The sequence below is a fragment of the Poecilia mexicana genome, unplaced genomic scaffold (assembly GCF_051168715.1).
Source record: "Poecilia mexicana isolate PSO_F unplaced genomic scaffold, ASM5116871v1 scaffold_7, whole genome shotgun sequence".
In the NCBI taxonomy this organism is placed as follows: domain Eukaryota; kingdom Metazoa; phylum Chordata; class Actinopteri; order Cyprinodontiformes; family Poeciliidae; genus Poecilia; species Poecilia mexicana.
Window position 1 is genome coordinate 5572911 of NW_028263376.1, and position 223519 is coordinate 5796429.

The following is a 223519-nucleotide window of genomic DNA, read 5'->3' on the forward strand; positions in this document are numbered from 1 at the left end:
TATATTTCTGTTTAGAATATCCTTCTTTTATAGACCTTTTGGGTTCTCATTATCTGTGAGCATAATCATCTAGCTTAGAAGAAATAAACGTTTGGAATCTTTCACCCTATGAATCTGTAATACGAGGGTAACTTTGTGAAGATAGATATTTTACTCTAAACGTTTTTCAGATGTACTTACATCTATTTATTTGCCATCCATTAATCCAGCTTTACATTCATATTTTTTTCCATCCATCTGTTCTTCCATACATTAATCCTGTCTATTCATCCCATTGGATAAATGAAATGTATGGATGTCATTCCATCCATCCATATATTCCATATACAGTATATCTGTCTTCCAAAGGCTGTTTTTTTTTATTATTAAGCATTTTTGAACAATTGTACAGAATCATGCATGTACACACAAGAGATATGTCAGGTTGTGCATGTTTAAGGCACACATAAAAATATAAGATGAAAACAGTATGGCTGACGTTAAACCAAACAAAAGGCCACTAGTTCCCATCAAATAAGTTCAGTTCGACAAGTAACTAGCAGTACCAGCTTCTACTAACTAGGAAGCAACTGAATCTACAGCGCCATCTAGTGTTGGCCTGACCTCGACCTACGTGCTGAGGCACTGTGTACATAGAAGGAGTCCTTCTATGTACTCCTCTCCGCAGGGAGGAGTACATAGAAGGACGCCCGCTGTCGGAGGGTTCAGGTAACTGCTGCGGGGGTTGTTTACCCCGTTGAGTCCAACACAGACGCAAAATAAACAGTCGAAAAAGAAAGACTGGGGGATTATCTTTTAGCAGATATTTGCTTAATTGGCCAAACTGACTGACAAACCAATCAGGAGTTTTAATGAGATGATTTTTTAGGAGGACCTTACAACGAGATAATTTATGCTAATAAGGTAGATGTCACTTCCGCTTCTTTTATTTGCGCCATTTTGGATTGGGCAGTTTGCGGGCTGGCTGTGTATTGTCCGTCAGAAGAGAATGGGCAAAGCAATTCTCACTACCGGGGAAGTATAGGCACAGTTAAAGGTGAATTTCTATTTCGGGAGTAAAACAGCTAACATGTGTCCGCCCTCAGCGCTCCGCGGAACGGCCCTATTGGTTGTCCGGTGAAGCTCGGAGCGCTCTCCGTTTCCGCTCTCTGGCCAGAGGAGGCAGGATAGCCACCGTTTGGTAAGGGACTATCGGGCTTGGGGAGGGAAGACCGACGGCCGATGATCCTCCTCGGAAGGTACCTGGGAGGACACAGCTGTGCGCGCTAGAGTGTGAAGACACGGCCTCGGTCAGCCTGAGGTGACACGGTTCGCTCAGACGGGAGTTCTGGATGTGAAAGCAGGTAAACCTGGGTGTCATAACGCCGGGAGAGCACCCGCAAATAGCTGGCCGTTAACCGTGCTCTACCTGCGGGGATGTGATGTGAAGGGTGGCAGTGGGACCCTGGCTATTGTGTTTTTTTTTTTAAATATTATTTTCGTGTTTGTTAGGCACATCGAAACTCGAATACCCGTTAGCTTGTTTGTAACAGATTAGTCGGGTTGAAACAAGGCGTTGAATCGTGAGGAATTAGTTTTAAACAGCCCATGTTGTTGGGAGCTAGCTTAGCATGCTAGCTGAGCGCGGTGTGCCCCCTATTCTTTGTCAGCTGCAGCAGCAGCTCCTTGCCCATCTCGATCTTTCCAGATGTTTTATTGTTTAAAAAATGGACAAAAATGGATCCGAGCCGTACGTACCGATTTAAACTGTTTGTTTTTGAACACTCAATCTGTTATTGACTACAATAGTTGTTTGCGTTTGAGCCCCTTCGAATGTGATCAGAGTTCAGCCAGGTGACAGTGGGGCTGTACTGACACCAGGTGTTGGATCGGGACGGGGTGATGAGCCCAAAAACAAACCCTCACCTTCATCAGAATACATTAGACAGGTTTGCAGCCATGTGGTAAATCCCAATCTCGCATTACAGTGGATGTTATGAGAAGTGCCTCCCTCCTTCACTAATTAAGCATCCAGACATTGAGGAAGTGCAAATCTGATCTACTGGACCAGGTGATCACATCCTGGGAGTTTAATGCCATGAAGGCCAATGTTTCTTTCCCCTCTAACTCCACCGCAGAACGGGAAGCCTGTTTTCCTCCAGCAGCCTCCTCCTGTGTTTCCTCTTCCTTCTCTCCCTCTCTTCTCTCCTACCCCCTCCTCTGCTAGGCTCCCCCTCCCTCCCTCTCATCTATCTCACCCTCTTCCCTTTTTTGTCCCCTCCACCCTCCCTTTCCTCTCTGCCAGTCTCTCTGACCTCCCTGCCTCCCCCTTTTCCTCTCATCTCTCCCCTTTGCAAGCCTTCCACACCCCTCCTCCTCTTCCTCATCCTCTTTCTCCCAACTCACCCTCCCTCTTTCCAAGTCTCTCTCCCTCTCACTCCTTCTGTCCCTCTTCTTCCTCCCATCCAACATCGCTCCCTCCCCTCCCCCCAGCCCTCTTCTGCTGCAGACATATTGTAGGGGCTGCTGCTAACTCAATAGGAGGCGCCATTCTGTGATGGTGCTGCGAGGAAGGGAGGAAAAAGGGGGCCAGTCAGAGTGTAAGGGAGGCTTACATAATGGGAGTCCTCTGCAGCGCCATCTAACATCTGAGGGAGGGATGAAGGATTAAAAAAATAAATAAAAATCAGGGAGTCAGAGCGGGTAGAGGTCTGTGTCTAGTACCTGGAACCGTTTTGTGGGAGGACGTTAGCTGGAGCACAGCGGGGGGGGCCCATGTGTTTACTGTGATTGTTTGGTGTCACATTGCTGTGATATTGCTGTGATATTGTGAAGAAGGTGACCTTTGACCCTTGCTGCACAAGAATTCTGATTTGAAAAGAGGATCTAATAGTGGGCAACAGAGATTTAAAGTGTTATCATAATATTTTGTGTTACTATGGCGATAACGGTAAACTGATGCAAACAATCTATTGCTTCTGATTTAGCTAACCATACAAACACTAATACTACTTTGAAAAACAAACATTTGTCATATGGTTCTGTAGGACTCGTGAATATGTGTGATTTGTTTCACTAAACTGCACACAGTAAGTTCAAAAATTCAAATTTTTTTGATATTTTGTATGCTGGGACAAGCAAAATTCCCCCCTGTGGGGATCAATAAAGTATTATCTTATATGATGGGGTTTTCGGTACGGTTAAAAAAAACCTTGATAAATATCGGTCAATATCAATAATTATTGATTAATTTTTTGTTGTGAAAATCTGAATTAATATCAAACTGGTGACATGATCTTTCCCCTTTTATCCAATTTTCTCTGGGGACAGAACTTTTTGAAAGATCAATTAAAAATCATAAACAGAGTTTAATTCACTCCTTCATAAGGCTCCTATTAATTAATATGATCCCTGTTAAATTAATAGGAGTTCCTATTAATTTAAGAGGAGCCCTATGAAGCACAGATGTGTTGGGATTGCGGATGCACCGACACAAATGTGTGGACCGATGCTGATTAATTCCGATATGAAGGTAACGTACCATCTACCAAGACAAACCATCTTTGAGAACATGAATGGCTACCTGTCTGTACCATGTTTGTAGTCAGGTGAACAGTGGTGGAACCTGATGTTTGTTTCTGCAATTAAGAACTGTTCTCATACAGCATAACACCTGCAAAAGCTTGCAAAATGTTTTTCTTGTTTGGACGATGTTCAGATCTGGCTTTGGATTTGTCGTACTGAGCTCTGTGGCGCCGCCTTGTTTGGGGGTTTAAAGAGTCACCCACTGATCATCAGTGGGTAGAAGATGTTTTTCTACGTTTCACCTTTTGATTCACGTCAATCTCAGTGTGAAACAAGCAAAAAAATCTAAACAAAAACAAACAGTTTTGAAGAAATGCACAGCTCCTGATCAAAACCAACCAATTATAGCCAGGAGAAGGGGTTTAATGCTGTCAATCAATCTGTGGTACACGCTGCTAAATGTGCTGGTAGCCTAGAAACAACTTGCCGTTCCAGGAACACCGTTCATAAACTGTCGTTGGTGGCCATGCTAAATGGGCTTAGCATTCCTGGCAGACTCCATCAGGAAGAAACAGTTTTTTGCATATATTTACCAGGGCTGCTGGTAGATTGGTCAGCATCTGTAGTTCAGTAATACTCAGACGTTCTGAGTCATTCCTTGTTTCTTTAATTCTGCTCATAAGAAGCTGAAGATTAGCATAAACTTTAATGTGGTTCTCTGAATAATTCAGAAGTTTTTCTTTGTACACTGAAGGATCTACTATGTAGAAGCTATAAAAATGAAGAACTGAAACAAGGTGATGATAAAAGCATGTTAGGCCTTCAATTTCATCTCCAGAAAATGAACAGTGTATAAAAATGATGTCTTTAAATAGACAGGAAAAATAATCCTCACACACACACCCAGAGAGATGCATCACCCTTCAGTTCACCTGCTACTGTATGTACGTTTTTTTAAGCTAACAGTCCTTTGAGCTACTTTATGTCTGTCAAACAGTATAACGTTTAGATTTTTTCCCCCTGTTATTTACCAAAGAACTTAAAATAGCTTGTCTGTGTAACAGGTCACCTGCAGCAGTGATCAAAGTCCAACTAAAAGTTTTTTTTTTTTTACCAAAACAATCTCTTTGATTGACCAGCCTTTCTAATTGAGTCAGTGGTAAGTGAATTAATAAAGGAATATTTGCAAAAACTGTCTGGCAAAAGAATATAATAAATGAAATAACAGAATAATTACACACGTTCATATGAGAAACCTAGAAAATCATTTAAAAAGATTGCAAGAAGCTGTTGTTCATGTGAAGAAGGGAACCTTCTGGACTTTTAAACACTACAGTCTCTCCTGTGTGATTAACAAACGGAGCATCAGGAATTCTAAATTGCATCTAGTCAATTGAGATGATAAATTTAGGAATTTTTCAGATCTGTTCATTTTTCACAGCGCTTTGTCTCCATGGAAACCGATGCTCTTAACACAACCTGCTCTGAAGTCAGTTTGGTTTCTCAGCAATGCCATTCTCTTATGTACCTGGCATCCCAACAGCGGCACGTAGCGTATTCTCAAATATTATGTCGCGTCTAAGAGGTTAGGACTGAAACTTTGATACCAAAAGCCTCTGGAGCGCCTTAATTCACTGGATCATACAATACAAAATGTCAGACTGGTTGGCTTGGAAATGGAAAAGTTGACTGTATAAAATAACGACTTGTAATCAAGCATAACAAACATCCACTTGCTAAAAGGTTGTTAAATGTTGCTCATCTTACAAGGCAATTTCAGCAGAACGATGGGTTTTATCCAATACAAATTCACTTTTTATATCAGGCTAGATGTTAGTCATATGTACATAAAGTTTTCTCGTATTTTCCGATATTATTGTGATAACAATAAAAACTATTGCTTTGTTTTTAGGTAATCGTATGACTGTGACTGAGTCACAGCAATTATAGTCCCACAAATACAAATAATGCTCTCAAAAAACATTCTCATTTGCTATACACTTCATTTAGGACACAAAAAACATGTGATTTTTGTCAATAAACTGCACATGGTAGCTGTACTTTCAAGTGCATTAGTATTTATTGATGCTTTTATTGAACAAACAGTGGAGAAAATGGTAAAATGATCAATCCTGACAATAAAAGCAGCTTTGTAGTTTTAGACCAATGGTTCTTAACCTTTTTTGAGGTACCGAATCCCCCAGTTTCATATGCGCATTCACCGACCGATCCTCCCCCCGCATCCCCGATACAGAAAATAATTTGCGGTATTCTGATTTATTAATGTAATTATATTAGTTGTATTACCTCCCCCACGCCACTAGAGGCAGTACCAACCCCGAAAAGATGCGACTAAGGAGCAGATTTAGACTATAGAATTTGGTAAAAACGGTGAGCTTTACTGAAGTTATTAAAGACACAAGTTCAAATCCATGCTGAGAGTGGAACTCCTTCCCGCAGCACTGATTGGCTAAGCTATGTAACGTGATCCTCTGGAACAAGCGATGGCAAAACGGGGTGTCATCACGACTTTACATAGTGTGTCTTTACCTCCGCGGCAGAGGCTCCGCCGAACCCCTAAGACCGACTCATCGAACCCCTGGGGTTCGATCGAACCCAGGTTAAGAACCACTGTTTTAGACGCAATAAGTGACAACAATAAATCAAAATTCTTATAAGAAATGTGTCTTATTAAATAGGCCTGTCACAATAACAGATTTTGGTGGACGATAAGTTATTGTAGTAAACGATAATGTTTTGAGACCATTTCCAAGTAATATAATGGTAATGGCATAGCAATGCAAAAACATATTTTGAAAGATCAATAACTAGTGAGCATTTAACACTGGAATTGGAAAACATCTTGAATATCCAAAATAAATAAAACAACTGAAATAAACAAAAAAATAATTATGAAGTTTTGGTATACTAAATTGTCGTTCAAAAAAAAAAAAGCCGACTAGTTGAGGCCAAAGCACCAGACTGAAGACTTCTGGCATCCAGTTTTTGGTGGAAAGAGAGAAAAGAGATATGCTAAACCCTGCAGTAGAAATAGTTGAGCTTGTTTTAATTTATCACGCGATTAATTGATTTATTGCTTATTGTGACAGGCCTAACGATGAACAATACAATCAATGTCCACACTTACTGAAGGCATGTTGTGTTTGTTCGCCCCCTCTGTTCAGGCGGGCAGAATGTTCCAGCTCCCAGTCAATAACCTCACCAGCCTACGGAAAGCCAGGAGAAATGTCAAGAAAGTCCTGGGAGATATCGGCCTGGAGTTCTGCAGAGATCACCTACAGGTGAGCACGCTCCAAATATACACTGCTAATAATTAGCCTTTTCCTTCATGGCTATGTCTACAGTAGATTGCAGTAGTCCTTTTATAAATTACCACATAACATTTATTTTTGGGGGGGTTTGCGTTCATAATATGGCATATACTGAGTTTTATGCACTCAAGAATTGAGATTTCTGTGCATGAAGTAAGGCTTCTGCTGCAGAGCTTCTGGCACTGCAGCATGAATTAAGATGATGTATCCTCATTTAAATCTACAAACCAGCACACACTGCACTGTGATTACCCACGATGACTCTGTATTCCCATTCTAATTATATTAATTATATTTCACTTAATGTATAAAAGGATGCTCTCTGCATTCAATAATTCATACATTTTTTATTTCATTAAAGCTGGAGGATTTACACTTCCTATATGCTAGTACTTGTGTGTGTGTGTATATATATATATATATATATATATATATATATATATATATATATATATATATATCTCAGATGGCCTAAATTAGTGCACGGTTGTGGAGTGGAAGGAAAATGATACATGGATACATGATGGTTTTCAAAAATGTCCAAAAGATAAATCTGAAAAGTGTGGCACACATGTCAGTTCAGCCTCTTTTGCGCTAAAGCAAACTAAGTGAAATCTAGTCCATCCATGCGTGATATAATCTCACTGTAACTCTAGCTGTTCTGTAAAAGCCTCAAAGGTTTGTTACAGAATAATGATGAGAAATCAGCAGTAGATGGAAAGAATGGAGCGAAATAACGTTGTTGTGACTTTTAAAGCAGTGATGGGTTATAAAACAGTACCCCAAGCAAGGAGAGTGTTATGAAGACATGATCACCATAGTAATTTTCAGTGGTGCACCAATAAATCCGCCATGATTTCCTTCATTTTGGGAGATTGGCTGATCCTTGCATATGAAGCCTATCTTATCTATCTCGGTAAAGGTTTGAGAATCAACTGCTATTCCTTTTGCTCTGCCATGAGAGAGGGCTAACTGACACATTGGGTCACACGGTTAACAATAGTCACCCAATACTGCCAATATACTTAACAACTTTGTTGTTATATTTAGCAACATTTCAGACACTGTAACTATTATATCCTGCCATCTATTGCTTAAAAGCAGTCCCTTTGGATTGAGATGTGTAACACACACTGATGATGTATTGTTCAGATCTACCATGAATATGTATTAATCTGTCTTTTATTTGTTAGGACTATAAAGATTTTAACCCTCCTGAGGTGTATATTAAGCACACAACCTGGGAAGATGTCTGTATGTGGGAACCATCCCATACCAAAGTCCAGGTGGGTGATTCATGCAAATGAAACATGAAAATGTTTTTGCCTTATGTGGCTTCTATACTGTTATTTTTCATTTCTTCTATTCAAGTAATTGTTGTTTTTTTACTTCTCATCTGCATCTCCAGGACTACAGATCCAAACCTTTTTGCTGCTCTGGCTGCTTATTTTCATCCAAGTATTTCTCTGCATACAAGAGCCACTTCCGCAACGTCCACAGCGAGGACTTTGAGAACAACATTCTGCTCAATTGTCCCTACTGCACTTTCAATGGCAACAAGAAGACCCTGGAAACACACATTAAACTCTTCCACATGCCTAATAACAGCGTGCGGCAGGGGCCTGGTGCCGTGGCAGCAGCAGGAGCTGGTGGGATCATGATGAAGGACGGCTTGCTGAAGAGGACGGTGGATAATGTGGAACAGGCGGTGTACTACTGCAAGAAGTGCACCTACAGGGACCCTTTGTACAATGTGGTGCGAAAGCACATCTACCGGGAACACTTTCAACAAGTGGCCCATCCTTACATCGTAAAGCCAGGAGAGAAAACAAACAGTCACAACGGTGGCACAACGGAGAGCAGTACCACGCATGGTGGTAACGCAAACCAAATTCATTGCAAGAAGTGTCTGTTTGTCCCGCGGACTTACGAAGCGTTGGTCCAACACGTCATCGAGGACCATGAGAGGATCGGCTATCAGGTCACGGCCATGATTGGCCACACCAGTGTGATAGTCCCTCGACCAAAACCACTCATTATGTTCCCGGCCAAAGCTCAAGGAGACAAGACCATAATTGGGATGGGCCCCAAAGGAGCAGTGATGGCCACGCCGAGGTCTTCTGCGTCCCAACAGCTTAGTCGAGCCGCTGCTGCTGCTGTCGCAGCATCTAAGGCTGCCTTTAACTCCCATAGTTTTCTAACTGGACTAAAACATGACTCTTTGGGGTTAAAGGCAGGCAGCGTGCAGCCTTTCTCTCTGGGCAACCACCACATCAGAGGAACTCTGCCGGGAAACGCTCAGGTGTCTGTGCCGCAGCAGTCGCATGCAGCAAAGCAGCTCATCTCCACCAATAGTTTGCGGAGCCCGCTGGTGGCTGGCGCTTCTTCCTCCCTTAAATCCAACCCGTTGGGCTCACGTGTTCAGGCAGCCGCCACCACGGTAGCGGCTGTCACAGCAAAGAAAGGTGGCTCCTCGGTCCTCGGCACATCCTACACGCAGAAGTGGAAGATCTGCACCATCTGCAACGAGCTGTTCCCAGAGAACGTCTACAGTGCTCACTTCGAGAAGGAACACAAAGCAGAGAAGGTGCCTGCTGTGGCCAACTACATCATGAAGATTCACAATTTCACCAGCAAGTGTCTGTACTGCAACCGCTATCTCCCCAGTGACACGCTGTTGAACCACATGCTGATCCACGGCCTGTCCTGCCCGTACTGTCGGGCAACATTCAACGACGTGGAGAAAATGGTTGCGCACATGCGGCTATCGCACCCTGAGGAAAAGGTTGGACCTCGCACCGACTCTCCACTGACTTTTGACCTCACTCTGCAGCAGGGAAACCCCAAAAACGTTCAGTTGATTGTCACTACATATAACATGAGGGATGCACCCGAAGAGTCGGTTGCATTTCATGCCCAGAACAGCACCTCCTCCATCTCGTCAAACCTCTCTGCTTCTCTTCTAGGGGGGAAGAGGTTGATGCCTCAGCAGCCATCTAAAACGTCATCGGGCCTCTCAGACATTCCTCAAATCAAGAGCGCCCCGCAAGCTTCCGTACCTTACAAGAGAGACGTCGGAAAGACTCTGTGCCCTCTCTGCTTCTCCATCCTCAAGGGCCCGATCTCAGATTCGTTGGCCCACCATCTAAGAGAGCGGCACCAGGTGATTCAGACCGTTCATCCTGTAGAAAAGAAGCTGACCTATAAATGCATCCACTGCTTGGGGGTTTATACAAGTAACATGACTGCATCTACCATCACGCTCCACTTAGTACACTGTCGAGGTGTGGGGAAGTCGCAGAACGGACAAGACACCAGGGTCGCCCAGTCTTCTCGCGTCAGCCAGTCTCAGAGCAGTGCACTGAAACGGCCTGGCTTCGATACCTCTGACACCAGCGCACCGAAGCGAAGAAGGCCAGGACCTCCCGGACAAAGGGCACACCCTCAGGACCTCAATGGTCCGTCTTACTTTGAAGAAAATCCAAACGAACCTGTAGTCCTTGCTCTTGACCCCAAAGGCCAGGAAAGTAAGTCGTACGAGTCCAGGAAAGCATTTCTGACGCAATATTTCAATCGTGCGCCATACCCTACCCAACGAGAGGTGGACAAGCTGGCATCTAGTCTCTGGCTGTGGAGGTCAGACGTCTCTGGACATTTTGTTGGCACAAGGAGAAAGTGCGTACAGGAGTGTGAAAGCCAGCAGCCCAGTGTGTTGCTGGGATTCAGCATGCACGACCTCAGCAAGCTTCGCCACGACCTGGAGTTTGACGCGGAGGACGCTTACGAAGGCAAACACGGCAAGCAGCGGACTTCCAGGACACGCAAGGGGTTATCGGAACAGGCTCTCCAGAGACACAGGGAACTCGTGGCTGCCAACGGTGGAGTTGAGCAGCCGCAGGAGGGAGAGTTGGCGGGGAAGGAGGAAGATTTGCTTCCCAAACCAAGTACTGTCGGCAGAGACCAAACCAAGACAATCAGCAGCACCTTACCACAGAAAATGCCTCTAGACCTCTCTGAGCCCATCTCCATAGACTCTGAAAGTGATGAGGAAGAGCAGCAGAGGAATGACAAGAAACCAGGGGCAGCAGCACATATCCATGGTAACCAGCAGTTTACTGGATCTAAAGAGAGACTGGAGACAAGGACAGACATCAAAATGGTTTCAGATCTGGACGACATGTCTGATGATGACGATGAAGATGAAGACGACGACGACGATGATGATGATGATGACGAAGACGATGAAGGGGAACTTGTAGAGAATGGTTTTTGTGCTACTGAGAACTCAGGAAGAGACAGTCTGCCCATTATTATCCCCAAGTTTGTACCGTCGTCCGCTAGAAACCAGAGAGATGGAGCACAGCTGGGCAAACAGCAGTCCTGACTGCATCAGTCAGTCTGAGAAGATAACACCAATAAATCTGCCTCACCTGAATTAAATGACAGCTTCTCTGAGTTACAGGGGTGAAGCAAATGGGACAAATAAATAAATTTTAAAAAGCCATCTATTGATGTTAGAAAGTAAGACTCGGCAAGCAGTTAAAATCTACAGGAGACATGCAAAGATGGGAAAGTTACACCAAACAAAAATGGGAAGTTTTTGCCTTCTATATTCTTTATTTCTTTGAGATAAAAAAGTTACTAACATTGCTTTAGCCACTGAGCTCCTCAGTATTCCTGAAGCGATGTTTGGCGGTAAAACCTTTAGAAACTGACCATATAATTCACCATTTTTCATGTAGGTATACTAAGATAGGTAGTGTAAATTTGTACAGTCTTTTAAACATGTTTGAACAGACGTCGCTGTACATGTATCCTTAAATATCACCTGTGTGTACGGTAGCCTCATGTTCTCCAATGCTATGCTTAAAAACTAGGTGTTGCTTTTGTGAATTGGTATTTTCATGTTTATTTTTTAACTAAATTAGTTTTTTGTTTTTTTTTGCCAAATAAATATATATAAATATAAATGAACTGAACATTTTCTTTTATTGTAACTATTTTATTTTTTTAATTATTTGGCAACATTGCTCTTTATATTTCTGTTGGCATAAAAGATCATTTTATCCAATTTTGGCATCTATTGCTCATTATCTTTGACTATACTGTGCTTGTTTTCTATTTTCTCAGTCAAAAATTGACCCACAAGACTGGAAAGTAACTGGGATACTGGCAAGAAAGCTTCTGGTTTTGCTTCTAAAGGACATTATTGTGTTCACCATGTGTTCTCTGAATTGTGTGTATTTTATTTTTGTTTATTTTATTTTTCACCTAAGCATTTATGAACAATAAAGTGCTGTAATTGTGACTTTTTACAGGGCCAGATGCTTTACCAGACCCTTGGTTTAAGAAATGACTTGTTCTTGGTGTACATTTTTTAACATTTTCCTGAAAATTGGAGCTAAAATAAGTCTGGAAAGCTGCAAACTTCAGGTTAGTGGAATATATAGCTCAGGGGTGGCGAAGTCCAGTTGGCGAGAGGTGCCATCCTGCAGCTTTCAGATGCAGAGATAGCTGAGATGACCATAGAAAAAAGATTTTTTGATTCTTTGTAGATTTGAATCATTCCTTTGTTTAAGACCGCCAGTTTTAAAAAGTGTCCTTAATAGTGTCTTTTCTTTTAATAAGTTCAGGATGCCATTCAGTATGCTGAGGTTTTCAGGGCCCCACAACATCAGATCACACACTGTGATGAACAGTGGGCGTGATGTTTCAACCAATAATATGATGGCTGACAATATACTAACGTTTCTAAGCCTGTAACATTTTGCCGATAGTGGAATAAGTTATGTTGGCCAGTTATTCCTGTAGCAGTAACCGAAAAATATGTTTAAAATATATATATGCTGGAAATGTATGTCTAGCTTAAAAGTTGAATGGTTTGAAAATATTTTAAAATAGGTTAATTTTAAGTATTTAGCTATTATGCAAATTCACATGCCGACAACCGGAAGTGGACAGTCAAAATAAAGCTGCGAACCTTAACTCCTGCTGCCGATGAGCTAGCGCGGCCACTGTTGTAGATTCATTGTAACACCTGCATTGCCGTTAAAATGGCTCATCTCATGTTTTAAGCTAAAATGTTGTACGTGTTGAGAGGAAAAGAAGATGAATTATAAAAAGTGACCTGAAGCAACATCTGAATCTAATCAGGCGCACCAGCAGAAAGGTTCCAAGACTACGTTTTTATTTTGGTGGTCCTACGGCAAGTGAATCTACATATTCAGCTCCAAGCTAAATATTTAACTTCAAATATTTAGCGCAGAGTTAAGTATATAGTTTGAAGCTAAATGTTTAACTTGCTAACTAAATATTATATGACTTTGAAAAGGAATCCTAATTTATTTTCTTTTATGACAGACTAAATAACCCAAATTATTGTTGATTTCTAATTGAGTAAATTTACAAACGGCATCTCTATGACTTCCTACGCAGGAGTTGTTTCTTTCAAAGATAGTCCGATATTTACCAGCCAACAAACAAAAAGACCCTTTAAGTTCATGATTATTTTGTTCTGGGACTGTTACAATAATAGTTCTATAATTGTTCTCACATTTTTCACAAGTGCCTAATCGAAAAACACCGCACTGACAAGGATTTTAAAATAAGACAAACGACATTAATTTACTAATGGTAATAAAAAAAACAGGAATATATATATGTTTTAAAATTGTAACCATTGGCAATCCATTATTATATGAAGGCAACAATTACATGTTAACTATAAATGTTCATTTTTTTCTTTTTCAACTTGGGGGGGGGGGGTGATCACAGAGGTCCAATCAAATTGGAAATCGCGGTGGGAAAGTTGGAGGTTTCTCACCAGCTACGACCTCATCTAATATAATATTGTAATAAAAATAAAACAAAGTAAGAATATGTATGCACTGGAGATGTTTGCATCTAAGTAAATCTTTCACACACAGTGCTGTACATTGTCCTATTGGGAATATTTTGTTCTGGGTGTGGCCCTCCCACTGGGCCATGTGGGCAGTTACCCAGGGCTGCATCAGCAACGGTGATGGGCAGTTTACCCAGGGTGGCATCAGCAACGGTGGTGCACAGGCACCAGATACTGCAATTAAATATAAACTCTCACAGTCAGGGCACAACTCCAGATGTTGTGCCCTGGTTGGTTGGGTTGGCAGGAGGCAGGGCTCGCCTAGAAGTACCACTGTTTATATGTGTAAGAGACAACACTAACCCTCACCCTGTAGTTCTTGAGTTTTGTAACTCTGAAAAAGTTACAAAACTATCTAACTTTCCCCGTCCTCATATCAGTGACAGTATATAGAAGAGCTGCTGTGAATCAAAACTTAGTAGTCTTGCTGATATGAATCCTATTTTTGCAACTCAGGTTTCTTGTGAGAAATTGGATGCACATCTTAATATCATTTCATCACAGTGTTGTCCTTTGCTGCTGTTGGATGAATAATAAGATGGATGGAAATTACCCCAGTACCAGAGAGAACCTTGGCTGGCTAGGCCGTGTTGCTATGCTGCTACAAGGAGGGAAAGGGAGAGAGAGAGGCCTGGAAGACTGTGGGGGAGGCGGAGGTCTCATCTGCAGTGCTGTGTGCAGAAGGAGTGCTTAACAGCACTGAACGGGGGAAGAGAGGAGAAGAAGAGAGGCGAGGGGGAGGCAGAAGGGTGGCGAACGGAGCTGGGAGGGGGGAGGGGAGGAAAGTGGGAGTCAGAGAACACAAGAGAAGCTAAGATGGGTGATAGGGAAGGAGGAGATAGAGGAGATGGCAGCAGTGGGGGGAGTCAAAAACTGCGCCCTCTGTGCTTGGAGATGTGGTACAGCAGGGCATAAATATGTGTGATCTTAAACACAATGAAGGCCCGGCTATCTGGCTGGACTGGTCACATCGACCTGACCAGCTGCCCAAATCCACCTGAATGGGGAGGGCTGGTGATGAAGTGACAGTTAGGACAGCAAAGGAAGGGGACATTTCCACAGATTCTCCCACACAAGAGATGTTAATATTTCCCATCTGCACAAGCATTGGTAATGGGTGCAACTCTTCTGACCATCACATGCAACTATAAAGGTGTTGTAGATATAATCCTTTATTCGTACAGGAAAAATCTCTTGAGACTCATTGTCTCATTTACAAGAGAGACCTGTTACATCACAACCTCCCCCCATAAAAACAGTAATACTAAACAATTCCACAAATCAATACTACACATTGTCAACAGAAGGGCTTTCAAAGATCAGGGTGCAACGGAAACTGGGACAATAAGAGAGGGAGACAGACGAAGGGAAGCATGCTGCGAGGACTCCTCCTTTGCAGAGCTGGGTGATGGAGGCTGGAAAAGGGAGGACTGGGGTGGAGGTGGGGCTGGGGGATGCTGGGGCAGGGGCAGGGGGGCCGCAGCAGACAGAGACGGTTGCAGGCCTGTGCACTACGTCTCCTGCAGTTACATTGGTCTTACTGCACATCCACAATACAAACAACGCAGGGGAGGAGGAACATGTTAGGCCGAAACATTGAGGAGGTAAAAAAAAAATGGAATAGTGGTAGAATAGAAAAAAAAAGATGTGTGCTTTTTAACCTTTTTTAGAAGGACTTACATTTTTATCCATCCTTCTTTGCAAATGAATCTAGTCCAGTCAAATTACAAAAAACCATCTGAATATTGATTTTCAAATCTTGGCACAACTTTTCAAATGGACTTAGTCCTAGGCTTTGAATCTGCCATTCTAACACACAAACATACTTTGATCTAACCGTTCTACTGTTGATCTGCCTGGTGTTCTGGGTCCTTGTTCTGATTTAAAGATGAAACTCTTCCAGAGTGATTTGCAGCCTTCTGGTTTTCTTGAAGGACTGCTATGGTTTTAGCTCCATCCATCTTCCGATCAACACTAATCAGCTTCCATGATGCTGCCGCCACCTTTCATTGTCAGATGATGTTTTCAGACCATCCAATGTACAGTAGACAAAAAATTATCTTTTTTCACATATATTCTAATAGCTAAATAAAACTAACACAAAACCATCCATCCATCCATCCACCACCCTTTTTTTGGTCTAGAGCAGCGACTGTGGTATTTGGCCAGGAGGTGGCACTCTAAGAACGAAGAAATGTGGTTAACGATTCCTGCCTTTTTAAATAGTTATTTTTATATCATATTATGATTTGTAATTTTTTCATGTTAGCATGTATACAAAATAAAAGTTATTTGAGAAGGCAGTATACATTAACCACATTTCATCCTGTCTTCATAACTGTTATTTGTTCCATAACTGCTATCGTTATATTTGGGGATGTCATAAATTATGATATTTAAAATAAGTAGTAATGTAAATTAAATACAATTTCCTAAATAACGTTTTTTTTTTCTTTTTATTGTAGTTTATGTTGCTAATATGAAGTTTAAGTGTACTTCGTTGGTTTCTTGTTCAGTCTTATTTTGACTGGCTAAGAGTTAGCGGCTTTTATTTTGAAGCAACCAAGCTCTCCCAGTCCTGAGAGAAGATAGGCAGCCCGAGGCAGGGACCAGGCCAGCTCAGACACAGCGCAGGCTGCCTCTTGGATAACATCGGAAATGATAATTATGAGAGGAGATAAGTTCACCAGCTGAGCCGAGCTGGCTGACAGCAGTTGTGCCGTTCTCTACACAGACCTCTGAAACTGGTGGTAGCCGAGAGTTCTTGGGACAGTTCGCGGTCCCGGTAAAACAACTTGTTTTTTCGGACACTCTGTGGTGGCAGCAGCGGTCGCTGAAGCGACGGCTGGAGCAGGGCGTAGTGTGCGGGCTTTGGCGGCGTCGATGGTCCTGCTGCTAGCGAAACATGAACAAAAACCACCGAGTACCGAGCAGCCGTTCTCTGAGTGCCGTGGAGGTGAAAAGCAAGGTGACATATATACTTTTTATTGTCAGTTTTACTTTCTCTGTGTGTGATGCTAAATCATTGTGGTGATTAACATTATTACTCCTGCTAATTTAGCCCGCTAAGTGGCTTGGTAGCAGGTTGTGATGTTCCGATTACATTTACATAAACCTGAGCTATACGCACAGTTCTGTTTTTACTGTGTGGAGTTCGTTGATAACTCGACACATTTTAAGGTAACTATTTTGTGGTTGTATTTGCCAAGTTTTATGGCTGGCTAAGTTTGAAGGTGGAGGTTAATGTCAGCTGACTCCGCAGCGAGCTAGTTTCACCTGTCACAGCTCCTTCCGCCGCTCCCTGCACTCACTCACCGAAGTTGTGACAATTGCGTGTTTTATAACTACTAGGAGATATAAGCGCTGTCGCCTCGTAAAGGGTTTACAACAAACGGAAACATGTTTAAGGCGTCACAATAAAACAGTTTATTAAATGCAGGTGATATTATTTATGTCTACAGATGTCATTCGGCTTGCGTTCGTCTGGCTTCTTCCGCAGAAGGCTCTCTGTGTCCTGTCTGTAGCCCACATTGAGGAATTCTACCGAAAACTATTATTTACTTTAATATACACAAACTATGACATCAGTTTTTGGCACAAATACAAATTATTTTTTATTATTTTAGGAGCGCTCCTCAATCTGATAAGGCTAAAGTTTATAAATACACTGATTACTTGACAGGTGACCGGAATCAGCCATTTCTCATCTTTTTATAGTTGTGCCATACAAAAGATAGCAGTTGCTACCTTAAAATAAGGAGTCAAACTTACCTATTTAGTAGAGCATGTAAAAGAAGTTTTTTTTTTAGGGGGGGGGGGGGGGGTTATGTGAACCATTCTGAAATTTTTTGACATTTTTTTAAATTTTGTGATCCATTGCCTATTATTGGTCTGATCTTTTAAACTAGTAGAAAAATTTTAAAGTGATTTAATGAATATTGAATCATATGATGTAAGATGTGTTTATACAGAAATTTGCAGAAGTTGTTATGGGGTGTTCAAGAGGTACACTTGCAAAGACACAAACATATACTTTGGGGCAGTACGGAGTAATTAAATTTTCCAAAGTCCCTTATTAATAACTGGGTTTGTTGTTGAGGGGCAGATCAATGGCTGAAGTTGATCTTTAAATAAATGTATTCGATTTAAAAAATTATAAATATGTTTTACTTGCTGTTGGTAACACAAGTCAACATGCCATACTGGTCAACTGAAACTTCAGATTATCTCACTGTAAACAATTCAGTTTTTTTGTTGTATTTTCTGGTATGTTTAATCTGGTCTTCAAAAATAGCCCTGCTTTCCTTTTGACTTCATTAAATATGTATTCAACAGAAGGGTGGGGTACCCATAATAAGATTATGATATTATTGTTTCCAACAACCTGTGACCTTAACAATTTGGACTTGTGACAGAATTTGTGACCAACAAATGTTGAATTCTAAACAGTCTTTTGGAATATTATTAATACACACAGAGAGCTATTGTAATGATATATTGTGCAGTCCATACCTAGAAACATGTGCATTATTCATAATTCAACATTCTCTACAATGTTTAATTGTACTTTTAAGGGAATTTCATGCTTTGGGAAAAAAAGAAAACTTTCCTCAATTGTTTATTCAGTTGTTTGTACTGCTGCCTCAAACAATGCTATGTAATTTTACATGATGAAACCTTTTGAGGGAAAAGGGAAAGACTTGAGTCTTTGTAGTTCCAAGTAGAAACAGATGAAAAGCTTCAGGTGGCTACAAACCAGAAACTGGGATAAGGTTCTCCGTCTGGCCAACGGATCACAGTTTAATTTGTCAAACCTGTAATCAGCACGCAGGGGACATATTTAAATGCTTAGATGTTTGACATCATTCTGTAATAATAAGGTTAACAACCATTTAATTGTGAATTGAACTAAATGCGTCTGAATTTATTGTAAACAGAATTGTTGAAATAGAATGATCTTTCTGGAGCACTGCTATGTTTAGATTATATATATATATATATATATATATATATATACAAACACTAATGTGAGATTTTAGCAAAAATCTGTCGCCTGTGTCTAGACCTGTCACAATAACAAATCTTGCTGGAAGAGAAATTCATACAAGTTATTGTGATAAATGTCTTTTGTTGTTTTGTGGCCATTTTCAATTAATAAAATGGCAATGGCATAATAATGCAAGAATACGTTCTCAAAAACCAATAAACTTTAAATTCAGATTAACATCCAACACAGGATCTGGAAGACATTTTAAATATCCAAAATAAATAAACAAAGCAACAGAAACGACAAAAAGAATCTTAAGTCTCTTCAAACAAAATAATCTGTCAAAAAACAGCTAGTTGAGACCAAAGCACCAGACTGAAGACTTTTTTGTTGTCCAGTTTTTGGTGGAAAGGGAGAAAAGAGAAATAATAAATCATGCAAATGGAAATAAATGAGCTTGTTTTAATTTTTCATGCAATTAACTGATTTATTGCTTATTGCGACAGGCCTACTGGTATCGGAGAAAGAGAATTGAATGTTTTTTTCTTTTTAGATTTTTTTTACATGAGCAACAGTCATTTGATGCCATAAATTCAGAATTCATGGGTAAAAATTAGATGTAAAATTAGACTGATGAAGCAGCCAGCAGTATATTTTAACCTTTTTTCTCCAGACTTGCCTGTAGAAACCCACTAAAATCATTGTGTGCTGTAAAGTCCGACTGCTTTTACTTGAGTCCTACAACTTAATCTCTACATTGCTGTGCACCGATGTGCAACAAGCGCCCAAGTTGGCAGTGAATTGTAGCTTTTTTTTGGTCCATCCTGGGCAACAGTAACCACAACAACCAGAACTTGTCAACATCAGCAGGGAGGCTTTCTACGTGCTGATGAGATCAGACGTCTGTAGTTTGACCCTGTCTGCTAATATGCTGAAAATCTTTTTTTTTTATTTTTTTTTAAATCAAATTCCATAAGAACACATCCTGTAATTTACTGGATTTGTAGTTTAATTCCTCAGAATAGTTTAGCAAAACTCCCTTGATTCTCATCGCACACCTTTTTCTTGAACCTGTTCCGACCTCTCCGATATTATCTGTGTTAATATTCGTACTGTGATCCTGTATGTCCTGTCCCAGTTTGGCGCAGAGTTCCGTCGGTTCTCTCTGGATCGCTCAAAGCCAGGCCGCTTTGATGAGTTCTACGGCCTTCTGCAGCACGTTCATCGCATCCCCAACGTGGAGCTGCTGGTGGCCTACGCCGATGTGCACGGCGACCTGCTGCCCATCAACAATGACGACAACTATCTCAAGGCCGTCAAGAGTGCCAACCCTCTGCTGAGGCTCTTCCTGCAGAGGAAAGGTAACATTTATTGTTCTTCAGTTTCTGCATGTTTTTAAATGACCTAGCTTAGAAATACAATGCTGGTTACAGAACCATAACGCTTTTTACTCTGGACAGTCGAAAAGTTATGGTTTTGGTGTATATTTGAAATCATACACAACTCCCGGCAAATTTAGCGTCAAATGTTTTTCAACCAATCAAGATGTTTTTAAAAAAATTTTTCCAGAAAGGAAATTAGGCAAAAGATATTGAAACGATGTAAAAGGAGTGTTGGTTTTGGAAAAAAAAAAAAATGAAATGAAATGTCATGTTGAAAATTAGTTTTACTCTTACCAATAATAATAAGGGGAAATTTACTGGCATTACAGCAGTTAAACCCTTCTTAGAACTGTTGACCAGCGTGTTGCATGTTTCCAGTGGGATTGTGATGATGTATCGTTAGTGATGAGCCTCCTTACCACCTAAGATAAGATAAGATTAGATTCAGATGAATCTAATCTCCCTTTACAGATCAGAGTCATGTCTGGACTATGGCTGCGTTGCTCCAAAATGTTAACATTACTCTTAAAATAGGAGGAAAACTATTCTGGTATGACTATTTTTGACCCTCCCTGACCAGACTTCCTTCATTTTGATTGATCAGCAGTTGGCCGATACTTATACGTAAAACTGATCTTTTCCTCTGATGTTATCTGACTCTGCAAAGGTTGCAGTTTATAATTATCACCCATTATGGCTTACTTAGCAAGTTCGTGGCTTTAGGGACTTTTCAGAAATAAAAAATTTTACTGGCCAACATCAGAGTCGACCATAAAGACCAGTGATCGGCCAGAAAACTGCAATCGATGCATCCTTTGAATAATTATATCTTACATGCTTAATTGAACTCTGGATATGTTTTATTCTTAAGTTTTGAAATCTGTTATCGGGTTTAGGTTAAAGGTCGCAAGATTTTAATGGAAAATGCCAGGTGTGCATGTGTCACAAAATCCTTCTTGCTCATCTGTATTTGTTTACTTTAATTAGTACTAAAATGTACTTCCCTCACAGTGCTCCCATTACAGTGCATGACAATTTTCAGCTTTCAGAATATATGAGAGGTTTCAGTGGGTTTACTTGTGAGAGTTTGAAGTTAATGTTTCTCATATTCAGGCATTGCAACACTTTCCTGTCTGTTTGGATTTTTAACCCTGTGAGTTTCCAAGTGTGACTTGTTGAATGTTGGGAGGATCCCAGGGTCTGGTGGCCGAGGGTGTTTGGGGGAAGGAGGGGTTTAAGCTGTCTCCCTGTGCCATATAACCCTATAGAAGCTAAGCCACTTTGTCAAGAGGAGATTAGCGAGGTGAGTGCGTAGCGCTGCATGGGACGCTGTTTGAATTACACGCTCCAGACACAAGCCCCACGCTGGGTTCACTGCTGTTCAGAAACGCACCGGAACAACATGAAAACACGGTGGTGGAGCCAAGCAGGGAGTGCACATCACTCACGCTCTTAGGCATGCGCTGAAATAAAAACCAACAATGGTCGCCCATCAATGCAACCACAACCCCCCACAGACCCTATTAACCTCACACTCCTGTCCCCCTCTTGGTTTGTTGCCCTCCCCTGCTCTTCACCCTACCAGAAGGCACCAGTAGGATTAAGTTGACAGAGCCCTGCAATGTGCGGATGCAGTACATTAACATTGTAGATGTTTCATTCATTCAACACTGACTTATTTTTAAACACTTCAGTGATGCTACAAGTAGCTTACTTTGAGTCTTCTTCCCTTAGTCACAACTTCCATTTGAAAGAGTATTATTGTTACCGGACCCTGTCTGGATACGGAGAGTTCTATGATAAGAAATAGATGAGATATTTTAGTTTCTGATTAAGCCTGGCAAGATTTTTATCCTGATTTTTGTCCTGATTTTCCTCTTCCAACAGTCTTAAGGATGTGCAGATTATCAAGATGACCCTTAAGATAAAGTTAAGAGATGTATACTTGCTGTGTGTGGCATTAACATACCACACACAGCAAGTATATGTAAGTATATGAGGGGCAGTATTATATAAATTGCATTTTTTAAAAGCTTTACGTCATGTTATAATGTTATTTAATCATCAAGCATACCTGGAGTGTTGCCTTGATTCTTTCTTTCATGTTTAAGATATATTTTAATCTCCTTGACAACCATTCAGCTGTGGATGGACCTAACCCCACTTTCGAGGCGCAGCTCCTCCTCAGAGCTGCAGTTTCTTAGCTTCCGTCTCACAGAGCAGCCCTCCCTAGCGACTCGCCCTCCCAGCTCCTCCAGACTAACGAGCAGCAATTAGCAAACACCTGAAGCAGTTACGCATCTGTTGAGCTCATTATGTATGAACTACTTCTCAGTGAAACACTGGTAAAAACGTTGATAAAGGGTTAACAGAGGAGCCTTGTTGTGATGACTTCTTGAAGGCAGAGTTTCAGAAAAAGCAGGAGTTTTTAAAGAGACAGAGGCCCAATTTTATAAAAGTCAAATTTCTTTCAAATCATATTTGATATGTATATAACATTTTTATAACAATTGAAGGTAACATAGGTGCTATAAAGGGGCACTATGTGACTGTAAAATACATAATACTGCCACTTTAAGAGTGATCTTGTTTGTTCTTAAGGAAGTCAGGACTGCTCCAGTCTAAAAGTGGGGATATTCAGCACTTTGGATAATCGGGGATATCGCAGTGTGTATGATGTTCTGAGGATAAATGACAATGCAGCCTGTTTAAATAAAGAAAACAAATGACTGCCAAAGTGGACCGTAAAGTTTGGTGTACTTTTGAGTAATCTTTGTATTATGTATATTCTGTTAAATATAGTCCACAAATTGTCATCATTGCTTTTTCCCAGTCAAGTTTATTATGAACTATTATTATGAACTTGCGTTTCATCTCAAGACGTTTTGCAATATTTTCTGTCTGATATCTGAATGTTGGTAAGTGAAATCAGTTTTTAATGGTGACTTGACACCACACACTGTATGACCAAACCTCTTATAGCCAAGCAAATATGTTGTCATTTGTGTCTCTTAGGTTTTGACAATTGGTTGACAATTTTAAAATCTTGCTGTGTGAAGCAGACATTACCTAATCAAGCTGAACATTAGTCACCAGCCAATTTGTCTGTGTGTCTTTATGTAAAAGGTACAGTTGAGTCCTAGTGAAGAGACTTTTATCAAACAAGAGGAACCCACTCCTAACCTACTGGTAATACCTTTGAGATTCACTTGTCATGTTTCTATAAATTTCATAAACTTTTAGACAGATGTGATATTATTGCACCTAATGAGGGTTGTTCCCAATGTGGCTTTTAGTTTTATTCTGGGAGACTGACTTGGGCATCGTACATGAGCTCGGTGATCAATGCGTTTTGTTCATTTCTGCAGACATTATGATGTGAGGCTGTGGAGTTTGTGGCTGTTTGCTTTTTGTATAAAGAGTTTTGTTGTTGTCCTGTGTATAAGTTAAAGTAGGCTAACTTTTAAACTTTAATAAAGTGAAAAGAGTGTGTTGATGACTGAGCTGCCTGTGATGTGTTCTGATTAGAAATGTTTTTATGTGCATTATTGGTGTTAGAGCGGCTCTAAGGATTTTCCATTTAATCTTCCAACATGTGTAATGTCAATTTCTAGTTGTCAAAACTTGGTGTGTTTGGAAAACTGCAAAAACTGTAAAGAGAGAAAAAAATCTCCAAAGTCTCTCCTCTGTAGTCTTCGTTTTGAGTAGAAACATTGTTTTTTTAAACTTGCTGAATAAAACTATATATTGGGAATATTTTCTGATTCAGAAAAAAAACTTGTTTTATATGTCATGAAAAATCTTCAGCTTGTCATACGCTCGCTTGTTTTCAAACTTCAAGGGTTGTGAATACATTTGGCTTTTGACACTTCTGACTTCTGTTTTGTTCTTATGTACCTAAACCATAGGCACTTCATTTTTCTAGTTAGAAAAACACTTAAATGAATTAAGGATATAAATAGTCATGAAAATGTGACTATTTTAAGTATATCAGTACCAAAAAATCTATAAAGCTACCACGTTGATGTGTTCAAAAACTTACATGCAATTATAAACACCATTTTATCACTTTCAACTATCACTTTTTGTGGAAATGGTAGTCCCCGTGGGTTTGATTTCATCTGTTTTCATTCCACCAAGCTATACTGAACTGTCCATTGGTGTATCAGTGTTGTTGTGCAAAATATACATGAACTCCAGAACAAAACCAAGAGTTAAAGGTTCTGTCTAATTGGCCACAGTTAAACGTGTCCTGTACCAACACTGCCTAAAAAGCCACTCAGCTTGGAAGAAATCATTACTTCAAAAGCAATATAAAAGGAAAATTACTGTTTATAACTACTCAAAGACAAATATGTTAGCTTCTAGAGAGATGTCCTGTTGTCTGATAAAATTAAAACCTGGCTGTTTGGTCACATGAATTTCAACCTGGCCATCAGCAAGCAAAAGGAGGAGTTGTGAATGATGATGGTGATTTTCTGCGCCGTTTTAGAATTGTAGTCTGCCTGTGGTTGTAGTTTGGGAATAGCAGCGGAGAAAGTGAACAGAGACAATCAGTCCATGCTGGCCATCCTTTCTAATATTGAGCCACTAAAGTTGAAACAAATGGAATGCATAAAATATTTTATTGCTAGCAAAGATGTCGTGGCCCTATTCCTCACAAGGTTTTTTATTTTTTACAGCGGACACATGGTAAGCTTCGATGCGATGCATTTCACGTCACGGCTAAACATTACCAATTGGGTAAAATTAAATTCAATTGTTTCAAACATCAACAGAGTCCATGCCTCCAGCAAGCAATCGTTTCTAATAGCTGAAGGTCCCCTGTAGGAAACAAAGCGTAGAACAAGGGGCTGTTTTTTACCAGACTTTGACTACTTACTGGCAGATATTTATAAGATGTATAAATATTTGGTAGACACAATCTTTGTTTGTGACACTGACAGCCAGCAGGGCCGAGCGCAAATCGTGACACCGCACCTACTACTGGCACTTCCGGTGGCAGGTGTGACACCTGCCACAAGTGCCACTGCGTTCGGGACTAGCTGCCAGTGCTGCCGCTGCGTTCGGCTGACTTCGGCTGACCTCGGCACCTCTTACTGGCACTTCCGCTGACACCTGCCACAAGTGCCACTGCGTTCGGGACTAGCTGCCAGTGCTGCCGCTGCGTTCGGCTGACTTCGGCTGACCTCGGCACCTCTTACTGGCACTTCCGCTGACACCTGCCACAAGTGCCACTGCTTTCGGGACTAGCTGCCAGAGTTGCCACTGCGTTCGGCTGACCTCGTACTGGCACTTCCGCTGACACCTGCCACAAGTGCCACTGCTTTCGGGACTAGCTGCCAGAGTTGCCACTGCGTTCGGCTGACTTCGGCTGACCTCGGCACCTCGTACTGGCACTTCCGCTGACACCTGCCACAAGTGCCACTGTTTTCGGGTCTAGCTGCCAGAGTTGCCGCTGACTTAGGCAAATGGACTACATATCCCATGATGCTTTATTACTAGTAGAAGAAGAACTTAAAGACAGACGAAGAAGACAGAATTTAATAAGAGTTTTTTTTCGCAGAAATACTTATGTTAGCTGAATTCCTACACGTTTTGTATATCATGTATGATTCGTTCATCCTATTTATTCACTAAAGTTCATCTGAATAATCCAGACGACTCCTTTCGTCTTTGTATTAATCAAATACACAGCAGGTATCAGGGATGCCATTGGTTTCGGCACCTTTGTAACAGCTGAGTCTGGCTTCCACTAGAGCTACCGTTAGGTGTCTAGGATGTTTCAGAGCTGTCACAACTGGTGCCGATGTTTTGGGGGATGGCAATGACAGTTTTTATAATGCGTATTTATAAAAAAAAAAATTCAATGGTAATTGGTTATTTATCCATTTAACACTTTGAATATTTTTGACTGAGTTTAATTCAAGCAAGATGGCCAATTGAATATACTATAAAGTGTCACTATTACAGTGGAACCTGTCACTATGTTCAAGGACACATCTGGTTAATCACACATCATTGATAGTTAATAGGACTTTTTACTTAATCAAAATGACATTCAACCCTTGCCCATGTTTATATCGCAGAACAGTGGCTGACATAGTGCAACAGGAAGCCAAATGTTGCAACTGGATAATAGTAATAATAATCAGACTCTGTATAACGTATATTGTAGAAATTAATAAAGTTTGAAAAATAAATTTAAGCTTAATGATCATAATTTCTCATGGAGGAATAATAAGTTATTTGATCCTGATGTAGTAAATTCACACGTTGACTAAACATGAATTTTACAGTAGACTTCAAATTGCTGTTTAAAGTATTTACATACAATGGCTAATAAATATTGACAAATCAATTACTATGCATATACTTTGTGACATAAACTTGAAAAAATGTTGAAACATATCTGCCAAATAAAATAATATGTAAGCAGCACAATTTTCTTTGAAAAAAGCATTTTCATCTTAAGTATAACCCAAAGTAATTTTTATTTCCAAAAATATGTAACAATCTTGTTCTTAATGCTGCTTAGGATTCACACATTGTCAAATTTTTTGAGGTGTAAATACTTTGTGTTTTGACTTATCAATATTCAATATTGGTGTAAAAAAAAAATTTGAAGGTGGTTTAACTTGAAAGTGAAAGTCCTCCTGCTGCCTTGAAAATGCTGTTGAAATGCATTTTGTAGCTCAGATTTTAGTCATTTTCTCATCTTTGAATAAGAAAACTTTGAAGACAATGAACAGAACCAGAAACAAACACAGAGAAGCAACCTTCATTTATGCCACACAAATCTGTAATAAACTTGACAAATAATGAAAAATAGTGGGGATTAAATTTAATAAATAAAAACAAGTAATAACTATTTAAAAATGGTTAACATGCATTTTTGGAAAATTATGATAACATATTTCTTTTTTTAAAAATTGCATTATCTTAACAAAAAACAATGAAAGTTATAGTGGCTGCCTGGTCTATTAGATAATAGACCAGGCAGCCACTATAACTTATGACATCCTGTGCACTGTCATGGAACCATGCTGAACATAATGTCACTCTGTAATTGTCAATATCTCATGTTGCCACTGTCACAAATATTAACTAATAAGTCAATATTAGTGAACTTACCCGGTTTAATAATCAATAGCATTATATTAAGGTCATTGTATGAAAATAATTATAATCCGGAATTTACAGGAGCTTGTCAGCACTGACATACCATGGCAACCGAGTGTCAGTTGTAGTGGTAGGTACCTAGTGGTAGCTATTATCAGCTGTTGCAGAAGAGGTCCCATCTGACAGTGCAGGAGTTGTCTTTCTCTGTTTAAGTCTGAACACCGGCTGTATATTTAAATATGTATGAGAATTATGTTGTAATTAAGATATATTTTATTTCTATTTGTTTGAACTAAAGTTATTCATATGCTACATTCTGTCTGAAACAGATAGAGAATGAGGTTAGCAGCCTGTGGCACTCATGGCCACCTTACTTGTGCCACCTTACCCAGTGGTAAGGTGGCACAAGTGGCACCTTACCCAGAAGCCCGTGGCACAAGTGACAGCTTATGGCAACTGTCAACATGTTTTCACTGAGGCTGTTTATTGGAAACTGAAATTTGAGACTGTATAAAAAATAGACCAGGGCATATTTGCTTTTTTAAGGGAACAGAATACTTAAGAGGAAATGCAATACAGATCCACCATTATTTTCATTAATTATAAATTCATTCATATTAAATCTGACACAGAAGCTGTCACCAAAGAATATTCTATTCCTATTCTATTGTTTTCCCCACTAAGCATATTTAAATATGCTGAAGTATGTATAATACAATTAAAAATACTTTAAAAATACAACTGTTTATAAATATGGCTGCATGTATAAGGTTTCCAGTAACAAAACAGCGTATTATGAAAGATTAAATGTTCAAATACGTCATTGTGCCTGGTAAACATATAACGCTGAGTGGAGCGGTCGAACGCTATAAGATGGCCGCCCTAAATCTCGTCAGCAAAAATAGGCGAGAGCGGTCCGTGAGGCGTGGGAGGTGCCAGTATGAGGTCGTGGCAACCCTTCGAAGGTGCCGAAGTCAGCCGAAGTCAGCCGAAGTCAGCGGCAACACTGACAGCTAGACCCGAAAACAGTGGCACTAATGGCAGGTGTCAGATGAAGTGCCAGTACGAGGTGCCGAGGTCAGCCGAAGTCAGCCGAACGCAGTGGCAACTCTGGCAGCTAGACCCGAAAACAGTGGCACTTGTGGCAGGTGTCAGCGGAAGTGCCAGTACGAGGTGCCGAGGTCAGCCGAAGTCAGCCGAACGCAGTGGCAACTCTGGCAGCTAGTCCCGAAAGCAGTGGCACTTGTGGCAGGTGTCAGCGGAAGTGCCAGTAAGAGGTGCCGAGGTCAGCCGAAGTCAGCCGAACGCAGTGGCAACTCTGGCAGCTAGTCCCGAAAGCAGTGGCACTTGTGGCAGGTGTCAGCGGAAGTGCCAGTAAGAGGTGCCGAGGTCAGCCGAAGTCAGCCGAACGCAGCGGCAGCACTGGCAGCTAGTCCCGAACGCAGTGGCACTTGTGGCAGGTGTCACACCTGCCACCGGAAGTGCCAGTAGTAGGTGCGGTGTCACGATTTGCGCCTGCTGTCTCTCCTGACAGCTGGATCATAAAGGAATATGGACTATGAAGCCTAATGGGAATTGTGTGCACAGCAACAAAATGCCTTAAACCTTACTCTTGCTCCGACACAAATGGTTTTGTTAAATTCCTTTGGTACCCTTGTTAAACTGCACACATAGGCAAGACTGCAGCTCAAAAACGGCATAGAAAATCAATGTCATTATTCACAACTCCTCCTCCTGTCTCCTTCTGTTTCTCAACAAGAGAAACTCCAAACGAAACTCAGAATTTAGCTGACTTGCATGAGAAGGCAATGGCCAGGCTAAGAAAATTAAAGGATGAAATGACCAGCACTGCATGAGCAGTTTTGCTCATTCAGTTTAGCCCCTGGACAAATAACCATTGCTCATTAAAGCAGAGGGCAGGAATGCTTGGATTCACAGTCCCTCATGAGAATGCCTTAGGAGTTAGTAACCAATACATGCAAGAGTCAGAGTGGGGGGAATGTACATTGTGGTTTTGGTACACAAACAAAGCAACGCATCAAGTCTGTTGAGAGGCAACGATGTAGAAGCAGAGTGACGCAAATGGAGTGAAAAATTCACATTTACAGAGCAAAATAGAATACCAATGAGGATAAAGGTGAAAACAGACGAAACAAGCGCAACAAAGTCCGTCGTGGTCCGATTGAGTAAAATCTTTAAAGCTGGATGGACATGAAAGTGGCAGGTGTAAAAACCATGCTGCTTCCCTAAGTAGCACACTCTGACAAGGCAAGAGAAATCAGCCACTCCACCTCCAGATCTAAAGTTTTCAGACCAACATTAATTACTCCCAAGGATGCTGAGTGAGGGAACGAAGGATTCAGAGCACTTGAGGAGGAATGTGTGGAGGAGGCGGTGCATATCTTAAAGCTAATGAGAGAGACTGAGGGATGGACGGGAGGCAGAGTAAACAGTATTAAAGCAGGAGTAATGTAGAAGGCTTTGTTTTGGTAAGTCGTGTAATTAGTGATGCAGGGAGACAAGAGCGAGGGAGCTTTAAGTGTGATAGGAATGCACCAGGAGCTAAGAGGAGGGGAGCAGGATAGTGGGAATAGTATTAGAGAGGGAGGAATGTGGAGAGAGGCCCAAGATAGGGTGGGTGGGACAGAGAAAGAGGGGAAGAAATGAAGAGTGGGAGGGAGATGGGGAAGCAGAGGAGGTGGAGGCGTTATGGGTGGTATGTGGCTAGCGTCTGATCACGTCCGCTGGGCAGATTAGACAAGACAGCAGGCCAGACTGGACCCTGAGCTTCAGAGCACGGCTCAGTCAACAAGGGCTAAAAACGGACAAAGAGGCTGGTGGAGAGAGATTTAAAAGGAGGAGAAAAAGCTGAGAACTTACTCCTTCTCTAATGCCTGACTTACTGAAACTTTATTCAAACTGCAAGAAAATAGAGGCAGGGAAGAAAGGGAGCAGATGGGATACAGGGGTATTAGGAGGCTGCCTGAGTTCTTTTAGCTCTGAAAAGATGAATGAGTCAGAGCAGGAAGGAAAAAGGGGTTGCTGTAAAAAAATCCAATTTGAGCTGCGGTAAGAGGTAAAGCTGAGGTTTAGGGCGTGGCTGTAGAAAGGAAAGTCTTGATCACAAACAATTCATAAGGGATAATCTGGAGAACAAGACAAATGAGTGATGACGGGAGGACAAAGGTAATGAGTGAGTTGGACGTTGCACAGATCCAGAAGACATGAAGGAATGCCCACACCATGTCAGGTGGATGTGTGACGAGAGACTGCTGAACCACGTCTGCTTAGATTCATGTTAGAAACGAGAACTGATGAACTGTCGCTGGAGAGCTGCTTTCCATTTCACAAGCTGAAACTTAAAGTCTGTGTTGTGTATTTTAGTGATGATCTCAGGTGTTGCAATTAAAGCAGTCAAAGAGGGAATTGTTTAGCTTTTATTAAATTTGTTGGATTCAGACTGGAACAGATGAAAGTAATGGAGTTCTTTGCCCATCAGATGTGAACATGATGTTTTGTTTTTGCTTTATTGTACAGTCAAGTTGACAGATTTACTTCTTGGTGAGCTTTAATTAAAACCCATTTCTTCTGCCCTGTGGGCTTGGTGTCGTGCTTATATTGATATGCAGCATACTAACTGATATGCTTATCTACGAATTTCTTTCTGCACGCTGTTCCAGCATGTTTCATCTGATTGGCTGTTCTCTGTAGTCAGCAGGCTCAGACAAGCAGCTTCCCAAACACTGTTGCCTTTCTGCTGTTGGGACACTTTCTGCTTAAGGTTCACAGCATCCAGTTAAAGTCCTCCTACTCGGTTATAGTAAACTAATTTGAATAATTATGCAGACTAGTTACCAGGTTTTGATTAACGTCTGTTAATGTTTTGGCAGAAAGCATTTTGGTTCCACTTATTCCTCAGACTAGGCTTAAATAAATAAATTAAATAAATTGTAAATTAAAAGTTTAATTTATTTTACAATTTGAATTCATCTAAGTTTTTTATGTAGTACTCCATCATAATAGGAGGTGACTATTAACATAACATGTCACATTATTTTTCTCTGCTCAAAATATAAATCCCTTGTTCAGTGGTGACCTGAAACAAAGAGAAATGTGAGAAAGTGGTCACAGGAAGCTGAAGAAGCCCTGAAGGGCTCTCTTGAGGTTACAGACTGGGTTGCTCTGTGCCAGACACCTAAAGAGAACAGTAATGTCCCAATAACATTTAATTTTCCTCTGCAATTAGTAAGCGTTTCTGCACTGAATACATTTAAGACACTGCAGTAGGAGCCAAAGAGGGAGGTAATTACAGAAAAAATGGCTAAATCAAGAGAAGATGGAGAAGAAAGCCAAAATAGGAATCTGTTGGATCAGCTGAAAGCAGAAATGTTTCTGCTGAGAGGTGGACCAGAGTGGCCAAGGGACAGGTTGATGGGAAAGGAAGACAAGAGCCAACGCAGGAAGCAAAAAACGTCTCTGTCAGCACTAAACGAATTGATGGAACTGCTTCATACCGTAGTGACAAGATGGAACAGAGCCGGCCTAAAATGCTTAAAACGTGCTGTTCCTTCAAGTGCAAACTGGTGGAAAAAATGCCTTTCTTTTAAGCCCTTTTAAGTAATTCTGTATATGCTGCTACAGTGCAGCCCTTTTCTATCAAGTTCGGGTTTTTATTCAGGTTTTTCCCCAACAAGATTAAAAGATAATAAGACAAGACTGATGATTGTAATTGAGAAGTTATGTCTGACATTGTATCAGGAGGCCTGGAAGGAGGATGATCAGTCTTAATGATGAGGAGCCTTAAATAATACATTTGGTCTAATTCCTCGGTGTCAGCCTAGTTACTCATGGCGACGTTCTGGCCTCACATGGCCAGCAGTCGGGCGAACCTTTTCACATCGGTCCATTGCTCTGCTTCAGTTTGTAAAAGCGCTGGCCTTATTCCGCCGCCTCCTCTCAGGACTCTCTTTGACCTCCCTCTTCAACTTCTTCTTCTTCCTCTTATCAGCAGCATTAAGGCTCTGTTATCTGGGAGGTATGCTTACCACACCAGGAATAGTAACAGTAATGGAATTTACCCCTTTGAAAGCATTTTTATTTATTCACCATCCCAGTAGTGTTCCAGCTCTCCTGTCTCTTTGTATGATTCGTTTCTGTCTCTATCCTGTATTGTGTTGTTTTCCACCTTTGCTTCTGCTGTGTGAAAGTACACACACTCACACATTCTCCTCCCTCTCCTCCTCCTCCTCTTGTATCAGCCCGTGTTAGGAACATCATGGCACCGGCTGAGTAGTGAACATCCAAGCTTGTCATCAACAAACCTGACTGTTTCCAGAACCCCACAGTCTGCTTGTTTTTAGTTCGCTCTTCTGATGTCTTATATTTGGCTATTTCAAACTAATTAAACAGTGAACAGTGTTTATGTTAATATACCAAATGGCTTTTCCTCAACCTTTTATTTTTCTATGCAACTTTTGTATCTTATTTTTTGCTAAGTTAGTCTGAATTTTAACTAGTCCATTATAGCACATAAATATTCTTTGGTATTAATCTTTCTGTTGTAGCTCTGGCTGTTTCAGGTTACCTTCCTCCTGGAAGGTGAGCCTCTGCCCAGACAAAAGAACAACATCTGTATATCTTAATGCCGCTGCCACCATCATGTTGTTCTCAGGGTTTGCAGTAAAAGTATAAATAAGTCCTCTTTTAGCTTTCTTCCTACTGTAACTTTCTTCTAAGGCTGGACAATAAATTTATAACAATATATATCGTGATACATATGTTTGATAGAATTTTCAATACTCAATATATAGAATATTCACTGAACTCTGATCCAGTGCGGCATTCTGAAGGATGTAACCAGAGGAAGGAATTTAGCTGTCCGACCTCGAGCTAAGCAAGGCTGGTTGCACCAACTAAGTCACTCACTGTAACGAAAGAGTGCAGAAATTACAGAGTAACATATCGTCCAACCCTACTTTCTTCCTTAAGGGCTGGATTTGTGGAGTATGTGAACAATTATTATCCGTTATTCTTTCAGCTGATTTTTCCCTTCAGTGCTTCTGTGGTTATTGCTCTTTTTATCAAGGCAGGTCACTTTAGGTGGACATTTTGGTTCTCATGATGCTTTTTGTTCGCTAATCTTCATGGATGAACTATTTACCAATTCTGACTATAAATTGGCAGGTCAAAAAAAATCGGTACCGCACGAAATTCTGATTTCTTTCATTTTGGAAGATCGGCAATCGTGACAGAGAGCTGACTGACCATCAGTTCACGTCTGCACATGCGCCGTTAAAAATATTCACCCTGCTATTCACAACTTGGCGACTTTGTTGCTATATTTACAAACTTTTTGGACAAAAAAAAATTGGTATTGACCAAAATTGGAATCAGCTGGTAAGACTTTTTAAAGACCTGTGTGAAGAGGTTGAAAGGGAATGAATACATGTTTGTCAGACTTCAAGCTGTTACTCTGTTGGGCTTCTCATCACTCCTGTTTGTTGTTAATGTTACTCAGCAAATTGTTTTAGCTTCTCTGTTCAGGCTGATGTATTTTTAGCTAAAATATTAACAAAAAAGCTACAGTTGTCGCAGCTGTGATAACGTTTCTCTGCGTGTGTGTTCCTGGTCATGGTGAAACCTGGGAGTAGTGTCAAGTTTCCGGAATTACAGGTAGTGAGAAATAATGGCTCATTAGAGTTATTGCTAGAGATAATTCTGCTGCAGAGAAAGCATCTTATCGCTCTGGATCATTGTAGTTTTGATACTGAATACCAGCAGCAAAGTAGATTTCAAGGAGTGGCTGTAATGAGAGTAACGAGAGAAAGTGGATGCATGAATGCATCACTGGAGCAGGAAGTGTATTGAATTTATTTTATTTCAAACATGATAGAAGTATAAAATCACACATATAAATAAGGAATGCAAAAGACAGATTTTGTACTACAATAATCTTAACATGCTTGAAAAGTTGTAGGAAGAAGTAAGAAACTTATTAACTCCTACCCCATAAACTATTAATGCTCTCACTATATGTTCATGTCTTATTGTTTATGCCTTTTATGTCACAAGGCAGTTTCTGTTGCGGGATCCAAATATCAGGGCATTCAGCTGATTTGATCTAGTAAGAGCTGTTTTTTTTTTTTTTGTTTTTTTTATAAATGTCAAGCCCATGAATTAGGCTCATCCGGAGTGTACATAGCACCCATTAATGGGTAATATTGCATTTGAATGTGAGGATGCATCCACTTGTGTTCAGGATAATGGCAATCCAGCACCACTAACCAGATTCATCAGGAGTTTGGTATTAATTATATTTTTACATAGAAAATTTTCCTGTGGCATTATGTGTAACTGAATCATTAATTGAAAGAGGTAATAGTACTGTGGCATTCGATCAGTGAGGTCATTTATTGTGTGGCTCTTATACAGGAATAACAGAGAATGTTTGACATGTTGCTTATAGTGCATTTACCTGTGTTAATGTGGGTCAGATTGGTCTTTCCAGGAGTTTTTCATAGATGTGTACTTTGGTTAAAAAGTAGTTTGAAAATGATCTGAAATGGAAACTGAAATGAGAACGGTGTAGCACCGAAATGATTAATCGTGATGAATGGATTATTGAAATAATCAACTCATTTAGTAGTTGATTAATTGTTAACAGGAGCATGCATAATAAAAAAGGCCATTTCTGAAAGACTCTGTGCCGTAATTAAACCAAAACTGTACAAAACATATACATATTTTGCATTTGAGATAAAAAAAATAAAAAAAAACCTTTGTCTGTAAATATGTTCTACCCTAAAATCTTCAAGTGGCATAGTTTTAGCATTACCTGTTTTAAATGATGTAAAATTACTTGGTGAATCCAAAAAATAATCACTAGATTATTAATATTAAGTCCAGCAGAAAGGGCTGAGCTTGTCACATGTTGGTGTTAAAAGAATTTTTTTTAGCTATAGATGATCGAATGTTCACTAAAGGAATAAAAAGAATAGTTATTTACTTATTTAGACTTACTATATTTATGATATTGTATAAAGCAGGTTTAAGTGATTGAATGAAAATAATCTAAAGGATGCTTGTTTAATGTGATTAATTGATGAATAATCGATTATTGAAAAGAATCTTTAGCTGCATCGGTAGAAAACATACAGAAAACCAGAGCGCAAAAGGATCAAACAGTAGGCTTTACTGGGAAGACTCGACCAATGATCATCAGTGATCATAGATCTACTGTTACCTGAGAGTATTGCAACAATTAGAGGAAGTTTCTGTGAGGCTGAGCTGTCATCCAGAAGCTTCCCTCCTCAAATTACCTGAACTGACAAATTGAATAGGTTTCAATTTGACAAATACCACATTACCGGGCCTGAAGAGAAATGGAGCAACTTTCTATGGGCCACAAAAAGCAAAGTAAGATTGTTCTTACTGGATCGAAGGGCAACAGACAGTTTTGCTGCTAAACAAATTTCAAGCCAAAGTAAGCTGAGTAAAGTGGCTCAGCCACCATGTTATAGGGGTGTTTCTCATACTACACTGTAAAAGCTGCATGTGACCTCAAACTTGTTTGAGGCAAAATCAAGAAATGCAAAGAGACCAGGAATGCTGTCTAAAGGTGCTGGGCTGGAATTACCTATTCACAGGTTGGTCAGCTCATAGTACACGGATGTGAAGCAGAAGCATTGGCTGCATAGCTGAGTATTAGCTCTGTGATTGCGTGAGAAGTTAAATCTTCATGCATTTTTCAGTTTACAGAGCAAATATTTGAGTTTGTAAAGTGAACTGCAAACAGTGTAAATATACAGTGATAACTTTTTCTTTTTTCTTTTTTTTTTTTTTCCTTTTTTTACTTCGGAATAGAGTACACTCTGTTCCCAGTGCATTTGCATACAATGACTTCCAATACTCGTTTAAGCACTGCCATTATTTTGAACACAACTATACATCCAGGTGACAAATGGAAACAGCAAAAAACTGAGCGCCACCTCATGCGTCCTCCCTGGGGGTCATTTTCTCCTCCATTGATGTGGTTTCTTCCCTCCTCACTAACCCCATTCACAGTGTGGGAAGTTAAAACAACCACTGCATTGCTGGAATACCTAACCTGTGCGGAGTACTGGACCCTAATTCAGCAACTACCTCAGGTCTCTGTTTGTATTACTGGCTTGAGCCCACAGAGTGACAAAGGAAACCCACTGAGCTGTTTTCAGAAATAACCCTGGGTTAATCATGATTTCAGTTTGGCCTTTTAGGCGAGTCTAATGACTCACAATAGGGAGTAAAACACAATACAATATGGCTTGAAGGCAAAAATTCCTGACTTGGAAGTCATTTTCATGCATACAGTAAAAGTCACTGGATGCTTATGAGCTTGTTTTATGAAGGAAATGTATATTCAATCTGGATTTGATACAGTTTTATAAACCTGTATAAACCAGTTTCTCGACTGGTTTTTAATTCTGGCTCAATTTTTGTATATTCAGACACTAACTTGAATTCTCATTCAATAGTTATTCAACAGTTCATATTCAATATTCAATAGTTCAACATGTAAATAAAATGGAATACCTATTGGTTGACAAGGTGTAAAAATGGCAAATTTCAGTAGTTACGGTAATGTCTACAAATGTGTGCTTACGGTAAGGAAGCTATTACTTTTAATGTCTTCTCAGAACATCACTTCAAACCTTCTCCTTTAGGTTGTATTAAGTATGAAGACACTTCCTATAGTGTGTCCTATGCCACTTTAGTAAAACTCAAAATTCTAATGTTTTACAATCATGGATAACCTTAAGTGTCTTTTCAGACAAAAGAAAATCTCTAACAGCTAAAATCTAAATCAGCAAATCGGGCTTTTTAAATATCGCTGATTGGCCAGAAAACTGCTATAAGTGGATTACTAAAAGCTGTCATAAATGGGGTTTTGCAAGGGTTGTGGAATATTTCAAAATACTAAGTGTAACCAACAGAAAAACATGACGGTACAGTGCTAGTTTCTAAGTAGATCTACTTTCTAAAATACTGGTTGACAGTATTGCCCTGCGACAGACTGGGGACCTGTCCAGGGTGTACCCTGCCTCTCGCCCGGAACGTTAGCTGGAGATGGGCACCAGCAACACACCTGACCCCAATAAGGGACAAGGGTGTACAGAAGATGGATGGATGTATGGTTGACAGTAAGAAACCTTTTATTTTTTTCCCTCTCATAGTTCCTCTATGACTGTGCAGGTTAATTATTGGCCAAATATACTCATACCTGTACAGTCACTGTGCAGCACACCACAATCAACCTTTGTAGTGTTTACCAAGCGATGAGTGACTAAAGGCAGTCTAATTTATGGCGTGAACCCTTAGACTTTCCTGTGAATAAGAAAACTGATTGTCAGATTGGTTTTAGGCTGTAATAACTAGCAAAAGGATTCATATATATTTAGTTCATATCATTTAGTAACCTTCCTCTAGACTTCATCAGGTAATGCTGTGCTCTAGCCAGCTGTAAAGTAAATAATTATTGTTTTCATGGTGTCGAGTTGGTAGACATGAAGTGTTTAAGAGCTGAGCTGTGCAGTGAGAGCATGTTGGAGATACCCAAATTCATGTTATCTGTTTCTGCTTAGTGTGAGTGATCATCACTGACGGTCAGATCTCTCGTATGCCGGTTACGGACGGATGGTTCAGATGAAAAGACGACTGGTAAAAGTGAAACGAGATGTAGAGCTCAGGCCCTCTCGCATGCATGACCGCTCTGACCGAAAAGGCCTTGTGGCAGCAATGGAGGAAAGATATGTTTGTGTGTTCAAACAGCCAGCAGTAGGTCGTTTAAATGCTACAATCCTGCAGAATTTGCAGATGACGCACTTGTGCATTTCAGCTTTTTAAGATATCAGAGGCGTGAATATGTTAAACTCATGCCTTGTGGGAACTGAAAGGCGAGCCGGCCACTCTTTCTCGGGACAATCGATCCTTTGTTTTGGTTTCGGGATGGAACGGGGAGTGGTGCGACACGTACCTGTCAGAACCTGAGAGCTGGAATTTTCGTCAGCTGCCTGAGCGGATACTTTTCGAGGTTGCTTTCACACACTCGGAGAGGGGGCAGATATTCAAAAAAGTGTCACTAACGCTCTATTTATAGAGCTCCTTCATCTAAATTGGATCGTGCGGAGTGCCATAAATAGAGAGAATGAAAACTTTGAAGTCTTTTCAAAAGAAAATGATAAAAATAACTAAAACCCAGCAGGACGTTAATGACACAGCCATGACACAGATGTTAATGTTTAGCTGCTTGTTACATGCTAGTTAACTATTAGATTCAAGGTTCAGTTTCTTCCTCTATAAGCAGTGCACCGCTGTAGTTTGTTGATGGCGTATACTGTGCCCTGAAAAGCAGTTCTTTTTTTGTTGTGATGCTTTGAAAGTGTTTTGGGTTCAGGATGTACACTTTTTGTTCTGTCCAAACCAGTCAGAGGGGTTCATTGTTGGCCTAAAAACATGAAATACCCAGAAACGGGGAGCGTTACCCTGTCCGATCTGCTGCAGCTGACTCATTAATGTCTTAATTCTGCAGAAAATCTTCAGTAAATTGTTGGAACATCAAGAAATAGGAGATGATTCCAGGAAACAACAGAAGGATTAGACTCATACAAGCATTAAACCACAACTCTAAATGGTTGGAGGGAGTTCTGTTTTGTTTGTTCCTCTTTTTATGAAGTTCACCTACAATAAATAAACTGGCTATTTTTGCCTGTTTATTTTAATTAACAATAAAGGGTTGTAGTGGTGTCACTTTGTGATTTCAGGTGCATCCATCCTTCCAAAGTCCACGATGTACCAGTTTAACTCTGAGGATGTGGTCTGCATAAGATATTGATCTTTGACTCGGATTCTTTTCAAATAAATAGGTAGTTGATGGATAGATGTGTTTTTAGGATCAGTGTGATTTGTTCATGATAACATTGTAGTAAATTCACTTGTTTTTGCATTATCTGCAAATGCAACAATATTGTCAAAAAAAATCTATAGTTGGGTATTAATCAAGGACATTTTATATCGAGTAGAGATTCAGAGTTTTGTCAATTTTAGAGCTCTACTTTCTGGAAAAATTTCACATGCTGATGCTAATTAGATCAGATTCTGAATTTTCTTTAATAACTAATTTTTGTATGTAACTTTTATCAATTTTTTTACATGTTTGCTAAATGTTTCTCAGTATAATACAAGACAGATTATCTGTAAAAAAAATAAAATAAAAATCAAGCTCCTTCTGCCTTCCCTACTGTCATACACTGCTTGATCAGAGACAACCAATCAGAGCCAAGAGGTGGCTCTTAGTGCTGTTAATCATACTTGTGCAATTGCATAACAGTTGACTGACATTTCAAACAAAAGACAAAATTATTACATAGAGTTTCAACTTTCTCTACTGATGAGTTAACACCAGCCTCCTCTTGCCTTAAGGTAAAATATGCAGAAAACATTTGGCAGCAATTCATCCAACTGGGATTCAAACCCAGGACCTTTTTACTGCAAGGCAACAGTCCTTCCAACTTTCTATGATTGCTGCCTGTGTATAAATGAAAATTATCTCTGCAAGATTTGAAATAAACTAAAACGGTGTCCTTTTAAATTACTTCCTACCTATCTGCATCCTCTGACTTCATTTTTAAACGCCTCACTGATACTAATAAAAGCTCTTGAGTCTTTTTCCATCGTCTTAAATTCAAATTCAAGAATACCTTATTAATCTCAAAGGAAAATTTTATGTTGTTGAAAGTCATTAGTCAAAATTCTTCAGAGTTATTGGCGTTATTTCATCTTTTGCCATGTTAATCAGTTGCTCCCAATCTGTTGCTATGGTTATGCATCATAAATGCATCCAAAATGAGAGAATGGTTGTAAACAAAAAAAAAAGCAATCCCCTCACCCCAAGAAAAGCAGGAATGAAAATTTGAAGAAGAAAAAAAGACAAAAATCTAAGAGACTTTGTTTTTGGTGCAACTTGGTATGTGCATTCATTGAATAGAAAAGAAATTGATTTTTGAGTTTCTGGCTACCTGATCAAGCCAGTAATCCTCACTTTCTGGTCAGCCTTAAGATTTTTTTTTATACTATGTGTAGAAATGCACATAGTAGAAATCTAAAATGAGATTGAAGATTTTCTCCAGTATCAGTATTGAGTTTTCGCATCACAGCAACCCTAATGATTCATGAGATTTTCACCGTTTGCTGAATGATTTTCATCAGTTAGAATACAACCCCTGGCAAAAAGTATGGAATCACCAGTCTTGGATGAGCACTCATTCAGACATTTCATGCTGTAAAACAAACTCAGATCAAAAACATGATACAATATTAAGGTCGTTCCAAAGTGCAACTTGTTGGCTTTCAGGAACACTCAAAGAAATGAAGAGAAAATATTGTGGAAGTCAGTGAATGATACTTTTATTGACCAAACACAGGGAAATAAATATGGAATCACTCAATTCTGAGGAAAAAAGTATGGAATCATGAAAAACGCATAAACAAAAGACCATTCAAAATACATCACTAGTATTTAGTTGCACCACCTTTGGATTTTATAACAGCTTTCAGTCTTTGAGGCATGGACTTGATGAGTGACAAACAGTATTCTGCATCAATTTGGTGCCAACTCTCTTTGATAGCAGTTGCCAGATCAGCTTTGCTGGTTGGACCCTTCTTGTGGACCATTTTTTTCAATCTCCACCACAGGTTTTCAATTGGGTTGAGATCTGGACTATTTGCAGGCCATGACATCGACTGAATGTGTCTTTCTTCAAGGAATGCCTTCACTGTTTTTGCCCGATGGCACGATGCATTGTCATCTTGGAAAATTATTTCATCATCACCAAACATCTGTTCAATTGAAGGGATGAGAAAACTGTCCAAAATGTCAATGTAAACTTGTGCATTGATAGAAGAATTAACCACAGTCATCTCCCCAGTGCCTTTGCCTGACATGCAGCCCCATATCATCAAGGACTGTGGAAATTTGGTTGTTTTCTTCAGGCAGGCCTCTTCATAAATCTCACTGGAACGGCACCAAACAAAAGTTCCAGCATCATCACCTTGTCCAATGCAGATTCTTGACTCATCACTGAAGACAACTTTCATCCAGTCATCCACAGTCCATGATTGCCTCTCCTTAGCCCATTGGAGTCTCGTTCTTTTATGTTTAGGTGTCAATGCTGGTTTTCGTTTAGCTTTCCTGTATTGAAATCCCATCTCCTTTAGGCGATTTCTTACGGTTCGGTCACATACATTGACTCCAACTTCCTCCCATTTATGCTTCATCTGTTTAGTTGTACTTTTTCGGTTTTCAAGACAAATGGCCTTAAGTTGTTTGTCTTGACGCTTTGATGTCTTTCTTGGTCTACCAGTACGCTTGGCTTTAACAACCATTCCATGCTGTTTGTATTTGGTCCATATCTTGGATACAGCTGACTGTGAACAGCCCACATCTTTAGCAACCATGCGTGACGGGTTACCTTCTTCAAGAAGTTTCACAATCCTCTCTTTTGTTTCAAGGGACATTTCTCTTGTTGGAGCCATGGTTCTCACCACTCCACTTCGTCCAGCAGCCCTCCAAGGTGTCATGACTGCAGGTGTTTTGAACTGCACACTAACGGGCACATCTAATCTGGGGCAGGTGTCCATTTAGGGAAAGGAAATAGACTGGGTGTGTCCTTTTTTTTCTACCTCCAATTTGAGTGATTCCACACTTTTTTCCTCAGAATTGAGTGATTCCATATTTATTTCCCTGTGCTTGGTCAATAAAAGTATCATTCACTGACTTCCACAATATTTTCTCTTCATTTCTTTGAGTGTTCCTGAAAGCCAACAAGTTGCACTTTGGAACGACCTTAATATTGTATCATGTTTTTGATCTGAGTTTGTTTTACAGCATGAAATGTCTGAATGAGTGCTCATCCAAGACTGGTGATTCCATACTTTTTGCCAGGGGTTGTAGAAATTTCATGTGAACATTCTGCCAAGCCAACCATATGCCTGGTAAATGAATAATGCAGAATATCAGCTCACCACATGCACCTGCAGGGTTCGATGCAGCATAAGGAGGGGACATTTTTGGCTTCAGCAAGATGGAAAAACCTGATTTTCAAAAGTCGACTTGCCAAGCTACTTGTTGGCTGTGGTGGATTTTTTTCATCAGTGCGACCAAAAGGGAGCAGTCAGAATCCTTCTTCCAGCAATGCCTCAGGCTGAGAGCAAAAAAAATTAAAAAAAAATAAAATAAAATTGGTCTCAAATTACATGATGAAACAGAGTTTCAGGCGTAGAAACTGTTTCATGTGTGGCAGCCTTAAAGGGATAGTATTATGTAAAATCAACTTTAAGTTTGTGTTGCTTTGACTCTTTCATGCATGTTTTAGAAATCCTTAAATCTACCATGGCAACCATTTAACCCTGCCTCTACACCTCACCCACTAAACTCCTTCAAACTAGCCAGCAGCAATTAGCAAACACCTGGTGGTGCTGCGCATCTGCTGAACTCATTACTGAAGCTACTTTCAGAACAACGCTGGTAAAACATTGTTAAAGGGTTAATAGGAGTGCTGTTGTGATGACTTCTTGAAGGCAGAGTTTCAGAAAGAGCAGGAGCGTCTTAAAGAGACATAGGGCCACTTACAAGTTGCAAAATTAGAGAGTGAAATTTTATAGTCATTTATTGATATATATATGGCATTTTTATAACAACTAAAGTTAACTGAAGTAACAGGAACTGTATTAATGATTGTGCTACAAAACAACACTTGATTATTGGGAAATGCATACATAAAAAGAAGTTACTTCTGTTTAAATCACTTTTCATTTTTTATTTGTCCTCCATCTTCCCCTTCTCTACTTCGCCTTTTTTTTTTTTTAACTTCCTCTCTCTTGTGTTTTGCAGAGGAAGCTGATTACACAACATTTGGTACAGACTCACTGACCAGGAAGAAGAATACGGTGCTCTCTGCGGTTCTTCTGCGGCCTGACCCCAACAAGAAAAAGCCTCCAGTGATCATAAGCCTCCCGAAAGACTTCCGCCCTGTGTCGTCCATCATCGACGTGGACATCCTCCCGGAGACGCACAGGCGTGTCCGTCTGTACAAGCATGGTCAGGAGAAGCCCTTGGGTTTCTATATCCGCGACGGCTCAAGCGTGCGAGTGACTCCACAGGGCCTGGAGAAGGTCCCAGGGATCTTCATCTCTCGCCTGGTGCCCGGCGGCCTGGCTGAAAGCACAGGCCTGCTGGCTGTCAACGACGAGGTTCTGGAGGTGAATGGCATCGAGGTGGTGGGCAAGTCTCTGGACCAGGTGACGGACATGATGATTGCCAACAGCCACAACCTCATCATCACCGTGAAGCCTGCCAATCAGCGGAACAATGTCGTTCGCGGCGGTGGAGTAGGTGGAGGTGCTGCCTCTGGTAGTTCGTCGGACAACGGTGCCAGTTACCATGGCTATTTACCCCATGGTGCAGCTGCCATCGCCGGGCCGACACACATCATCCAGAACTTCTCCGTTGGGGAGCTGGAGAGCGACGAAGACGACGAGGACGTGGTGATCGAAATGGGGGGCGAGGCGGAGACCATTCGGCGCACTCCGTCGAACTACAGCATGCCGTCTCTGCCTCGCTATGAACCGCACCTCAACCTTCGCACCGCCACTGCCGCCAATTCCGGCTCTGCCTTCTCCATAAATGCCAACGGGAACCTGCGTGGCAGCGGCGGCAGCAGCGGATCTCTGACCAACACCAATGCCAGTTCCACCACGCCGTCCCCCGACAGAGCGAAGGAGAGGCGGAACCTGGAGGAGGAGGGCACAGTCATCACACTGTAGACTGGGTTTCAACACACTGATCACTGCAGCAGCATCTCAATCGCATTCAGTGGCCTCATCTGAGGAGCACAGTTATATGGGTATGTGTTGAACGTCAAACACCGCACCATATGCTGCTCCCTACATGCCAATCATCACGCTGGAGTGCCATAGTGGTGATCAGAAGGAACACAGAGCCACTGCTGCTCTCCAGTTCATCTCAGAACCAGTGCAGTTTGTGGGTTTTAGCTTTTTAACTGGTAAACTCAACACCCTCATTTGGTCTTCAAATATTTTCATTGAACAAGTTGGCTCCATGGCATTACAAACAATCTTTGCTAAGGATTCACCAATTCCAATTTTGGTTGATACCATTTTTTTTTCTTTATGGTCTGAGAAGTTGCTAATTAAGACCGGTGATGGATAAGATTGGTGAATAAGATCAGTGTCTTATGCAAATATCTGCTGATTGCTGATCTCCCAAAATTAAGGAAATCAGGGCCGATTTATCAGTGCACCCCTACTCTCTAGCTCAGTTATTAGTTGACAATCCCCTCCAATCACCTGCTTTTCTTCTTTTTACATTTACTTCATTCAAATGGTAAACACTACTTTCCAGCAACCTAGCAAGTCTTTGTTTTGATGGTTTTTAACCACTGTTATTACCCTTCTTCCTTTTTGTACCTCATTGTAAGGGTGACCGACTGCAAAAAGAAGGTTATCATTATTATCACATGGCCTCAGAGAAAACATTTTACTCTGAAACCTGCTTTATTTTCATTGCTATTCATGGAGATTATTTTTTTCTTAGAAGACTAATTTTTGGGGGTTGATTAACTCCAGAATAAGATATCTGTGAATGAATCATGCTATCTGTCCTTCATATTGCACTCCTACTTCTCATGATTGTTTCCCCTGCCATTTGGTCGACTTGCGAAATAATGTGAATGTGATTTTCATGGTTCTTTCTGGATCAATATATTTAAGATTATTCAGCCATTATCTAAATCATGCCATGACTTCATAAAGATATAGATAGACTTTTTAGCGCCATTGGTGAAGATGTTTGAACAGCCCAAAAAAAAATCCCAATAAATAAAATTCTAATCTGGAGTGCATGTTAGCATGAACTCTGCACAAACTCCAGGACTCAAAGTGTAAACCACAAAAATGTATATGTGATAAGGATTCAAAACATGCCCAAATGCTTTCAGAAATGGAATTTAGATTAGTGGGGGTTTTTTAAACACAATTTTACAAACAGGATTTTCTCTAACTCGTCTGCCATTTGCCATCATTCCCATCAAATCCCCCATTTCCATTCAGCTGTAATACATTGACAAGCGTGCTGACGGTCCAAAAATAGCGTTGCTGTAACCATGTTGGTAAACACAACCTCTGAGGTGAGTTAGATGACGTGTCTGTGTCCCTGCTGAGGTTGAGTCACTGCTGAACACACAGCTGCAGGTACAGCTGACACAAACTCTCTCTCTTTGTTAAAGGTGAGGCCGTGCCGTATTATGAACCACATGATAATAATCTGTCTAAGAACCACCAAAGGAGCCATTTTTGCCCTGTCTGTGTTCTGCACTTTCTTGAATTCTCTTCAATTTAACCTCCAGTGACTTATTTTTTTTTTAAGTCTATATCATCTCTGAAGTAAATGACTAAAATGAAAGCATTATGGTGATGTAAAAGTAGATCCACAGAGGATCTACTGTGGGTTTATGCCTCACTGAAACTGAAATGATGCATACTCAGCAAAACAAAGTGAAATTTTTGCTCAGATTCTGGAATAATTATGATAAATATATAGATTTTTGAAGGGTGCACACGTTGTAATGATGTCATATAGAACAATCTGATACAGTACAGTAATATTATTAGCAATACCAGTTCACATACTTCACTCTTCAGTTTGACTCATAAACTTCAGTAAAAACACAAGGAAGCACAAAATAATGAACGAACAATCACTAAAAACTTAAATGTCATCTGGGGAAAAAATGACCCCCTCTGGTGGTTCCAGGTGGTACTGAAATGTTGGTGGGTTTTATCCTTTGGTCTAATATTTTAAATGTTTTTAGAATAATATCTTGAAATAATTGAATTGAAACCCTTTCAATTCCAGACATAACCATAAATAGTACGTCCATTTCTGTTGCAAACTCCCTCTGTAAAGTGAGAGCACGTAGACTGGATTTTCAAGCATCTATTCTCCTTATTGAAGTGCTAAGTCTTACTTTAGCATTTATTTTACTGTTGCACATAAAACCAGGGTCCACACTGTCACTTTTAACAAATTATGCAAGTGAAAGTATATTCATTTAAATTGAGGCAATGCTCATGTTCATAATTTGTAGCTGTGTTTACGATCTGAGGCTTTTAGATTGTGAAATTCCATGACTGATTAAAAGATGTTTTTATAACAGCACAGGGTACTTACTACGTTTGATGTTTTTGGCCTTGTGTGTGGTCCACAAAATGCAGCATTCCCAGCACTAAGCATACAACCCCTGGCAAAAAGTATGGAATCACCAGTGTTGGATGAGCAGTCATTCAGACATTTCATGCTGTAAAACAAACTCGGATCAAAAACATGATACAATATTAAGGTCATTCCAAAGTGCAACTTGTTGGCTTTCAGGAACACTCAAAGAAATGAAGAGAAAACATTGTGGAAGTCAGTGAATGATACTTTTATTGACCAAACACAGGGAAATAAATATGGAATCACTCAATTCTGAGGAAAAAAGTATGGAATCACTCAAATTGGAGGTAGAAAAAAGGACACACCCAGTCTATTTCCTTTCCCTAAATGGACACCTGCCCCAGATTAGATGTGCCCGTTAGTGTGCAGTTCAAAACACCTGCAGTCATGACACCTTGGAGGGCTGCTGGACGAAGTGGAGTGGCGAGAACCATGACTCCAACAAGAGAAATGTCCCTTGAAACAAAAGAGAGGATTGTGAAACTTCTTGAAGAAGGTAACCCTTCACGCATGGTTGCTAAAGATGTGGGCTGTTCACAGTCAGCTGTATCCAAGATATGGTCCAAACACAAACAGCATGGAATGGTTGTTAAAGCCAAGCGTACTGGTAGACCAAGAAAGACATTAAAGCGTCAAGACAAACAACTAAAGGTCATTTGTCTTGAAAACCAAAAAAGTACAACTAAACAGATGAAGCATAAATGGGAGGAAGCTGGAGTCAATGTATGTGACCGAACCGTAAGAAATCGCCTAAAGGAGGTGGGATTTCAATACAGGAAAGCTAAATGAAAACCAGCATTGACACCTAACCATAAAAGAACAAGATTCCGATGGGCTAAGGAGAGGCAATCATGGACTGTGGATGACTGGATGAAAGTTGTCTTCAGTGATGAGTCAAGAATCTGCATTGGACAAGGTGATGATGCTGGAACTTTTGTTTGGTGCCGTTCCAGTGAGATTTATGAAGAGGCCTGCCTGAAGAAAACAACCAAATTTCCACAGTCCTTGATGATATGGGGCTGCATGTCAGGCAAAGGCACTGGGGAGATGACTGTGGTTAATTCTTCTATCAATGCACAAGTTTACATTGACATTTTGGACAGTTTTCTCATCCCTTCAATTGAACAGATGTTTGGAGATGATGAAATAATTTTCCAAGATGACAATGCATCGTGCCATAGGGCAAAAACAGTGAAGGCATTCCTTGAAGAAAGACACATTCAGTCGATGTCATGGCCTGCAAATAGTCCAGATCTCAACCCAATAGAAAACCTGTGGTGGAGATTGAAAAAAATGTTCCACAAGAAGGCTCCAACCTGCAAAGCTGATCTGGCAACTGCTATCAAAGAGAGTAGGCACCAAATACTGTTTGTCCCTCATCAAGTCCATGCCTCAGAGACTAAAAGCTGTTATAAAAGCCAAAGATGGTGCAACTAAATACTAGTGATGTATTTTGAATGGTCTTTTGTTTATGTGTTTTTCATGATTCCATACTTTTTTCCTCAGAATTGAGTGATTCCATATTTATTTCCCTGTGTTTGGTCAATAAAAGTATCATTCACTGACTTCCACAATGTTTTCTCTTCATTTCTTTGAGTGTTCCTGAAAGCCAACAAGTTGCACTTTGGAACGACCTTAATATTGTGTCATGTTTTTGATCCGAGTTTGTTTTACAGCATGAAATGTCTGAATGACTGCTCATCCAACACTGGTGATTCCATACTTTTTGCCAGGGGTTGTAGCAATGAACCATACTCTAAATGGAAATCTATAATTATTACTTTATTAGCTTTATCTCTGAACTACAGCACAGGACACTGGAATTGTAACTACATCAACATTTTTTTATTTATTCTGTAATCTTCTTCATATTTTCTTTCTTTGTACACATTATGCTATTATATTTTTATAACAGATATGTTTGGTTTTTTTTGTTGTGTATTCATGATCATTTGATTTTTTGTTTTTGGTCATAAATCTCCAGGTACAGTAGAGATTTCTTTAGAAATAATTTCTATAGATTTTACCGCTCTGTTTAAAGCTTCAGGAGAATCTCTGCTAAATAAATTAAACACTATTTCTATTTTCTTTTCTCATACTGTGAATTATTATTTTTGGTGACAGCGAGACAGTTGTATTAACAACCACATAGGCAGATGTTTGGTGTCGACTGTTTTTAAGTGATCAGGTAATATTTTTTTTTTCTAGCCAGATAAATCCTGTGATGTAGATTTGTAATGAAGAATGTCAGTATTTTCATATCAATGCTTATATGTATGGTGGACATTTTTATCATCTGAAGGATATTGTTATAAGGTTGAACTGGAGATATAAGAAAAAGTAGATGCACACCTGTAACTGCTGACTGGCGGAGCTGGATACAATAAACTAATATGTAGCAATACTTGCCGTTTTTGTCTTTAATATGTGGACAAATTGCATACAGAGCCTTGCAAAAGTACTGTCCCTTGAAATTAGTCATTATATAATTTCTTTTATTTTTCTTTTAAGCTGTGGGCATGCTGTTCAGGGTGTACCCTGCATCTTGCCCGTTTACCGCTGGCGATGGGCACCAGCTCCCATCGCTGCCCCACTAGGGATAAGCGTGTATGATGATGGATGAGTGGATTTTCAACTGTTTTAGAAATGCTTTATTTCTTTTTTTGGCCTACAAGTAATTCTGACTGATGAACAATGTAGATTAATTAAGATTAATAGCAATAGTAGTGTTTATTAACAATAAATACTTTTACCATTTTTCTCCTGTAACAAAGCAAAGCGCCTTCCAATTTTCCAGGAAATGGTGCAACAAAACATGGACATTTTTGTGCACGTAATAAAAGCCAAAGAAAACCATTCTCAAATTGTTTTTCTCAGAATTGCACTCATATCTATGACCAGCTGGATACTTTTTCTATTCACCATTAACAACCATTTTATTTGCTTTTATAAATCCACAAATCCAGGATGCTCAGCAAGATTACAACCGCTGAATAAACATCGTTCAGAAAGAGGAATTATTAAAACCTTCCCTGTGTTTTATCGCCATCTGGTGGACAGTTTGTAAAACTCAACCTGCGAAACTTGAGCGGTTCAGCGGTGCGTAAACAATAGTGGAAGCTTAAGTGACACGTTTAGCCAGTTTTCAAACTCATAACGTAAAGAAAAAAGTTGTTTTTTTACTCGCTACGCTTCAAAATATAATTATAGTTAATAGTCCACACAGAATTCTTCACAAAGGTTTGAATGAAAATGTGTCGGAGGAGCAGTTATTACTTGAGAAAGCAAGGCCTCCGACACTAGCGTGGAGAAATCTAGTCTTTTACCTTTAATTGAATTGTGAGCAGAATCATAATAATGGAAATTAATATTACCTTTTAAGTGTAACATTTGTTTTTCCTGTAAAGTATTTAAACATGTTTTTTAATGAGTAGAATAAAAACGAAATCATAGACTAAAAATATTGTCAGAATGACAATATTTCTGACAAGAACAATATAATAAAATGACAATATAATACAAGAACCAAGCAAGAGATTATTATTCAGATAAACTATTAGAACCATAGGAAATTGTGTTTAGTTGACACGTGAGCGCCCCTTAGAGGTCTAAAATATTCAACATCTGTCCCTTAATGAATTGAGTATCAACTGACTGACACAATGTTAGTAAATGGGCTTGCAATAGTTTCGCCGTATTTTACTTCAAAGGACTGATTGAAAAAGTTCTAAAAAGTGGTACTTTAAAAGTTCGATCATGTTAAGTACCCTTTTTGTTTAAACAAACTACTGGACAATAAGACTATTTTTGTCCATCTTGGACTGTTCTGTTGTCAGACCATGACAGGTCAGTGAGACAGTCATGGAAATTCCGGATGTTTTCCTGGATTCGGATCATGTTCAGCGCAAGCAAGCGAGTCCCAAGTTCCTAAAGTTCATTACTTAGCTCCAGTTCTTTCAATTAATAGCTAAGCCAAGTTCTTATATTTAATGAGTTTGTTTGTATACAACCATGCAAAGAATAATTATAGTAATGTATAAACTTTTTATTTTCTAGCCTAATGTTTAAAAGAAAAGTAATAAAATAAACATTTTGCCAGAATGACGTCCGCTGGCACAAACAGGACATAGTTGTTACTGTTTAGGGTAAACTAGAAGAACCCAAGGTACCGGCTCGGTTTCGAGCGACACACACTAGTAGCTGAGCATCACCATCACATGACGTGACGTGTAGCCAGCATGGCGGCGCTGGAGCTGAGATAGAACCCCTACTGGACAGACACCGATAGCCTGGCTTTTGCTAGCTTCCCTCGTTACCTGCTTTCTTCGCGGGGGCCAGGCCGAACATGACGGCCTGAGGAGAGGAACGGTTACTCGACCGAGAGATGCAGGAGCAGCGACAGCGGCCGCCACGGGAGCAGCAACGGCAGCACTCGCAGTCGGAAAACAGTAAAACCAAGAGCATGTTTCTGTCCAGGGCGCTGGAGAAAATCCTGTCGGATAAGGAATTGAAGAGGAGCCAACACAGCCAGCTGCGCAAAGCCTGTCAGGTGGCGCTCGGTAGGTGCTTTATGTTAGGTTTCTGGTTCCGACACACCGTTTTATGGGTCACATTTCATGTATTTCGTTGTGTCTAGCTTGTTGTTGGGGGTATATTGAATTAGCCATTTTCTGTTCCCACATCAAACATTGTGATTTCAAACAAATGTATTTAGGCTTAACGAGTATTTAGGCTTTAACGAGTCTTTTAAGATGTGTTTTTCCATCTGGACTTGATCATAGACACCCCCTACATCTCTCCCCCAAAAATAATTGAAAAACTCTTTAAATTTACACAAATGCAATTACGGTGTCACTCAACCAAGCTTTAATTTATTTATTAATATTAAGCACAGTTTGTAATGCATAAAAAAATACAAGGCGCATAATTTATTCAGATACCAAAAATTACGAAATAGCCCTTTAATCAACCGTCATATCGGAAGCTAACTTCAGCTTCGTGCACTTTGATGGCCTTTCCTTCACGCTCAGCTGTCAGCTAATGATTAAAGGCAGTGGTGTGTCGCTATGTGTTGCCACCACTCTCACAGTTTGATATTGGCTCTCCTCCGTGTGCTAAACTATGACTATTATCATCGGTTTGAAATATAGCTGTCGTTAGCTCGCTGTGGCTAGTTTAGCCAAACAGACCAATGGGTGCGTTGTACGTAGCACTGTCACCCAGCCAGACAGTCCAGTCCTGCTGTGCGCACACACACACACACAGGAGCTATCCAACTCCCGGATACTCTACCCGGCCTGCTTTTCCATTGAACACATTCACAGATAGTGTTACATACGTCATGCTGCTGAGCTCACGGTGTCTTTGGTGTTTATTAGCTCAAACCGCCTGTGTTTGGTCTGAAATGACCTCCCTATCAGGTCCGATGAGAGCTAGCTATGCATGTGCGTTAATGCTTTCTCCTTCAGTCTAGTATTTGTTTACACTCAGGAGTATTCATAGGATTTGATGACTTGCTTGGTCACCTGACAGACCAGTTTGAAGTGAAACATTGAAGTTATTCACCTAATTTCTCGAAGCTTTCCTGTGGACATTTTATCTATTGTAACCATTTATTTTAAGCATCATACCCAGATAGTGCTGTTTTAAAGGCTTTAAGCCTCCACAGGATCTATATGAGTGTGACATTTAACATAAATGTGTAACCCACTATCAGAAATGACACAGTGAGTTTATCATATTGTTTATTGGTTAATATGAATCAGATGGTGTGGATCTTGGAACAGCAAAAGCATGATTCCTAAGTTGTGGTTGTTGTTTTTTTCTCAATCTCCAACAGAAATAACACCTGTCTTTTTAATTTGCAGCTGTTTATATAACAAAAATGTGCTACTCAGTGGTTTATAGACATTCAATTTAGACTTTTAATTATGCATTTCTTTTTCCATGGTAGAACAGTTAAACATTAAACAAATGTACTGTATTGATTTGTAATAGCAGGGATCGAGTGCACAAGTTTCATTGTTTTGTAGATCTTCTTAAATAATACATGCAGACTCGAATATAACTGTACACTCCTAATATTTAGGCAAATGTTTCCTAGGAAGATGGACTTTGATCAAATGCTTTTTTTATCCATTAACAAGATTCTGCTGGATGTTGTACTGCTGTTAGCAGAACACTTTAATTGGTCTGTTTTTTTTATACAGGCGTTACTTTCGTGCATAATCCATGAATTTGCAACATCTCCGGGGTCAAAGATATCCCAAAAGATTACTTACTTAACTAACTTCTGTCTATTGCATAAACCAGCAGTTGAGTGTTTCTGGGATTATTTTAGAGCTATTTCAAAAATATTTTATCTCGAAGGGAAGTTAAATGTTGTAGCTCATATCATCCAAGTATCTTCGAAGAGTCCTTGTTGGCAGGAAGGATCTCAGGTAGCAGTCAGTCTTGCAATAAATCTGAAGAGGCCTCTGACTGAAGACTGTTGCTTTATGATAGTGTGACGACATGCTAACAGCTCAATCCCCAGGCAGCAGAGAGGATATTCCACAATAACACATCCTGGATGACACAATCAGCTGGCAAACATTGCTAATCCACCTCGTTTGCTTTTGCCGCTCCATTTTAAATCTTTGTGTGGCTGTAAGTTTGGAAAGATGAGGATATGAGGAACTATGTCCAAGTTTCAACCATCTAACTACTGCTTTGAGAAGAAGTTGAGTGTTTGACTTCATTACTCTATGCACTTTTTGCAATTCCCCATACAACTAGCAGACAAACAAAGCCCTCCCGCTCTCAACATACTTTGGTCATTGTGGTCAAAAAGCTCAAATGTTGTCTGACTGGAAAAGCCGTCTTTGTCTTGTCCATATGCATGAGCAGCTGCAAATTTCACTGATCATGTTCATGGGGTGACATTTGGCAGTTCCTGAACATTATAGCAAATTTTCCATCTTCTGAAAGAAGCAAAGGAATGGCCACACACGCTGCCAAATATATTCCAGTAGCTTCTTGATGGCGACAATAAGGATGTGGTCAAAGTACAACTTGACAATGGACATTTAGTCAATTATTAACAGGAGTGACTATGTGTACAAATGAGCCTGTATGTATAATTTTGACTAACCTAAGTTTAAAAACACAAACTATACTACTGCTGCTGCTGTATTTTATAATTACAATTGTGAATGTCTTCATTTGCCCGTTGTCATCTAAATTTAGCGGTGAACCCTAGCAGTTTCATTCTGGTTATAAACGTATATAAAAAAGTTCTATCTTTTGTTCAGCCTTTAGCTGTAGAGAAGTTCTTACTTATTTCATTTCCTCCATGACCTTGCAGATTTTACACACCATGTCATCTTGCATTCTGTATTTTGGTGCTAGATGGTTTTGTCTAATTTAGTCTCTGCATTCATAGATCTCAATAATAAGGCATCATAGCATAAAATAATGGTTTAGGCTTTTTAATAACATATGGCAACCACTCACTTCATTCAGTTTTATTAACAAAAAAACATAATTCTACTTTTACCTACAAGGAAAGTAAAAGGTCCTCCTATTGTACTTTAAAAAATATCTAGATGGAATTGGTATAGTTTAAATCACATTTGTGCAAATCATTTAGTGATTGATACTTTGACACCTCTGTGCTATGTTGTGCTAAAAGCTACCTCTTATTTTTTCCTGTCTTAACATGATGCCTGCATCCTTAGTCTTAAATTGATGCTTCTAGAATTAAGGCCTTAAAAAGTCTTAATTACACAACCGTAAGTAAGTTTGGCCTAAAATGTCTTGAATTTGTAAAGAATAATAAGGGGGGGAAAAAAAGATAAGTTGGCCTTAAATACACTACATTGCCAAAAGTATTCGCTCACCTCACATATGAGCTTTATAACTATAGCTTTTTATAAGTGATAGGACTCTGCGCAGGCCCAAGTCCTGACCTCAAGTCAAGTTCATCCACACCAGACTCTGCCGTCCATGTCTTTATGGACCTTGCTCATGTTGGAAGAGGAAGGGATCAGCTCCAAACTGTTCCCACAAAGTTGGAAGCATGGAATCGTCCACAATGTCTCTGAATGCTAAAGCACTGAGTTCTTTTTGCTGGAACTAAGGGGGCAAGCCCAGCTCCTGAAAAACAACCCCATACCATGATCCCCCCTCCACCAAACTTTGCACTTGGTATATTGCAATCAAACAAATATCGTTCTCCTTGCAACCGCCAAACCAAGACTCATCCATCAAATTGCCAGATGGAGAAGCATGATTCGTCACTCCAGAGAAGAGTGACAAATCACTCTTCTTCTCTCCACTGAGGCGCCTTCAGTGGAGAGAATGCGCCTCTACTGCTCTAGAGTCCAGTGACGGCGTGCTTTACATCACTGTATCAGACGCTTTGCATTGCACTTTGTGATGTATGGTTTGGACCCAGCTGCTTGACCATGGAAACCCATTCCATGAAGCTCTCTGTGCACTGTTCTTAAGCTAATCTGCAGGCCACATGAAGCTTGGACGTCTGTAGTGATTGACTTTGCAGAAAGTTGGTGACCTCTTCGCACTATGCGCTTCAGCATCCGCTGTCCCCACTCCGTCAGGTTACATGGCCTACCGCTTCGGGGCTGAGTTACTGTTGTTCCCAAACACTTCCATTTTCGTATAATACAGTTGACTGTGGAATATTTAGGAGTGAGGAAATTTCACGACTGGATTTGTTGCACAAGTGGCATCCTGTCACAGTTCCATGCTGGAATTCACTGCAGTCTCACTGGAATGAAATTCTTTCACAAATGTTTGTAAAAACAGTCTGCATGCCTAAGTGCTTGATTTTATACACCTCTGGCGTTGGAAGTGATTGGAACTCCCGATTCCAGTAATTTGGAATACTTGCACGATACTTTTGGCAGTATAGCGTATGTTAATCCTAGGTTTTAAATATTGTCATGACAGGACTATTTAATCTAGCACATGTAGACTTTACCTGAAGGGCAGGTCTGTCAGTCAGCCCTCTCTCTCAGCAGAGCAAGACAGGACAGTGGCTGGTGTTTAGACATTCATTGAAGCAGATAAGATCAGTAGATAAGATTACCTACACATGAGACATCGGTCTTGCGTATAAGTAATGGCCAATCGCTGATCACTCAAAATTAAGGAAATTGAGGACAATTTATTGGTGCAGATCGACTTTTAAATTTTATGTTTAGAACCTGGACTAATTAAAACTTTACGTATAGCGCATACTTTCCTATGATCTCTAGTAATGAAATCATAATGTAACTATAATTGGGACATTTTCTGTGTATGTTGCAAATACTGAGTTCCTCTGAGGGAATTAGAGTTAAGTCAGCTGTCTTCCTTATCGGATTCTAATACATTTGATTTGACACGTTACTGTGAAGCCCTATCTGAAGCTATTAGTCAGAATAGTTAGAGTAGCAGGGGAAATGACATGAGGGATGAAAGTTCAGTAAAATATTGAGTATTGTAAAATGCTGCATATTGAAACCAGACCCAGTCTCAGGTTAAACCCTGCTCTGTAACAGGATTGTGTGCCAGGTTAAAATATGTCTGCCAAAGAAATGTTCTGTTCACTCTTTAGCCCTTGGATACATGTTCTTATTTGACCTCTCTTGTCTCCCCTGTCTTAGATGAAATCAAGGAAGAACTGGAAAAGCAAAAGTAAGTATTCCTACTTGCATGCGGAGGAGCCAAGGACTATTATAATCCAGTTTGAATCAGTAGCGGCTGCAGCTCTTCAGGCGGCCCTCAGGCCCTTGTGTTTATAAGGTTTAAAGCTTAAATCCCGATTATCTGGAATTCTGCAGTGTCAGAGCAACAGTGAATCATATTATCTGACACTTTATTTGTTTTAAAAATGTTAAAATGCAGAATGTGGTTCTTTGTTTTGTTTTTGTTTTTTAAGCTGTCTGTCTTCCAGGGATGGCACGGTGGTCCCACCCAAAGCAAACTACATCGAAGCTGATAAATATGTGCTGCCCTTCGAGCTGGCCTGCCAGTCGAAGTCCCCCCGGATAGTTAGCACCTCTTTGGACTGTTTGCAGGTTTGTTTTTACTACCACACACATATACACCTGTTTGGCCATTAAAATCCAAGCTCTTTTAGTCTCCTCTCCACAGCTGGTGTTTTTCAGTTACCTGTCCGTATGTTGCAGGGTGGTGTGTTGGTGAAATCTTGCTCCACCTGTTACACATGCTTGGTGTGCACTTAAAACAAAGACTCCACATTTTTTCCTAGGCTCTGAATCTCGTCTGATCTCATGACTTCATTCAATAATGATCCTGTTAGGCACAGTTGCTTGTTCTATCATCCAGTTTGTACTTCTTTTGAGTTAGTGTTGTGGTAAAAGGATGAGGAATGCATTTATATTTGGTAATATTTTAAATATAAAAACTTCAATGTTTTCGTTGCAGTTTCTGCTATGTGGTTGATGTGAAAATCCTTCTTTTACAATGTTGTAATACATTGATGCTCCCACAAGATGACAGTAGCTTCTTTCACAAAACATGTGCTTTTTGAATGGGCCAATACAGTGAGGGGGTGGAGTCATCCTGCTTCATTACACCCCTAACACACAGAACGAAGTAGTCACAGGCGACTTCACTGGTGAAATAGGTGATGCATTGATAAAAATGATTTCAAGTTCAAGTCTTTTCCTCAGTCGACAACCAAACCAATACAGAGTTCCTCCACTGTTATTATTTGCTTTTGCTGGGTTTTGATAGGGATACACTGATCCACTTTTTTCACTTCTGATACCAATATCTGAGGTTTACTATCGGCCGATACTGCTAAACTGACTTAAAGCGTTTTATTTTTTCATAAACACAGACATAAATGTACTGAATTACTAATTTATTTGGTAACTCTGCACCAGTACAGCACACTTAAATACACCAATAGCTTCTCAAGCTCGGTCAAACATGTAAAAACAACACAACTTTAACTTGCTCAGTCAGTGCAATTAGGAGTAGAACAGCCAATGTAAAAATAAATAATAAAGAAACTGACACAAATAGGTTGACTACATTGGTCAAACGTATACAAATAAACTTCAGTAAACCTTATTTCAAATAGATCAGAAAGTGCAATTAGAAATTCAAAATATGATGTAAAATAACTAATAAATCATGATGTTGCTCAGACCACCAAGCAAATATCCGAGCTAGAATTTTATTTATTTATTTTTTTAATATTGGGACCGATACCAATATTGACATCTGATCTCTGCATCTCTAATCTGATCATGTCTGCATGGTTGAGGAGGGATTAGCTCATAACCTCTTCAGGATGGCTTTAGTTTAAAATGGTTTAGGGTTGCTGCCAGGTGGCCTCATTTAATGTTATCATCTAACCATCTAACCTCATTTAACCTTGTATTTGATGTATTGTTATACATTGAACATAAACCTCCTGAAGTATCACCGGCTCAGATGCTTCTGTCTCCCCTGTAGAAACTGATTGCATACGGTCACATCACCGGGAACGCCCCAGACAACAAAGCGCCGGGCAAGAGGCTGATCGACCGCCTGGTGGAAACCATCTGCAACTGCTTCCAGGGCCCACAGACTGATGAGGGAGTCCAGCTACAGATCATCAAGGTACGCTCCCAACATATTGCATAATGGCTGAAGTGCCAAAAGTGATTTTTTTATTTTTATTTTTTCTCTTAATGCATAAAACATCTTTTGGACAGAAAGATGTGGTGATATTTTTTCACTGAAATGTTTTTGACCTTGGGCTGTTATTTTAGGAAGGTGATGATATGCTAGCTGTTGTGCTCATTGTTTATCTTTTTTTAAAGTCGAGATATAGAGATGTGTTCACTTCACGTTGGCACAGAAAGTAACCCTCATGTGGTATGTTCTGCGTGGAAACATTTTAGAAGAGTTTTTTTTTTTTTTTATATTGGCTGGTAAAACTGTTTCAGTAAATCACATGATAAATTAAAACAAGCTCAATGATTTCCTTTTGCATGACTTTAGTTTTTTTCTTCTTGCTGTCTTTTCACTAAAGACTGCATGCATTGGACTCAACTAGCTCCTTCTTTGAAGAGCACTTTTGTTTACAAAGACTTCGATTTCCACTTTGTTTTTTATTGGAGTGTTTTTTTTTTATCTAGGACAATTTAACATTCACAAAATGAATTGTGACAGTCCTATTGGTCAGGTGATTCAAACTCCTTGACTAAAGCCATCTTAGTCTGATTGTAGTGCTGCTGATCCATATTTAGCAGCATGATTTAGCTTTGAAGATGTAACATGTATCTTATCATTCTTTTACTTCTGCAGGATCCTTAAACAGATCCTGATTAGAACGGGATTGTGTCAGTCATGCAGTAAACCCAGACTTAGAACTGTTGACACAAGATTTATAGACTCATAATCAGTATGTTTTTAAGCTGAAGTGTTGCTGCAGTCTTTCTGTTTTATACAAAGAGTAAAAAAAAACTTGTTTTGTTTCTGCTTTAAGAGTTGAACACTGTAGCAACCAGTCTGAAACTCTAGCAGAGGCTCTAATAAGTCACAGATAAAGGGAAGCGCAGTGGTGACTCAGCAGGTGCAGAGGCATCCTGTGTGATGAAGTTCTCACTTCCTGTTGTGTTCATCCAGGCCCTACTGACAGCAGTGACTTCCCCGCACATAGAGATCCATGAGGGCACGGTGCTGCTGACCGTCAGGACCTGCTACAACATTTACCTGGCCAGCCGCAACCTCATCAACCAGACCACAGCCAAGGCCACTCTCACTCAGATGCTCAACGTCATCTTCACACGCATGGAGAACCAGGCCGTTAGTACAACATGTTACTCCTCCCCGAGGTCCTACTGCCAAATACACCACTTCCGGTCAGAACCAACCAATCAGAGCCAGGAGGGTCTTAGCACTGTCAGTCATGCGCATGTTAATTATAGCGCTAATTGCAGGGTCTGTAGCTAATCTAATTACAGATTCAACACAACAAAGTAAGCAACATTTTCAAATCACAAACAAATGAATAGATAAATATCATATGAGCTCCACAACAGAGATATTAATGGTTTATGATATTTTACTTAAGTTCTGAAGCCATCAGATGCTGCAAAGTTCAGCTTCCAGTGTTTCAGAAACACCTGATCATTTATGGAACTTCTTTGGAAAAGTAGGCTGTGTACGTTTTCACTTGTGTGTCAGAGTTACAGGCGTACCAGAAATATGTGAGTACACAGGTTCCCGCCACATTAAAAACAAAAAACCTGCAAGTAATTGTATTAAAATTTTTTAGGTGTTAAAATCCATCTACTTAATTAATTGAAATTAATATGCTGAAGTCCCTGAATTAAATTTAATGCAGAAGTGTAACCTAAACACTTCAAAACAACAACAAAAAAAAAAAAAACGGAAAATAAAACAAATATTGCCTATGCTGGGAATCTTTGCTTTTTGCAATCATAATTTGTTCCTAAAAGGCAAATATCCTTCCTGTAAGTGAGGGGGAAACAAGTCAGCCAGCTAAAAAAAAGCTCCACTTCTGTTTCTATAATTATTATTATCTTTTCATTTCTCTGTTTCAAACACCTGTCATTCTCCCCCTGGTGGTGCCCTCAGGCCCTGGAGGCTCAGGAACAGGAGAAGGAGCGGCTGCGGCTGCCCCATCAGAACCCTTCCCCGGTTCCAGGCGGTAGGAGGTCCGGCTCCCCTCGCTCTGACCGGACCTCAACCCCCGAGCCTCAGAACTCCCCCTCCCCAGGAATCAGTACCCCAGACCTCAGCACCAACGCCGACACCACCTGCTCCACCACACCCCCTCCCCCAGCAGCTGACCCGGACACAGACGGGCCCTCTGTCAACGGAGAAGATGAAGACGGAGGTTCAGAGCAGGTCACGCCATCTAGAGGTTCGTCACGTACGAGATTAAAAAAAAAAGGTTTAAAGTGTAGATTGGATCATGGAGTTTGTTTCTTTATTAATATCAGATTCAGTGTTTGAAGATGAAGGTGTTGAGAAACATCCTGTAGCAGCTCAGGAAGGGAACAACTCCAACCCAGCAGAGTCTGTGGCAGCAGACGGAGAGCCTGGGCAGACTCACACTGGAACAGGTTCGTTTTTTGGTTTTTACCATTTCTATTTGATGTGCCGGATGAAGCCTATTGCAATAAGCAGTTATTCAATTAATCGCATGATAAATTAAAATGAGCTCAATAATTTTCATTCTGATGGTTAATATTTTTTTAAGGGCAATTTTGTTCATAGACATCATAATCTGGTTTATTTGTGGTTTTGGTTGTAAGTGGGATATTTATTTTTGTTTTATTTCTTTTTAGTAGTTTAGTTGTGTTTTTATTTTGGATATTTAAAAACTTGAGTTCCAGCATTAAGCGCTCTTTACCAAATCAAAGCAGGTGAATTTACATTAATATGCCTTTTTGTTTTATTTCAAGTGTACTAAAATATTTGCACTAGAAACTAGACTAAATACTTGATCAGGTTTGGTGTTTTTGCAGTGTAAGTATGTCTGCGGGGGTCTGTGTTTCAGAGGGTGAGCCCCCAGTTCAGCCTGCTCCTGAGCAGACGGAGGTGGCGTTCAGAGGCAGTACAGAGGCTCAGCAGATGAACGGTATCATCGAGGATCGCACCTCTGTTTCCTCTGCTGACATTCTGGTGGGGTAACCCTTTTTTTTTTTTTTTTTTTTTTTTTCATTCATAAATATTCATTTAGCCTTAAGTTGGAAAGTTTCACTGCTAAATATGTGAAAGTTTATAGCTTTCTGCATTAAATGAGACTTAATCTGATATAGTTGTACCAATCTTTTGCCAGTGTTCTCAAAAAGTCTTTAAACTGAAGTTTTAGTGACCGATCAGTAGTTTTGTGTCTCAGGTAGCAGGAATAAATTGCATTATCAGAATTAGTTCTGTAAAATGAAGCACATGCTGTTGTTCCGTCTCAGGATGCGGACGCTTTGCATGGACCCAACAACGCAGCGCGGTTCTCTCATATCCTGCAGAAAGATGCTTTTCTGGTGTTCCGCTCTCTGTGCAAACTCTCCATGAAACCTCTGGCTGACGGTCCTCCTGACCCCAAGTATGTATTTTGTTTTCTTTCTGGATTCACATTTCTTTATTCTCCTTTCATGTTGATGCTTTAGATGGTTTTTATGTTGAGAAAAAAATGTGCACTGTGTTTTTATACTGATGCTTTACAGTGCCCTGCAAAATTTTAACATGATTCACCCAAACACAAATGATTTGAGATCTTATGTAAAAAAGCAACACAAAGTGGTTCATTTTGAAGTGGAATTAAAATAAATGGTTTGAATTTATCTTTTGTCAAGAAGCAATCTAAAAGGTGGCACTTTTTAAGCAGCATTTTAAGCAAAAAAAAAAAAAAATGAAAACGAGAATTAGACGTGTTTCCATCTACTACTACAAAGCGAATCAACCAGAGTTCGAGTGTGATTTTGTCAGATGTTGATGTTATAGCCGACTGTGACAAACAGGAAGTAGAGGTTGCTAAGAATCATGGAGCACAAATCCTAGCCTGGAGTTCTTCTGGCTGAAAGTTCTCCCCTCTTTGCTGGAGGTTTGCCCACAAACCACCTCAAGCGAGCGTAAAGACGTTTATTGTGAAGTTCAGGAAAATTATTTTGAATTTTGCCGTTTCCATCAACCTTCAAAATGCGAAAAAAAAAAAAACGTTGATGGAAACGCGGCTCTTGATAAACACCTTGTTTTCTTTCAACTTCACAACCGTGCACTACTTTGTTTAAATCTCAGCAAAACACATAAAATGTTGTTTGCAAGATGGAAAAATATGTAAAAGTTCAATTGAGTTGCAGAAGATTTTCCCTCCATCTTCAGCTGAAACAATCCTCCACTCTGCCTCTTTGTTTACCAAAGGTTGATTTGGCCTCCTGCCTTGCAGGTGTGGTTCCGGTTACTGTAACACTAGACTTCAGGCCAGACGGTGTAAATAGGTCAGATTGAAATGAAATGAGTACAGGAAGTACGTCACAAAGCAAACTGCCTGTAGCTCATTAGACATCTCACTGAATTACTAGCAAACCAAAAAATTTCATTAGCTTGTTGCCATTTGTTAGATGAATAAATTGAAGTTTACTGCTCTCGTCTGCAGGTCCCATGAGTTGCGCTCTAAGATCGTGTCCCTGCAGCTGCTGCTGTCTGTGCTGCAGGGGGCCGGGCCAGTGTTCCGCACCCACGAGATGTTCGTGAACGCCATCAAACAGTATCTGTGCGTGGCCTTGTCCAAAAACGGCGTCTCCTCTGTGCCAGAGGTGTTCGAGCTCTCATTAGCCATCTTCTTAACTTTACTGTCACACTTCAAGGTTCACCTGAAGATGCAGATTGAGGTAGGAAGGTGCAGATTGAGCCTGCTGCTCTGGTTATGCTGCTTAATCTCAGTAGATGATGATGAGCTTTCACCTTGTCCACATCAGGTGTTTTTTCGGGAAATCTTCCTGACCATCCTGGAGACGACAACCAGTTCCTTTGAACACAAGTGGATGGTTATCCAGACCCTGACACGCATCTGTGCCGGTAATAGATACAAAAAAATGCCTTCATCTCATGAACTGCTTCCCCATCTCTGTCTAGTTGGATTCTACTTATGTAAATGTGATTTCTAGGTTTACTATTTTTATTAAATTTGCAAAACACTCTGGAAACCATCTCAAATTATCCCAGGTGAACTGTGTTAAAAGCTTTCCCGTTTGCTCCCTCAGATGCCCAGTGTGTGGTCGACATCTATGTAAACTACGACTGTGATTTAAATGCCGCCAACATCTTTGAACGTCTTGTCAATGACCTGTCTAAGATCGCTCAGGGCCGGAGTGGGCAGGAACTCGGCATGACTCCTCTGCAGGTGGGATTCCTCTCACTGTGATCGGTGGTTCTGAACATCAGCTGCCTTTTTTTTTTTTCAGGGGTGCACCGATAAATCAGCTTTTTAAGGTGGTGATATTATGTAAAATTGACTTTTTTGAGCTTTACATCATGTTATAATGTTATTCTCTCATCAAAAACATACATGGAGTGTTGAGAAATCCTTTAATCTCCATGGCAACCAGTCAGCTGTGCTGCCTTTGAGGATGGAACTCCTTCTCTGAGCTGCAGTTTCCAAGCTTCTGCCTCCCCGCCCACTCCGTCACTCAGCTCCTTCAGACTAGCCAGCAGCAATTAGCAAATACCTGGTGGAACTGTGCATCTGCTGAGGTCGTTATAGGAGCTACTTCTCAGTGTAACGCTGGTAAAAACGATGCTAAAAGGTTAACAGAGAGGCCATGTTGTGAAATCTGAGTTTCAGAAAGAGCAGGTGTTAAAGAGACAGTGACCTCAAACTTCGAAGTCATGTTTCTGAAGGCAACAGTTAATCAATTGTGCTACAAAATGGCACTCTGTGCCAGGAAAATGCATAATACTGCCCCTTTAAATATCAGTGATCGGCCAGAAAACTGCAATCAGTGTACCCCAATTTTTATTTATTTTTTTTTACCATTTGCTATTTCTTCAGCGCACATAGTTATTATTTGGAAATTTAAATTGTAATTGAAGCGTGCAGCTGACTTGCCTCCTCGGGTTTCCTTCAGGAGCTGAGTTTACGTAAGAAGGGCTTGGAGTGCCTGGTGTCCATCCTCAAATGCATGGTGGAATGGAGCAAAGATATGTACGTGAATCCCAACCTTCAAGCTAACCTGGGTGAGTGCAGGGTAAATCCACGGTTGGTATGCTGCACAGGGCGTCTGGATGCGTGGTGACGTCTGCCGTGTTTTGTGTTCAGGTCAGGAGCATCCACCCGACTCAGAAGGAGGAGAGCTGAAGCTCCCTGAGCAGACGGCAGGACGCCGGGACAGTGTCAGCTCGCTGGACTCCAACTACTCCAGCATCACTATATCGCAGGCAGACCACCCAGAGCAGTACGAGGTGATCAAGCAGCAGAAGGACATCATTGAGCACGGCATCGAACTGTGAGCACTTTTTCTGCACGATTGGAAATGAGCTTTAGGAGCTTTCACATTGGTGCATCCCTAATATCGGTCAAAATCGGAATCAGCAACTCGAGCTATTTGAAGACTGGTGATCGGCTAGATTACTGCAATCAGTGCAGCTCTAATTTTATTAAATGTATCAGAGTAAAGGGATCGAATACAAATACATGCCAAACTTTTTCTCTTCTTTGTGTTTGTTTATTGCAGAAAATCCCAATAGTTGAAACTTGACAATGTGAAAGGGTCTAAGGGGTAGAAATGTTTCTGCAAGGCTCTGACTGCATCTAGACCTCCTGGTGTTATGGGGACCAATCAGATCTGTTCCCTTTACAGGTTCAACAAGAAACCCAAGCGTGGCATCCAGTACCTGCAGGACCAAGGCATGCTCAGCTCCACTGTAGAGGAAATTGCACAGTTTCTCCACCAGGAGGACCGGCTGGACACGGTCAGGGCTTCACCAATCTTAACTTCTGCCCTGACGGATTCCTCGTCTATGCTAGCTAAACCACTCTCTGTGTGTCCGTCAACAGACGCAGGTGGGGGAGTTTCTTGGCGAGAACACAAAGTTCAATAAAGAGGTGATGTACTGCTACGTGGACCAGCTGGACTTCTGCGGCCGGGACTTTGTTTCGGCTCTGAGAACGTTCTTGGAAGGCTTCCGGCTGCCAGGGGAGGCCCAGAAGATCGATAGGCTCATGGAGAAGTTTGCTGCGCGGTACCTCGAATGTAACCAAGGGTACGATTAGCCTGTGACGGTTGGAGAGTTCAGTTGGGCTCATCTGAAATGACTTTTAGAGCTTTACGGGTTTGATTTTGATGCTCTAACTTTACCATGAACTTTGTTGCCTTCTTCAGACAAACCATGTTTGCCAGTGCAGACACTGCATATGTGCTGGCGTATTCCATCATCATGCTGACCACAGACCTGCACAGTCCTCAGGTAGGAACTAGTGGGCGCTACTCTTCCTGCCAGCTCACAAAAATCATCCAAAGGGGGGTAAATAGGCCTTTTGGCCTCCTTTGGGACACTTTGGATCAATGAGATAATGGACATGGCCTCTGAAAACTTTTGACTTAAACCACCAAGTCAGCCTGGTCTTTATGTCTCTAGGTGAAGAACAAAATGACAAAGGAGCAGTACATCAAGATGAACCGGGGCATTAACGACAGCAAGGACCTCCCTGAGGACTACCTCTCCTCCATATACGATGAGATCGCTGGCAAGAAAATTGCCATGAAGGAAAGCAAAGAGTTTTCAATCACTCCAAAGTCAACCAAGCAGAGTGAGTACTTCACTCCGGGTTCTTTGCTCGCATTTACGAGTTTGTTTGAAGACCATTGTTGGATATTTCTTACCAAAGAGAGTTAACGGACACATTAGACTTAATTGTATTCCAGTCTCAGCATTTGGACTGTTGACCCTAAGCTTTTGTATTGATGCTGCTCCTCCTCCAGGTGTGGCCAGTGAGAAGCAGCGCCGCCTGCTCTACAATATGGAGATGGAGCAGATGGCCAAGACAGCTAAAGCGCTAATGGAGGCCGTCAGCCACGCTCAGGCTCCGTTCTTCAGCGCCAAACACCTGGAGCACGTCAGACCCATGTTCAAGGTAACAGTTATCCTCACATTTCCATCTGTAGTGCAAAATAAAATATCAAAATGAGGCAGGAAAAAAAAAGATTATATATTTTTTTTGAGTTAGTCAGAAACTACAGAAGTTGAATCAGAAGTTCAGTGCTTTGCATAAATATTCACAGATAGGGCTGGATAATATGGCCTAAAATCAATATAATTTATTGAGCAGTTCAGTTCAAATAAAGTTGTGACTCCATTAAATGGTTCATTAGTAGGAGAATAATAATAGTAAGTAGGTGAAAAAAAATCACTTACTGTTGTAAGTTATATCTGCTTTTGTCATAAAGCTACACAACAATAAGTCATAATATTATGAAAATTGTCGTTGCATCACAAAGTCCTCTTAATATGAGAAAAAGTCATAGGACTTTATAGTTGAACTAATATGAGAATAAACTCATACAGTTAATAGAAAAAAATCATAATACGAAAACTAAGTAGTAATTAAAAACTCCTACTGGAAAAATAATAAAGTAAAATGAAGAATGTTGGGCATTTTGTAAAGTTATATTTGGGTGTCAACTTTACAAATAGAACATGCTTGTAAAGTGTTTTAACACATCAGTATCAAATTATTATCATCAGCAGAACTTTGAAACGATTGAAGAAAGAATCACGGACTAAACAAACTTCTCACATCAGATCTTGATGACTCTATGGAAGCTTTGATCTCATTAAAGCAACATTTTTATTGTAATTTTACAACTTTCCTATGGTAATTTTGTGTCTTTACTGTAATATTATGACTTTATTCTTGTAATTAAAATGAAAATAATTTAGTCTCAACCTAATACTCTGTTGTGAAAATGCATTGGGTCGTTAAAGGAAGGCCGTATTCTGCATTTCCTGCTAAATAAAGTGACTCCACCTCTGATGTGTGTATCCCAGCTTGCCTGGACTCCGCTGCTGGCCGCCTTCAGCGTGGGACTGCAGGACTGTGACGACCCAGAGGTGGCCTCGCTGTGTCTGGAGGGCATCCGATGCGCCGTCAGGATCGCCTCCATCTTCAGCATGCAGGTCTGCTCGCACTGTCCCCACACACACACACGCAGCACTGAGAACATAAGAGTCAGGGTAGTGACTTGAGCTTCTGCTCTCAGCTGGAGAGAGACGCCTACGTCCAAGCTCTGGCCCGCTTCACGCTGCTGACGGCCAGCTCCAGCATCACCGAGATGAAGCAGAAGAACATCGACACCATAAAGACGCTGATCACCGTCGCTCACACTGACGGGAACTACCTGGGCAACTCCTGGCATGAGGTGCAGAATCTTATACATAAAATGAAGCTTTGACATTTTTGTACATGCACCTCAACCATAGATTTTTATTTTGTTGTTGTGGTATGGTTGTCATAGATACTGAGGTGTATTAGTCAGCTGGAACTGGCCCAGCTGATCGGCACAGGGGTGAAGACACGCTACATCTCAGGAGTGGTCCGAGACAGAGAGGGGAGCATCAGGGGGCTTCCTCCTGGTACTGAGGAGTTCATGCCTCTGGGACTGGGTAGGTTCCCCCCAAACCGGGGATCTGCAGCCTGCGGCTCTTTGGACCTTCCAAAATGACTTTTGATATTTGGCTGAAAAAGTGGAGATCCAACATATTTTTTAAGGGTGCAGTATTATGTAAAATTGACTTTTTTAAGCTTCATATAATGCTATAATGTTATTCCCTCATCAAAAACATACCTGGTTGCTTTGATTCTTTCATGTATGTTAGAAATCCTTTAATCTCCCATGGCAACCTTTCAGCTGTGCAAAACACGGGGGTAGATCTAGCACAGCGTACTAGGCGCAAGTTTAAAAGCTTCATCTAAACAGAGCGCCCCTCCCTTCTGTCTCCCCCACTCAGCTCCTTCAGACTAGCCAGCAGCAACTAGAAATCACCTGGTAAAACTGCTAAGCTTATTACAGAGCCACTTATCAGTGAAATGCTGGTAAAACCGTTGTTAAAGGGTTAATAGAGGAGCAATGTTGCAGTGACTTCCTGAAGGTGGAGTTTTAGAAAGACCAATAATTTCTTAAAGATACAAAAGAATAATTTCATGATGTTAAATTACTGAGTCAAATTTCTTTTAAAACATGTTTGTGCTATAAAATTGTACTTTGTGGCTGGAAAACAAAAATATCAACATTTTTGCTAGAAAAAACTTGAGCATTTAAAACAAAAAAACTGAGATTTATCTAAAGATTTTTTAAATTTTGTTAAGTTTTTCAACTTTTGGAACTAAAAATAATTGTAATTTTTTTTCAAGAAAATTTCTGAGATTAATCTCAAAATGTTTGAGCTTTTAAAAAAATGTTCTATCTACATTGGCTCTAATACTTTTACGCCCATATTTTGCACTGTTTTGGTTAATTTTGTTTTCCTGTCTCTTATTCTGGCTGTGGGTTTTGATTGTAAGTTTAATGCGTTGCTGTTGCAGGAAACCTGGTTGGAAGTCAGGACAAGAGACAAATGGCTCACATCCAGGAATCAGTGGGAGAGACCAGCTCTCAGAGTGTGGTGGTGGCTGTCGACAGGTGGGACGACATTTAAAGTTAACTCTTCACTCCTTGCTGTCTTTTGCTTTACTTCTAAATCCAGTTTTCTTTTTCCAGGATTTTCACTGGCTCTACCAGACTAGATGGAAACGCAATCGGTGAGTCGACGCTGTTTGGGATTAGCTGCAGATTAGAAAATGAATCCATACACTGTGTGTCCATTTCTGTGCAGTGGACTTTGTTCGCTGGTTGTGTGCGGTGTCCATGGACGAGCTGGCCTCGGCACATCAGCCCAGAATGTTCAGCCTGCAGAAGATCGTGGAGATTTCGTACTACAACATGAACCGCATCCGGCTGCAGTGGTCTCGAATTTGGCAGGTTATTGGAGATCACTTCAACAAGGTCAGTGGAACAGTCCGGAATGTCTGCCTGGTTCGTCCTGTTCCCAGTTAAAGCCCCACTGCGGTCCACTTCTCTACAGCAAAAATCTGCTCTGATGTGTCAACGGCTCCAAATAAATCATAAAGTGCAGAAAATTAGCAAAAACTAAGGCCATAGAAACGTAATAAGGTAGTAATTTTTTGAATAACTACCCAACTGTGTGTCCTTTTTTCTATTATTGTTGAAGGTAAGGGAATATTGCTAAAGTGCCATGGGTTTGTTTAGACCAGAGCTAATTCTGAGAAGAAGTATAATTTTAAAATCAAAATACTAAAAAGCTTGTTGAAGTCCTGAGTCTAAAGGGAATTACTCACTTCTTTGTTTTTAATGAGCTTTTACTTAATATCTTCATTTTTTTTGTTATTTTTCATGTTAATATTAATCCTGTGAGGTTTGAAGTTAATAAAATGTGCTCCATGTGAAGGTTTGATCTAGAACTATAAAACTACTTATCTATAGATCGATAAACAAATCAATATAAAAAATATCACCATGTTTCTGTCGCACTTTAGCATGACAATAAGGGGAACACGGGCACTTAATTTTTCGTCCACTTAAAGCACTGATCACTACACTTCTTACAAAAGTTATGCAAGAAATTGACTTCATAGTTAGTTACCTCTAACTGAAGTTCAAAGTCGTGTTATAATTAATCAATCCTGTGATAGTTTTAAATTATTTTCTGTGCAAATATATTGAGCAAGTTGATATATTTTCCAGCTTTAATTTGAACCCAGTTGGAGCTGAAAGCTCACTTCCAATGATGACTCTGGTCTTTATTATAGGTGGGCTGTAACCCTAATGAAGATGTCGCCATCTTTGCTGTGGATTCACTGAGGCAGCTCTCCATGAAGTTCCTGGAGAAAGGAGAACTGGCTAACTTTCGCTTCCAGAAGGATTTCCTCAGGCCTTTTGAGCACATCATGAAGAAGAACAGGTGAAGATGGGGGTGATATGAGTTCAGAAAGGAGTTGGTACCCTTAGCCCTCTGAAGAAAAAAAACAATACTAGGGCTGAAACAGTTAATCAGATTGATTGTGATTAGTTGATGATTGAAATAATTGTCAACTAATTTATTAGTTGATTAATTAACTGGATAATACAGATATAAAAGAATGGCTGAAAGGACAACACAGTCAGAGCAGTAATTCGGCCAAAACTCAGTTCAAATAAAATCGAAACATTTTGTATTTAAAATGAAAAACCTTTTTCGTCTGTTAAAACGTTTTACCCAGAACTCCTGAAGTGGCATTTTAGCATCACCCGGTTCAAATTCTAAAAAAAAAAAATCTATTAAATACCTTTTGCTATCAATTTATTGATCTAAAAAAATCATCAGATTAGTTGGCAGTATATTTTATCTGCATCCTTTGCTACAAATGATCAAGCATTCACTAAAGGGCAATAAATTGTTTATTTTTCTTATTTAAAGAACTGTATTGCTTATTTACACCTTTTAATGTATTTGTAGTGTGTAAAAGAAGATTGAGTAGTTAAATGAAAAATCTGCAGAATGTGCAAATGTTTTATCTCATTATTTGTCAGAATAACTGATGACTAGAAAAATCATTAGTTGCCGGCCTACTCTGCTATAAATAAAACAGAATTTAGTTTTTGACTTTCCAATAAAAAAATGAAACATTTAAGAACAGAGCATTACTTCTGATCTCTCCTGTTTAAGCACCTTGGATTATTCCACCATCACATCCAGCATCTCTCTCTCTCTTCCCCTCCATGTGTCAGGTCTCCCACCATCAGGGACATGGTGATCAGGTGTGTGGCTCAGATGGTGAACTCCCAGGCAGCCAACATCCGTTCTGGTTGGAAGAACATCTTCTCCGTGTTCCACCAGGCTGCCTCCGATCACGACGAGACCATAGTGGAGCTAGCTTTCCAGACGACAGGCCACATCGTCAGTGAGTGCATCAACAGGGCTGCCATCTTTAAGCTGAGGAGGAGGGAAACCATCTAAATGCCCTACAGGCAGGGGGCGACGTTGCTCCTGTGTGCTAATTTTTTATTTTTTTTGTTTCTCTTCAGTGAAAACTTTCCAGGAGCATTTTGCCGCTGCTATCGACTCCTTTCAGGATGCCGTGAAGTGTTTGTCGGAGTTTGTGTGCAACGCAGCTTTTCCTGACACCAGCATGGAGGCCATCCGGCTCATCCGGCACTGTGCTAAATACGTTTCTGAACGACCTCAGGTAACCTCACCCCAGCTTTTATTATAAGTCCATAACATGTTTAACAAAGAAAGCATTTATGCTAAACTTGAGAAGATATTGATTTAGATTAATTTATTACAAATATTTTAAGGGACAGCGTTATGGATTTCCTAGACACTTTATTTTATTGATTCATTACATTATTTTTTTTTATTACAAAGATGGTTGCTGGAACCTTTGTAGAAGATCCATGAACACTAGAAAGCTTAATGAGTAGAATAACACCATGCACCAATCTGATGGTTTCATAATATGAGTAACAGATTAAAAATAATAATTGTTGTTGAGCTCATGTGTCTATTTCTTCAATAATTTAGCAGCAAAAAGGGTTTTTGAATTAAAACAGTTACTTACAAATTTCAATTAGAATTTGATTAATTACAGACTTTCCAATTAACTCAATTAAACATTTTAATTGACTCCCAGCACTAATTCTAACCTGTAAATATCCTCTCCAGGCGCTGAGGGAGTACACCAGCGATGACATGAACGTTGCGCCTGGGGATCGGGTTTGGGTTCGCGGCTGGTTTCCCATCCTTTTCGAGCTTTCATGTATCATCAATCGCTGCAAACTGGATGTCCGCACCAGGTAGAAAAACAAACGAGCCTCAGGTTTCTGTGCATCACAGACACACACTGCTTCCATGGAGGTAGCTCTTTGAAACACTTGAATCTACTTAGTTGGGGTGAAAATAGTTTTTTGAAAATAGCTTTTATGACTTCCAGGACAGGGAAACATAAAAAAATTAAAAAATGAAATGAGTCATCAGGTTACAGCAGCAAACTGCAGTTTTGCAAAATATAGTAGGACTGAATGGAAGCAGCTAAAAGTCTCACTTTATACGTCAAATCAGTCTGGGTTTAACTCATGCAGCTTTCACTGCAGTAAAAGGCAGGTATCTTTTAAAATCATTTAAGTTTTGCAGTTAGGTTGTTTGGCTCATAAAAGGTCACTGCAAGCTGCTGTTACACTTACGACAGTGTGTCAGGGCCATTCTAGCTAGAAAAAAGGTGTAAATTTCTGCCAAAAAACTCTGAAATTTTGAGAATAATCAGAATTCTTTTAGAAAAAACAAGGACATTTCTGAGCTCCTAAAATGAAAGATTTGCGACTAAAATCTCAAATTTAAAATAAAAAAATAAAAAAAAATTCTTGCAAATTTTCAACTTTTAAAACTCTAGAAAATTTTGGAGATTAATCCTAATTTCTGAATTTAAATCTCAGTTTCTAGTCAATTTTTCACTTTTGAAACTCAGAAATTTCTAAGTTTTTTTTCTATACATTTTCTGAGATTAATCTAGAAATTTCTGGAGTTTTGAGGGGAAGTTAATTCCTTTTATTGTTCCATCTACAACGACCCTAATCTGTGGTGGTGTATGGTGGATAGGAAGAAAGTCATAACAGTCTGACGTTCCGGTGTGTGTTTACTCTGTAGAGGCCTCACAGTTATGTTTGAGATCATGAAAAGTTACGGCCACTCCTTTGAGAAGCACTGGTGGCACGACCTCTTCAGAATCGTCTTCCGTATCTTCGACAATATGAAACTCCCAGAGCAGCAGACGGAGGTCAGAGTTCAAATAACTGATGAGTTGATAAAAAGCACTAAATGGGTGGAATAAGTTCTGAATGATGTTTTTTTTTTTTTCCTTTTTTTTTTTTCAGAAAATCGAGTGGATGACGACGACATGTAACCACGCTCTGTACGCTGTGTGTGACGTGTTCACCCAGTTTTATGAGCCACTCAGTGAAATCCTGCTGCAGGACATCTTCACTCAGCTGCAGTGGTGTGTCCGCCAAGGTGATGACATCACTAGTGTCATTCTTGTGTCTGAATAATCTGCATTACACAGCTTTGGGGATTTTAAGCTCTAAAACACCAAATGTTCCTGTCTAGAGTTTATCAGATGGTGCTAAAAAAAAAAAAATAATTCTGCATATATCAGAGTTCCTTCACAGCCTGGAAAAGGATGGGATTTAATTCCAGCTTTTTCCAGGTTGGGAGAAGAATGGAAATAGAAAACAGGAGTATAGAAAAAGATTTACATTTGCTGACTGGATTATATTGTGTTCATCCATCCATCTGTCCATACATCCATCCATTCATTTCTTCATCCGTCCGTCCGCATGCTTGTCCCTCCTCTCGTCTTTATGTGTTGCCCGTTGTTCGGCGTTGAATCCCAGCCGCTCTCTGATTGGTTCCTCTGTGCTGCAGATAACGAGCAGCTGGCCCGGTCGGGGACCAACTGTCTGGAGAACCTGGTGATTCTGAACGGGGAGAAGTTCAGTCCTGAGGTCTGGGACGTCACCTGCTCCTGCATGCTGGAGATCTTCCAGAACACCAGCCCCCACGCGTGAGCCGCCACTTGCACACTTCACTCTCACATCACTCACTCATTGAATTAGTTTTTTTAAGTGCAGCCATTTTGCTCATGCGTTAGTCTTGGTGCTGAAGGCCGTATGTCAACTCTCTGTGTAAATCTGTCACTGTGTTTTGTCTTTTCCGCCAATCAGCTTGTTGACATGGCGACCGGCTGGACAGGATGAGGAAGCTGCTGAGGGAAAGCACTTTGTAAGGAACTCACCCTGCAGTAACACACACAAGTCCCCTGTTACATTTTCACCATTCAGAATGTTTGTGCTGCGTTTGCAGGAGACCGACTTCGACAGTCAGTCCCAGAGCAGCTTCGACAGAGCTCTGTCCGAGAGGGGGCACAGCCAGATGTCGAGTGACGACACCTGGAAGGGCAAGTCCAGTGCCAGTGAGTAAACATGGCTGCCATCTTTACCCAAGGTCGACCGAAAGACTTCTGAGCATTTCTTTTCCCCGTCCCTCTGCCCTCCAGGAGTCTCGGACCAGAGGTTGTTTGCAGGCCTGCTCATTAAATGCGTTGTGCAGCTGGAACTGATCCAGACTGTTGACAACATCGTCTTCTACCCGGCAACCAGCAAGAAGGAGGATGCCGACAACATGGCTGCTGCGCAGGTACGCAGAGAAAGACCTGCTGCTTTATGTCAGCATGCTGTTTATCTAGAAGCTTTTCAGTCGTTATCTGGACGGGAAAACTTTTCTCACTAGAGATTGAAAGTTAATATTTTACATGATTGCAACAAAAGACCTACTTTCTGGAACTGAATTATATCATTTGGAAATATAATGCTTTTCAGCTTTGTGGAAATAGAAAAGGTTTGCACGATGAAACTTGCTTTCTTTTCTAAAACAGGAATTACCAATGGCAGAAAATATTTTGAAGAAGTGGCTTTCACTTCACAAGATGCTCAACATTGTTTATTTTAATTTTGTATCTTTTATGTTGGAGTTCTCATAAAATTAAAATTTTATTCCCCTAATATTGCGACTGTCTTCTTGTAAGATTAATGTTATATTCTCGTAATGTAAAAAAAAAACAAAAGTCTTAGCCTGGCTCTTTTCGGAGTCTTTTAAGCAAAAGCTGTAAAACACGCTCGTCAAACAAGATGGCGCCATTCTGGGACGATAAATTGTCCTAGAAATTATTGAAATAACTGATAATATTGTTGTTTTGAGACCATTTGTAAGTAACCTAATGGTAATAGAATAATAATACAAGAACACATTCTCAAAGAACAATAAACTTTAAATTCTAATGAACATAAACACTGGAACTGGAAGATATTTTAACTATCCAAAATAAGTAAATAAAACTACACAAACAACAAATTAATTATGAAACCTCTGTGAGTTAAATTGTCCTTCAAAATGAAGGGGCTAGTTGAGACCACAGCACCAGACTCAACACTTTCATCATCCAGTTTTTGGTAGAAAAGAGAAACGATAAAACGATAAATCATGTTAGTGGAAATTATTGTTTTAGTTCATCATATAATTTATTGATGACTCCAAACTATGGAAACTTAATTAGATTTTAAAAATCCATATTTGTCTTCAAAAACCAAAAAAGTTCTACCTTCTCAGATCATTCTATGAACTCTGTGGCAAACAGAAAGCCTTTGCCGCCCCACCCTCAGTGACTGGAGCTAACATGTTGTCCCCGTGTCCCAGCGAGACGCTCTGGAGCAGTCGGAGGCGGCGGGAGAAGAGCCGGCTTCGAATCAGGGCATGTACCGTCACATGACGTCCGCTCACCTCTTCAAGCTGCTCGACTGTCTGCTGGAGTCGCACAACTTCGCCAAGGAGTTCAACTCCAACAACGAGCAGAGGACGGCGCTGTGGAGGGCAGGTAGATGGAGGCTCTTTAATTACTATCAACAAAACCTTAAATTCCCTCGCTACAAATGATTGTTTTGGATCCTTTTCTGGAAGGATCCAGAAAAGGATCATTCCTTTTCTGGATGATCTCTTTTCTGATCATTTTTCTTTTTCCTATCAAAATAAGAGCAGACCACATTTAAACCACCTAACCTTTTCTATTTTTTTTCTATTTTTTTTTTCCTCTAGGCTTTAAGGGGAAGTCCAAGCCCAACTTGCTGAAGCAGGAAACCAGCAGCCTGGCCTGCAGCCTGAGGATCCTGTTCAGGATGTACTCTGACCCCAAGCTGCAGGATTCGTGGCCGGACATTCAGACACGCCTGCTGCTGTGAGTACAACAGATGATTCTGATCATAATCAAATCAATAAACAGAACTCCTCTCATTTCAGAATACTCCTGTCAGAAAGAGCTTCATGTATGTAAATTACTATTACTGAAATGCTGTTGAGTAATGAATAGCCCCAGGGTTAATTACAGCATTAAAAAACAAATTTGAAATGTTTGTTGAAGAAAATTAGTTTTTTCATAGAATCAGGAATGTGTCCTCCATCCATCTGTAAACCTGATGAAAGTTTCACTTCTCGCTATACTGTTCTACTGAATGGCGTCTGTAACTTCTCTTTTGAATGTGGAAAATATAAATTTAGAATGGAAAACGTTGGAGATTTCAAAGTTGAGGTTTCTTTTTATTACCGGAAAGAGAAAAATCTGAAGTTCTGGAACCCAAACAAGCTTTTACACTCATTTCTATTGAGACAAAACAGCAAACAATGACTATATTGGTTAGAGATGCACAATCAATAACAATGTGCCCGATCCATAAGGACAGATTTATTCAGCCTAATTCTATGCTTTGTGCTCTGAGCAACGTCATGTTTTATTTATTTTACACTATACTAAGAACTTCTAATTCCACTTTCTGATCCATTTGGAAAAAGGTTTGTTGCAGTCAAACAAGGTAGTCAGCCTATTGTTTTGGTCAGTTTCTTTATCATTTACTTTTAGATTGGCTTTTCTTCTCTTAATTGCACTGATAGGACAGATTAAAGTTGCTGTGTTTTGGTTGATCAAGCTTGTGAAGCTATTGATGTATTTAAGTGTTCTATTCTTGTACAGAGTTACCAAATATATTTGTAAATCAGTTTATGTATAACTGTGTTTTAAAAAAAAACGTTTTAAGTCAGTTCAGCTGTTTTTCTGTATTGGTATTGCAGGTGACAAAATGGATCGGTGCATCCCGTCCCTAGTAATGTTCTGGTGAATTTACAGGCTTCCAGTGGCTGCTGCAGTCTCGATAGAATATGAAATATTCTATCGAATATGCAGTGATTTTTTTTTAAAATCACTGCAAGTTACTCCATCCTGTTTAGTTCTAGGTTTTAGTTTCAACACAAATGCTGAACTTTAAATGGACCTGAATGGGCTGATGCCAGATCAACTTGGGATAAATAGCAGCTGTTAGATGAAGCGGAGCTGTTTGTTTTTCTCACACATGTCTCATACCTCATTAGAAATGGATGAGCTGGTGCAGGCAGTGGAATATATTGGCATTTAAACGCCTGATGCAAATCCCCTCGTTGCGTTCGTCCCTTCTGACTCATTGGATCACTTCATGATTGCAGAGGTGGAAGTTTTTGTCTCAGGAAGCGCCGCTGGTGTCTTAATCCTAAGATTTTAAGGAACGCTGCTGATTTTCCTGCCGCACCTGTGACGTTCAGCTGTCGTTAAAGTGTGTGTGTGTGTGTGCCCCATTTTTCAGGGTGTGTACGGAAGCTCTGAGCTACTTCATCAGCCTGACCTCAGAGAGCCACAGAGAGGCTTGGAACAGCCTGCTGATGCTGCTGCTCACCAGGACACTACGGCTGCCCGACGACAAGGCATGAACACACACACACACACACATACACACATTTTACCTATCATCACACATTAGCTGTCAGTAAACCTTAAAGAGAGGCTTGGAAAATGACTGAAATGCCCACTGGTTTTAAATAAGTGGCATCAGAGGCGTTTTTGGTCGGGTTTTATTGATGTAAAATGTTAATAGTGACATGTTTTGCCATGAGTCATGTCCTGTTGGTGTGAGCCCGTGAGTCATCGATGTGTCACTGCCCCCCACTGTGACTCAGATATTTTCTGAGAATTGTAGGCCAAAAGAGTTACAGTTTCTGTTTAGACAAAATGTAGCCGGGGACAGTAAAGTCTTTAAAAGGAGCAAAATCTGCACTTTAGTGGAATTCTTCAGTTCAAATTGAAAGGGGCAGTATTATATGAAATCTACTTTTGTGAGCTTTTCATTATGTTATGATGTCATTCCCTCATCAAGTACATACATGGAGTGTTGCTTTGATTCTTTCATGCATCTTTGAGAAATCATTAGTCTTCCATAGCAACCATTCAGCTGTGCAAAACACCTTGGTGGACCTAGCTCCGCCTTCAAGGATGAAGCTCCTCCTCAAAGCTGCAGTTTCCAAGCTTTGAGCTTCCGCATCACAGAGCAGCTTTCCCCCCACAACTCTCTGACTCGGCTCCTTCAGACTAGCCAGCAGCGATTAGCAAACATCTGGTGAAACTGAGCATCTGCTGAACTTATTATACGAGCTACTTCTCAGTGCATCGCTGGTTATTAAAGGGTTAATAGAGGAGACATGTTGTTATGACTTCCTGAAGGTGGAGTTTCAGAAAGAGGAGTTTTAGAGATGGAGGCCCAATTTCAATTTAAAATACCAAGTCAAAAATTTTTAAGGTATGTTTGATTTTTCTAGCAGTTTTTAACAACTGAAGGCAACATAGTTTTATTGTGCTAGAAAATGGCACTATGTGACTGAATAATACATAATACTGCTCCTTTAATCCATGTGTCCTGTTCCTTCCATTTAGCATTTCAGCTACTCAGCATATCGCATACAATTCCGCTGATTGGAATGAGATTAAATGTTAAATATGAATAGTTTAAGACTCCATGCAGAATTTGTTCCCCATTTGTCCTAATAAGCATATTTCTGTCTTGCAGTTCAAGCCCCATGCTTCCTGTTACTACCCCCACCTGTGTGAAATGATGCAGTTCGATCTGATCCCGGAGCTGCGGGCCGTTCTCAGGCGCTTCTTCCTGCGCATTGGCTCAGTCTTCCAAATTGCTGCTCCCGACGGGGCGGCCGCCCGGACCCCTGTCTCCTAGAAGATGGTGGGGGAGGACGGTTCGGCGCATGTCTGGGTGTGGCAAAGGGGGGGAAAAATGTTTAAAAAAATAAATAATTTAAAATAAATAAAAACAAAGGAGAAAGTTGACGTGAGGATCTAAGGTGGACTTGATGCATAAACTGTCCTCTCGTCTGTCAGACCGGATTGGATTAGAGGGGGAATGGAGGGAATGGAGTCCGAGTGCGTTTCCGGTCTTGTTTCAGGATTCTACATCAAAGTGTTCAACGTTTCTGTCGTCTCTCAGCCTGTAGAGAAACCTCCATCCTCACTCTCTGGGATAAACAGCACTGTGACCGGCTCTCATCTCTCATTGTCCCAATGACAAAAAACTGTAAAGATATAATTTATTGTTGCTAAATCCTCTTTATGTTCTTGGATTGCTTTCTGGTTCTTTGTTTTCATTTTTAAAGCTAATCTAAGAGAATGGGAGTGAAGCAGACGGGAATCTAAAGGTTTCCCTTTGTTGAAAAATGGCTTTCCGCCAACTGTGCCTGTTTGGACGAGGACGATCTTATCAGTTTCCGCTCCACCTCCATATCCGAGTTGTTTGGGTAGCAACCGATTCCCGTTAACAGAGACTAAAAGTTTGCTGCACGCAACACTACCAGAGATCAAGCAGCTTTACATGGGACTTTGCTCTGTCGTCTTTGTTAGCGACATTTTATTTATTATTTTGATTATTTGCTTTTGCTTGTTTTATTGGTTGTTTTTTTTCGTGAGAACTGCGAAGTTTACACTGAAAAAAAGTGATTTTTTTTTCTGGCTTCTTGGTCATTCAACATCCAGACTAACTGTTAGAGAATCCCTGTTAGCTCCTCAAACTCTGCCTTCATCCGTCAGTCAGGTTTACAGTCCATTTCCACACTTTTTGCACATCTGTTTGCCCCATTCAATTATTACTTCCGAATATCCATCAGTGTTGGTTTACTTTAACCTCACAGTTCAACAAAAGTGTTCAGGATAACTCCCGTCAACATCGTTCGATCCGCGGTTCATCCGGAGTGTGTTCCACGGGTTTTCTGGAGGATGTATGTAATTATTTCAAGTGCATTTAAATATATTTTTTTTGAAAAAGCATTCCTTCCCTTGCAACTATGGATGTCTACTTTTTCTTCCCTAATGCCAGGGAGTATATAAATAAATAAATATATATGTATATTATACAGTAAATGACAAAAGTACAGACTGTAAAGTTTTCCATGTAAGATACATAGAAATGAAAGTGCTTATATGGTTCTATACATAATATTGTGATGTAATCTTCCAAACATTTGGTGAAGTAATCAATAAATCTGATTTCTGGTCTGTTCCAGGTATTGTTGGCGTACTGCTAAACAACATTTTGTGTGTCTCAAAGGAGACGGTCTTCCTTTGACTGTTCCTTCAATGGATCCCCACAAAGGGTGCACCGATTGCAGTTTTCGTACTGATCACTGATCTTAAAAAAGCTGATTTTGGACAATACTGACTTGTGGGGTTACTTCACATGTTCTCATGGAAGTATGAGCCGATTGCCAATGTCCCCAAAATTAAGGAAATTGCGGCAGATTTATCAGCATGCTCCTAGTCTCTAGAGACTCGGCTGATTCGTATCCTCCATCAGCTTCTTGTTCAGTACATCCACGATTCCTCTTTGTGGTCTGAAGTTTTGAAACCAGGTAACATTTCACCAGTTAGTGGTCAGGATTGGGTAAAACTGAATGTTACCTGATACAGCGAACGCTCCCCTCAGCTTCTGGTTCAAAAATGTTCAACTTCTGCTTTCTGATAGCATCCAGATCAAGATAATAGTCTCACAGTGGTTTTTCCTTATATTGATTGATTTAGTGATGTTTTTTTGTTTTCTTTAAATAACAGTGAAACCATATTTTTGCTTCAGGAATCAATTTAAGAAAGTGGCGTAAAGGTTCTATAAGAATTTACAATACGTATGTCTATAAGAATTTAATATGTTTAACATGGATTTATAATATCAACTTTAACAATAGTAAAAAATTCCAGTAATATAAGCAAACAAAAACTAAAGACATTATCTTTCTATTTTTTGCATAAAGGTTAATTTTGAAAAAAGTGTGGTTTTTTGAGGAATAAATTTGGACACTCTTATAATTCACTCTTAAAATTGTATGACGTTGGGATTCACATCGTTATCCAGCAGTTTGAAGGTTAGCCCTGTTAAAGCCCCACACATTTAGCTTACACAGTGAGCTTGAGAGAGCTGTTTTAGCTGTTCCAGGAGACCGAGTCTCCTAAGGCAATTAAAGACTCCAAAAAGAATTTGAAGTCAGGTTTCCATTGCACAGAAAATAGTGTAGTCATGAAGAACATCCCTGACAACTGCCAGGAAGCTCATTGGGTCACCTAAAGGTCAGACTATTAGAAAACTAGATACCAGAATATAATTAAAATTCAATTCAAAAATGTTTTAATACCAAAGACAAATGAAACCCTTTAAAACCTCATTAAGATTTCAGCAGCAAAACCTGTCCAACTCGCCATCATAGACGTCATGAGTTCTATCATTGTTCAAAGAATTCTTGAGACAAAAGAGGATTAGTTGAATTAGAACTGTACTTGTGAGAAAACTGGCAAGAAGCTCTACAAATGCCTCATAGTCGAAAGTGTGAAGAAAACATTTTCCTCAGACTGTTGGCAAATATGGTATTAAGGTTACAAGAAGCATCTTCCTGAAGTTAATTTAGCAAAGTGAACAACACTACCTTCTACTACGTTGGGTGAAAACTTTCGTTTTTCTTTCTTTTCTTTTTTTTTCTTTGGAAATATCTAGTTTATCACTAAAGTGCACCACTTGTCCCCCAGACATAAATTAAAAATAAGATTCAACATCCCTGAACAATGCTTATGAAAAAGCCAAAAAAAAACAAAACAAAACAAAAAAATATAATCAGTTTTAGTTTTTCATGTCTTTTTTTTAAGTATGCTTCTAAACTTGTGTGGAAAGAGGTTTTAATCCGTTTATCAAGTTGTGACAGATTTCTGACATTCTCACTTTTGTCCACACGATGGCAGTGTAATCTAACTTTTCTGGTGTTCCAATGAGCGTTAGGAATTTGGGGTAACAAAGGTTACTATGGAGACCTCTCGCATCTTTTGTTGTCAACTTAAGCGTAAAGGCGCCCAACAGCTGCTACATGGACCCCTGTAAAGCTAATATTACAAATTAAGAAGTAAGAAAATATTAACTGTTAACGGTACGGTTTTGTATTTTTAGCTTGCCGTTTTAACTTCTCGTGGAAGCATTCAAATGTCAAATTTAGACTCGCTTATTTACCCTTTTTTTAGCGACAGTTCGTCAAGTGCAGTTCATAACAACCGCGACTTCCAACCAGAACAGCCTTACAGTGGGTTTAAATCAGTATACGGTAGTGAAATAAACTTATTCCTCTAGCGAACGGCCACAGCACAGGCTGTGGTGTGGTCACACTCCACGTAGAAGGGTGGGCGGATCTGTGCAACTGGGAACCAGTAACGAGCTCCGTCGGCGTTAGCCAGGCAGGCTAGCAATGACGGTTTGGATCACTCCTAGTTCTACCGGGGATCGGATAGTGTTCCGACAGACATGATTTTGTGGAGACCACCCTACAAGTAAGAGTTCCAGTTAATCCCACGAGTCTCACTCCGACCCGTGTGTTCTTTCATTCGGGAAATTACGTGTAAAGGGGAGCGCTTGCTGTGGCTTTGCTTGTGAATCTTCCTACAGCAAAGAAATCGACTGATATGGATGAACGAGAGATCTATGTTTTGTTTCTGCCAAGATTTTGTACGTTACGTCTTTCTGCTTAAGTCCAAATGTGCTCGGGTGGTTCTGTAAACTATTTGTTGCTTTTTTAGAACACATTTGTAAGCTCACAGCTTTCTATGAGACTCGGGTGACAGCCATATTTCTCTGGATTGCTGCCTCTGTAAGGATGGCAAAGGTGGAGCTGTGCTAGTCATCATTGCCGGGTTTAAAAATATTATTGTTGTTTTACATTGCTGGTGTGGCGAATACTATTTAAATCCGGCACAGGGTGGTGTCTCAAAGTGGCTTAATTTTCACGTGTCGTGATTAACGCTCCTTTCCCAGTGCGTTAAGTCAGGAGAATGGCCTGGTAATGATGCCTTCAGGGACTCCCTCGTTCATCCGCAGCTCTCTGGAAAGCATTTTTTTCTTGTTTATTATGAAATATTAGGGAAATAATGCGGTAAAAGAGAGTTCATATAAGCTTTATTTATATAGTTTTAAACTAAACTTTGTAATTTCTCCGAAAAAGTAGTCAATAATAGGCAGTAATAGTAAGACGCGCAGTTCTGAATAAATGTGCATTTTTCAATTTAAAAAATCAGTTTGTTAAATGGTTTGTTGATAATATCTCGTTTCCGTTAATAAATAACACTTAATCAACCTAAGGACAGCAAGTGTAAGATTTTCAGACCGCACTGTTTTACTTATCATATTTTATGGGTTCTGGCACATTTTTATTCGCAGTAGAGACGTGCGGTCCTGCACCGATAGGTCCAGCTCACGATTCAAACGCGGACTATACGACACCGGATGCGTTACTCAACTGTCCGCCGGTGAATGACCCAGCGGAAGCGTTGACGAAAATAAGGAGGAGTCTTCCTCGTGCCTGTAATAGTGTTTGTCATCCTACAGTTGAAAACGATTCGTCGGGGGACTAAGTGTGTCTTTCACGCGCGGCTGAATCAGAGCTTTTTGTTTTATTTGAACATATAAGACCCGCTTCTCCCCGCCTTTCACATACCTGGCGTGCGGACTGCCTCGCCGGATGACAAATGAAGCTTAGCCACTGACATGCAGCTAATCGCGTCTCTTGTTACGCAACAGGGGAGGGTCCATAAAAGGGGCACATGTTGAAATGTTCAAACCTACTCAACACAGCAAACAGAGTGGTAGTGTTTACATTTAAGCGTTTTGACAGCGTTTCTACGCTTCGAAAGAGTCGGAAAGAACCAGTGACCCTGGACCGAGGATTTCCCTTTTCTATTATTATTTTTCATCCAGCTCTGGTAAGACAATCGTGTTTAATCAAAATTATTACTACTATTATTGTTTTCATCAGGCGAATATTATGGACTGCTGTGAACATTTAATTTTGAGACTGTCGTCAAATCGACACATCCAGAAAAAAAGTTGGGCTGACTTATTTATTTATTTATTAAAAACAAAAAAACGAACAAACAAAAAAAAAACAAAAAAAACAATCCATCCAAAATTCCCCCATAATCAATATCACCGCAGACTTTACTTTGATCAAATTACCCGTACTGTCGGATCTCGTGGAAACATTCAGACGCCACATTTTGACTCGCTGTTATTCCTATAGAGCTGCCGTGTTTACATCTCTACTGCGCTGTTCCTGCCCAAGCCACGTGTTGGCAGCTGGGGACCATGTGGCCTTTGTAAACACTGCAGTCTTGTTGCTTTCCATCCGCCAGGCTGGGCTGGTCCTGATCTGCCTGAAACTGGGCGGACAGCTGAACTTTTTTTTTCGACCTTACCTGAAATATTACTTGTTAGTCAGTGTGTCTGATTCTCCATTGTGTTCTAAGACATAGGCATGTGTTATGAAGTGATGCAAGGATCATTTGCATCCATCTGTCTGATACACTAATTATTAGGCTCATGTACTTATCGGGCTTAAATGCCATTATTGTTGCAGGAAATGTCAGGTTAATCACATGATAACTAGCAGATAGTTTGGAATCATCAGCCAGATCCTTTTGTGAAACAAAAGAGTCAAGTGAATGAGTGGGCTGAAGAACAACAGAATGGAGGTAACTTTTCCCACAGATGATTTGTTACAGAATGTCTCAGTCAGATGTTATCTACCAATTCAGCAACACATTGGATGGGAATGTAACTATGCAAGTAAAAATCTGCTTGTTTCCTTTTACAGCAGGGATTACATTAGTGTGTTTCATTCTCATCTACTGATAACTTTAATTTCATAATATGACCCAGCAGTCAGTTATTATTATTTTATGTTCAACAATAAAGTAGATTTTTCATTGTTGGAAGTCTAAAAGGTGCTTTGTAAATCCCGAGCCCATCAGACAGATCTGATTTGGACTCCAGTGCATTGTTCGCATACAAACATACCTCCTGCCAAGAGGTTTAACATTTAAACTGCTTCCTTAAATCAGTGCAGCGAAACAAAGTGTAGAATTTCTCTGTGGGTGGAGGAACAGAGGCTGGCAACATCTGTCATAGTAACCAACCAGGGATCTTTGTTCACTTTGTTCTACTTTCTACATGCATTTTAAGCCTAATTACTTTAAAAAAGACATTTGCGTTGCAAAATAAAGCAAAACATTGACATTTTTTTTAGATTTACAGAGCTCTACATCTCCGAAAATCCCACAGGATATGGGACAGAGATATCTGTACACACAAAGCCCAATAGAAACAAGTGAAGGACATCTCCATACGTTCTTAATAAAACAGACTGAGGCAAATTAAATATAGAAGTCTTGCATCACAAAATGTTTAATTCATTTTATTAGGGTTGCGTTTCATTTTCGGGCCTATCCAATCTTTAAAAAGCCTGACCTGCCACTTCAGGTTTTGGATTGGCAGGTCGGCTGCCACCCTTTCACCCCTACATTACCCTGTCAAAGATATGCCAGCTGAGCCCATCTTATTACTTAGAGGAACAAACTTGTTTGGAATTGAGTGTCACATTTTAAAGTCATTTTTAAGTATTGGTCACTATTATACTTTTAATAGCTATAACTTTTTTGTAAATCTGCAGGAGACTCAAGCTCTCAATAATCAATCCCAGCTCGCTGCTGGGATTGATTAGCAATTAGCTTGGTTGGCCTTTCTAACATGAGTCTCTGTGTGCCTTACTTTGTTGCGCTGTGGTGAATTTTCTTTCTAGAGGCTACTTTCATGTTTTATTTTTAAGCACATCGCAGATGCTGAAAAGCGGCGAAATAACTGAGTCTTCCTCGCTTAGTAACAACTTTCTTTCCACGGACTGTTGCCACTTGGACATGGTCGCTTTAGTATAAAAGTGTTCATTTCTGTAAAGGATTGTATTTTTACGTTTTTGGGTGGCCAGTCGAGCCCAGTATCAGCCAATTTAAGTCACCAACTGATTTTTCTGGGTTTCTTTATTCATGTTGTATTCAAGATTTTATTAATCAATTTAAAGTGGTCCCACTTTAAATTGACTGATGATGTGTCCAAGGTGTAGCTCCACCCCCATGACGTTAGAATAAGCTAGTTTACATAATGGAAGGATGAATTTACAGTAGACCCCTTCACCTGTTCTCGGCTCAGTATTCATGGCCTTTCCAGTGTAACTCTTTTCCACTTTATTCGGGGAAAATTAGCCTATTTGCGAGATACAATCCTCTTTTGTAGACAGTATCTGAAATATTGAAAAATAAAACACAGCATGGGAAGCTAAATGCTACCAGAGACACTATTGGATGGTGTTGGCAGAGCAACCAATCTTGGAGCTATGTTCGTTTTCCTTGGCACTGATTGGCTGTACCTCCAGGACTGGAAATAGGGATGGCTGTAGATGTTAGCTTCTATGAAAGTGCGAAGATGATTTTTGCCAAAGTATATTTATTGTTCAAACTATTTAAATAAGCAGTTATAAGGGTTTTTTGGGGCCCAGGGTTAAGTGTTTGTGGATTTTAAGTATTTACAGACAGTTGTCGTCTGTACTTACCACTGTGAATACCTGGGCTTGCTCCATTATTATCGTCATCGATTGTGAAGACATTTTCAAAAGCTTCAATAGTTGGTGCTTCAAGGCTGAGTTTATTAATTGGGGGGAAAAAATATCAGATTTTTTGCTTCTGACCAATTGATCGAGACGAAACAAACCCCCCCAAAAATAGTCTGATTTAGTTCAGATGGAACTGAATCTCCATGTAAGTTGTGTTTACCAGACCTTTATTGACAACACAACTTTCAGGCCATGAAGATACCTTGTGTTGGCCCAGGCACACGGGTTTGAGGTAAAAACTTGAAATATTTTTGAAAAGTCCAATTTTTGAAGTGGATGAGTAAGTGTGATGGCACACAGATGAGTGTGTGAGTTGTACAGAGACAGCGTGGAGATGAGGTAGGTCAAAACTGGAGGACAGAGGTCACTGATAAGGAGGACTGTCTAGATCTCTCGCCACCTTCCTGACACTCTCGCCCTCATTCTCTCCTCTCTCTCCAGCTCTCTCTTACTCCACCGTTGTATCTTTATTGTCGCTGCCATCTGTTCCATATGCGGCAGCCCAATTAGAGAGTTGCTCTTTGACCCCAACTGTCCAAATTCAATTTGGAAGTGCAGGACTGTCCTCATGCTCCCGCTTCCTTCTGTTAACTGTCGCAGTATTTTCTATGGATCGGCTTCGGAGACTTTGACCTTTTCCTTGTTGTTTTTTTTTTGCAGGGCCTGATTTGATCCGTCAGCCTTATGTGGGTTGGGTTTTCACCTCCAAGAGTCCTGTGGCTGTCAGCTGACCATGGTGGTCTAAACGGAGGAACCCCAGGAAGAAGCACAGTGTGCGTTTGCTCTTACCACAGCTAGGTAGGGACCAAAAGACGCAGAGAGACACGGACCAGAAGAAAGATCAAGAAACTTGTTTAAACACAAAGAAACATGTCACGAAACAGAGAACTGGTGCTTTTCTACATTAAGTTTAAACTGTCTCAGAGGAACTATCCGATCCAACACATATTGCCCAATGAGCCCCCGGACAGCACCGCTGCTGGGGACGCGGCCGGGGACGCGGGGATGGACGACGAGCAGACGTTGGAGACGCACGCTAATGGGACTTTTAACGGGACAAGTCCAGGATCCCCGAGGCGGCAACAGGCGGCGTCGGCGGCAACGATGGACGCGGTGAAAGTGACCCTGCGAGACACGGCCCGTGAGTTCGAGCTGCGCTACTCCCGCGCCTTCAACGACCTTCACAGCACGCTGCACATCACACCGGCCACCGCCTACCAGAGCTTCGAGAACGTGATGGACGAGGTGTTCCGGGACGGCGTCAACTGGGGCCGAATCGTGGGGCTCTTCGCGTTTGGTGGCGCGCTCTGCGTGGAGTGTGTGGAGAAGGAGATGAGCCACCTGGTAGCCAGGATTGTAGAGTGGATGACCGTCTACTTGGATGAGCGGATTGAACCTTGGGTGGAGAGCCAAGGAGGATGGGTGAGTCTCATTAAAAGACACACACACACACACACACACTCACACTCAGACTGTTAAGTCTCATGTTGTTTGCTTGTGCTGCCAAACTCATAAAGGGTACTTTGATATGCTGGTTTGATTACATAGGGAAGTTCAGTTCAGATTCCCGCATGGAACATTTCCATGTCGACACCTTTGTTTGTAGAACCCTGCTGGCAGCAATCAGATTGGAAAACAGAAATAAATACCTTCCTTATTTTTCAACTAGATGTGGGGGTTGACAGTGCTGCTTTACAATTTAAACACTTTTTACTGTCAAGATGCACCAATAAGAGGGTGGAACTGGCTCTGATCGCTGGAAAGGTGATCAGAGCCACTCATTCAATGCATCAAAGATGATTGATCTACAAAGGTATCAACCAAGAGCATGTACTTTGAGTTGATTGAAATGCAAGATAAGGTAATTTTATTTATATAGCGCATTTTCAGCAATAAGGCAGTTCAATGTGTTTTAAAAATCAAATAAAGTTTATGAACATACTGTTTCTGGCATAAAAAATGTGGATATTTTTTTAAGTTTCTAAACTACAGCATCTGTGAAAGAACTTGTAGAATTATTGTCTTTTCCTGTTATATCCTTAGAAAACGTTAATTTGTTGATCAAATGTAAAAAAAAAAAAAAATAAATTAATTAATTGGTAGCTGACGGCCGCTGTTATATTCAACCGAAGAAGGAAAACCAGAAAGTGGCATCAGCCAGACAAGCATGATTGGTACATCACAAACGATAGAATGTTTATTTTCCTTTCTATATAAATGTGATGGATATTAGCTGAAGACTGCTGTTATACTTAACCAAAGAATGAGAATAGAAACCAGAAATCGACATGAGCCAGACTAGCGTGATCAGAGCGTTCCTTGTGTGTTGTGTTTCTCCGTCAGGACTGCACCTGCTTCACCGTGTAGTGTTAATGTGTCGGATGCTTTGAGTCTTGGCCGCCTGCCGATGTTGACCTGCAGGGCTCGGTTTTCATTTCATCACACGCTGTCTCTGCTACCCAGCCGTGAACATGCCTTAGACTCGACGACACACCAGGCGTCCGGTTGGCCGCCCTGACCGGCAGACGGGAACAGACGTCTGGATTAGCCGCGTTGTTGAGGGGAAGGTTCTGCAGGAGTCAGCACACGTTGTCGGAGAACCGTCTGGGTGTAGAACCCAGTAAGAGCAGGATGTTTGTGTGGTCAGCAGCTGTTTCAGCTGTCCACTAATTGATCAGCATCTGGGAACTCGATGAGCTGGATCGAAGTGGGGGGGCTTAACGGGCTTTCTAGCCGTCCTGCAGCCTGCCTGAGTTCTCCTCACAGGGAAAGATGAAGTCCAGGGCTTTTACAGATAGTCCTTTGTTTGTGTGGTCAGTTGATTGGCTCCGTGCTTTGTGCTTCCACTCCCTCACCATCTGACCAGTTTATCAGGACACTGTTTTTCTCTTATGCTCTTTGCCAAAGCAGCTGCATTCACATGAAAGCTATGCATGCCTCTCCTTTTTTTCCTGGGTGTAGTTGCTCAGTGCAGTGCAGCACTGTTGTTTTCTTTGTGTTGTATCACCTCCAGGACAGTCGAGGTCAGCTGTTTTCCTTTGTCCCAGCCGTTTGATTTTATGATATAGAGCACCAGAGGGAGGAGCTGTTTATAGTCACCCACTGCTGGATAACAACAGGTCAGAGGTCGGTTCTATAGAAACCGTCATCTCAGCATTCGGAGGCGTGTTTGTGAAACTACAGCTAGGTGGGCATAACCCTGCTGTTTGTGCACAGAAACACATTTCAGGGTTAGTTATGTGGATTTTGCAGGAGTCTGATTTAGCAAACGGCTATCAGGGTATGTTTTGTAACCATAAAACTTTACAACATGCTGTTAGTTGTTACATAATTGAGTTCCCACCTTTAAAAAAAGCACGTGCTGATCTCATGATTACATTCCAGCTGCACTACTTTGTTGGTGGTCTGCACTGACAGATTTTAACCACTGCCAGCATTAGGTTTTAGAAATATCTCAAGAGGAATTCCATACATATAGTGAATTGTACATGCATTTTAAAACCCCTTAACTGTCACGAGGACACCAGTGTCCTCATGGACCCATTGGATAACATGCAAGTGTTTTTGGGGTGGCAGTTGAGGGTTAAATCAGATTTAACATAAGTTGAAGGAGATATGCCAATCAGAATTTTGTGACCCATTTCTGACTCTTAGTTTATATAAAGCTTTTTCATAACTCATCAGATTCTGCCTATTCCAATCATTTTGAAACAAACGGAGTTGTGATTTTTAAAATGCATCTTATAGTAGCTACTAGCTAGTAACTTTAGCTAGCTAGGGCAGCTTTGTTGTGATGTATTAATTTTTATTGTTATCTGCTAAAGTCGACTTCAGGTCAGTTGCCAGTTCCACACTGGTGGGTACGCTAACTAAAAAGCTACTATGAATGAATACGGCATTGTCAACCTTGAAAAAGCTTGATTTCCTAATGTATCTCTGAGTTTCATAACTGGTTTTTGCCAACTAGCAGTATCAACTTTAATACTGAATTGTGTTGTTGTCTGTACAACCTGAAGCAAGATGTCTCCTTCCTGTCCAAGGTCGGACTTCTTAGTTCTCAACTAGCCGATTGTGCCAAAAACGAACCGATTCCAATCACGTGCCGAGTTCTCGGTGCGACTCTAATCACCACATTTTATGAAGTCTAATTCGTATAATCACTGCCTGCAAAAATACTACAACTGCTTCAGAACTACATTGTTGGCATACCTAGCAATGACTTGGAATGCAGTTGCACATGATTGATGTGAGAGTGAGGGTTTTTTTTTGGTTTCATAATAACCAAAACGGTGCTTTTGGAGACGCAGCGAGTATGTTATTTAAAAACATGAACCATGAGGAGGTCAGTCTAAATTTCCCATCATGACCACATGTTGACATCAGTGTTGTTGTTAATAAACACATCTATCCATTGCCAATGATCTCAAGCTTCCTCCATTTGGCTTAGCATAAGCTACATCGGTACTATTTTAGGCATAGATAAGTGCGTGTGGCGTGCTAACTAATTAGCATGTCTGTCACACGGACTGGGAGACATGAATGACTTCATTAAAAAGTTTTGAATGGTGATGGATGTTTCCCTTTACAGTTGTTTCACTTCTCCCCTGTAGCTGCAGTTTTCACATGATGTTGCTTCCTTCCTTTTTTTTTTTTTTGTCTTCATTTTATTTTCTAGATCCATTCAGCTCAATAAACTTGTTAGGTTCTGATCTGTTTGTGAACAAACTTGGCCACTTCCAGTGGTAGCTCAACTTGAGATCTACCGCTAGGTGTTTTACCGCTGGTGCTGGGACTTTTCCCATTTTCTTTTTACTTATTTCCCCTCTTTGTCATTGTAGCATTTCTCTTCAGACTCTGCTTACACTTCCTCTGAACCATATCGGTCTCTTGGTAAAAACCCATATTATACTTTGTTATGGGATTTTTTTCTTCTGTCTTTTATTTCCTCTTCTCTTCCTCGCTCTCCTCCCCCGACGCCTCCTCAGAGGAGGGAAGTCAAAGCCGTTGGCAGATGTGGGTATCGCTGTGAGGCAGGTGTGCTCTTACTGTTAGCTGATGAAATATCAGTCTGCCCCGAGAAGCAGCAAGGTCACTCTCTCTCTGCTGTGCTGAAATATTTCTCAGTCGTTGCTCTTGTTAATTCATTGTTATTGTTGCAATAACATTGAATTAGAGGAATTGAAACTGAAGAGAAAAAAAAGTCGACATCATATGTTGGATGTGAATGAGTGACATGAAGCAATCCTTTGTGTTGTAGAAATGCACTGATTGGAGATTTTAGTGAATCTTTGACTGGCTGATAAAACAGAGCAAACTTGCTGTAATACGCCTAGCCTTTGTGAAAGCTTGCTATCTGCTAAAGTCTCCTTTTTTAAAAAATTGACCCGCCCTTACTTCGATGTATGTACTTCGATGTAGCAACTGTGAAGAAGCTAAATATAAGCTGATAAAAATGGAACTCAAAATGTTGCTGAAGTTTTTTTTCTTATTTAATCCATTTAAATTAATTCAATAATTGAATTTTTTTTTTTTTTTTTTTAGCAAAACTTCTATTTAAAAAAACTACTTTGTCCATTATTGTTACAAGAACTAACCTGGAGAAAAAGACACATTTGTGAAGGAGCCATCGATTTTAGACGGTCTTTGTTGTGACATAATCAACCTTCAAAGGGTGTAACTCCTGAAATCTTTTCTTTTTAAACATATTCTGATGTTGGCTAGCTTTCAAGCTACTTTACGTAGCAACAGCTTCCACACTGAAATGTATTGCACTGAAGTTTACTGGACTTTAGAATTTATCTGGAAAAATTTATTTGGGGAAGCTAAGTGCGTTAACCTTTTCAAAATTAGCCAAAATCTTAAAGTGCTAAGCTAAACTCAACTGGTAGCGCATTAGTAGATGGTTCCCACCACCGCAAATGTAGGAATTAAAAGTATCTAAACCACATTGCAACTGTTTTCGTACCTGAAATACACAAACATTTTCATTACTCCTACACTTGAGGGTTCATGGTTCTAAAAGTGTTTAATACTTATTTTTTTTATTTTACCTGATGCTGCACAGTTTCCTTATTCAAAGTTTTATTTCACCTTTTCAACTCAGAATTATTTTTGTTTCTTCACTGACTGAATGTAAACTCATCCAGAAATCGAATAAGGATTATTTCATCGTATTTACTCTCTGCAACTTTTCCTTCAGCTTGAACTGGACTGGTGGCTTTTACAAGCAAGAGTAAGAGTAACACCCTCTACAGAATCTCCTAATTATGAAAGCTTTTGATATTTATTTTTAGTCAGATGTCGTGAACAGCAGTGGAATCACCCAATACCGCACTAAATTGAAATTCAGTCAGAGCATTGTTTTACCTCAGGATTCGTCGATTCTATAAATATTAAGACCGGATTAGTATTCGAGCACTTAAACCTTAATATTTTTACTCAAATGTCCAAAACGCTGCAAAATCTCAGAAATCGGGAACGGGTGCAATTTTAAATTTGAAATATGCAGAAACCCTGTCTATTTTAGAGCATACTGCTATAGGAGGTTGCATTTTTTTGCTGGATATTTCATAAAATGTTTTTCAAAGGACAAAGGAAACAGAAAAGCAGATTCCCAAACTGGGGAAATAGTTGAGTTGGGCGCGGGAGGAGGAGATGCATATTGAAAAGTGAAAGGTGTTTTGCACAACAGAGCATCCCTCGCCCCATCAGGAAAAGTGAAAGCCTGAGCTTAAACGATCCCGTCGGAGCCTATTTTGGAGTCTTCCCTGTCCGGGCTGCTGAAATATCTGATTGGAGCCGAGAATGGGAGATAAATGGGCTCAGCCAGAATTCTCTCTCTGCAGCTCGTGCTTTTAAAAGAAGCAGGCGAGTAAAACCATATATTGTGGGATAATAAACCTCCTTGGCAGACAGTGGAGAGGTAGAGACAGTGCCACCGACCTAATAATGCCGCTTCCACCAGAGGAGGTGATGGCAGTGATTACTTAGTGGAGATTGAGCTGCCTCAGGGTGGGGGTGAGGAAGGGGGGGATGGGGTTATTACCAATTAGAGATGAATAATATCTCAAGCAGCTACTGGGGAAAACAGTGTTTTGGTTTTTTTTTCTCCTCTGACAGCCTAATAAAGGCGAACCTCGCTGCCATGGTCTAGGGACGCTTGGCTGGAGCTTGATGGGACCAAGGGAGCGTTTCAGTGGGAAAACGAGGAAAAAAGGGACACCATTAGTGCAGGCGGCGGGCTTTGTGCTCGCGTTGGTTTCAGTGAGGTCACGGAAAGTTAACTACGAGAGGAACGAGCTCACACAGTTGCTGTTTTTTTTAAATCACCTGAACTTCTGCAGCAACTGCTCTGACATGTTCAGCATTTAGATGAGTTTGTCACATTTCTTTAAAATGTGACAAACTCATTTTATTGACTTTATTTGTGAGTGCTTAGACAGGAAAGAGGGTTATGAGAGATAGAGGGAAGACATGCCGCAAGGGTCATTGACCCGGGATGGCCACGTTGAGGACTATGGCCTCTGTATTCGTGTCGCACGCTCTACCCCTGCATCACCAGCTGCCCCAAAGTGCGTCACATCTATCCATGGAACCGCATCTGAAAACAAGATTGAAAAATTAAAGCTGTCGTTTTGAACCGAATGGAAAATAACTTTGACTGACCCATTTGGTCAAAAGTTCCCCGTCAATAAAACAAATTCCTTTCTACAAGCACACAGTGTAGATTGTGTTTCTCCATTGTCCATAACATAACGACCCACGCACACCGTAGCTGACGAAAGTATTCTCAACTTGTATACGTGTATCACTTTACCAGAAACTGTTCTGTGTTTTGGGAAATTACCCTTTAAAAAAAGAAGTTCATCTGAGCAAATTATTTATGTATTTAGTAGGAACTGACGTGCTCTAGACTGAGATATGGAAAGCGGTTTATAGAGCTGGTCTAATACAGTCATGAGCAGATCTATTGATGTAGTTGCTATGTTTGGAGTAAAAACAATTGTTATTGCACTTGCAAATGCGTTGACTTTTTTAAGAATCCTACCGTTCATTTGAGTACGTTTGTAATAACTGGTACCTCAAGAATTAAAATAAATGCAACAACTGAATGAAGACATTTTGACTTTTTGACTTTAATATGAGTTTGATATATCATATGAGGTCGCACAGACAAATCAACACCAATGTGAGAAAATGATCTTAATTACCTCCTCAAATGTTAACAATAATCATCCCACAGTAGCAAACCTATTGACTTTGTAGCCATGTTTAATTGGGGGGAAAACACCCCAAACACCCCCAGTATTGGCCAAAAATGTAAAACTATGATGCAACATAGAGACCCATTTGTTTTGACATGAGGTTTATTGATGACCTATGACACTACTCACAAAAAAACATCTCACTGTTAGAAAAATGCTGCAAAGAGTGACATCTTGGAGCGAGCGAGTCTCCATAACAACAATTAGATGTCATCTACATAGCAACCACTTGTTTAGAAGTGATTTCTGCCCTACTGTTGCTAACACAAATAGGGAGTTTGCTCAGCATGAATAATGAAATACCAGGAAATCCCAGTAGTACACTCAACATGATCCACTATGCATATATATACACACTTTAGATTACCACGTCTTTCCCTTCATTGCTTAATTATGCAACCTCTTATTTAGTAAAAACGATCATGGGATTCATTCCTGACTATTCTCAAATGAAATGTCAGATTTTCTTGTTACCACGACGATGGTACATCGACACAAGTTTCATACGTTTGAAGGATTTTTACCCTTCGAACTGAGGGTGCAGATAAACTGTGAGTGTAAGCAGGCTGGTTGTACATTAAAGTGGACAGTAAGAATGAGATTAAAGTCTCAAAGAGGGTCTGTTCATTGACTTGTTTTGACTCAGGGGGCACCTGAGCTTCCAGCGCACCGTTCTCTCTGGCAGACATATTTACCGTCTCTCCTCATCTGTAATTAACATGCACATCAGATGCGTGGTTAGATCGACGGAGGAAATCTCACTCTTGGGACTTATCCGGGTTCCCCCCCACTTCCCCTCCCACCCTTTCTCTGCCTCCACCCCCAACCCAGGCTTCATTTTCTTTACATCTCCCCCTCTGTGTCGTTCCCTCTCTCCTTCCTCCTGCCACCGATTGATTTTTGGACCGTGTTTTTCTTTGTGCACCTCCATCTGCATTGCATCATCCTCACATCGATAATCTTTTTCTGAAGTTCTTGATTTGGCTCCTCCTGTCCCGGCAGTCTCTCTTCATTGTCTCCGGACTCCAGCCACTGAATCCGCCACAGACCATAACCACCCACCCTCTAAATTTCCCCGTTTTCCGGAGTTTTCTCCCATTGATCACTTTGTTAAATAGTAGATATTGCTGTAACATTCAAATCCGCTTCATCGACCCTCTCCGGATCTCCATCCTTCCCGTCCTCACCACCTTTTTCTTTCCCTTCATCGCTTTTACCTAGCCCCCCCTCACCCCGATCAACTCCCAGAGTTTTGTGTTTGCTAATGAACTTTCCAGAACTGAGTGGGTGTACGGAGCCAGACACTTGGTGCAACGTTGTTGTTGTTGTCTTTTTATATACGAGTTTTATTGTTGTGTTTTTTTATTGTACGGTGGCGCACTGCAGAGGGGAGGGGACGGCGCCAAGTCAGACTGGGTCACGTGACTTCTTCAAACAAAGAACATGCGGCCACACACACACACACCTAGAAATTCGCCTCGCCGTCTCTTTAGTTATGCCACACAGGTGTGTCACAGCTCTGCAGACAAAGGACCTGATGATGGAAAAGCCACTTTCGCCTTTGTCTCATCCTGACACGGCCATTGGATCAATGGCGGCCACTTTTTGTTCAAACCGTGTCAATAAGCGGCTGTGTGTGTGTGTGTATGTGTGTGTGTGTGTGTGTGTGTGTGAGTGCGTGTACATGCGGTGGGCGGCTCTATGCAGATAACTCGCCCAGCCATGCTCCCTTCTCTATTGTTTTTGCATGCATATATTAAAGCCGAGTATTGGTTTGGTGACATCAGAGGTGACCGCTTGCTCAAGTGAGTCAAAAGTAAGGGTCACGGCAGCAAACACTCTTGATTCACTCGCCTTTGACCTTATGAGCAATGGTTGTTTTTTTTTAGTTGTGTTTTCCAGACTACCCCTTGTGTTCTTTTTGTTTCTGGGAGAAGACATTTCTGTTGCATGCACTGTGGTACCTTCCAAAGGCGTTCATGAACTTCCATGGATTATAAACAGGAGTGCACCAATTGCAGTTTTCTGGCCGATCTTTAAAAAATAAGAACTGCCGATTCCGATTTTGTCTGATAGTAGAGATGTGCTGACAAATCGGCCCTGAATTCCTTAGTTTTGGGAGATCAAGGGTCAGCCTATGCTTAAATGTGAAGCCGATCTTATCCACCAATCTTATCTAACTCAGGAAAGGCCTAAAAATCAGCCACTGTCTTCTGTTGCTCTGCTGTGAGAGAGGTTCGACTGTTATTTGGCATATCGGCTGACAAGAAAAAACTTTTCATTTTAATAGCATTTAAAATTACAAAATAATAACATTTCATAAAATAAAAGACTTCTGTAACAATTACCAATAATTTTTTTTCTTACAAATTGTTTCCATTGGGATCAAGTTTCTGTGCTGCAAAGTATAACTTTAACCATTCTTGAGTAAGCCGATACAGATGCTATAACGAGGCCTTCATTGTACACATACGTGCTGGTGCTTACGTGATGCATCACGTGGAAACGCAAAGAAATAATACATCTGTTCAAACTAATGTTTTCCCCCTTCTGGTCCTTTCTATGTATATTCAATAGCTGGAAAACAACCAGCCTGTAGACAGCAGCGCTCCTATATGTGTTTACGACCTCTGAGAAACTCAGCTGATCATGTGATGGATGAGACCTGAAGTCCTGCTGCACATTACACACACAGGAACACACTGATACACCAGCACCTCCTCAGAATCTCCTCCTCTGAAAATGTTTTCAGACGTGATATTGATCACGTGTCTATTGCAATATATGTTGTCATATATTTATTGTCCAGCACTACGTCTAAATAGAGGAGTTGGACTAGAACAAGCAAAGCTTACTGCACAATAAATGAGCACGTAGCTCCACTCCTATCAATCGCACATCACAGATGATTTGCACCTGACTCACCTTGTGGTTACAACAAGTGACAAGATGGAGCTGGAAGATGATGAACAAAAGCTTAAAATAGAAAAAGTTACACTGCTTACTCAAATAATAGACTAAAAATGAAAGCAGCAAAATCTTAATTAAAATGTCTGATTTGTTTCTGGCTCTGGCCTATAACTAATGTTAACCAGTCGTGTCGGATTGAGTTTGTCCAGGTCAGGCTGTTTTTTTTTTTTGTTTTTTTTAAGCCCGGAGAAGATGAGGATGCAGGGAGGCTGATGCAGGAGGTGAAGGGCTTCAGAAAGAGCATGCTAGTGACTCAGCTACACGAGGAAACAGTATGTGGGTCAATAGGTGAAGCAGAATGAATGATGCGCTCTGCATGCAGCGCGCATGTTGTGTGACAGAGCGACTGAATGTCTGCAGCGAGTCTTGGATGCCTACGTGCTGCTCCACTTTTTTAGAGCTTAGTGGGAAAATCGGGTCACCAGCGAGAACACGCAGCCCCCTGCCCCCCATATCCTCTCATTTCTCTGTCTGTGTTCCCCTCTTTCTCTCTCTCTCTCTACTGCTGGTCGTCCCCTCGTTTTTCCCACCTTTTCTCTCCTTCCTTTGGGAAAAGATCCTCCCCCTCTGCCCCCCTCCGTTTTTGTCTTCCTGCAGCCTGGGCATCCATCCGCAGCCGTTCCTTCCTGATTGCATTTTTCTCCCCCCACCATCCTCCTCTCTACTCTCTTCTGTGTTCGTATCCATGATCAGATTATGGAGCATATCATGGGATTAGTAAATCTCCTGGTCTGTATTAAATTTGGAGAACTGAGGGCTGGATAAAGACGGCTGATGAGTCTTTCATGATAATGCAGAGTCCTTCCAGGGGAATAAATGATGCTAGAGAGCATCAGCGCCATCGCTGTTATGTTATATTCACCAATGAATAGCCGGGGGGAGGCAGTGATGGAAGAAGCTGTAATCAGCAGGTTTGCAGTGAGAAAGGGAAAATAATCGAATTGAAGAACAAAAAGGAAACTTGTCACTTGCCGATAGATATTAATCATCTGTGGAAATGCGTCTTTTAAGTTTTCCAACTTTCTGTGACATGAACGATGTTCTCTGCACAGAGTCTCTGGGTTTCTTTTTCTTAGAGTGCATCACAGCAGCCACGTTTGGTCAGCTTTAATCAAACTCCAGTCAGTTTGCCTAGGAAGTCCGGCTCGTTTGGGGAGGTGTGGATGCGTAATCAAACTCTGATGCAGAAAAAAAACAATTGACTCTAGTCAGGCTAAAAACCCAGGTCTGTTCGATTGAAGTGAACTCTGGCGGGGTTCGAATGCATGTTATGAATGCCAAGCTGACCAGAGACCGCTCCAAAAGCAGGAAGTGGACTACAGCGCTGGGCATGCTGGGTAAATACAACCAAATCAAAGTCTAGTGCTTGCGGGAGAAATGGCTTGTGATCTTTTCCCAATGCCGAAAGAGAAATCTTACGACCGCTAAAATCCACTCCATTTTTGTTTACGTTTCCTGAAGAAGGATGTTGCGCTCAATGTCTTCTTTGGAGGTTTTTATGTAATTTCCCTTCAGTGGTTCTTGGTGCAGCGCCACCACAGAAGAGGGGGAGAAGGGACAGGTTTCTTATCGGTTTGGTTTGTTTTGTTTGACACAGTGCAGAAAGAGAACCACACCTGCTGAAAATGTAGCAAATGTTGCAACTTTGCTCCCAAATCAAACCAAGTACTGGACTGTCAGGTGCGACAACACTCTTAGTTGCCAGCTGTATTCCTCCTTTTTTCTGTTGTTTCTTTTTCTGGTTTCGTCTCCTCGCTCTCTACTCTGCCTCCCTTTGTTCCTTCGTTCCGTCTCGCCCCAGTCCAGCTCGCCGACCCCTGTTTTTCTCTTTCAGCTCCTCCAGACAGATGGCAGGTCTGTGGGTCGTGGTGAGGTGTCAGGGTGGGGTGAAGGCCTACAGGGTGAAAGGGTTTTGTTGCTGAACACATCCTTTCCTGGTAGCCTCTCTGTTTTCTTTGCTGTCATTCTCTCCACTGTCCCAAACATCTGCTGTCTCTGCCAGACTCTCTAACATGGTCCAGAGTCCTTAGTGTTCCTGCTGCGTCGTATCAGTGTGCACACTAGATACGTGTGTGTGTGTGTGTGTGTGTGTGTGTGTGTGTGTGTGTGTTTGCTGACAGAACTAGGTTCTGTAGAGAAACAGCCCCCAGAGTGCGGCGGGGAACAGATTGGAGTCTGAGCCTCCTTGTCCTGACTCATTAATCTCCTCTTTAATTCATGGTCTCACCGCCGGCTCAGCTCAAGCACACACACATACATAGACATGCGTGATGTCGCCTTCAAGGTCCAGAAAGTGGAAGAAAGACTACTTTCTGGCACTTCTTCGGTTGGCATGAACAACCACACGTGTTATCACCGAGGGGAGGTTTAATCATTTAATTTCCTTGTGTTGGTGATGCTTTCTTCTGCCTGGAAATGATCCATCAAACTTTAAACCGCTCCTTCCATCGCCCTGTGCCATTCCATGAAGGCCAGCGTTGATGCTTTGTTTTCTGATCGCCTTGCCAAACTCGGCACATGAAAGGAATTCAAGAAGCACATTTCTAAATAACAAAAGTTGACCGTAGGACTGCATAATTCAGAGACATCAAGAAAATCACATCACACAGATTAAATTATCAAGAAGAAACCATACGAGGTCCTCACATGAAGATGTGCTTTATTCAGCTGTTTAGGGCCATTTAGTAACAGCAGCTCCATCTCCTCTGCTTTCATCTGGATAGGGGGAACAAAAAAGGGATTTGGGTTCAAACAAACAAATCACTTCTGAAATGTCCAGGCAGCGAGAGTTAAAAAGACATGTGACGTGAGGCTTATGTTCTGGCTGTCTAATAATTTCCACAATATGTAAAACTCAAAATTGTCGAATTATACAAACAAAATGTCACAACGACGTATTAGGACCAGACTAAGAATAAAGTAATGATATAAAGTCATTGGAGAATAAAGACCAAGTGATATGGGAATAAAGTTGTAATAATACATAAGTAATATAATATGAGAAAAAAGTAAAAATAGAAAGTAAAGGCATATCAGAATAAAGTCAACAAAGTCAAAACGATATAAGAAAGTCGATAAGTCTTAATAATTTGATAATAGTCGTAGTAAAGCGAGAATAATGTCGTAGTAGTAAAACTTTATTCCCCCACTTCTTTCAGAATAAAATCGTAGCAGTACGAGAAGAAGGTCATAATAACATGATAATAAAGCCAAAATATGAGAATAGTCACAAAGTCAAAATAATGCAAGAAAGTTGTCATAATACAAGAATAAAGTAGCAAAAATATGAAAATAGACTTAAAGATATGAGAATAAACTTAACAGTCAAAATAATGTGAGAATAAAATTGTGAAAATAAAAGTTGTAAAAATGTGAGAATAAAGTCAAGAATACATTTACGTTATGCTTTAGTTCTACATTTCTGTCTGACATGTGTTGCTATAAAATGAGATTCTTTTTATTATTTTTCAAATTGAACCTAAAGATAGCATACGAGTAAAGTGAAATGAATAGGTCCAAGAGCTGATCCCTGATGGATGCCACAAAAGACACTGTAAAAGTTTCGCTGCTCCAATAAAACCACTGCGGTGGTGATCCTTTAATCCCAACAGCACATTCCAGAAAAGAAATGGGAATGCTGTGGTGTACCGTATTAAAAGTAGCTCTGAAGTCTTGAATAAGAGAGAATTCTCTAACTCGGTGAAAGATTACAAGTAGATATAAAAGTTGACGGTTTAAAACGGCTGTGTGTGGTTACAAGTAATCTGTCTTGTGGGTTGTTTGTCTGACGATTTTCTGTGTGACCCTGAAGAGTTCCTCTGGGTCTCTCCCCTCAAACATGGAATGAGATTCAAAGTTTTTATCCCACCATTTTATCTCTGGTGCCACTGTGGATTTGTTTAAATTTGGAGTTGTTAAAATTCTCAGTTGGATCCTTTTTCTGAATGCTGCTGCTGCCTGTCAGCTTTAACGTGTCACATTCTCATATTGTGAGGAGCGCATCCAAGAAATAAGCAGAGGGGAACCACATCCAGGCATACTAAGCAATGGAAAAAGAACATCCGACTTTAAGACATGCACATTTTTACCATTACAAGTCGAACGGATGCACTGTGCTTCAGGGATCAGTAAATCTAACATGTATTTTGTTATATTATCTCTTCACAATGGTTGGGTTTTGTGGGGGTTTTTGACTAGTTGATAGAGTGGCATTAGCCTTTTCTTTCGCCAGGACTTTTCTACACCAGGTTTTTGTGCTTGCCCATAAAAACCTCTTAAATTGAAATGCCTGAGTTGTGAGGTCAAAGTAGTTTTTCACTCCTCAGAGCTCCGTTCCACTCAAATTCCTTCCTCTGGCAGTCATGTGGGATCTTTGGCATTGGACCTGACTCTCTTATCCTTTCAAATGCCTTGGCGATAAGGATGCAAATGGGGACGGAAGCCCACAAGGAGGAGCAGGAAGAAATGTAACTTGTGGAGATGATGAGAACATAGATAAGGACGCAGGAACAGGCCTTTCCATTGTTGGCTTCACATCTTAACTGGACACAGACATTAACCTTTTAAAACTTAAACTGGGATCCAAAAACCACAACTTGACTGGGACGATGAAAGTATTTGCGGTAAAATGAACTAATCATATGATGGTGACGACCCAGTGTAAATAAACATCACATTTAGGAGGTTGAATAATATTCTAACTGGAACAATCATTCATAATTTAAAGTCCAGGAAGAGGAGGGAATGCATTAGAAACTAACAATAAGTTCTCTGTTTTGTGTCTGTTTGTATGTGAGCAAGATGATGCTGTGGCTAGGTGGATAAAGCTAAGTGTACAGGGAAGACTCGTGTTTAAACAAATCATCAAAAACTAATTTGAGTTTCAACAGCACAGAAGCATCTTCAGTTTCTCAGATTGGCTTTGAATGTTTTGTATGTCCTGTTTCAAGCAGGATTTCTTTTTTATAGATCTTCCCATTTTCAGTCATTGTGTATGAATGTTCCCATTCCTTAGTGATTACCTTTCCCCAAAATGTAACATTTTTAATTTAAAATATCATTATTTTGCTATGACTCTGTTTTTATTTTTTATTAAGCATTTGTTGATACTGAGTATGATACTTAGTTTGCCTTTTAAAATTCCAGTAAAATTACCCCCAATAAATTTAATCAGTAACTAACTTATCTAATTTACCAATTGTGTTCCGTTTTCTCCAGTATCAGTTTTTTCTGCGCAGTAAAAGATATGTCAAAAACAGTCTTGAGTAAATGTTCACAGATTAATCAGCTCATATTTTCTTAATTTTGAGAGATCAGAGATTGGTCAATACTTGCATGAGAATCTGATCTCATCCACTTACCTCCACAAACATTTGCGGTTGTGGAGGTAAGATCCACAGCGATAATTGAGTCGATAATGACTCCCAGGGTTGCCAACTTCCTGACTTTGTCGCTATATTTAGCAACTTTTCGGACAAAAATATTTCTATTGGACAAAATCGGCAGATCAGGCTTTTTAATGAACAGTGATCGGCCAATCGGTGCACCACTAGGATAATCTCATGCCTTTCTCCTGCTGACAATGTTTTTATTCTGAGGTTGGATGAAGAGCCAGGCTAATGCTAACATGTTTTCTCACTCATTTATATTTCAGATTGTAATATATTTTAATGCAGTTTATATCTGATAGAAAAAACTATGCTTCATAAATTTCAATTGGAATGTATTAAAACTTGAACTACTGTTTCAGCTGCTTTACTTTTTGTACAGCAGGTCACATGACAGACTGAATGCTGCAGCAGCCATATATTTTAATTTTTTTCTTTTTTCCTTTCCTTTTTTTTTTTTTTACAATAAATGTCATAATAAGTAGAGAAAATCCCAAATTGTTAATCAGCAACGTAATTACAGTACTTATAATTGCAAACTTTACACGCAAATTTTACTGGCGTTTTATTTTATTTTTTTTACTGCTCAAACAAAGCGCTTCTTCATGACTCATGAAGCCACATACAGTACAACAACAACAGGTGTAAGAGTTTCATGAGGAACTACTATGTAGTAAATGTAAACGGACCTTGATCCGGGCATTCCTTTCATGAATAACTCACATTTGCATTTCAAGGTGTTTTCCTGCCCAGTTGAGGACATTCACAATGAAAATCCTGTGTGTCTTAGTTCATACTAGGAGGGAGAAGCTACCATAAACTAGACTGTTACAGCCAAAAACAGTCCTGGTTTTGGCTGACATGATGATAATAAATGTACAGTAATATTTTGAGCATTATTTTTTTTTCTCCAGTCATTTAGTAAACTCCAAGTTTTGCTGCTAGAAGTCAGAAATGACCCCACAGACAGTAATAGACAGACTTCTTGTCATCAAGTCCCATTTCCTTGGCAAAGTGGATTGTTGTTGTTGTTGCCAGTACTGTCCTTGGCCTGGAACTGTATTTTGACAGATGTTTGCCTCCTTGAAGAACTTTTCTTAATAATCAGTTGTTCCCTCTGTAAACATATAGTCTGTCACAGCTTAATTAGGGAGTCTCTTTAAAGATATTGAATTTAAGCGGGTGAACTGTAATTAAACTGTTGGACTATCTCAAAGATAATAACGGTAAACAGAAAGTGTATCTGGGGTTGGAGTGTGAAAACCTTTCTCTGTTGTGTGTTTGTGGCACAGTGTGTCTCATGGTAATGTTTATCGTACAGCATGTTTATCTTCTCGGATACAGTAAGCCATTCAGACTGTCATCTGACTTGCACTTTCACATCACGTCAGCACTCTGTCAGGAGCTTCATGTGGATCAGAGCTGAGCAGAGTATCTCCTCATCTTGCCGATCCTTTAATCCCGTCATAGACCATTTGTCACGGTGTAAATCAGAGGTCGCATCACCTCCCAACCTCGCGTCACAATCGGTTTCACCGGGCAGAACAGGGAGTCGCCTCCGTGTCTGTGTGAGGTGATGGAAACAGCAGTTTCATCATCCAGTCGGATGTGACTGGAACGTTTTTTTTTTCTTTTTGCTCTATAAACAGAAGAAGAAAAAAAAGGCAACACATGAAGCAATAGTGTTGCACGGTGCACTCTGGGCCCATGCGTTGTTTGCGTGTAAGCAAGCAAGTGTTGCAATTTTGGGGGGGAAAGTGTTGCTCAGCTGCAGTCGGGACTGATGGTAGTTTAAAATGTTTTGCAAAGGTCCTTCTGACGAGCTCACTCTGGGTCATCAGGCTTTGGTGAGCTATGATCATGCTTTCTTTTCCTTTGAGCGAACTGTTCATTTCATTTTTAATATCTTAGTAAATAAAGAAATGGTTTTCTTGCATCATCCTAATTTCAAAAGAAAGTATTTCATCAATGTATGCAGAGAAAGAAAATATCAGACTTTGTTTCTTGTGACTTGAGGGCTCCTTATATGTTTAGCCCAACTCGGGTCTTGTAGACGTGGTCTCTGATTGAGCACACAAACACTCTTGTGCCATAATTGGTTTGTTTTGGCTATTTATTAAGTTAACAAAATTGCCAATGAGAGCCAATGTTATTATAGTTAACCAACTAATGAAATAACAAAAACTAAGATAAAGAAAAGATTTTTGTTAATGGTAATTTATGGGGAAAAACTGTAACAGTAACTGTGTGTGCATTTATAAAACTAAAACATATTTAAATTAGAGATAAAACATTCTCTGTTTTTGTGTTTATAAATCTATTTATCAGCATTTCAGACTTATTTAAAATATATTTTTTCCACTCAGTCAGTCTGAAAATCACAGCCCTCCATACTTCTCCTGGCTGTAGTGGTGCTATTCAGCAAAATGACAACGGCAAAAGTTGGGAGAAAACACCAGAGTCAGTTGGTTGTTTGACAATAGTTGAATAAATTCTTTGAAAAACGTATCTTCATTACCCAAGTTATGAAGATACTTGGGTAGAAAAGTAATCATTACTCAATCAGTGTAAACATAATCACAATGCGGTACTTAGACCTTTTGGAATTCTACACCTAAAAATTAACCAAAGTATGAAAAAACTGCAAATTATACTATAAGTAATAACTAAACTGAAAGAAAGCAATATTTAACTTAAAAAAATAGTAAGTAATTTAAACTAACTAGACAAAGAAAAAGTCACAATGAAATGAAACTAAACTGTAATGAAAAATCCAAAACCATTATAATCCATGGTGAGGACACCTTTTGAATATCACAAAGTATAAAATAGTTTTCAGTTTTGTTAGGGGTGCACCGATTACAGTTTTCTGGTTAGTCACCGATCTTCAGAAAACCTGACCTAACGAATCCAATTTGACTGATACCAATTATATATAACAGGATAGTGGCTTACTGTTAGACCTTTGCAGATGAGATCAATTTGGATAAGATTGATTTCATCTGTAAGTATTGGCTGATCACCCAAAATTAAGGAAATTAGAGATGATCTAAAGACTTTTAGGGACAGTTCTGGCCTATGAGCGGCAGAAGTGATGAGGTCACACCCAGAATTAGTGGTTCAACTCGTCAATGAAGTAAACTAGCATTTTAGAGCTATTTTAGCAAACCCTTAAGCCCCACGTGTACTTTTATCCACCAGTGCTAACTGTTTATGGTTGTCGGTGGCATGCTATGGCTGATTGCAGCATAAATGGAAAAAGCCATGCTGTAACCATTTACAGCTGAGAAGAAAGACGATCTAGCATGTTTTTGAGGACTATGTGGACCTTTTTTTTTGTCCAGTTTAGTAAGAAGAAAGGAAAGAAAAACTCCTTAAAATGTTACAGGAGTAAAATAACTCTTTACCGGGCATTACCATTACAAAGCAAATGCTTATACCTCAAGTTCAGTGGCCAGTTTGTACTTTAAGCATCAAATATGGCAAAAATCACAATGCAATAAACAATACTTCGATTTTTCTCTTAACAGTTCTTTTGAACAGGGTGTTTTTTTGGTTTGCCTTCGTCTAGTCCTTCATGGCTTGGACCCAACGCTTTATAAAACCACTTGGATGGAATGCAAACCGTCTTCATAGTTACACAGGGGTGTGTGCATATGCTCATCGATGGTTGAGCTTCTTTATTTCCTAAAAGTTTACACTCGGCTGAGGTTTTCAATGGAGCCACACATGGATGACTTGCATGATGACTTATTGTTGGACTGTTGATTCTTTTACACTCCCTCCTCAAGAAAATGTCTCCAACTAGTTTAAATAAACTAAGATTGCCAAACTCTACCCAGTTCAACCTTTAGAAAATCACCACTATAATGGATCTTCCAACATAGCTTTGTATGTCATCAGACCTGCAAGAAAACATGTATTGCATTTATGTTCCATTTTGTTCTGAAGGCTCATTCCTCCACTTGTTCTGGATAGGACTGGTTGATCCGGATTGTATTTTATCTAGTGATTTTTTTTTTTTTAACAGAGAGTCTATACAAAGCAGATGTCTGAGAACATACATGTCTTCAAGTGGAGGAGGAGTCTTTGTCAGCTTGTATTGCAAACAATAATCTAGCGGGTAAAGCTTGGTTGCCTGGGATTGTTCTCTGCGTGTGACTGACACCTAGAGCATCGCCTTGCCAACAGCTCCGTCTGAATCTCCGTCTTTGCGTGCTTCAACTGGTTTGCAGTCAGTTTGTGGTGCATCACGTGCCTTGTGGGTTGCTGGAAAGCGTGTTCTGTCTGTCAAGAGCTTCATGTCTAAATCTGATGTTGCAAACAGATGCAGCAACTTGTGAAGATATAAAACTGAGTTCCAAGCACACATGCAGCCAAGAGAAAGTCACACCAGCACAGGTCCTCCAACTTTTGATGACTTTCATAAATAGTATTTAGGATTCTTCTTTTTTTCCAAGATTTTTTTTTCCAAATCATTTAGTTTTGTTTAATGTGAAGCCAGTAATTTCACAGAAGAATAGTAACTACAGCACTTTTAAATTAAAATCGTATTATTTAAGGTGTTGAGTTGCTCAGGTAGAGCGCGTACGCCATATGCAGGCATCGTCTTCCCCATCTCTATCCACCTAATTTCTCGTCAATTTACTGTTTAATAGAGGCCAGTAGTACCAAACCGTCTTTACAAAATGTGACCTAAGAGAAATCTGCCACATTGCCAAATATTTTTTAAAACCAACTGCAAGGAAACAAGTGGAAAAACTGTTGGTAATTGTTCATGAGTGTAGTTTTCATTTTTGAGAACTTTGACCTGAACAATTTTGTTTGCAAGTGGGGAACATGAAAGTAGTGCAGTACACTTTAATATCATTTGGCGGCGCTGATTGGAGGTGGACAAAGGATAGGAACAAACTTTGCATATTTCACAGAGAAAGAGAGGCAGCATTTGCCCTCAAGCTGAGGCTATGGTCAGCTTAGTGAGGACATTTATTAGTAATGTAGGTATATGCGCATCCTTGTTATTGGCATTATGACCTATATGTATGTATTCTTAAACCTTTTCTTCAGAAAAAATGTAAATGAGCGAGACCTACTTCTGGTAGCTGTGAACATGGTTCAGAATATGGTGAACTGTGAACATAAATCCCATCTAAGCCTGCAGAGACTGAACCTAGCACTATTTAGAATGAACTGGTGTCCTTCCACTGAAGGACACCTTGACCAGAGGGCAGTGGGCTTTTTACCATGATAGTTCAACAAAGTCCTTGAGTGGAAGAACGCCTGGGGAAGGCTTTCTTTTCAAAAGAGTGGAGAGGTGGAAAGATGTAGTTACTACAGAAGGATAAGAGCAATCTACCATACCTTGAAGATATGGAAAAAAATATTAATGCTATTATAGTAGTATAACGCTAAGTTAGTCATTTGAGTTTAACCCTGCCTGCCCAGTGAGTGTCCCACTGACAGTGTGACTAATGCATGGGTCTGTGCTGTGCTACTCAGTAAAAATGAGGCATTAGGAAGAGAACGATGACGGAGCTAAATATGTTGAGATCTTCATTTAGATTGACCAAAACGGTCAGTATTGGACACTAGTAAGATGGTGCATGCTAAGATGGAAAAGTAAAGGTACAAAAATGCAAAATTGGGATGGTTTGGACATGTGCAGGGAAGTGCAATGGCTATACTGAACAAAAGATAGTAAAGTTTGAGCTACTGTGGAGGTGAATAAAAGGAAGATTTCCCTCCTCACTAAATGAGGCGTCGAAGGTTACCTTAACCCTTGTGTTTACAAATGGGGTCCAACCGACCCCACACCCGTAAAACTTGTATCATTTGCCACAGTCCTCCACGTTTGCCTCAGTCCTCACACGCACAAGGGTTAAATGTTGGTTTTCTTCCTGAAGATTTCGATAAGTTGTGCAAAAGAAAGAACCAACCAAAAAACTGATAAAATTAAGTAGTTAAAAAAAATACAAAGTGAACTGCAGAAGTTAATTACTTAATACTTCCAGTATTGAGGAAAAGTTAGTTATTAATGTAGTGACATTGGAGCTTTTTTTTTTTAAAGACTTGAAGAATTGATTTAAATAAAATACAATTGTCAATTGCAGACAGTGTTTTTCAAAGCATCTCCAACTTATTGAACTCCGATCCATCTTCAGTCCTCTTTTGCCTAAGAGGAAGAGGACGTGAGGCGTTAATCGACATTTGTGTACGAGTCACGGTCAGGAGGTTTCACCATCGGGGGATTTGAGCGTTGCAGCTTGTTTATGTTGCAACATGGACGCAACAACAAGTCAGGGGTTGATGAATGGGAAGATGCCTCTAATGATCGTTAAAACACTCCTTTCTCCACACGCAGTACCGGGCCATTTATCAGCTGCAGAGTTGGGCCTGCAGATCCAGACAACACTCACGTCTCACTCGCTAATCAGCTGCTTCTCGGTAGCCGTGGCAACCAGCAGCAGAATCCCTCCCCTCACTTTTAACTCCTCTTCTGTCTTTTTTTTTTTTTTTTTAATGTTCACCCTTTTGCTTTCATGAGTTAATCCTTTCTTTATCCTTTTATAGTCTTCCCCAGCTAACAAAGGAAGGGGAAGTTAAAGATGTAGAAAACACTGAGTTAAAAGAAAAAGCAGGTCTGGTCTTAAAGCACTTTGCAGGCTGCTGCCTAGCATCTGATTTCCTCTGGGAACTCCGCTGAGATAAAGGGAAAGAAAAAAGTCTTGACCGTGTGAAAGAGGAGGGAAAGGAGAAGATAAAGATGGGGTTTACCTGTCAGGTTGGAGCCTATTACACCAATAGTCCCAACTTGATATGTGCATAGGTAATAGATGGGATAGAAATAAAGCTGGAACCTCAATGGGCTGGAGAGTAAGGCATCCTGAAAGGAAAACACACATCATTTACTTTCCAAGTTAAGAGACGGACAACGGAAAAGTCATATTTTGAATTATGTCTGCAGATCTATGCAAAGAGGAATGTAACTGCAGGTGATTTGTATTTAAATATATCGTGTGACCACGGCAACCTGATAATAATGATGCTGCCACCGTAAAGGTTGAGCTAAAGCATTTGATTTATCTTACTGTTCACACTTGCGGTGGTTACACTGAGACCTCATCTACAAGCGGTAGAGCTGCACAATAGCAGGAAAATATGTAATTGCATTACCATTCTAATGATATGGTATATTAAGTATAGCCCCCATTTTCATGACTTTCTTTTCCTTCATCATAATGTCCCAAACACAGATTGTCAGAGTTAGCATCTCTACCACTAAAAACATAAGTGTGGGCATTATAGGTGGAACAGAACAAAAATATTATCAATACAGAATGTGCAGGCATGACATTGAAATATGAAATTCCATTAAAAATTACATCCAAGCAATCCTTTGTGATTTGATATGACATTGATGGTTTTAATTTGATATATTGTCCAGGAATCATGTTGTATTCTGCCTAACAGAATCCGTGACAGAACCTCCAGTGGAGAATTAGTTGTGTAATTCACCTTGAATATGGGAGAAAATTACTAAATAGCCACCAGTATATTAATATTACATCCTCCTGATATATTATTGGCTGATAACCAATATTTATCAATATTATATAACCTTACCACTTTAATAATGACCACCCCACCAACATTTAAACACCTCTCTCTGAACCAGTTAAACACCCTATGATCCAGTCCTGCTTCACTGTCACTTTTCCTATATTGTTCATCCCTAATTATTATCATAAAGCCATAGTATCATCTTAAAGGTGATGAAAAAGGAAAAGGAGTCTAAGAAATTATTCCTGAGGAATGCCATATCTAGCAGAGGTTGCCATCTGTCTGTTTTTGTTCTCCAATAAAAAAAAGATGTGTGCTGTGATTGTATAGTCATTTAGATTTAGTTACTTAATGCCTAAAATACTTTGAACTTACTGTGTTTATTGTTAAAATATTCTTACTTTAGTTGAGGATCAAACTAAAGCAGAATCTTTTCACATTAAGGTTGCATTCACACCAGCCTTGTTTAGTCCACTTTAATTGAACTCTGGTCTGTTTGCCTAGAAAGTCCAGTTTGTTTGGGGAGGTGTGAATGCAATCGAACTCTGATGCGAACCAAAAAAGCCATCTCTGGTCCCCCTACAAACATAGGTCTCAGTTTGGTTGACGTGAACTTTGGTGTTGTTCAAATGTGAATGACAAGCGCAGGGCATTTTGGGTAAATGCAACCAGAATAATTGCGCAAGTGTAGTGCTGGTGGAAAAAATGTTTTTTTTTTTTTTTTTTTTACCAAAGACAAAGGAGAAGTCCTTCAACCAGTAAACTCAACCACCTCTCCATTTTGTGAAGAAAGGAGTTGCACTCAGTGTCTACTTCAGAGATTTATGTATTGCTTCCCTCAGTGGTTCTTAGTGTAGCACCACCACAGGCAAGGTGGATGGGTTGCTCAAATGATTTGGTTTGTTTGACACAGTTAAGTGTGAAAGAGAGCTGAAAATGGAACTATCAGGTGTGAAAACTAATTTTGAGTGACAATGTGTCACAAAATAGGTAGACACCTATTATGTCGAATTCTTAATACTACGTTCAGGTAGCTCTCCAAAGGTTCACTAAACCATGTAATTAGCAAACTTTGTTTCAGAAGTAATTCCTTAACACTGACTGGTAACATGCCTAGGTTTGTCTGTTTCAAAAAAATTAACAAGACCTTATCAAGAGTTATACACCCACATTCTTCACATTGTTCTAGAAGATTTCACAGGGAGAAGCCAGGGTCAGACTGCCTCCGTCCTTGACTCATTAGAGTTAACAGAAATATTTCTAATTGTGTAGTCGTCCATTTGGACATTCTTAGTTGAATCAAAGCAAGGTGTTCAAATAAACATATTTAACTCAACTGCATACTGTACATGACGTCGTTTACTTTCGTTCATGGACACCGCATGTTCACGTTGTCCTCATGAATCATAGACTGAAGTGTCCGCCTGTCTGATAGTATTCCTCCGCTTCATCCGGGCTGTGCCCTGCGTTCTGGTGAGGTGGAAGTTAAATATTTACTTTTCTCTGGAAGCTTCCGCCCATGGCCAAAGTAAATGGTCCTTTTGATTCCTCACACTTATTGCCAAGGCTTTTGGTAGAGTGGGTCATGAGTTTGCTTTACAGAGACAAACGGTTTCATTGAGTAAGAGATCAGAAATGTGAAATATGAAAGGACAAATTCCAGCCTCGTGAGCGCAGACTGTCGATTAAGCCCTTAAACCCTTCACTCTGTTCAGATCTGTTTACATATTATCACATTCCACAGGTCATAGGTATTTTACCAAGTTATACACTTGACACTCACGTGGGGGGAGAAAAAAGCTCCTTAAATGTTTACACACTGACGCTGTGGTAATATTTTAAGGCAAAAGTGTTTCTGTGTGTGTGTTTATATAGAATTAAACTATGAATGAATAGAGCTACTGTTCAACAAGATTAGCTTATTTTAGTAACCCACAAACTGAACTCCAAGTGATTGGCTCTGCTAAAGCTTGAAGCAGGGGTTTGTTATGTGTTCATCAGAAACTGCCCCAATGCAACACTTACCCGACTCAAAGTTTCATCTTTCGCTGTACTTCTCTGTACTAATCAACATTAGTATTAATTGTTTGTTAATCAATTCGGAATCGACATCCACATCTCTCATCAACTTCCAAGAGTGAAAGTATAGTTGTAGTTCCTTCCACTTTGTAATTGTGAACTACTTTATATCTTTATATTGGTTTGCTCCATAAAATCCCAATAAATCTCATTCAGTTTTGTTAAGTAGCAAAATGTAGAAAAAGTTAAAGTGGTATGACCACTTTTTGGGATGCTCTGTGCTGCATAGAAGTATGTCTGTCACTTTCTGACAATGCGTTGGTGAGATCATGTGCCAGCAGTCTCTGCTGAAGCCTCTTATCGCAGAGCAGCACACTCTGATGACTGTGAAAGTTAACATTGATTTCCTGAGAACTTTGACGATATTACAACACCTACCCTCCAGAGTATGGTATTCCATGTTCTGCCGTTATTAGTGTTTCCAGGCCTTGAGCAACCAGTGTTTCTAGAGAACTTGAAGGCGGGTTCATTTCCTTTGTAAGCGTCATGCACTTTTCTGACTACGATGAATAGCATGAACAGAACTACACCTCAGAGATCTGTTCTCACACAGGCAAAACACGCTTGGAACGGCTTCCTCTTCATCTTGCTTTCTGCCTTGGCTTCTGGTATTACCTTCCTCTATGTTCCGGAAAAGAGAGGTGTTCCTGAGAGGCCCCCCTGCCTTCAAAAGACAGACTCACAGCTCCATCTCCTTATTGATCCTCTTTTCATTAAAGCTCTTTAATTTAAGATTTACATTAGAAAGCCAAGGGTGCCATTGGCTCGATATTACATCATTCTCCACAGTTATCTTTTTAAAACATCAACATAAGCAGGATGTGTCACAGGTGATCTGTTCGCTCACTTTTAGCTACAGTGACTCTCCTGGTTTAAAGTGAGCATTGCATCACACCTGTATCTGTGTGTAATGCGCTGACATCAGGACAGTCCACTATACTGCAATTTACTGTAATTTTCTGCCGATACACTATAATGAATTATTCAGAGAAGCTTTATATGCACAGCACACTCTTGATCAATGCGGGGTGATCTCATATTTGTCATGCTGTAATTGGTCGCAGTGATGGAGTATTCGTGTTATGCTTACCATAATGGATTTTAATGGAATATTCTTCAATCTTTAACATGTCCCATGTGTATGATATTGCAGTTCCAAGAGCTCAAAGTTGCAGTGTGTAACAGTAATGAAGATCTATTAAAAGTTGAAATGAATTAGTTTTTTTTTATTACCATATTCCCTCTAGAGTCCTTCAGTATAACAGAGAACAATGGTGTGTAACTACACTCCTATCAAAACCTGAAGACGGTGCATCATAACCAGGTTGTATGTTGTTTTGTAATGTAAGAAACCGAAGCAAGAGACACAATAGTTTTCAATAATTCACCTACATAAGCTCAAGATGTTCAGCAGTTTAAGGCCATAGCCTTGAAAAGTCTAAATCATAAATCTGACCTCCGTCATTTCACCGTAGACATTCATAAATGTGTCTGAGATTAATCATAAATGAGGCTTCTCGTAAAGTTCTATTGCTGCCAAGGTTGGATGCAGTCATTTTCAGTTTCCTAAAGGATCTGGAGTCATTTGGGACGAACGAATCAAGTAGTAAACCCAAGTCAATTTCACGTGTGCTGAGCTGGAGGATCAAAAGACAGATCCTTGACCCAAAGTACTGTCCACTGTCCAGTAATCATGAGATGGAATTTGTGAGCAAAGGTTTTAGAAAAAACCTTACAAAGCCGCCTGTCCTTCCACGCCTCAGACTTACCCAGTTAAAATTTGCAAAGGAGCATCAAAAATTGGTCATTGAAAAGTAAGTATCATTCTTGTTGTTCTGAATGCTCCTTCCAACGCTACTGCCATGATGGGTACTTTCTTTTTCTTTTTTTTTTTTTTTTTTGTATCTCTTCGGACCTTAAGACATTGCTTTGGTCAACATTTATTGTTTTCCAGTTACTGCTGGTATGGTTGTACTGTGATTGTGATGTAGCTCAAATTAGACAAAAATATTTGGTAATATTTAGTGTTGTTGCACTAAAGTCAACAACGATGACAAACAGACAACAACAATAATAGGAAGAAAAAGAAGAACATATCCATACCTAAACACCCACATGTCTAAACATTGGTTGTCACAGAGACGCTTTCTGCCTCAGCGTCTGAACAACTTGCAAAGCTTACATATAGTTTGTGTTTTCTCTGTCGCTCTGCAGCCATTTATTGTTTCTACTGGGAACTCAAAGTGTTGCCAAAATAATTTGAGGGTAGTTGTCATAATAACTACAACTGGCAAGTTTTCACAAGATGGCTGTCTAGTCCAAATGAGATCTTGTTACATCTCTAGTAGTTGGGCTGCTCGCCGAGTAACACTATTGGCTATCGGTCTTAAACTTTTAGTCGTCTGATGAAGAGCTTTACTTAAAAGTGAGCTTCCAATGTGGTTATGATCCATTTTGAAATGCTGATCACAATATTTACATGTACCATACAGATGTAGGAAAATAAATATATTTTCCTAACCATTCATCACCGTAAAAAAAACAATCACACCCCACCCATACTGCTCCTGTGTTTTTGTTAAATAGTGCCACGATCCTACAGTGCATCAATGTCACATGACCAAAATATCAGTTGTTGATATCAACCCAGGTTTACTTATCGGACAGACACTGAAATCTTAAATAATGACTAACGTTGGCTGATGCTGATTACAATATGTGGCGCTTCCCTAGATTTAATATTCTAATCTTAAATGTTGAGTTTTCATTGACTAAAAACGGAAAATTAATATAATTAACAGAAATAAAGGCTGAAAACAACAGTCTGTTTTTAATTCATCTTTATAATGTTTCACTTAGTGATTGAAGTTACTGAAATAGATTATCTTTTCAGTAATATTCTAATTTATTGAATGTGACTGTTTTAATGAAGTCTGTACCCGGTATTCCCTTAGGTTTCAGGGACAGAATCCGTTCAAAAGTTGAACCAGTGATTCTGCAGCCTTTCTGTTCCTTTTTTTTACTCACCGTATTAAAAACTTGTCCGTTGATCAACATCAACACTCTTCTTTTAACAGCTTAACTGTTGACGGTTTTAATGAGTTAACTGTAAAATAAAACCAGCCTAAACTTGTTTTAAAAGACCTCAGTGCTTGTTTCTGTCACAAGATCTTGCCATGCTAATTATCCCTGTTTTTTAGTTGTTCTTAAACAGAAAATGGAGGCTCAACCTTATTGCATAACGCAAGAACAGAGAATAGTGCATGAATGAAACAGCCTCACCCTAAGATAGAAAAACATAATAATAATAATAATAATTAAAAAAAGATTAAGCAAATTTGGAAAATTTCTGTGAATTTCCCTAAATGGAAGATGGCTCTGTTGTTTGGCTTCTACGCCTCTCCTTATAAGTAAAACATAAAATGTTTACTGGGCCCCGTTTCTCCCACTTTCTACCAATTTGTTCTGAAGGTTGTACCCAGATGATGTGCTATTGGGGCGGGGGCTAAAAATCGCACTGTAATGTTTTGTTTAGCTTCCTTTATCTTTGATTTGGGAATCAATTTGTTTTTTTAGAGTTTAACTTTATTGAACATATTGTAATAAAAGAATAAACCAAGTCATATACAAAGGAAATCAATTTAAAACAAAAGCAAGCAAAGGACAAACAGTAGTAAAGTATATTTACACATTCAAAGCAATGGGTAGAAATATAAACTTAGTTTTACAGCATCCCCTCTAACATCAGTAGCATCATCCAATAAATTACTCTTCATGTTAACTTTGTTATAACATTCTTAATTAGTTAGCATTTTCTAAATCCATATGTATGACTGGTACAATGCATTCATATTTCCATGCCATTAAAATTCTTTCTAAGTCAGTATACCATTATTGACAACTCCATTAAATAATAACAATAACATTGATAATAGCCGTGATAGCAGTAATTATTTCTCATATGAATATGCAGTGATCATATTGTGTCTGCTGTTCAGTTTTTTTCTGGAAGTGCTTCTATGTTTTTCCAACGAGTTTGGTAACATGATGTCTCATGGTTTCCGGACCAGTCATGAATCCCGGCTTTGTTGCTTGGAAAATGGCCAGGCTGTCGGGGAAGAACAATTTTGTTCCCAGGAAACCTCCAGTGATTCAGCGGATCACTGGTGACCAGCTGACTGCCTGCGATTTTATTTGTTTTGCTTTTAAAGGACACATGGAAGGTTCCTGCACCATCTTGACAAGCATGGACAATGAGTTGAGGATGAAAAAGTGATGTTCATAATTTGAAAGATAATAGCTGGACTTTCTGAAAAATAAAGAATGTTTTGTATTTACTGTATGGAGCTCCCTAGAGCCCAAGCTTTTTACCAAGCGCGGCCAAAATTTAAGTAATCGCTAACTTGAAAGCATGAGACCACAAAAATCTTATATTTTTGTAACATTTTTAAAACAAACGTTTTGTGCCCTTTTTTTATTTTATCTTCTCAATAATAAGCTAAAAATGTAAGTTTTAATAAAGTCAGTGTCAGTTTTCTGTAGAAATGGATCAGTAAAAAAAAAAAAAAGATTGTTTCTGAACAGTCTTTTTTTTTTTCCAGATTGTTCAGAAAAAAAGAACAATCTGATTGTTCTGCTCAACAACCAGATTCCACAGCAGCTTAATCTCTTCATCCAACCAGACTGTAAACACGAAGAAGGTTTCACAACTAGAACTGTCATCAGATGGCTGTATGACAGTTGAGCGGTTGAATGCATTACTGTTGTGATGGAACGTAATAAGAAAAAAGAACCTTTGTGTCCCCAGGGGACTCCATAGTAATAACAATAAGAAAATGACCTTTTATATTTTAGTTTTTGTCCATCTTCCACATCATTTTGGTTTTCCAGTTATTGCCAGATAAACATACTCATTCAAAATCACCACTGCTCACCAACCAGGACTTGTGTACCTGGTACCAATTTCCAGTTTCCTTTGAGGTCTGTGTTACATGTTTGTGTGTGTGTGTTAATTTGTTTTACTTTTGTGTAACCAGGTTGTTGTGTGTTGCAGATTTCTGCTCAGGTCCCTCTTGAAAATGAGATGTGGATCTCAGTGGCGTTTTTACCTGCTTAAATAAAGATAATAATAATAATAAATACATGTCTGTATTAATGTATTGCGTACGTCCAAGTATCTTTTGTCAACTCATAGTATTTTTTTTTCCAAAGACATTATTATAGCAGGTTATTTTTGTTATCCTATTGTAATATGATAGGAAAAACACCACATTTTAATCAGACATGATTAAAAGTTGCTATTCCTTCCATCATTGTTATTCATTCTATCTATCAATATATAAGGTGATTAATTATTGCTCCTGGTCAGGAGAAAAAACAAAAAACCTAATTTTGACATTTTTCTCCTTTTTTTTTTTTTTTTTTTCCCCAGTGGCTATTATCTTCTTTTGGATTTGTCAGATTATTAGAAAGCGCATTTTAAACTAAATGCTGTTCGTTTATAGATCAAATATGGTATTTTTTTTTTAATCTGACACTTTGTTCCACCATATTTTGTTGGTTCATCCATCATTTTAGAACATCGTGACATTTTAACTCCAGTGAATACCTTGCTGTCAGCTGAAACCTTGTTTACGGCAGTACTATTCCATTTCAATGCTTTCCATTTTTCTGTTTGGTCAGGCAGTTTACTTCTTTTTTTTCCTCCATGCAGGTAGAAATCATGCGGATGTTGGGGAAAAATCACATAAATCCACATATCTGAATGCTTAAAACTTAGTAAAGCCCCCCTCGCTCACTCCTCTTAAAGCCCTTCTGCTGAGTTCACTCTGACTAACGCTGATCCACCTCAGTCAGTCACTGTCACTGTTGTTTTGGTGACATGCTCCTGAAGCATCAGCCTCATAAATCACTTCACTTTTTACGTGTCGACAACATGAGTATGACTCAACCGGGGCCTTGTCCGTGTCAGCTGATTAAAGTCTCCGGTTTGTTTGTGTGTCGTTCAGAGCCTCGCTGGCGCCTCTGTGTGGCAAGAACTTGAAACCGCACCCTCTGCTGATTCATTTCCAGGAAATGACAGTCAGTGGGCGGTGAGGCAGTGCGGGTTTGGCAGACGGAGAACGGCTGTCTGCGACGGCGGCGGTTCTGGAGGGACCTGTGCGGGGCTGACGGGGTGCCGGAGAGGTGGCAGCGGGAAGGGGCGGGGCCTCTTCCTGTTAATTAGCAGGACCATGTTGTTATAGTCCAGACAGGAACCTCGCAGGGGATTTTTCAGGGGTTTTTTATTCACCTGCCTGGTTCCACATGCGAGTATGTGGGTTGTGACGGATCTTTCTGAGTGTTTGAGGTCTGGAGACCTTTACAAAGGGAATCTACCTGCTTGTCATTTGCAAAATGTGTGTGTGCTTTTTTCCCCCCAGCTTTTAACTAGGGATGCACCGGTCCACATTTTTCACCTCTGATACAGATGTCTGAGGTTTAGTACCAGCTGATGCAGATTCAGTACAAAATATCAGTGCTGAATTTACTTAAAATGTTTCTGCTTTTGAAACATAGTCACAGATCTACTGAATTACAAATTAAGTTGATAACTCTGCACCAGTACAGCACACTTAAATATACCAATAGCTTCACAAGTTTGGTCAAAAATGTAAAAACACAACAACTTGTTCAATAGCTTTGTTTCCCTTGAAAATATAATTGCACACATAGAATTAGACTGAACAGATCTACCTTCATTGTCACCTGATATCCAATGTAGAATATCTTTCAGGATCAGATACAGACATTAATATCAGATTAACGCTTGCTTACTCTCTCTCTCTCTCTCTCTCTCTCTCTGTCTTCCAGGACCGTTTCGCTGAGATCTTCGGGGGCAACGCGGCGGCAGAGAGCAGAAGATCTCAGGAGAGCTTCAAAAACTGGCTGCTGCTGGGGATGAGTGTGGTGACGGCCTTCATAGCCGGGTCCATCTTCGCCCAGAAGCGCCTGTGAGCGGAGGGGACGGCCACCCTCGCCCCCCCCGCCGTCCAATCACTACGCCCAACGTTAAACATGAAGGTCCTGTTCGTCTCATCAGAACTGCTGATGATGTTTACTTCGTCCCACAACAGACTGAGAATCCAAAACGTTGCCGGAAGACTTAAAAAGAAAAAAAAAAAAGTTTTTAGTATTCTTGTGTTCACTTTTTCTTCAATACGATTTTGTGGTTCTTCAAAGACTGACATGTTGTTTTCATTCACTGAGCCATTTGTTCCCCTTTTTTCTCCCCTTGCCACTTTCCTTTTGTTCCTTTAAACTTTTTTTTTTTTTTTTTTTTTTTTTTTTTTTGCTGCCCAGATTTATTAAAGATCTTATTTTCATCGTTCTTTTCGAATGTTTGGAATTAGTTTTAACAAATTGTTTTCTCTGTCATTCTAGTTTTCTACAAAGCTGAGTTTAGTTTTAACGGTGACACTGAAAGCCTGTCGCATCGAGTCGGTGTGTTTTGTTGTCCCCTTCTTCCCCCTCCACTCCCCTCCAGAAAGCAGCTTTGTTTGTGCCATATGGAGAGTGAACTACCTTCTGTAGTTCCAAATTCCCGTCTGCCATCCCCATCATCATCCTCATCCATCAGTCCATACGCAGTTTAAAGGAAAGTCTAGCTGAGAAAAGCATTGTTGGATCTTGGCATAGTGTCGGTGTTTCCGTTCGCCTCATGGTTACCGCAGCGATTTAGTTGGCAGCTTATCAGGATCTCTGAGCGGTTGAAGGATCCAGAAAATACCGTAGCAACGCACGACTTATTGGAACACAAATGAACATGACAACATGAAGCTGTTTACAACACTTTGTAAAAGTATTCATTCCCCCCTTGGACTTTGCCTCATTATAATCATAAAACTCATTGTATTTTAATGTGGGTTTAATGCAATTGCTTGTTGGAAGAGATGGTTTAAACTTCCTGTCTCTGCTTCCATGAAGCTTCCTGTTAAACTCCTCTGGGATTCAGCTTTGTAGTTCAGGTGTCATTTGAGCTTTGAGATGATGATCACCTGCTCGCAGTTGGAAAAATAATACCTCGTTGCCATGGTTAAGCATCTTAACAAGCGCTCAAAAGTAAAAATGTAACGCCACATCCAAAACCAGAGGGAAAAATTGTCCAAACATGCAAGACTTCAACCAAAAATGGTGGTCACAGAACAAATCAAAGCTAACGTAGCAGAGCAGCTAAAACAGGCTGTCGCCATTGGAAGTGTAACCTGAAAAATGCGGCATGCATTTTTGTTCAACCACCAGAGTCAGTACTACACATACTGGGGCAAATAACAGAAATGCTAAATTTGTCCTTTAAGTTCTACAGAAGTGTTTAGCTGCCAGAGGTTGGAAAAAAATTAGGAGCAGTACCTTGTTTAAACAAAAAAAAAATGTTTATAACGGTATTAATAAGCTCCTTCTAACTCAGAATAGTCACAGTAAAACAGCAACACCTCTTGGGGCTTTCAGATGTGGTCTAGACTGGAGGACCCAGGGTGAGAACAAGCATGCATTTTTAACAAGTGATCTGTAAGTGGAACATCATGACAAGATTTAAAACAAACGTTTTATATTTCATAAGAGAAACGCTTTCTTTATGCTACCCATCTCGTTTTGCTAAAGGTTTTTTTTTGTTTGTTTTAACAAGTTTCTCATAACGAGATGAGTTTCGTCTCATTTTATCTCGTTAAAATGAGATAGGTTTACATGTCAATATAACAAAATAATAGTCTCCTTTTAAGGAGTTTTATATCGTTTTTTTTTCCCTTATAAAGAGAAGCAAAACTCTTAAAAGATATAAAACTCATTAAAAGGAGACAAGTTTGTTTTTTCGCTATAACGAGGTATAAAACTTATTCCAACAGGATTATCTATTTTTTTTCTCCTTACACGGAGACGCAAAACTCATGAGTTTCTGTTAATACAAGACATTTCATATCTTGAGATATAAAACTCGTTAAAACAATATAAATTTATATTGTAATGAGACAAGTTTGAGTTATACAATTCGTTATGTGTCATTATAAACACAAACTCGTTTTAAAGGGGTTTATCTAGTAACTAAAGTCTTTTTGTTTTAATAATAAACCACTTCTGAATTTCTTTCCAACCTCCAGCAGTTAAACGCTTCCATAAAGCTCCACTCCATCCATGAAATAAATTTAACTAATCATGGTCCAGTCGGTGTCAGACCCCTTAACTGCTGCTGTAAATACAAACAAATGCTTTTGTTGATTTATTAAGGCTAATTAAAAGGACGCCGGCAATAAATCATCATCTCTCTGTAGCCTGTTCCACCAGCAGAGCTGTACTCATTAAAGGAACTTGAACAAAGCTAATTAGCCTTATTTGTATCTGTTTACAGTCTAAGTAGTTTGATTTGCAGTTGCTGTTGATCTGTTTTTTGGTAGGTTTAAAAGTGAGCAGACTCGGTTCCATCTTGCTGTCCGTAGCTCTTCAGAAATAACCCAGAGGGATGAATTCCTGCTGTCAGTTTCAGTAATTAGGTCGCCATCGAATCCTGAACATGTGCTTCAGTTTTTATTCACCCCGTTTCCACAGCTGTGTGTTGTTGAGCCATTACTTACACCTGACATTTATCAGCAGCTCACTTCCAGTTAATATCAGCCTAAGTATTACAGCCTTCAGATTGATGATGTAGCTCCGTCATCAAACCTCTATTAGGAAAACGTCTCGTGCCGTAGACGACTTGTCACGCGCCGCAGGACCATGAAACCGCACCACTCCAAGTTCTCTGATTTGCTTTCACAGTCCGCCGTCCTCCCCCTCGTCTTCCTTCGTCCTCCCCTGACACTTGGAAGCTGTCAAACCTCCAGCCGTCTCCCCGCCTCCTCCTCTTCCTCCGCGGGTCCCACGGCTGTCACGGCAGCTTACTCGTGTGTGTCACTCACGGCTGGGCCACCTGCCGCCTCGCGCGCGCTCACACACCAGCGAGAAGCCATCCACGGGAGACTTCGGAAGGGAGAACAGAGGGGGGAAGACCTTGGCTTTGTTTCTGAAAATTTATCCATCTTTAATTCAGAGTTGTTGTCCCCTCGCGCTGCTGGAGTTGGATCCGCTTCCTGATGAGCTCAGCGTGCCGCCATGTTGCGTCGCGGGTCAAGAATTCAAATAAAACCTGTCCTGGTTAATGAGTGAAACATTCATTCTCACTTCGTCATAGTTATCATAACCATTCCACCTCTGATATATTCTCTTTCACGTTTCCACCCACATTTTCTCTATTTCTCCCATAATCCCAACCACTATGTTTGAGAGAAATATCTCTCTAAATAAGCAGAAATGGAATCCATATTGATTTTAAAATGCTTGTATCCCGAGCATCATCCTATAAACCAGGGTCTGCTGTCATACATTCCAGTACAGTATATTTATATAGCTATTTTTCTAGTGTATGCTCCATTAAGAAGCTGCTCACAGTTTTCTCTGCTGTCTGGGTCCCAACTCAAACATCTATGTGTGTGTATGCGTGTGCATGCGTGTGTGCGTGTGTTTCTGTCAGGCAACCTGTTTCTGAAGGCGGCACATATGAAGGAAGCGTGACAGCACTGGCACGACCCTCGACATACATCTATGAATATGCTTGTTATTTAAATTGATTAGGTTAGTAAGTTAGCTTAGTGACATATTTAAGTAAATAACTGATGGCTTTTTTAAGACTAATTTATATTTGATGTAAAAAAAAAAAAAGCATATTTGTGCCCCTTCAAAATGGCCTTAAACTCCATCTTTGCATTGATGTGCGTCGTTACCTGTGGGTTCTTCTTTTCTCTTGTTTAAGGATTATTCCAATGTTAGTAGACAGGAAGATACGAATAAACAAGGTGGATATCTGAGTCTCTTTAATGCTGGGTAAACAAGCCGATCAATAAAAAGCAAAAAAAAAATCCAAATAAAAAAAGGAAATCATATTTATGTCCAATTGTCTCTTAGTATGTCTTTAGAATGCCATTGTAAACTTTGAGATAACACTGAACCCAATAAAACAATGTTTAAAGGTATTTTAAGGTTTTCTAGTCTTTTTCTTTTTTAAGTCTTGATGACAGTGGCTCAACCACAACACATTATTTTTATATATAATGTCCAGACTTTAAATCAGAATGATCACTTTCTATTTCAGGTCAGTTACCAAAAGGACATAAACTTCTGAATTTGAAGAAATTAGACACAATTTCTTCAAATGAGGAAGGTATTCCTTCATTTGAAGAAATTTCAAATTAAGAAATTTGAATCAAGAATAAAAGAATTCTCTCATTATTCAGACACTTAGTAATTATGCTTAATTCTGGTAACCCTTAATTAACCTAAAAGAGAAAAAGTGAAACATATTACAGAAAGTGAGGAAAAATGTATGTGTATCTGTGTGCGCGTGTGTCTAAATTGATTTAAACTGTATCTATATAGCACAAAAAGTTGAAATCACATGCCATGGAAGAAAGAGAAAGTCCAGGCCGACAGTGATGGCACGACTGATGAGAGGAAATGGGCTGAATGTAAATACAAACGAAGGTCAAGCATGATGGAATGAACAAATTCAAATCTCAGGCTGAACCTCAGGCCGTTTAGGATGTTTTTTTTTTCCGGTGCCAAATTTTCACTAAAAGTAAAAGCCTCATCTTAAGAACTCCATTCAACAGAAACACAACCACAGCCTGCAACAAAATCAGATATGTCATTCTTCCTGTTCAACAATAAAAAACAAAAGTTATTTTATGATTTCTTTAAAAAATATTGAAAACTACCCCCGAACTGAACCGATCAGAGAATGTGATGCATTCGGTTTTGTGACAAAGTTTTATATCATCCACCTAAGATTGTAAATGCAGATCATGTGTCAGTTATTATCAAAGGAAATATTAACTGAACTGACCCTAACCCAGAACCCTGAGGACACCGCTGATAACTCAGGTAAGTGTTAGCTGGAAGGAGAAAATCACCATATTTAAAAGAACATTCTAGTACCTACATAACAATGAACTAAGCATGTAACTGTAAAAGTTATCTGATTTATCTAATTAAAAGAAATTTAGCTAATATTATCTGTATGAACTGGAATTATTTTTATTTTTCTGTCATTTCTGAGCAATAAAATTAGGATTTGTGTTCCTCTTTCTTTGAAAACGCTTGCTTTAATCAACTTTAATAAATGAACTAAAAGGGGGCAGCATAGTCAGCTTTCCAGTAAAAGTCACTGGATATATTTGATCCTTGCAAGAGAATGCAAAATGCGCTGTTATTTAAAGACAAATAATTGGTGTTGCTGCCAGTGTTTTCTTTTTAATGAAATTTTACTTTAATAATTTCACCTTAATTAAAAATAGAAAGTCTGTATTCATATCACTGGACGTCAGGGGCCAGACAAAATCATTCCACTGGCTGCAAGTGATACAATAACCCCTGTTATGATGTGTTTCCCTCAGACAGCTGCATTTCTGAAATAAATGAACTTTTCAGTCTTATTGTAATCTGAATGGTTCTCGCAGCACACTGCTGTTACCGGGTAGCACTGGATCCTCACAGTGAGATGATCAGATTCAGCTCCTGATTGGAGAATTTCTTCTTCAGCTTCTATTAAAAAAAAAAAAAAGATCATACTTTACATCTAAAGTGCCCTGAGCTGAGTGTGTGCATGTGAATTTCTGTTTCTTTGTGGATTTGTATCTTGAAAAGCAAACAATACATAACAGAAACCTGAAGAGAAAGGGCCAAGTCTAAGTTGAGAGCCTGAGACTCCGCTGCAACATTCATCAATGACTGAATGCAAAAAAACAAACACTCCAAGCCAGTAAAAGCTTTAGGAAACAGCCGTCTTCTGGAGTGTGTTGCATCTTCACTATATGTACTCTCCTGGTCCGGATCTAAAGGGGGAAGAAGCCACAAGTACCTCAGGTTTGATGTGGAGCTTCAAAAAGCAACACAAGCAAAAAGGAACAAGAGACCAAACCAAGCTGGGAAACAGGCTGTTTGTCAGCAGATCCAGCCTGAAAAAGTCCATATCTCTACAGAAATATTTTATTTTTATTTTCTTTTTTTGCTTCTTATTTTACCAGAATAAAAACCCATTGAGATTAAAAACCTTTTTCAAAGGTCAAGAGGCTGCAACAAATGCAACACAAAAAGTAGACAAATAAAAGGAAATGTCAAGCTAAAAAAAAAAAAACCCACAGTTACATGTTATTGAATCTCAACACTCACTGTCATGTCTCCCTGATGGCAAAGTCAAAAAGGCTTTCTGTGTCCGAATGTGGAAACACTGCTGATTTGCACAAGCAAAGTCTGTAGCAACAACCAATCACTGCTAAGGTTTAATGAACAAAAACAATTAGTTCTTAAACATCCTAAGGGCAATGGAACAAAATCAAGATCATTTCACCAGAGCAGAGCCAGATGATCCGCAGATCCTCAACTGGAGCCCCAACAACCAGAAGAGAGCGTCCACAAGACAAGAGAACGTCTATCACGGCCACAAACTTCTCCATGGAACACTTACAGATGTAAGAAAGTTTTGTTTTCAGATAAGAAAAAAATAAACCTTGACGTCTTCCAACATTACTGAAATTAATTAGAGATGTTTCCTCCCAGTGGAAGTCCAACTATGACCTCCAGGTTCAGACTGCAGCTGATGATGATGCAGAGATGTTGCAGTGAGTATTCCTCTTTGCTGATGTAATAAAAATTTAGATTAATAAAAAGAAACAAACAACAGCTGGACTTGTTTCAACTAGTAAAATGTAAAATGAAATCTCAACAAAATGGTGCTGATTAATTACTCATTACTGAGGTCATTTTTTAGACTTTTGGCTATAGTTTAAATCCATTTTTTTTAATTTCTTTCCATCTCTTTCCTTTTTGTTATTTCTGTTACATCATTATATCAGATCTTGATCAGGAGTTTATGCATCATGCATCAAGACTGTAAACAATCAAATAACACTCATAATATATTTCATAACTAGATTTCCTGTAAAATTGGACTTTTCCATCACATGGCCGTTGATTTCTGACTCAGTGTTGACGTTTCTGCAAATGTAATACACCACTCAGCCTTTAAGGTGGCCCATTAGGCCTCCTTGAACAGGTTATGATACGTTTATGGGTGATACAAAACATGCCCATCACATTTTTTGCACAAATCATTCTTAAATAGTGACATTTGAGTCTGCTCAGTTCTGTCTATTTCGAGCTCCATTCGAAGTGTTTTAGGGAATGTTCGAAATGTTCTGTCACTTTAAATCTAAACAAGCTGCTGCTGGTCTCTCCCTCCCATGTGTTGTGCAGGAGATGTGGAGCCTCTTGCACAACCAATAAAAACACAACAAGTGGTTTCTGGATGGAAAGTCAACAACAAAACACTTTTTTTCTTTTTCAGCAGCCTTTCTACAGGGCATAAGCAGTCAATACAGCTGACCAAATGTGCTGCAGTGGCGCTTGGGCTGCTGGGTAACAGGCTGGACTTCGCTGGGGTTGCTGATTTGTGACGTTACATTTGGGAGGTTTTCATTTTCCAGACACCAAAAAAAAAAAAAAGATTTCACTTATTACCTAAAAACATCTGGGTGTTGTTTTTAATGCTCTGACTGTTTTTAGAAGAAGTAGAAACCCAAATAGAAGTATAAAAACGTGCAAAATGTGAATTTTCTATTTGATAAAACTATCAAATAGAAGCAAAAAAATTGCTGATATAAAATGTAAGTTTTAGTTCAACGCTGCAGGAAAGAAAATTTCATAAAACTCTCTTTACAGATTTTTTCCCTGCTCCTTAATCAAAACAAGTTAAACTGAGTTATCATAAAGTTTTATTATTAATCTGTGATTACATGTGGACGGCTACAGCAGTATTAATGACAGAAGCCTTCAGTAGCTGTAGAGGAGCCTCTGTGGCCCCCCGTCTCACTTCCACTGGCCCTTGTCATAGTCCCACTTGGCGGATAATCCCTCCACAGGGTTGATCCTCATGTCCAGCATTCTCTGGAGCTGCATGGCCTTCCAGTCACCATCCAGCGTCCTGGGGCTGGGGGGGTAGACTGGAGAAGACAACAGGTTATGATCCCAGGTCTCTCCTTTTACTGCCAAATCTGTTAAGAGAGTGAAAACCTTTTTACCGTAAATCCTCTGCCACCAGACCACCAGACCCGTGAAGCCTATGAAGAAGAGCATTCCTCCCAACACAGTCTTCCACTCTGCTGAGGGAGCCCTCATCTCAGAGTAGCTCTGGCAGAACTTGAGACGGTACACTGGAGGGAAGGAGAGAGGAGTCTGCTTTCAACTTCTACATTCAAGATTAAAAAAAAAAAAAAAAAAAAAAAAAAGACAACATAAAACCCCAAAAGCGAACGAGCCGAAAATAGAATTCGGTGTTTTATAAAATGATTCTTTCAGAATCATTTTATAATGATTTATAATAATTTTATGATTCTGAAAAGAATCATTATAAATGATTATTTTATAATGATTCTTTCATTATAAAAGAATCATTATAAAATATTATAATGATTTATAATCATTATAATGCATCCATTTAACTTTTCCACATTTAATCTCGTTACAACTAAAAATTTCGAGGTACTTAACTGTGATTTTATGCGACTGACCAGCACAACGTGGTGCCTATTGAAACAAAAACTAAAAATGTGTTTTGTTAGGCAGCATTAGAGAACAAAGAGGAGCACCAGGACCGAGGAGCACAGCAGACGGGTCAGGGAGAACATGGCGAAGGAGTTTAAAGCAGAGTTATGGTCTAAACTTACAGTTTTATCACAATATTCTGTGATATTACAACTATTCATCTCTGGAAAGCACAAGAACCTTACAATTCTATTACAATAGTAACAGTTTTGTATCATTATCACTATTGTAATAAAGCTTAAAGTGATGAAAATAACTATTACTTTATTTGTAGCTAACTTGACTCCATGACACAGCAATTAAAGCCCCACAACACAAATATTGCTCCTGAACAGCATTTCCATTTGTTTCTTTAGGACACTGTTCACATAAAGAAGTGAGATTGTCATCGCTAAACTGCCCACAGTGACTGCATTTGATCACATTTTCAAATTTACTGATATTTATTGATACACCTTTATTGAACAATCTGTGGAGAAAAATTGTAAAAAAAAACACAAAAAAAAAACAACAACAAAAAAACCCATCTCAACAATACGGACAGTTTGGGGGTTTTGTAAACATCATTAAGTGGAATTTACTGTGACAACAATAAATCAAAAATCCTTATCATAATAACACATTTATCACAATAAATAATAAACAATACAATAAATGCTTTCCCCATTCCAAAACAATATGTTAAACTCAAAAAATCCACTACAGAGGCACAACTACAAACCTACCAACACATGGCATGGTTTAGACCAATGTGGTGGATGTGTTTAGAATGGCCCAGTCAAAGTCCAAACTGAGTCTGTGGCAAAAATAAAAGTTCACAGATACTCTCCAGCCGACCTGACTGAGTATCAACTATTTGGAAAGAGGCCTTGGGCTGAAATCTGCAGAACTTTAAAAACTGTCACTATTACACGCCACTTTGTGTTGGTCTGTCACATGAAACCACAATGAAACACACTGAATGTATTAATGTGGTCACATGTGAAAAAGATATCCAACTGTGTGAACTAATGAATCCCTGAAGAAAGAGAAGAAATCAGACGGTTCATTTACAGATCTGTGTAAATCTCTTGAGTTTGATACATTTCTGCATATTTTAGTGTTTCTGAGCCAGACTGTGTTCTTCTTTGAATCAAAGTTGGTTTACATTTACAACACTGCGCTGTAAGTCCATGTTTTACCATCTGATGTAACATTTTTAATTTTCTTTTTTGACATTTTTTTTGACTAGTCTCAGTTCCCCTGTCAGAATTTTCCCTGAATGATTTATATTGTGACACATCCAAATATAAACTGTCTGAGTCATAATCAGCATCAGTTTGAGTTTATTTTCAGAGAATATTTAAAACCAGTGACAAATGATGATTTTATATAAACATGAACAAAGGAAATGAAACCTGAACAACCTTTATGTTGCTCTCTGATGTCAGCTTCCAGATTCTCACCAGGAGAGGTTTCATCTGACTGGTGTTACTGGTATTAATAATCCGCTGGCTCATTTGGAGCAGATGATGAAAATTCTAACCTTTCAGATTAAGAAGTGGGCGGGACTTACAGGCGACCTTCTCCTCATTGGTCAGCTGACTCCAGGGTCCTTTCTCCTTCTGCTTCAGCTTCTGTTCAGCTTCACTCAGCACGTCCTTATAGGGCTTGTCAGGCAGAGGCATGTCCACGCGGTCGTAGTACATCGGCCGAGACATGTCCACTGGCTCTGACACCTCTGGAAGGACAGCAGTACAAGAAGATATGGTTATTATTATTGTTATTGTTGTTTTTATTGTTGTTTTCACAGTCATCTAAAGGACGAGATGTTTTCAAGATGGTGCAACAGTGCCATCTGCTGGTTTGACACATACACGTTCTGATGTTTGGATTTATTTTCCCTATTGAAGTGCAAATAAAAACATCGGTAATATTAAAGCCAGATTACTGCTGGACATATAGGCACCAGCCTCCCTGTTCACTCCTGGAAGGATAAACGTGTTGGATAATCAAAAGAAGCACGACTAGCATGAAGTGGTCTTACTAAGAACAAATTCTTAGTAAGACGCATTTCCCGAATATATTTGTTTTATTATGTTAACAGGGAGCCATTTAATAAAGAAGCTGCAAAACCTTTTTGTATTGTAACAGAGATTTGTTGATTAAGTACATGGAACAGTGAGGGAATCAGTGTGTGTTTTATTAGATCTCAGTATAGTTTCCTCTGATTGATATTGAGTTTTTTATGTTTTTCTTTGTTTTGTTTTTTTTCCCCTGAATTGTTTGCTTAAATTTATGACAACAGGGACCTGAACCTGGAATGAATGAACAAACAGATAAAAAACAAACAAACAAACAAAAAACATTGTTGATTAGTTACCATGAACTAATCTCATGAAAACACACTGAGTTGATCATTAATGCACAGTGAGAATCAGGAACCTTCTTCATACGCCATGTGTTATTTTGCGATTATATGAATTCTAGTCTTATATTAAATTCTTACCACTTAATGTAAACAAAGAAAAGAAACTTGAATCGTTTACAACTTCACATTTTGCTCCAAAATTAAGTTCAGCATGAGAAACCTTGCCAATGTATGACAGAAAAAAATGCAAAAAACAAATCAAAGTTTTTTCAGATTATTAATATGAGTAATATTCGTACCATGGCTCTGTTGGCTCGCCGCCCTCCCCTTGATGCTGAAGGTCAGGGCTGCTGTGGGCCGGCCGGCCAGAAGACTTCCCAGGCGAGACGAGGTCAAGCGCAGCATCTGCAAACGCATGAGTAAATGTTTTTATCCCATCTGCTGCTCAGAACGGTGATTTACTAGAAATATGGAGAGAGAATTTGTTTCCATGACTAACACTAGGAATACAAGCTGTTTAAGCTCCAAAGTGGTCATCACACGCTGAGTTTTCCTGAATTGTAAATGTAAGTTGAAGCAAAATATTATGATAATTTATTCCAAAGACCATAAATAGTAACAATTTGGCAGAGTCTGTTTTCTTACTTTTACAGATCTCCTTCCTTCCTTCCTTCCTTCCTTCCTTCCTTCCTTCCTTCCTTCCTTCCTTCCTTCCTTCCTTCCTTCCTTCCTTCCTTCCTTCCTTCCTTCCTTCCTTCCTTCCTTCCTTCCTTCCTTCCTTCCTTCCTTCCTTCCTTCCTTCCTTCCTTCCTTCCTTCCTTCCTTCCTTCCTTCCTTCCTTCCTTCCTTCCTTCCTTCCCTCCCTCCCTCCCTCCCTCCCTCCCTCCCTCCCTCCCTCCCTCCCTCCCTCCCTCCCTCCCTCCCTCCCTCCCTCCCTCCCTCCCTCCCTCCCTCCTTCCTTCCTTCCTTCCTTCCTTCCTTCCTTCCTTCCTTCCTTCCTTCCTTCCTTCCATAAAAAGTTGTGTCATTGCAATGTGTTGAATTTATAACTTTTCTGTAAAATCTCAGACTACAATTTCTCCAAAATGCTTCAAACGGTGCTCCAAAGTAGCAGCACCACACCAAATAAGGTGCCAACGTCTCCTCTGATTGGCTGATAGATGAAGAGCACTAGTGCCATGTTTGAATTATGATTATATCTCATGTAACTGTTTACATGTGACACTGCCATGATTAGATTACTCAGGTGTGATTTTAATTTAATTCCTAACACAATTGCAAAATTGTGTTTTTTTCGACATTACCGACGGAGATTTGGACACATTTCATACATACATGTTTATTGTTGAAATAGTTACCATTTTAAAGAAGTATGACTTCATTTTATTTGAAATATCTTAACCACGGATGTTAATCAATTTCACAGCATCTGTAAAATAGCACCTCTCATTTATTCATATTTCAGAACGCTGATATTTTTAAGCACAGGAACTAAAGCAACGCGATGAGCAGAAAGTTGGATTTTCATCTCAAACAAGAACAGAAAAACAGTAACCACAACATGGAGCTAACTCAGGCAAAGACACCAGATTATAAAGTTAAACTCAACTTTTCTACATGTGAGTTGGCTGTCACACTGCTTAATGCTTTCATGGACTTAATTAGCTGCTGTTTCTCTTTAAATATCAAAGTTTTGCTACGTCATGTTGTTATTTACAACAGTGACACAGACCATCTGGCTAAGAGCTTCAGAAAGATGTCCTTGCAGGAACCCAAATCCCTTCTTTACCCGCCAGGCTCTCGATGTCTGCTGCCATTAATCACACACGACGCTGTAATCTACAACCCACCTGGTCACGTTTACTTCCATGTTTAGTATTTTAGGTCTGATCAGTGTGGGTTCTTTAAACAAGGGGCGGCTTTGAAGCAGCAGTGATGATCGCCAGGTGCTGCTCGCAAACACGGATCTGTGTTTGTCTGCCTTATCTCATGCGACACTCCAGATGCTGCTGCTGCTGCTGCTGTTCCTGCCTCTGCTCTTGCTGTAAACTTCACCCCAAAGCTCACTGCTAAATGTCTTCTGAGATTTTAATGACATTCAGTTAAAATGATTGGATCTTCTGTTTCTTTAAAGTCAAGGCATCATGGCATGTTTCAGCTACAAGGCAGTTAACAAACCAGAATATGGTAAGAGATGATGAAACAAGCAATAAACATATTTTGTCAAATCATCAAGCAAAAAAATACATCAAATATGTTAGTCAATGTTCCAGTTGATGTTAAGAAAAGTCAGCTGTAAACGGGAGGATTTTTAGACTTAATTTAAAGAAACTCAGTGTTTCAGGTGTTTTGCAGTTTTCTGGAAGTTTGTTCCAGATTTGTGGTGCGTAGAAGCTGAATGCTGCTTCTCCATGTTTGGTTCTGTTTTTCTAGATTTGAATCAGAACCTCTGGAAGGTTGATACAACAACAAACCTTTAATGTATTTTAGTGCTAAGTAAGTAGTTCAGTGATTTATAAGCAAACAGAAGTATTTTAAAGTCTATCCTCTGACCTACAGGGACTTTACAACTGGGGTGATGTCTTCTAATTCATTTATTTATTTTTTTTATATTACTGAGAATGTGAGAATATTCGAGTTGAAAGTGCTCAAGGGTCACAAAAATTACATAGATAAATTAGAAATGCAAAAGTACATTGATTGTGAATTTCTTTTAGTTTTACCTACAATAAACAAAACATGCAAAATGTTAATGCAAATAACAGAGTAGTACCAAAAGAAAGATTAGGTTTGGATGGAGGTCACTCACACTTTGAACACTTACTGGATTTAGCTGTGTTATGACCTGAGGAGCGCTTTTAAATAAAATCCACCAAATGTTTGTGGTCTTCTTGTAACAATTGAAAGCAAAAGATTGGTTAACAAAAGAAAATACTTTGTGTTGTGCTTAAAATTTTCCATTTCAAAAAAGTATAATTTGTTGGTAAAGATCTTACACGTCAAAATGTAGAAACATGTTTGTCTACATCAACCACCTCTAAAGACAGCTGTCCAACTTGGTATCATGTGAACTGTGTTTGGACGCTCCTGCTGCAAGGTGTACTTCTAAAAGCATTTATTGTAAATCTGCTGCATTTTATTTCAACTGTGATTTGATCCAAGGGGGAGAAAGGTCCAGTTTCAAGGTTCCCAGATTTTCCAGACATTGGTTTCAAATGTGCAATTCAAACTAACTAGAGACATTTGTAATGATCAGAACTGAGGACCCGAAATTTCAGTCAGACACAAAGTACAAAAATAATAAGTTCTTTATTGAAGTTCGGGGTAAGGGACAGGCAGCCACCAGCAAAGGAACCGGAACCTCTACTTAGCGTTTGTGGAGGATGAGTGATCCAGGTAGCACAAAGGCTGGCAACCAGTGGCAGCTCCAGGGAGGGACGGAGCTAGGAGCAGGCAGGACAGAGTAAAACCAGTCTGAGGGTCAGGCAGAGAGCGGTGGTCAGGGCACAGAAAAAGGGTCCAGCACGTTCAGGCAACTTCTAGCAGACAAAATCCAAAGGGCGAGGCAGGAGACAGAGGTCAGAGGGCAGAAACAGGATCGTGTCCAGAAAACAGAAGCCAGTGGAGAATCCGACGTGGGCTAGACAAGGCAGGCAAATCCGAGGGGCAGAAAAGTGTTCAGAACGGGGTCAGGTCAGGAAGAAATGCTGGATATCTACTCACTCTGAGGCTTTCAAAAATCTGGCACCGTCTGCCTGCCTGAGAGCTGAATATAACTGCTGTGCACAGGTGGGAAACATGAGCCTGATTGCACTCAGCATGCAGGTGAACCAGATGAGCTTGATGAGAGGTGGGAACTGCGGGGACAAACATAGCAGGCAGACGGGCCAGAAACATGACAGTACCCCCCTCCTAAGGTCCGGCTCCTGACGGACCCTTCGGTTGATCAGGATTGAGGCGGTGAAAGTCCCTCAGGAGAGTCTTGTCAATGACAAAACGACCAGGAATCCAGGTCCGCTCCTCCGGTCCATAGCCCTCCCAATCGACCAGGTAATGGACGCCACGTCCCCTTCTCTTGGACCGGAGGATGCGACGTACGGTGTAGATTGGGTCCCCATCCAGGAACCGAGTGGGCGGGAGGGGTCTGGAGGCAGGCTCAAGACGAGGTGAGGTGTAGGGCTTGACCCGAGACACATGGAATGTTGGGTGAATCCTCATTGAACGGGGCAGCTGTAGGCGGACCGCCACAGGATTCACAACCTTGGAGATGGGGAAGGGACCAATGAAACGAGGTGCCAATTTCCGACTCTCCACCCGTAGGGGGAGATCCTTGGAAGACAACCAGACTTTCTGGCCAACACGGTAGGTGGGTGCTGGGACTCTGTGGCGATTAGCAGATCTGGATTGCACCTCCGACATCTTGGTCATGGCCCTCCGAGCTCTCCTCCAGATCCGTTGGCACCTCATGGCTGCAGCGTGAGCGGAGGGGACCTTAGCCTCCCTCTCTTGAATAGTGAACACCGGTGGCTGGAACCCATGAACAATGTAGAAGGGCGAAAGACCAGTGGAGCTAGAGGGGAGAGCATTCAAGGCATACTCCACCCATGGTAGGTTGTGTGCCCACCTGGTAGGATCAGTGTCACAAAGGATACGAAGCTTGGTCTCAATCTCCTGGTTAGCCCTCTCAGACTGCCCATCAGTTTGGGGGTGGAACCCAGATGATAAACTGACGGATATCCCAAGCATGGTGCAGAACTCCTTCCAGAACCGAGAGACGAATTGGGGACCTCTGTCCGAGACTATGTCAGTGGGGAGCCCGTGGAGGCGGAAAACCTCCCGTGCCATGATCTCCCCCATCTCCTTAGCAGAGGGGAGTCTCTTGAGGGGGGCCAGGTGGACCATCTTAGAAAATCTGTCAATGATAGTTAACAAGACAACAAAACCATCGGAACTGGGCAAACCTGTGACGAAGTCCATGGCAATGTGCGACCAAGGGCGTGATGGGATGGGAAGGGGCCGTAGCAACCCTGAGGGTGGGCGACGAGAGGACTTTGCTTGACAGCACTGATGACAGGCTGTAACAAACTCCTTAACATCCTTGGTCATTGAGCCCCACCAGAATTGGGACTGAACAATTTGTAAGGTCTTGCTAATGCCTGGATGACAGAACAGACGGGATTTATGGCAGAACCGGAGTACCTTGGGGACCAGATGTTCTGGGACAAACAGCCTGTCAGGGGGGCACGAGGCTGGGACCCGGAGATCTCGGGTGGCATCCCTGACCTCCTCCTCCAGTTCCAACATGGTCACAGTCAGTCTCACCGAGTCTGGGAGAATAAACTCCTCTGCACCAGCAGCCCCCACCTCAGAGGATTCATGAATCCTTGATAAGGCATCCGGTTTTATGTTCTTGGTTCCAGGTCTGTAAGAGAGCGCAAAATTAAACCGTCCAAAAAACAGAGCCCACCTTGCTTGTCTGGGGTTGAGTCGTTTTGCTGCCTTCAAGTACTCCAGGTTCTTGTGGTCTGTCCATACTAGAAATGGCTCCTTGGCCCCCTCCAGCCAATGCCTCCACTCCTCTAGGGCCAGCTTAACAGCCAAAAGCTCCCTGTCCCCCACATCATAGTTCCGTTCAGCACTGGATAGAGTCCTGGAAAAGAAGGCACACGGATGAATACGACCATCAGTGGTTCTCTGACTGAGGACAGCACCTACCCCAGTGCTAGAGGCGTCAACCTCTACAATAAACTGTCTTGCAGGGTCAGGGGACCGGAGAACTGGAGCGGAGGTGAACAGAGACTTGAGTCTAGAGAAAGCCTCCTCTGCCTGCTTGCTCCAGGTGAACCGGACCTTGGACGAGGTGATGGCATGAAGAGGAGATGCTACTTGGCTATAACTACGGATGAAACGACGGTAAAAGTTTGCAAATCCAAGAAATCTCTGTAGCTGTTTGCGGTCTGTGGGTGTGGGCCATTCGGAGACTGCTGAAATCTTAGCGGGATCCATGATCACCTTGTTAGGGGAGATTATGTAGCCAAGAAAAGAGGTGGTGGTGGTATGGAACTCGCATTTCTCTGCCTTTACAAAAAGATGATTCTGGAGGAGGCGGAGAAGAACCTGCCGAACATGGTACTTGTGGGAATCCAGGTCCTGAGAGTAGATGAGAATGTCATCAAGGTAAACAAATACAAAGTGCCCAACCATGTCCCTCAAGACATCATTGACCAGAGCCTGGAAGACTGCTGGTGCATTGGTTAACCCAAAGGGCATAACCAGGTATTCATAATGACCAGTGGGGGTGTTGAACGCGGTCTTCCACTCGTCCCCTTCCCTGATGCGAACAAGATGGTATGCGTTGCGCAAGTCTAATTTAGTGAAAAACTTGGCTCCTTGGATCTGGTCAAAGGCAGTATTCATGAGGGGAAGGGGATACCGATTCTTAACAGTAATGTCATTAAGACCCCTGTAATCTATACAGGGCCTTAAAGACCCATCCTTCTTGCCTACGAAAAAAAATCCAGCACCAGCAGGAGACGAGGATGGGCGAATGATTCCCGCCTTGAGAGAATCATCAACATATTTCCTCATTGCTTGGTTCTCGGGGGCAGACAGTGGATATAAACGCCCCTTGGGGGGTGACGTACCTGGAAGAAGGTCAATGGCACAATCGTAGGGCCTATGAGGGGGAAGGGCTGTTGCTCGGGACTTATTGAACACCTCCTTCAGATCATGATACTCAGGTGGCACCTTGGACAGATCTGGGTAAGTCTCCTCAATGGCATTGTCTGGAAAGGAAGGGATGCAAGCAGAGAGCAAACAGGTGGTAGAGCAGGACCTTGACCAGCCCAATATCTCCTTGGCCTGCCAGTCAATATGAGGATTATGCTTGTTAAGCCATGAGGCCCCCAAAACAATGGGCTCACCACAGTTGGTGAGTCGATAATCACAAAAGTGATCTCCTCCTGATGATTGCCACCGAGCGTCAGACTGACCTTTTCCGTGATGAGGTGGGACCGGCTAATGTGATGTCCATCCAAAGCTAGAACGTTATGGACCGATGAAGTGTGGAGGAGTTTGATGTTGAGGCCCCTGGCAAAAGATTCATCCATGAACTCTGTATCAGCTCCGGAGTCAATGAAAACTGATACCTGGTGGGGAATGGAGGAGACCACAAGGTTAGCAGAGAAAGAACACGGTGAGGAGATGGACAACAAGCTATGGCTCAGTAGAACTCCCCTAACCTCTACTGAGCCTGCCCTTTTAATGGACACTTGGCCGCCATATGACCCTTGCCTCCACAGTAAAAACATAAATTAAACTGCCTTCTACGAGACCGTTCCTCCAGGGAGATCCTTGTTCTCCCCAACTGCATCGGCTCAGGATCTGGTGCCACCACTGGGGGGAAAGAGCAGCTTGTGGCTTTGGACCAAGGGTCTGAGTGGCCAAATGGGGCCGATGAGGCCTCCTTGTGATGTCTCTCCCTTCTCCTTTCAGTGAGACGCAGATCTATCCTAGTCGCCAAATCTTCAAGATCCTTGAGGGATTTAGGATAATCTCGGGTGGCCAACTCATCCTTGATATTTTCATTAAGGCCTTGCATGAACACATCCATTAATGCCTCCTGATTCCACCTACTGTCTGCAGATAACAGGTGAAAATCAATAATATAAGCAGCTACACTCCTACCACCCTGTTTTACGGATAGTAGCCCCCTAGCTGCCTCTCTCTCAGGTAAGATGGGATCAAAAACCCTGATCAGTTCCTTAGAGAACGCAGAATAGGTCAAACAAGAATCCGATTCATTCTGCCATTCTGCTGTGCCCCACTGTTTGGCCTTACCGGACAGAAGTGAGATCACAAATGCCACCTTAGAACGTTCAGTAGGGAAAGAGGAGGGCTGCAACTCAAAGTGGCTCTCACACTGAGTGAGGAAAGCACGGCACTGGTCTGGGTCCCCTTTGAACAGCTCAGGAGGGGTCAGACGAGGCTCCTTGACCACAGCAGGCTGAACTGCAGGGGCTGGTTGGTTAGGTGTCTGTGATTGTGCCTGGTCAGGGGGAGAAGACATGTTACGAAGCGTGGTAATGATCTCATTCATGCCAGTATTAAGTCGACTGATCGCACTTTCAACATTGCTGCGCCACTCTTGTGCTGACGAAGGGTCCATTTTTGGCCAGATTTTTCTGTAATGATCAGAACTGAGGACCCGAAATTTCAGTCAGACACAAAGTACAAAAATAATAAGTTCTTTATTGAAGTTCGGGGTAAGGGACAGGCAGCCACCAGCAAAGGAACCGGAACCTCTACTTAGCGTTTGTGGAGGATGAGTGATCCAGGTAGCACAAAGGCTGGCAACCAGTGGCAGCTCCAGGGAGGGACGGAGCTAGGAGCAGGCAGGACAGAGTAAAACCAGTCTGAGGGTCAGGCAGAGAGCGGTGGTCAGGGCACAGAAAAAGGGTCCAGCACGTTCAGGCAACTTCTAGCAGACAAAATCCAAAGGGCGAGGCAGGAGACAGAGGTCAGAGGGCAGAAACAGGATCGTGTCCAGAAAACAGAAGCCAGTGGAGAATCCGACGTGGGCTAGACAAGGCAGGCAAATCCGAGGGGCAGAAAAGTGTTCAGAACGGGGTCAGGTCAGGAAGAAATGCTGGATATCTACTCACTCTGAGGCTTTCAAAAATCTGGCACCGTCTGCCTGCCTGAGAGCTGAATATAACTGCTGTGCACAGGTGGGAAACATGAGCCTGATTGCACTCAGCATGCAGGTGAACCAGATGAGCTTGATGAGAGGTGGGAACTGCGGGGACAAACATAGCAGGCAGACGGGCCAGAAACATGACAACATTAAGATTTTGTTCTTCACAATTTTCAGAGCTGGTCTCTTTCTTGAAACACATTAGAGGTCTAAATGTTTGGATTACCAACGAGCCTTCATGTTTACATTTCTACTCTGCTGTTTAATCTCTGCAAGGACAGAAAAAAAAAATTCCTAGAACTTGCAGAGAGACATAAGTCATTTTTTATGTTGCAACATTTTTCTACATACTCAGTTTGTCTTTAGTCTTCTCACACTGAATCACTTCTAGAAATCTCTCGGGTCAATCTGTGATCCTGTCTTCCCTGCACGTCCACCTCTCTTCCCATCCTTTTGGGATTCAACACAGAGACCGGGTCTGTGTTGAAGGTGGTGGTGGTGGTGGGTGGGAGTCTATTCCTGGTTTTATCCCATTAAGCTCCTTTCCATTTGTTGGTGTGAGCGACCAAAGCCGGATACTCACGGTGATGGTGAGAGTGGAAGGTGCAGCAGGAAAAGCAGCAACGCTTGGTGAGAAAAAGTCTGCTTCGGCCTTCTCTCCCGTCGCCTCCTGACACTGAGCTGGAATCAACTAGTGGGCGGGCGACAAAGGAAGAGAGAGAGAGGGCAGGAAGAGAGAGAGAAGGGAGGGAGGCTGGGAAAGGGACAGAGCTTAGAGGAGGGGAGAGAGATCAGATTGGGACAAATAAACAATCGAGAAGAGTGTGTGAGAGGACTAGCAAAAACAGAGAGGGGGTTCAGTTTCAAGAAAGACAAGGGCAACTTATAGCCCCCTTACAGGTTTTAAGTAGGCCAATGGGGCAGCCGGAGTCCTTCAGATGGAGCTTTGTGTGGGTAAGAAGGGGGACTAAGAGGTTCTGATTGGCACCGGGCCGCCTTTATCTCAGCATGGCAGCCAAGAGTCAGCAGCAACAGTCGGCCTGGAAAGGTTAAATAAGGACAACAAAACACAAAAACAGCACAGGTTAACCGTCAGATACTCCTCTGTTGGTCCAGTTGACAAGACCAGTAACTTTAGGAATAAACTGAATGCTTATAAAGAGCAAATTACTAATTTTCTGTCATTTTTGTGAGTTAAAGGGAGGAGGTCACTGGTCAGCACTCCAAATGTGTTATGTAACTAACCAGGTTAGCCAGGTTTACATGATTCCTGCAACTGCAGCCAACTCAGGTTAAAGTACAACCAGAGTGAGTTTGGAGAACAATTTAGCAGTTAAATATCAAATAGGAAACTTCGACAAAAAATGTTTTCCTTAAAACATATTTGTTAAAACTGTCACCATGTCGTGACAGCATAATATGAGACAGATAATCAGAAAGAAATTAAGCTCCCTCCCTGTGATCCTACTGCCACCTGTAGAAATACACCACTACTCCTCAAAAACAACCAATCAGAGCCAGGAGGAGGGGCTTGGTGCTGTCAATTAACCTCATGTATGTGCTGCTAAATGTGCTAATAACAACTTAAGGCTCCATATCGCAGCTTTAATTGTGCTGAAAAGGGAGAAGTGTTGAAGATATGCTCTGCTTCTGTTAATACGGTCATATTCAATGAATTAGAATATCCCAATGAATCTTGTCACATTTATGCTGCATTGGTAGCACTGTTGCCATGGAGCAAGAAGGTCTTAGGTTTGAATCCCAGTCTGCGGTCTTTCATATTCTTCCTGTGTATGTTTTGTGTTTTTAGCAGGTACTCCGGCTTCCTTCCTAACATGACTGCTGGTTAATTAGTCTCTCTGTGTCCTTAGGTATAAGTGTGTGGGTGCATGGGTGATTGTCCCGTGTGTCTTTGTGCTGCCCTGACGGACTGGTGACCAGTCCAGGTCGTACCTCTCACCCAGTGACCGCTGGGAACAGGCAACACCACACACTCCTCACCCTGCAAGGAAAAGCAGATACAGAAGATGAATAAACGCACATACAAAAGTTTTCTGGGTGACTCTTGAGTTGACAATGAAAACTTAAATCTTGGTTTAGAGTAGGGTTTCGTTATAGAACTGATCTCCGTGGTAACCGATGTGCTACTGTTAACCAGAAGGCTACTTCTGGAGAGGCGGATCGCCTCAAACAGCTGTTGTGTTGGGTATCTTTGTAAGCCAAACATGTAAACATGCTCCTCCCTGGAGTCAGCAGCCTGGAGGTCCACATGTCCAAACAGGAAGTGGAGAGGCCTCTGCTTCCTGCTGCCTGCATGAGAAACTGGGCCCTCTGGGGCTACAGAGACACTCAACTAAAGCAGATTTCTTTTTCCTTATGGTTAGATTTTACATTTCAGTATATAAAAAATAAATACCACTAGGTTCCAAATCATACACTGAATAAAGGTTACTCCTCACTGGATGGATTTGTAATACACACATGTGAGTTAAGCGATTGCTTAGGGCCCCTACGCCACCAGGGGGCCCCCAAGAACAAAAAGCTAGCATGATAAAAAAAATAAATTTACATTCTTAATAGCATTGAATAATACACACTTCATGCTATTTAACATGGATAAACAATTTCTACATTATTTTTGTAGTTCATACAAAATTATAGATTAAACTCTTCCTGCAGAAATATAAGATATTAAGCTTATCTTGTTTAGTGTAAATATAGTGTTTTACAGCTGATGTTACTTTCAAATAGCTAAAATAATATGGAACCATTAAATACCACTCTTCATTTCAAAATGCAAATAAATTTGCTACTCCTGTAACATTAAAACAGCCCTAATAACATTGGTACAATATAAGCTAATTATAAATAATAGTTACACACTCAGAGTGGCCTATGAACAACAAGCATCTGACTTTGACCTGTTTGTGTGTGTGTGTGTGTGTGTGTGTGTGTGTGTGGGTGTGTGTGTGTGTGTGCGTGTGTGTGCGTGTGTGTGTGTGTGTGTGTGTGTGTGCGTGTGTGTGTGTGTGTGTGTGTGTGTGTTGCTGACTCCCCCAAAATTGCTCTTGAAAAAATTCCCTGATTATGGTCCACCCAAATAATGAAATAGGATTTCCTCTCTTGAGGATGCAGTTTTACCAGTCCGCTTTGCTACGGTTTTATAATTATCTTCAGTATATTCAGATCGGAATTTAGTACAACAGTAACCTTGTACCATCTGTTTTGTCTTTGTCTTTGTTTAAAAAAACCGTACAGATTAAAAAAAAAAAGAACATAAAATATATATATATAAAAACTAACTAGATAGACAACCTAAAGAACATTACTAATAGTAAACAAAAAAAAGAATATAATATATATATATATAAAAACTAACTAGATAGACAACCTAAAGAACATTACTAATAGTAAACAAAAAAAAGAATATAATATATATATATATAAAAACTAACTAGATAGACAACCTAAAGAACATTACTAATAGTAAACAAAAAAAAGAATATAAAATATATATATATAAAAACTAACTAGATAGACAACCTAAAGAACATTACTAATAGTAAACAAAAAAAAAGAATATAAAATATATAATTCTATCAACTACAGGGGATCTCTAAGTCGGAACAAATCAAAGATGTATCAGATAATAAGAACGCATAATAAAATATAGAATGGATGGATTTCTTTAGTAAGTAATAACACAGACGTCCACTTGATGGCAGCACTACATAAATAGTAAAGACAAAGAAACAAGCTGGTGGATTTAACTCAGAAGGAAAATAAAAGTGAAAAACCTTTTCAGTTGGAGTTGAAACAATGCCCATTGGGGCATCAGCATTTTTAACTCTTCAACCTCCTTACTGCAGGTATTCAGAGGATTTGCAACAAGCACCAAGGTTTTATTAAAAAGAAACTGAACATATCTTCAAAGGAGGTTCTCATACTTGGATTTATGATTACCAACTGTCTAGTTGCACAAATATTCAACGAGCACACAATCATTTTCCTGTTTGACTTTTCATTTTTAGGAATGATAATCTGTCTATTTTGGAAGTCAATGCCAGACTTGTTGTTTTGCACAGATGTTATACCTAACATCAGTGACAGCTCCAACTTTAAAAAGCAGCAACAGTCAGAGTCATAAAAAAAAGCTGCCAAACAGGTCAGACTCCAGTTTTCCATCCTGGAAAATCATTTGATACGAAGCAACTGAAACAACCTGCAGCGTAAGAAATGAAGCACCAGAATAAATCAAAGCAAAGAGTTTCTATTTTTCTCTCCAGACAGAGAGCTGCTCCCTCCATGACATCTAACAAAAGCATCTGTCAAACAAGACGGCATCTGCCAGCTCAACGCATGACCCAGTAGGGCACGCGTCCCTCATTTATTTATGGAAATTAGCTGAGCACCGTGACAGTGCAGATATCCACCAAACACCTCCTCCACCGCACACTTTGTGCTATGGGTCCTGGGGGGTCTTTACCCCTCTTTGACCTCCAGCACCCCACCCAGCTCCATCCCCTTTAACATGGAGGTGTTCCTCCATCTCTCTTGAGGAAACGTTTTTCATCCATCAGTTCTCTTCCTTATTGTGTTCATCCCACACCCATCATCTGTTTTTTAACGGTAAAACAGCAGAACTGAAGATTGAAAAGTGGTAATGAGCTTGACGTCGATCTGGGACCAAATGACATACACACACACATTGACCCGCCTCCTCAAACCGCCAGACGACGGATCGCATTCAGCCTACTCACGCATTGTTCCCATCTGACATCTAGACGACTGACAGGTTTAGGATGTTTTCACACCTGATAGTCCAGTAGACTCAGTTTGATTGAGAACCAAACTTGCAAAATTTATTACATTTTCAGTTGTTGCAGTTTGCTTTCACACTGCACTGGGTCAAACAATCCAACCTGTGCCCCTTGCACCCCACTCACCTGTGGGGCCGCTGCACCAAGAACTGCTGAAGGAAATGGGACTAAAACCTCTAAAGACACAAAATGAAAACAAAACTGGAGTAGTGTTGTAATTTGTTGTAGGGCTTCCTTTTTATTTTGGTAAAAGACCACAAGTAATTTTTCCTGTTTGTGTGTTTTGTTGGTTGTTTTTACCCAGCATTCTCTACGCTGTAGTCCGCTTCTTGCTTTTGAAGTGGTCTCCAGTCTGCTTGGCTTTCACATATTTATTTGAACAGCACCAGAGTTTATTCCAAATGAACCAAGACTGAGATTTGTACTTGGACCAGATCAAGTTCACATCAGAGTTTGATTACACATCCTCAAGTGACCCAGACCTTCCAGACAAACGAACTAGTCTGATTAAAGCGGTCTAATCAGGGCTGGTGCGAATGCAGTCTTAGCCTAATTCTTGCTAACTAAGCTGATGTGTTCTGGATGTATCCAGTGTAACTAGATGCCTTTGTGCTGTTTTACCATTGCTGTGATGAACACACACTGTTTTGATTAATTCAGTTCAGTTTTCCTGTAGGAAAGAAGTCCTGATGGTAGTCTTCTCAAATTGTCACTTCTCCAAGTCTTGTGTCTCACGTATGTCCATCATTGTAACTACTGATCTCCCTCCACTAATGGAAATCCAGAGAGACTGTAGGAACACAGAGTGTCATGAGAATGCGTCTGCAACAAACCGTTAATTCCTCTTCCTACGCAAATGTAGGTCACACTGAGCCAAACCCCCCTCTGTGACTGTGTGTGGCCTCAGATCTCTGGGACTGGTGTGTGAAACCTCAGATCTGTCGCTCCTTAACCTCTACAACTCTTGACCTTCCATCACCAGCTGAACTTGCGTGGACATTGGAAGTACTCGGCAGTATGCTGTTGTCAGCACATGAGTGCTCAAGACCCTTCCCTGGAGGCTTTGTATGTAACTGGGTCATACTGTTGTCTCCCCCGTATCAACGAGGTTGCATTTCTTCCTCTCTCCCCTCATTCCTGTTGCCAAAGACTGCTGTCATATTCTACCCTGCTGTTTTGTGTTGCATTGGTGGGCCCTGTGTTCTCGCCCCCTTGCTGGCATCTCCTCAAAGAGAACATCCAAAGCATGACTAAGGATGAAAGGGACCGGCAAGCGGCTTGCAATGCAAATAGCAGCAAAATATGGTTCCTAAACCAGTTTTTTTCTCACAATCTAAATCAAGGAAAGCAGAATATGCATCAGTCTTGAATCATGCGTCCTCCTATATAAAATACATGGAAAAGTGAGTTGATGTTATTTTGAGACAGTTATTTTCTGGAAATTTAGACAAGATGCATAGACGCTATATTGCCAAAAGTAAAGACTCTCTTGGTTTTACACATATGAACTTGTACGACATCTCATTCTTTTGTTTCATCTCACTGTTTACTTTGTTATGTTAGCTACATATTAATAATGTGAATCTGGTGGTTTTATTAATGTTAATCTGTTATTTTTTATTTTTTTATTACCCTCCACTACCATTGGCACAACAACGGCCATGCTTTCTCACCTTTGTACCGGTAACAGTTTCAGTTTTCCTAAAAAGACTTTCTACAAAGTTTAGGAGTGTGCTTATGGAAATTTCTGGGCATTTTTCCAAAAACACATTATAGTGAAGTTAGACACAAAAGTCTCCACTGCTCTGAATTCCAGTGGCTGCATACTTTACGCCACTGCATTGCACGTGGTGACGTGAGGCTTGGATTTGCTTGAGATATTTTAAAGACCACATAAAGTTTGGTGGTCTGTAGTTATTGACTCTGTAGGAGGTTGGTGAAGGTTTTCAACTCCACCTATCACGACGCTGCACTGGAATTCACTGAGCTCTTAAAGACGACCCTTTATTTTGCACATGTTTGCAGAGCAGTTTGTATGACCTCAGTTCATAACTTGTTATTATGTGGAGCATACATTGAGAGGAAATGGTGTTTCAGAGGATATTGATGAATTTGGCTCTTTAGATGGACATCAAACAGCACTTGGAATTGAAGCAGCACCTGCCACATCTTGATGGCCAAGGGAAAGGAGTATAACTCCGTTGTCAGCAGTAATGTTTATGTACTAGTCTGTGTTCCGTCTCCATGTTAACCAGCAGTAGGGGTCTATGTGAGTTGGTAGTCCCGACTGCTTCCATTACTGCATCTAGTTTCAAATCAGACATTCACCACAGCATCTGGATGTACATTATGTTTCACAGCAGACCAACAAGATGGAAGCATACTAACAACCAGCTTGCTGGTACCACCTGAAATCAGATGCATTGCATAGGTGATGATCATGTTCATTAACATTAACAAGATGGAGTAAGGCAGTTGTTTCCAGAAGGTCATTGCTAATGACTCTGCTGCTTATTCTCTGTTTTTCCACCATCTACTTTCCTTCCTCAGTAATGCATGATATTGCTAGTATTTATCTGTGTTCAGTCTGGTGTGGTGGTGTGTGTGACTTCCCCATGGTGCTACCGCTTCTTGCATACTGTAAGATGGGATAGACTTCATCATTCTGGGATCTAAACGGGATAAAGCAGAAAAAGCAAACAATTCTGTGGCAGCAGAACTGGACACCCTCTAAGCATCCAGGGTTTGGTGATAATCTATCCCACAAACCCCAGCATTTATGTGGAAAAGATTTCACTTCAGGGATAGACGCACAGTTGTTTGAGAGCTGATTTATCACCGTCTATGAGCTGCACAGACAACGGAATCATGAGTCCTCACGAAGAACATAAAGTCCACTGAAACTGGATGCTTTCCTAAAGCCCTGAAATGAAAATCAAAGCCTGACTGAGTCAATTTTCTTCTCTTCAGCAGACTCACTGTAACCTCAAAACTTCTCTTTGGTTTCTTTGTTCAAGCAATAAACATTTCTTGCAGTTTTTCATTCAGATTCGTTGCTCCACATTCTTACATCCCCAGCCGACATTAGGCTCATGCTGTGCCACACATTATGATCCACAAATCAGCTGCTATATGTCCGTTCACCCGATGAAAGACTTCCACTGTTTGTTTTTTCTGACGCTGACCTGGATAAAGTGCCTCGTCAGCAGCGAGGCTTCTCCTCTTTGTTTCCTCCGTCATGCTCTTATTTTGTCTCCCTCCAGCGCTCCTCCTCTCAGTTCTTCCTCTTTCTAAAGTTAAGTCTGCCGCGGTGAGATAACATTGTGTCTGCAGGCTCGGCATTAGCATTTTTTTTTTTTTTACTGAACTATCTGTATCATAATCACTATATGTGTTCTTAATATACAGAATTCTACTGAGGAGGAAAGCAGGATTACTTGTTGCATCCTGGCACTGACCATGAGGAGTCTGTTCTTGGGGACCTGATAGTATTTATAAAACTGAAACCCAAAGTTCTGCTCAAAAGTTTTAAATTCTCCTTAAGGGAGCAGTATTATGTGTTTTTCAGGCACATAGTGCCATTATATAGCACAATCAAGTAACTATTGCCTTTAGTTTTTATAAAGAATACTGTTTATATGCAATTTGACTTAAAAGAGATTTGATATTGTAATTTAATGACATGAAATTGGGACTTTGTCTCTTTAAGAAACTCCTGCTCTTTCTGAAACTCCGCCTTCAGGAAGTCATCACAACTTTGCTCTTCTATTAACCCTTTAGCAACATTTTTTACCAGCGTTGCACTGAGAAGTAGCTCGTATAATGAGCTCAGCAGATTCAAAGTTTCACCAAGTGTTTGCTAATTGCTGCTGGGTAGTCTGAAGGAGCTGAGTGGGGGAGGAGCTTCATCAAAGCAACACTCTAGGAATGTTTTTGATGAAGGACTAACATTATGACATAATGTAAAGCTAAAACAAAGTTGATTTTTACATATTACCGCCCTTGTTATTGCCTAAATATTTTTACTCTCACACCTTGAGAGTAAATCTTTCCTAACAGCACTAAAAATCACCATTTTTGTGGACTAGAAGGAAAATGGTGCATAGCTGAGCTTGGTGAGTTTGTATTCAGCCTGTCTGAGTCAAAACTTTACAGAAGTAAGTTTTGACCAGCACTAAAGACTGAAACCTGAGTCCATTCTTCTACGCAAAATAGTTCAAACTCTGTCAGATTGGAGTGAAGAAGACCAAGTTCATGGTGTTCTGACAAATGAAAATATGAAACATAAAATAAGCCAATTTGCAATCTCATATAAGTGGAGTGAACAAATAGTGTTGATGTTTTCATGTTATTTTATTTAAACACACAGAGAAAAAGGTTATTAAATTAGTTCTAGCTGTTTATTTTCAGGGTTACTTGTTCCTCAGTTGGTATTCCTGTGACATTGTTTCTGGCTCTGCTGTGTTGGTTGGTTTCCATGGCGGTAAAGGGTCAGTTTTTGTCTCCATCCTGAAAGCTGTAGGCCTTCCTCGGTGTGTCAGGAAACATTCAGTTCCCATGATGAATCACCTGCGGAAACCAGCCGACGAGGTTCATGACTGATGGCCTTACCATAGAATCAAACACTGATTTTGTTATTTTTACTAATTCTTTAAATCATTGTAAAACACATAATATGAGGGAAATGCAGTATAATGAGCAAATACAATATGTATTATTTGCCCTGCCCTTGAAAACAATACCCTGTTTTGTGTTTGTCTAACAGATAAAATCCCTGAAGTTTTTATCTTCTGACCTAAAGAGGAACGACCTAGAATCAACACACAGCTTCAGTTATTACAACTAAAACCTAGCGATCAGGCCCGAAACCTGGGAGTAGTGATGGACTCTGACCTGAACCTTCAGAGCCACATAAAGACATTTACAAAGTCGGCCTTCTGTCACCTGAAGAATATTTCCAGGATTAGAGGAATTATGCCTCAGAGTGATCTAGAGAAACAAATCCGTGTGTTTATCTTTAGTCACATTGATTACTTCACAGGTCTGACTAAGAAATCAATCCTCCAGCTGCAGCTGATCCAGAACGCTGCTGCTGATGTTCTCACTAAAACCAGGAAGATAGAGCACATAACACCAGTTCTAACTGCCTTCCTCTGGCTCCCTTTAGCTCAAAGAATAGACTTTAAAATACTGTTGTTAGTTTATAAATCACTGAAGAGCTGAGCAAGAAAGCTCAGCTCTTCAGCTGTTCTGAAATGAACATTTCTGAGGTTCATTTCAGAACCTCAGAAATGAGGTTCTGGTTCTGCATCCCCAGAACCAGAACCAAATGAGGAGATGCAGCATCCAGCTTCTATGCACCACAAATCTGGAACAAACTTCCAGAAAACTGTAAAACAGCTGAAACACTGACTTCCTTTAAATCTCAACTAAAAACCCTCCTGTTTAGAGTTGCCTTTGAAGCACAATTTATTAAGAATTTAATGATGGCACTTGATTAAATGTAATGTTTCGATTGTTGATTCTAAGTTGCATGACTTAGTATTTTTTGTGTGTGTTTTTATGATGTAAAGCACTTTGAAATGTGCTATACAAATAAAAGACTCATCTGGAATAAACCGGACTGACTCTAAACTCTACAACTATTTAGAGACAGGTAAGCTGTAGAATGAACAAAACATAGTCAGCTAGTATCAAAACGAACTTATGTGTGAACTAGAGTGAATGAAACAAAAAGTTCCAACAACAAGCTGCAGCTTGAGCAATGAGAACCTGCTTGGTTACCAGGTGTGTGTGTTTCATTAGATGGAGGTAAATGTTGCGTGGCGGCCCTTAGGCTTGGTAGCGGCTATGCATGCAGCATTTTGGGGAAATTGTAATCTGGGATTTTACAGAAGAGCTATGGATTCAACACATTGGAATGACACACAGCTTTTCATGAACTGTGTGATGCTGTGAGAGCTCTGGTGAGGCCAGCTGCACATTGTCTCCACAAAAATAAATAAATAAATAAATAATTAAATAAAAAAAAAAATAAAACACATAATCATCATCATCCTGCCACTTCCTGTCATCTTTGTGGTTTTTGCCAGTACTAACATCCAACCACGTGACTTTGTGATGCGAATAATAGTGTTTCCATTACAATTCTGCATAATACATCTATTTCAATGTGGCTGAAAACCACCTCATCCTAGCACAAAAACCTTTTAGCGAAAGACATGATTTCTTTTTCTAAACTGCCATGTTTGCAATAGGTGAATTTATTTTTGTAATTTCAACTTGCGCAATTTGATGGTTAATGGAAACTCAGCTACATATCAAGGTGATCCACACTTGCTGTAGGACATTAAACCTGTCTGTATGTCCTGGGTTCCTAACAGAGAGAAAAACATCAACTGGGCTTGTTGGTGCCACCAGACCTCCTCCAACGTGTTGCAGTGTTCTTGCTTCATATCTGACTTGACCTTCATGCTGATCTATGCCAGTTTGATAGCCTGCAGTCAGCAGACAATGCAAACACATAGCTGCCTTTATGTAGTTTCAAAATCATGCCTATGATGCTGATCTTTGCAAAGCAGTCAGTCCGGGAGCACCATTCATTTTCCTTAACGCTGATTAGCTTGATAGCTTCTAAGATGGTTTCCAAGGTTCATATTGATGCAACATTTATTGTTTGAACTATTAAAATAGGTAGTTATAACTGTAAGCTTATTTTAGCTGTTTGTAGGCTATTGTGGTCCACAATGCCTGCAAATACCGGGCTTCACTGTAATCCATTTTCTAACTCTGTTCTCTGTGGATTCAGATTGCAGAGCAGACAGAATGTTCTCAAACTCAAAATGGCGCGTTTGCTACGAAACACTTATTTGGCGGATTAAACCACACCCCCCGTATCTCTGCACAGCTTCCTTCAGCGATGGTCATTATGTTTGATTCATTATTCATTTTCATAAGATCCATAATTCATGGTTTCGGTTGAAGTGCATCTCTCTACATATGAACAGCAGAGGGTCCTTAGGGTTTCCATGTTGCTGCAGTCATGCACGCGCCACACTCCATGTCCCAGATTAGGAATGTGGAGAGGCAAGAAGGTGGAGGGGGGAGGAGGGGCAGGGGGCGTAATGCAGAATAAACTGTGGGAATGATAGGCTCACTGGTGACTGGTTCATCTGCTGATGCTGTGGTTTATGTGCAGTGAATCTGCAGAACTAATATAGAAAAAGTGAGTGTCAGTGTGTCAGCTGGAAGACCTGATAAATATCTTACTATATAATATGCATTAGAATAGTGATTAATAATGTTTTACAAGGGACAATGGATGAAAGCAAACTGTCTTGCCGGCATATATTTACATCTTTACTTGTTATTGATTTTCTTTAGTGTTCGTGTATCTTACTAAAATAATGGCCTAAGTCATTTTTTTGTTTTACCAAAAGTGATTTTAAATCATCTTATGGATAAAAAAAAAAGGTTGAATTTTTTTAACAAAAATACTTTAGGCAAAAATGACTTAGGCAGATAAATAGTGAGTTGAAAAAAAGGGCAGGACAGGAAAACAAACTTCAAGAAGTTTATTACAAAAATAATTTTTTACTCATTTAGTTACCTAAAAAAGATGTAATAAATAGTTCTTCTCGTCACTTTTACTGTTATCACCACAGTTCCACAAAATATTGTGATAAAACATTTCAGTCCATGTTGTTCATCCCTACCAGATATAAAATCAGGTGAAAAGAAAAGGTTTTATGAGTGAAAATAGAACAAAATCCAATGTCACAGTGTGAGTTCCAGAGGTTTTGTACACATGAATTCGGATGCCATACCAAAGCCTTACAGGGATTGTTTAAAGTTTTGAAGAAAGCGTCTGTTGAAATAAAACAAATTGCAACGTTAGAGAACAAATAGCATCATAAATCCCAAAAAGCACACCAGGAATTAAAAACATGGTTAACATCCAATGGAAACCACCCCAACGTGCTGATTTTCTAGTCATTCGTCATCCTGTCAAACCTCCCCAGATAAGACATGAAACACCTGTCCTGCCCTTTTTTTCAACTCACTATTTATCTAAAAAAAAAAAGAAAAAAGTGCTCTCATAAGACTGCACTAAGCCGTCCTTAGTGCAGTCTTGTGAGAGCTTTGCAGTCCTGCTGTATGAGGCGTTTTCTCTCAGAGGTATAAGATTAGCACAGTGTTGTAGAAATTTCTGGCACATGTGCAAAGCGTTTTACATTTTTAAAAAAAAAGAGTTTGCTAATGGCTGCTTCCTGTCTGCTGCACAGAAACAAAGAGAAGTTCTGTGACCTGCTTTTCTCTAACTACGTAAAATTGATAGAGGCAGCACTTTTTAAGACAAACATGAAACTTTAGGGGAGGTTAGTAGTGCAAAAAAGTAGAGGATGGCCCTGATGACATAATCGGTGGATTATGAATTATCTCTCTCGTGGATCTGTGGGGTCAGAAAATGCTCCTTCCCTTGGGTTCTGACCTCAACTTTGCAGCTGAAATCAACCTCACTCTGTGTGAGTGAGAGTGTGCGTGACCAAAATCTCCAGAGACTATTTCATGTGTGCACTTTGAAGCTCACTGCAAAAGGTGGAGCATGAGGCAGAATAATACAAAAGATCCCAGGCCTGACCTATGACCTGCAGCATCTAGCTGCGCCCATCCGCTCCTGCCCTTCATCCTCTTGGCACTTGTTTGTCTAGATGGAGAGGAGGAGCAGCAGCTGCCTGTCAGTAGGAAGCTGGAATAGAGGAGGTATACTGAGTGAAGCGTATTATGTAGGAAAATTCATCTTCCTTAAGTTTTCTTTTATGTTTGGCACAGATTAATGTTGTTATCACGACATAAGTTTGGATTTCTTACATTTTTTCTCATTTCCCTGAACTTGTACCAATAGTTTTAATGTGACTGAACAGAAAAATTGCAGATGGGGCCATTAAAGATGCAGTGTGTAACTTTTGTAAAAAGTGCTTTTTTCTCTCTTTTTTTTAAAACATATTTGTTAAAACTGTCACCATGTCATGGCAGTATGTTATGACACAGATAATCTCTGAAAAGCTCAATCTCCTCCACCTCCACCATGAGTTACTGTTGCTGTCCAGTTAGAGCCGGGAGGCGGGTCTGAGAGCGGCTAATCAACCTCATGGATTGACAGCGAATGCTAAGGGTAACTGGCATTCACATCAGTCAGAGCCTTAGCATTCACATGAATGCTCAGCAGAGCCTTAAGATTCACGACAGGCTCTGCTGATGGGGATAAGCTGCACTGTAGCAGAGAGCAAGGGTGAGATAAGGGTTTTATGAGCAGTGCATACATGACCATGATTAACAGCGCTAAGAGCCTCCCCCTGGCTCTGATTGGTTGTTTCTGGTTAGCACAAGCAGAAGGCAGAGGAGCTTTTTTTCACAGATTATCTGTCTCATACCATACTGTCATAACATAATGACAGTTTAACAAATATGTAAAGAAACATTTTTTTTTCTTTTTTACAAAAGTTACATAGTGCAGCTTTAAAATGTGGCTCAGTGGCCAGAGTAATCATCCATGTCAAGTGGCCTACCGATTGGTGTACAAATTTGTTTTCCTTCCACTCAACTTTTTATTAACATTTATTAACTGGTTATCTGTCTGTGTACTCTGTAAACAGACAGATAACCAGTAAAAATTAGGGAAAAACAGTTTGAAATATTTTACCTCCTGTGTCATGACTGCATAGAGATTCACTTTTAAATAAATGAACTATTTGGTGATATTTTAGTGTGTTTGTGAGTGTGAATGGGTGAATGGGGCTCTTGTGTACAGTGCTCTGACTGGTCAGTATGAATGTAAAAGTGTTTTATGAGTTCAATCTGTTTACCTGTATAAGCAAGAATTATTCTAAGATGTTCAATTCCAAGTTATTTCATCAAGTCAGCAGATTAAACAATGTTAAAAACATAGAAAATATTGTTTTGTAAGGCTGGTTTTCTAATATAGGCTAATTTGAAAGAGTGAAATTAAAATTAGATATCAGTGTCTCACACACACACACACACACACACACACACACACACACACACGCACGCACACACACACACACACACACACACACACACACACACACACACACACACACACACACACACACACACACACACACACACCCACACACACACACACACACACACAGAGAATTTCTGCAACTATAAACAAGAAAAACATGAAAATGCTTATTTGGGAAACCTTAATTCTCCACAACAAAGTAGGTTGGTGTACATCAGTGCTCACATAGTTGTTTTTCTTTTAGCCATCGGAAATGAAACATTCTAAGATCTAAGATCTGCTGCTGTTTTTAAGTAAATGTGAGTGGCTCTAGTAGCCGGCTTGTGAAAGGCTCAGGAGGTCTTCTGGAAAACCTTCATGTTGACTTTGTGTCTTTGTCTTCAGCACTCTCACCAAGCAAGACCAGAGCAGTAAATTCTAAGTTCGAAGAAATAAACGCTTGCTGAGATAGCTGTGGTTGCCATAATGTGCCCTTACAAAACTACTACATTTTCTCCTGCCAAAGCTCCTGCCAGGATAAGTAAAGCTAATGCATCATGCAGCTTCATAAAATGCAAACAGACATGAGGGGAAGTTTTCTCTGCATCCTCCACAAGCAAATTTATCCTAGTAAATGTTTATTTCTTTAGTGAAACCCATAATGCACAGTAATGCTTTGACCTGCAAATAACAAGAAAGCACGATTCAATTGAAAAACCTTTTCACCATCTACTTATTTTATTTTCCATTTAAATGTCAGATTTTGAGCACTTTCACTCCGTTCGTCTGTTTTTCCAGTCGACTTGTGTGGAAAGCCCCAGGGGTGTCTGGGATGTCCCAGAGGGAACCTGCTGCCGAACTCTGGTAAATCACCATCTGTCCAAATCCTGAGATCACCTGACCCGAAACCGTCGACTTGACCTTTACCCCGCCGCCCCTGCACGTGCCTGCTGGCCCATCACCCTGCACACGCGCCCGAATGCTAAACAGGACGACGCTGACTGACATTAGTTAAACCTAACACCCTGCTGTCCAGACGACAGCATTAAGTCTGGGTTTTGTTCATCTGGACTACCTTTTTACAGTTCAGCACCTGCTGTTAAGCAGAACTGATTGTATATCTCTGCATACGAACTGGATGTATTTTTGTAAATTGGGGTGACATTTGTTGTAAATCAGCCCAATATGATTACATTTATATTGGGCTGAAGTTTTGAACTGAAGTTTTGCCTTTAAAGAAAAGATCTAAATGAATTCATCACTTTTCTCTCCATTTATGCAACATCTACCCAGGCTGGATCTACAAGGATGTGGTTCCCTGGGCTGGAGCTGGTTTGAGGCCCTATCCAGTGGAGAAAAATTCTGCTAATAATGCACATCATTAATAATCCATCCCTAAGTCCAGGGGGAGGGGTGAGTTTTATATAAAGTACAATGAAAAACATGCATTTAATTATAAAAAATGTCTTTGGGACCCCCAAAACATTGATCCCCTGGGCTCCTGCCCATGTCAGTCCTTATTAAACTCTGGCCCAGTTTCAACTGAAGTCTCTCACCTTTCAAACAGAAGTGAATCTAGCTTCTGAATGATGTGGCATAACTGAAAATCTACCAACACATGGTTGTCCAGGTAAGCGCTTAAATTCGGCAAGGAGAGCAAGAAAACACAGAAAAAAAAAGAAAACAAGTAAGTTGTAGTAACTCTGGAGGAGCTGCAAAGATCCACTACTCAGCAGAATGAAAAAAATACACATCACAGTTTTAGATAAATATTCTCTACCGGGCATTCGTTGTTGTTTTTAAAGAACCACCATTTTTTTCTATTCTTAAGATTTAAAGTAAAGCTAAACATAAAATCTAGCAAAAAGAGGACAGTTGTTTTTCTGTGGGATGGAAAATGATGTAATAAATTAAAAATGCATATACATTCCAAACTAATGACAAGAAAAACAGATTTAAAAGCATATCACTAATACTTTTAGTGTCGTTTTTTGTTGAGGTTCATTGCAAATATTATAGTAATAAAGTTAAAATCTGTTAAAGCCTGCACTTGTTATTATTGTATTTAAACTTAGAAACATTAGCTAATTCTTTTCACCCAGAGTTATTAAAAGCCATTGTGGAAGCTCCAAAGAGTTGCAGACCCCTGGACTAAACATACAGGCTGAGAGAGGGTTTGGTTCAAAGCATTCTCATGTGTTAAAATGGCCTAATGAAAGTAAATATCTAAGTTCGTACAGCTAATAATCTACAACAAGACTGCAGCAAAAAGTCACCCTACAAAGTACTGACCAAACAACTGCAGGTGACACTAAGATTTTTATAGGTTAAGAAACATTTTGAAGTTGAAGTTTATAAATTTGAAAGTGACAACAGATGAGAATAGTTTTGCAATAGACAATCAGTGATTGGTGAATAAACCTGTGTGTGTCCAACTGTCATAGTCAGTGTCGGGCCAAAGCAGGACAACACGTTGTTGTGTAAGAGTCGTCAGGGGTAAAGTCCAGGATAAGATTCTCTAACTCTGCGTTGCTTCTGGTAAACCTGCAGTCATTCAGATATCATATCGTCCCATTTAATCTGCTCTCATGGAATTCCGTAGCCAGACGGACAGATGACTGTTCAGAGAGATTGCAGTTTTCCCGGATTCCCGATCGGAGGTTACAGAAAGCAGAAAGTGCTTTTCTCAAACTTTGGGCAGAATGAACCAGCCTTATAAAAGGTTCTTACAGACTAAATGTGCCAATGAAAGTCAAAAGGCTGCCTGTAAGCTATGGAATATAGAGTTGTAATGGCATATTTATTCCACAGAACAAACTGATTTACATTTAGTGTAAACTTGTAGTATGGCGGCTCATGTCTTTGTGGTTGTAGAAATTTGTGAGTTTTTTTTTTTTTTTTTTTTTACAAGCTGATGGCACAGAATGCAGTCATTAAGGAACTGTTTTTATATGTGTGTGTGTCAGTTTTTCCGTTTTTCTCACATTCCAGCGAGTGGAGGTAACACAGCTGTACACTGCTATTAGAAAAGCCAGAAGAACGCTGCGGTCCGCTCCCTTGGAAGCCTCGTCTGCTGCCTGGGCCACAGCTCCGTCCTCTGCACACGTTTTCCAGCGGAGTGCCAAGGCACGGAGGACCTCTGCTCCTCGTGACTCTGCCTCAGTCTGCTTCTCTGGCTTGTTTTTTTCCCCCATTTTATTGTTGTTTGGAGACATAACCGATTCCCATTGTGTACTTAAAGTAATTTCCTCTCCAATTTGGCTGAAATCAAGCACAGTTTCAATGTATAATTAATCTCATCTGAGTCTTAGGGAACAGGCTTCTGAAAAAAATGAATTCTGACTTTGAGGGTTAAAAAAAAAGAAAATGGCCTCTGAGAAATGTCAGAATTCTGAGGAAAAAGTCCGAATTTTGAGAAGAATTTCAGAATTTTTTGATTAAAATCAAAATTCCAAGCCTTTATTGTCAGAAGCCTGACAATAAAGGCTTAATCCTTTTATTCTGTAGTTTTCTAATCCTCTTCCGCAGGCTCTAATTCATAATGTGAAAGAAACTAAACCGAGTAGAGTTTCCGGGGGAAAAAAACACATTATAAATAGTCCTACATGATTCCAAAAAGCCAACAAAAGCATGTTATTTTTGCACATCTATTTCCTGAGAAGCTCCAGAAATAGCCTGGTGGAAGGAGACGAGGAGTGTTGACGAACGCTTGAATGAATCTAACGAAAAGCGTTAAAGAGGAAATCTGTCGGCTGTGATGGACTGCTTTTTCCCAAGCCAAGCCTTTCACCAGCAGCGGACTCTGAATAGCAGGAAACCACCAGTATAAATAGTTCTATGGTGTTACGCCTGATGGAGAGAGCTGATCAAAACAACATTAATCAACATTTATGGTCAAGGCCAATAGGAAATGATTTGCATTGCCAGAAAAGGAGAAGATAGAGCTTTGCTTTCCTTCAGGAGAAGTGAAAAAAAGGTGTTTATTTTTAATGAACTCGATTAAGTTTTTTGCATTCAGCTTTCATGTTCAGGGCTTAATTTGTTATACTACAAAATGGTTGTTGTGATAACCTTTAGGTTTCTTAAAAAAAACAACAAAACAAAAAAAAAAAAACAATGTGTACTTCATCAGAAAAAAACAACTATCCGGGTTGAGTTCGACAGAAAAAAGAGATAAATTCTCTATCATTTTGTAGGGAGTTCTGTTGTTTATGCTTGTTTAGACATGGCTGTAGGAAAATTCCAGGATCCAGACAACGCTTCCAAGGAATTTTTAGTGCAGGTATGTTGCAATAAGACCCTCTCATCGCACTTTACTGAGAAAAACGGAATGAAGACTTTATCAAGATAACAGATTTAAGGTGCAGAAACATTCGAATGAAAATGTCTCCTTTACAGAGACCAAGTGAATGGTATGTAACATGAGATCACTATAACACCAATGAGTGAAGTGCTGCATTTTGTAGAGATGAACACCTGTTTCTGTCAAAGGATGCAAAAGGAACATCACAAATGGAAAACAGATTATGACAAATGAGACAGAAGTTTTGAATAACATTTTTTTTCTGAAAATTCAGGAGATTGCACCATCCTCTGAGTATTCTAACATCTCCACTCAGAATTTAGGTAAGGTAACTTTATTATTTTCACAATTCATACATACGTTGATGTAAAGAGGGATCAAGAAAATTACACTAAAACATAAAACCGACTGTAAAAATAATATAAAAAATTAAGCATCACACAAAAAATGAAACTGTAAAAGTCTAATTTAAAACAAATACTTAGATAGACATGATTAAAAAAATCAAACTGAGAGAGTAACCTCTGACTTTATGGGAAAACTGCAATAAACTGTCTTGTTTTCAATTCTGATTTAAAAAAGCAAACATCTCAGGTTTTAAATGTTGTGTGTTTTCTAGCCATATGGTGCCATTTTAAAGCACAATCAAGTAACAACAAGTTACCTTTAGTTGATATAAAATGCTATAAATGCATTTTATATCAACTATATATATATATATATATATATATATATATATATATATATATATATATATATATATATATATATATATATATATATATATATATTTTTTTTTTTTTTTTTTTTTTTTTTTTAAAGTTAAGGAGACCCAATTGCCAGGCATTAAATTGAATAGTCAAAGTTCTTTTAAGTGATACACATCATATTTATAACAACTGAAGGTAATACAGTTCCTTGATTGTGCTATAAAATGGCACTGTGTGCCTAGAAAACACATAATACTGCCCCTTTAAATGTGTTTCCATTGTTTTAGTGTGTATAATAACCAGTGTGACTGACCCTAATTTTAGAATGACTTCCAGGTCCTCCATGCAAGATTTTGTCCTCCCTGAAATGATTAGACCCAGGGCTAATCATTTCAGGGAGAATCCTGAATCAGAAACCTTTCCTGACTGAAGTGAGGTAATCCTTGCCTGACTGGAAATGACATGAGTACCTATCAACATGACCAACTTAAACAACAGCCAGACAAGCTAGTCAACAGGTTCCGACACACATTATTGTTCACCTTTGTAGATAAACAGAAGGTTCATTACATAACATAAGGAAACCAAATTGTTTATGACTGAGGTGACGAATGTGATTTTACGAGCATGTTGCTTCGAGCTGTTTTCCCCTATAAATACTTTCACTTTCAGCATTTGGCTTTGGAAGGTGTGTGCGTGTGAGACGGTGTGTGTTGACGCCAGGAGCCCAGGTACTAAACATGAAACGATAAGATGGTTATATAAGCAGGAAAATGAGGAGCTGCCAAGCCTCATAGCACTGAAGTCAGGAGGAAGTCTGCGCCTCTGTTTGGGAAGCACTAAATAAAGGCACCAACACGCACAGTCAGACGCCACGGCTTGTGTTGATGAGCTGAAGAAGTTTGTCTCATGTTTGAAACTTTAACTCTGTTTATTCTTTGGAAATGTAAAGATTGAATATGTTTGGCATTCACTTTCAAAACCGTATGCTGTTTTAGAAACAAAAACCAAACCATAGAGTGCGTTTCCAACTTTCATCTTTCACATCTTCTCGTGTTTTTAGATGTCTAATAATACTCATGAACTTTACTGCTGGGCTATGAAACAACAATAATTTATTTTAACATTTTTTTTTTTGCTCTAATCTCATATGTCTGAGATTTAAAAACATGGAATTAATAGGTTGGTGTAGTTATATTATTATACATAACAGTTAAAGCTATTTCTCTTACTGCCATAATAAAAGTTTTTATGACTAATAAAAACTACACTCTTGCTACTTCCTTAGGGTTTAAGATAAAACATAGCAGCCAGACACCGCCCTTTAAATATTATTGATTGATATTGACTGTTGATCAGTTAGTCAGTCTAAGTTTCCATGTTTTTAACGTTGTGTTTTTCTGTAAGCATTAGAGAGCCGTGTGGGAGACGGAGATGCCAGGTTCCCTGAGGGAATCTCCCACATTCTAAAAAGTGTATTTGGGCTGTAGTTCATGTTATGGACTCATTTACATTAACCACACTTAATTCTTTTGGTTAAGTGATGACAACTTGTTTGGTTTAGTAATTCAACTTTTCTGTTAAATTAACTTTTGAGTTGAATTAACTTTTTTTCAACTTAAAGGAACTTTTTACTTTGCCTTCACTTTAAAGAATTAAGTTCAATGCCACGTTTGTATCCTACGTCTTACGACATGACACAAGCTTCAGTGAATTGAGCAAACCAACTCAATAAATTAAGTGAAATAAACTTAATTGAATTACTTGTTACCAATTGAAGTAGTTCAGTTAAGTTGGTTCAACTATTTTCTTTTTTCAGTGTAGCACTTTTGAAACGTTGGAGCTCCACCTTAGCAACCATTGCTTTCTTGGTCGTCTCTCTGAACAAGGTCTTTCTTTTCTGGGTACTCAGTTGGGTTGGAGGGTCTCTGAAGGGCTCTTTTAGTTCCAAACTTATTTCACTTGGAATTTGTATCAAACCTTTGTTTCATAGCACAAGTTTCTGCTCTTCTCCAATCTAGGTCTACAGAGAACTCCTCTGGGTCTAGAGCCTGGTTTCTGGTATTGTTGACATATTGTTTTTACTGCTTTTCTTGGTATTTTATCTGTTATGTTTTTATAATTTAAAAAAAAATCATCTTTAATTGTTCAGAATTTAGTTTGAAAGCATATAATAAAGTTATTATTCAGACAGCTGAGCTTAGTGGCCTGAGATGATTTAAAAGAAACATCCCAAGATGATTAATGGATCTGCAGGAGCTCAATTATGGGTTTCATGGCAAAGTTTGGCTTTGTAAACTATTTTGTGTAGATTTTAAAAGATCAGTTTTAATAGGTCTATAAAGCACCACAATGTGAAGAAAGAGTTTCACAGATGTTTTATGCAAGAATATAACAGCAAATGCTTGAAGGCCTGATCAGTGCTAATGTTGAAGGATCAAGAAAAAAAAAAAATCCAATAGTGTTTACTGCTCAAGCAATTCAGGTCAGAACTCAGAATGTAAACATCTGATAATTGTTTCACTGCAGTACGAAATATTGCGCACAGCTTTCAAATATCCAATCTTTTCTGAATGGTTTTTATGCACTCCTCTTTTACATCTTTCAGTCTTCTTACATAAAACCCAAACCAAACAATCTACCGTGCACGCCAGTTTTTAACCAAAACTAAACAGATTTAAGGTTTCACCTACACAATATGAAAGTGTTTTCAGCAGGAGATACACGCAGCAGAAGCTGCAGCTCAAATGCTATGCAAAAGCAGTGATGGTAAACATGATGCGGCATTTGGGATTTCCACAGAGTTCAGCGTGAGGGAGTAATCTGTCTTGTGAATACCAGCTTTATCAGTCAGAAAAAGTTGATATTTTTATGACTCAACATTTAAAATGAGCACAGACAGAAACTGCAGAAGGAACTAAAGGCAACCCAAACAAATAGGAACATAATCAGAAGTGGATATTTGCAAGTGAGAGGCGAATCCTTTAAAGTCAACACAGAAATCTAAAATCTCATTAAATTTAGAGCTAACAGTCGTTGCAGTTTTGTTACAAATGTGCACAAAACCTTGTGTATAAAAATAGTATCCCACTATTGTAGAAAAAGCACAATTTTACAATTGTGTTGTTTCTATTAAATAAGAAAAGCAATTAAAATCACAAGTGAAAAAGTTTGTTCACGCAATATGTCATTAAAAAACATGCCATGCCACGATCCTGCTGCTACTTCCAGTTGTCTTCTTCTTCTTCGTGGTTTGTGTCAGTGGCAACATCTGATTGTTGATCATGTGACTGGTGTGATGTGAAAAGGTGTTTCCACTGCAGCTTTGCGAAATAAACCGATTTTGATACAACCAAAGAAAAACACACCTCATCATGGTCTCAAAAAGCAAAGTTTTTCTTTTAATTGCCGTGTTTTCATTAAGCAAATTTATTTTCGAAATGCCATATTGTGCAATTATACGGTCAGTGGAAATGCAGCAAGATAAGCTAACGAGCATGTTTTCCTACTGTGGGAGTGAGTTCACACATGCCTAGGACATCCAAACTCCACACAAAAAGACCAGGACTACAACTTCAACTATCCACCTCTCAGTGCTAACAGAACAACATTTACATTCCCTTCATAAAAAAGGAAAATAAGAACCTCAGTTTTTCTCATGGTTGGATTCAGAAAAGATGTAAGGCAAGCATCTGCAGCTATAATTTGTGTCATATCGCATCTCATGCTGCTCTTGGCAGTTTTTCTGATGTGTGGAAATTTTTGCATCATTCTCATTCTTATCAACACTCATCCAGACGTTTAGCCTCCTCTCCTTGAGTCAAAGGAGAGCGCTCCAAGGAGTACCGGTTGGGTTTCAGAGGAGAACAAAATAACATTTGTCCTCATGGGAACCAGTCTCCTCTGCACGCACACACGTGAATCAAGGGGAGAAAAACGCTCCTCTCCTTAGAGCTCAGGCTGTCCTGAATTAGTTAATTAAAGCAGTTTGCTGCCAAAACATTAGCTCATCCCCACAGCTTGTTTTGTCATTTGTTGAACTTGAGCCCTTCCACTGGCCATTTCCACGAGAACCTAAAAGACGTCTGTGACGCTGCTGAAGTGAAAGAATCTTTCTTGGATGACTCTCTGAGGGATTTGTTAGCTTTAAAATATTCTCTTTCTGCCTGGATTTATTTACAAATATATTTATAAATAAATTGTTTGTGTGCTCTCAAATTGATTTGAAATGAAATTGAGATGATTGTTTCAAATATGGCACATAGAACATGTTTAAATTTAAGTATTTAGTATGTAAGTTAGCTATGGAAGTCTTGTCTCTGACGATGTGATTGTGGCAAAGTGCTTCCAATACAATCCCTGATATGTGTGCATCATTCAGAAGTGATATAAATGAGCATACATGCATATACAGATGGGTATGTACTGGAATTTGCAGCAAGAATTTACATGCCAACAGAGCATGATATTTTCAGATTTATTTTACACTCATATAGTTTTCTAAAGGAGTGATTCCACTGGAGAAAGCTATCAACTAAGGACGTTTTCTGGGGTCGTTACAACCCTACAATTATTGTATTCTTTATTAGAAAGTAATTTGATTCATTATTATGGTGGGATTTTCTCAGTGGATACATATTTATATTAAAGCATGGTTACTCAATCACCACAGGAAATAATCCCCCTTTTTTTACAGGAAAATTTATCAGTTTTTAACCCTACAACCAAGTCTTTATATATAGTATTTAACTTTTAGGATTTGAGACGAAACAAAAGATATAGAAGCATATGAGTGAATAAAAATATTGGAAGCACTGTTTAACTCAGATGTCTATGTTTTCTATTACGTTTTTGGCAGAGGTTTTCCTGCCATGAGTCCATTCTCGCGAGAAACAGTAGTTGCTAGGTTACCGCACACTAGTATCCTCCAAAAATTGTGAAGGGCCCCGAATAACCAATGAAGGAAAGGCGGACCGTACCAAAGCTGAAACGCGTTAGAGAAGGGGTGCTCTACGCAGACACCCCTTTAATTTTACTTAATAATTCTTTATAAACTTATAATTTCCTTAGAGTAGCATATTAATTTAATATCATGTTGGATACGTCTGAGACACTATATGCTCGTATTTTATAGGCTGGAAGTAATTGTTGCAGTCCTATTTGGGCTAGCGCATGGAATCAACCGCGCTAGCATTGAAAGTTTCAATGAAAGTTTTCCCAGCTTGTTTTTATATCGTTGGTGAACTTTTATTAAAACACCCTACCAGCTTCATTTGACTCAGAAAAGCTGCAGTAACGAAAGGTACGTGTTTTCCCACGACTATACATTTTAGTTATGAACACAACAAATATTGCACATGTGTGAAGAAAGTAATGTACGACGTTTACGTTAGCATCCTATTTGTAACCTTCGTGTTGATGCTTTTAACGGGCTACCTAACAGTTTTTAACGAATTTGGGCAAGCTACAGGTCACCATCTGCATTACTCTGAGTGTTCATACGTGGACTGATTATACTGATATGATAGAAGATTTTTTTTAAACACCACAATATGTGAAATATTTGCTCTACTTGTGGAACCACACACAAAAAAGAATTATGTCGTTTTATTGGCGTTGACAACAACCCTACTTTGGATCAACCAGATGCAATTAATTTGCCGTAATTAAAAGAGTCGTAGATGATGATGACTGTGGGCAGGAAGAATTTCCTGTAGCAGTCTGTGTTGCAGCAGACCTTTGAAAAGCTCTGACTGAAGACTGTTGCATAGCGCTCTCATGAAGAAGAGGCTTAGGGTTCTCTGTATTTTTCTTGATTTTATGATGAATCCTTTTTTTCCACGATAAGCTCTTGTATGGGGCCTAAGATACAGTATTTGAATTGTTTAAACATTTTTACAACATGAAGAGTAGTGTGAACTTAATCTGCATTATTTTCAGGTTACACTCAAAATATTTTCTCTTTTAGACACTTATTTCACATCAATATGTTGCCGGCTGAGAAAATGTAATTCTTAAGGGAGTTCAGTGTTTAGTTTTTGACCATTTTTGAAAAGAAATATCATTAGTTAATATTTTATTAGTTTTTTTTTATCAGTTTATGTTAAGTAAAATACAACCTCTACAATCCCTTCCTGTAGCAGATCTAGAGTTAAAGAAAACTTTTAGTTTTTTTCATCTTTTTGTTTCTTCTGACTGAAAGACGGAGCGGAATAGTCAGAGTTCTGAATTGAATCTGTGGAGGTGGCTAAAGATGAGGGTGATGGTAAGGAGGCCTTCCAATCTCAACGACACAAAACTCTTAAGATAAATCGTTTAAATACCAGTGGATACATGCAAAGAGCTGATCAGCAATTATTGATAGCAATAGACATTACTTTCACTATCCCAGACAACAGACAATTAAAAAAAAATTATACACCTTTTGTATTTTTTTATTATCATTTGGGATTACTCTGTCTCATTTGCTTTCAATTTTTGTTAAATACAATTATTTTCAATCTGAATTTACCAGGAGAAGAATAACCAGGGATCTGACTGTACATTTACAGGGAAGCCAGTGATGCTTCCTGAAGGTGATTCCTATTTCTCAGTGGAATATTTTGTCCACTGCCTGAAGTGACTGTACAGTGATAAGAGCTGAGAGGAATGTTTGAGGTAGTGTTAACTGTGGGAAATTGGATTAAGTTGAACTTTACTCTTGAATCTGCTGAAAGTTGATTCACAAGCCCGAAGTTTTGAAATTGCAACACATTATCTTCATGCAATCTTTAGTGCAGTGTAGATTTTATCCATATTTTAGGTCATGAACTGGAGCTCTAAGGTAGATTAAACATTCCCTCTAGATTTTTGTGACTGTGCGGCAGTGGTGTTCCAAAAGTGGGGTTTGGGGAGTCATGGCCCCCTCTTAAAAAATTCTGGATGTCCCACGTAAATGTAAAAATCTATAAGCAAATGAATACAAAATAAATAAATAAAATGATACTATTTTTTTTTATTTTGTTTTTAAGCTGTGCCCACCTAAAATTCTTACTGGGGTGGTCTGACCACCCCTATGAAAATATTTTGGGGGCACCACTTCTATGCGATTGTGGAAATTCACACAAAATCAGCAAATCCACGCATGTATTGGCGCTAAAGCATAATTGTGAGCAAAAAAGATCAAAAACATTGGTTTTAAGTGATTATGTTTTTCTTACTTCTCTTACAATGCTGCCTCAGCTTTACCTGCTGTCAAATCATAGACTGCGATCCATATAGTGAGTAACAAAACGTCACAGTTCCTGTCATACGTAAGCCCAAAAATTGCAAATACTTATGAGGTAGTACCAAAATATCGGTGTTTTGATTATATGAAACCATAAAAACAATCACAAAATCCTGTGGGCATTTTAGCCCTTTACTAAAATACTGAATCTTTCAAATTGGATGCTAACATCACCTTCAAATTAGCCGTTTGATGAAAAAATTTCCCAATGTCAAAAGTGGAATTTAATTGGATTTGTATTTGCATGGTGATGCGTAGGAGAGGAAGTCCACCTGTGCATTGGAGGATATGAATGTGGTGTAAAGGTCACTATGGGCTTCCCTCTGTAAAGCTGTTGATGTATTTCCACCACGGGGAGGGAAATGGTTCCCTTTTCTCAGTCATAGGAGGAAGTTTGAACCTGAAATGTGCTTCTATTACTCAGATGACCCTTCCTGTATTGGCTCAAGCTGTCCTTCCTCAGTAGACTGAGAGTCAGCTGAAAACTGATGACTATCTGAAAGATTTCCACACAGCGGGAGTGACGAAGCTGGGCAAATCCCTCTGGAACTGCTCCGTCTCTGCCTTACGCTGTCAGAAAGTCTGGTGTAGCTGTCACCTTGTTCAGCTCTTATGACTCTCAGACATTATCTTCCCTGGGGCCACAGCAACACAAACACACACACACCACCTTGTAATTTCCATTCTTAATCATTCCCAGGCCGGGAATGCGCATCCTGCAGCCTAGAAAAGTCCGTCTACGTGTCAGCGTGGAGCGTGTTTTACGAGCTTTCAGTGTTGGGAGCGTTCTTCACGGCGGGTTTGCTGATGCTGCTGGAATTCTGGAACATCCTGGCTTCTCTTTCACTCCTCAGTCAGTATTAGCTTATGACAGAGTTCATGCACTGCTGGTAGAAACCAACAGATTCTTATACAATTTTGTCTTCAGAGAAATGCAAACAGATTTTGTTTTCTCTTCCCATTTATGCAGGGATAGAAATGAAAAGCTCTAAGGAATCAGGGTTGGTGGTGTCTGGAAAGAAGCTTATGAGGTTTTCAGCTCAAGGCAGAGGCCCACCACAACCCACTGGCGTCCCGTTCTGGGACCGCTCGTTCGCTGGGATTGAAGCAGAAAATGGGAACTTGCTCCCAGTGTGCTTTTGGAACATCTTGTCATGTTGAAGGATTATAGTTTACCGGCAGTGTAGCTGTTTTTCTAACTACTACCCATGTTGGAAATAGACATGTTTCTTTATTTTTAGACAAGTAAATATTCCCTCTCAGCATGGCACTTTGGGAAATTGTGTCTGCACAGATTTCTTCTTGGAATTAACACTTGACTTCTTTCCTGTTGCTTTCCAGCTACTCCCACCCCTTCAGAAAGGTTTACCATGTTGACAGCTACCTCTTAGTGCTTCACTCAGAGTGTCGTGGATCTCACTAATATATTCATATGGCTTTAATGCGTGGTTCTCAAAACTTTGTTCAAATAGAAAAAACTCAAATGTATGGTTATATTTAGCCTCTCTTAATGTTGAAAAATTAGTTGGGATTCATTTCCTTGTTAATAATCTCAGTATAAATCCAGCAACTCGAGGTTGTTGAATTTCATTGTTTCTTTTTTGCTTTTTGTTTTTTTCCCCCCCAAAAAACTATGAAAAAACATTTCTGTTATTTTTAGGGGGGTTGATGTTTTTTTTTTTTTTTTTTAGGTAGGTACAGGTAGTTTTCTTTTTTAGCATATGGATATTTTCTGTGAGTAAAATCCTTTGAGAATGGAGAGAGAAATGAGTTTAAAGTAATAAAAATAAGACATCCATGAAATGGTTTTTATTAGAGATCTACCGATTCAATGTTAATATCTGTATTGATCCCAAGGTAGTCAACCTATTTTTGTCAGCTTCAGTTTATTTATAATTAAACAAATAAAAAAATTGTTTATTGCACTCCTAACTAGACAAATTAAAGTTGTTTTTACATGTTGATATGTATTTAAGTGTGCTGTACTGGTTATTAAATAGGTTTGTAATTCAGTACATTTACTTAGAGATAGAAATGTTTTTAATCAGTTCAGCTCTGGTTTTGTGTAACAGATCAGTAATGGCTGGTACTAAACCTCAGATATCGGTATTAGATAGAAGTAAAAAAGGGGATTGGTGCATACCTAGTTTTTATTTTGTTTTGGGCTTCATTAAGTTGTTTGTATTTAGTTTTCCTTTGGCTGCTTCAATTCTTAATCTTCACAGCTAAGAAAGAATTTAAGATTTACATCTTTTTCACAGCGTTTTATCCGCCACCATGTCTGAGGTTTGGGAAGTGAGGTTTTCTGTCTGTCTTTTTTTTGTTTCCCTATTGCTGTTCATGTTTACCCTGCAGTATTTTGGTCCTCCCTTGTGGTGATGCCCTGTTTTTGAATTTAGCTCATCTGGAAAAAAAGAAGAGGGAATCCTTTCTAATTTAGGTTTATGGGAGATGTCCTCTGGCATAGTAGAGTTACTGCACAGACAGAAAAGCTACAACATATAATCTCAGCTATATTATCACCCCACCTAGATTCATGTTATAGAGTTAGAATATATTGTGACTGCATGAGCCTGTAACCTCTGTCTGCTCATTTAGTCAGTTGTGTAACAGAAAATGTGTGATTAATTGGAAAACACCACAGACTAATTTTTCACATCTTTTATGACACATTTGGATTAGTGATGCGTTTTTAAAAATGCAGCACAAGGCAGCATGGCGTCATTGTGTTTGTATGTGGTTAACTGTACCTCTGCCTGTAGTGCAGAAATCCAGCGGATTGCAGAAGTATTTATGACTCCTGGAACTTTATACACATTTTGTCAACTCAGTCTCCCTCCACATGGAGACAGACATGCCAATTTTTATGTAAACAATCAAGAAGAAAATTAAGAAAAAACAATGAAGACTGTCATGTGGACAGGATGCTGCTTCCCGTCCACATGACAGGATGCAGCTTCACAGAAAACACTGTAGTAAGCATGCCGGGCCTATCTGTGGAGCTTTAACACTGCCACAGAATGACGCTAAAAACACAGAACATCAGCGTACTGTGTCATGTTTGTTGTTTGTGAGAACAATATGCACATGGGTTGCAAGGAGAGAGGGAAATGCAAAGTCATTGTTTCAAAAAAGACGTGGCTCACATGTACATTTTGGAACATACATCCGATAAATTTAACACAAAAATTATTGTTTCTGGTTGCCCTAAAACGGCAGACAGTGGGTGCACAGCCTAAACGACAAAATAGCTTGTGAATGTGGTAGTAGAGGAGCAAAGTTTTCATTTGGTACTTTTGCTAACTGAAAGCATTCATCATCACCTAAATACATTTTTCTGGATAAATTCTAATGTGCTAATTTACTTGGTGGTTTTGTAAACTTTCAGTTAAGCAAAGTTAAACATCTGTGTTGAAGTTTTGGATGTTAAAGAGTTCTTCAAGTAGTCGTTTAAATTCATGCTCTTATTTTGAAGTGGGTGAAGTTCTGCTGTAGTTCCATTTCCTGCCCTCATGTTCTCTTGCTTTTATTTCCAAATACCTTTTTTTCAAACAAGAAACATGGAAGAACAGAGTAAAACACAAATAGAGAACAAGATATAAACATAAATGCACACAATATGTCTGTACATGTAATTTATAAAGTCAAAGTTAAATTGCTGCTTGAGGGTGGTAGTTTCTCAAGACCTGATATTATTTAAATTGAAATTAGCATTTTATCTTCCACTTTTGCTGATTTATTGCTTGAGTGTGAGTGCAAATAAGGAATGATTAGCACTTTAGGATTAAGGCAACTAACATTTTAGTTAGTTTAGTTAGTTTTAGTTTAGCCTTGTTTTCTTGGTATTTTATGTGACAGACCAATACAAAGAAGAACATTAGTGTAAAGTGAATTGAAAATAATTTGAGGTTTTTCAATAAAATTCTCTGTGTTGATGTATATCCATCCTGATTTGATGTTTTGTAGAAGTATATTTTCCTAACTGCTGTTTTTTATATTTTTAGGGAATGTCTCAACTAGCTTTGCACATCCGACATTTCATTTCCTATTCTTTGCAAAATAGTTCTTAGTCAGAGAGATTGGATGGAGAATACTCATCAGCTTTAAATCTATAAGCTATATTTGTCCTGAATTCCCCAGTCTCCTGACTGCAGGAGTTCCCTCCAGCCTTTCAGGCCTCTGGACACTTGCAGCCTGGGCGAGCCTCCTGCTGAGGAATGAGGTCAGCATGACTTGTCCTGGCAGGTTTTAGTCTCTGGTTCTACAGTGGCTCAGGCCTCGCATGCCGACTCTTCACGTATGGATGGCCAGTCTTGTTGCCGACGATCCTTAGATGAACTCAATACTGACTCAGACAGGTGGCCCTCACTTTTGTCCTTCCAAAACACTATGATTCTTCAGGTTTTGGTCTACTTGAATAAAAGTTTTTAATGTGTTATGTAATACAGTTTTATACGTCTGAACAGATCTCCCTTAATGCTTCCTCTTTGTCCACCTAGTGTGGGAGTGGATTTGGATCTACTGGCATTTGTGTTGCAGGCAGCCCAAATTGAGTCATTATTTCAAATTGGGTCATAGGCTGGTTAACTAGACATTTAGGACCTAAATATAGATTACTGCTCAGGTTAAGTGAGCAACATTTGGTACTAATTGGTTTCAAATTCTCTGCAGCAGTTGTCTGTAGGCATGCTTGCCCATTTATTTTCACTTGCTGCACCCTTCTTAGGCAGATGACAGTTTGAATCCCAGCCTTCCCCTCCTCATTCCTTCCTTTTTTTATTCCCATAAGGCCATACGCCAGCTCTGCACGTGAGATAGACTCTGCCTGTTGTCATCAGAGCGTCCGGCTGTTTAGAGGTTATCTAGAGACATACTTTGGGTTAACCATTATCTACCCTGCCCCCTACTCACTGGACCCACTGACCTACTAACCAGACGGTTCGAACAAGTAGGATGTAGCATGTCTATGTTATAGATCCATGTTGCTCTATTGTGTTGAACTGTTTTTACTGGATATAGGTGCACAGTGCCTGGAAACTTTCTTTTAAGCCCAGAAAACCCTTGAACTTGTGGTATGATGTAGCCTGGTCATTGCCTTCCTACGCAATTCTGCTCTTATAATTTCCCTTGAACTTAAATTCAGTCAGGGAGAATTTCTACCAGGCCAATCAGCAAACAGAAGGAAAAGTAGTGAATAATGACGTTAATTTTTTGCGCTGTTTTACAGTCTGCTTTAGCAATGGGATTTATTCTGTATTTTTATAGATTTGCCAAAAACTGAAAACCCTGATCAATCTTTTTCTGATTTCTTTTGATCTTTTCATAGCACCATGCTACAAATATGGTCTGCAGTACAACAGGTACAACATTTCCCAATGGCTATTGACGGTGTATTGCGATTGCTAAGTAGCTTGTCATACCCTTAGAAATCCATGCATTGGTTGTTATAGCGATGCAGTGTGTACACATTATTTATGTCTTGATTGTCACTCTTTTGCCATTCGTAGTTCCTATTGGAAACCTAAAATGTGACCAAACTAATGATTTAAGTGTAGTTTATCTTTTATTACAACTTAACAAGGCAAAGTGCTCATGACATAACAATCAACTGAGTGAGAAATATTGTGATTTCTTTTTCTTATTCTTTTAATATCGCAAGATCTTGTCCGACGATATCTTGCTCCACCCCTACCATGATGATGCAATCGTTTCTCAATAGCCGAGAGTCCAGGCCCTCTGTGTGAAATGAAGTGAGGAACCAGGGGCTGTTTTTTTTTACAAGGGTAGGGATGATCATGTTTTGGAATGTGGCTTTAACTCTATATCTATGTGACAATGTGCATGAAAGTAAAGTTTATTTATAAAGTGCTTCTCACAGACATGACATCACAAAGCGCTGTAGAAAAAAAAAATCTATGTTTGTCAGTCAGAGTTTTGGCAAGCTAAAATATCCAAAAAAGTAGTTTTCTTGTACTTCAATTTCATTGAACTGAAGAGTTTGTTGAAACAAACTCTTCAGTTCAATGAAGACTTCTAGCAGCCGTCTCCTTGGCTACATTACCTGTTTATATAAATTTATGGCCTGTGAAACATTTTTTCATAAAGAACATTTCTGCTAGAACCAGCCTATAATATTTGTTTTGACTGTGAAATTCAGCACACACTGCATATCATTGTTAACCGAGTCTTTCTTGAAATCTGAATCCAGCTCCCATCTATTATCATTCCTGAAATAATTCCAGGTTTATGGCCAAATACGTAGCATAATTTCAGAGTTAGTCTTCAAACCACATGCTCCTAAACTACTCTTGCTCATCTTGCGTGTCCTCATGCAAGTTATTTTTCCACTGACGTTAATATTGGAAGAGATATTGACGTTGTCTCTCCTTTTAACAATTATTTCCCAGGACATTTCCTCCAGTGTGATGTGGGTTGATTTCTCAACCCAACACAGATGTGGGGTGTCACAGACAGGGCCTGTGGAGGCATGCTGTAATGTGAGTGGCAATGTTGGCGCGCCTTGCATTTCTGGAGTGTGTGTGTGCACAATGTGACAGAGATTATGATTTGGGTATGAGAGAAAGGAGCCAGAGGAACCTAATACCCATCGCTCTCTTATGGTGGTCTCTATAAAAAGACCAAGTGACGGATCAAGGAAATAAGAAAGGAGCACTAATGTGTGTGTGTGCGTGTTTTGTAAACTTCCATCGCGGTGTCAATATTGACTCATCACTTTACGGGTAGGCAGGCACGTGAGTGTGCTAAATGTTGGGAATCACAAAGTGTTTGGCCAAATGAGAAGGCACTGCACACTCACACTAATACTTTTAATCCACCTGCCTCCGCTGCGTCTCCGCCAGAAGGTTCACGTTCCCATGGAGTTACGTTACTGCTGCTAGGAGACTTACAAAAGTATTGTGACTTAAAAAAAAAATACCCCACCAGCTTAGAAGTATTGTAGCGTTCATAAGAGATGAGGAAGAAAGCCAATAGGACGCTGGAATTTTGAAGGAGTGAAGCGATGCAATGTTGTTCTTTCAATATTTGTAGGGAAGGGAGGGGAGGAAGGAAGGGACAGGGGTCTGATTGGCACCATAGGTGGTGTGTCGGAATTTGTTGACCCAGCTGAAATGTTTATTATACCAACTATCTACTCCCGCTGTGTTTTTTGGACTCTACCGCTACTTTTATTTTCATGCTTAGCAAAGAGTCCAGGGGAAATCCGCCCGCTGTTTCTGTCTCTGTAGAGGGACTGACCACTGCAGTCATGTGGGTTTGACCTAAGACTGTTGGGGTGAGATGGGGGGTGCAGTGCCTGAATCTGTGTGTTAGAATGTACAGTGAACATGTGTGCTTACCACAGGGAGGTGAGTGTGGCGCACCCCTCCCTGCTGACTCCTTTAAACAAGCAGTACTGAATGCTTGGACTGTAAGGAGGGAGGGATGCTCGGCAACTGTGTGCAGGAAAAAAATCTGCTGAAGCTATTATATTGTGTTGGGATTTTTTTATGTGACGGGTTACAAACACAAAGTAGTGCGTAAATTTTAAAGCCAAGTATATGACGCGCATTTGTTTCTGGCCTTTCTGAGTTCTAGGATCTCATTTTGTTGAAGTTGCAACTTCGTTGACATATGTGTCTGCTGGTCTTTGCTAAATAATCAATACTCCAGAGCCTGTTTAGAAACTCAATTTTCAACTCTTGCCACAGAATGTCAAGCCAAGCAAACATGTAGCCGGACATCTGGGAAAATGCATATTTTCATCCACATGAAAACTCTGTTATACATCACCTAGTGCTGCACCAAGAACCACTGTAAGAAATAACACAAAAACCTCTGAAGAAGACGGTCAGCGTCATGAAATGTAAACAAAAATGGAGTAGCATGAGATTTTATTGGTTGTAGGATTTCTCTTGTTTTTGGCAAAAAACAAGCTTCTCTTGCTAGTGCTAGACTCGACCGTTTGTTTTCGTTGTATTTCTCCAGAATGCCCTGCGCTACAGGGTTTTAAACAAACATTTTAATAAAAGTAATTTTTATAACAGTATATACCAGCCTTATAAGCCAGCAGAAAAAATGTGTTTAAGATATGACCAATACAAAATTTTCCTTGCCTTACCTCTTTCTCAGGTTTCAATAAGGATCCAGAAACATCCACTTTACAATTAAGTATCAATTATTGTTGGTGTGTCACATGTCATCTCAGTAAAACATGCTGAAGTTTGTATATCTGAACAAGGCACCATATAAGGAATTGGTTACTTGCTTTTAAATGTGTTGCATTAGTAAAGCTCTTCCTGGATCTCTGCTTCCAGGTTTTAAAAGCAGGATACAGACCACACCTTGCTTACAGGATTACCCCTTCCTTCATCAGCTGCCTCACAGTGCATTTCTTTTCCTAGAATTTCTTTCCGACTCAAAGAAATTTGTTGGAAAGGGAAATGGCAAAATGTTTACTGGTATTATAAACATGCCACCAAACTGAACTCATTGCTTCCCTTGTTTATATTTAGTTGGACTCCACTCCAACTTTTTACCCTGAGTTCATTATATAATCATGCCAATATGGAAGTGCTTGTTTTCTGACGTCTGACATTCAGTGAGCTCCTCTGACTGTTGGGTTATTGAACAACTAATTGTGTTGACATTTACTAGCAGCTTAGTCATTTTGATCAGATAAACTTACAGCCCTCAGTGCTAGAGGTGAGTTAGTTGGATTCCTTCCAGGCAAATGTTTGGGAGACGATCAGCTGACAAAATACAGCCTTGGAGAATGAATTCTACTAACACAAAGGTTATCTTCAAACACTGATATTTTTATCTACTAAGTGAGATCAAAAGCAGAAGTGAAGTAATTGGGTCACAAATGATCCGCCATAAATGTCCATTTCAAGACATTAGGTGACGAAATCAAATTTCTTCTAAGTCATATTTGATTATGTAAACCTTTTTTGTACCAAATGAAGTTAACATAATTACTTGATTGTGCTGCAAAATGGCACTAATTGCTAGACCCTGAAAGATTCATATCTCTAGTGTTAGTTGTGCAGATGAAAATAAAACATTTTTACAACTTTTAATAAAAATAAATCAGTCTTTTGTTGCCTTCAATATACTTTTCAACTCAACAGTGTTGCCCCAGGAGATAAAATGAGGTAAACCATATAAGGAAGGTAAAATAATTTCTATAAAAAAAAAAACAACAACAAAGGGCCGGATCATAATAAAGTGCTGGAAGGACCATGTGGTTTCTTGTTAAAGCTCTCACTTCCTGCTTCCCTACCTCCCTTCCTGCTTCTAGGCAGAGCAGGGTGGAGTCTTCATCAGCCAGCAGAGGAAGAGGAGGAGTGGATTGGAGTCTGTTGAGCTGGGAGACTTTTCAGGTTGCTCCCCATTTGGCCTGAACACTTCCTCACAGGAAGGCACGACGCTACTTATAAAGCTGCACTGTTACCTGCTTCCCTCAGTGAAGCCCGGGACTCCTCAGAGCTGCCTTCACGGCTTGTTTAGTTAGAGTAAGTACACTTTCTATATCCTGCATGTTTGAGTAGATAGCTGTACATCCGTTGTGTAGATATGAGTTTAGATACTTAAAAGAAGGGGCTGTCTTGTTGCTATTTTCTCCACTTTAGTTTAATTTGTCATCTATTGATTTTTTTTGCGTTATACTTCTGTCCGCCAAGAAAAAAATATGCATTTAAATTTATTGTAAAGCGTCCCAAGAAGCACCTGAAAATGTCTACGATAGTATGAGTAGCTGTAGAGCTTCTCAGCGCGCTGACTGGACTTCTTTGTCCTTCTCTGCGAATACCAGATCTAAAAATACCGATGTGAATTACAAACTCGGGCAGGTTTTCATTCTCCCAGCTGTAATGGGTTGAAGCGCGGTGCGGCATGCCAACGGGACGAACACACGGCACTGAGAAGATGTTTTAGAAAGAAAAAGTTTACTTTCATACCGCATAATGTGATTGTTTTAGATTGAAGAGGAAGAGTTAATCAGACTGTTGGCTAAAACAAATATAAACTGTTTCTGCTGCCAACACCTGTCTGTGATAACAGAACCAGGGTTAACTATAGGAGAATGAGACCTCTGTGTGAGTGTGCGCGCGTTTGTGAGTAACACACTTTAATCATAAATCCAACACTGACATCCTGGCGACCACTCTCTCTTCCTGTGTGTGTGATTGTGTGTATGGTTGTTCTGGATCTGAGTCAGGGCAGCAGTATGTGATTACTCGTTTCTGGAACGTTTCTCACCATGTTAAGAGAAAAGTCTTTGTTTTTCTCCTTTTATTTTTTTTGTTTGCCTTCGGGTGCTGTAGCTGCTGCATAAAACTGAGCGTTTAATGTGTGCTTTATGCCCCCAGGTGTGTGACAGTCAAAGTCTGTGTGTGTGTGTGTGTGTGTGTGTGTATGTGTTCTGCTTATCTTTGCGGATCAGCTCCAGCCGAGTGAGGTGAAAGTAGTTGCCTTCATCCACTCATTCCCTCTCTAATGTATGGCTAACTCTGTTCTCGGATCAGTTGGGGTTTTATCATCTCTGTTTTGAGAATCATTCCTGGGAAAATGTAAAAAGAGAATTCTATGCAAAACTGTATCTGCTTTCATCTAAAATCGTTAACATTGATGCTAGCAGTGATTTGAATAAACTGCATGCTTCAGTTGTTTGACCAAACACAAAACAGCTGTGAAACGGCATCATTTGATTTGGAGCCAATTTCTTTTAATCTGATTTTGCAAAGCTTTGATACTGATTTTAGCCGACTATGATCATTTTCTAGCCTTCCTGCAGCAGAGGTGTGTAATTATTTGGAGGAGAGGTAAAATGACACTGTTTAGATGAGAGAGAGAAAAGTTGGTGTAAACCAGGATTTTGTTGCCATTTTCTAAATAAAAGGGAAAAAAATGGCAGGAATCGGATATTAAACTTTCCAACTTTCCTAATGTGAACAATCCTCTTGAAATTGATGTCTGTAACATTTCTAAAGCCAGCATGTTCCATGACAGAGTAGAAACTCAAAAGATTAAAACACAGTAGGCTTCATATTCATCATTATTGCAATGTTAATGTATGCAATATGTTTTGCCTAAAACTACTTGCGTTGCAATAAGTTTTAGCCTATTATCTGTGCCATGCATCCAGGTTCTGTATCTCATCAAAGTTATTTAATGCAGCATAAAAAATTTAAGAAGGTAAAGAGATGGTAAGTTATTAAAATAGAAAGTTGTCTGTAACAACTGTTACACTGAAGAGTGTTGTTGTTGCAGAGGCCTCTCCGCTCTGCATGCATTGATCAGAAAAAAATCTGATTTTTGAGTTTCTACCAGCTGTTCATAGATGATCAAGCTTTTTTTCTGGCCTCACAGCAGGGCAGTATTGTGAAATAACCTAACACAATTGTCGTGTTGGCTTCTTCTTTCTCCAAGTTCCACTTCTTCTGCAAAATCTTGCTGAATATCAGGCTGCAATGAACATTTTGTCACGAGAAGTAAGAAAGAAAGATTTCCCAGTAATTTGTCTTTGAATTTGCTTTGAAAGACACAATCATTTCAAATTCCTTCTCTGTCTTCATTAATATTTTTTAAGCTAAAATTGTCCTCATTCCTTTCGCTTCTAACCAACTCAGTAAAATATTTATAAATAGGCGCATGCATCAAACGCTGTACAACACGAAAAGTTTTTGTTTGCATCCTTTCCCACCTTTTGGGGGGTGGAGGCGCTGATGGACAGAGTGGGGGAGTCGGGATGCTGCCAAAGAGAGATTTAAGTGCTAAAACAACTGACTCATGGTTCAGTGGTTGTTTTTGCAGTTAATATAGTTGCATAACTCTGAAGTCCGGTCATGTTAGTTATGCATGTTGGTCATTTCTGATTCCAGGAAATGAGTTCACAGCTCAGTGTGTCCAGGCCAAGACAATGAGACGTGTTGCTGGGCTGTCTGTCTTCATTAGACCTCTCAGGACCCCATGAGATGCCCCTCCCCCACACCCACCTAAATTAGCCTTTAAAGGGATGGGCAGATAGCCTTTTGAACTCTTTGTTTCAGTTTGTCATTGGTTGAAGTCAGGATGTCCCTGTGGGATTATGAGTGGCAAGATAAAATGGAGCCTGGTTTGAAAAATTCAAATTGGGAATAGTTAGAGCTTTGAATATGGCAGGCATGATAAGAATTAGAAAGGTGATGTCAGCACCACCTGTCTAAGTGATTCTATTCTGTTAATTCTTAAGTTTCCAATAACTTGATGTTTGGTGCGCTGTTATGTCTGTTTTATGTCTGTTTCCATTCCAAAACCAATCGACAGTGCTCCTTTACTGCTAGTTCTAAGTCCGCATCAGTGTTTGTTATATTGCATTTGTCAGGTGAAGATAAATTCTTCTGCAATCTTTAAGACAACATTTCCAGTGTATTGTTTGAAATCTTCCCTGGAAAATGGTAAGCAGCCAAAAATAGACGACCCGTAAAAACAGGACCGTCCTGCAAGACGCAAACACACCTAGATAGCTCATTTAGTTGTTTTTTTTCCTCTTTCTTATTGTCACGCTGTTGTAAAATGTTTCCTGCTTGCCTCGTCCATCGGGGGAAAACCCTCATGTCACTGCTAACAAACTTACCAGGTCACTTAGTTTTAGAAACTCGAGAGCAAATTGTCTCTCACTATTTCTTTTCTTTTTTCTTTTTTTTATTGTAATCAAACTTGACCAGACTTCCTCCAGTCAAATCCACGTGTGATTAGAGGACATTTCTGACAACTCTTTGGGGCGGAGCTTTTCTTGTTTTCAGTGCTGACTGGGGGTGGGGAGTCAGTGTCTGCAGGGACCAAGGCCGCTGTGATATGACCGACAATCTGGCGTCACAGAATACACACATATGAACTCATCTTGGCCAAGGCCTTCACTGTTTGGACCTTCAGAAGGCTACATCCTCTTTTTCTATTTTTTTTCCAAGTAAACTGTTCCCAGAAATATTCAACCCCGCTGAACTTTTTAAGTTTTTGTTATGTTGAAACCTCAAACTTCAATGTATTTTGTTGGGAAGGTAGTATATAATTACGTGGATGAGAAATAATTTAAGCTTTTCAAAGTTTGCTTTTTTTCCCTTAACAGCCTTTTAGGGTCTACATCAGTTGCAATTTTCTGGCCAATCACTCTGATATTAGTGGAAGAAATTACATCAATATGATCCAATAAACTGTTTTGGACAATATTTACACATTTAATCTTAATTAAATGTAATGTTATTTAATTGTGACATGCGATGAAGAAAAGGTCCAGAAATGTTGAGGTACCCAAGAAACCAATTTTCTTTGTACCATTTTCTGTTTGAACAGCTCAGATTTGGAAATCCCCAATCCCCAATCTTTAAAGAGCCTGACTTTGGCTTATACCGTTTCTTATACCATTTCTTGCAAAATATAATGCTAAAGTTGGCAAAAAGTAGGTTGACTATTGTTAATGGCAGACATGAAGATGTGATCTGGTGGGTGGGTCCATCAGTCCTCTCACAGCAGAGCAAACCGGGACAACATCTATTTTAGAACTTTGCAGTGGTAGATAAGATCGATTTCACATGCAAGTATTGGCTGATCAGCTGGCCGATCAGTTGGTGCAACCTTACCATGATATTTCTCCTGCAAGGCCTTTACCTCTACTAACTTTGCACATGTAGAGAAAAATCTGCTTTGCCCAGCTGTCCTCCACCTCCTGACAAAGAGCTTGATGCTGCCACCACCATTTGTCACCATGGTGATGGTGTGTTCAGGGTCTCCACCACACATGGAGTTGAGTAGAGCTCCTTCTGCATGTTTTGACTGTCCTTAAATGGGTGTGAACACTTTTTGTGCAGGATTACATGATTTTTGTCGAGGAACCTGTTTCCCTCACGTTTCTACTTTCTTTTTATTCTCTCGTTAACTTTGACCTTAAAACCAGCTGGTATGTCATCTTATTATTGCTCCATTTAAGCTCTTTTGCAACATTCCCACTCACTTTCTGACACATCGTCTACCCTCCACATTGTTACATCCACTGTGAGACACAAACCATAAGCCACCATCCACCAACCACAGTTAGTGGTTGGAAATACTAAATGTAAAAAGCAGTCTTATTCATACCACTGTGGATCACACTTTTTTTTTATAATAAGGAAACCAATCGAAGTTTCCACTGTGGAAAAGAGATGTCATTTCTTGGACTGGGACTGCGGTCTGATGCTTTTGGAGACATCAGCCGTTTTTTTTTTTTTGTGTGTGTGTGTGTGTGCGTGTGTGTGTGTGTGTGTGGCTGCAAAAAATGCTTCTACACTTTGTTTTCTTTGTGCTTCACGCTTATTGGTGCTAATGTGGTCTATTGATCAGTGGGGTAGCAGTGTTGTTTGCACACACATTAGTGGAGATGACCGTTTAGCCGTCTGACCCTTTTTCATGAGAAAACGAATGACAATAGCTACAGTATTCAGCTGGAACGACTTTCCAGCCTGGAGATATTTTGCATACTCATAGCTCTACAGCTTTCACATTTAAATACTTAGACCAAACCTGATCTCCACATGGGGTGAATTTATTTAGCAGCTTAATGAGAATTGGTGCTCTGTCTCTCTATTCATGACTACCTTGTAAGTAAACAGTTTCTGAATAATGCACGAGTCATTGGGTCAAAGTTATCTGCAGATGGGTTTAAGCTAATGTGGCATCTAGTCCTTCATTTGTTTAAATGATTTGACAACATCAGGGAGTCTGATTGCTGATTTTGTCAAAAGAAAGCAACAATGGAGAATAGCAGTTTGTAGTTGATCACATTTTATTAAAAACTACGCTGACAAAATAAGCAACATTTTAAATTCAAAACCCCTTTTTGCTGATAAATTAGCGATTAAATAGACTTATGAGCTCAATAACAAATATATTGTTTTTAGCCTGTTATTGAGGTTATTCAACCATCAGATTCAAGCAAAGTTCTGTTTTACTCATTCAGCTTTCAAGTGTCTCAGGAACTGAGATGTTTTCCAAACGTCTACCAATAGTGTGTCAAGTAGAATTGCACGTCGGTATTTCAGCTTCATTAGCTGCATTTTCACAGATATGCTTGATGAAGAAATCCATGAATAATTTTCCTTCACTAGCAGGATTCTCGTACCATCTATGAAAAGTATAAATAAATTGTAGAGTTTTGATGGTTGCTGCATTCAGCTCACTGAATTCTGTGTTAAAGAGAAATTCCACTTATATTCAAATCTTAAGACAAGAGGAATTCAGAGATTGTTGTGTTAACAGAAACCAGTTTTTGACAAGGAAGTTTAGTCATCAGAAAAACTACATTCCTGATGAGCAGAATAATTTTCAGATAGTTGTTGTCCAAACAAATGGAAATAATGCCGTCAATTTTCCTCCTTCAGCTGAAAATTCCCAATAGCTAGAGTAAACTCTGAAACCTTTCCTTTCCTTCTAAGTTCCCTTAAATCTATTCCTGCTCATCAGGATTATCCAAACCTACTTCAGTAATTGTCGTCATTACTGAAAGAGAAGTTCTCCTCTTGCTTCATCCAAACCACCAAGCACGCTAGAGGAAGAGGTCTGTTGAGCATTAAGAAATTTCAAACCAGCTTTCTTCATAATCTAACTTATGAACTTAAGCAAGATTGGTATTTTGAAGGTCATGTTTGAGCTTTGCTTTGAATCACGTTCATCACTTTGGATCGATGAGGAATTTAGAGCCAACACTTGTGATGCTCATCGAAACTCTGTCAAATACAGACTTTTATTGTGTAGAATTTCTCTAAGACGTCAGACTTAATTTCTAACTGTGTAGATTGCCAGTTTCAGCCTATTAGATATTAAAGAAAGCTTAATCTACCATCTACACTACCTAGTAGTAGATGGTAGATTGTGAAAGATATTTTTTGTTCATTTAGTGTTGCTAAATGTAGATACTTTACGGTGTAAAGTAAAATATTTAATCTCATGATGTTTTCATTTGTATATTACAGCATAATGCAAATTTAGTCATGTTGCAGTAATTTGAAATTCACTTTGAATCAAAATGCGTTAATTAGATATCATTTATGTTTTAAAACAACTTTTTTGAGTTACAGAAAATATTAAATGATTAACTGTTTTGTATTATAGCAAAATATATTGTTTTAATAAGCTGTATTTTATCGATCTTGCTAGCAAGAGAGAAATTTAGTAGTGGAGATGTTGTCAAATTAAAAACATAGGAACTAGGGATGTACCAATTTAAAAATTTGGGCTGATGCAGATGTCCGATATCAATAACAGCCAATAACAAATATTTACTGAATATTTAAAATTAGGTTATAAATGGTACTAAGTGGCATTTAAAGCCCTGATGGCTTATGGGTGTAAGCTGTTTTTCAGTCTGTCTTGATATTGCACACAGTGCAATGATAACTTCAACTGGACGTATTGCGTAGCTTCAGTAAACATGTTTTTCTGTCTCTTGAGGCTCAAATTAAAACAAACCAACTTCCTGTTTCTTAATGCCATGGTGATGTGTTTTGCTTTCTGTCTTCTTTCTAATTTGCTGTTGTTCAGGGGAAAAAAACAATGAGTTCATATGCTGAGGAGGATGGCAGTAAAAAAGCCCCATTAAATTGTGTGGATAGATGGGTTGCAGGTGGAGGAGAGATGGGGGTAGGGAGGAGAAAGCCCTTTAACTGAGTGTGATGTAACTGTAGAGGTAATGTGGTAAAATGATAAGATGAACGGCTGTCCTGGGGGAGGGGAAGTTGTTTTTCTGTAGAAGTAGAGCCAAAAACACATAAGTGGAGTAAATAGATTGTTCATATCAGCAACACTTTGAAGTTTTGACATCTGAGGTAAATAATCCTAAATTAATCGCTGTTATTTCTAGAAATAAATTGATAGAAGCTTTCTCTGTTTGCCTTTGTTGAACTTTAAACCATCATTTCATGACTTCAGTTGTGTTTTACCCAACATAAACTGTTAAACTGTGTGGAAACCACTTTATATCTTTAAAATGACACTATCCTTTGTTTAATTGTTTAAAGAATCAGTTGCTCACACACAAACAGACTCTTCACTTTGTTTCCTCTCCTCCCGACACAGAGATGAACAAAGAAGTGCGATTGTGTGTTTTTTTTTTTTTTTCTGCACAGCGTCGTCATAGAACCCCACTGAGCTTGATGCAAGTCAATGTAAAAAATTGCATCTGTCTCGTCCGTTGCCACCCCCTCCCTCCCACCGCACCCGTCCACCCCTTTCTCCCTTTCAATGAATTTTCATTTGAATGAAAGCCTTGCCTCAGTGTTTTGTTGTGCTCCGAGGAGGAGGGGAGGTGGGGAGAGATCTGATTGGTTGGAGTGCCTTTCGAGCCGGGCCAATACAGGAGCGGCTCCCGCCTCCACGACTCCCGGCCTGCAGCGTGATTGGGCGCCTGGGAGGAGCCAGACATAGTATTAAAGCCTCTCTGCCCCCCCCAGTCTGCTCCACTCCAGAGTTGAAGAGAGTCTCCGTCTGTCAGACGGAGAGCTGTGTGTGTCGGTGTGAGGAGAGAAAGAGAGAGAGTGTGTTTCTGAGTGTATGGATGTTTTTTTTTTTTTTTTTTTTTCTTGTTGAGGAACAACCAGAAACTCCATCTGAGTCTGACCTGGACTACTCCTTGTTCTACCTTTCCAGGACTGAAGCGGCTCGGCTGAGTTGTTGCCTCTGATCACAGCTGGACGGATAAGCTGCAGCAGACGAGCAGGACGTCATAAAGAGGATCAGAGAAGGCTGCCGTGTTACTGCTATCACTACTGACTCATCTGCGGACCTTTGAGTTCTTCATTAAGGCTCTGATCCTGATCTCCTACCTAACCCCCCCCCCCCCCAAGTGGGTCGCCACCGAGGTGCCAGAGGCAGTCTGGACGGTCCTGATGTGGAATTTGACCTCGGCTGACCCAGTCCCACAAGTAGTCTTTGACTGAGGAAAGAGAAGAAGAAAAGGAGGAGAGGAGGGACAGAAGAAAAGCAAGGACCTCAGATCAGCAACTGGTAAGGAAGTTAATGTGGGCTGTGGGCACAAGAGAGGGGGGAGGTGGGATGTCTGACGTAAGAGTCATAAGAATTCTCCAATAACCTCCGTCTCTGCTTCAGGTCCTGCAGTGATGCCGGTGGAGACGCTGAGGCCCTCAGATGGCCGTCTGGCCGGCGTTGCCTTCACCTCAGGAAGACCCTTCAGAATACTCAACAAGGGTCCCAACTACTTCCGCCCCCCTGCTGAGCCAGGAACCCGCAAGCTGAGTGCCGTGGAGCGCCTGGAGGCCGACAAGGCCAAGTATGTGAAGAGCCAGCAGGTGGCCTTGACTCGGCAGGCGCCCATCCAGGCACCGCTCATCCGGAAGCCCCTTGTCCCCCCGGTGATGATGCCCCAGGGCAATGTGGGTGCCCCGACCACCCGGAAGGTTTCCCGCTGCCCAGCTGATGTGGAGAACCGGGGAGGCAGCGAGGTTCTGGGGGAAAGGAGACCCTTCAACCTGGATATCCTGAATAATCTAATCAATGATGTATGTGACGGAGCACAGTCGTCTTCCTCCACCTCCCCCTCCTCATCGTCTCCATCGTCAGGGGTAAAGAGTATCTGCAGCAGCCTGTCTGCAGAGCAGGACAAGAGCAACAGACTCATCAACAACCTCAAGCCCCTGAACCACGGTGCCAACAACTCCTCATCCACCTCCTCCTGCACGTCTTCCCTGCTTAGCAATAACCGTTGCGCCCCTGCAGCAGAACTGTCCCGTCGTCCACCCCCCATCCCAGCACGGGTTGTACGCGGTGTTCAGGCCCCCTACAATGCCCCTAACTCAGTGACTGTCCGCAGAGTGGACGTTCGGCCTCATGCTGAGGTGAAGAAGCCTCCGAGAGTTGCACTGCATCCCCACCTGAGGCCCCGACAGATCCCCCAAGGTCAGGTTGCACACTCCCAGCTCCCCCTTCCGCCACCGCCTCCTCAATCACAGAATCAGCTCCCAGCCAAGGTCAACTCCTCATCCCAAACCTTGCCATCGCCTCCGGCCTACCCGCCCCCCAGCCCGATGCTGGTCCGAGCGGGCGTCATCCCACCGGCCTCCCCAGCCTTCACGCGCATCTCCAACGCCAGCTCCAAAGGCTCCTCCCGCAAGCACCCATCCCTGCACCGCTCCAAGTCGGACCTGAGCGACCGCTACTCACGCGCCACTGCTGACCTGGAACGCTTCTTCAACTACTGCGGGCTGGACCCGGAGGAGGTGGAGGGACTGGGCGGCGTGGAGCGCTTCACCCGGGCCAACTCAGACATCGTGTCCGTCTCCAAGCTCCGCAGCGTCAGCACGCCCAGCTCGGAGTGCGGGGACGATGCAGAGCGGATGAGGGGGTACGGAGGCGGTGACGAGGAGGAGGATGACGAGGATGGGCCCCTGAGGACGAACGACAGAGTCCCCTATGGGATCTCGGTCATCGAGAGGAACGCACGAGTGATCAAGTGGCTGTACGGCATCCGGCAGGCGAGAGAGGCGACCAGTGGCGTCTCGAACGTCTAGACTGATGATGACGGCTTGTTCGTTCTTGTTTCGCTGCCTTACTCCCACGTTCGGGATCAATGTTCCAGGTCATCTGGTAGTTTGTCTTCAGTTTCCTGTGAGGACTCACTTTTTCTGGACAAAAAGACAGAAATGACTCAGTTTATGTTGGAGGTGCATCGATTGCAAATTTCTGGTCGATTAGTTATCTTTCGGAATCTGACCTGCTGTTTCCGATTTTGGCAAAATACCAAATGTTTTCCTTGAAGAGTTGGTAAATTTAGTGTCTAAGTTGGGATTAGCAGGGTGACTATGGTTAACATGAAGACGTGACCTGGTCGGCGGGTCTGTTTGTTTACCGTCTCTCACGGTACACAAACAGAAAATCAGCAGCTGATTTCTAGATAAGATCAGTTTCACATGCAAGTATTGGCTGATTGGCCGGCTGATCAGTCGGTGCACCCCTTAGTTTCTGTTCTAAAGGCTGCAAGTCAGGACTGCAACTGGACAATGCATTGCTATGTTCTTTTAGTTGATTTCATTGGTATTTGCAAGCAATAACAGATTATTGTCTATGCTGGTGAGAATGAAGGCAGAGGGTGCTAAAAGGTTCCTATAGGTACTGTAAGGGTGTGTGTACGTGTGTGTGTTTTATACCAGAGTTTGGCTACAGACTGCCAAAACGTTGCACAGCACAGAGACTATTGAAAGCAGAGGAGCAAGAGAAGCACGCTCATACTGTGAAACCTACAAATAAAGCTTCCACAAATATGTGCGTATTTTTAAAAAGTTACAGAGAAAATGGTCGGCTGTAAGACTGTTATAAATGTTTCTGTCAGCATGCAAGTAAACTGTTTGTATACACTATACCGTAGCACGTCATATCAAAAAGATAAAAAAAAAAAAAAAAAAAAAAAAAAAAAAAAAAAGCAGGAAGCGAGCCCCAGGTTTCCAGATTCACAGCACATCCAGTTCAGTCACAGGGGAGTTTTTATCTGATTTTTACTTGTTGCCTCTGATGCAGTCTTGGATTACTCTGCGTTGGTGCAGCCTGGGAAATCGGTTTACCACATGCGTCTTGGCACGGGGGGGGGAAGAGCGAGTCATATGATGAAGGATGATCTCACATCTTCCGTGACTCAGGAAGAGGGCATAGTAATAAATGGACCAATATTTATTTGGGAAAACATAACTTAATGTTTTTTTTTTTGTTTTTTTTTAACTAAAAGGGGATTTTGTGTGCAGAGATCAGGCTGAGTCGCATTTAAATGCACATGCAGAGACACGTTCAGTGAGTAAACAGAAGAGATGCGATGTGTTAGCTGCTGCTCCGCACGGAGCGCGAGAGAATCGGTCTGTATTAAACTTCCTCTTTGTTGCTTCTACTTCTGTTGAACTGTTCTCAGTCTGGTCGGGTCTTCCTCTTCTTCACACCAGAATCAGCAGTAGCGTGCAGTGGCAATCAGTTCAGAGAGCGTCTGAAAACAAAATATGCTTTTTTTTTTTTTTTTTTTTTTTTTTTCAGGCACTGGATGCCCAAAGAGTCTTTGATAAAGAGGTCCGAAATGCTTTACGGTGGTGTATCCTGAATCCATTAATAAAATATGTTTGAATATTAACTTGTCGTCTTTATTTCTGCCTTTTGAGTTTTAAAGAAGCCTTTGTTTTACTTCCTCAGGTTATTATGCAAAATCTGTTCTGGGTTCAGCTAAAGTATCATGTCATGGTATAGTCACAGACTTCTAACCCAAAGTTGGACTTGATAAATTGGTGAAGTTCAATTAAAATTAGACATAGTTTTCCTTTTTTTTTTTTTTTTTTTGCCTTCCACAGTCAGTCTTTTTGGGTTTGAGGCTTTGCACAACTAAACATTGAAATCTTGTAATTTTTCTGTGAACTCAAACAAAACAGCTTGATGACATATCAGATTTAAATAAGTATCCTTATCAATATTGGTATTGGTGATGCAGGTCCTATATTTACTTATCGGATCGATTCCAAAATATAAAGTATCGCACACCTCTGTTTCACAGAACTAGATTTCTATCAAGAAGAATTCACACATAATTTTGTGATTTCTGAAGGTAATTTGTTTAACTTAATTTTATGTAAGTGTATTGGAATGCAGGAGCTTGAGTAAAAATTCCTACTACTTATTTGTAAAGAAAAAAGAAAATCCTGCATCCTTTTCCTTTTTTCCCTCCCAAATATGGACAACTTTGTTTCTTTATCACATAAAATAAACTGAAGTTTTTACTAAATGCAATAAAAAAAGATCAAGGGGCATGAATACTTTTGCAGGGCACTTTTAAGTGAAGGCAAGTGTTACTCTTGGTAATTCAGATCTCACTCCTGCATCAATAATTGACACCCAGCGCTCAGACTGAGCTTCCCAGGGGAGTTTTTCTTCACTTTCCTGCTTTTTGTGGCTGTCTTAAGAGTCCATTATTGTAAATTTCAGAACATCTCTCGCTTCACTAGGGGAGCAGACGGGGGTTTCTCATTTAGCTGAACCACACCCGTTTTCAGAGCTCTTAAATCTCTTTTTGGGGGTTCAACTGCTTCATAAAACACTATTAAAGAGGTAAAATGAATGGGTGTGAAAGCAGTAAATTCTATTCTTATTTGAAATGTGATGTCAGAAAATGTATATATAAAAATAACAAATATAGACTTGTTTGGATGAAATGATTTAAGTTTATAGCTCAGAAGTGTGCTTCAGTATGAAACGGTAAAGCAGTTTTTCTTAAAGATTTTTTTAATATTCGAGGCAGCTGAAGACTTTTCAATCCAGCTTATTTTAGAGCACCAATTCATAAGGAATGTTGCCTGAAAAACGTCATCTTAATCCAAACGAGCAAATTCTTTTACATTTACAATGAATCCTATTTACTAAACAACACAGTTTATTTTTCAAATTGGTTGAAAAGTTTTCCAGCAGATTGCATTGAGTCGGTGACTTCCTGCATTCACTCCTGGTGAACAAGAATTTAGCAGTAATAGATAACTTGCACTGAGCTATTTTCCACACTCTGATTTCACTTGTGTTAGAAATTTAGATAATAGTATGTTTTAGCCAGACAATGTTTTGAAATAGTAAGAAAATTAGATCAATAGAGGGGCATGGAGTTTTTTTTTTTTATTCAATCAATAATTGAATAAATCCAAATCTAAAATCTAGATCCTGGATTTCTATAACAATGATTCAGCTCGCTCGAATAGAAAATGACTTTTCCCTTACAATGAATTTCCAGAGAACTAAAAACCGAGCTGGCTCGCCATAAAGACTTTCCTTTTTGTTCCTGTTTTCCAGCACAGACTGGATCAAACGCCACATCGGATGAGGTCTTTTCCCACCAGAGGTGGAGTTTTCAGACATCTGCACTGTAGGTTACACCTATTTTGAGCTGGGAACCACTGACAGAAGACTGATTAGATTTGTCATTTGTAGAACATTACAAGTTCCACCCAGAAGCTTCAAAGCGTTTTCCAAAATGCTGTCTTTCCAGGGCTGTTCAGAGGTGATTAGTTTTGCCCCTAAAACGTGCAGCTGAAACAGATGGAGGCGGGGAAAGAATGATCTGAGAAGTACACGGAATTTCTTTTGGAACCTTGATTCCTTTTGCTTGGTACTTCCCTTAGTGGAGGACATGGGTGGCCAGAGGACAAATGTGAACCGATGAAGCGGGGCATCATGACAGCAGCTGTTTGCTGTCCTGAGCAGCCCTCATTAACAGGCAGAAACACTCAGGGAAAGAATCACAGATCCAACAAGACGACATGCCACAACAGTTCAGAGGCTCAAACATGGCAGAAAAGCTTGAGGTTCAAACACTAAACTAGAGGAAATGTAACAGGGCCTCCATAAATGTTTCTCCTTGTGGATGAATGATGGATCAGTTCAATAATGTCCCTGAAACTCGCTGCACTGCTTCACCCACTTCCACAGGACCCAAAGCCATGATGGATTAAATAGGAATGTAGACTTGTGTAAGGGTACGTCTGGGTCCAGCATCCTCGCTATTATGTAATCATGCATGGTCACAATACATGGCTGGTTTGAATAGTTGACTTGCAAAACCCTCAGGTGACTTTAAGAAGAGATTCATATTTGCTGCAGAAACCAGGGATGGATTTAAGACTGATTCTTCAGAAAACCAAGACCAAGATTAGACCTTCCAAGACCACATATTCCAAAACTGAGACCAGACCTTCCAAGATCAAGATCAAGTCCAGACGCTCCAAGACCAAGAACTTCCAAAAGTGAAATCAGACCTTTCAAGACCTGACTTTCCAAGACCAAAGCAAATGAGGTGGATTAGTAGAGTTTGCCAACAACTGAAGGTGTCATCCTGCAGATGTTACTGTGGAATATTCTCTCTGCTGTCATAAATGACCATCGTGAGACTATCACACAGCAACAGTGTTCAGACAGAAACTTCTCCAGACTTGTTGCAAGACTGACTGCTGCCGGAGATCCATCCTGCCAACAGCATTACCATCCACACGCCTCTTTGAAGATACTTGAATGGCTACAACATTTCATTTCCCTTTGGGTTAAGTAAAGTATCTTTGAATTTCTGTCTGACCGTGTGCTGTCTGAATGATGGTAGTAAAGGCCATTTCCAGCGGTTACATCCATAATTCAGTATTTAAGAAAGAATACCAACGCAGCTTCTATAGACATGAATCAATGACTGAAACATCTCGGAAAATAGAAGAACTTCACACGACCTAAACAATATATCTTGCATGTACTGACAGTGTTTATATTTTTCCACTCAAAACTGAGCGGTGCTCTGTATAATGAGTTATACAGAGGACCTTTTCTTCTGCTTTGAGGAAGCAGAAGCAAAAAGGGGGAGCTGATGTTTCCTCCACTCCAACCCTTTTGGACACTTACATAAGAAACACATCTGACTGAGAGGATAGGATGACAATTTGTCTCATTTCCAGCACAGACATTTGGATCATTATGTAACCCAAAGTAAGCAGCACCTCTGATCCATTGAACAATATGATGGGAAGGTTTGATGTAAAAAAAATAAGAAAAATAAAAAGTCGCACAATGCTTAACCCCTGAAGCTTTTGGAAGAGGAACACATGCAGTGTGAGAATGTGATGTCTCCCGCTGATGGCTCCCTGTGGACGGATGATGAGGACGCCCCCCCCACCCCAATGAAATCATCTGTGTCATCCTAATGCTCCTTCTCCCAACACAGACCGACCATATGTCAATATTTACCGAAGGATCAGCTGGGCTCTGGCATGCTGTTGGAATACAAACACGCTCATATGTCTGTGAGCCTCAGCTCGCTCGCCTGGATGCCATGTCTGTGTCGTTTTCTGAGTGAAAAGTCCATCTCAGGACGAAATGCGCACCGTAAAACCTATCTAGTTCTCCTGAATTGAAAAGTACATGCTTGTTGTCTATTTTTTTTTTTCTGTTTGAATTAAATTGACTGAATTGAAAGAAAATTGGAAATTTCTGATTTGGAAAAATCACAAATCTGCTTGAAACAAAAAATGACATTTGAATCTCAATCAGAAGTTTTCTGGAAAAAAATTTGGACACTTCTGAGTTTGAAAAGTCAGGAAAAACAACTGAGAAATTTTGAGATTAATCTCATAATGTTTTTAGAAAAATCTTCAAAAGTCTCAAAAAAAAAAAAAAAAAAACTAAACTGAAACTTTCTGAGTTTTTTTCTTGCAATTAATTTTTTTTTTACTTTTCAAACTCAGAAATGTCCAAGTTTTTTCTACAGAACTTCTGAGATTAATCTAAAATTTTCTGAGATTTTTGGCTGAAATTCACTCCCGTATTCTCTGCCTACAATGGGCCCAACTGTGTGCGGGTACAAGATTATAGATGTTCCTTCATCTGTATTTTAAAGGATGTGTTTCTCTACATCAGAGCTCCCTTTATTTCAGGGTTAGCTAGCGACAGCTGATGCAGGCTGCTGCAGTGGGACAGTATACTTGACTCCTGTGTACAGCAGAACTATGTCAGGGCCTGAATGGCCACGGAGCAGGGAGTGATAAGCTGATTAAAGCGTCAGGGCAGATGGGATCTCTGGGTTTTTGACGTGTGTGTGTGTGTGTGTGGGTGTGTGTGTGTGTGTGTGTGTGTGTGTGTGTGTGTGTGGCTGAGTGTCTCTCTCTCTCTCTCTCTCTATGAGACTGATTGTATATCCCACGGGAAAACAAAACTGGGTTGTCTGTGTTAGCTTAGCGTGTTGTTGCAGAGCGATGCATTTACATCCGTTATCGCTTTGGACCCATCTGCCTTTCTTCCTCTCTCCCTCTCCGTTGGATCGCCTGAGTACATCGCTCGGTGTGGTTTTAGGATGATCCCTGTTTTGGGTGGATCTCTTAATGTAAATGTCATCATACGGATGAGTGGGTGAAACAAACCGGAAACCCCTTCAAAAAGCAACACCTCTGTCAGTTTTCACTCATCACTGAGATCTAAGTACAGAGCTATGATAAATTTGTGCCACTGCAGATTTTTACGGTGTGTATATATTTGTGTATATATAGTTTCATTTATTGTTGGGGGGAAGCGGCCCTTCAGACCCCAACCTGAGCCCGCCTTGACCCCTGTAGCTGTTGGGAATTTTGTATTTTTATTTTCAAGAGATTTTCTGGCATTTTACACCAGATTAATGATTGACAGCACTAAAGCCCGCCTTCTGGCTGTGATTGGTTGTTTCTAGTTAGCGCTGGGCGGACTGGGAGAGGGCAGAGGAGCTCTGTGTTTTCACAGATTATGTGTGTCATAGCATACTGTCACAACACAGGCACAGTTTTGGAAAATAGGCAAAGAAATATGTTTTTTTATATAAAAGTTATACACTGCAGCTTTAAAGTGATTAGTGGTGTAGTTAAATCATTATAAACTAGATTACATAGCCTCAGTTTTTTTGCAGCAAGACAAACTGACCTTTGTCAAGGGACAAAGGATGAAAAATAGCCCTTTTGGCTAATTCTGGCACATTTACAAAAATTTTATTTAGCGTGCATTGTCCCTACCAACTAAATTAATTTTAATTAAATTAAAGGAGCTGACCGGAGAAAACCTGGACACAGTAACTGAAGGCACTACTACACTCAGATTTCTCGCTTATTTGTTAGGTCCATTTGGACACTGATCAACTTTATCATATGAACAATTGAAAACATTCTGACACAATAAAGAAAATTGATTACAAAAACTATTATGGGGCATCATCAGTGTAAGAAAGCCTTTGTTTGTGCTAATGGTAAAGGATGGGAGCATTGTGTAATACAGATTTCTTCATGTTTTGTTTCAGGCCGTCTGTCAGCAGACGGATGATTAGTCCTGAGTTTCCCCACAGGACCATGAGAGCGTGGGAGGCTGCACAGAAATCATCTAGTGATAAACTACGTGACATCACACCTATGGCTGCCTTTGGAAAACACACATGAACAAATGAACCACAAGTGACTGTTTTCAAAGCAAGACGTGCAAAAACAAGACGGAGAGGAGCTGTTAAGATGCTCTGCATGAAACAAACACACACAGATGAATGTCACGACGGGGAATTAACTGTCTATCAGTGTGGACAAACGTCCAACTAACACCTGATTACGTTTTCGTCCAACCCCAGATATCCTGTCATCATCTCTAGATTAAAAACAAATAATAACAATCTTCACTTTGAGTATAAATTTAGCCATTTCATCAATTCAATATTATTTCACTACCTATTACAGATGTTATTTGTAATAGATAGATTTGTAATGCACAGTGACGCAGTAGGTAGTGCTGTTGACTTGCAGCAAGAAGGTTCTGGGTTCGATTCCCGGCCCAGGGTCTTTCTGCATGGAGTTTGCATGTTCTCTCTGGGTACTCCAACTTCCTCCCACAGTCCCACATGACTGTTAGGTTAATTGGTCTCTCTAAAATTCTCCCTAGGTGTGAGTGTGTGTGTGTGTGTGTGTGCGTTTGTTTGTAATAACTTGTGGGGATGATTTTCCTGACATATGCTACGTTGTGGGGACCAATCGCTCCTCGTGGGGACCTGAGCCTGGTCCCCACGAGGGGAAACCCTGTTTTTGGGTCAGGGGTCAGAGTTAGAGCTAAGGTATGAATTGAGTTTTGGATAGGGTTAGGGTTAGGTATGTGATGGTTAGGGTTAGGAAAAGGGTAAAGGTAAGGTTTAGGCTGTAGAAATGAGGAAAAAATGAATGGAAGTCAATGGAAAGTCCCCACAAAGATAGCAAAACAAACGTGTGTGTGTGTGTGTGTGGGGGTGTGTGTGCGTGTGTGTGTGTGTGTGTGTGTGTGTGTGCATGGTTGTTTGTCCTGTGTGTCTCTGTGTTGCCCCACGACTTTCGACCTGTCTAGGGTCTCACCCAGAAAGTTAGCTGGAGACAGGCACCAGCAACCCCACTAAGGGACCAGGGTGTTAGAAAATGAATGGATGGGTTTTCCATCCATCTTAAGTTTAGATCATTTCATTGTCAGTTTGTATCACACTTCTCATCATGCTGTATCAACACCCACCTCATAGTTTGGTACATAGGTATTAGCTTTCAAGAAATTCTGCCAGAAATGGATACTACGCTACATCAATAGGCTAATTCCATGTTGCTAATTTTCAGGCCAACTCAAAACTAAACACTGAGGCTTATTTATGTGCAGTGAAATGCACACAGGACGTCTTGAAGGCAGATTTTTTTTCAGTCGTCACATTCAGATTCTTTACAGTGTATATAGAAAGTTATTTTGTTGACTCTCATCTTTGCAAAACGTCCTTTTTTCCCCTCTGCTCTGCTGCTGCTAATCCTTTCTCCCCTGTGGTATTTTTTTTATGATTCATGCTTCTTGGAGTCACGTGTCTTGCCAGAAGCTGGATGGACCTGAAGGCCCTCCGCCTTTGCCAAGTACGATGTAAACAGATCTGCTGGACTTTAACGTGACAACAGACTCCTTTGAACACACCAAGCAGACACGGCCTCCAGGCTGCTGTTGGACCCTTCAATCCCAGCTCCCATACAGATTCTCTTTCATTCTGTAGCCGCTGACATGAGGCGAAGAAGAAAACCTCTCTCTGAGTGAGACAATCTCCCAATTAAAATAATAAATAAAAACACCATTGATCAACTTTAGATTCACTCTGTGTAAATTATTACAAAAAAAGTAGAATTAAAAAAAAAAAGATGTGCTTGAAATGGAATTTCCACTTCACTTTTTCAGCCAAAGCAGAATTGTTGGCCAGTAGCTCTACAGCAGCAATCAGTGGAAACATGGAGTTTACCCACCGGTGGAAGCTGCCAAGGAACACTGGCTGCTCTCGGCGAGACAGAAAGTGAAAGACACTTGGCAGCTGAAAGTGTAATGTTTACCTAACCTCATGTCTGATGGGAAAACTGACCAAAAACACCAGCTACCATGCTGTTTTGCTAGTATTCATAGCTGTGCTAGCTATGCTACAAAGACGAATTTAAAAAATCAAACAAACTTGCTGGTTAAACCCACACGTAACAATGAGTTTACTTCTCCAAAAAATGTCAAAAATATTGAGTTAGCTGTTTTATTGTAATTTTTTTTTCACTAGATAAAAGTAGCCCTTACGACACCTTTGGTTTACACAACAGAGCTTTGCAAAGTACAGCTAACGCTAACGCAAATTGTGACTATCTGTGTTTTTGTTAGGTTAGACTTTAACTAATTAAATTCAATTAAAGGGGCAGAATTGTGTTTTACAGCCGCATGGCGCCATTTAATAGCTCAATAAAGTAACTATGTTATCTTCAGTTGTTATAAAAATGCTGCATATATTAAATATGACTTAAAATAAATGTGACTTCATAATTTAACGCTTTGAAATTGGGCCAATGTCTCTTTAAAAACTTCTGCTCTTATTGAAACTCCACCTTCAGGAAGTCATCACAACATGGCTCCTCTATAAACCCTTTAACGTTTAACCAGAGTTACACTGAGAGTTCGCTACTATAATGAGCTCAGCGCTCAGCAGATGTGCAATACAACTGGGTGTTTGCTAATTGCTGCTGGCTAGTCTGAAGGAGTTGCTCTGTGAAGCGGAAAATCAGAAACTGCAAATCCAAGGAGGAGCTGCGCAAAAGCTCCGCCTAGGTCCACCTACGCATTTCACACAGCTGAATGGTTGCCATTGTTAGATTAGAGGATTTCTCAAACACTCATGAAAGAGTCAAAGCAGCACTCCACGAATGTTTTTGATGAGGGAATGACATAATGTGATGTAAAGCTCAGAAAAGTTGATTTTACATAATACTGCTCCTTTAATTTATTATACAGATTTCAAAACAGTAGAAACGTAAACACAATTAAGCTTTTTCTTTTTACATACATAGTTTTTGGATGAAATATATTTACATATTTTTGGTGGCACAAAGTGTAAAAAAAATTTTTCATCAAAGTTAATTCTGTGGCGATTTATCTATTGTGGGTAAAATATCAATTGTTAATGCACTACTAGCAGAATCCCACCCTGAGCCTCTCTGTTCAAGACAAATTCACCAACCTCAAGCTTGGCAGGTTTCCTAGTAAACCTTCTGTTTTTACCAAAAGCTTACTTTTAGAAAAAAAAAGTTAAAATGACAGATACATGGACAAAAACACACAGGCTGAATCTGCAGTTAAATCTGCAGCTGTAGCACACAGGTTCTGTTTGTTCATTATCAGGTTCCTCTTTTCACTGTAAACTGTGCTTCTAGTTTATGCTGATAGAAATGTTATAAAGGATGTGCATGGGACAAACTCTGATCTATTTTTGCATTCTTTGGTAAGATCTGCTTGTCCTTGATTAATAACTTGCATCAAACTGGTATGATTCTATGAGCTTGGAGAGACTTCTGAGACTAGTGTGATTTCTTCTTACTTTAACCTCTTACACCCTCAGGGGGTATAAATAAATTTAAATCTTAACATTTTGGGCAAAACCTTTATGCGGAATAGTTTTTGAAAGATTAAAGCCTCTTTTAGCGAATAATAAAAAATAAAAACAAATTTAAAGGCACGTGGAGCCTTTGTTTACAGAGCGAGCCGAGGTCGTGGCAGCTGGACCCACCGGTGGGTCCATCGGGTTCTGGATTTTGAATATGAACTGAAGAAGCAAAAGTGTCCATTGCCCCAATGGCTTAAATAATGATCAGATGTTTTGGAATAACATAATCTAAATCGGTAAATTAAAATATTTTAGTGAAAGAGCAACAAGTGTCCATATGTTTGGTGTAAAGTTGGACAGAGATGCAAAGTGGAACAGAGAAATAGGGATAAAGACGGAAAGACCAGTGGAGAACGATGTAGAAAGGGAGGTGGAGAGAGTGGAGGATGACATGAGAACCAGATGAGCTAATCACAGGGGAGTAGATGCAACTGGGGAAAGAAGCAGGCAGAGGCAAACGTGGATAAAGCAGAGAGAAGTTAGAGAGGAAAAACACTGACAAGCAATAAACAGAAAGAAGCACTAAATTAATTAAACATATACAAAGAAAAAAGGTGGAGAAGATATGGAAGAGCATTAGAGCCACTGAAAAAAGAATTCTGACTGTAATCTCTGAATTCTTTCTTTAATCTAGAAATGGGAAAAAATAATACAATTTTGTTGGATCATTGTCATGTAAATAGGGCCTCAGAATTTCATCTCAGAATTTTGACTGTTTTCATAGAATTTTGACCTTTTTTTCTTTTTCTTTTCTTTTTTTTTGCTGAATTTGACTTTCACAATTCTGAGAAAAAAAAAATTGGCCCAACAGGACTAAACTGAAATGGAAGATCTCAGTAGATAATAAGGAAGTGACCACTAACCAGAAGCACAAATGAAACTTAAGCCATCATGACATGGCTTGGCATAAAATCTTCACGAAAAGTTATTCAGGAATTTTGTTTATGCATATAAGAGATACAGTATTACAGGAAGGTTGTTCATGAAGGTTAGAGGTCTCAGACACTTGGAACTGGTTTGGAGCCTTTAAGAGTGTTTCCTTCTGCATTTCTTTCAACAAATAAAAAAAAGAAGCTGTAAATGTTTGGAATTGCAACATGGATCATAGTAGAATTAAACTCCAGCCATCCCATACAGGATTAATGGTTAATGCCTCCCTCAGTAATCACCTAAAGCGGTGTCAACATCACGAAAGGCTATTTTTTAATTTATTTTTTCTAATATTGAGGTAATACTGGTGGCTACAGATGGAAAAATCTGGATGTTTTGGTTCTGATGGAGAAATTTGCAAGGCAACGAACTTCCTCCAACTCCTCATGTGTCCCTAGAGTCATTATGGCGATTGGTCACGAAGGCTTCTTGTGCAAAAGAACGTGTGTGTGCGTGTGCGCGCGCACGCGCGTGAGTGTGTGTGTGCCAGTTGTCTTTCAGTAGACCGTTGGGCCACAGCTGGCACTTAGGGATTCAGTAAAAACCGTCATCAGCAGCTGTCATCTGAACTGAACTGAACTATGGGAAAATAACTCAGAGACAACCTGCCAACTGCAGCTTGATTACACCAGTGATGATTTAGTGCATCAGGAAAGTTACGCTGAAGGACGTCTAATATAAAAACAGAAATATATAAAAAAAGTTGCTCACCTTCATAACACCCTGACTGATTGGTCCAAATTAAGGAAGCTTCTTTTTGTTTTGGTCAAGTAAAATCAAGCTGGTTTTAGCTGCTGTTCCCTGTTAAGACCAGAGGTTTCCATTGACCTCAGTGTGACCAATGTCACTACAAAGAAATGTATCCAGTTTTTAAAGTGGGAAAGTTCCAAGTCTGTAATGAACCCAACTCCAAATGAAACCAGAACTCACAACGCAGTGGGGGTGGATGTGGACTTAAAGTTTTATCACAATAATTTGTGATAAAACAAATAATTGTTTTATCACAAGGATAAAACAAATAGTTGTTTTATCACAAATTCTAACAATATGTAACAATAAGAATTATTTAATACTTACTTTTCAGTCAACTTTGTGACAAGACATTTTTCATGTGTTATAAGTGAAAAAAATCAACCATTGGAACAAATTTTCATCAATATAGAGGAAATATTGATTTAAAACAACCTGATATCTCCTGAAAATGTACTTACAAATTAGTTTGGTCCTAATTTCAGAGTACTGAGCTATTGGTGCTAGAAAGAAGAAATGAATAAGTGATGAAAACCATGTAATCTGAATAACGCAATAAGGCGTTTATTCTCAGATATGGGAACCATTTTGGTGGCACGTTTTGTGTAATTATTATAAACCAGTACCATTATATAACGTTACTCTGGCGATCGTCTTTGACATTAAAGTTTATTTGATGACTCGAATTATTTAAGTGTGAAAAATAAGGATAAACAGCAGAACTCTGTAAGACAAATGCTTTCCCACTCTGTGCTCCCAGAGAGCTTTCTAAGTCATCATTGGCTGAAGAGTTTATGCTCAACTGCGCTTCCTTAACTCTTTTTTTTTGTGTCATTTTAAGATAAAATGTATAAGTTCTCCTGGATGTAGTGAAGCCTGTTAGATATGATCCATCTTTGCAGAGTTCCAGAAGCACACTGAAGGATTTTGCTGTTTAAGCTGCAGCTTCCTGTCACATACAAGCTGTGTGTAAATATTGTGTCACATCTAATCTGTGTGCGATGAGATAACGCTGACAGTTGCGCCTCCGGTTTTTCTCAGGAATCTATTTCATGAAATGGCAGTTTCTTCCGGGTTGTAAAGTGATTAAGAACAAGCTGTTGTGGAAACTCGTCATGGTTCCATTTTTTCTATTTTAACACACACAACCTCATTTTGATCCGTCTAATGCAGCTCCCTCCTGCAGGAAGACTTTTGCTAAATTATAATAATAGTGGGAAATATGAGAAATAACATCAAAGTACTGATATTGAGATTCCTGTTGTTGTTCTTTTTTGTCTCTTTGCTCACCGCACCAAGGAAAGATTCCAAATGCAAGCCTTGATTAATATTTCACTGGTATTGTTGAACAGATTTTGTGTTTGCAGCGGTGTGCATGTGTGCGTGTGCATGTTTGTGACGTGATTAGTGCGGCACAGATGCACTGAGTGTCTGCCTGACCGCTTCAGTGGACGGCCTCATCGCATGTTGTGGGGTTTCTCTGTCCAAGTGTGTGTGCGTGCGGATCTGAGATCCTCCTTCATTATTTATTCAGGTCAAGAGTTAGTGAAATGCTCTTTTCGTAGCTAATGAAGCACAAATGTACAGCAATACCATTCTGCAATGTTGGAATCTTCTGCTTTAGCAAAGTCTCGATTGATTTAAAGGAACAGTTCAGATTTTTTTTTAAAGCGAGTATGCAGCAGTAATCAAAGTTTTCAGAATTGGGGACAGATTCTCGTTGGTGGGTCACGATAACCACTGCTCAAAGCATTTGAAAAATTCACAAAATATTATTAAACCCAAAGGCTTCATGATTTCAAAGTTTGAGTATAATATTTTTGTGGGAATATTTATTTTAAATAAGTCTAACAAAATTCTCCAGTGAGAATTCTTTCTGGTTTTTCCAAAGAGAAATAATGCTAATCGCCGTCAACAGATACTGACTGACTGCTTACAACTAATTCTTTACTTTGAGCCAAACCTTGAGCAACAAACATCTTTTTAACATGCAATATTCCCTCTGCTTGAATTACATTGCCTTTGATTTATCTCAGAAGTCAAAGATAGATTTGTGAATGATATTACAGTTGAGAGGGTTCAAACAATCAGTGCTAGCTGCTATAAGCAAAACAAGCCCTTAGTATTACAACTCTCTAATTTGAACAATCAAACACTAAAGGAAAAAGCTCACTGATATATTTAAGATAGTTTTATACTCATGGCAGACATATTGGATAATGAACTAGACTGGCAAAAGACATGCTTCTTCCCAAGAAGAAATTCTGAATTCAGGAACTGCTCCTGTTGTATTTCTAACTAGGAAATAAAAACAAAAAAATAAAATAAAATAAAATAAAATAAATCACGAAGCTATGTTCACGAAGTTGGTTTTGACGCTTAATTCCAATTAAAGTTTTTTTTTTGTGTGTGTGTTTATGCTACTAATTAAATTTGGCCCCAATAACGGGTCAAATCTGTGTGAACGATATGTGACCCCAAAGCGACCTGCATGCGCAGAAGAGGAACTTTGTCACACCTATGGATCGATTTTAACGTTGCTGAGCAACAGGAGCTGACTGCACCGTCACTGCTGTAAAAAAAGTCAGGTACTGACTGCATTTGCCTGTTGTGTGATTGTAACTTTTAATTTCCCAGCAAGACACAAAACTCAAAGCAAATTTCTTACTGCAATAACAAATCATAGGTTTGGCTGAAGCGAACCTGTTGGAGTCTCTATTAATGAGTGAACAATCCACTGTTATGCAGTAACAGCAGACATTCAATGTTTGGTTGTCACAAGGCTGTTATCACTGCAGCAACTTGTCCTGCTTCCTGTGCAAAACTCCCAAAAGGCTAAAGATTACCCTGTTGGTCATCAAACTGAAACTCAAAACCAACAAAGTTTTCTTTCTTTTTTTTTTTTTTTTTTTTTTGCTTCATGATAGATTTTTTTTTTTTAGTCTAAAACTGTTTTATTAGTTTTGCAACAAGAATTGGACATGGATCCTTGTGAGGAAGAGATACTCAAGTCTGATTTTGAGCAAAAGCTGTTGTATATTTTTGTATCTATTAACTTTTTGTTGTTCATGACATTTTTTTGTTAAAGATTTTACTTGTCCGTGAAAATTAAAGTGCTAACCTGATGCAGAAACCTGTGCTTACAGGCCAGATGTCCTCCATTCTAGAACCGAGGTCGAAGGTCACAAATGTTACAAACTTTGGATTGGTTAAATGTTAAAAGAATGATCTACTAGTTTTACTTTAGTGTCAGCCAAGTTAGAAGTTTCTTAGTAGAATTTCATTATTCCATTTAAGTTTCACTCACCGTTTGTGAAACTGTTTCCAATCTGATGAAGGGTTGGCAGAGCCAGGAGGGGCCTTGGACCCCTCTTGAAAAATGCTGGTCCCCCCACAGGCTTCTCCATGTCATAGTAAGGTATAGTCAATGACAACATAAATGTAAAACCCAATAAATAAATATATACTAAATAAAATATATATATACATATATATTTTTTAAGCTGTGCCCCCCTAAAATTTATACTGGCCTGGTCTGACTTGGCCTATAAAGATTTTCTGGGGCCGCCACTTGATTTTCAAAATGAATGTAATATTTGGTCCACAGAATTCTTTTCTTACTCTGAAAAGAAGAACCGATTAGAAATTTGAGATGAGGGAAATGGGTTAAACTGTAAATCTCTGCAGCTTCCATCCAGTGTGGGTTTGTCTGTAAAATGGTCGCTCCTGTGTGCTAAATCATATTAATTTTGGCACGCATGAGATTCCAACAGAAACTGAGAGAAAGAGAGTACATAAACATGTATCAAAACATTAATATATTTTTATTATTAAAGCATAAAAACTACGTTTAAGTGAATAGAGCGCACTGCTTTCCCCTCACCGTTTGGTAATTGAGCAGTTTCTCCTCCCGCGGCTCTGTAATGGGCTTGTCATGCTGAGCTGCTCAGTGCATCTTCAAAAGGCACCAACTCTCCGTGTCTCTGAGGCGGGAGCTGTAAACTAGGTCGCTGGAATGAGCCGAGGATTTTTGCAAGTCTGGATTGAAATTTAGCATGCACGAGGGGCAAAAATAGTGCATTATTAAAGTGTGTTTGGTTCAGACCTGAATAAACGCTTCTGCTTTTATTTATTTGCAAAATCCAATGGGAAATTTTTACAAAAGCAATAGGAAAGTGACTTATATGCTATAAGCAGAACGTGAAAGGCATTTCTACTTTTTTTTGGAGAAATATTTCAAACTAGTAAAAAGTCCTGGACTCCATTTTTCCTTCTTCTTCTTCTTCTTTTTTTTTTTTCTTCCAAATTGATGTACTAAAAGGTGCCACACCAATAAAAGCCCATTCTCGGTCCTAATGGGGGTGAGTGTGTGAGTGTGTTCGGTGTGAGGTGGGAGGCTTCTTGCACGTGGTGATAATAGCCTAGCTGAGTGCCAAACCTGGGAAGCTTTTCAATTTGACGAGGTGAGACCCCACAAGGCTTTTAATATCCTCCTGTCAATCAGAGAACTTGCGACACATCCATGTGCCTCTCGTTATGCTGGTATGTCAACGCAAGTCAGTCCCCACGGGTGCCAATGTAACGTGGCACCCAGTGAGGCAGTCGTACGGTCGCCGTAATTCAGTCATTATGACTCGGTTTTGCTTGACTCAGTCATGAAATATGACTGAGGCTGGCATAAGCAGTTTTGAGACATGGATGTGTTCCTGTGTGCGGCCTGTCCGTTCGTTTATGGACGTGTAGAAAGCCTACGGATGAACTATGGAGATGGCAGCTTTGAGAGGAGGAGCAGCTGTAGCAGCAGCTGATGAACTCGTTTAGGTGGAGAATAGAAGCTCGGATGTGTTTACATCCTCTGACCTGAGGATTCTGAACAAGTGAGAAAGTAAAAGCTGTATGCAATGTAAGGAATGTGAACATCAGCGGCTTGCAAAAACATTCATGCTCCCTAGACTTTTTGACATTTATAGCTTCGGTCTATTTTATTGGGATCTTGTACTACTATTCTCTCCCGGATATCTTAGCAGATTTCTTTTGACTTGTGTATGAACAAATTATGGATTGGGTGAGTGGTGGAAGCCTTTGTGAAAAGATAATTGATAATTGAAATCGGAGAGGTGGAGTACAATATTGAGGAGTAAAAGGACGTATTTTAGTATGGGAATGAAACAGGGAATGGCTGAAGAAGGAGAAGAAAATTGGAGATGCTCAGTGAATTTTCTAAGAATTCAATTCTTTTTCTCTCATATAATATAGGAACTCAATCTATTATTGTCTGAAGCTTTAACCCAACAAAAGGAAGAATGTGGAAATAAACCAAGCCTGTTTTGTTGTTTAAGCTATTGCTTGAACAATAGTGTACATGCAAGACGTCTGTCTGCTCAGGCACAACACAAATGATGAAACCATAGCAAAACAGCATGTGTGTATGAGTGTTCATACACACATAAGAAGCAAAAAAAAACAAAACAAAAAAAAAAACAGACAAACGAGGAAACAAGTCCAGATGAAAGGCCTCTGCTGCTTTTAGACTCAAGAGATCTTCAGTAACTCATCTACATACCTGCTTTGAACTGAAAACGCTGTTCTGACTGGAGACAGGCTTCTGGGTTCTACAGATAAAGCAGCTTTTATCTACAAGCTGTCACTTCTTGGAATGTAGATTTCACTTTACTTAATGAAATTAGGATTTTCTCAGACAAAAAAAAGTATTAGAAGACCTATTTGTTTTAACAAAAAAATATTCAACAGCTAAGGTTTAGTCCACTTTACTATTGACCTCTTAACATGACCAGTTCAAGGATATCCAATCCTTGCGCTGGATTGGATGTTAGTACAAGGATTGGACATTCATTACAAGCCACCCAGACACACCATACTGTGGGGTTCATGCATGTGCAAAAGACAAACAATCCAGTTAGAATTTTATGAGTTCTGGTTTTATTTTGTTTATGTGATGAAGATCAGGGTTCTGAGCTAAGGTTAGATTCTGAGATTTGGGGATCAATGCAGACATACAGCAAGACCTGAAAAGAGGTCTTCAGTTGGATCTTCTCAAAAGATAAATTTCGGTCTTCCTCCTTGCAGAACGTAGACGTAGACATAGGGATAGAGATAAAAGTTATGCAGAGACTTTGACTTTGGATCATGGACTTTGAGTCTTTTGTATCCAACATTAATCATTATAAATTCAAATCTTTGTCAGAAAGATTAAGTTTGAACAACCAACAAAAATTTGGTTGGTTTTTCCAGTTGGTTTCATTTCTCCATTTATTGTTTGCAGGTATATTTGTCTAAATTGTTAAAATTATTTTTCTTATGAAAATTTATTTTAGCTTGGTGGAAAGTAGTCTATAAAATCACTGATGCATGACTGATGAGATATTATTTTCAATTGTAAAATGAGTTCTATGGACAGTTTCAAGACCATACATCAAAAAACTTCTTTACTGCATTACGTTTCTAATGTCTTCTTCTTTTGACAAGTATTCACCTTCATGTGGTTCTCGCTACATTTATACATTCCCCTTGATGAATAAAACAACAAAAATCCTGAACTTTCAATTATATTTTTTGTCATTAATGTATGCAAATGATGCTTTTTCACAATTCTAAACATTCAGTGTTTTTCTTTTTTTCTTTTTTTTTTTTGCCAGAGATTTAATCTAAAGGTCCCTGTTTCTTCTGGTTCAGCTTACAAAGACTGTAGGATTATGACCTACAATTTTCTGTATCATGCTGGACAGAAACGGGGGTATTTATGGTTGGGGGTGATTATAGAAATGATTAGAGTAAACCTCTTTTGTACTGTCTGCTGGCCAGCAAGAGGGGGTTGAGAGGATGCAGAGGTTGGTTGAAGTATGAAAGGAGGGGGTTGCAACAAAACAGAAAGTAAAGGCATTTCATCAGAGAAATTTTACTTGAGGAAATATTTCTCAGATTAAACAGATAAGAATTGACGAAGGAAAGCTGCTTTGGTTTATGGTTGAGGTTACCAGAAACACAATGGGCGATAAGGATAGGTTGTTGACTGTGGAGAAGGAGATGAAGACAGATTATAATAACCGTTGTTGAGTTCGGGCTTACAGCTGGCTGATTGTTCATCTGTTTGTTTCCCCACATAGTACTGGACACATGACCAATCCTCTTACATGTATCCGACCTGCTTCCATATAATCCATTGTCTTTTATCCCCATCCAGCTCCGGCACACCAAAATTCTGTGACATTTCCCGAAAATGTGAAAAATGACAAACTTATCTCAAGTTCAGGCTTGCAGTCCTGATCACCCAACACATTTGGCGTTTGATGTTGGTGTTTTAATTTCAGGTACGCATTGATGCAAATGAGACCTCAAAGGAATTTGGATTATGCTGGATCAGTTCAGTGTACATTAATTGTTTCATATAAAATATAGTGGAGTTTCTGAATATCTCTAGGATATAAGGTGGCTAAAGCTTAAACATCAGTACCAATCATGGACTGTAATTTCCTCATATGCCTTATCATGTTGAAATACCCTAGTGATGGGTGCCTGCACACACAGTAAGGTGTGCTTGTATGGATACAGATTTTCTATGTTTCCTTTACAAATCTGGCCTTTAAATTTGTTCAAAGGTGCTATCTTAACCTAAGAGCACATGCACCTTGTTGAAGTACTCAACAGCAATCTTAGTCTCCAGACTACTTTTTGATAGTCTTGTCTTGAACTATCAAGATGAGACTTTCAAAGGACCTTTGATAAGCTGAGGACATGTGTCCTTGGTCTTGTCCCTGGACTTGGGATTTTATTTCAAGACTAGCAGTCACAGCCACATCTGCAGAAATATCACTAAATTGCCAGAATATTGTTCGATTTATTTATTAACATTTTTGCTTTCACTGGACGTAAATCGCACTGATTCAAATCTCAGCAATAAAGTGACTCATTACTAATTTTGTATTTTTGTTTGCACTGCCACCCACTCCCACTCCCACTCACTTACACTCAAAGAAAGGGAGCTGTGGTTGTCTGGAGCAGGAGGAGATGTTAAGTGTTCAGTAATACAATTCAGCTACATAAATCAAAGAATATCTTTTAAAATAACATCCAAAATGTTGTACAAATTTAAAATGACAAGTAAATTTGGTGTGCTTCGATTTCAGAGGAAGTGGGGACAACAGCAAACTTTTAGTGTCACTTAGAAAGGAAGTACAAGGGAGGTAAGTTATGTGTTAGTGATACTAGCAAAGCTATCTAGCTAATGTTAGTGACCTTCATCTGTACCAAAATTCTTTCTTTCCCACCACTCCCGTCACACAAAGAGACTTAATTAATATTAGGTATGTTATGTTAGTTACCTACCTATCTGGATGTTTTAGGGCACTGGTTTCTGTTTCTTGTCAACTGTTTGTCACCTAGCTAGCTTGGTACACAAGCTAACATCACCTGTAGTATATTGAGGGAAACAAGAAAATGGAATGTTTCACATTTTATTGTGTGATGCCCCTGTGGAGGGTGCTGGTCTTCATCTTGACTCAGCGTCTCAGCTTGTCAGCTTGACTCTTGGTCTTATCACAGTCTTGGTACGCCCTAGTCTTGGTCTTGACTTGGTCTCAAGTTAGCTGGTCTTGACTAACATTCATCCCATTTCGAAGCATGAATTGACACAGTAGCTGTAGCTAGCTAGTGGTGTGACATCATAATTCCCCTCCTACTGAAATCTGACTTTTCAAAGTAGAATTCAGACATTAGGAGGAGTTCATGGCAAACACATAAGTGATGGACATTCAAAAATGCCCTGCTATGAAACAAATACACATTTCAACTCATTGAGGCTTATTTTCATCTCTAAGAAATGCTCCATCCTTTCTGGGCAAAGAAGCTTGCTGCCTGTCTAGTAAATGTCAAGTTCAAAGGAAGAGCTAAAAAAGAAATTTCTAGAACAGTAAAAGGCCAATACTGATGGAGAGCAAAAAGAGAAACAAAGACGGGAAGTGACTTTACCAGTCATTAGCACATTGTTAAAGTGTTAGTTGGAATTTCCACAAAAAATGAGTATATGTCTATTTGGTTGTCTGTAAGACAAAGTCGCAAATGAAATTTTATATCTTTGGGACTGAAACAAAAATGTTCCCTGTTTTAAACTTTATTGCTTCTTATTTCTTGCCAAGTTGTTATTCCTTCAAAAACAGAAAAATCTGAAATAATGATCAGCAGACAGAAACCTTACTGATGGACTCAATTGTTTCTCAAGTGAGTTTATTCGGTGTTGCAAGAACTATTCATGCATCACAGTGTAATCTGAGGAAGAACCCACGGCTGGTGTGGAATTTCACCAGACAGCGTGTGGATGTCTGCATGTGTGTGATGCAGTGATGGCCAAACTCATTTCTGTTTGGATGTGTTTCTGAATAGAGGACATTGTTCTTCACATCTAAAACAGTTTAGCTCTGTTTGTCTGAGAGCTAAACATCGCTGCTCTTTTATTACTTCCCTTTGTAAGAGAAATTATGAAATTATATGTCTGCAACAGCAAATGGATTTTTCCAAAAGGAAAATTGCTCAATTATGGATTCCCATAATCGCAGGCTGATGGCAGTTGTTGCAAAGTCTGAAAGAACTACTGTTGCAGCTCATTTCATATATTTTCAAGCACTGTGTCATTTTCAAGGCTCATATAGACGCCAACATTTGTTGTTGTGCCTCAAATCAACAAATTTCTAACAGTTCGAGGCACACAATATTTCTAAGACAAGTAGAGTTTCCTTTCGTTATTTTTCTTTCAGCATCCTGATGGATACTGAATGACTTCATCCACATTTGTGTCACATATATTTTCCAGCCTGAATTGACAAATGGCAATAAAATATTGCATTGGACATGCTCAATAAAGCATGTAGTATGTGGTAAAGCCTCCCATTCAACAGGTGGCACCAGAGGCAAAGAAGACTGAGGACAATGCCAAGAAGAACACATGAAAAAAAAAAAAAAAAATAGAGAAGTTTACTTAAAACAGATGGTGGATGAGGAAATCTGGGTTCAGGGTGAGTTCAACCCTTTGCCACTCAGAACCCTAGTTTTTATGTAAGTGTTGCCATTTTGTTCCTTCTATCTCCATTTTGTACTTGTAAACAAAACAATTCACACCCAGGCAAATGATCTGTGGTGTTCCTTCAGAGGATTTCCATTAGTGGAGGGAGAAGTAGTGATAAAAATGCTTAAATCCCTTGCATAATTAAATTTAATACAGTGAATACTCAAACTATTCACTAACTGAATACGTTGTTGTGGTGTCCCAACCATTCAACTTTGTCACCATACAGGAAGAGCTCATTCTGCAGATGTTTGCTGGAAGTTCAAGTGTTTATAACTTTTACGCTTAACTTTAAAATCTATTTTTCTTTCTTTTTTTATCAAATAAGACCAATTTTAGTTACTTTTTTTCTAAGACCATTTTGGCGTCCAAACTATAACGCCAAGTTATATTTTGGCGTCCAAAAGTTATATTTTGGACACCAAAATATAACTTTTAAATATGTATTTTAATGGATTTAAAATACAGACCTCCAAAGGAAGAAAGTCCCATCCACCAATTCAGAGACTATGACCCAAAAATTAGGGCAGGACACAACTGTTTAGATTATTATTTCTCCCATTGAGATAGATTTCCCCCAATCAGTGAATCAGTGAACAGAAGGAGGTGTTGATGATGTTTCTATGATGTTTTAGAAGTGTAGTCTGCCTATGGTTGTAGTCTGGCAATAGCAGCAAAGGAAGTGAATGAAGCTGTTCAGTTCATGTGTGCCGCGCTTCCAATTAACATTGAATTAACTGAATTTGAATTAACATTAACAGCCATGTGGTTCGGCTTGGTAATTCTGTCTTCGCAGTGGGGGATGGTAATTTCCAGAAAGCTTCATAGCGTATGTACTGGTGCAGTACACACAGGACGTTACGGCCAAATGCTAGTGACTGGCAGAGTCTACAAATCCAGGAAGCAGTTGTTTCTCAATAGCTGAGCGTCCAGACGCTACGGACGAAGCAAAACGAAGAACAACAGGCTGGTTTTTAACAGGATAATTAAATTCTAACACATCCAGAAAAATGCACACACCCTTCCGCTGTCTCAGAGGCTGAATCACCTGTGGCCGTCACTGTGACGGTGAGGTGAAATAAGTCAAGCGTAAAAGGCGTGCCGCAGGTTAACTGGGAGTATTCCATAAGTTTACCCAATCTCTTATCTTTCAGCATCGGTAACCCAAACAAAAAACACACATGTGCTCTGGATCCAGCACTTTTAAAACCTTTTCAAACCTCCTGTTTTTCATTCCTGTTAAACTTCCAATCTCTTTTCCTTTTGAGTCAACGCTTCTTGTGTTCCAATGCAGCACAATCTGATTAACACATGCCACACACATTGTTCTGTTTGGCTATTGGCATGGAGTCTTCCTCTGTGGAGTAAGTGTTCTGAAAAACAGGCTTGTTTAAGCTTGTGTTATCATCAGTGAGAACAGGTCCAAATCTGTTTTGTGTGAGTGAAGAGTGATGGATAATATTTTAATCAGCCCTGTTTTTATGCTGACTCATATTGGAGGTTCTGAGCTGTGATTTGTGCTCATTATTCATAACCCTTTCTTTGCTCTGTAGAAGTATTCATACCTCAAAGTTTTCTTTATACTTATATAAGTGTAAACTAATGTATTTCAATGGAATATGGTGTGATAAAACAGAAATTAGTACAGAAAATAAAAAGAATAGTTTGATTTCAACAAAACGACAATTGCACAAAAATATACAACATAAATAAATGACTGAATAAATATTAACTCCTTTTGAATTGACTGAACTAATTCAACAGAGGTGAAGTCAATTGGTGCTGTAGTCTTACAAAGAGTGGAATGGGGGTGACATGAGTGCAATGAGTGCTGCTAAAAGATGGCACCAGTCACTTGATAGAAATTATTAAATACAAAACATTTAAACAAATAGAATCTACAATGGAAGGTTTAGATCAAATCATATTCATGTTTGAATCTCCCGGTCAAGCTGAGAGCTATGAAATATTGAGAATCAGTGAGAAGACCTGAAAGGTTTTGTTCACACATGTTCTCCATCTGTTAATCGAGTAATTAATAGAGTAGTCAAATAAAAAAAACTTGGGTAAAGTAAAGTATTGGTAAATACTACCATAACATGTTCCACTGGCAGGATATTTCACATATACCATGGGAAAAATATATTTTTAAAAGTGAAATTATGTACCAATGGAACAAGTACGTTTTCATTAATATTAAGGAATTGTTGACTTAAAACAAGCTTCTTTATCTTCCTGGACAGTTATTTGAAAGTTAGTTTTCTTTTATTTCAAGAGTACTAACACATTTATTCAAGAAGCCAAAAATATTTGGTAATATTTTATGTTTTTGTGGTGCAGGACATTCATTCATTGAACACAAATAACATGTGAACTTTTAAATACCTGTATAGAAAGGATGATGGGAAGATTTCTGGACAGACAAATGACTGCATACACCTACGTTCTGTGTTGATATGGATTCAATCTTGCTGGCATTACATGTGACCTTCTCGTCACGATAGATGGGCCTTTGACCTTTATCTGTCACTTTGGTTTTGTATTTGGATTATTTTTGGGTTGCGATTGTATTTTGGTTTCTGTCACTAACAGGGTTCCATACAATATTTACAAATGTCAAAACATTTTGCACCTTCTGTTGGGGATGGATCCTCAAGGCTACAAAGCTCGACAGGCCTGGTGGAATATTGTGCCTAATATTAAAATTATATTGCTCTAAGTGATATCTACAGCAATAGAAATTACATTTTATTTTCATGTCATGCAAATGACTCTTGGTTGATGTAATGCAGAGACTCTAAACGTGTAATGCCACACACATAAAACAGAAGAAGTGGTAAAGAATACCTCCTGAGGCCTTTAATAAAACATCGATTGCATGGTGTTTCTACTGAATATTTCATAAACAGCCTCACTTTTTCCTTTTGAATTGGCACAAATATATGAAGTTGCAGTGGACAAAAAATATGGAACTTTTTCGTAATGTTTTAATTGCGTGAGAAGTACATTTATGTTCGTTAAAACCCATATGGAGGGCAAAAAACTACTCCCCAACCATGACTACCATTGGTTTTAACTGAGAAAGTTGTCAATATAGCACACTAAAACTTAAATGTACGTGTGATATATAAAAGAAAAAGGGACCCATTTACTACAAATTGTGAACAACTAGAAAACAAGAACTGGTAAAAGTTGTCATTTAAAAAATAGTGAGGGAGAGGGAAGTAGATCAGCTATGCTAGCTTGACTTTGACAATCGTAACATGTACTTGATACATGTTATGTATCTACTGCAAAATTCGTTGTGTTTCAGTTCACTTAAAAAAACATCAATGCGATCTACACAACAAATCTGTGTGTAGCATAGTCCACAGAGAGAGAGAGAGAGAGAGAGAGAGAGAGAGAGAGAGAGACATGAAGAATACTAGTAGTTTTGAGTTGTTCTTCAAATTTTTTTCTGGATTATTTTCCCTTTGCTGTGGCACATTGCACTAAATTAATAATAAATCTCCAGGTTTCATTTTCTTAACGGAATTGTTCCACGGTGGCAGGGAGGATATGGATGGGGAGTTTTTGCCCTCCAGCCTTGTGCGCATGTGCCAAAATTTCCAGATGCAAACAGTGACGTGCAACGTGTCCATAAGATGTCAAAGAGGGACTCCCAGACCGGCATGACTATACGGGACAGGAAGCTGCTTGGCATCACTTCCCCTCTGCTAACTCTGGTCTTGAAGGAAAATCCCATAAAGAGAGACAGATGGGAGGAGGTGCGGAGGGGGGGCGTAGCTGTCTGGTTGCTGATCAAACACAAACGGTGGAGTTTGACAGGCAGAAGAAGCCGTAGATGTCGGAGGCGTTTATAAAAGAATATATTTACTGACGCTTTCCAATTTTATTTTTTTTTTCTTTTTGCATTGATGACGGCGAGACAAAATGGGAGCTGTCACGCAACCGTGTAGTCAAATCCAAGTAGATGAAAAAGGCAGAGGAAGCGCATGGGGGAGGATGACAGAAAGTTTGAAAGAGCTGTGAACCTCCAGCACACAGCGATAACACGGCAGCATAAAGTGTCACGATACCCAAGGTCTTGTTTTGTCTCAGAGAGAATCAGAGACGAGGTGGTGGATGGGGAGGATGGAGGGGTGAATGTGTGATGAAGACAGAGAAGTGTATGATGCTGGTGTGTGTCTGCGGTGGAGGGGTGGAGGAGCTCCGGGGAGGGGAAAAAAAAAAAAAAAAAAAACCTCGACTCAGCCTCTAAAAACCTCTTTCATGTGCGATTGGGGCCGAGCGTCTGACTCCTCGTTATCTCGCCCAACAGACCGGCTATCGCTTTCTCCGCGCCGGCTGGCTCGGAACGTCTGAAACTTTGGCCTGCTTTCCGCGTCCCAGTTCTCCTGTCTGGAATGATTCCAGCTAGACTCCGTAGCTCCACTGTTATTTTTGACACGTCATGCTATTCAAATGTCATTAACCATGTTAGGAGGAGAGAGTGAGAGTAATACCATTTTATAGAGGTAAAAGATCTGACTCATGGTTGTGTAACGGGGGTAAGGATCATTACAAAAGTATTCACATCCTTAAACTTTTTAAATGCTTTTTGACATTACCACAAACTGCAGTGTATTTAAGGGATACAAATGCAAATTAGCTTATTTTTAACCTTCCTAAAATAACCCTCACCACAGAATGGTTTAGATCAAAGCATGTGGTTGTGAAAAATGTTCCAGTCAAAGTCCAGAGCCCAGATCCAATTAATCTGGGCTCTGATTAATTGGATCTCTGATTATGTCCTCTCATCCAATCTGACTTAGCTTACCATATTCTTCAAGAAGAAAAGGCAAAAATATGACCTTTCTCAGCCCACATTTTTAAAGTGACGGTAATATGAAAAATTTACTTTTTTGAGTTTTACATTATGTTATAATGTTATTCCCTCATCAAAAACACACTTGGAGTGTTGCTTTGATTCTCTTCATGCATGTTTGAGAAGTCCTTTAATTTCCACGGCAACCATTCAGCTGTACAAAATGCCTGGTTGGACTGACCACTTCCCGGCCCCAGTCTTTCTGCATGGAGTTTGCATGTTCTCCCTGTGCATGGTGGGTTATCTCTGGGCACTCCAGCTTCCTCCCACTGTCCACAAACATGACTGTCGGGTTAATTAGTTTTTCTAAATTGTCCCTAGGTGTGAGTGTATGTGTGCATGGTTGTTTGTCCTGTGTGTCTCTGTGTTGCCCTGCCACAGACTGGCGACCTCTCGCCCGGAACGTTAGCTGGAGATAGGCGCCATCAGCCCTCCCGACCCCACTAGAGACAAGGGTGTACAGAGTTTCAGAAAGAGCAGGACTTTCTTAAAGAGACTTTAAATTATAAAGTCAAATTTCTTTTAAGTCATACAACCTCATTTTTATAACTATGAAGTTAACATAGTTACTTTATTGTGCTATAAAATATCACTATGTGGTTGGAAAACACATAATACCGCCCCTTTAAAGATCTAAGATCACAAAATCATGGAATATTTTCCATAGTTCCACTGTGACAAAAAAAAGGGGCAAAATCTGCTACTGGATGATGATCCTGCAGCCTCTGTGAGGTAGAAATTGATTTAGTTATGTAGCAGACCTGTTCATCTGAGAGGAGAGTGATTTGTAAGGCTTTAGCACCAGTCAAGCATCTGCATAATCCTGTTAATCACTCCTGGTCTCTCTCTCTCTCCCCTCTCTCTCTCTTTTTCTCCTTTTTCTCTCTCTCCTTTTTTCATCTCACTCTGGTTTTCTGAGGCTCAGCCTTGTCTGCATCTTACGTAAGCTCTCGCGCAAAAAGAACGAAAATGGAATCGTGGATCGGGGAGAACACAAAACACATCCCAGCCTCGTTTTCTTTATCAAAAGACCTACTTATGAAATCCATATTTCATCCTGACTTCTCATGCTAGCTGCTGATGGGTGCACTCAGCTCCAGATATTTTGCAAAATCTTTGGAAATTTTTTTTGTCACAATATCAAAGATTGTGAACATCTCTGATGTGCCCAGAGGGTCCCAGTAGTCTCAAGTCGTAAAAAAAAACAGAAAAAAAAGGCAACCAGACTGGCTTCACCTCCCCCCCTCACAATTGTTCACCAACACACACTCAGCGGACCCCGAAGGCTGCCAAATGTCAACTCCGATCTGGGGCAGGCTCCTTGCAGGCACGGACGGACACACAGCCAGATGAGCTCCCGCATCCAGAGGAGCGTGTGGTTACTACGGTAACCTTTGCCTCTCAATCGTAGAAACACTGGAAAGCTGTGGTGCTGGGTCGGAGGGGGGTGGTGGGGGAGTTGTATTGTCTGGAAGGCAGTTAGTGGTTTGTCATGCGGTATTACGGCAAGCAGAGAGAGATGTGTGTATGTGGAGCAAATGTTGGGCATTTAAAGTGTGTGTGTGTGTGTGTTTTGGGAGTGTGGGGGGTGTAATAAAACACAAACAAAGAGCCCCACTGGTTCAATATTCATTTATAGTGGTTTTTATTATCTTTTTTTACAATGTCTGATTTAGATTTAGTGGCCATTAACAGCAGCACACAGAGCCAGGGGGCTTGGTGTGCTAATGATTACTCAGACCTCTTCTCTCTACTTGTAGGCTCCATTGTGAGGCAGACGTAAACATGTTTACTTCAGTAACTGCAAATGTAAGATTTAGTCGTAGACTTTATAGGTAAATAAAAGTAATTTATGTTGCTGCTAGCATCTTTAAACAAAGTGAGAAGTTTTGTTTCACACACTTTTTCAGCCAGATCAGTGTGTCTTTCTGAGCTGCTTCAGTTATGGAGAAAGTTATGGAGTAAATATCTGAAGACAGTGAAGTCAGGATGTGGTTGAGATCAGATTACAACTCACTGTTTGTGTTCTGATCTAATTTTGCCCTGATGCTATTCTTCCTTCCATAATCGTGTGGATACAGCAGGTTCCAGAAGTATATAATTTGCTATTAACTTTTTATTGTTTTGTTATGTTGCACATACTTTTGTTAGCTTTACATGACATAATGATGGATAAAATGTACTGCATAGCTGGTTTTAAATTGTTTTGTTTTGTTTTTTTGACAAATTAAAATCTGACAAGTGTGGAATATGCAAAATTTAGCAGAATTATCTTTTGTAATAAATTAGCTTAATATGATTTGATAAAATCTAATTATTATAGTTTGGATTTTTTTGTCAAATTACCTCAAAATTCTGCAGTTTTCTTAAATACTGCTTACATTTTTAGCTACAGCTGTAGCTGAAAATGTTTTCACTACTTTTATTTATTTTTTTTACCAGCAATCAGTCACAAAGATATTATTGGTAACAATTCACTTATCTGAGTACATAAATTATACCAAATATAACACAGTTCCACAGAGAAAATCAAATTTTAGCTCCAATATGGGAATTCCCAGGATCTGCTGGGAAATTGTATCAACTGAATAATGACACATTTTTCAGGTACTGAGTTTAATTTATGCTAGATTTTATTTGTTATTTTTTTACTACAAGCACATTCAAATTCATGTGTTGGAAGACATATTTAATCATTGTAATAATTTTTTTAACCCTCCACTTACTTGGTTGAATTCATTCCTCCAAATTCCCTTGAAAACTTAGACGCTAAACACACCGGATCTGTTTTAACATCCAATCTGACAGATCAGAGCACAATGATGTATGCAACAGTTAAAAAACGTTAGCAGACTCCTTCTCCCACTGTCCTACCAAGGTAGACCCGAGGTCTGTTTTATTTTGAGCAACATTTGATGGGAGCATCATGAGTGAGACAGAAAGTGAGACGCAGTGGCAAAATAAACCCATCTGCTTTGGGTGGAAATATTTTACTAGCAAAAAAAGTAGTTTACTTACCCATGGTTGGAGCTCAGAGTTGAGTTTATGTATGCTTACACTTGCAGGACTCAGATCTTAAAGTGTAGGTACAGATGACACATTCTGTCACAAAGACTTGGTGATCAAATGGACATTAGTGTGGACTGGGAGGTTTGAACTAGGCCTTAACCCCATTCTGCTCAGTCACCATCAGGTAAATTGACGCCCCAAAAAAGAACACAAACTCTAAAGAACTGTATGTCAGTACGTTTGAATTTAGACTCAAAGTGCACAAAGTAGCAGACTGGATGGTATTCACTACCAAATAAACTTGATTGATTTAGCTTACATCTCTATTTGCTGCCATTCTGTTGACTGTGACTCTTTGGATAGTTTCATTAATATCTGTTCAGTGAGTTACAATGAGGGAGTGGTGAGTGCTTGACCTTTAGTGACCCTGGGCTGTGGAAGGAGAAAACATATGACATCTTACAGAAAGACCCAGAAAGAAAAGACTGGAACCAGCCATAAATCTGCCTCTGGCAGTAGAAAATAAGGAGAATCCTTTCATTTCGCTTTACAAAACATTCTAGCTGTCGAAGCTAATACCACAGCATTTCATTATATATTTTATGATCTCCAACACTATGCTGAAGAGTTCTTGCAATTCAATTCACACTTGATCCATGGACTCTCTTTGTATGTGGGTCAGTAGCTTAAACCCAGTCTCTGCAGACCTGCTTTGGCTGATCGCATCAGATGATTGTCTGCTGCCATGAGGGAGAAACGGAGCTGGCTCTTTCTTTTTGAACATACAAAAAAAAAGAGACGGTTTGGAATAACTGAGCACGTGCTGAGAAGCATCTGTTAACATGGATGCTAAAGCTAACAGAATAATGGCCATGGTGGAGATAATAAGCTCCTTCCTGGCACCTCCTTCCTGTTGATAGAAGATGTTTTTTTTTCTGTAAACATCAGAGGCTGAATTAAATGTAGAGAACGCTACAGATAAGACGGTCTGTACATCTGCCCTGCCCACAGAACCCAGAACCCAAGGGAAGCCTTGGTGATTGAGAGGGAAGATTCATTTTACCTACAGAAGCTGTTAGTTCTTTGAAAGAGGCAGAGAGTAATTAGGCAGCGTCTGGGCTGGGTAATATCTGGCCTCACCTTTTAAGTGGATCTATATTCAATTACACATCTTGCACACGGAGCTGATGAGTTGCATCACTGTTTTCCTGGGGAGACTTTTTTTTTTTAAACTTTGTCCCTCCGTTGTGAGTTTGTTGAGGGCCGACATACTTTTCTTTTTACTGTTATTCATTAGTGGTCAAATCTATACCTGGAGCAAAATGGCAGTAAGTCAGTGGGTCCTTAAGGACACAGGTGTCCTCATGACAATTAACAAGGCGTTATGGGTCCAAGTCACATATTAACCGGAAAAGTAACTAGTAACTTTTTAAGCTTTACATTGTGTTATAATGTTATTTCCTCATCACAAACATACCTAGAGTGTTGCCTTGATTATTTCATGCATGTTTGAGAAATCCTTTAATCTCCCATGGCAACCATACAGTTGTGCAAAACGCCTGGATGGGCCAAGCTCCGCCTTCAAGGATGAAGCTCCTCCTTGAAGCTGCAGCACTATATGCTTTTTCCAGGCACATAACGGTATTTACAGTGCAATCAAATAACTTACCTGCACTTGTTATAAAAATGGTTTATATGACTTAAAAGAAATTTGACTTTGTAATTTAACGCCTTGAAATTGGGTCTCTGTCTCTTTAAAAACTTTGTTTCTTTCTGAATCTCCACCTACATGAAGTCATCATAACATCGCTCCTCTATTAACCCTTTAACAACATTTTTACCAGCAGTGCACTGAGAAGTAGCTCCCATAATGAGCTCAGCAAATCTGCAGTTCCACCAGGTGTTTGCTAATTGCTGCTGGCTAGTCTGAAGGAGCTGAGTGAGGGAGCCCTGGGGGGAGGGCTGCTCTGAAACCGCAGCTTCGAGGACGAGCTTTGTCCTCAAAGGCGGGACTAGGTCCAACCAAACGTTCTGCCTAGCTGAATGGTTGCCACTGGAGATTAGAGGATTTCTCAAACATGCATGAAAGTATCAAGGCAACACTCCAGGTATGTTTTTGAGGAGGGAATAACAGTGTTACAGGATTTATAGCTCAAAAATTTGATTTTACATTATATTGCACTTTAAGAAAACCTTTTAAGCTGACTATGAAAAACTTTCATATTACTGGTCCTTTTTTAATCTGATAACTAATCTAAGTATGTTTCATTTCTGTACTCTGTTTGGTTTACTCATCAGGATGTGATTTAAACTGTTATGCAGCGCCGGAGGTCCTTCGCTCTAATGGAACAGGAAACCGCCATAGGTCACCTTTATCATGTTGCAGCAGTATCAAATCAGCTCGCTCCTGAGAAGAGTATGACTGGCAGTTTAGCGCTTGTGGTCAGGCTGATGACGGCTAGGAAGAAAACCCACACTGACAGAGCCCCTCCGGTGTCGCCTTTGTTGGAGCATTTTTACCTGGATTTGCATGACGGTGTCTGTCAAACCGTCTAAAAATGTCTCCCAGGGGAAACACTGAAGTCATACTGTCAGTACACTCCTGCATTCTTTAAAGTAAGCCACTGTCAACGATGACATTGACACAACCAGAGTAAGTATTATTGTACAGGGGCTTATCCGGGGTCTCGTTACAAAACATAAGAAGGTGATTGAAACAGCCCTACAGAATGCAGCTTATAAGATTTAAAGATAAAAAGTGTGATTGTATGTTTCATCACTTATCTTTTGGAATGTGGTTACGGATGTCTGTAGTGATTCCAGAAACAAAGTCTGGGTATTTTAATGGGATTTTCACCAGAGTAACTCAGAAGCAGTGCAAAACAGCGTAAACTGTTTTGCGCTATTATGCAACTGTTATGCATTGTTAAATATTTCGGTTTGACAAATAAAAATCTGACAAAGCATGTGGTTTGATGGCATAGTCAAAGTCCAGAGCTAAATTCGATTGAGTAAAGAAAGACCTGAAACCAGATCCTCGTCAGCAGCGTGGCCACTGCTTTCCTACGCAGTTCTCACGTCACTTCAGTGTTCAATCTGGGATTTATCTCACTGAAGTGGATTTCTCCGGTTTCTCAGGTTCCTTTTTGTTACGGTCTCTTCTTTCTCAAGCATTTTGATACCAGATGTTGTGTTTTTATTTTCCTTGTCTCTGGTTATCCTTTAGGTTTTTTTATATAGGGTACAGGAATACCATAAGTTGTTCTTTTTGAATAGCTTGTGGAATATTTTGTCATTAAGGCTACAATGTTTAGCTTCAAATGCTGAAAATAATTTTCATGGAGATTTTCAGCAGTACTTACAGTTAAAATAACATCCGTGCTGAGATTTGCACAGTTCTGCCCATCTCAAATAACATTTCTGCTGGTATTTGCATGTCTGTTTCCACTCTTGTATTTCCATACATTGTAAGTAGTCTGTATTTTTAATGCACAAGTACACATGTCCGTGTTTTAAAAAATGATCCTACTCAGCTATACATTTATTTGGATGAAAATCTGCTATTTTTAGTAACTTCACTTTTTTTATGCTGTTATGATGCCCTTAATGTACAGTATAACAGTATATTGTTCTTCATCGTGATGGATTGTGTGTGTTTATTATATTTTAATGATTTTTAATATTTGTGTGAATCTACATCGTTCTATGTCCTTTCACTTTGCTGCTGTTACACCTGAATTTACCCAAATTCAGGTGTACAGGGTGCATGTATTGTATTCTATCTGGCAAATGTGTTCTTATCTATTGAATATTTTCTAATTATGTCTGATTGCAATATTAAACTTGATGTATTTTATTGTTTGTGTGTGTGTGTGTGTGTGCGTGTGTGTGTGCGTGTGTGTGCGTGCGTGCGTGCGTGCGTGTGTGTGTGTGTGTGTGTGACAGAGAGATACCAAGTGGTGCATAAAAATTGGAAGTGTAACAAAATAGAATGTCTAGTTTCCAGATTTACCTCTGCATCGTTTGAAGTACATCTCTATCAGATTTACACACGAAGTCTGATTTCTTTTGCCCAAGTTCAAGCTCAGTCACATTGGATGGAAAACATATGTGAACATTGCTTTTCTGCCACACATGGTGTTTTGCTCTATACATCAAAAAGTTCAGTTTGGGTTCAGTCAGAACATTCTTCAACATGTTGACTTGTCTCATACATGACATCATAGCTTTCAGGTTTTTACTTGAAAAAAAAAAAAAAGTTTCATTTTTAAGGCATTGGAAAAGAACAGAAGCAGCAGAATCTGCCAGAGCAAGGAAATAAACTCAGAAGCAATTTTGTATCAATCTGCAAATTTGTAAAGCTTGTACACACATAATTGCACCAGATTCATCTTTTTAACTCATTTAACGTGTCTCAGGTCAGTTAGTCATCAGACCGCATAACCCAGGACAGGCAGAAAAGAAATTGGTCTTAGTTTATTATCATTCCTAACAAAGTTGTTGAAAGTCTTCTTTTGTGTGTGACATGACATTTAATCTTTATTTCAAACTACATTTGTATATCAAGGCTGTCTTCATGTAGACGTCTTTTCTGCAATATAAATTACGCATCTTTTAAAGGTATTATCTATTTTCCGGGCACATAGTGCCATTTTATAGTACAATCAAGTAACAATATGTTACAGTCAGTTGTTATAGAAATGCTACATATACAAAACATATAGAATTTTCTCGCATTGTCTGAGCAGCTCTGAGGAGGAGCTTCATCTTGAAGGCGGGGTTGGGTCCACCTATGCGTTTTACACAGCTGAATGGTTTCCATGGGAGATTAAAGGATTTCTTAAACATGCATGAAGCAATTAAAGCAACACTCCAAGTATGTTTTTGATGAGGGAATACCATGATAACATGATGTAAAGCTCAAAAAAGTACATTTTACATAATACTGCCCCTTTAAACATCGTCAGTTAACTTTTTTTTGTTATAAAAAGGATTTTTGTCATTTATGCCCACAGCCAAGTAAAACATCACTGGACCTCTTAGACAAGTGAATGACAGCTTTTCATCTCATTTTCATAATCTAGTTTAAATGTCGATTTGATAGAAGACAAAGTCCGTTTTTTTGTGTATCTTTGTCATTTCTCGTCACTTCTGTCATTTCGTGTCTCTTCAAACTGAGTCCAGCTCTCCACCTCTAAGCCTCTGGAACAGGACACTTGTCGTAATATTACACTGCAACTCCAGCTTCAGGTTTCATGGGAAGGCAAACATTAGCATCCAGCCTCACATGCCTGCAGGGCTTACCTGAGGAACGACTCCCTGATTTCAACCTGTCATGTGGATTTTCTTTGACTCATAACTGTGTATGTGGTGTTACTTAAACCTTAATAAGTCTGTTCCAGGCCAGAAGGTGTGACATTGTTTGTGGTACATTACCTTCTCCTCTATCTGAATTCTTCTTGCTGAGTCTTTCTCATCTCTTTCTTGTTTTTGTCTGCTTGTTCAGAAAGAGGGGGAAAAAAACACCCAGAAAAACATAAAACATAACCCCTGCTGTTTAAGCCTTACCCATCTTTACTGTTCTTCTTTTATCTCACTTTGTGTTGGCATGTGCTAAGAGACAGAGCGTGGTGCTACAAAAGGTGAAATGCCAACAAGATTTTCTCAGATTAATTAGTGTTGGAGATCAAACAACCAACAGCAGGTTGCACTAAATTCCCACCTAGTCTTTTCCCCTCCTGAAACAATTAAGATGCTCTCAATCTGTCTCCGTTACTGCTCTATGACATGTGACCACCCCGTCTGCAGTCACCTTATCGGGAGGTGCAAAGGTGTAACTCTTGTGGGAATACGCTCACCATCTGCTTATCTTAGTAAAATCAGAGCCTCGTGTTTGCTGGAACAGTTTTTGGAACAGATGAGGGGCCTCACTCTCAGTCAGCATCTGTTAACCGGAGACAATCTCTGAATAACGTGATGAGGGACAGATAACTATGTTTGGGTTTACACAGAAGCATCATACCAAAGCATGAAAAAATAAATGAATTGGGTGATACAAGCAAAACAAGTAGACTAAAACAAAACACATCATGAAGTTATCCTGGGTATTCTTCTGGGTCTCCTGGTGGATCATACCCAGAATACCTCACCAGGGAGGTGTCCATCCTAACTAGACAACTGAGCCACCTCAACAGCCTCCTCTCAACCTAGAGAAGTAGCCGCTCTACTCTGAATCCCTCCTGGATAACCAAGCTCCTCATATTGCCTTTCAGGGAGAGCCCAGACACTCTACAGAGGAGACTCATTTCAGCCACTTGCATCCGCAATCTCCTTCTTTTGGTCACTACCCAAAGCTCTTGACCATGGATGAGGGTAAGTAGGAATGTACACCAGGAAATGAGGGTCTCTCTTCACTACAACAGACCAGAACGTAACCAACAGACGCAGCACAACTCCACCTATCGATCTCCCACTCCATTGTTATGCCATTCTTGAACAAGACCCTGAGATACTTAAATTCTTCCACTTGGAGCAAGACCTTGCCGGAGAGGACACTCTATTCTTTTTGGCTCAAAACAGTCGTCTTGGATTTGAGGGTAATGATTTTCATCCTGGCCGCTTCACACTTGGTTGCAAACCGCTCCCAGTGCAAGCTGGAGATCATGATCTGACGAAGCCAACAGAACTACGTCATCTGCAAAACCGGAGACCCAATCTTTAGGTCAACAAAGCGGATCTCCTCAGCATCTTGGTTCTGCCTAGAAACTCTG

The 223519-nt window shown here is 40.0% G+C and overlaps 6 protein-coding genes and 1 long non-coding RNA gene across 7 annotated transcripts; 5 read left to right on the forward strand and 2 right to left on the reverse strand.

Annotated features, from left to right (window-relative positions):
• Positions 1 to 918: 918 nt before the first annotated feature.
• On the forward strand, positions 919 to 12144 carry adnpb (activity dependent neuroprotector homeobox b). Its single transcript, XM_015013022.2, has 4 exons — positions 919 to 1343; positions 6690 to 6806; positions 8030 to 8122; positions 8245 to 12144. Exons 2-4 carry the CDS (start codon positions 6699 to 6701, stop codon positions 11218 to 11220), a joined length of 3177 nt encoding a protein of 1058 aa, XP_014868508.2. The 5' UTR covers positions 919 to 1343; positions 6690 to 6698; the 3' UTR covers positions 11221 to 12144.
• A 3960-nt stretch (positions 12145 to 16104) lies between these two features.
• pard6b (par-6 partitioning defective 6 homolog beta (C. elegans)) lies at positions 16105 to 46819 on the forward strand. Its single transcript, XM_015013023.2, has 3 exons — positions 16105 to 16705; positions 19863 to 20085; positions 43154 to 46819. The coding sequence occupies exons 1-3, from the start codon at positions 16643 to 16645 to the stop codon at positions 44083 to 44085; spliced, it is 1218 nt and encodes a 405-aa protein (XP_014868509.1). The 5' UTR covers positions 16105 to 16642; the 3' UTR covers positions 44086 to 46819.
• Positions 46820 to 50750: 3931 nt separating this feature from the next.
• On the forward strand, positions 50751 to 80098 carry arfgef2 (ARF guanine nucleotide exchange factor 2). The gene is made up of 39 exons (XM_015013019.2): positions 50751 to 51114; positions 56206 to 56236; positions 56496 to 56619; positions 58031 to 58177; positions 59189 to 59368; positions 60164 to 60452; positions 60532 to 60654; positions 61092 to 61216; positions 61504 to 61637; positions 62688 to 62922; positions 63010 to 63109; positions 63295 to 63434; positions 64159 to 64267; positions 64350 to 64536; positions 64891 to 65002; positions 65088 to 65293; positions 65413 to 65497; positions 65669 to 65840; positions 66013 to 66164; positions 67079 to 67207; positions 67291 to 67449; positions 67546 to 67693; positions 68613 to 68709; positions 68788 to 68828; positions 68903 to 69072; positions 69897 to 70048; positions 70855 to 71027; positions 71152 to 71312; positions 71792 to 71922; positions 72770 to 72899; positions 72997 to 73132; positions 73547 to 73685; positions 73846 to 73903; positions 73985 to 74093; positions 74178 to 74317; positions 75374 to 75551; positions 75770 to 75908; positions 77341 to 77458; positions 78595 to 80098. The coding sequence occupies exons 1-39, from the start codon at positions 50940 to 50942 to the stop codon at positions 78757 to 78759; spliced, it is 5499 nt and encodes a 1832-aa protein (XP_014868505.2). The 5' UTR covers positions 50751 to 50939; the 3' UTR covers positions 78760 to 80098.
• Positions 74928 to 78770, reverse strand: LOC148158262 (uncharacterized). The gene is made up of 2 exons (XR_015763718.1): positions 78628 to 78770; positions 74928 to 75538 (listed from the first exon to the last, which is right to left on the reverse strand). It is a non-coding gene; the product is annotated as an uncharacterized LOC148158262 (long non-coding RNA).
• A 2121-nt stretch (positions 80099 to 82219) lies between the features above and the next one.
• bcl2l1 (BCL2 like 1) lies at positions 82220 to 123850 on the forward strand. Its single transcript, XM_088006922.1, has 3 exons — positions 82220 to 82388; positions 87212 to 87973; positions 119664 to 123850. Exons 2-3 carry the CDS (start codon positions 87422 to 87424, stop codon positions 119805 to 119807), a joined length of 696 nt encoding a protein of 231 aa, XP_087863048.1. The 5' UTR covers positions 82220 to 82388; positions 87212 to 87421; the 3' UTR covers positions 119808 to 123850.
• A 3778-nt stretch (positions 123851 to 127628) lies between these two features.
• Positions 127629 to 140236, reverse strand: cox4i2 (cytochrome c oxidase subunit 4I2). Its single transcript, XM_015013018.2, has 5 exons — positions 140103 to 140236; positions 131124 to 131229; positions 130030 to 130194; positions 127952 to 128083; positions 127629 to 127873 (listed from the first exon to the last, which is right to left on the reverse strand). Exons 2-5 carry the CDS (start codon positions 131227 to 131229, stop codon positions 127740 to 127742), a joined length of 537 nt encoding a protein of 178 aa, XP_014868504.1. The 5' UTR covers positions 140103 to 140236; the 3' UTR covers positions 127629 to 127739.
• A 35447-nt stretch (positions 140237 to 175683) lies between these two features.
• On the forward strand, positions 175684 to 187782 carry LOC106919825 (protein FAM110A). Its single transcript, XM_014990451.2, has 3 exons — positions 175684 to 176164; positions 184308 to 184664; positions 184767 to 187782. The coding sequence occupies exon 3, from the start codon at positions 184778 to 184780 to the stop codon at positions 186182 to 186184; it is 1407 nt and encodes a 468-aa protein (XP_014845937.2). The 5' UTR covers positions 175684 to 176164; positions 184308 to 184664; positions 184767 to 184777; the 3' UTR covers positions 186185 to 187782.
• Positions 187783 to 223519: the final 35737 nt, after the last annotated feature.

Bases quoted from the DNA above. Each gene is read 5' to 3' on its own strand.
- adnpb (XM_015013022.2), top strand. From the start codon at position 6,699: ATGTTCCAGCTCCCAGTCAATAACCTCACCAGCCTACGGAAAGCCAGG. The intron at 6,807-8,029 runs GTGAGCACGCTC...TTTATTTGTTAG, and splicing joins TCTGCAGAGATCACCTACAG to GACTATAAAGATTTTAACCC. The intron at 8,123-8,244 runs GTGGGTGATTCA...CTGCATCTCCAG, and splicing joins CATCCCATACCAAAGTCCAG to GACTACAGATCCAAACCTTT.
- pard6b (XM_015013023.2), top strand. From the start codon at position 16,643: ATGAACAAAAACCACCGAGTACCGAGCAGCCGTTCTCTGAGTGCCGTG. The intron at 16,706-19,862 runs GTGACATATATA...GTCCTGTCCCAG, and splicing joins CCGTGGAGGTGAAAAGCAAG to TTTGGCGCAGAGTTCCGTCG. The intron at 20,086-43,153 runs GTAACATTTATT...TGTGTTTTGCAG, and splicing joins GCTCTTCCTGCAGAGGAAAG to AGGAAGCTGATTACACAACA.
- arfgef2 (XM_015013019.2), top strand. From the start codon at position 50,940: ATGCAGGAGCAGCGACAGCGGCCGCCACGGGAGCAGCAACGGCAGCAC. The intron at 71,923-72,769 runs GTAGAAAAACAA...TTTACTCTGTAG, and splicing joins AAACTGGATGTCCGCACCAG to AGGCCTCACAGTTATGTTTG. The intron at 73,133-73,546 runs GTGATGACATCA...TCTGTGCTGCAG, and splicing joins GCAGTGGTGTGTCCGCCAAG to ATAACGAGCAGCTGGCCCGG.
- bcl2l1 (XM_088006922.1), top strand. From the start codon at position 87,422: ATGTCACGAAACAGAGAACTGGTGCTTTTCTACATTAAGTTTAAACTG. The intron at 87,974-119,663 runs GTGAGTCTCATT...TCTGTCTTCCAG, and splicing joins TGGAGAGCCAAGGAGGATGG to GACCGTTTCGCTGAGATCTT.
- cox4i2 (XM_015013018.2), bottom strand. From the start codon at position 131,229: ATGCTGCGCTTGACCTCGTCTCGCCTGGGAAGTCTTCTGGCCGGCCGG. The intron at 130,195-131,123 runs GTACGAATATTA...CTGTCCTTCCAG, and splicing joins GGCGAGCCAACAGAGCCATG to AGGTGTCAGAGCCAGTGGAC. The intron at 128,084-130,029 runs GTAAGTCCCGCC...CCTTCCCTCCAG, and splicing joins CAATGAGGAGAAGGTCGCCT to TGTACCGTCTCAAGTTCTGC.
- LOC106919825 (XM_014990451.2), top strand. From the start codon at position 184,778: ATGCCGGTGGAGACGCTGAGGCCCTCAGATGGCCGTCTGGCCGGCGTT.